At 45.8% G+C, this 258015-nt stretch overlaps 4 protein-coding genes and 2 long non-coding RNA genes across 15 annotated transcripts; 2 read left to right on the top strand and 4 right to left on the bottom strand.

The window, feature by feature from the left end:
• Positions 1 to 50366: 50366 nt before the first annotated feature.
• Positions 50367 to 52349, bottom strand: RPL22L1 (ribosomal protein L22 like 1). Its single transcript, XM_061374815.1, has 4 exons — positions 52264 to 52349; positions 51969 to 52061; positions 51461 to 51582; positions 50367 to 50678 (listed from the first exon to the last, which is right to left on the bottom strand). Exons 1-4 carry the CDS (start codon positions 52270 to 52272, stop codon positions 50534 to 50536), a joined length of 369 nt encoding a protein of 122 aa, XP_061230799.1. The 5' UTR covers positions 52273 to 52349; the 3' UTR covers positions 50367 to 50533.
• Positions 52350 to 52474: 125 nt separating this feature from the next.
• EIF5A2 (eukaryotic translation initiation factor 5A2) lies at positions 52475 to 61209 on the bottom strand. 3 transcript variants are annotated; one of them, XM_061374813.1, is made up of 5 exons: positions 61045 to 61204; positions 60497 to 60689; positions 58944 to 59048; positions 57269 to 57400; positions 52475 to 56606 (listed from the first exon to the last, which is right to left on the bottom strand). In XM_061374813.1, the coding sequence occupies exons 2-5, from the start codon at positions 60659 to 60661 to the stop codon at positions 56547 to 56549; spliced, it is 462 nt and encodes a 153-aa protein (XP_061230797.1). In that variant the 5' UTR covers positions 60662 to 60689; positions 61045 to 61204; the 3' UTR covers positions 52475 to 56546. The 3 variants fall into 3 exon arrangements, with proteins under 3 accessions (XP_061230797.1, XP_061230795.1, XP_061230796.1); XM_061374811.1 differs by having other exon boundaries at positions 52475 to 57400; positions 61045 to 61209; XM_061374812.1 differs by having other exon boundaries at positions 52475 to 57400; positions 60497 to 60686; positions 61045 to 61209.
• A 5451-nt stretch (positions 61210 to 66660) lies between these two features.
• SLC2A2 (solute carrier family 2 member 2) lies at positions 66661 to 78750 on the bottom strand. The gene is made up of 11 exons (XM_061374825.1): positions 78615 to 78750; positions 77895 to 77990; positions 77117 to 77385; positions 76489 to 76613; positions 75594 to 75709; positions 74287 to 74449; positions 73238 to 73425; positions 72170 to 72274; positions 70237 to 70338; positions 69164 to 69367; positions 66661 to 68931 (listed from the first exon to the last, which is right to left on the bottom strand). The coding sequence occupies exons 1-11, from the start codon at positions 78645 to 78647 to the stop codon at positions 68740 to 68742; spliced, it is 1593 nt and encodes a 530-aa protein (XP_061230809.1). The 5' UTR covers positions 78648 to 78750; the 3' UTR covers positions 66661 to 68739.
• Positions 78751 to 79237: 487 nt separating this feature from the next.
• LOC133223769 (uncharacterized) lies at positions 79238 to 84427 on the top strand. Its single transcript, XR_009728677.1, has 2 exons — positions 79238 to 79903; positions 84049 to 84427. It is a non-coding gene; the product is annotated as an uncharacterized LOC133223769 (long non-coding RNA).
• A 556-nt stretch (positions 84428 to 84983) lies between these two features.
• Positions 84984 to 247808, bottom strand: TNIK (TRAF2 and NCK interacting kinase). 8 transcript variants are annotated; one of them, XM_061374786.1, is made up of 33 exons: positions 247509 to 247807; positions 218755 to 218820; positions 162467 to 162523; positions 158694 to 158819; positions 150662 to 150772; positions 148409 to 148499; positions 146922 to 147052; positions 141535 to 141589; positions 140661 to 140739; positions 136550 to 136725; positions 134902 to 134968; positions 133876 to 134080; positions 123993 to 124103; positions 123439 to 123525; positions 122047 to 122247; positions 117175 to 117339; positions 115109 to 115348; positions 113128 to 113234; positions 110244 to 110407; positions 108869 to 108966; positions 108133 to 108167; positions 104460 to 104636; positions 100973 to 101099; positions 99057 to 99221; positions 95455 to 95569; positions 94695 to 94865; positions 94264 to 94407; positions 92606 to 92740; positions 92293 to 92393; positions 90671 to 90820; positions 89381 to 89540; positions 88646 to 88785; positions 84984 to 86537 (listed from the first exon to the last, which is right to left on the bottom strand). In XM_061374786.1, the coding sequence occupies exons 1-33, from the start codon at positions 247563 to 247565 to the stop codon at positions 86454 to 86456; spliced, it is 4098 nt and encodes a 1365-aa protein (XP_061230770.1). In that variant the 5' UTR covers positions 247566 to 247807; the 3' UTR covers positions 84984 to 86453. The 8 variants fall into 8 exon arrangements, with proteins under 8 accessions (XP_061230770.1, XP_061230772.1, XP_061230777.1 ...); XM_061374788.1 differs by having other exon boundaries at positions 104460 to 104644; positions 108144 to 108167; XM_061374793.1 differs by lacking the exon at positions 99057 to 99221 and having other exon boundaries at positions 247509 to 247808.
• LOC133223777 (uncharacterized) lies at positions 164359 to 168927 on the top strand. Its single transcript, XR_009728679.1, has 2 exons — positions 164359 to 164666; positions 167449 to 168927. It is a non-coding gene; the product is annotated as an uncharacterized LOC133223777 (long non-coding RNA).
• Positions 247809 to 258015: the final 10207 nt, after the last annotated feature.

The following is a 258015-nucleotide window of genomic DNA, read 5'->3' as shown; positions in this document are numbered from 1 at the left end:
CCAACCCCCTGCATGGCCTGGCTGGGAGGAGCTGGGTATCAGGTCCAGGGTGTATTTTATATTTTATATCCATAGCTGCTTTTGAGGATAGCTGGAATTCATGTTCAAGACGATTCCTTATCACATTTTTCTGTCTTGATTCATGCTATTTAGCTCCATCTAGAAACGCTCCCTCTGTATACCTCCAGGATCAGATTTCAGTCTGTGCTACAGCTTCACACTATAATGTCTAATAGGACCCTTTCCTAGATGCAGTAATAGAAGCTATTAATGTGCAGAGAAGCCATTCATTCTCTAAACACCAAAATAAATATCTGCTGGTAGGAATGAAAGGTGTAAACCTTCAACTTCAGTTCGATTTGGGAAACCAACACCTGGCTAATGTGAGTGACCCTGACAGGAGCTACATCAATGGCAGTAGTCTTCTGGGGATATGCAGACAGAAACACTGCACAGAGAAACCTAGCCAGGATGTCCATCATCCTGTCTTTGGGCAGGAAAGTGGACTACGTCATCTCTGATATCCTTTCCAGCCTTGATTTCTGTGGTATTTTTTATGGCTTTCCAGATGAGTGTCATCATTTTCCCACTTTCTTACCTGACCCTTTCCTCTCTCCAGCTTAGCTTTACCTCCCTCTCTTCTTTCCCACCCAGAAGTGTCTTTACAGCCCCTCTTCCCAAACAGGAATAGAAAAGACCTCTCCCAGGTTACTGCTGGACAGTAGTAGGTGTCATTACAGGATGACAAGATGTTACATTCCCTTCCTGCCACCCTGGCCAGCACACATCCCACCACACAGTGTACAGCAGAAAAACCCTTCTTGAGGCCGAAGTGCAGCCAGCTGATTACTCCCCTCACAACCAGCAGTTTTGAAACCCTGTTTCTGTTCTTTTCCTTATTCTTTGACTGCTCTCCTGTCCCTGCCAGTAGTCCCCGTGCTTCCCATTTGGTTGCTGTTTCTCTTCTCACTCAATGGCTTCCCCAGCTGCTATTGCTCAGTCTGTGGACACTGGGTGCAGCTGTGGGTGGCTGATCTCAGGAGCTTCCCTTTGACTAAATCTGAGAAAAAGAGAAAAGCTTCTCCATCTGCTATTGCACCTTGTTTCACAGCACTTTTAAGACTGTGATGGACTCCAGCTGACAGCACCACCAGCCTTTTGTGCTCACATCCAACTTCCTGGTGCTTGTAGCGTAGGTAAAAGACATAGGTGGGGTGTGTTTCTGAAACGATTGTCAGTGTGGCCAAGTTTTAAGTGGACTTCCCTGCGTGTATGAGTTCAGAGTCGTTTGAGTCATATTCATTCCTTGCGGCTGGTGTACTGGAGCATGGGACAGCATGCCCTGAGGGCTGACTTGCAGGCTGGGGCTGTCAGCACATCCAGCTTATTGCAGTTTATTTGGTAGCAGCAGAGAGGCCCTTTTGTGTCCTCTTAGCAAATACTTGTAGCACGCAAGATTGTACAAATCACTGTGCAGTACAACGCCATCCCTGCCATCCACCTTCCCTCTACTGCTCATACCTCTTGCTCCATCAGACATGTCTGTGTAATAGTTTTCCAGATGCTGTTACAGTCCAGCCTGAGTATGTGTTTTATCCATTTGCCTTTGTTTTATCCAGTGGTACCTATCGTTAGCCAGCCAAAACAATGTTTCACCACCTTATCCTACCATCATTGGATGGTTTGTATTGGAAGGGACCTTAAAGATCATGTAGTTCCAACCCCTGCATTGGTTCCACTACAGCAGATTGCTCAAAGCCTCATCCAACCTGTCCTCCTAATAAAATCACCTTGAGTAATAAAAAGCACAAATATTTTGTCAGATGCTTACTTAAGTTCTCTATTATTAATCCTCACTCTGTTCTCATGAGTTTTGTAACTTCCAGTCTTACAGGAAGATTAATTTCTACAGCTATCCCTCTAATGGTGCTCTTCAAGTTGATTGTGAGTCTATCATCTGGATGAAGAACTGCATGAGGCCAAGTTACCCTCTTGATCAAGCCCATCAGTGAGATCACCCTCAGATTAGGGTGAAATTTCCCATAGCATCCAAGCACACGATGATACTTCTGCAGCAGAATTTCCTCTGTCCCTATGCACTGCCCAATTTGCCCATTCCAAAACAATTTCTGCCCATCTTTCTGTAACGGTACATGGCTGTCTGACTGGTCATTTAAATACTTAGTCTGATTCTGAATGTGACCAAGGCTTTGGCCTCAGTAACTAACCTCCTAGCAGGGATCTCCACCAGCTGTTATCTTGTATTCTTGGCTGTTTTGCTTATCAGCATCACATATAATCTTTGCAGTTCTGTGGGTCATAACTTTCTTTTTTGTGAGTGAATACACATGAGAAGAAGCCACCTGATTGATTTGCTTTCTTCCTTTTATTAAAACATTTGTTTACCTTTCTCATAATCCCCTCATACTTGTGTAATCTGTGACTAATTAATTGTGCCATTTAAGTACCATGGTTCCTGCAGTTTTCTGGGCTATTTCTTTGTCTGCAGAGCTTTTTATTAGGACAGTCAACATGATCTTGGCCTGCTGGCTCCCAAGTCCCTCTGTGGCTTCCAGCATCCTCACCGTAGGGGGCATCTTTCCTTTTATGAAACCTCCTCAGAAAGGAAAACTCATCTTTATTTCCTTTATTTTGATGAGTTTTCCTTAGTGCTGTTTCTCAAAATGTTTTGACATCATCAAAGCTGACTAATGTCCTGTTCAAGAGAAATAACTCGAGTTCCCCTTTGGTTTACATTGGACTGCCAACATGTGTGCTTGGTTTTTGTTGGTTTTGCAAAGCCACATTGAGTTGGGTTGTGTTTCCAAAGAGAAAGCTATTTGAAACAAATGAAGTTGGAGAAGAAAAACTGTTTTGGCATAAAATCAAATTCCAGTCAGAAATTACGTTTTAAATTGACACAAGTGAAAATTAGTATGCATTTTCAAATGTTTACTCCTGAACTCCAGTGAGCATTGAGAGGGAGAAGCCACAGCATCTTTCCCTTGCCATTTCTGTGTCTGTGTGCACTGGCTGCGTCCCCTCCAGCAGCTCCTGTTCAATGAGTGGAGCTGAAGGCACAGTCTCCATCACATGCTTATCATTGAGCAAAGGCGGTCAGAGCTTGTCAGCTGGCTCTTAGGAAAGATTGATATTTCATTGAAAAGCACTGCTTTGGTCTGCAAGCACCAGGGGGCACAGGGACATCCTATTAAGCAGCCACTGGGATGTAGTGATGGGAGCTGGTTAGACCTCTGCCTGCTCATTCTGCATGTCTGATAACTCATGTTCATGGCTTTGGCAAGTGTCCTCACTCCAGTTTGGTCTGGGGCATAACGATAACTTGCTGAATAGCATTAGCTCCTGAATGTCCAGTGCAAAGTTCAGTTGACAGTGTCTCTGAGCAAAGACCAGATGGAGCCCTGCAGAGGTGCTGGTATTTTTAGAAACATGGCCAGAATGCTTGGCCACTCTTTTTATTTCTTTTGCAGTTGGAACCTCAGTCAGTATCTTATAGGGGTCAGAGTGATGGAGGCATTAATATAGAAGGATAAGAAGAGGGATTAATCTTGCTGTCTCATCTCTTGTTGATGACTAGTGCTACGATGAATACTAGCATGAGGAAAGATAGCCCTGTAATTAAACCCCTGACTTGAGACTTAGAAAACCTTACTATGTTACTGGCTCTACAACAGGTTTCTTGGGTAAACCTCATTGGTCTTTGTAGTCCCAGTGCTGCGAAACGATCACAGAAGTATTGTCCAGTCTCAGCAGGTAAGTTGGTTGCACATGCTCTAATTTTTTGGGGTGAGGGATTCTCTCTATGTGCTTTATGGGATCCTGACTTCACTGAGGCAATTCAGCTGGATAGATGCTGTAGCTGGGGATATGGAAGAAAGTGCCTGGAATGGCAAACTGTACCTCCCTCCTCCCTGACCCCATGAGGTCTTGCCCCTTACAGTCCCAGACTGCAGCCCTGACACAGCTGGGTAGTGGATGAGCCCAGCATTCCCAGGGCACCCTCTTCATTATTTAAGTTACTTGTCTGTAGTGGAACTGGCCATGGATTCTTTTCTGCCTAGGGCAATGGGCAGAGTTATTCTGCCCTGGTAATTGACATCTTGGGCAGGTTAAAAGAAAACGGTTGTGTGGATGTTCCTCATAAACTGCCCTGTATGGATTGGGAACCTCAGTGGTGTGTGGGTATGGACAGAAACTGGGGGGAAATCCCAGCCTGGGGATGTTTTGCCATTTGATTTTATCCAGCTAAGATATCTCCCAGCCTCTTTCTTTCATGCTCCATATCTTCCATGCCAGGTCGAGCTGAGAAGACAGGTAATGCATCCATCAGACACATTCCCTGTTCAGATAGAGATGGGGTGATGGAGCATTAAAGAAATCCCTTTCAAAGCCGTATGCAAACGTACAGCCCAAGCCTAGTTCCTATGGCTTCTCCCCTGGCTGGAGGCTGTCGCTGGTGCCTGCAATACAAGCGATGCCCTTTGGTGATGCCATCACTGCCCCCGACGGAGAGCTCCCACTGGTACCAGAACAGATACATTAACCTTGGCCCCAGGCAGATAAAGACCCATGTGGTGGGGCTGGGAGCTGCAAGGGGTGGGGATGCAAGGGGGACACCCCACTTTGAGCCAGGGAGCTGCAGTCCCTGGTGGGGCTCCCCTTCCTACACTGGGCAAGGGGCTTCAGCAGGGCTGCAGCCGTGCCTTTGGGCAGGCTGGGATAAAGCAGCTGCCAGCGAGAGACAATTACATGTTTCAGTGTTCGGAGGCTGCTGCATTATTTAAAGGACCACACACAGTTTTTTTCTCATCCAATGAAGACTGCTTTTAACAACAAAACCGGGCAGAACAGTTTAACATTAAAGCAGCCCATGCTTTAAAGTTAATCTTTTGGGCTGCTGTGTAGCTGATAAGTGTGACCCATTCATCCAGGTCACACCACGTAGGCAGTGACAATTATGTCTTAATCAAGTGAAACACGATAGATTACTGAGGATCAGTTCTCACTGCCCTGCAGGTGGGTTTAGCTCTTCTAGATTTCAGTTGAAGTAACAAGGGTTCAGATGGTGGCAGGATTTGGCCCTAGTTATTTGTTCTGACAGTAATAGGTAATGTGGCATAGCACAAAAATGGTACCAGCACAGGGACCTTTGATGAATTTGTTGGCTGGCCGCATGCAGGACATGGCTTTGGATATAGTCACCACAGGGTAACATCTCTGACTGTATTAGGCATGAGTTTGACTCTGTTCAGGTGTTGTCCAGAAAATCAGCACCTACTTGATGCCTTTAAGCTCTCCAAAAGCTGCCAGCCACCTCGGGTTTAATGCCACGTATGATATGCAGTCTGTGTGTTTTGGTACTGATCCATTCTGTGGTTCAGTGCTTAGTCTGGAGTAGTGTGTTGTGGTGTTTGCCACCACTTACATGCCCTGTAAGGAAATGCCTCTGAAGCTGAAGAGGATTGCTTCGCTTAGCCATCTACTCATCTCAATAAAACTGGGGTTCTAGCAGGAGCCATGATGGGCCAGTTTTAGGCAGAGACTCATTCTGTTGGTGAAGAGCTCAGAGAGAACATTTCTTCTTTGCTATTGGAGCAGATGCTGTACATGGTTGTATTAAAAGTGTAGTAATGCTTTGAGGGCAATGCTTTGCCCAGAGGACACATAGCCTGGCTCACCTGTAATGAGCAGGGGACTGGAAAGATCTGTTGCTGCAGGGCATCTTGTTCTGGCAGGTTATCAGGGGGCTGACTTGCTCTGCTGGGACATTGCACACACTAGGCTGTGTTTGATCTCCTTTGCTTTCCCCTTATTGCCTCTCATGGCCCCTATCCTGGACTCATTTCAGCTCCCCATCACCTGCATCTTGTTCTGCATACCTGGCAGAGGTGGGGCCTGAGGGGGCAGTGGTACCCCTATGCTGTATACAGGGCTGGGGAGCATCCATGTGCCATTTGTCCCCCCTGCAACACACTATGGTGACAGGTCTGGCTCAGGAGAAGCTGTTTCTGTTACCCTCAGTGAAAGCAGCGTTAGGTCACAATTTTTGTTTTGGGTTTGTACACAAATAGCTTGCTTGCTACTGCTGAGAGCACCAGATTAAAATTAGTGGTCTTCTCACTGTTTTAGCATTTACTTGCCAAATTTTAGCCAGAGACTGAACTATTTCTGCTTGAATAGAAAAATCAAAATCAAACCTAAAACCCTCCAAACCAAACAACCAACTCACCAACCAAAAAAACCCAAACCCACAAACAAAACAAACCCCAACAGGGAGGAGGAGAGGGAGAGAAAGATATGTGAGTGCTTCCCAGGCATTTTAACTGGCTGCTTGATTTATCCATCTTGCTGCTAATAATGAAAAGGGCTTTGCCCATCCCGTGTTTTGACGAGAGGCTGCTGTTTGTGAGAGTGTATTTGCTTTGCATGCAAATAAGAGGCTTTATTGTCTGTTGTTCGTTTTTCACAAAACTGTAGCTTTTTGCGTGTCCAGAGTAACTGCTGTTGTCCCAGGAGCAGGCCTTGCAGGAAAGGAAAGGTTTGTGAACACATCTCGGACTGAAGCTATAGTAGTATCAGCTATTCCACAGAACTGCTCCACATGTCTGCTCCAAAGCTGGCACACTGCAGAACAAAAAGAGGACTATATTGATCTGATAGTTTATTGTCATTGATGTTTCCATTGATCTGTTGTTCCCCAATGATTTCTTACTGCTAAAGCCAAAGAAAGAGCAATGTTAGGAAGGGTCAGCACTTAAAGCAAAAAACATCCATATGAAACCATACTGCAGATTTCCTTGTACTAAAGGCAACCTCTCAGTTGAAGCTCAGCAAAGATATTTTGGCTAGGTCATTCCAGGTCTGTTCAACCTGATTTTGCATCTCAGCTGAAAGATGATGAGCCAAAGCTCATACCTCTGAAGTCACCATGGGTTTAATATCGTAATGCAGCCTTGGCTGAGTGCTGCTTCAAAGAGCAGAGTGGCATGGATTGAATTACCAGCTGCATATTAGTTGAAATCACCTATTCAAGAACCGCAGGGCCCGATGCAGGTCAGGTTTCAGGGCAGGCTGATAAGATCGTAACCTGTGGTAGCACAGTTTTAGGTTTTAATTTGGTATTCATTATACCATTATCAGTGACCAAGGTCCAGGCTCACTTACGAGCTGCTAATGGGATCTCCAGCCAGGTGGCTGATGGCTCTGCAGGCTTTGGTGCAATGGCTTCCCTCATGTTGGGTCTCTGGCATAGGTACCCAGGGCATGGGCAGCCATCCTTTAATGACCTTCATTTGATACATGAGTGTGTGCTGCCCATAAGAATACCCCAAAGATGCTTTAAAACTATTGCAAAAGAAGGAACATGAACCAGACAGCTTCCCTAGAATATGAAGACTGGGTTTTTCATTAGTTTGTGTGTCTTCTAGTAACTTAAAATAGCTTTCTTTCTGTTTGTTGAGGCAAATACAACAAGACATTAATATGCACATCTTAGCAGTAAATAGGCTTCAAGCAAGCTCCTGCAGGTGCTGGGGGAGGATATTAGGCAGCATGTTTTTCATCACTGATGTGCCAGCTAATATGTAAAAAGATTCTGCAATTCTGTCTTACAATGCAGAGAAAAGATTGGAAAGTTTTCCCCCTGGTATGGAGGCAGAAAAAAAGGTTGATCCAGAATGCAGAAAAACCTAATAGTATTGCTTCTAATTCAGTTAGATCTCATGCTAAAACCCACACGTTTTAATGGAGTGGGCCAGGTACAGACACGATGTAGCTCTTGAAATCAGGTGGATTGTACATAAATGAAATGATGCTTACATTGATCCATTCTGGATTATTTTTTTTAATTTGTTATTTTCCTGGCTCTTAACTTTAAAGACAGGCTTTTAGAAATTACATCTTATGGAAAAGTCCACTGGGCTTTTGCATGGAGGAGTTAATGGCTTTTATGGAAAGGTTTACCTCATCTAAGATCATGTTTTCAGTCTCACGAAATAAGCACTGAATGACTCTGGAAACAAGTGCTGAAGAAGGAGCTGGTGCCATCTCCTCTGTGCAGAACAATTAGACAAACCAGATTAATGCTAGGGGTGTGTCCTCCTTGTCCACATACAGCATCAACAGCCTGGCTTCTGCTCAAATATACCCTGATAAACCCAGGCAATAACGGATCTATATTTACCTTCGTGATTTATGAGAACAGAGATCAGCAAGTACTCTGAAGCATAATGATTCAGTCACATTTCTCATGGCTTATACAGCTCCTGGCTAGAAAAAGACCCCTGTTGCAGGCAGGGGAGGAGGTCAGGGAAAACCCCTCCTTCCATCCCTTCTTCTTCTCATGGAGGGTATAAGCCTTTAGTGGTCCTTACCACCCAGTGCTGGAGATGGCATTTACATCCTGGATCCACCAAGTGCACTCACCCTCATCCACAGTCATCTTGTTTGGGTATTGTGTTTGACTTGGCCTGTGAAAAATACAGTATTTGAACTTTGTTTTAATGCCTGCATCAAACCACAGCCAGGGCTGCAGGCTCGCTGTCCTGCTGCATGGAAAGGAGATGTGTTGTGGCTCAGTGGCTTCCCTTGGGGACAACAGGGATCCCCAGTGTCCTGGCCAGGCGCAGGACACATGGCATGTGCTGGGGTTTTCAGGGGGGCAAAGCTAGCTACAGGTAATTTTTGACCATACAGAAACATGAGAAAGCAAACCAAACCAACCTAAGCAGCAGAGGAATCATGTAGCTCTACAAAGGAAAGGAGGAAAATCCCTCTGCTTAGTGATCATCATCATTATCTTTTACATACGCAGTATAGCAAACATTTTAAAAATGCTAATACTTCAGTGTTTTTCCACTGGCCTAATGAAAATGGTTTAAATCCCCAGCTTCTAGTTGCCATTCACTTTACATTGGTGGACAGTTAGGTGCTGAGCCAGTGAGTGCAGAACTGTCTTTTCTGCAGCCTGGATAACTGGGGCGAGAGTCTTTCCCACCGGGAAACATCAAGCTGAGGGCCTCAGCAACAAAGTTGGTTTGTGCTTTGTGGAAATGGCAATGATTGCTCCTGACCCAGAAGCTGCTCCTGCACAGTGGCACTGGTCACACCATGGGATGGTTGGAACCTGCCTGGCTTTTGCTGCTACCTGTTGTGCTGCAGCAGGGCTGGGCTCAGGCAGGAGGAACAGGAGTACCAATGGCAGTGGAAGGGATTAAAACCAACATGTTTTTCATAGCAGATCTATGCTTTAAGGAGAAATTATAATCAGTCTTCTATTAACAACTTTATTGTGCTGATACTAGTTTGAGATCTGAATGGAGATCTGCCTGCTAATATTAGCATGATAGAATTTCCTGGGGTGTTCTTATTGCACAGATAGGAGTAAGGAGAGTTATGCATAATGAAATGTTGCTATGGGATAGCACACATTATAGTGTGCAACAGCTATTTAACCCGTCTCTCATCTTGCTGACTAATATACATACAAACAGGGTTGAATTCCTGCTTTCCTTTCCCATTCATGGGGAAGATTGAGCTGCCTGATGCTCCATTTCTCACACGGGAACGCACCAGTTCCTTAAATACAGTATAGATTTGCACGCCTGCAGGCCATTTTTATCCTCTTGTGCCCACACCAAATCACAAAGCCAATTTATTCTGGAGTTTCTATGAAGTCTCTGGTGATGAAGCATACAGGAGAGGATGCAGGAAGATGTGTTATGTTGTGTGTTTCACTCTTTCCACTGTCCACTGTGGAAATAGCCGTTTAGCAGAATAATTTCCCTTTTCCTGCTGGACATGAGTCTCGACATATGCTATGCTTTGGCACAGTTGCTGTGGAGCATCACCAACTGCTGCTGGGTGTTTTGTCCCAGGTTTCTCTCTGTGAGCTGGTCTTTGGAGAAGGGGATGGTGAACAAGGAATACTGGCTTGACAAGATGTGTGTTTTCCCCTATTTTCTTTAATAAGAAACCCCAGTGTTTTGTTGGCTCAGAGCAAGTAACAGTTCATTTGCAACTCCCCAAATGAAGCTGAATTACTCTGAATAAATTGAATGTTAAAGCAGTATCTGAGCAAACCCAATCTTCTGATGCGTGGTTTAGTCTGACTTGGAAATGCAGATGTTCAGGTTAACAGGTTCCTCAAGGATAACCAGTGACAGCCCCTACCCTATTCCCTATTTGTAGCACTTATCCAAGACTATCCTCCATTTTTTTTCTGGGATTTCCATGCCTTACAAGAAATTATTTACTGCTGGCAGTGGATTGTCTGAGTGTTTCCAAGTCTGAGCATATTCACAAGTGGAATGCTACCAGTTGGTCTCATAGCACAGCAGCGTGGCAGCTTGGCTCTGGATTGATGAAAACAAATGAGCACTTAAATTGAAGAGTCATTTGACATTGTGCAGTTAAAGGAGATATTCTCCCTTATGAAAATTAATGATTTTGAAGACAGGCAGCAGGGGACAGGCAGCCCAGGTTGCTGTTGGCCAGGGGAGAGCAGGAGGAGAACAATTGCCCCAGCAGGCTGTGCATGGCCAGGGAATAAACCACCAGTTCCTCTCTTTGGGAGAAGCAGCCAATATTTATCTGTGGGGAGGGAAGAAATGCATACCCAACACTGAAGCAGAAATCTAGCCTCAGATACACATATGTGAAGCCAGAGCCATGCCATCTCCAAGGAAATTTGTGATATTGCTTCTGGGAGGAAGGACCATTGGGTAATATACATCTGTCAGTGGGTACCAAGTAGCCAAATCCAGCTGTGGAGCCATACGTACTGAAATGAGAGCTGAATTTGCCCTGCTTTTGCTGCTTTATTGTTGTCCTTTCCTGACAGTTTTTCTTGTTATGGTTGTAATTTTCTGTCAAAATGTAACTGCAGAGCTGTGCATTTTAATGCTGTATAATTACAGTCCTCAGGAACTTGGTCATCCCATGCATCACACATCCACTTGTCTACCCTTCCCCTGCAGGAGCGTATTGAAGTGCTGTTACAGGAGATGGCTGAGGTGGGGGGGAAGTCATGTTCTCAGAGGCCTTTCATGTTCTCAGTACTATTATTTTTAGAGCTCTGACTCGAGGTTCACTGCCATAGAGGCGACCTCCTCCTCAGCACTCCCTCCCTAGGCAGGGGTGACACAAAAGCCACCACGCTCCCACCTTCAAAGCAGATGTGACTCAGCCTGCAGTTTGGGGGCTCTTTAATTCAGAGGAGGATGAGTCACAGGAGGGGAAGGCAGAGGCTCAGCTGGCAGGAATCAGCTGATGGCCTCACAAGTCAGCTCAGCTGGGCTGATTCACTCCCTTGGAGGGTCCACTGCTTCCTACAGCAATCCCACCCACCCATGGGCTGTGCTGGTAAACATTGCCAGTATGGGGCAGGTGACCTGAAACATAGAATTATTATCAATTTGACTGTTATGGAGAGTAATAATAATAATAATCATAATATTCCTGCCCAATTTAAAGGTCTGAGAAAAACAGCTCTCTTAATAAAACCCTCATCAGCTTTCTGCATTATAAGGACAGGGGTATTTCCAGGCAGCTTCAGGGAAACACAAATACACTGCATGCAAGTGCACAGCCTGCAGCCCGACAGCTCTGACCTGCAATTTTTCAAATCAAGCCAGTGAAACAGGATTTGGGCTGATCAGTGCTTAAACGGGAGACATCCATGAATGCAATGGCCTGATTACCTTTTGTGTCTCATAGTCAGAGGAAACCTTCCTGTGTGCAGTTGTAAACCAGCGCTGTCCCAGCAGGATGTGGAGAGTCCTCCCTGTCCAGCAGCATGGTATGTGTGGGCCTGTGAGGGCTTGCAGCAAGTCTCTTCTTCTGTTCTTCAATTCTAAATGTCTTGTTTAGAGGAACAACTTTTTTTCTTTATAAGTGTTACAGATGAGGATGGCAGTCAGAAAACTGGGGAAAACCAAGTAAAAAATGAAGTTTCCTGCAGTTACTTTATTGAGAGCATAAGGAGGGCTTCTATTTTTATTTGGTTTTGTCCCTGGTGTTGCTGTTGATTTTCAGTTCATTCCGTGTATTTAGTCTACTAAATTTTCCCCACCTTTTCAGCTGGGTGCTCCATTCTTCACATCCTCTAAATCATCTCAGATTGCTGCATGCCACAGATGATGCAATTCAGAGTCAATAATCCTTTCCTGAGGAAACTGTTTCTGACAGGTTAGAGACCCTATCAGACACGGAGGGAGGGTGTGCTTTCCTTTAGGCTGAGCCCAGAGAACCTTCCTGTTTGGGAGATGGGATGTGACTCAGAAGGCAATTCCTGGATGAGCTGTCCAAAAACTATCACCAGTGAAAAACAAGTTTTGTGTACTAATATAGAGCAAAATTGCGATTGGCTTTGTATCAGGTTGGTTGTCAAATGGGCTGTTTGGCCACCGACAGGAGACAGCTTCAGTCCTGTTCCCATCCTGAACTGAAAACTGAGACTCTTATGTGGAGGAAGCTCAGAAACAGAGTAGAACCACTGTGTAACAGTAATATACGTACAACAGGTCCATCATTGTTGTGTAATTTGGTATGCAAAATATTTAATATATACCTGCCACTTGTCATAACTCATCAATCATCAGCTCATAGATACTTAATTAAAAACTATGTTATTTATAGAACAGATGACGTGCAAAAGGGCACCTCATAAAATCAGGGTAAGTCAATTTGACATCTTGATACATGCTGCTGTTGGGTTTTATGGATAGTAGATGTAAACCAAAACCAACATTCTTCATAATGACAATTCTGACAGATGTGCCTACATGGAAGCAATGGTGATTTGAAGGCCATTTTCTTGCTCTTTCACCTTGACCTGCCATAGCAAAGATATAATTGGAAATGCACATGTGCCCTGGTCCAAAAGTCCTGGGAGTAAGCAGGGGTGAGGAAGCCCAGGTTGTATGGTTTGTAGAGGAGCCCATTGGTCTTTGACAGGGCAGGATCAGGATGAGACCTTTTGCTCTGAGCCATGGTGGGCTTAGGCTCAGAGGAGCCAGGTAGAGCATTTCCATTAACTCTACCAAGCTTCAGGTCATGATCCCTCTTGGCATGTCTCTGCTTTTGTGGCTTACAGGTGAGTGACTCCTGCTTACAAAGCTGAATTTCCTGCAGCTTTTGAGCAGAAAGGCTGGTGTGCTTGTAGGAATCTTCTCCATAATGTCTTTATGCCTGTGGAAAGGAATGTTTTAGAAGAGATTTTACTAAGATTTTGACTGGAGACTTTGTTGTAGCTGCGGAAGACCTTACGAAAGAATATTGCAAGCATAATTGTTGGCTTTTTGAGCAAGGATGAAAGTTTAAAAGACATGGCAGAGAATGAATAAAAACAAACCAAGAGTGGTCCTGCTGTCAAGTGTCCAGTGTACATAGGAGAGAGGTGAGAGCTCATGGCGAATGAAGCACATTACTGGCAGACTTCTCTTGTTGGGTCTAAATTCTTGTTCAAAGCCCAGAAAAATCAAGGGGCTCCTATTGAGTTCATTGACCTTGGGATTAGGCAGAATGCAAAATAGGAGGACATGGATAATGATAACATAGTTTGAAAAAGTTATGCAAATGATGTTAAGATACACGATTTAAAATATTAGCTCTGGCAGAGAAAGACTGCTGAAGTTTCAGTCACAGGGAACAAATATTCAGTAAGTTAAAAAGTCAGGAGTTGGCTTTAAAACAGCTGCTTTGTAAGCAAATCTTCCCTTCTGTGGTCGGCATGAAACATGCTACAGGAAGGGATTCAGCTCAGCTACTTTCTTAGCGGGTAGATACTGCCATCATCAAATCCAGCTGAAGAAATGCCTCAAGTTTGCTTTTTGTTGACACTCAGGAACCTGAAAGAGGTTCATCAGTTCTTTTTATCTTAATCTTTATTTCCTTTATAGAGGGGATCTTCCCAGAAGTGAGCTGTTATCCATTTCTAACTATAGGAGAAAATATGTGTCATTATGGCCAGGTTAGAGCCCCTTCAGTGCCAGCCCAGCACCATCATGACCTAATTGTGTTTTAGAATTAAAAACTGTATCTAGTCCAAGATTTGGGGTTTTTTAAAGGCTCATATTTTTCTTTTCTTTGTTTCTTTTTTTTTCCCCCTTTCTTTAAGCGCTGTAAATATGCATGTCTTTGAGGCTTTCAAAGTCTACAGTGTGTAACTATTTTCTGTGATGATTTCAATTACCTGGTAAATCTGCAGTGCTTTTATTCACCACGGGTTTTTTCCCCAGAAGGGAGGAGGTCACGAATTACAAGGAAGAACTGGCAAATAGAAGTCAATTTTAGTCAGTGCAAGTAACAATAGCAAGGAGAAATTGATAAAATTACCCCTGACTAGCCATGTGTAATTTTTTTAAATCACTTCTGAGCAGGAGAGCAGCATTACCTGGATTTTTCCTCTCCTCCCAGCTTCAGGTTTTCCAGAATATTGTACAGCTTCTTTTATCTTCTTGATCCTTAATGAGTGTTATCCCTGGACTCCAAACTGAGCATCCAATGGGTGATCTAAGGGAATGGTAGGTCTGAATGGCGCATGTGAGATATACCCTAAAAATGTATGAAATCTCCAAAGCTTTTGGGTATACAAAAATCTTGATCTGGATCTGCATGCATGTTTTCCATTGCCTCACTTATCCCTTGGAGGCTGATCCATATAGTCCAGATAGAGTAAACTTCATCCAAATAGTGGGCAAAAATGAGGAACAGAGAATGAATAAGTACAGATTGAAAATAAGAAAACTCAAACTCTGTGTTTATCTTTTTTTTGTTTAGTTAGTATATTTCTTAGTGAATTTAAGCAATGTTTTAAAATCTCTGCTTGCTTTTCCTTAAGTTGAACCTATTTGCTCCCTGTCTGCTGTCCGCAGCTGGCAAGAGGTACCATGCTTTCTCCAGCAGCAAAAGCAACCATCACTTTCACTGCATCACTATTATTAAGGTCTAGACCAGACCCCACTCAGACCCTGGACCTTCAGGTCTGTTCCGCCGTATTTATAATTACCCACCTTCATGACTAGCCTTTTATTCCATTACTTTTAAGAGACTTACGGAGATGAACTTGGTAAATGCCTGTGGAGTGATACTGATGTACCAAGACCCTCTAGTCTTTAAAACATTTACAAGAAAAAACAAAATACATGTTAAAGGATTCACTTCTGTTTTCAAATGAGTGAAATATCATTAGAGAGGAAGACATTAGCCTTATATTGTCTGAATTTGATTAGTCTCCATTCTGCTTTTCTTTTGGCTGGGAAAAAAAACACAACACCCCAAACTATTTTTCTTGCAGAAACAATTTATTTGCACTCTGTAATAGCAGAGTACTGGTATATGATTTGTCCCATTTTCAGGTTTTGCATTATGGAGTAGCAACTTTGTGTTGCTTTTTCTTGACTGTATCTTCAACGCTCACCTTCCTCTGCGATTTTTGTCAGCTGTGATTTTCCAACTGATACTTTCTGTATTAGAAAAAGACCTCCGTCCTCGCATCTCACAGGCAGAACTGCAGCCCCTGGCTGTGACCCTGGTCCCTGTCATTAGTGGAATTCCACCTTGCTTGCAGAGGTATAGACAGTAATTTCATGTGATCATGCATAATAACCATTCCCTTGGGTTTGGGAACATTTGCTTACAAATGACCATGGGGTGTTTGGAGAGAGACTGACAGCTCTGAGTCTGATTGCACAGCCTGCTGTGAAACCTTGTGGGGATTTACCCTGTTCTTTCCCAAAAGGTCAAGGCAAATGGGGAGAAAGCCAACTCCAGCTTGATCAGATCCTGATGTTTAACAGTGGAATGACATGAATGATGAGCTTGTTCTTCACAGCTCTCTAGAGCAGAAGAAATTTATACAGAATTTCTTCTGGAGATATTGCTAAGCTTCTAACCCATTGCTCATCCACAGTGCCTCTTTGCAGTTTGGGTTTTTTACTGAGTTCACTAACAAATAAGGGAAATGTCTGTCTTTCTTGTCTAATGCAATTGCTTTACTTCCTGTCCCTGTTCAATTTTGTGTTTGAAGAATCCCTCAGCCTCTCAGTGCTGAGGGTCACTTCATGCAGGTAAAAAGGCCTTCCTGGGTAGCTAGGAGCTGAATTCTCTTTGTATGTAACCACAGGTTGGGACAAGAATGCTGGGTGGTGTTTTTCAGGGATGACTTTGAGTGAAAAGACTGTACCTATTGCCTGGTGGGTGATTGTCTCCTAAAGCTTTTCTGCAAGGGGGTAAGTGACTGCCAGCTCTTCAGGAGAACAAAACCCCTGATAAATAAAGCACTGCAATTCCTACTAATGGTAGCAGGCTTTATCTGCTGCATCTCTCAGCTGATGACTATAACCGTCCTCTGGGCTTTAGCAAAGTCTACATTGGGTAGACTATGGCGTGGGGCTACAGGGGCAACAAATGTAAAGTGCTCAGAACATGGTGGGTTTGCTGTCCTGAAGTTATTTAGGTAATGGTTTGGAGGTGGCTGGAGGAGTGTTGATGCTACCTTACAGCTTTGTGTTTTATTGGAGATGTTTGCACATTCCTAAATCAGAAGCAGTAACTAAATGCAGAAGGACTGTAAGGCAATAGAAAACAATAAATGTTTATGGAGCAGTAGGAGGCAAGGTGTGTGCTTGCAGGTGGGCAAGTATTACTGATCTGTAAGTGCTAGAAAGCTATGCAGGACTGGCAGATGGTAAAAGGCGTTTTCCAAATCACATTGCTGCCCTAATTGCTCCCTTTTCAGTCCATTGGACTCTTGTCAGACACACTTTTTGGGCATAGAGTTATCATCCTGAAATAATAGTATGAATACAGTGATAATACTAGATTTTTCTCAAAGTAGTCAATGCTTTCTCTATGGGCTGTTGGGATGGACTATTTCACTTCCTCACTCTTTTTCCATGGAGTTGCGGTAGATGTGTTTTCCTTTCCGTGCTGGTTTTCCTCACTTCTGGTTCAATTATTTCTTTTCTTTATCTTTCTGTTACCATTTTACACTGCAAAAAGACCTGACTGGTGTCAGTGCAGAGTATTTCAGCCCCTGTAAGTCCGCCAGCCCCTGACAAAGCTCTGGTAACACCTGGGAGGACCAGCCTCCACTAGCCTCTGCCTCCTCTGTACACAGAACTGTAGTACATGCTTGTAGTATTATGTAGTGCTGTGAGAAGACTGGTTCAGTGGTTGATAATATAACTCTGAGTTTCTGTGAGGGGAACGAAGAACTGTAAAGAACTTAAAATAGGTAAAGGAGGAGAGAATGAACCATTTTCTTACAGGTAATGCATCAGCATGGGGTCAGAAATTATTACTCATGTATCTCTCAGGCCAGACTCCTGCTCCATAATGTCTTTTTCCTTTATCTTTCTTTGTCTTTTTTTTTTTTCCCCTTGAGTTTGAAAAGACCTGGGTGTGTATTAGTTTCTTATTTTAATGCTGAAGTTGCAGCACACACTGTGTGATCCTGTAGTGGTGTCTGGGGATGAGGGATTGAGCTGCTGCTATATGTGCCTCAACCATGGAGCAGCCTTTACTTGTGGAGTGGAGAGCATGGGGGAAACAGAACATCAGCTTTGGTAAATTGGGATATTCAGACCCTTGTTATCCCAAACTACTAAGACCATTTCCCTGCCTCTGCTTTCTGTACTCTGGCCAAATTAAGATGGAACCGTGGTCTCATCTCTGCAGCAAGCTCATGCCAATGGACACCTCTGCCTGGTAAAGGGGTGTGTGTGGTTTCACTTTCATACCATTCTGAACTCTGTAGAAATACAAACTGTAGATTACAGGAGAGTGGTTTTTCTTCTCCCTTTCTCCAATTAATTTTACAGCCTTTCTTTCAGTATGTAGGTGCTTCCTTCTCCTCTTCCCCTGAACGTGAAACACAGACAGTACAATACTGCCTGTACTGGACAAACAATAGAAGATATTTGATGTTTTTTTAAGTACTTCAAGCAATAGAGAAGAGAAGCAGCCTTCAGAATTTCTGAGGTTTTGAGACCTCCTTTAGCATATTGCTTGGCCTAGAGAAGTGGAGAGCTAGACAGGTAAGATGAGCACCATAGGAGCGGTGCTAGAGGTTATGGTGCAAAGTGCAGGTCAGGGTCCACGTTTAACACTCCCCTTAGCTTTGATGTGAGAGCTCTGGAGGGAGCAGACACTGGAGCAAGCAGCAAATACTTAGAAATAGTTTACTTAATTTAAAGGTGCTCTCTTGAACAGGACTGTGGTACCCTGCAGGGAGGGTGACTTCTGAGCAACCAGCAAGAAGCTGATGGCTGGTGGTGAGCCTGACAGCTTTGGCTGTCCTTCTCATCTCCTCAGTACAGGTTCTCCCTGTTCAGACTCAAATATAAATTTCCATTGCAGCGTAAAGAATGCAAAACCATATTAAAGAAATTGAATATGGAGTTAATCATTCCTTAGGCCAGAGCCTATCAAGGAGAAGATTGCAAGCAGAGCAAGGCACCATGCCATGCTTTCTGTGTAGTGCCAAGGCAGCCAAAGCCCAGATATCCCTCACTACTGCACAGGGGCAGCAATATGTTCGATACTGAACATTCTGAATAGGATGGATGATTTCACAACATGTTTTGTCAGTGGTGTTGGTTTATCCTGCTGTTAATGCTTCCTCTCACTCATAGCCATGAGGGGTTAAGTGAAGAAATACAGTAACCTGGTGGATTGTAAAAGAATTAATCAGGTTTTCTTATCACCTGCATCTAGAAAGTATTATAACTGGAAAACTTTGCAAGTTCAAACTTTCAAGATTAACCCAAAGAGCATAATATTTTCCTTAACTGAGAAGCATTGGCTCATTTTTTACATTTGGATTCACCGGTAGTTTCCCTGATTAAGGACCATGCAAAATTAGCAACAAGTGTTGACCCAAATAGGAATTTGAAGCTACCTTTGTACTCATGTTCAAGGCATCTGGAGTCACATTCCCTGGTGCAGTACCATTCAGTTATTAGAACCATGAACCATCATAAAACATGGCATGCTTTTGGTCCGTGCCAGGCAGCACTTCCTGGGCATGGTGCAGAAGTTGGTATGGTCAACCCTTCCTGTAGGCAATTTGCACATAACCTTTTTGTTCTTCAGTTTGAGAGAGCTAAGCATTATGGACAAGGGTCATTCTGTGCCAGCTGGCCAATATCCAAGAGAATGGTCCTAAGCATATTTCATTTATTAGCAGAGAGGTAGCCTGATTGAATTGATGGTTTATTTTCTGGGCACTGAGGATTCTTTTAAGATTTTGTCATTTAGAGGCAATGAATCTTTGTCTCAATAAAGTATTCTGGTTTCGACCCAAAGTAAATTAGTTCAGATGGATCAAAAAGCCAAACAAAAAAGGCTCAGAGGGCCTCATACAAAGCATAAGTTTTATATGGAGGGTTATGAAAGCAGCCTCTTTATTGTCCTCTTTTTATGGGTGTTCCAGGGAACAAATCGGGCAAATATCACCTGAATAAAGAAAACATTTTTGTCAACAGAAAATCCACAGTCTCAAAAGGGCAACCCTGCTAACAAATTTGTTGAGGATATGTTCTGCCTTGGGCAGAAACTGCTGAGCATTACGTACAGTGCTTAAACATGATTACTTTGTGCAATTCTAATCACTTCTGAGTGTTAATGTATGTGAATTAGGAACAGGATAAAAATTATTCTTGGGAGTTAAATGTGTTCTTTCTGATTAAGCATAGAATTAGTTGTCTCTCAGCAAAGGCACAGTTGAACTGTTGTTTACAGGGTGTCTGTCAGAACTGGGGCATTGATGGTCTGAGTCCAGATTTTAAAAAAAAACAAAAGAAAATACTGGCAATATGTTCAGGACCACTGTGTAATGTTTTGCTTGCTGACAGTGAGGTTGCTTGCTGACAGATAACACCAAATTACACTGAGGTTTCCTGTCCACTGTTGCTTAACTGATAATTCACACCTTATTCCAGGTAGGGAATGGTCTCCATCTTTAGGGAAGGTGAGAAACTGTATGATTTGGAAATGGATTCAAATAATGCAGCTGTTGTGCAAGCAGTCAAGAGGAAAGCACAAAGGCACACGAAACATGGACACGAAAAGCAGCATAATAGGAATAGAGTGGCCCTGCCTAAGCTCAAGGGAAATGCTAAGGCAGGGTAAAAAAACCACTCTGTTTTAACCCCCAGACTCTGACCACCATAAATGAGTCAGTCAGGCATTTTTTCAAAGCTACTGTATGTCGTCACTGCATTTTCCCAAACAAGAACATCTGCAGGGAAGCGTCAAAGTAACCATCTTTCTAAAAGATGCCTGTTTTATTTCATTCAAAATGACCTTTACACTATACTCGTCACAGCCTATCTGGTAAAACTTAATCAATTAAAGACTGAGTCACTAGACACTTATGTTTAGGTTCCTGAATCATTCCATGAGTCATGTCTAATCCAAGATATTTCTGTGGGAATCTCTGGAATTCATGCCAGTGTGGGGCAGATGTTTAGGGCAGGTGAGACACACTGTCCTCAAAAGTTCCTCAATCCCTCCTGTGGAGGACCTGGATGAGGTCTTAGACTAGACAGGAGCCTTTCTCATTGTGTTATGACATGAAGCCACACTGAAGCTGTGGACTTTTCAGTGTTAGGTTTATGGTTGGACTCAATCATCTTAAAGATCCAACCTAAATGATAATATGATTCTACATCTGCCCTTTGCCCAAGCAGATGAAGACAATGACAGAGCTGGTAGTGATGCTTGGGGAGATGTGTACTAAAGTCCAAAGACCATCTAGGCAGCAGTAATGTGCTTCAGGAAGACCACCAGACCACAGGCACCTTGTTTTCCAAATATTCTGACAATGGTACATTTTATGGCCATTGTTCTCAGTAAGCTTCCAGTTGAACATACTCATGACCCGCTACAGCTCTGTTAATTCCCACTTCTGTAGTTGTGCCATGACTCAGCATGCAATGATTAGGTGTAGCCTGGCAGGAACATGTGCCAGTGGCATTAGTGTGTGCTGCTCAGCTATTGTAGGTAATGGGTAGTTTTCACAATGGGGTTTGCAATTTTATACTCAAATTTAATGTCTAGAAAATAAGTAGTTTGCAGTTTTAATCTACGTATCTATCTACAAGCAGGTAAGGTTTGTATAGTAAAGATAGGTAAGGCTTACCCTTTGGGTAGAACTTTAAGGAACAAGTAGAAGAGGTTTGGAGTTCAGAGGCTAATTAGTGCCTCGGTGGGGTTCCTGCCTCTGTGGCCAGATCACTGCTGCATGGGCACACATGTTTTCTGCACTAAGTCAGCTGGTTAATTTGCCATTCAAAGGAGAGAGCAAATGCTTCTTGTGGGTCTGAGTGGTTCTGTGAGCATTCTGTGCTCAAAGTCTGTAGGAAGGTGTCTTCCTACTTTTGTGATAACTTACAGGTTGGACCTACTGGGCATTAGGCTTGTATAATGCTGCTGTAAGAGAGTGAGAAGTCGTCAGAGCCTGCTTGGAGGATTTATAGATGAGACAAAGGTCTTAGGGCAGCAAGGAACTGAATATGTGGTTCCTGGCATCCTCTTGGTTCTCCAAACGCAGAGTATCATGTTCCTTTCTGTTCAGTTAGAAATGTTTTATGAGTTCAAATCAATATTCAGGTGGTTACTGAGCCTGTAGGCTGCCATTTTTCCATGCAAGTCATTTACTTTGATGTTAGATTCAGCCTGCAGCTCAGGCTGCAATCAGGAATAGGTAGATTCACCAGTAAGTGCAACTCAAGGCCCTCGCAATCAACTACGGAGTAGCCCACAGAGCTAGTCTGCAGTGTCAGCATCATTAAAGCTCCATGGTAGCATCTAAATCTGCTCCAAGTAACACTAAATTAACATTTTTTCCTAGATGATTGAAGGGTGTTGGCTGGGGTTATAACTTTGTTTTATGGACACTGCCCCATCTTCCAGTTCTTTGTGGCATGTTTTTTGTTTGTTTGTTTGGGTTTTCTTAATCAAGAGATAACCAGCTTATTCAAATGGTGGAGAAGACTTGCCAGACATAAGTGTTGGTTTAATTTCCTTCTGTGTAATCACTTCAGAACTCATTTTTCATTAAAATTTGTTTTCATTTCATCCTCCCAAAACCAAATGTATCTTTTTGAAGATATGCCATAAAAATATAAATAAAAATACAATTAAAAGATACAATAAAAAGAACACTGCAAGGCCACAGTGGTGTCACATATAGACTTCACAGGCCATTTACAATGGAAATATCTGTGACAGCATTAGATTGGCCTTCCGGGGCTAAACGGGACTTTCAGGGGCTGGTGTACTTCCAACTGCATGTTATTCTCTTCTGTCTGTCACCAGAACAGTCAGGTTTTAATTGCAGTTCCATGTCATGCAAAGTTGGACATGGTGTTTAATAGCAAACAGTGGAAGTTAGCTCTTCTTTCATAACCTTTTTTCCGAAGTTCCTAGTTGCAATGTCTGGCAAAGAAGCTTGAAATGTGACTTCTGAGAGGGTAAGCTGCTCTGCTCATCTCCATGAGAAACTGTTAAGAAGCTCAGAGAAAAGGATGAGGGCACCCCTATCTGCATTTAAATGTCTTTTTGCTTTCATCCACCACTGGTCTGTGTAGTGGTAGCTGCTGGGAGAAGTCAAGGCTTGCCAAAGGTTAGACAACATATGCTAAAGCTCTGTTAAAACAATTTATCTCAAAGCAGTGATGAAGAAGGCTGGGAGGCTAAACTGCCTTTGCTGTTAAAGTTGAAGTTGGCTCTTATACAGCATGTCTTAAGTTCTTGCTCCTCCAGTCTCTAGCTGCAGAGTACATAAGAAGTGGTGTAGTTTGGTGTACAGTTAAGAACAACATTCGATTTAATATTGTGAATTCTTCTAAACAAGAAAACTTTGCTAGCACCTTCTCAAATTGAACATTAATCAGAATCAAAGGTCTTAAAATAAACCAAGGAAAGAGTTAATTCAAGAAAGGTTTTCTGCACTTCAGTTTACTGGAAGCTTTAGAAAAATACGTGGTGTTGAATCTAGTTTCACAGTGAAGCTGCTAGAAATCCAGCTTTCTGAATGACCCCCTCTTTGCTGTTACCACAATGGAGGGGAACAAGCAGCTTAATTCAGCCCTCTAACCAAAGTCCTTTTACTGGCTGTTCACTCAGGACAAGAGCAAACACCTGCTTCCATCCTCTCAGCTCTTACCTGATGGCACAGCAACGAGAAGGAAACTGCTCTCTGTGCAAAATGCCCTTCGGCACCCAGAGGAAGGCTGCTCTTTCAGATCCAGCTTTCCCTGCTAAGGTTTCTTTTTTTGCTCTGACTCCATCAGTAGCTCTCCCAGAGCTGCTCCGATCCCTGTCACCACCTCTCACCCTGTCATCCTGGTTTGCCTTCTCGTGCAACAGGCTAGGGTAGCCACAAGCATCACAAGGGTAAAGCTGGAAGTGAGCCCTGCACCCTTTCTCTGGAAGTGCTAAGGGGACAAAGCAAAATCCAAAATGCAAACCCACTGGACAAAGATGGAAAAGATTAGAGGCACCTGTTTGGATCTATGAGCTCTTCCAATGGGAACTCAAATTTTGCAGTTTCAAGAAGAATGAGTTTTGCACAGCCTCTGGTAATTTGGAGGTTTGATGCCTCGCAAGGCAGAGATGTAAACACTTTCCAGCTGAAAGCACCTGGGAAACAGGTGACAATGTTCAAATCCACCCCTCACAATCATTCAGACTGGGACATCAGCGTTAAAGCTCTCATCCAACACACTGTGTCTTCTCTTGACAACCAGCTTTCTAGAAAATAAACCACGCAATTCATCCCAAGCTTCTGGCACTGGCTCTGAACACAAATACCAGGTTGCATGGCCTGCCCTTCTCACCATTGCATGCTCCAAACTGGGAGGTTTTTTCTGTGCAATGCCTCCTGCAGCTGGCAAGTCCCCATTTTGTACTAGACAAACACTGACAGCTTTATTTCTTGTTTGTTTGCTTGCAAAGATCCTCAGCATCCTGGTTTGAATTGAGTATTGTGGTTCATCGCTAGCAGATATGTAAATAACAAAGAAATTTCATGTATTTTAATTACCTGAAGGCGTCTGGTTTAATCTGGTGAATCCTCTTATGTGATAAAACTAACGTTGCTATGGGAACCCTATCTAACAGGAAAGGTAGCACCAGTCTGCATGTAAACAATTAGGAAATTGATGCAGTGAAGAGATTTTTTTCATTCACTTGACAAAGGACTGGCTTCACAGTGAAAGTTTAGACCAGTGTTATGTTTTTTGCGCAAGTGTGTATGAGTGAGAGATTTAATTATGCCTCTTCAGGCATCTTGGTAGTGCACATTAATGTTTCCTTCTCCCATATATTCACCAAAATACAGCCCACCACCAGCAGCAGCGCATTTATATACTGTGACCCTGTCATCAGTATTAAGTGCTTTATCTCAGTAACATGTAAAGTCTGCTCAGGAGCGAGACACTCACTGAATTAAGTTCTTAAAGGCAAATCCTACCCAGTAGCATACTTATGCATTTCTGCTGCAGCTGAGGAGCCACATCAGTGCCCCAAGAGCAGAGCCAGCAGTACGGGTCCCCTCTTGGTCGCTGCAGTGCTTGGTGTGAGACCAGATCCTGCTGTAGTTTAAACTGGAATGGACAGGTCAAGGGTTTAGAAATTGAATGGGGTCCTGGTTGTCTTTAAATCAGCAAATCTCTTTGCATAAAGCCTCCAAGGACAATAGTGCTGCCAAGATGGACATGTGCCTGCTGGTGTGTCCTGGATGGGAAGGACGGGCATTCAGTGCCTTGCCTGGAGCTCTGCTCCATCATCCCATCCTGCAGTTTGCATTTGTGCCAGAACTGCATCATGAAAGGGTTTATTCATTTACCAAGTGGATGTGCTGATAAGAGCCCTGGGATAAATAGCAATAAAGCAATAATGACAATATTTTTCAATATATTAGCAAATTTTCCATGCCATGAAATAATTTTCTCTTTTCCCTAGATAAAATGAAAATTTCTACAAGGATATTCCTCATTTCAGTTTACTTAAGTACATAATATTCAGGATATGTCTATTACATTTTAGGACAGACCTGATTTATGATGAACTTGCTTTCCTCCAAGGCAATTGTTTTGCCTTGTGTGCTGGTCCAGAACACTACTGAGATAGAAGCTCTCATTATAAATATAGAAGAGATATTGAGTCACTCTAAAGTTTGGGATGCAAAGGAATGGGAGAAGATTAAATCTGCTATTCATTAAATACTTCTAAATTCATTAAATTATTTATGTGGTAAAGAGAACTCATTGTTTGCTGTGTAACCGCATAGTGATCACTGAAAAACAAGTAGACTTTGTTTCATAAACTGAAGAAATACACATCAACCTACTCCATGTACTGCTCGTTCACAGGCTTTATTATAGAGTGACGGTAACGTATTTCTGTCTCAGTGCGTATCAGTAGTATGGTTTCCATGGGCAACGTTTCCATGAGGAATTGTAAATTTTCATCAGCTAAATATTTTGTCTGCAAAGAAAACCCTTGCAGAGGCAACTGCAAGATATATATGCTGCATAATACAGTTGTTTTGCAAATTGTTCTCAGTCAACACTATCAGTGCACTGACATAATTTGAATGCAATTATTTCCTTTAATATAGGGCAAGGTTTGGTGTAACTGAATATAAAGGCTTGAAGTTTTCCTACATGCCTGGCAGGAAAGGGACATTCAGGAGAAAACTCCAACATCTGAAGTAACATCAGAGACTTTATTTTTTTTCAGAGACCATTCAAGGTAGGAATACCATGTGGACTCATTTCAGTTAATGTTTCAGTGGTCTTGGGGATTCTACCCAGCCTTACCAATTAGAAGATCATATTGTAGTAAATTGAGTCGCAAAAATCATAATCAGGTTCATGGAAAACAATCCCACTAATCTAACTGTTTCTGTTTGAACCTGTATCACTGCAAACAACATTAAGGACAGTCAGCTGTTGCTCGTGCTGCACAGGTAATCTCCAAATGCCCTTGTCTGAGATGGTGATTTGGGGAGAAGGAGTGGGGAGAGGCAGTGCACTGGGAGCATCTTGTTCCTGGACATAAAAATATTGCAAACCATGTTTTGATCCTGCAGTATTAAGCTAAATTAAAGTCATGCTCCTAACGTAGCTTCTGCCCAGCTAGATATGAATCATTAGTACAAAAGCAATTTCCTAATTATCTTTCCATTGCAGGGCAATGCAGGGAGTTTTGTAAAGCTGTAATTTTATCCCAGTTTGTTTCCATGTCCTCTATTTTCTCTAGAGACACACTCTTTTCTCCTCTGAAGGTATTTCTGACATGATCTTTGGCAGCAGGAAAAGTGGTATGTGGATGAATTCATCGTCAGCTGCTTTCCCAAATTCCCAGGGAAGTCCTGCTGGGAATATGTAAATTTGTGCAGGTATGGGATGGTCTCAAGCAAAGTAAATAGCTTGCCTTAGTGGTTGAATTGATCTTCATGGCAGATAATACGAATACTTCGGTAGCTGACCTGATGCATCATGCTATATGTATTTTTAGGTGGTTTATATAAAACAGATTCAAAAAACATAAAAAGAGAGCCAAGCTATGAGGTAATTCCTGAAAAGCCTCAGTGTTAACAGATGTTACTTTCAGTACCTGTAGATATTGGAAAGGTTAACTAATGGAGTTTGTGAAAAAAGCTGAAGCAGGAAAGTGTTAAAGCAAGAATCTCTGGCACTCCTCACCCTCTGAAAGCTTGCTCCTGTGCTCATTTGCACAGGGCTACACTGGTTGAGTTCAAAAAGGGGAGACCTCAAACTTATGTGATAGAAAGAAAGCAATGAACCATTGCCCTTTTGGGCTGGTGGGGGGAATCGTGGGCCAGAGTTGGTCTGTGTGAGCCACGTTGCCAGCAGATGACCCTGACATTTCATCCAGGGAGGGGAATAAAGAGTTGTTGGCACCATCCCGAGAGGGGAAGTGTGGGAGAGTCCCCAGCTCCACTTAGTGGGCAAAGCATAAACAACACATAACAGCCCAGCAATAATAATTGAAGACAACTGAATAGTGTGGTTAAAACCTTCACCTAAGCCATGTGTAGGAAAAGGCTTTCTTTGGCCTTGAATGACCATCCTGGAGCTCTGGGTCCCCTAAGGAGTCTCATGCGCAGAGTCATCTGCAGCATCTGGGTCTCTTTTGGAGATACAGAGGCATGCGATGGAGTTAGTCCATCTAAAAGCATTAGATTTTCTCATGCTTTTTCTTTGAAGCTGCTGTGAAACGTGCCCACAAGGATTATCAGGAAACATGTCTACTAAAGGCAAAGCTTCAACCTGTCAGCAAGGGTCCATCTGCTCAGCAGTGGGGCAGTCTCCAAGGAGCAGGAAGGTTTGCCCATAGCCCTGGTGCCTCAGGCTGTAGGGAGGCTGCTCAGGGATTGCTGGGAGGTTGCCAGAGCCAGAAGAAGAGAAAACCCAAAATTTCTGTGGTATTTTCTGCTTGCAGGTATCTCAGTAGCTCTGTGGATGAGTTAAGAGCAGTTCATTAAGTCATTTCCATTGGTTAGGCAGTGTACATCTCACCTGAATCGCTTCATTATCTAGTGCTCCAACTTCTGGCATTTCATCAAGAAGAGCCTTTTAAGGATATGGCTTAATTAAAAGCATTCCCCAGCCTGGCTGCAGCTCTCCCTGAAATGCTCCTCAGGAAACAGCACTTTATGTGCTTTATCTACCCCCCGAGCCTTCCCCTCTGCTGATGACAAAGTCCAGTTAAGATGACAAATCAGAAAATTAGCACAGATCATACAAATGAGGTACATTTTGAGGGGGCAGTTGTCATTGCACATTTTCCTGTACTTCACAGGGTCTTAGTGTGTGTTTTCTACAGCCTCACTGGGATCTTGTTACCAAACAGTCCCTTGCATCAGAAATAAAGAAACATGGTCCCAGCGTTTCAGGTTTACTTGGAGACAGGATGGCTCTCGTGGCACATAAAGTTACATCTAAACAAGTGTTCCCCTCTGTCACCATATCAGGGCCTGCCAGCACATTGGACAGGAGGGGAAACTAAAAATGCTTTTAGCAGAGAGGGAGAGCATCTGATACTGTTTTTTTTCTTTATTCATTCTTACGAAAAAGGTTGCAGGGGAATCAGAAAAAATTGAAGTGTTCTCCCCTGCATTTGGAGAGGATGCAAAGAGAGGACAAAGTTTTGTGGGTTTGGGTTAAACTCTACTTTGGGTATCAATTTTTGTATATAGATATGTGTGTATATATATAAAATACGTATTTTTACTCCTTCCTGTGAAATCCAGGTTAGAGTCACTCCAAAGCCATTAGGGTTTCAAAAAGTTGCTGGATATCTTTTTCCCATCCTCTCTGTATCTCTGCTGCCGCTCCACCCCTACCACAATCACCCTGGGAAGCTGATGAGCGCTGAGTAGCTGCACAGCAGATACGGGATGCTCAGTATAATTTTCAGCAGTTAATTAGAAGCTTTGCTACTTGCATCAAAAAATTGAAAGCTTTAATTAGACCCACAGAGGGACCTGTAGAACAGCAAGTAGCCCCTCTGTGCTTGGGTAAGTGAGGGACTGATGCTGAAACACAGCTCTGCTTGTAACCTCTGCAGCTCCTCGAGAAAGCAGTTTTGTTAGAGAAAAGGAGAAAAGGGGATAGAAGGATTTCCTGTTTATAGTCAGAAGTCTGTTTTCTCTACTTGGAGCCCTACACTGTCTCCAAACATAGTTTTGCATGCCACTACCGTGTACCCAGTCAGAGAGCATCCACTGCTGCTCCTGCTCTTGCTTAGTTATCTTGCATGGGATGTAATTCTTCATCCTCTCCAGAAATCTTTGCTCATTTCAGCATCTCTCAAAATATTGGCAGCTTTCAGGTTTCATTTTAAATTGAATGCTTGAACAATGCGTGCCTGCTTTGAAGATCAGGAATGAAACTCATCAGTCTTGTGTGGCGATGGGCCCCAGTTAAAATACAAAAGCTGGATAGTATTTGGCGGTGGTGGAAATATGGGAGGCTCTTAACAGCAGTTTGAATAGTCTGAAGTTCTGTGCTGATGCCAATGTCTACTGTAGAAAGGTTTTGAGATGTATTGACTTGGGAATCCAGTTATTGCCTCACAGCTTACATTTCAAATGTCTTATTACTCCACTGTATGATTTAATTAGCTGATGAGTTTAACATTTTTGGATAACACTGTTACTAATATTTTCAGAGGCTCTCTAAGATACTCTTTGCTCACCTTTAAGCCTTTAGAAACCCTCTGGCCTTAAACTGGATGAGCTATTTCAAGCTTGAGGCAATGAGAAGCGTTAAACACCGAGCTAGGTGTTGCACAGCATGGTTCCGAGGGCAGCCATTTGGGCTCACCACGTTTAGGAAATGCTGTGATGTTGGAATATCCTATGTGCTCCGGGTTTGTTGCATGCTCTTCATCCTGCTGGAGTTTGGGTTTCATCCTGTTGCTGTTTGGGTGGCTGGTTCAGCCTTCAGAATCCATTTAGCTGCTGTGCGTCTGCCAGTGCTCTGCTCGAGAGAGATGTTAGTGCATTAAGCTGCAGATTGGAGAGATTGCAGTAATATTTTTACACTAAAAGATGTGCTGTCCTGAGATGCCCTCGATGGCAGGAGACTCGCAGCCACCATGCATATTTATCTCCTTCTCTAATTACCTTTGAGCTGAGCATTTGCAGCCATGCATTGCCGGCAAAGCTCATTATTTTGGGAAGCAGAATGAAGCTGCGGGACAGGGAATGACTCCAGAAGCAGGCTGAATGATTTTCATCGTTTTCCAAAATTGTAACCTATTTTTGGACCCGTCATTGAAAAGATTACTATATTATTAGCTGAAATAACCACAAACTGCAGCTACTCGCCAAATGGCTGAAGCTTTCTACCCATATTTTAGCTTTCCTCTCTAGGGGTTGGTGTTTGTAGCTGGAACAGGCTGTGACCTGTTGCTCACTGTCAGCCAGGACAATGTGGTCACTGCTGCAAGATACCTGCACACAGCTAGGTGAGCACATACAGGGGTTTGATGTTATGCTCCTCCCCATCTTCTTTAGATTCCACATGCAAAAATATTACAGAAAAAAAATAAAACCCACAAAGAAGGATGGCTTTTAAAGGAAAAAGGGATAATGACTTATTTTCAGATATTTTTCTCTGTTCTGCTTTCCCCAGATGCCAGTTATACTTGAGTATCAGTGGGGGGTGGGTACTGAACTCCTTATATTCCCTGAGAGTCCTTTCTCTTACCTTCATCTTCAAAACAGCTCTGTGATACAGACAAGAAACTGGTGTTACAGCCTGGCAGAAACAAGAAAACCAAGTCATTTGCCCCAGATTGTGCAACTAATACATAGCAGACCCTGCATAGGAATCACTCCCCACTGAATGACAGCGCAGGTCAAGGCTGGGCAGCTGCCAGTGTTCACATGTGATTGTCCTGCTGTGCTGCCGAGTCACCCCCCTGCCCTTTAGTGTTGTGTGCTGATTGTAATGCCACAGTGGAGCCAGATCACATACAGGAAGGAAATCTCTAGCTTTAATCGCTCAAGTCATGTGATGCTGGGCTGTGCAGAAGCTCCCAGTGTTATTTCATCAGCCATGTGCCACTGTTTTTGCTTTAAGCAAGGAATTATTTAATAGCCTGGCACTGGCTCCTGTGTGATACTGGTGCTGCCCAACTCAGAGCAGGGTCACACAATGGGGACAAGATGGCAGTGCTGGGGTAGCCTTTGCTGGCTTGATGCCACAACCTTCCTGCCCAGGAAAGTCAGGTTTCATCTACCGCATCCCTGTGGGTTTCGCACAGGTCAGGGTCATTAAAAAATAGGTGGGATTTGTTTGGGTTTGTTTGTCCCAGTAAAATGAAACTTCAGCAATAGGTCTGTGTGCAAACCCTGAGCTTCAGAGAAGTTACTTTTCAAGGTGCAGATTATAGAATCATAGAATCATAGAACAGTTAGGGTTGGAAAGGACCTTAAGATCACCAAGTTCCAACCCCCCTGCCATGGGCAGGAACACCTCACACTAAACCATGCCACCCAAAGGCTCTGCCCAGGCTGGCCTTGAACAGTGCCAGGGATGGAGCATTCACAACCTCCCTGGGCAACCCATTCCAGTGCCTCACCACCCTTACAGTAAAGAACTTCCTTGTTATAGCCAATCTAAACTTCCCCTGTTTAAGTTTGAACCCGTCACCCCTTGTCCTATCACTGCAGTTCCTAATGAAGAGTCCCTCTCCAGCATCCCTATAGGCCCCCTTCAGATACTGGAAGGCTGCTATGAGGTCTCCACGCAGCCTTCTCTTCTCCAGGCTGAACAGCCCCAGCTTTCTTAGCCTGTCTTCATACAGGAGGCACTCCAGTCCCCTGATCATCCTTGTGGCCCTCCTCTGGATTATCTGTTTCAGGCTGTCTTCATGTTTTGGAGGAACCTAGGTCCATCCTGAAAGTCAACATTTGGACTGTTAGGAGCCACAATTGTGTCCTTCACACATGCTCCCCTGAAGGCCACCGAAATAAGGTATACATTACTGTACGAGCTCCTTAATAACTGAGGCTACAGCACTCATGACCTGCTTTTGCCCATGCAGATATCACACTTTTGACCAGCAGTATATAGATAAAATCACCTGTAGCTAGCGAAGTGCATGGTTTAGCAGACGTCTCCTGATGTTTATGCTGTTTATAAGGCTGCAGTTCTGTCCTCAGATTGGGAACAGTAAAACTGTACAGCACGTTGGAAAATGGGGGGGAGGCTTTGGCTGCTCTGCAGCCTGCAATATTCTACCATGACTCAGAAGGGGAAATTTTCTGCCTGAGGAAACTGTCAAGATGCTACCAGCCATGAAAAGGGACTTGTCAGTGTGGTGGTGATGAAGGTGAAAGAGAGATTGATGTAGGAGCTGAAATACTACTCTGGCACGAGAAGGCATGAGGTGTTTGAAGCCTCTCAATGTTAGATTGCAGACTGATGGCTCTTTGCAGTTAATGATCTGACCAGAAGTACACTTTGATGGAACAAATGCATGGAATTGGAGGCATCTCTTACTTTTCCTCCTGCTTTGGATGACAATCTTCTCACACAATTCTCCAGCATAATTTGCATGTGTGCATCAATTAATGCTTGCTGTGACATGGAAAAATGTAAATGCCCATACTGTACTGAAAACTGTAAAAGTCGGTACTGCAGGCTCTTCTTGGAGGTGTAAGTCCTACTGCATGCACTGCGTGGCTGCTCTCCCAGTGCCTAGAGCCAGGAGAAAGAGCAGCCTCGTTTACCCACCAGCAAGGGAGGGAAGCATTTTGGCATTTAGGGCTTAATGAATTTTTAAACATTCCAACAGAGTTTGGGTAGGTCATTGTGGAGTGATGCAGAGGAACAGCCTCAAAGGAGTGTGGACTCTTTTGGGTGCTTTGGGCCAGGGAAACTAAGCTGGCTGCCCAGAAGGATCCTGCAGGTCCACACTCACGGCAAGGATAGCTGGGAGCAGGCTGACCTGCAGAGACCCACTCTCTGACCAGACCTTTCGAACTGCTGCCACTTGCTGTTCCTCGCTGGAAGCAGCAGCAGAAGCAGGCAGGAGGAGCCCAGCATGGTCGTTCGGATGAACTGCTTGGAGTTACTGATACCCAGAAACGAGTTGCTAAGCAGTGCTTGGAGAAAATGGAGAGAAAGTCATAGTGTGCACGTGTTGGCAGAAAGTGTGTTTAGGTACCGCAGCACAGCAAACTGGGCACTGAGGCCATTTCAGAGAGAAAATGAAGCATTTTGCTCTATGGATTATTACTTTTATTATTTACTCCTTTATTGTTTGTTACTTGATGTGTTCTGGAACTTTCAGGTTTTGAGTTTGCAGGGAAGCTTACCTTGAAGGTGCATCCTCACTCTTCTGTCCTTGCATCTACACAGATACATTTACTCCTTAGTAAACCAGATTTTTATTATCTTGAAAAACCTGTCCAAACCATTTAGCTATAAAAAATCAATAACCAGTCAGATATCTTCAGGAGAAGGTTGTATTTATGGCATTATTTAGCTCCTGCCAACGTGTAATACTTTACCTCTCCAGTGTGCGTGTTTCTAACCATCCAATCCCAATCTTGAGAGATGCTGGCCAGCATCAGTATACTATGGACTTGGAGGGGGATGAGGTCTCTCCTGTTCAGTTTATGGTTCCCTGGCTGCCCACACTTGAAGTGGAAACAATTTATGGGTTCTTGTGTCCAAATCTAGCCCTTGGTAAAGGCCAAACTGCAAAGTGCTTAATCAGCAATAGCCTCATCAGTAAAATTGAAACTCTTTCTCCTGGCATTTATCCATGACGTCTATTTGCATCCCCTTGTCTGAGCAAAGATATGAGTCGTAGCTAATGACTCACAGTGCATTTTATGGTATCATTGTGCTTGGCTTTTCTCCTCCTACCATCCACTGTGCATCTGCAGCCCATCCGTGGTGCTTTTTCCCTAGATAAACTCTGTGTGGAGTGATACAAAACACTGACTCCCTGCAGCCTCGCTTGTTCTGCACACTGGGATAGCAAGCCTGGCCTACGCTGCCTCATATCAAATAATCAGCAACATTGTTTTGAATGGCCACAAATAGCAGCTCCCTCATGTGAGACTCTCCCTTCCATCAGCAGCTTTCCCAGGGAACAGAGGTAGCTCTATCTGTGTTATCTCTGGGCTGGAATCTCCTCTCCCAGGCACATCGCCCGCTTGCACAGAAATGTTTCTTGTTCGGGCAAGAGGGACAAAAAGCGCTGTGAGAAATGTCCTTGTTGATAAAGGGATATGTTGAGCTAAGCAAGCCTGGCTTTTCTGTGAGCTACATCCTCCACTGAGGTGGATGAAGGCAACTCTGCCAAGATTGTGCTTAACCAGCAATGGCTCATCCCAGATAAGGGCTGATCCATAGCAGCTTGTTAAAGGATGATCCAAGAGTCCAAGGAAGGATTTATCATCAGTGAAAGTTCCATGGTTAAACATCAGCACTTCATCTGCAGAGTGACACGTGGAAATGCCCTGAAGCCCTTACCCTTCTGAGTTTAGGGTGGCTAAAGGAAAAAAGGTTTGGGATGACTGTAGAGAAGTCTGGTCATGGTGCGTTTTCTGAATTAAGAAAATGGTGGGTTATCTGGGGGATCTGGTTTTAGAGGAGAGTTCATGGTGGAAAGAGGCACAGTGAGCTCCAAACCTTTCCAACTGGGTTTTCCCATCCTACGTTGCACCTTTGCCTTTTGCAGTGACTTACTGTGAGCTGCAGACAGTGATGCTGGGTAGCCACCAGCCAGTGGCACAGCAAAGCCAGGCGCTCAGCACTTTGTCAGAGCACAGACACTCAGGTCTAGCCTGGCATGATTTTGCATTTTTTCCCTATAAAATAGCAACACAACTGATGTGAGGCAAGGCAAGGCTCCTTCTGCTGAGCCATGACATACCCTGTGCTAACCAGTGGATCTCTGCCTGCTTCACTTTCTCTGGGTGTAAAATCCTTATGAAGGCTTTGTGGGAATTAACGTCTAAAAACTGCTTGGACAAGTGCTGCAATTAAATATGTTTTGCAAGTTCAAGGAATTACAATCAACCGCCTTGGGAATATATTGCAGGTTGCTAGCTGTTCTCCCTTGGATGCTGTATCTCCTGAAGAGCAAAGAGAGACATCTGTTAATGCCTCCAGTAGGATCCAGACCCCTGGGATCAAGGGGGCTGCCTTGAAGTTTGCTGCCACCAGGAGGGGACAACATCTCCCCACAGCGGGATAATAGAAGGGACATTGCTCAAAACCCCCCTCTACCTGCCAGTTATGCTTATTAGTTTGCTTTCTAGGGATCTTTTCTTGTCGGAGCATTGCCAGTCACCAGCACTGTGTGCTTTCAAGATGGGGAGAGTGAGATAATATTAATGAAGCCTTCATTCCCAAGCACTTCCTTTCATTTTTGGCATTTAAACTAGACTCGGACTGCCATCAGGAACCCCAGCTGATGGAGCTGGAGTGATTTTTGTGAGAACTAGTTCTACAGTGCCTTTCATAGAAGGCCTTTCCATCTGAAAGGGTGAGGTTTTTCCTTAGCTCCCCTATCAAACACCTTTACCAAACCTTCTTAATTGTGTCATGAGATCTGCATGTTGCAAAATTTAGCATTTTCACATGTTTTCCTGAGGTTTAGAACAGAATGATGTGGTTTCTTGGCATCAGGAGCATGGCTGTACAAAGGAGCCATGTCATGATACTCCTTCCGTTCATTGCTGTATCCGCCTGTTCTCTTTCCTGGATTTATCCGTATTTCATATTTAGAGCTATAAATGAAAAGAAAATGCAGCTAGAATTCAAGGAGAACACGTATTTGGCACCCATTTCAGACGTCTTAGGTCTGTGCAAAATCTGCTGCTCTCTTTTGAGGCACCAAGACAACATCCCCATTTTTTTCAAGCAGCCGGCAGCACCCACTGAGCAATTTGGAAATCTGATCTATTTTCCTCTGAAAATCCAATGGAGTGTTTGAAATACATGACTGGAAATGATTTTGAGAACTTGTGCTAGGCAGTCTTATTTGCTTTCTGAAGTAATCTGAAAACACCAGTCTTAGGAAAACTACCCACAACCCCAGCAGAAGGATTAATACATCTATTTCCTTAAGGAGAAAAAAAAAGTATTATGGATCCTTTAAAGCTCACAAGGAGTCAGCAGCAAAACCTTACCCAGAGCTGTCATCTGTGACTGCAGATCTGGCTGTGATACTGTAAAATCAATCATTCCTCTTCACTGGGCCAGCAAGCAGGAGGAGGCACCTCTGCGCTGGCATCTGGAGAACAAAAGTTGCTGCTGAGACTTCCCCTTCGCTGAATATGTGGAGAGATGCAGCATCTGCTGTGGTTGGTGAATATATATGAGGGAGATGGTTTTCATTTAAAATATGCCAGTTCTTCATTACTGGAGATGCCTGAGACTGGGAGGGAGGATGCTCAAAGGGGAAGTGAAGCTCAGCATGGGTGGTGGTGGCCCCTGGTGCCTAGACATGGGTAGGTGGGTGCACAGGCAGGGTGGGAAATCAATCATTTTGCATCTAAATGAAACCACTGCAAAAACTGAATCAAACACTGATGACAAAGGGTGGTTTTAAAACTACTTGGAGAAAAGCATTGCAAGAAAGATGGGTGCAGAGCAGGGTGAGTGAGGACAGTTCTGATGGAGACAAGATGGATGCTGGCAGGGAAGAGCCTGATGGGACTCTAATAGCCATTAGTATGATGGTGTAAAACATAAGTCCTCCTGGGAGGTGAGCCCCAGCAAAGGCAAATGAGAAGAAGAAAAGTGGGGAATTCTCTGGAAGAAAGGAAAGGGGAACAGCACAGCTGGGCTGGGTGGCTGAGCATCACAGTGCTCAGCTCACCTTCACCTGCTGCAAAGCCTGTGGCCCTGCTCTGGGGCAGGTGGGATGGCTTCTTGGCAGGGATTGGCTTTCTTGAGTTGCTTTCCCACTGAAAAAGACATTTCTCACTTTGCATTTTCACTGGTAAATGTCAGCTCCACCAAAAAAAAAAATAAAATTGTTGGGTTTATTGTTATCTGCTGACAGTTTTCCCTTTAGGCTCTCCCTTTCCTTACTGTAAGCTCCAGGCAGGGATTTAGTCATCCTTTTCAAAAGATTAGAAGATATTATGCCAGCAGAAATACATATCCATAATGATGAGAGTTACCATCTTCTTTCGGTGTTTTCCTTTTGAAATGAGCTGAAAAACTTAAAAAAAAAAAAAACAAAATACAAATTGCTTTTGAATTAATTTGAAACTTTTTTTTAATTGGTTGGTTTTAAACTTTTTTTTTGGGGGGAAGCATATTGTTTCTACCAACACCTCACAAGCAAGGATTTTTCACCAGGCATGTCTTGTCATGTGAATTTTATCAGCTCTCCGCACAGCAAGATTTTGCCAAAGAAAAAGGTTAGATAAGTGACAGTGGAGGTGGGAGTGACTCTTGTGCTCAAAGAGATCTTGTCTTTACTGCTTTGGAGGTATTTCTGGCTTTGAAGAAGGCCTCAGACATTTCTCCTTTCTAATTCTCAGCCTGCAGCTTCTTGCTTGTCAAGAAGTATGGGATATTTGGAACTGTTTGGCCTCTAATCCTCAAGGAAAATCAATTCACCTGCAGCCAAGAGAAAGAAGATTACAGCTCCTCTTTCAGGTACTTGTGAAATCACCGTGTTACTCCTCTGAGTTTTTGTTTGAAGCCCTTGAAAATAAATTGTTCTGTGAGCAGCTGAGCTGACAGCTTGTCGGTTGCCTGGTCCCCTGGGTCCCCTGTCCTGCTCTGCTACCTCTCCCTCCCCAGGTCCCCATGGGTCCTTATCGGTCCCTGGTGCCCCTCCTGTGTCCCCTGGTGCCATCGAACCAGGCTGGGCAGGAGATGCTCTCGCCTCTCCCCGTTTTCTGTCCCAGTTTAATCACCACTTTCTTGAAATGTGAGCAAAAGCAACACTCTGCGAGCATTTGCTGTGCCAGATTTGGAGCAACACTGGCAAAATAGCTTCAAAACCTGTTAGAAGTGTGGTGGGTGGTGGACAAGCTGGGACAGGGGAATATCCTGCCCTGCTAGGAACCTCTGCATCTGTCTGTGTGGACAAGCACTTTGTCCTTTTACTTGTAGAGCGCAGCAAAGCCATTCCCAAGCACAGCCCTCCCACCCTTCAGACCCTGTGTGCCCCAGAGCATTCCCAACCCTGCTCTGCACAAGGGCTTAGGGTTGCCTTTGTAGTGGGTTTGTTCAGTGATTAGCAGAGGAGGTGGGGAGTGATCTGTTTGTGTTGGCACCCACTGATTTGTGAAAAGAAAAAGGAAAAAAGAAGGTTTAATTGTGTGGGTGATAAGTGCTGACTTCAAAGGCTGCTCTGGCTCTGGCGGTGTTGTTACTCCTGCATGGTCCACTTCATAGTACAGCTGTTTAATTACAGCTGTATGAGGATGTTGGAAGCCTGCCCATTGGGTCCACTGGGCTCTCTGGATAACAACCCTGACAGCTTTTTAACACAGTGACTGTGAGGGGCCTGAGTCAAAGCCACGGATCTAGTTCTCCTGAGAGTTTTAGGTTGTTTGGAACCAAAACATTGGCGGGACCTGACCATGGAGCCAGACCATGCCCCAGCTTTTGGCACAGCAAATAGATATATAGTCAGCTGTGTTCAGCGGCTTACACTGGCCTCTGAGTAGACCTTGGAGTAGCAGGACTGTTCGTCGTTTGCTTGGAAAACAGACTTAAGCATGATGAGCAGTTTCTTGGTAGGTATATCAAGACATGGAGACCAAACTCTTCTAGTAGCAAGAAGGTTTGAAAGCCCCAGATCCTCTTCAACCATCCTACCCCTCCTGCCTCTGCCCATTGTTTGCGGAACTTGGCAGTCCCTATACCTCCAAAACCTTGCTCAGATGTTACAGTGACGGAGCACAGCCCACCCGGGTGGACACATGCCTTCTCACCCGGGGCAACAGCCCCACATCTCTGACAATGTCCAGGCTGCACAAGCCTGTCCCCAAGCAGTCTTGGGGTTTACTGGCCCTTGGGTGGAGCTGAGGAACCTGAGCAGGTCCCAAGGACGAGTGCTGCTGAGCATCCCGCGGGAGGGCTCCGAGACGTTGCTAAGCCACAGTCACATCTTGCTTTCCTCGGTGCTCTTCCGTCTTCCTCCCCATTCCTGCCTCTGTGAGCAGCCGAGCATGCAGCAGCTGCGCCTTCATGACTCAACACCGCTGCAGATTAGCTCTCTATATCTCCGCCTAGAGTCTGCAGACGAGAATTGAAAAGCCTCTGGGAGAAACTGTAAGTAATTGCTAATGGTCCTTTCCAGGACATCTTAAAAACTGAACCCCCCTCTGCTCTGTTTCTAGTTAACCAGGGTCCTTTGGAGACAGGAGACTACTGAAAATTTCAAGAGCAATGCTATTTTGCAGCAGCTCATAGCTAATGAATTCCCAATTCATATTTTATAGTACGGGAGGCAGAAAAGAAAAATCTATTTTCATCACAGCTGTAATGTATTTATTAGTCACTTTTGGAACAGACTGTGCTCAGACCTGCAGCTTTAATCACTGACATAACCGAGAGGGGGACGAAGGTGGTGGAGGCTGAGCTCCTTCCTCCAGAACAGTGTGCTGTGTCCAGACTATGGCAAGTTTTGTCCTTCTTGTGGGTTTTTATAGCTCATTTCATCCAAAGCAGTTGAATACTCACTGCAGTACAGATGCTCCAGTGGAGGTGCTGGGGGTCATTGTGCTGGAAGTGTCTCTGCTGGGCTCCTTGTTTGCAGTCAGCCTTCCTTAGGGGTATCATAGAGCAAAGCTGTCCTCACCAGTGGAGCACATGGCTGTTGTCTTCATTTGGGCTGTCTGAATCCTGGGCACTGACTGTCAAGGACACTGCAGGCACAAGGACATGAGCTGCAGCTGGCACCAATGGGGAAATTGGGCATGGTGGGTCAGCTCTTGCCTGCACAGCCTTTTTAAAGAGCCATCTGTCAAAGTAGATCCCACACAGATTAAGCTATTTTGGAACAAGCCACTTTTTGAGAGAGATGTTGATCAGAAAAGCTGTTAATAAATAACTTCTCCTGCAGGCAGGACCTCACACCCAGGCAGATGTGGTTCTCTGAACTCGATGGGCTCAGACACATGTGCCTGAGCCAGGCGTTGAGAGCTGGTAAGCTCCAGACCAATGTGAGCATTCCCACTGCCAGGACCGACGATGGAGAGCGAGCCTCAGCCCTAGGGCATGTTCCCCTGGGAATGCGCAGCCAGGCTGCATGCTGGGGGCCACAGGAGAGCTCCCTTACAGCACCAGGCACTGTTTGCTGGTGACTGCTGGCATAGAAGGTGTTCAGCTCTGCCTTGTGACTTTTCATTGCACTCCCTGGCTGGAAGAAGAGCTAAGAAGTGCAGATGTATCAATACTTCTTTCACAGTGTAAAAAAAAGTGAGTTTGGCTACTTCAGATCCAGGGTCCATCATCCTCCCCATGCTCTGACTGTATTAAAAGCGTGCATCTCAGAGCCTGCCAGAGGCTCCATTTTCATATTACTTTGCTGGGTGCTCTCCCCATTTCTTCCTATTCTGCTTTTTCTAAATGCCTGCAAAACAAATTACAGCAAATAGTCCCTCATCAGGGCAATGCTTCTGAACTCATGGTGCATCTACCTAAATTGTGTTGGTGAAGACCTTGAAAGAAGTCAGAGAGATACAACTGTGGGCATAAGGAAATTTCATCTTCTGGGTAATCAACCATCTTTCATTCATCCTGTTCCCGCAGATTCAGGATCAGAGAGGCATAATCATCTCTTTCAGTGGTGGGCACATAGGTTAGAGAAACTGATTTAATATAGTCTGGCTCTAGCAATGAAACCTGCGTGTGAAGTGCTGATATATCCAGGGATATTGGTGGGTATCACATAGATCTCTCCATTCCACGCTTACTCAACTAGGCTTGGGAAGTTCATTCAGGGAAAGGGTTAACTAGCTTAAGTTCATTATGATATTTTAAATATCTCTAGTGTAAACAAAAGCTGGTGTTTAACTATTTCCCAGCACAAAGCTAAGGGGTTTCTTGGTACATCTACCACAACTCTAGCCAGCTGGAAGCTCCAGGCACAGAGCTGGACATGGCGGCATTTGCTGGACATAGTTCCTCCTGTGTGACTATGGGGCCATGTGAGGAAATCTCTGCACTGTGTTGGTAGGACTGGGCTCAGGACACCAGATCATGTCCTCTGGTATCTCTACAGAGCAAATGATGCTGTTCTGGAGGGGAGGCTGCTGCTGTCCACCAGAGTCAGGGCTGCTGGTAGCCACCATAGCATGACACTGCAGCATTGTGTTGCTCCCTGGGCTGTGGCAGTGAACAGATGGCAGGGACATAAGAACTGCCTATTAGTAGATGATGAAGCATCTTTTGGCATCTGCGCTTGATTTTAGACAGCAGCCAGCACGGAATGGCACATGGATGAGGGGTCTCTGCTGGTGAGGTGGCAAACAGAGCTTGTGTGACCAGACTGTAGATGTGTGGCCTTTTCAAGGTATTTAGTCTGCCAAACATGACAACAAAACTCCCTTGCATTATTCTGGTTAGGTATTTGAAGCCAGTGGGCTGCTGGGATGCAGCTGGACTCGGACCAGCCTTTCTGGGTCACAGATCTTCCCATGCCTCCTCTTCATTGCCAGGAACCACCTTGGGAAGACTCCTGTGTTTGCTGGGTGCTTAAGGTTTTAGGAAGAATATTAACTTCCAATCAGTGAGATAAACTGCCCAGGGAAACAGACATCGGAAGAAACCTTCCTGATTTATGTTTCCAAGAAATGCTTTGATTTTGGTTAATCAACCAAGAACCAGTCTGTCAAGAATTCCCCCCAGCTCTTGATCCTGGAGATTCATCATTTACTCCTGGGATGTACACAGTGATGTGTGCTTTCCCATAAATGCAATACTCTGGGGCAGCTACTTCAGAAAGTGAATTGGAGCATCCCATCAGCTTATTCTCAGTAAGCATTTTGCTCAGATCTAGACTATGAGTTTCCAACTTCACTTCAGTGTACAAGTGAGACAGCATTTTGGTGCAGCCAAGTAGCAACATGAGTGAGGAAAAGGTGTCTTGAATCCCAGCTGCTGGAAGGGCCAAGCCTGGACAATCAGCTTATGGATGCTGCTGCCCATCCAGGCTGGAGCCAGGTGATTTGGGTCATCTTCTGTTTGCAGTGCGGGGTCCTGGGCAGGACACAGCTGCAGCTACACAGGGCAATATGTGATCTTCTCCCTTGAGCTTCCCCTTGTGTAATGGAGATGGAGTTTGCTGCTGTGTGTTACATTTTGAAAGCTAGCTCTCCTGTTACCACACCCTGGCATGAGCAATGGATCAGATAAGCTGTCACACCATGGGGAAGTTTAGTGAAAAAATGACTGTAGCATTGCTTAACCTCTGCTTCCAAGTTCAGGTAAACATTCATGGAGTGAATTTCAAATTGAAAGATACATCACAGAGCTGCCCCAAATATCAGGGTAAATAATGAGTTAACAGCGCTTGTTGCCTCATATGGATTGTCAGTTGCAACTCCCTAGGTGCATTGCTTTGATATTATTCACTGTAGCGTTTCAGCAACTAACTCTTGCTGCATGGGTTGTTCGTGATCCATTTATCAGCTTGCTCGGTTTGCAGCCCAGACCAGGGTTATGCTGCTCAGCATGGGCAGCCAGCCCTGCCAGCCCCAGCCCTGGCTTCTAAGGAAGGCATTTTCTTGCAGACCAGCATGTCTTCAAATGCTGTGTTTTAAGTCTTGAGTCTTGGTTTTGGCTGGGATGGAGTTGATTTTCCCTCTAGTAACTAGTGCAGTGCTGCGTTTTGGTTTTGGTATGAGAATAATGCTGATAACACACCGATGTTTTAGTTGTTGCTAAATCATGCTTACCCTAAATCAAGGACATTTCAGTCTCTCATGCTCTGCCAGTGAGGAGACACAAGGGGGGAGGGTTGGCACAGAAATGCCTTTTTTCTTAAAGGGTATTAGGCATCCCAACTGCTTTTGGGGCTTATCATAGAACATTTTGGCATGGAAAGGACCGTAAGATCATCTAGTTCCACCCCCCCTGCACCGACCCAGGCTTAGCAAATCTCAGGGTGCCACACTTATAATCATGGCCCTTTTTACTTTGCTGTGTGCAACATGAGATACCCAAAGGAATTAGGCAAATGACATCAGTAATTTCTTGACTAGCTAGCAGAGCTCTCCCCAAAGGTTTTGTGTACAGCAGTCGAATGCCCCTTCTACACTGGGTCCCAGCAATCCCACTCTGACAAAGAGTGTCCCAGGTGTGGGCAGGTAGGCAGCCCATGCTGCACACCCCTCCCAGGGCACCCCTGCTGATGCCATCGCGTTGTAAGGAGCTTCAGAAAGGCCCCCAGAATTCACTGAAACAAAAGCTACGGGTTTTGCCCAGTTTCTGATTTCAGGGGCCTTACTGATTTTTGGATCACAGGCTTCCTGCTAAAGGTGAGCAGAAAAGTTGCAGCTTTGTATCGTGATCTCTGCAGGCTGCTCTCCCAACAGATAATTCTGCACCTGCAAAAACATTGATTGCTTGATGCTTCTTTATTGTGTTTGGAGGGGAGAGGAAAAGAGCTCTCCTGAGCTTCCCAGGGTGGGATGAAGGTCAGAAGTCACTGAGAAAAAGCAGATTTCCTGTAACCTCCAAGTGCTATACAGCTCATCCCAGACCTAAGGTGTGGTGCTCAGGATTGCCACCAAACACATGGTTATACTTCTATGGCCGCAGTGTGCAATTACAGAGTGTGATTACATTCCCTGATGGAGTCTGGAGCCATGTGGTAGCTCAGCACTCAGATGCGGTACAATCCTTTCAACACACTGCTGCCATCATTCCTATCCCCTGAAAGTCACTTTCCCTAGTAATTATATACACTCACATATATATAAAAATATGTATAATATAAAATATTTTATGTGCATATCTAATTATATGTATAATATATACCTGTAATCTACATATCCATATATTTTATTTATACATTATCTATACATTATGTGTTCTTATAAATAATAGCTATTACATATAATAATTGTACAAATATACATATGGTTTTAATATAGCTGTGCCATTGTCATGTTCACTCCCTGTGCCCAGCCCCGGGCTCTGCACATGCACTTAGGATCAAATTAATCCTGTGCAACAATTAATTAAGACCTTTTTTCCTCCAAAGGGCCAAGTGGTCTGCAGCAGGGGGGAGGCAGGAAAACCCACCCATTCTATGCCTGAAATGGGGCACTCAATCGTACTTTAATGAATGGATGTGCTTTTGCTTATGAAGAAGGTGAGAGGGTTGCAGCCGGAGCCAGGAGTGTTCAGGCAGATAACGCTCCTCCCTGTTCATTCCTCCTTCCCCTGCTGAGCAGGGCCCGTATCACCTTCAGACCATGCCTGCTTTACTTGGCTGCATCTTCTGCTGGGTTCACAGATACACTGGTTTTATGTAACTGCAAGCCTGGCAATAACTGGTGTTTGGAGAAATAACTGAACAAATTTACAGTAGGAAAGGGATCTAGCGGGGGTTATTGAACATATAGATGCCAGCTCTAGCTTGGAAGGTCCCTAACCATGAGCTGCTGCAGTCTGGTGGGTACTGCTGATGCTGCCTCCTATTCCTGACCCCCTCTGAAGTGAGGGCACTGAGGTCCAGGACCTTTGGTCAGATCCACTACAACTTTTACCATGTATTAGCTTAAAACTTCAGCCCTTGCTATCATGATTTCCTGAAACTTTAATTTAAGAAATGAATTAATGTCTAACTTCTGCCAAGAAGAGCTGGGAAATACCACTCCTTTAAATGCAACAGTAAGACATAATTCATTATTCAACTTCATGACTTTGAGCCAATACCACGAATTTTAGTGCCCTATGTTTCTTCACTGCAGCACTGCTAGCAAAGACCTCTTGGGATGGAGTTGTAACCTGTCAGCCAAGTCAGTGGGGTCTGGCAGGCCTGAAAGCAAACACTGGGGCAATTTAACAGCAAAGATGGTGTAACGAGGGGGCTCCTGTGGTTGGCTTTCATTAGTGTTTTTCATTAGTATTTTTCAGCTTCAGTATAGTTTCTCATGGAACACGCTTATATCACAACCATGTGGAAGATGTGGCAGCACACCCATCACCTCCAGAGGGTTAATGCTCTCTGTGATGCCCTACAGCAGTATCCCTGCTCCTTTGTTCCTGAGGTTGTCCAGAGAAAAGATTTGATCCCTGCTTCCAGCATATTACCATCTGCCCCAAAACCTGCATGAGGAGGAAAACACAGGTCCCTGGAGCAGCAGGAGCAATGGCAGAACCCTCCAGCTTCGGGCTTCAGACTAATCACCCCAGTTCAGCTGCGCCTTGCTGACCACCCCCAGCCTCTGCAAGTTATTTCCACCAGCCCCACAGTGCCCTGCTGCAGCTGAGTGGCAGGTGAGGGTATTTACCCCTTGTAGGGGTCTCAGCATCCCAGGCTGGGGCAGGAGAAGGAGTCCCAAAACAGCTGCTGGGGAGAAGCTTGGAAGCTTTACAGCTCCCAGCCTGCTGTGTCAGCAAAGCTACCCCTGTCTCAGGGCTGTTATCTCCCAGCAGTGTAAATATTTTCTAAATGAGCTGGAAGGGTGAAGACTGATGAATGCAGCTTTGCTGGGAAATGTTACCGAGTTAAGAAGAGGGATGTTTGAACACCCCTTATCTGTCCTTGCTGAGGTGCAGAGGGGGCAGCTGGGGTGGCTCCCACCAGAGCTGGCAGCAGCGCTGCACCCTGAAGCATCTCGCCCTTCTGCATCAAAATAATGCATTTTAGTTATTTACTTTTGATTCTGCTATTTGTGCACCTTACTGTACATATTATTTAGTGCCATCTTCCTTCTTCCTGACCTAGTGCCAGCAATTAAGATGCTGATGCTGTCAGCTTTGGCACCTGCAGGTTTGGCTCAAAGCATCCCGTCAGTGTATGGGGAACATTGGCACAGTGATCAGGCCCCTGTGTGAAAAAAAAAGCCCATTGACCCACATTCCCATTTAAAATCCCAACGAAACTCCTAACCTGATGGCAAGAACATTGTAACAAAGGTAAGACTTCAATCACGCTTAATGCTCACTGTTGTGGGATGGGATGTTTGAACTGTCTTGCCAAGTTAAACTACTTAGTTAAAAAAAAAAAAAAACAACAGAAAAAAAGATCTGTTAATAGGTTTTAAAAACGTTTCTCTCCTAATTGCTTGTTTAAATTCAGCATGGATGGACAGCAATGAAAATCTTTCCCAGCTGGTGGCTCTTTGGCACTTTGTGAGTCTATTAGCCCCCAGAGCAAAGGGATAGAGGGGCAAAAGCTGCTGCAGGCAGTTTCCAGACTTGAAGGGGTCATGAAAACACCTGCCTTGGAACCCCCCCCTCCAACTGCCTCCATGAGGGCTTCACAGCATCCTGCCTGAAGGGTGTTTGGGTCATGCTGTAGAGACTCCTGAAGGGTGCTTGGGCCATGTTGTAGATGCCTGAAGGGTGTTTGGGTCATGCTGTAGAGACTCCTGAAGGGTGCTTGGGTCATGCTGTAGACTCCTGAAGGGTGTTTGGGCCATGTCATAGATGCCTGAAGGGTGTTTGGGCCATTTGGTAGCAGCTTGGCCCTGGCTGCTCCTCCCACCTATGGTCTGTGCTCTGCAACAGCATTTCTCTCAAGCAGCAGCTTTAGCATGAGTTAGGGCTCAAATAGCAGCTGAGGTGCCAAGGCAAGCCTGAAAATGGTTTTATGGCAGCATCCTGCCAAGAATGTACGTGCCACAGGAATTAAGTATTCATATGTTGGTGGGACAGCTGGGCAGCAATCCAGAGGCTAGCAGCAGGAGATGCCTGCTGGATTTAGATGCTGGAATAGGATGTTGCTTACAGAAATCCCTGCTGAGCCCCACAGCTCTGTGCTGCCCACAAGGGTGGGTGACCACACTGTGCAGCACTGGCTCACATGAGCTCTCCCTGGAGGACCTGCCATCGCAGGCAGTAACATGCTGATGGCTGAAGTGTTTCCAAGCCAGCCTTGTTTGGGGGTGCACATCTGCTCCAGCTTGTCTTTATGCCACCTTCTTCCACCTCAGGGTCTTTCCATGTGTCCCCAGGAGCTTCCTTGGTGCCTCCGACTTCTCCTGGCTTTGGCAACACTGTGTTGAGTTACGGCTTTTGCGCCTATGAATCTAACTGCTAAGAGTGGTCCTTGTGACAGGCATCAGTCTTTACCTGCTAATGGCAGTCACAGCCCCTTGCTCATGGGACTGGGATCAGGACAAGACAGTTCATCTGACATAGGTATTAAAGTTCATGGGACAAAGACTCTACTTTCAATATTCTGAGGATATTCAATATCATAAGGCCTTTTAGATCTGCACATTTCTGATCTCAGGGTTTTCTTTTTATCTTTAAAAAGAAACAGTTGTTATGTATTTTTGTCTTTATTTGGTGTAATCAGATCACTCCCACCACTGAAGCTCGCTTCCTGCTGTTGGGTACATTGAAGCCATTACTGAGTATTTATTTTTCCACAGGCCTCTCTGTCTCTAATTACTTTGAGCTGATGTTATGTGAATACGTTGAGTCTGTGCCTCCTTCAATATCCGCCACATGCTGGGTCTGTTGTAGACAAAGTACCCCAAAACATTTTCAGGTATTTCCTGCTATTATTTATCTCTTTATTTCTGATCCTACTGCTTTTGGGTACATGTTAAAGCCGGTTTTCATTGCATCTGCAGAAGGGCAGAAGGACAGAAAGCATAAGGGTATGCAAGGACATTTAGAAGTACCTTTTATTAGTGGTGTTATGATTGGTCACATTCTGTGGGTTTTGTTGCTCTTTCTTTACTGGAAATCAGTGATAGTTTTGCTGCAGGAAGGGTGATGGAGACTGATGGTGCAGAAAAAGAACATCTCTGTATGCTCGTAATAAGCAGCTTATGTGGTGGTGCTGCTGCTCTGGCAACAGCCGCGTAGCTCTTATGCTAAGAAATTTCTGATTGCTTTTTTATTTATTAGCCAGACATTGAAATTTTCCATGTGTGGGAGGTCTCTCATAAACTTGTTTTGTTTGGAGGAGAGCAGTGAAAGCATTTTACATGTAATGGAGGAACATTAAATGAAAAATTAAAGGGGTGAGAATATAGACATATTTTTAATATATTTTAACTTTTTTTAAATTTGCTATATTAAAGCTATGTAAAAGTTCCAGTGACACTGTTCTCCTGAGCCCTGAGCTCGTAGGTGCTGGCCTTGGCCCATCTGCTGTGCTACCGGTGCAATGATTATTCCTCTGCAAATCAAACTGCTGGCTTGGTGGACCAGGGGGTCTCAGCTGGGTGGAGGTGTGGCAGAGTGGTGCTCCGTAACTCACTCCTTCCTGCTGCATTTTGTGCTTATCCCTTTTGGAAATCCTAAAGCACTCAGAGCATGTTACTATGGAGCCCTGGGGACCAAACTCTGCAGCAGCCCTGGTTCCCTGTGAAGCCTTCACGCTGTGGGTGCATTGTATTTCCCTCAGCTTCATCACCTGGCTGACACACGAGCATGTGTCTCTGCAGCTACGAGGACAGCCCAGCCCTCCAAGCAGGGCTTTTCTGGGCTCTTGTCCAACACTAAATATGGAAAATTCTGACTGTCAATCCTGTCCGTTTTCAAGCTGTTCAGGATCTTTTAACTTTCTAAACAAATATGAACAAAACTGGTTATTTTATAGCAGATTCTAGTTGGAAAAAGAAACAATTGGTGTTCCATGTTCCCCAGTGAAAGTACCTGGCAGCTCCCTCCACCGCACAGCTGCCATCGAAATGATTTAGACCCCGCCAAAGACCAGAGAAATGCTGACCTCTGACTTTAAAGAAGAGCTTGCTTCAATTCTGATCTGGATAGTCTGTATTAATTATGAGAACAAGGTCTGTTTCCTGTCTGCCACCTGCATTACATCTGCCCCCTTCAGCTGTGAAATACATGAAGTTATGAAAGAATCACTGTATCTTCCAGAGCTTGCCTGATTTCCCGTGGCTCAATATCCCTAACTGCACGAGAGAGCTCTAACAGCCTACAGCATAGAGCCAGACAGGGCTCAAGATACAGCTAGCACAGCTTGGGCAACACAGCAATAAAACAAAGATGCTTGACTGGTATCTGAAGAGGCAGGAAGGAAAAGGTTTCTAAGTTTATGAAAACACTCTGGATCCACACAAGAAACTTGGAATTTGGTTTTTCAAGTTTTCCATGTTGTCAAGAATCAGGAAAGGAATTCCTAGACTCCATCGTCACTGCAGTGAAGCTCAGTAATAGAACACGCATGGCTGCCTTGGCACTTCTCCTCCAAACCCAGCTATGAAATGTGTGGCTTTGCTTGAAACCCGAGGCCTTGTTTTCCTACCTTTTGACTATAGACAATCTGTATCTGCTGGGCCATACAACTACATGGGTAGATGCCAGCCTGCTTTAGGAGGAACAACTATGAAGCATGATCCCATTAGCTCCAATTTTGTTTGTGCTGGTTCCATTTAATCAGAGCAGCTTTGTTGTGTCAGTCTAGCATTCAGGATATATTGTCACATAAAAGCTCAACTATGGAAAAAACAGGTGCGGATGGATTCTGAAATACAACTGTTAATCATATCCTTTGCTTAACTTAGTGCATCAAAACCAGACAAGAGTTTGCAAGTATTTGTAGCTTTACTGTGGAAAACAACGCTGCCTGCTTAATACAGGCAGCATTATATAACTATATAGTTATGTATAATTATATTATATATATTGTATTACATAACCACTTTCTAAAAGCATTAGCAATCTTCTGTTCTTCCAGAACAGGAAGAACATAACCACCTTTATTTTTTGCTTTGAAACTGATTATTTTTCTGAAATACGGATCTTCACGGCAGTGCTCTGGCATTATCCAGTGCTCCAGATCACAGGCCAGGACTTCAGGTGTTTCATTTACACTGAAGCATATAAAGCTCAATACATAGGACCTTGGAAATAATCCTTAGCCCTGCAGCCAGTTAAGACTCACTGCTTTTCGCTAGCTCTGAAACAGCAAAATGACACACATCAACATGGCAAAGATTACACAAGTCGCTACTGCCCCCTCTCCTCTCCCTGGGCCACCCTTCAGGAACAGACATTGACAAATAGAAAACCCTAAGGCTGCTGATAACATTCATCTCCCCTTCTGCAGTTTTTAGATTGAGGTACAGCAAGTGGGTGTCATGCGACTGTCAATGCATTGCTTTGTGCTTTGTAACTCTCTGAACAGTCTGTCTCAGAGGTTTGCCAGCAAAAACAATGCTGAAATAATTACTAAAAAATCACCAGAAAATGAAACAATTTAGTTGGCACAATTCAGCCTAAACTAGCAAATTTGTTCAAGCTCAAAGTTCAGTATCAGAGCCTACATCGATCCTCGCTTTATGATATTAATAAAGCATTACTAACACCAGACTTCAACACTGTGCTACAACCAATTCTTGAATAAATCACACAGAATAAAAAAATTACTATAAAATTCATACCCCTGTTTTTAAACAAATAGAATTAAAATTTTATTAAATATTGTATCATTAGCTCTACATATATTAGCAGAAGAAGCTGGTACTTCCAGTCACAGGAAGCTCTGGTGTTATTTTTACCAAAATGGTTAAACACTGATGTCACTGTCCTACATTCATACTGGCTGAAGGGCTCAGTCCTTTTCTACTTGGACTCTTGACACCACACTGAGCAGCTCTGATTTCTAGCAGTGGAAGGAAAACTGCAAATAAAAAAATTCTCCATGCTGGTTTTTAATTAGAACTTAGAAAAAAGGCTAGAAAACTATAACCATGCTCTGTGAAACAGGGTACAAAGTCTTTATTCACCAATAAGTTAAGTATTCTTATAAATAGATGTTCTTGTCTTTTGTACACTGCATGTAGTACAAAGCTAAGCTTCAATTATTCCTCAGACTCTGATCCTTCTTCATCTTGGCTGATTTGGAAGTAGCGTAGTTCATACGTCTCCTTGTCAGATGCAACAACACGAAGCCAGTCACGCAGGTTGTTCTTCTTGAGGTACTTCTTGGTGAGGTATTTTAGGTACCTTAAAAACATTAATTATATGTTACAATTCTCTTGTTTAACAACCCTTACTGCTGTCTGCACTCCACCCAAGACATGGCTCCAGGAGGGGACCAACACACTGACTATATCCATTCATTAAAAATCACCATATATAACAGGATACTTTCATTTCAGGTACCTATGAATTTGTTATTCAATGCTTTCTGACTACACAGCACAATGCCAGTAACTCAAAAGCACTGAGAAGTGGTTCTAAACTTTGGTCTAACAGAACAGATACTTGTGTATCTGTACCAACAAATGAAGGGGGGGTTGCAGGGAAGAAATGGCTCATTAAGAAGGAACCTCTCATCAGCACACACATTCACTGCACACCCTAACACACTGAGCAGTTTAATGCTTCATCTGACTCAACAGGTTCTTTTGCAACAGCATGTACTGCATACACGTATGTTTTAATAAAACCAAGTAAGTAATGAAACAGCCACCCATTATATGAATTCAGCATGGCCTTTAAAAGCTTTTCTTTCCTTGATACACTTCTAACAACCTATACAAAGCATCTCTGTATTACTATGCTTATATTAGAGAGTATTAATTTGCACTCAAGCCCTGAGTTTTAACAAGCAGAGTTTTTTTAATATCTAATGCTAGAGATCTGCTTGAATTACATCTTCCACAAACATTTACAAGCACTATGAAGGCCTGAGCAAACACAGCCTCTGTATGTATCCGAAGCACATCATGTTCAATATACCACTGTTAAAATCACAACCACAACAAAAGGAAACATATGCCAACCTTTTAGAAAACTGCTTCTCGGATGTCACCGTGATCTTGTTCTTCAGGCGTTCAATATGAACAGTGTTGCCCAAGTTTCCAGTTTTTCCATTGACCTTAACCTTCTCCTTTAGGAACTGTTCCTGTTTCAACATTAAAGGAATAGAACACTAGGGAATGGCACCCTAGGTGTGAACTAGGGAAGGGACCCTAGCCATATAGCAATATTAAAAATCACCATTTACTGATGTCCCGATAGCAAGTATTTACAATGCAGTAATACTCTACAGAGTGCAATTAAAGAAGTCACCCCTGTGCTAAAACAGTATTTAATTTAAAACAGTTCTATTCATGGACAAGTATAAGCCATCTTAACTATAAATACAACTAAGCTTTCGAAAGTGCCAATACTTTAAAGAACAGCAGTTGGTTTTACTGATTTAGAATGCAACTTTTGAGCTGGGATCCAGCTATCGTACTAAGGATTTCTTATACTGTGCACCAGGAGTATGAGCAAACCACGACTTACAAAATTCCCAGAATCGAAGATTCCATCTTCCACAGGATGGGTCAAGTCAAGGTAAAACTTCCAGATGGACTTTTTTGATTTTCTGTCCTTTTGCTAAAACACCGGAAGAACACCCATCATTACCCGTAACACCCACACCAGCAGCTTTTATCAGCGCGGGACACGGCAGACGGCCTTCGCCTGGACAGCTGGACTAGCCGCAGCCGGGTCGCCCGGCCCGGGGCCCGCCGGCCACCACTCGCCCCCGGCGGCGAGGTAATCAACCCGCCCGGCCCGGGCCCGGGCCCGCACTCACCGGCCCCATGCCACCGCGCCACGCTCCCGCAGAAAGGAAGAAGCGAACTGCTCGCCTGGCTTTTATAGTCCCGGAGGTGACGTCACCACGCACGCAACTGGGGCAGATGCGCCTGCGCTGCCAGAGGCAGTTGCGACAAACAGCCCGCCTTCGGCAGCCATGTTATGGCCGTGGCGCGGCAGCGATATCGAATGAAGGAGTCAGCCGTGTGTTTTGAGTTCTGATTTTTATTTCTGTAGGACAGGAACGCAAGCGGTTCTCTTGCTCTCGTAACAACCCGCTGGCCGCGCCGCTCTGCTCCGGGCGCGTGGGCTGACAGCAGTGTTCTCATGCAGCCAGGTCAGCGCAGTAGCCTGCAGATGCACTCAGCCTTGAAGCAACCCAGATCCCCACAGCACTGACATCTTTATTAGTTCTGGAGCAAAACAATGAACATACATCTTTCCCCTGATCATTGGCATGGTGTTGAAAACAATACAGCTTCCAAAACAGACACACATTTGAACCACCAGGGCTGCTGCTCCCGGCTTACACCAGTTACAGGGTTTGGTTTTCACCATCATTAGAAAAAGCAGTCATCACCATCATTCCTCTTTCCCCAGAGTTCTGAAAGCCACACCAAACAATAACACTTAAATATACAGCACAGGACAGCAGGGGTTTTCTGCGATACAGCAATACACAGCAAACATTCGGGTTTCAACTCACAAACCAAGTTACTCTCAGATGCCAAATACTGTAGGGCCAGACTGTAGGTGCTGGAGAGGCCTCTGCCCACCTTGGCATGCACCAGACTGCAGAACACTCCACCATGCTCCCACTACAACACCTCCAGGATCAACGCCTTTGTTAACATTCTCTGTGTATAAGCGAGATACTTGAAATATCCTTAACAAGGTCCTTTTCTCCTGAAGTTTAGTTCTACTGTAACAAACTACATTCTAATCACTCAACCAAAAGAAAGTGGGATTTATTGAATTTTGAATTCCGTGAGACTGACCTGCAGTAACCATAAGAGTCTGAACTGTCAACAAGTTTGACTTCTTTACAGATTATGTAAAATCACCTGTATTTTGAAACTACAGATCGTGCACCATTTCTAGATACACGGTGGATTAGAAAAACCTGCAAGAGGCTTGAAAGCAGTTTCATCAAAACAAAAGTCAGCTAACTTCTTAAAAAAAAACCAGCCCTGAGAACATGGCTCAACTAGCAAGAGCCTAGTTGAAAAACCACCATTATAAGCAAAAATTAGAAGGATCTACTGAAATCTTAATGTATTATTTGCCAACACTTGAGGCAGAAAACACTGCAGTCTTCCCAATTCTGTAAATTAGTAGGAGAAACTCAGTGAATTGGAGCCATTAAAAAAATGCATTATTTGAAGTGGGAATAGTTTTCTTTACCTCCCAGGTTTCACAGTCTTTACTCTAAGCAATTGCCATCAGCTTTTAGAAGATTATAGTTTTCAGTTTTGACACAATTTAAGTGTTAAGACAGTACTACAGAACAAGTACATCAGTAAGATTGGTTTTAAAGTAAAGCTATGAAAGGAGAACTTCCCTAAGCGTTTGGTTAGGGATCTTAAAAATACGCGTCTATATAAACTACTGATCACAAAGTTTGTTGCAAACAATTCTGACAGTAAACTGAAACATCTTACTCTGGAAAAAAAAAGCCTCAAATACATGTTCTAATTTAGAAGCAACTTTTAACCTTACTGAAACTTTGAGATTATGCTTAACTCATGCTTATGTATTATTAACTATGGGAAACTTCATGCATGACAAGCAGATGCTCTGCACTTCCATAGTGTTCAAAGTGCTTCACAAAAGACAACTAAGTATATAAGAACAAACCTATAATGAAGTACTTAATCATTTAAATCTTGCAGAACTGAAGGTTGCAATAGAAGGACATCTGTAAGTCCCAAGGAAGGCTCTTCCAGCAAAGCTGGAAGTCATAAAACCTTTATCTTTAGACTGCTGTAGTACCTGTAAACTCCAGTGAGACCAGAACCCCACTTGTAGGAACAGGACAAAATCCAGCCTTTGTCCTGGAGAGCTCGCAGGTTAAGTAAATGCTCAGACTGTGGGCCAGTGGCATCAAATACCTGTCTTCCAACAAGGTTTTAGAGGACAGACAGGCACCTGAAAGTAAACTAAAGCACTACCAGAACAGGGACAAATCGGAGTCTTGCAGTTTTCAAGCATATTGTAAGTACTTGTAATACAGTGATAGCATTAGAACTTGCATTAGTTTGCCATAGCAACCTATGACTTCCCACACAGCTCACCTTGCTGTCAATACCATCATCAATGGATTCACCATCACCTTCGAAGCCCACAAAGCCTGTCTTTCAGGTACCTTTTCAATGGAGAAACAAAGGAGCACAGTGCAGACTAGCTTGAACTATTCAGCATGCATGTCAAAACTATTCTGAATGCATCTCAATCTCTTGTGTCTACAGGTGTTTTTTCAAGCAGTTTAGCATTTCAATCCAGGCGTTTTTATAGAGTTCGCCTGCGATGTGCTAGGCAAGAGCATGTGGCAGTCTCTTACTTCTGTCAGGTGTCCCAGGTAACTGTGCTTTATTACCAGAGTATATTTATTGCTGTCTGTATCTTCACTGGTACTGCTCTCCCTGTCACAAGAAGCCTGTAGAAAACGCATGTTTTTGCCATTATACATTAGGCCCCCCAGATTTGCTAAGCCCAGCCACAGTATGTACAAGGGCAGTTCAGGACAGTTGCCATGAGCCCTCTGGGGATTAAAGAGTATATACTATTAAGCTGAAAACATTTTAAACAGTTCACAGCAGTATGACCTCTGACTCTCATGGCCCACTGTGACTGGAGCATGTATCCAGGGCAGAATGCTACATGCTTAGAAGTTATCCTCAATCAGCCAAGAGCCACTGAAGCTTAAGGCAAGCCCATGAAGCAATTTTATCAACTGTGAAGAGAGGTCTGAACCACAGACTAAGAGAGTTTCCCACTCATAAAGAGTAACCAAGTTTTAGAATTCAAGTTGAATGCCTTAAACAGGAACAGGCTAGTTATCCTTCCATTAACTATTGCTATGAAGCCTTGTGTTTGCCCATTAAGCTACTAACTAGAGGCATGCATGCGTGTTTCAATGACTCATAATGCCCCTGGATGGGAGCTAGCTTTCATAACTATGTAGCAATTTATTTACTTTTATAGTTAAGCCATGGTTGTTCAGTATTGTCTGTCAAGTCTATATTTTGAAAATACAATAGTTTTATTTTTAAAAAAGAATCACATGCATTTAGTTTAGGCTCGATGCTACAGTTTGTCCCACTTCTTGAGAAAACCCGTGGTCCCTGTGCTACAAAAATATGGTCTATGCCTGAAGATTTAAATCTAAAGCTGGAAGCACTGCAACAGATTTCCGTGGAGTTTGTCACCCTTTTATAGTTTAAGATAAATAAAATAAAGGAAAGCAATTGAACTATTTTATTTTTTCAAGTCTGACAAAGGCCTCGAGTGAAAGTCTATAGCTTTAACATCCATTCTCACCTTTGTGTCCCCCTGACCTATCTATGTCTCATCTACCCAATATTCCAACTGCCTGCCTAAACCACAGGTAGGCTTTTGACACCATTTTATCATCAAAATAAGCCAACAAGTTGGCAAAGAAAACAGAGGTAATACAGTTAAGTTGCACATGGCCACTGGGGCTTGGTCAAGCCAGCTGGCATTTTTGATCACTTGAGTTTCTTGGTCTAAAAGTTGCGATTGGCACCTACAGTTCTGCAAGAGTCCCAATCCACAAAATACTTAAGCATTAGAAAAAAAAAAAGAAAAAAAAAGCTACTTTTATTGTTTTATTGTCAGTTCTACCTAAACATGTCAAGAAAAATACTATTTGTGCTCTAGGTCACTTTATAATCCTAGATACCTACCAGCTTATCTAAAAGCCCCTGAATACTGTATTTTGTCTGTTCATACAGACAAACACTGTTTTGCTCAAGCAAATAAAAATATATTCACTAGTAACACCTGACTGGTTTCTCAGATCCATAGTTGAAACCCACAGGAATGTTAAAATAGTTATGATTAAGGAATTAAAATCTCAGTGATTTTGAAAACTGCCAGTTAGCCTGCAACACTAATCCAGAATCCAGCACTGCTTTTTAACAATTCAAAAAAGAAATGAGGTTGCTTGTGAAGGCCAGAGCTTTGGTGACAATAGGAACCAAATGTATAGATCTGTGGTTTGTCCAGACCTGAGCAGCTGCCCGAGCCTGGTGATCCTCTTTATTTGCAAGGCTTTATGGCTACAGCACATTCTTCATTCATTGCACTTATGACAGATATCTGGAAGAAAAGACAAGGTAAGTAAGTAACCTCCAACCTGTGCCAGAGGAAGTTACAGATTTTCATATTTTAACATCTGTCCCATCTCTCAAGAAAAACAGAAGCTGAAGCTGGTAAAAATTCAGCCATTAGAAAGGTATCCACAGTACCTGCCCTTCCTATCAATTTGCTCTTCTACTGCCTTCCCTTTGCCATGTTGCCTTGGCCAGCAGCTTGAGGTTCATACCACAGAGGAAGAGAAACAAGCTCCTGCAAGAGAGCCTAGATAGTGACTAGTGTGGTCCAGCACAGACTATAGTCTGCAGAGCTACTTGCAGACAGGTTTGCTGACATAGCAAATTAGACTACCCAGACTATGTCACAAAACTCTACACCTGTCAGCAATTAAGAAAGCCTGGAGGCTCCAATCCACACTGTGTGGTCAGGACTGTTAGGATTTATCTAGATATTTCAGAGCTACACCTATCATCTTACTGACAATTGGGCCAGGCTTCAGTGCCATACCGAGTGCACCAGTACAAAAAAAACCCTTCTGCACCCTCAAAGGACCAATTCCCCTGCTTCTCTACCCACCCTTCACAGAGATACAAATGGTCAATATCAAAGTATGACTTCTGAAGCGGAATTAACCATAACTTGTCCTGTCTGCCATCTGTACTTGCCTGCACATCTTCATTGGCATTGAATTTTCCTTCTATTTCTTTGCCAAGATCCCCTTCTGGCAACTTTAGATCTTCACGAACTTCACCACTTTCTGTCAGCAGGGAGAGATACCCATCCTGAATACCTATCAGCTGTGAAGAGAATTTCACTTTTAGTAAGTTTAACATCAGTAGCCACCAGTAGACAGTAGCTGAAGATAAGCAGAAAGCAGTCAACTCCACCTGTTACATTAATTCTTTAAGTACTGTGTAACAGTTAAGGACCTAATTTAAGTCAATGTTTAACAACAATTCCAGAGCAACTGTAGCAAAAGCCAGTCTGCTATCAAAAACCACCAGAACCCTGATGGTTACCTCTTAGTACATAGGGCACTGCAAAACCCATTCGTGACTTTAAAAATGTCCTACTTCCAGGTCATGAATTCAGCTTTTTACATCTATGAATCAGAAACAGCAATTGAAATGCTGTTCACTGAACAGCATTGATTTTATAAAGGACACAAAGTACACAATAGTTGAACTGTACACTTCTATACCTTCATTTGTACAATAGGATACCATCATTTACATTACAGGCTAATGAATAAATTAGGGAACTTCCACCAAGCTCCGGGGCACTTTTACAATGCTGTTTTCAGCCTAACTGAAAGGCTGGGCTAAGGGCAGCAGCTATTTCAACAGAGCAGGTTGGGAGATGTAACTGTCAACCCAAAAGGCAACCCTGACAAGTCTGATAAACAGCAAGAATTTCAGAAGCAGTGAGGACTCAAGAACAATGAAAGATCACCAACATTAAGAATCTCCTGGAAGGTCTGAACCCCAGCACAAGGTTAGTCACACTTTATTCAAACAGCACTAGTTCTGAATTGCTAGCACAGCGATCTTTGGCTTTGTCGAGGAATTGCAGTGTCCCAGCTGAGGCTGATGTATCAGTTCCTGGCCAGAACTAGTCCCAAGACAAGGGGAAGATAGCGGACATGTTACAACTGAGAACCTGAACCATGCTGCTTTTAAGAGCAAACTGTCTGTATCACAGAATGCATTACAGAAGTCTGCCAAGTTCCCTGCATACATGTATTTCAGCACAGAGCTGGGAGCACCAAAATTAACTGAGAACAACTAAAGCCAGCTTCCACACAAGGAGTAGAAAGCACTGTAGCAAGTTAGAATTGGCATCAGATGCAATTTAAACTGTCTTGTTATTTCATCTACTCTGTTTAAGGCCAGAATTATAAATGAATCTAAGCATATAAATATATGCTTAGATTCAAATTTACTTGAAGCAAGATCCTGATTATCCTTTAAGTTGTAGCAAAGATAAACTCTAAATTCTAAAGAATGCCAGTACCACAAAGAATAAAGAAGTGACCTTACAACATGAACTAGAAAAAAAAAAATCATGGTTCTGAATTGTCTATTACCTGTCATTTCTAAAGAATGCTACTGTAACATGAGGTTAGTACAGTAAGGAGCTCTCCATCAGTAAGCCTGAGAGTTTTAAGAATTCAGTAAATGCTGGGTTCAGCAACGTCACATCTATACAGGCAAGTTCCCTTAATTCTGACAACAGTACCTAATTAATTGAGGCAATTTTGGGGATGAAGAGAGTTTATGTGTGGTATTAGGAGTATAAAGTCTCTTAATGTGTGGGAGGACATAGTGACTGTTAACTCACCTGGTAATCATTCCTCTTGATATTTGGAACATCCATGTTATGAGTTGATGGGCAAATATCTTCGTATTTTTTACCAGTGAAGATATCAATACCAACCAAGTGCACCTACAAGGGAAGAAAATTACTATCAGTTACTGCTGGCCCTAGAGAATGCCTAGAAGATGCCACTGCCATCAGTATTGCTGGTTCCACACAGTTTTCTAAGAGATCATGTGTAATACCAGCTTCTGCCTAGAGCCTTTACCTGTGGTATGAAAGCAGCCCAAGCACCAACAGAGGGTCTTTCATACCTTTTCACGGCATACTATAGGAACACTACATGAGAATGAAGATCAGTCACTGTTATCTTCCATAGCTGTCTGTAGTGTTACAGCAGCAAGCTAGAACTCAGAGTACGCAGTGTTTAAGAAAACTCAGAACTTCCAGTTCTGAGAAACAGTGTTGGTGACAACATGAAGGTTAAGGGGAAGAGAAGAGGTGGTCACGCACAGGGATTAAAGCAGCTCCCACCTGCCTTGGTGCTAGCAGTAGCTGTTCCCTACAGCTAGTGCTTGGATTACAAGCCTTCTCAAGCCCTTTCACAGCCACTTCACTTCTTAAGAAAGTCTTAAGAAAATTGGATCTAAAATAAACCATAAAAAAAGTAAGAGATGGGAAAAAAGAAAATACTGGCAAGGGCTTAGTATACTCTAGCTTTGATAAATCCTAAGTATTTTGCCCACCTACATGTATCATACAAGGTCCAGAAACTTTATGAATACCACTAGTTGGTGCTTGTAGCAGATCTGTCTCTAAATTCTATTACACCCACCACAGTGTTACTGAATTACTGAAGGGAGAGCCTAGCCTTGGTACAAGCTCCGGACAGCTGCATAAGTCAACTGCTTAGGCAGGATTGTAGCCCCAGCCAGCAGCTAAGAATGTCCCTTCTGAGACACAGGAGGGGCAAGATACTCCTCACTCAGTGCTGAAAAAAAAGCAAAGCAGCAGCAAGGCAAGCCAGCAAAGTAGGGCTAGAACAGGCCCACAGAGGCAGCGAGTGTTTGCTGAGCTCCTCTGGATTATGTAACAGAAACACGGCTCCTCAAGTAAGTGCTTGAATTGAGTGCAAGTGCTTGAGCACTACAATAGTGAAAGTCTGCTAGCCCAGGCAGACAGCAAAGTGCTTTGGTGGGTAGCGACAGCACAACCCAACCACACCCTAGTGATTTCATCAGCCCCCCTTCCAGAACTTACTCTACCCCCACTACAAAAACAGGCTTTATCATTACCATCCGTAAAGCTTTTTAACAAGTTGGGAGAAAAAAACAACCTACCCCCTGTCCTCGACCCTTCACACTTTACGTTAACGGACATCCCTGAGCCAGCTCTAGAGTGCAGACACACACGAGACACTGCTGCGAGAAAGGCAAAGGCGGGATACAGAACGCTGCCAAATGAAACGCTACACCCTCCCCTCTAGGTTAGCCATGCAGCGAGAGCGCGATGCTGCTGCTGGGAGCCGCAGGGCTGTGAAACAGACGGGCTTGCCGAGCCTACCCGAGGCGGCTCACCTTGGCGTGGCCGTGCTTGCCCGTCTTGGAAGTGGACATCTCCACGATCTTACAGGGGCGGCCCTTGAGCACCACAAAGCCGTTCTTCCGCAGCGCCGAGCACTGCATGGGGTACGTGAAGGAGGCGCCGGCATCGCCCGTGGTGAAGTCGAGCTCGTCAGCCATGGCGGCGGGGGGCTGTAGGCAGGGGCTGCTAAAGAGAGAACGCGTCGGCTCGGAGCCCGGGTGGCGGGAAGAGCCGGGCCGAGGGGAAGACGGACCCCATCCACCTCCTCCGGGGAAAGGCAGCGCGATGGCGGCGCCCCGGGGCGGGATGGGCCCGCCTTGCTCTGACACACGTGCCCGCGGGCGGGGAGCCGCCGCACACCACGCCACATGCCGGAGCCCCTTGCGGGCCCCCCCCCGCCTTCCCCGCCCCGGTAGCGGCGGCGCCCGCCCCTAGGCTCGCCTCACCCTTTCTTCCCCGTCGCCTCGGCGCCGCGGCCCAGCCACCACCAGCGCACACCCCCGGGGGCTCGGCCCCCCAGCGGCGGCGCTGCCCTTCTTACCTTGCGAGGCCGTTCGGGGGTGCCGGTGGGGCCGGTACCGAGCGGGGCGGGGGCACGGCGGGGCACGGCGCCGCGCACACGCGCCCGACCACTGCGGCGGGCGGCGGGAAGAGGCGGCGAGGAGCGCACGCACCGCGCACCGCCCAGCCCCACCCTCCCGCTTCCGCCGGCGGACACGCTCATTGGCCCGTACCCTCCCCCCTCCCACGGCGCAGGGTCCGGCCCTGCCCCCTTGGCCCGCCGGCTGACCACGTGCTGGGGGTGCCTCTCGCGTGCGCTCACCCCGCCCCTCGCCTACGGAGAGCCGCTGGGCTCAGCGCGCCCTCTCGCCAGTCGCGCGGCGCCGGCGCCATTGCAGCCGAGGCGAGCCCCCCCACACACATCGGCGTGTGGCCGCTCTGGGCCGCTAGGCGGCGCTGTGCGCCTCCTACCACACACAGCCCCGCCATCTTGTGGCCTTGGTGGCTCCGGCGATTTGTTTCTGCGAAGGGTGGTCAGGCGGCTTCCGGGCGACAAAGCTAGGTTTTAAACGCCCTGGAAAAGAAATGTGTGTTTCCGAAGCCTGGCGGGATAAGGCTTCCTCGTGAGGTGTACTTATGTGTCCACACATAGCGCGTTTGCGTGGCTGTTGTTTCCCCTCTCAGAATGAAGAGCTTTTTGCAAGTTCATAGCCATAGGGGTCTGAAGCTGCTCAGAAGCTGTGGTGAAAGCCGGTTTACATTAATGGATGTGAGTCTTGGGTGACTCCATTCCTGACAGTTTATCCACAGTGCTAACAGCACAGCCACCGTTAACCTCTTGACATCCACTCCCTGCTCTGCCTGAGAAGTCTGCAATGATGAATGCAGCCACAGAGCCAGACATGGATCTGAGTAAAACGAGGCCAAACAATAACCAATTTTATTAAAACTCTCCAAGTCAGATGCTTCAGTACTTTAGCTGTTAAACCGAATTCACCAGAAGACACTTCTGTGAAGCTGCTGGTGAATGGGCCCAGCCCGGAGGGGTGCCATAGAGACCACCTATAAACACCAGAGAAACAGAAAAACATCCAAATCCAGGGCTCCTGTGGCAGCACTGTCAGAGCTGGCCTCTGCCATCAGCAGCACAGGCTGCAGTGTGCTGGCCTGGGGTGTCTGCCCTGAGATGCTGAACTTCTTGTCTGTGTAATGGGATTGCTGCATAAGTTGCATACATTTTTAAATGGTTCTTCATGGGATCTTTTAATTCATTTTAACTTGTGTAATCTGTTTGCCTATGGTCCCACCCTGGGTTGCACAAATACCGCTCCAAATTGTGCAGCATGTACCCAAGGAGGTAAGTTTGGCTTTCATTTACGTGGAGCCCCTTTATAATGCCCCAGCAGTTTGAGATGGTGGCTCTCTTCTGTTACCAGGGTTTTCAGTATATGCTGCCTCACCCAGCCCACTCTAGAGATGATACACTTCACCCTGGGGAGCTGCCCATTTTTCTTCTGTGTCAGCTGATAATCAGAGACTTTGGCATTGTGTTAAGTGTTTTTACATGTGCAGTGTGTTTGTTTACCTACAAATAAGTGAACTAATTACATGTGCCCTAGGACTTTTTTTCTTCTAATAAAATCATTCGTGAGGATTTTATCTGAACCCAAACTGGAGCAGGCTGGGGTAAGCACTACTGGCAATTTTATTTTATTTTTTTTTCCCTTGAGGACCAGATTATAAATGTGGCTGATTTGCCACGACTAACAGCTTTACTTTGGATTACGTGAGAGATCTTCTGGAGTAAATCAAGGCTTTTTACTGAGACGCAGCTGTAAATTCTATTTATTTTCAGGACACAAAACATGTATTCAAGACAGTCTTTATTCAAGATTCAATAACATGAAAAAGAAAAAAGGAAATCAGCTCCATCAGTTACTGCTTGTAGGCATCATTCCTTTGTCTGGATCAACATCTATTTTCTAAAGTGTGTTTCTTGACAGTACTAATGTGATTATCTCACTTCTCTATACAACAGCAGCAGTTTGATTTAATCTCCCCTTAAACAGGAGATTTAGGTTAGATAAAAGGAAGAAGCTCTTTACTGTGAGTGTTGAGGCATTGGCAAAGGTTGCCCAGAGAAGGTGTGGCTGCCTCATCCCTGCCAGTGTACAAGGCCAGGCTGGATGGTGCTTTGAATAACCTGGTCTAGTGGAAGATCTCCCTGTCCATGGCAGGGGGTTGGAACTGAATGAGCTTTAAGGTCCTTCTCAACCCTAACCATTCCATGATTCTATGACTTCAAAGCATATTTATTTGTAAATACTGTGATACATCTCTGTGGGGAGCAACAAGGAGGGCAGCCATGTCCTGCAACACACAAGGGTGGTGGCCTGGGTGACAGAGAAGAGCTGTGCTTGCTAGCTGAGAGGGGGGTCACTCTTAGAGCGGCAGTGAGCAGTTTACTCAGTCTTGGTGCCCTCAGCGCTGGGTAAGCACTGGGAAAGTAGAGGGAGGCTCATTCATCAGGATTTGGTTCAGGTCACAAGATTAGAAATAATGGGTCATGAGCAAAGCAGTGTAAACAACTCTGATCCAGCCTGAACAAGTGTCTCTGTTTCAGCTGCTCAGCTGTCTTACCTGGTATCCCATTGATGTGTCCTGCCTTTTGGGGGTGAAGGTTCACACTGGCTTCTGGCGCAGCCTCAAGCAGGAGAACATGAGAGAGGCTGGGGACATATAATCTATCCAGAGGACATTGTCATGCTCAGCAGACCCTCTGAGCTCCTACATACAGTCTATCTATATAGTACGAACTGCATTAAAGAGCCTCTGCAGTGACCTTGCCACAGGCACCCCACGCTGCTATAGGCACTGCTTTAATCCTGCCATTCACCTCCTGCTTTCTGTGCAGTGCCAGTGACTCATTGTGCTTTTGCTTCAGCCTTGAGAAAGGGATTCTGAGGTGCTGGATGGTTCCTACAATTACTAGGTGTTGTGTGGCCTGGGACAATCCTTAGAGACTGCTGGAGCACTGCCTCTAGGTACTTCTTGGCCACTCTTACCTTTCTGTGCTCCACACAACCACCCAGCCAGAGAAACATCGGGTGAGGTGTGCACACACAGCCACACTGCCTGAATTCCCCATGGAATTCACCCTGGGCACACACTGGAGATCAGAGGCAAGCAGTGGCAGTGCAGGGACACTGAGCTAGTGAGAACCACCTGTAGCTCCCACTAAGAAGAGGGAAAAGATGTAGTAACTCCAACTGTTCCCTCCTCGTGGGGCTGCATCAATGCTAGTACAGGGATATCGCACCTATGACCTGGGGGCCATGATGCTTTTCATAGCCACAAGAGCCACTCACTCTCATGAGCAGAATACATGGAGGCAAAGTCACAAGGCACTGCCCAAGTGTCAGGTCTACAGTTATTTCTACAGCCTGTAGTAACTGCGGTTCTACAGCCAAATTTATTGCCACTCTGCTGGGGAGGAGATTCCTTCCCTCTCAGCACAGCTATTTAGGCTGTGCCTCCAGATAAAATTTGCCAGTGTTGCTTCAGGATTTAATGAAACACTTGAGCACAGGCACCGTTACCTTAAATTATGTCTCATGCTTACAGGTGCTGCTGGATCCAGACCTGATGTCCTGCTTTGTAATCCTTCAGCTCTCAGTGAAAAAAAAGGAGGACATCTAGCACCTCAGAAAACGCATTGTACCTCAAACACTGGGCCCCTGCATATGTAGCGCTGAGGTTAGCTTCATCCTCATCAGCTGTGTGCCTGGGGAGGTGGAGGGGAGCACTTCCCAGGGATGAAAAACAAGTTGAAGTGAGGCAGAAAATCTGTGATAAATTAGTGTGGAAAGTGTTAATGGGGCCAAATGTCCTCAGTTTATTGGATTAGGAAAGTCAAACTAATTTTAAGATTATGCTTAGAGAGTGGGAAGCTAGATATCATTAGCCATTTCTCTGACACGACAGAAGAGTCTTAATAGCTGTCATGTCAGCACATTAGGAAAACACTGTCAAAACCCTTGCTGACAAGATGCTTTCTCAGAGATTATTAATTATATTTCATTATTAGCTAACCACAGTAGGAGAACATATTTCACATGTTAACTAAAAGCAACGGCCATTTAGCTAATAAGTATGACCTGGTCTTTTAAATTTTCTTAATGATTAGCAACTTGGTAAAACTGTAACACTGAGAGATAAAAATAATGATTCAACAAGCTGTGTCTCAAGAACAAGTTTTAACTGGAACTTGAATGTAGCAAGGACAGATAAAGTGTACAGTCCAAATTACCAGCCTGATGGGACAAGAAAAAAGTAAACGTTGGCAGGTTTCACCGACTTGTATGACCTCTTTCTGCATTGTCATGCATGGTAAAAGTGCACTTATGATAGTTCAGCCCAGCATATCAGCCCTCGTGAGGACAGGGATTGCCGTAGCCTCCAGCAGCGCTGAGTTCTGCACATCGTGTCCCAAGCTGCAGCCTGCCCCACTGCAACCATGAACAGAACTGATTTGAAACATCCTGGGGTGAGCAAAGCATCATCTCCAGGGGAATATACAAATAAATCAAATGATAATAGTTAAATGCATTAAGGCACATCGTCCAGTTGGGGCCCAAGAGGGTTGGAGAGGGTTGCCAGGGGGAGGTCCCAGCCTGGAAGGAGAAGACTTGCTTCTCTTCCACACAGCAGCTGCTGCAAGGAAGCACATCCTGAAACTCAGGGACCAGTTTTCCTTAAGGGCCTCTGAACACCCAGGCAGACCTTCTGGGAAGTTCAGGGCTATAGCTGTGGGTAAGGTTAATGCAGTGGGCTTTGTTAAACTAGTTTATGTGCTGTTCTACAGTAATTGGACCAGGCTTTCTGATATCATTCACCCAGTAACACACAGGAAAATAAAGACTGGCTGCTCAGAGCGTTGCTAAGTGATCCCTCACTGCTGGGTTACTGACAGTGTCACTGGCTGGTGCCCCTCAGGCATTAGGACAAAGCTCAACAGAAGTTTAGTGAAGTGGTTTTGGACAGTCTTTCTCATGTTAAACTACCCATGTGAACACTGTGTGGCTGTAACTCAAGCTGTTCTATTTGTATGGACTGGCCGGCTCACGAGGACCTAGCAGGGGACATCTAGGAGTCCAGTGACAGCACCTTCCCTGCCACCCTGCCTCTGCTGTCCCAGCCTTCCACTCCTGGAGGGGACCAGCCTGGCTCTGCCCTCAGAGCAGGATCAAATCTGCCTCAGCCCCATCTCTTCCCAAATGCCTATCATGCTTAGAGAGGCCCCAGCACCAAGTTGTAAGTTGCACCAGTGCTCATGCAAGCAGAGGTGTCATTTGTTGTGGTGTTATATAGGTGGGCAGTGAAGACAGCTGGGGTTAGATGCTGGCACACCTCCAGTGAATATTCATCCCAGTGCAGAGCCAGCTTCCACCAGCTCTGGAGCTGCCTTCAAACTCCCCAGTCTCACATCTGGACCATCCATTTCAAAGGCATTTAGCTGAGGGTTTGCACAGCAATTAACACCCATGGAGCAAATATGTCTTGCTAGGAAAATGCCTCCCATCTGGAGTTGAACATATGTCTGAGATATACAGAGAAGGAAAAAAACGCAAACAACTCAACAGCACAAGCCAACACATGTTGTAGATGTTGTTCATTGTTGCTTTTATGTTGCAGGCGTAGATAACATTGCTGAAAGCAAGAACCCATCTCTTTTTATTTTTCCCCTTCTTTTACATTCAGATAACTCATTATAATGTTTAACTATCTGCAGCAGACATTGTGGAGAGCTTCTGAGCCTGTTGTCTCAGCTAGTCTCACCTGGGGAGACCTGTTGCAGCACACAGACTGGCAGTTCGACCCAGAGCCTGCGCCCCAGCTCTGCTGCTCTCTTCTATGCACCACAGCCTGGGCCCTAGTTCCTACATGCCCTGCATGCCCCATGTCAGTCCCAGGTCCCCACTGCTGTAGCACATGGCAGCACTGACCCAGTTCTCTGGTTAAATCCCAGCAGTGACTCCAGAAAAGTGCAAACTTACTGCTTCAGTGCACAGGCCAGAGCCAGACAATACCCCAGTGGACCTTGTGGCTACACTGCTAGTTACTTGGAAGGGACCAGAATTTGCTCTGGGACCTTAATACCAAGAGAGTAAAGTCTACAGAGGAAAGAAGTTCGGACACATAGAAAGGAGCATGAACCTTCCCTAAAACCAAATCTGTAGCTGCAGCCTATGATCCTACTTGGCCTGACTATTCTCGTGCTTTTCATTCTGCTTGATCCTCTTACTTTATGGCCACTGTTTCACTGGTAGCTGTGATGAGCTCGCAGTGACTGAGCAATGCTGGTGTTTGTCTCTAAATAAATAATGGGTTTCTGTCTTGATAAAGTTGCTAGAAAGTAACCTGGTATCACAACAAGGAGCATGCAAATCTTAAAAGTCAAGCAAACAGAGAACAGGCTTTTACAGTGTTTGTACACATCCCACGAAAAAAGGAAGAAAAATCCTTGTAGCTTGATTTTGTGATATAAAGGTACCTCATATAGAAGCAAGCCGATCACAAATAAGGCTATGGAAACAACACAACCTCCTGCTTGCACACTGTCTTGGCTGAAGCAAACACAGTCAGCAAAACCATAAGTGGGTGCAAAGTGGGGGTCGGAGCAGTGGGGCACCTTCCAGTTTATGCTGCAGTACCCATTTCCTCTTTGAGTCATCATTTATTGTTACAATATGGACAGCCCAAGGCTTTGGCTGAAGCTGGAGCCTGCAGATCTAAGTGTTGTACAAAAGGAAGGGAAGGCAGATTCACAGGGTGGAGAAGGAGGAGCAGCAAACAGAGGTGACCTGGTGATGGTCACACCATGGGAGGGGTGGCAGCAGGACATGAGTCTCTTGACCTAGAGGAAAGGAGAGCCCAGGCTGTTGTGTAGTCAGTGATGTGCTGTCTTGTGCCACAGCAGGGTAAAGGAGGCAAGAAATGATTCCTAGGAGGAAAGAGGAGGTAAATAGTCTGGCTAAAACAAAAGAAAAAAAAAATGCACATCAGCCCCAGCCAGAGTTTCTAAGATTTTCCTAAAAAATCTTGTGACTTGATAAATTCTCATGAGATTGGACAGCATTTCTATAATGCATGGATAGCAAAGCAAGCAAGATGCATCCCAACCAATTCACCTTCTTCCTCTGCACAGGCAGGAGTAAGGAGCAGTTTGCTTAGTCTGTTTTCCGTAGCACCTGAGGCAGTCAGTGCTGTGGCTGTGCCACAACCTTCACCAGCTGTTGTTTTCTGAGTGCATCAGATCACTCAACAGAAGGAAGCAGTAAGCGTGGGACAAAGAGGTGAAAACATGAGGCTGCAGCATCAGCTGAGCACTCTTTCCTTCATTCCAGCTGAGTGATGACCCTGCTCAATGTAATGCTTTGCCAGCTAATAATATCATTGTCCCAGTGTGTCATGAAGGCACACATGTAACATAATATTTGTGCCCTTTCCCTGGCTCTTTCTGCAGCCTAGTTGTACTGAGTGTTTCAGAGGAAAATGCCAGGTTGGCACCTGTGGCTTGGAGGTGTGAGCTGCAGCAGTCAGAAGGCATCCAATGGATGGGTCCTCCTGGTCTGCCAGCTGCAAGGTTTCTGTGAAATAAGACTTTTGCCCAACGTTCTTTCTGCAGCACCTGAAGGAGGTCCATGCACAGTCCTTTCTGGGTGTGTGGCAATGTCTATGCCTCTTCGCTGCGTCGCAGGTCTTCCAGCTCAGTCACTGTTTTGGCCCTGAGCTTCTTGCGGCGGAATACAGCTGCAATCTCCTCAAAGGACTTTCCTTTCGTCTCCGGTACTTTGAAGTATGCAAACAGAAAGAAGACTAGAAGCAGAGCTGCGAAGATCACAAACACATACGGTCCACACAGATCCTGCAGCCGGTGAAGTGAGAAGAGGAGACACCACCATCAGTACCACAGGAATGGCTTCCCCATCCTACCTTGGGTGGCTGAGGTACCCAGCAGGGCTTGGGGGTAGAGATCTAAGAGGCATATCCACATCAAGATCTAGGAGGCATATCCACATCCTGCTGGGCTATTTTGGGAGCCCAGCAGTGGGGTCATGCCAGTCATTTATTTGTGTGGTTGTAGAGGGATTTCTTACCGCTATGTACTGGAAACACATTCCCACAATGAAGTTGCAGGCCCAGTTGCAGAAGCCGGCGACAGCAATGGCAGCGGGGCGCGGGCCTTGGCTGAACAGTTCAGCCACAATAAACCAAGGGATGGGGCCAGGCCCGACTTCAAAGAAGATGACGAAGAGGAAGATTGCGACCATGCTGACATAGCTCATCCAAGCAAACTGGCTCTGCAAGAGGGTGAGCTCAGTGTTAGTTCTAGCACAACTTTCATTAATTATCCCTAATTGCTTTAATTAGGCTTCTTTTTCAGAAATTTCTTTCTATTCAGACAAGTGGGTACTGGACATGCATAATTAAAGCTCTAAACTCTTGGGTTGGGTACTAGATGGCTGTGTGGTGCCAACATTGCCTCTTGCAGAGGGATGTTGGAGCTCACAGCTGTCACCTCAGCTGTACCTTCAAGCTCTTCCCTTGCCTGCAGGATGGCTGCAAAGAGGCAAGATGGTGGTGTCTTCAATAACCAGGGTGTTCTGTAGAGGAGGCCACCCCTTATTTACTTTTACATCTTGACAGGTTTGGACTGACTTTGATTGTGGGCTCGCTCCATCCTCTGCCTGTTCTGCCCCATGTCTCACACCCTGACCACTCTCCTGGGCGTAAGAAGGAATAATTTGTCCCTTTTTTAACAAAGACAAGATGCTAGTGTAGCATCCTTGCACTAAGCCAGGGAAATACAAGTTGAGGGTTAAGGACGCACTGCACTGTTTGCACATGCCCTGGGTTTCTTAGCAGGCATGGGATTATGCTTTAGGAATAGTGCAATGGCTGTGTAAGGAGCTGAGGTCAGCTAGCTCAGGGAGGGGACAGGGGACACAGGTCCTTTCTAGCAGAAGTGGGGTGTCTCAGGGCCAAAAATGCAGTGTCCTCAGGCACTTCTGTAACCAGAGGTAGCCCTAGCTATGGCCACTTTGAATTTCCCCTTCTTAGGACAAATGTTTTCTCCTGTGAGACAAAAATGCAAAACAATCACTTTAAAGGATGGTTTTTCTTCTCTTATTTGCAAATCATGGATTAAAAAATTGAGAGAGATCCTTACCAGGAGCACAAGTCCAACTGTCATGGCCACAGCACTTAATAGCATGCCCATCAAACCAGCGAGGAACAGGGACCGCCTGCCTGCCTTCTCCACCAAAAAGACCTGTAGAAACAAGTGCAGCAGCTCACTCTTAGGAGGTTCAATGAGGTCCTTTAGCCATCAGCAACCTGTTACTACCAACACATTGCATCCTGCTCTTTTAGCTCTCGTGGTAGAGATTTATGTGCTGGTTTCCAAGTGTCAGAAACTCTGTGGTGGCTGTTAGGGAGCCAGACTGAGCTGCCACCCTGCCAAGGGCAAGGTATAACCACATAGACTCAGAACTTACACTTAGAAGATCCTTCTTTTTTTTTTGGTCCCCTTCGCAGGAAGAATAAACTTCCCAGGTCTGCATTGATTTGGAAGCAGCCTTCAAAATGTAGCATAATTCAAGTCACATCATGGGCCATTTTATCTTGCCACCACTAGGACAGGGATAATCCTGTAGCAGCTGGAGTCAGGATTTATTCTTCAGTTGCTCCCAGACTCCTTTTGCTTCCCTAGTAGCCACAGGGTTTAGCTTGCTCATTTTCAACTCCTCTGGTGGACTCCCATCATCTCACCCAAACTCTGACAGCTAAGTCTGTAGCAATCACTTCATCCAGTGGGGAGGTACAGGTAACTCCAGAAGGACAGTGCATCTGGCCTGCCCTAAGATACCGTGTACTACCCTCTGAGGCTGTCTGCTCCTTCCCCTTTCTTTAAAGAACACCTTTGGCCACCAGCAAAACCTTTCCTGGCAATTACAGCAAGTGATTTATGCTTCCAAGAGACAATCTCTTTTGCCAGAGGCTGTTCATCTTGGTAACTTGTGAAGCTGCAGAGGGCAAGACTTTGTGCTTCCTTCTCCCTCACCAAGGTCCACCCCCGCTCTCAGTGTTTCAGCCTTTTGATCGGGGTCTGTCATTAATTGACAAATGTAGGTAATTTTTAAGTGCTCGTGGCCAAAAGCAGCAAAGAGCTGCAAGTACCACAGCCCTGGGGTGGAGATTAAACTGCAGGAGATACTCTGAGCTAGAGAAAGATCTCTTCCATCTGCCCACTTCTGTGCCTCATTTCACAATAATGTTTTCTCCTCTGTACAGGGCCTGTGATGGACTTCCTCTAAGGCAGGTTCACCCCAAGACCTTCTATCTCATACATGCTGGACTAAGATCTCTTAAAGCTGTGTGTTTCTACCTTGCAGCTAGTCCTGCTTCATGGTGGGTAAAAGTCCTTTGCTCCCTAAGTCTCTCTAGTGGTGTGAGGGAAATGAGCTTGGCATTTCCTGATCTTATGTTAATGCCCACGTTACAAAAATAATTGCCTGCTGATAGGAATTGTGTTAATACTCTCAGGAGAGAGACAAACAAAGGGGAAGGCTGTGGAAACAGAACCATCCTTTTATTGCTTCAGAACACTGCATAGATACAATGAGGTTAGGTGTTAGATTACTTTTATTACTGTGGAATAGCCTTTGGATATCACTCGTGCAGGTGCTATGTACATATAGAAAACAATTTGAAAGATAACATGTAAGAGGGAGATTGTGAGCTGCTGGCTTCCCCATCGCAATGCCAATCCCCTGCCTGCTCCCTGAGGGGAATAACACCTGCAGAATTTCAGTCTCAAAGGCAGCTTCTGTTGTGGGGGGAAATGCTGAGCTACCAGAGCTTCCCTGAGCATGGCGATGCAGTTTTCACTCACTGTGAAAAGCAGCGCTGTTTGATGGCAATGGGCTGTACTTTAAGACTTGATTTTTCAATCAGGGCTTGCCAGGGAATGATTTTCCTGAAAGGTGTGCAGGGTCAGTCCTGCACGACTGCAAATCTCAGCTCCAGGATAAAATCATATTTCAAAACCACACTGTAGCCTACATGTTTTTGCAGTGTCGGGGGTAAAAATATTTACTTACAGAGATAACAGTGAAGACTGTGTTCACAACTCCAACACCAATGGTTGCATAAACTGGTTGGTCAACTCCAGCTCTCTCGAAAATGTTTGTAGAGTAGTAAAAGATCTATCAAAATAATTAAAATGAAGGATTAGGCAACAGGGCTGGTGGAACTTTTTGTTCTCGTGAGGGAAGAGTCTCACTTGCTTGGCTGAGATGTGAAGTAATTTAATTAGGAATAGATTTTTCAACTTTTAATGGCTTGTTATAATAATTAAAGCTGAAACTTTCAAAGAAGCCTGAGGGAGTCAAAAATCCTATTGAAATTCTCCTCCTGAGCTACTGCATTTGCATATTTAAAACTGTTTTCTTCCATATAGTTTAATCTTGAAAGCCAGATCACCAGCACTGAGCACTGGAGACAAATAACTTAATATGATCAAGTTTTACATTAATTTTAAATAGCCTCACTACACTGGAATGACTCAAATCTCTCCCTTCTGTCTGAAAATAAGGAGGTGAATAACCTCTGGGCAGGAGGTAAACAGGTGGCTGACCCTGTGGCTGGTGGATGAGGCTGTGCATGGCCTCGAGGCAGGGCAGGTGGGTTTTGAAAGCCAGGACAGAAGCCTCAACCTTTGTAAAGTTGCCACCAGACTTTCAAAGGTTTGAGAAGGTTTTGAAAAGGAGGCTCCATGCTCCTAGGTGTAAAATGGTGATTTTTGGTGATGCAAAAACTAGCTAAAAATAGCTAGGAGATAGTGATTCTGTGGTTCCTGGGGTGAGCAGGTAGTAATTAAAGAGAGCAAACTGCTGAACTCAGGTGAAGGATGACAGGAGAGCTCAGCATGGACGCACCAAGCCAGCTGGTTTTGTGCTGAATGCCCTTGCACTCTTCTTCCCTCCTGCCCTGCTGCAGCAAGGCTTGGCAGTGAGGTCCACCTTCAGCACTGATGGTGGTGGCCAAGGAGCCTACTGCAGTCACAGGAAAGCCTTCTCTTCACCCTGACGTGGCTTGAATGGAGCCAGCACTGTCTTTTCATGCTCAGTGTAGTTTTCTTTAAAGACAAACGTTTTTGGGAGACTCACTGCATTGATTCCTGAGAACTGCTGAGATATTTGCACCATCAGCGCCACAACGACAGCCTGCTTGTACTTTGAAGAGGTGAAAAGCTGTCTTATTGAGACTTTCTTTTCACTAGCAGCTTCTTGCTTTTCCTTTTCCATCTCAGCAATCTCTTTCATCGGGTCACAATTTCCTCTGAGTCTTTTCAAATCTTAAGAAGAAAAAGATAGACATTTTATTTTCAGTGGTAGATAAGAATTAGAGTAAGGACAAGAATCTGTCTAACCAAATCTCAGGGTAATCCAGCCAGATGAACAGTAGTGTCCTCTTGCTCTGAGGACTCCTATGGCACATCAAGGATCAAAGGTGTGTCTGCTGGCAAGAGCCAGCAGCACATTAGTTCTGAGACACTGCAGTCAAGCCTCGTCCCTCAGCAATGCTTATTAGTCCCATGCAAACATATCTCAATAGTTTATGGTTCAGAGCTAATCTATAGTTCAGCAGGTCAGAGCATGAGCAGGCAACTCTGCATCCAAGAATGTGGTTATGCTCTGTTTTACCCTGTCCTGGGCTCTCACCTCAGTTTCACCTGTGTCCTACCACTGAGAGCTCTTAATCCTTGTAGACATGGCTGAAACCAGCTAAGGAGGGCCACACTGGAAGATGCATAAGCAGGTTCAGCTGTGGATTTACTGTGCAGTTGCAAATAGCACCAAGGACAGAGAGATCAGGTGTCTGCTAGAAGATGTCATTCTTATTTGTACAAGTGGAAGAAATCCCTTCCAACTGAATGGGGTTTTTGGGGTGGCATCTGCTCTCTTGCCATCATCCATCTCTCTGATGGAAAGGTGTAACGTACTAAGGCTCACACCACCCACAGTGATAAAGAAGCAAGTGTGCATTAGGCAGTGACTATTTGCAGGTGTCCAAAATCCCCCCTGCAAATGTGCTGTGTGGGACGCAGCAGCTATAACTAGTTACATGTGTGAACCCTCAGCTGTGCTTTTCCTTCTGTGTTTAATACTATACATAGTATAAAAACAACTTTAGACAAGCCCAGAATGTGTCTTACTTTTTTTAGCTTCCTCCACCTTCCCCAGTTTGATGTAAAGGTAACGGGGACTCTCAGGGCACAGTAAGAGCAAGAAGAACTGCAGGAGGGCAGCCACACCAGACAGACTGAGGAGCAGGGGCCACAACTCATCGTTGCCCAGGAGAAAGTCTAGTCCAAGGACCTGGAAAGATTGAGGCATGTTTGAATAGCTTATTTTGCATGCCTAGAAAATGAAAGTGGTTGCCCACTATGGCATTTGGAAGTGACAACCTGGAAGAAGACTAGAAGCAAATACAACTCTCAGTCCTAACAGTTTGATTTCTTTAGTTACAATACACACTTACAAGGAGGGAATGAACAGATGGCATAAAATGTCATGAGTGAGACTTTGGCTTACAGGTGCTGTGGGACACCCTGCAGTGACTCGGTCCTCCTTGGGACATGCCACCAGCAGGAGACCTGTGCCTGGATAGAACCACTGTGTAAACAGCTCAGCAAATACAAGCATGCTGGTGAAATGTTTCCTCCTCAGACCTTGCTATATCAAGGGTTTTAGGTAGGAGGTCTTATGGGCATATGTGTCCTAAGCAACTCCACAAAGGGGCAGGGCATGGGTAGAGGTCCATGCAGCATGGGGTACCCCAGATACCTGGGTGGTGACCAGCACAGTCTGAGCATTGGGGCTGCAACTGATTTGAGCTTTGCTTTAGTGTGTGATTATTGACCATTGAAAAAGGTATTCCAGGTAGTTTGTGTGCCCTTGTAACTTTTTTCCTTCTGTAATTTGAAAAGCATTGTATTGCCCAGGTAGTGGAGCTGCGGGACCTAGCTTGTGAACTTTTTTTAACCCATGATCTGTCCATGGTCTTTGGCTAAATCAGATTACATGAGCTTTGAGGTTAAGTTTTTCTGGATGTGTTGGTTTGTGGTATATTTATGTGCCCAACTGTCACATAGCTGGGACTCCTGCCATGGTGGACAATGCTGAGGGGAACATTGGGCTCCCTGATTCTCTGATGAAGTAATTTTTGATAACCTGAATATTAGAGATCTTGTGTTCAGGATCCAGCCTGACACTGATGAGATTCTTACAAAAACTTCCTAGGGAAGGGAGAAACTCTTTGCAGAAGTACTTTTTATTTCATGAGAAGTTATCTTTGTTAAGGCAGCTCTCACTCAAGGTAGGAGTTTAACCTCATTAGAGCAGATTGCTTTGCACTGTTTTTCAGTTTGGGGTGGATTGATGAGTGACATCCGTGTGTATCACTGGGGTATCCCTAATCTCTTAAAATACCATCTCTGGACTCGTGTGCTTTCCTGCTTACCTGGCTGATGAGGATACCCGTGACGATAGCAAGCTGGTGCAGTGTCCCCAGTGCTCCTCGGAGGGCCGTGGGAGAGACCTCGCTGACATACATGGGCACAAGTCCAGAGGAGAGCCCTGCACCAAGCACATGCAGGTATCACCTCTTGTAGATCACAAGTCAGCAACCAGCAGAAACCGCTTCCCAGGTGGGAAGGGAGGATGGAGCCTGTGTGCTGCCTCCCACATCCCACCAAGCTCCCTGTGCCTGGATGGGAACCACCTGCCTTTTGCAAAGGTGCTTGGATATCCCTGGATTCAGAGCCCCAAGCCAAGGAGCCTTTACACTTGAACATACACATACGAGCATGGAGCAGAGATCATCCACTGGGCAGTTATCACAGAGCAAAGAGCTTTCTGAAAACTTGCCTTGAAACTTCAGAGTACTGTATTTGCATATCAGTAACAGTAATGATAAGCTGATGTTTCTAAGCTAATTCTAATGTAATTCCATGTTATTTGCCTACTATCTTATCCTCTGTATGTACAGTACTCCTTTACTATCTGCTAGATAATTCTGTTGTCTAGGGAACCCATTAAACAGCATGGTTAATATCGTACTGTTATAACAGCCACCAGCAAGACCAAGGTATACAGAGGAGGGACTTGCTGCTTTCTGGGATGTAAAATAAACCAATTTCATGATAAAGCCAACTCAAATACTTCTGGGAAGGATCCTGGATTGAGAAGTAAGGACATAGGGAAAAGAGAGAAACTCCTGTGTGAAAACCCTGTGAAACCCTTCCTGAATAAAGAAAAAAAGATTAAAAAATATAGGAAACTCTTAGCTGCAGCCTGGGAGCAGCCAGCACCCTACCAGGGGGCTGGTCTGCAGTGCTTGACCTGCCTGGACTTACCGCAGTACAGCCCTGTGACTGCTCTCCCGGTGATGATGAGTAAGTGAGACGGCCCAAATTTCGCCAGCCCCATGAGGAGGTTCCCAGCAATGGAGAGGATGTTCACCACCAGCATGGCTTTCACCCTGCAAGGCAGCACCAGCACAGCTCCTTCTGGCACCTCTCAGCCAACTCAGGCATCATGGCATACAATCAGAGCTATGAAGTGGCTTAATCAGCACAGCAGGGTTAAAAATAATGGTCACAGGCCTGAAAATATCAGGCAGAGTAGCTAAAAGTATATATCCTGTGCCAGCACCAGTCAGATGCTCTCCTCTCCCTTTTGCCATGGAAAAAAAGGGAGAAAGAATTGGAAAGTTAATCAAGGCTGCTCAGCAGCTGCTTGTCTGAAGTGCTGAAAGTTGCAATCAAATGTTTGATTTATAAGTGAGGATTTCTGTAAGCCAGACCTCTGTGATGGCTGGAGCAGTATTTCAGAGGTTTGGATTTTGGGGTGTGTATGTTTAAAATTAAATTGGGAAAAGAACATAAATGGTATTTCTATGGGGAAGAAATGTTTCTAGGGGAAAAGTCAAACAAAAAGGATTTGGCTGAGGCAGACAAGTCACAGCACACAATGTGCTCTCACCTCCCCAGCCGGTCACCGATCCACCCCACGGTGAACGAGGAGATCATGCCGCCGATAGCAAACATGGAGACGGAGAGGGACCAGTACATGGTGAGGATGTGTGAGGAGGTGGTGAGGTCCTCGCCGGTGTCAGCCACAGGTGTGAGTGTGCCCGTGGTGCCAGCCCAGGGCTGCGTGCTAGGGACAGTGTCATCCTCCCCAGAGGCATTGGTGGCATGTCTGTTGAGGGGAGCAATGCCCAGCACACGGCTGTAGTGGGCTTCTATCACCTGTGGTGGGCAAAGAAGAAAATGCCATCAGCTCAAATCTATAACCACCCCAGCCCGTTTTGTTTCTTTTGTTGCCCTAGGAAAAACAGGCTCTGGAGGGTTGAAATCTTGGGGTCCCCCACAGCTCCCCAGTGGGGAGGGACCACAACGGCAGGAATGCAGTATCCCCCTCATCCAACACCACTCCCCGGGGATGGGGTGTCCGGATTCAGCACCTGTGGGGAGGTGCAGTCCCTTGGTCTGAGCACAGAGACCGTGTTGCAGTGCGGATGGCAGCCTGACAGGCAGAGCCCTGCTCCTTTTGCTGAGGGGTGGCAGCAGGGGTCATCACTGTTTTCCCATCCGTTGCCTTAAAAAACAGTACAAAACCTTTGGGCTTTGTACTGCGGGAGACAGTGACTGGGAAAAGGACAGAGCTCTCCCTGAGGGCTTCTACACGTGACAGACCAGCCCTGGCTGCCCTGAAGCCCTCATCCCTTGCCTATGCACAGCTTAGGGGCTCATCTTACCTTCTGGGGGGCGTTAATGACACCCAAGCTGTAGCCGTACTGGAAGAAGCCCAACACCGCGGTGAAGACAGAGAGAACCAGTGTTCCTGTGAGGTGCTGGGGAAGGGAGCAGAGAACAGCCTCATCCTACTATCCCAGCCCTGCCCAAACCTGGGGGGGCTGCCCCCGTTCTGTCCCGAGGGATGCTGCTGCCCAGCTGGCTGGGACAGCAGCATCCAGGCACTTTGGCTGGCTCCAAAGGAGAAGGGAAGGTCCCTGGAAGTGCGCAGGATCAGGCCCCTAGGACAGAGCAGAGTTGCCCCACAAAGAGCAGTCTGTGCCGAGGCTGTCTCTGCTGTGCTGCCAGTGTTAACGCCAGTGCTCACAGTGAGCAGGAGCTCTGCCCGGTACAGCAGCACAGGAGCAGCAGGAATGTGCCCTGCCCCATCTTCAGAACCACCCCTGAAGTAGATCAGCAAGCTAAAAATGACCAAAATTGGTGTTTTTCGGCAGTGCTGTGCCAAGTATTATTTCCTTCCATCACAAAGACAACAGAGCTCTTAAAAACAAATAACCCCTTGACCCCTCTGCCCCTGTGCTCAGTATACAGACATCAAACAGCAGTTAATTAGGGGAGGGGATTTTTTAATTGGTTTTGATCTTGGCAAGCACTAAATACCATTGCTCAGTGCTGGGTCCTGAAGAAATTCTAGCACAAAAATATCACCAAGTCATGGTTACCTTCTCTGCTTGGATTTTGCTTTTCTCGTCCATCCCGCAGCTCCTCTGCTGTCCTCCCAAGAGCAGTCACTGGCCTGGGCTGCCAAGCAATGTGAGAGCTTGGGCAGGGAAGGAGGATGAAGGCAGTAGAAGTGGCTGGTGCTCTGTGAGATGGGACTATATAAGCTCTGGAGTTAATGAGAAACCCAAGCCTTCCATGCGTTATTTGGCTACTGGTTGACTCAGAGCAGCAGCTACCAATCCCAGTTTTGGGGACAAATGGAACAATGGGAGACCTGCGAAGAGTAATAGAGTGGACCTGGGAAATTCAAATGATCCAGCTGAAAGGTTGGTTTGGAGCTGTCCTTAAGATGACTTGGGAACCTATTTTGAGGTGTTCAACACTTTTTGTGGTTTCTGTGCCTGATTTATATGCTATGTTACAAACCTCTTGCTGAATTAGCAAGAAGAAACCTTTCCAGCATATGTAGCAAAGAAGCTAGAAAATGACTAAGAGCATTTTATTTAGGTAGCACTTAGCACTGTTTTAAAATATGTTTATGTGTGTATATAACATACACAGCCAAACATACATAAACACAGATGTGCGCAGGTCTCTCCATACCTGCACACACACAGCCCCTTCAACACAGAGCTATAATGCTAGTACACACCCATATGTATGCATCCTGAGCATTGAGAAGAGACAGTTTTATGTGGATTTAGAGATATAACATAGCAAAATTATCCAGAATATTACAATAGCATTTCATGGCTTTGTTAAAATGCCCTAAAAGACACAAGTGCTGAGCCTTTCAGCACCACCAGCCAAGTGCTGTGCTATGAAATACTGCTGATGCTAGCAAATACTACTGATGCTGCCAAACATCGCAGCCCTTTGGCTTGTGTTACTCGGTAGTCATGAACTTTGCACATCTGCAAAAGCTGGTCTGAGCTGGTCTCACTCTGGCTCAGGCTTTGCTGTCCTTGATGTCATAGATGAGAAGAGCTGCAGGAGTAGGGGGGATGGTGGCATCCGTAGAAGACATGCCAAAGTCTGAATCATGCAAGAAAGTGATTAATGCTGATTAATGCCATTCCCTTCCAGATAAGCTCCTGATGGGTCCGGCTGCCAAGCTACACAAGCTACAGACTCATTGGATGATGCTGTCAGTCAGCCAGACTTCACATGGGCACAAATTGTACTTTCTACAGAGGAAGCGGAAGAGAAAAAAAACAAAAAGAAGATGAGTGCAAGACCACTAATCTTTGCACTGGTCTCTGCCAGTTAAAGTTTTACATTACTGGAGGTAAGTTCATTGCATTAATGGAGGCATTGATTCCAGGCACAGCACCTGCATTCCAGCTGAGCTTTTTGAAGTTTTCCTCACTATTTGTCATTCCAGCCGAGATCTTTGCCCATCGTGTTTACTTGCTCACTGTGTCTGGATACCCAGGCATTTACAAGCACCGTTTCTTTGCACTGTGGTTAAATGCCTCCATGCTGGGGGCTGGCAGGATTAGACAATTAACAGGCTCCTCAAGTTTGAATTGGGAAACAAGGAAGGGTCCTGATCTGACATCCCAGACTGAAAGTCTTGGGTATTGTGAAACTCCTGGCCAGAACTGATGTCCCCCTCTGAGATCCCCATCCTGTCAAAGGTTCCCGGGCAAGGGAGAATGATGCTTTACCCCCTACTCTTCCCATCCTCCTGGAGACAGTTTGAGGGGTTAAAGGCCATCAACATAAGGATAGGAGAAAGCTGGGGGGGGGGGGCGGTGGGGTGTGTTCCATGGCTTGTAGTCTCTCATGTCCTCTCTGCTGCTGCTTACAGAGCACAACCCTTAATTTGGCTTCCCAGGGAGGGGGTGCAGAGCAGCTGGGGCAGCAGTGGGGAGGCATGGCAAATCATCACTCACCTCCCCAGGAGTGGCCCAGTGACTTCAGTGGGGCAGGAAGCCTCCCTTGGCCAGGTCTGCTGGCAAAAGGCATAAAGTTATCCTGGGGCTCCCCATCCCTTCCTGGGCCCTCTTCCTGCTGGGCTGGATGCCTATGCTCAGGGCTGCCTTGCCTCTTGTGTACAGCCCTGGCTGATGCCAGCTGTGATACACCCCTCCAGAGCCTTGTCCCGAGCCAGTTTAGGCATGTATTTAGCTCTCAGAGATACTAGCAGATTCAAGCTGCTGTGTTTTTCTGAACAGGGTCTGGATGCAGCTGTGATGAGTACCACAGGCCAGCTTGAGGCTGGTCCTGAGCTCACAGATGGGAAAGGTTAGCGTGTAAATCTGCCTTTTGCTGCAGCCGCTTCCCAAAGGGGCTGCCAGGCCATCACACCTTCACTGTTAGCTTGAAAAACTGAAGCACAACATTCCTTTGTCCTAGAACACTGGGCCTGAACCACCAGCCCATCAAATCTCTTGCGTGATTGACAGCTGGTTGTGAGACTGCAGACCATAGGGTGCAGATATCAGTGCAGTGCAGATCAGGGGCAATACCCACCCATCCCCTGGCCGGTGAGCCTCGCCAGGCAGCAGATAAGTGATTTGACTAAGGGCACAGAGATCAAAGGTGGGCAGCATCTTCCCTGCAAGGCTAGCTCTGCCATCCTGATCCTTGCTGCTGTGACCCAGGTTTGCCAGCCTAGGGCTTGTTTGCATTTTCTTTGTCCATGTTCAGATGATCTTTGGCTATGTCTGAGGGTGGCAAGAGCATGTGTGCTCCATGTGGCTGCAGGGGACCCTCAGCACCCAATTTACAGCAGCCCAGCCACACTTACGTGCTGGTGGGAGCTGCCTGAGTCCCAGCTGCAGCAGCTCTGCAAGGGCTCAGCAGGCTGATGCCAGCTGAGCTGCTTAGCTTGTCACCCAACTCCTGGCAGTGCTGGGAAAAAGTGATACACAAACCTGCAGGAGGCCTAAGAGTGATGGAAAGGAAAAAGGAAAAAGAAAATAGAAATTAAAAAAAAAAAGTAGAAAATGAAAAAAAAAAAAATAAAAAAGGGAAAAAAGAAAATGAAAAAATAAAAAATAAAAAAAGGGAAAAAAGGAAGAAAACGAAAAAAAGAAAAAAGGAAAAAAGGGAAAAGGAAAAAAAGGGAAAAAGGAAAAAAGGAAAAAAAGGAAGGAAAAAAAGATAAAAAGAAGAAGGGTGTTCGAAGGTGTTAGGAGCATTTGGTCAGCTCAGACACTGCCTTGCACAAGAGACTATTCCCTTGTACACACAGGACTTTCCTTGCCAGGGCAAATGGAGCAGCTCAGCTGGCTAGATTGATCCCACAGTTATTCTGGGAATGTGGTGTGATGCAGAGGTGAAACATGCCACTGGCAAACATGGGTCTCTATGCAAGTGGCTAAGCACACAGAGACAGGCTGAGAGAGCTGGGGTTGCTCAGCCTGGAGAAGGCTCTGGGCAGACCTTAAAGCAGCTTCCAGTACCTAAAGGGGCTACAGGAAAGCTGGAGAGGGTTTTTTTTACAAGGGACAGGACAAGGAGGAATGGCTTTAAAACTGACAGAGGGGAGATTTAGGTTAGATATAAGGAAGAAGTTCTTCCCTGTGAGGGTGATGAGGCCCTGACAGAGGTTGCCTATAGAAGTTGTGGCTGCCCCATCCCTGGCAGCGCTCAAGGTCAGGTTGGATGCTGCTTGGAGCAACCTGCTCTCGTGGAACGTGTAACTGGATGAGATTTAAGGTCCCTTCCAACCCAAACCATTCTGTGATTCTATGATGATGAAATGCCATGCTTTTTGGTGTTGCTAAATTGCATAATTGGTGGTGTTGCTAAATCTAATGCTATGTGATAAAAGCAACATGTTAAAATGTTATAATTGGGCTTTGCTCCTGAACAACTGAATGCTGTGTGATAAAAGCAACGTGTTAAAAAGTTATGGTTGGGCTTTGCTTCTGAACAACTGAACATGCTGTCACACCAGTGGAAGGAATTTGAAGATTCCAGAAGCACAGTGAGGCTTTCTCAGTGGCCAGTGTAATTTGCACACCCCTTTTACTGCCTCTCTGGGTCAGTCAGAGGCAGCTTGGATCTTAAAAAAAAAAAAAAAAGGAAAAAGGAAAAAGGAAAAAAGAAAACAAACAGAAACCAAAACTAAAAGGAAAAGCCAGACCATAAGGCTGTGGCCTTACAAGAACAAGCTCGTGGCACATCAGAGCCTGGCATGAAAAGAACACGATAGATGTTCAGTTTTCCTCTCTACGTGCATAGTAGCCAGAGCAGGCAGCAGTGCTGGGGCCACCTGCAGGGTGTGGGCTTCAGGCTGACAAAACACATTCAAGAGCGAGAATTTTGTGCATTTACAGCACTGTTGTAAAGATACCGGTGTGTCGGCCTTGTACCCTTCCAGCAAAAGCTAGTGGCTCTAAACCAGGGGGTTTAATGGGCTCCTTCCCACCCCCAGCTCTGGGTGGTGCAGCATCTCCCAGAAAGGAAAAATTGGGAAGCAAACCCAGCAAACCTTTTCTGCAGTAGGTGGTGACAGCCAGGACGGGATGCAGCAGCTCTGCACATGTACACAGGGCAGTAAATGGATGCCACAGGGACACAGCGGTTGTGATGCCTTGAACCACATCCTTATTGCTAAGAACATCTCTGCTGGGTCTCCTCAGAAGAGCTGTGTTTCAGGCAGGTGGCTTATCATCCTGGGCACTAGTATGGTATGGTCTGGACATGCAGAACAGGCAGGTCAGCCCCCACTGCTGCTCATGGCCAGCATACACGATGCTCATGTTAGCCCCGATTACATAGCAGCAACATGCGAATTGCTGCAGGAGCAGCAACAGACCTGCATGGGCTCATGTTGAGACAAGGAATTGTAGCACAACAGCTTCAACCATTTCCAGCAACCAGCCCAACTCGGGCCAGGGCCAGTCACCTTTCTGCCCCAAAACACACAGTATGATCATCCCCCAAACCATCTCGCAACAAGAGAAATGCCATTCGAGAATCACTTTGAAACACGTTGGCAAATCCCAGGACTATGCTACAGCCTTACCTCTGAGCATCTTCTACTTTGGGAGTGGTACCCAGCATCTCCCCAGTGTCTGCAGTGTGCTGGGGGTAACCAGCAACTGAGCACAGCCCCGCACCAGCTCTCGGGGCTTTTCTTTCATTTACCATGGAGGGTATGACTCGTCCCTCCAGTTCATGCAATACTTGACAGCAACTCCGTAAATAATTGAATCTGCAACAGGCTCAAGTGACTCCTGCATGCACAGATGTTATGTCTCTTTTTCCTCCTGCAGTTCCTCTCCACTAAACAAGTTTGTTTCCTTTCCCAGGTGAAAACTTCCAGAAGCAGGGTTTTACAAGGAGCCGGATGTTTTATTTCCTCAAACACTAAACCTAAGTAGTTTCCGATAGCATTGATCAAGCATATTTTACTTACAATAAAAGAAGCAAACGAAAGCACATCTTTGTAATAATCCAGGGTTGAATTTGTAGAAGAGCACAAGTTTCCAGGTGGTGATGGTTCATAGAGACATTCCTCGGCCACTGCTCGCTGCCAGGCAGCATCACTGGGGACATACCTGTACACCCGCACTCATCCTGCCCAAAACCACTGCTTTACCAAGACCTCCAGGCAAAGGGAATTGTGACTTGGAGCCCTGAAAAGCCGTTTGACCTCCATCACCTGCTGAACACCCCAGGTTTTATTTACCAAAACAGAAAAGGCATGGCTGAATGTTGAAGTTTTGTGTTTTATTGTGGTTGGCACCAGAAATGTGTTTGCTCTGCGGTATGCTCAGATACACACTCCATAGACAAGCCTCCTTCAATACTAGTTTTTTGTTATTTTTGTCTCAACTGATGCTAAGATTTTCAGAAATCACAAACTACCTTATGTGTAAACACAACGATCCCCTTCTGTTTTGTCACTGTACCCAAAACCCTACGATAAAAGAATCATCTTCCAAAGCTGTGTATTTGTCACTTCAAGAGGGACAAAACACCCAAAACCAGTTACTAGTTTGCAACATAATTTTATATGCTTTTATATGCTAACCACAGTTGAAACATAAAGAGCTGTTGGCAATCAGTGTCTGTGATGGGGCTCAGATGGGTTTTTACGTGGTTTGAGTGTTGTGCTCTCATGGCTGTCCCTGTGCTTTGCAGGGCACTTAATCTGGGCGCTAGGCAGGTTGTGCTTGGCACAGTGGGAGGTTGCCTGGTGGGTGAAGAAGGCACCCAAAAGCCCCTCCTGCCCGTGCTCCTCCGAACACCATGTCCCACCAGGAGTCCCATTGCAGCGATCCCTGCTGGCACCAAACTGTGATGCCCTGCCTGTGGGATGCTTTGGGCGAGGGTGGCCCATCCCATACCCGCCACCCCACATCACCTCTTACCCTTGATAAAGATTCGAGTGTGACCAAGTCCTGTTGATTTAATCATTTTTTAATAAAGCCATCGTTACTGAGTACACCAAGATTGCCAGTTAAGCTCTCTATATGTCGCTGGAGGTAACAGCGCTGTGATCGACAGCGGAACGGAAAAAAAGATAAAAGAAACCAAACCAAAAAACAAACCCCAACCGAAACGAGGTAGGTTAAAACCAGCAACACAGACCTTGTTATGCGACACCCCAACACCACAGGCGGCCATGCTTGCAGCTACTGAGAAAGAAAACCCCAGATACGCACCGAAAACGGAAATCAACTGAGCAGAGTTTATAAGGACACGATTCAACCTGAACTAAACACACACACACGCACACACACACGGTTCGGCACAGATGTTGTCTTTCACTGTATGTTGGGTAATTCCTAGGGAGCGGAGGGGGTGGAAAACGAGTAGAGATTCAGACCCTCGTCCGAAGAAACCACACATATATATATTTTTAAGCTCTTTACAAGCCCAATCCAGCAACACGGGGGACAGGCACCTCGTGGCGTGGTCCCCATCCCCACACTGGCTGCCTCTGCACACCAGCACGTGGCTCTGGGATCAGGAGGGGACGAGTGCCCACAGCCCACACCGGCTGCGGCATCAGGGTCCAGCACCTGCAGCATCCCGGGAGCTGTCTGTGGCTGCAAATCCCACCTCAGGGGCAAGCACGGGGCTCCTCCGACCGCTCCACTGTCCTCTCCTCCGATCCCCCCATCCTGGCACCCGTGGCTGAGCCCCAGGGCAGACGGGCACTGCTGGAGCAACAGCAAATGGCACCTCTGTTCCTATCAAGACACACCATTATGTGAAGATCCATATAGAAATATGGATTGACAAACTTGACAAAAATGGTAGCTGATTTTTATTAGTCTAAGGCTAGTAGTTTAGCCATTTAAAATCCATTTCCCAAAAGAGGGGAAAAAAAACTATTATTTTTTCTCTTCTTTAAAAATCCATTAAGCCGTTGCTGCCAAAAGCAACATGTAAATGTTGGTGAAGGCAAAAGATTTCTAAAATTACCCAGCTATATGGTTATGGCCTTCATCACAAAGATAAAAGGTACATTTATTGTGCTGTCTCTCACCAGATTTAATTGGTAACTTTACAACATACTATATATTTGATGCTAGCAGGCAGACAGAATTAAAAACAGACTTCTGGACACTGTTTCTTCCCCCGTTCTTACAAAGTAGGGGACAAAGTAAAATAAAAAAAATTGAAATAAAATAAGGGAGAACTCATAACCCACTATAACACAGCGTAATCAGGAGACCTTGGGGGGTCCAAGCGCGAAAGTCCATCCCTGCCCACAGCCCCTGCCCCAGGGCTGACGGCGCCGGGCGAGCGTGGGGAGCAATGTTCCTCGGTGCCCTCCACATCTGCCTCTACAGTGTTAGTCCATGTGTTTAATGTCCTTTAAATTAGAAATAATGCCATGGTGGTGACTACCAAGTGCTCCTCTGTTACCAGTTCATCATGGAGTTTCTGTTGAGGGTCATGAAAAACACTTGGCTGCTTCCTCCAGATCTCACTGATGCAAAAAATACCTGTTTGGAAACACAAAACCCCCCTTATTAGTGATTTTTATCTGTTAATTGTCTTGATGAGCAAGGAAAGGGGGAGCTGCCCCACACTCTGTGGTGTCCTCTGCCTGAACTTCCCCCCCTGCTCCTTTTCTCCAGCTGACAGCAGAAATTGTATGTGGACCCACTGCCATGTTCTTGTTTCTCCACAGAGCTCAGGGACCGGAGCTACCCATGCCAGACTCAGATCAAATCAAACCACTTATTAGTAAACACAGCAATAAAAATACTGAGCTTTATCACATTTTACACAGCACCATTTATTATGCAGTATTAAGAAGGGTGCTGTCAGTGGTTTGTCGCGTGCTAAACATTAACCATTTGGGTAAACATCTGCATCGATGTGAAACGGTTTTCTTCAGAAAAGTTAGTCCTGGTATTTCAGCTGTTCCTGAAAGTAAAGCTTGGGAAAACTACTTTCCTTCAATATGCTCAAAGCACAGACTAGACTCTGTATGAAGAATACAGGTTTTGGTGCTTCTGTTAGGATTCACCTAACATTTGACCCTAATGGAAGGCTTAAAAAATAAAGTTATAACTTGCAAATATTGCAAGGGACTATTGGAAGCCTCTGTCCTTTTTAAAACCAAAAATTACCCAATCTTCACATGACTTTCATAGTATCACAGAGTGGTGTGGGTTGGAGGACACCTTAAAGCTCACCCAGTTCCAACCCCCTGCCATGGGCAGAGACACCTTCCACTAGACCAGGTTGCTCAAAGCCCCATCAAACCTGGCCTTGCACACTGCCTGGGATGGGCAGCCAGCTTCTCTGGGCAACTTGTACCAGTGCCTCACCACCCACACAGGGAAGAACTACTTCCTAATATCTTGTCTACATCTCCCCTCTGTCAGTTTAAAGCCACCCCTCCTTGCACTGTCACTACAGGCCCTTGTAAAAAGTCCCTCTGCAGATTTCTTGTAGGCCCCCCAGTTTTAGTATTTCAGACCCACCAGTGATCAGTTGGTCCCAGTATTTTAGAAAGATTGAGGTGGGTTTTTTTCCCCCAGTTTTCTTAGAAAAAGGACAAAAAAAAAAAAAAAATCAACAGGAGCAACCCAGAAAAATAACTCTTTAAAAAAACCCCAACAGTATAAAGCCTGCAGAGTCAAGTACTCCAAAATCAGGAAAAAAGTGAATTAGGGATATTTGGGCAACTAAAATGCATCTTCTTGAGGCAGCTTCCTGTGGTAAACTCAATTGCAAAGTTAGGATCTGTTTTTCCTGCAGAGTTCCAGCCTAACTCCATGCAACAGGTAGGGCAATGCTCAACTAATAAGCAATGACTTCAATAACTCAACGTGGCCTGAAACCTTCTTTATTGCACAATATTAAACCCTGCTCTGGGGACAGAGCAATCACCTTCCTCACATGTTTTGTGATCATGCTCATTACAAAGGAAGTCTGCTGCATGGTCCTGTTTCATCTTGGTGAAACCTTGTGAGACGAGCAAATACCAAGAACAGAAACAGACCTTGGCATTCAACTATTTCTTCCATGCAAACATTCTCTTTCCTTTGGCAATTTCTCATTCCCTCATTCCCTGCACCCTTTGCCCATCAGCAGTATCCATGACAGGGGTCATCTACATGGGAGCTGCATTCCCCACGCAACCTTGGTGACTCTCCAGAGCAGAATTTATCAGTGCTGTACACAGAAAAAGTGGGGCTCCATGGGGAAAACAGTTTCTAAGATGCATCAAAATGTGTCTAAAAAATGCATCAAAATGTTTCTGCACAAGAGCTCAAATCAGGGTCACTCACACATCCTTACTGCCACCATTTCTCAACTTCTGCAGGGTTTACTCAGCAGCCTCAACAGTTAATGATCAGATGCAAGACTTGGGAGAGCCTAGCCAAGTCAATGTAGACCTCAGCAAGAGGTGGAAGAGATCTTCCCACCGCAGGTTGAGGTCTGCATCCACTTTAGAGAATTAATTGGGGTGGTTTATGGGCACTGCTTATTAAATAGGACCTTCAGATTAATTATTAAACCCAAAATAAATCAGATTTGAAGTCTGAAAGTAGCCTGTAGCTTAAAGCATGGAACACAAGCTTTGAAGTGGACTTACCTTATCATTTCTTTCACATAGAAACTTTAACCTTTGAGCTCGCTTGTGCATAAATACTCCATCCAAATGTCCTGTCTCCACTGACCGGATTTCAATAGCTTTCTCTCCCCAGCCCATTATTTGATTGGAATGAATGTAGGCTGTCAAAAGGAAGCGTTTGGTAGGTGTTACAACGTGTGTTGAGCTAAATACTATGCACCAGGCAGAAAAACCCTCATCAACTGTTACCCAAAGCCTACAAAGATAAATAGCAGAGCTCTGCCAGAGGCTCAGGCAGCCAGGAGTGTGCCTGCGGGGACAGTAGCCTTTAATTTTCATCTACAAAGTGCTGAGTAATTTAAACAAGAAGTATCACTTCTGATTTCTGCGGGTGAGGAGCTGGGCAGTAGCTTGCCTCCATGGGCCGTGGAGCTGAGCAACAGCAGAGCCAGAAGAGCAACCCGAGTGTTCCCAGCTCTGTACCCAGCCCCTCTTCCACTCAACACAGTATCCCATCAGCACAATAGCTTATATTATCTTATACTTGAGATAAAACAGAGCTTAAATATTCAGGAAATCACTTGCTTTTATTATGGAGGACCAAACTGTAGAAATTTAGTAACTGTATCTCTTATCTAACTGAGAGAAATCTCCTTTGACAAACAAAATCCCTAATGACTCCATCTCAACATTCTCGACTCCTCATTTTGCTTGTCACTTGTATCCTGTGCAAGTGAAGAGGAAGGGCTGACCTACCCACGGAAGTAGGCATTTCTCCCCACTGGAGCACCACATCTTTAGTTATCCGTCCATAGGTGTTCACATATACGCCTTCATCCTCATAGCACACAAGCATCTCCATCCCGTCTGTTTTAGGCAGGATGACAATGGCGTGAGGAGTAATATTGCCCTGAATCTGCAGTTAAAATAAACCCTAAAGGTCAGAATTACATTGAACGCAGGAAGGGGTAAGGGGAAGGGAGCAGAGCATTACAAAAAACAAAACCTCAAACCAACCCGAGAACAACCCCTCCCTTCACTCACCAAACACATAACTGGCTTTCAGAGTTAAGCTTGAAGGGGAATAAACTGTCATGTTTACCCTGCCATCAAAGCTGCCTTATACATCAAGGATAAACAGGTTCAGCAAGTACCCCCCAAGACTGATGGCTGACACTTAGCTGTAACACAAGTAAGTGACTGCTGACTTGAATCCATCTCCTGTGCAAATCAAGGCAAATAAACCCAGAATTTTCCAGGTAGCTTGGAAGCAATTATTACCATTTTTTAGCAATCAGTCTCTAGCTCCAAGGGCAATTATGGTAACTTTCCACCCATGTCTGACCTTCTATAGCTAAGACAACACAAAACCATCCCAAACTGCCACAGTACTTTCTCATGCTGCTTGGGCCAATAGCATGGACAGAACTTAAATAAGCCAACAAGAAAATCCTCAGACAGTATTGTTTTGTAGCTCTGGTTCTCTCTTGAAATCGCTGATGGACCTGAGAGAGGTCCAGTGGCAAGTCCCTGTTGTCAGAGGGGCCGGAAGTTTTGAGCAGCAGTCTGACTGAGATTTGGGCTACCCTAATCCTGCAACTTTCACTTGGGTAAACTGCGCTGCCTCAGCAGGAACAAGTGTTGGCAGCACATCTGGACACTGTGCGTTAGGACAGTGCAGTGGGCATCCAGCTCTTAGGGGGGGACTACGTTTTCCAGCAACAAAGAACCTGTTTTCATGGTATCCTGTCCTACAAAGAACTACATTACTGTTTCATGTGGTGTGCAGAGGGATTCTCCTTTCTGTGGGACATAGCAACCTTAAACCTGACTGCCTTGGTACAAGGACAGAAATAGCCTGTGCGAATAATGAACATGAAGTATGTGATACCTCTAAGCCTTCTTTAAATAAAAATGGCACCAGAGGATGTCAAACCCATGACAAGATATCCCCTGACTGGTCACCATTTCTGAGCCACCGAGTGCTTGTCCAAACCTTGCCGGTGACCTGTTTTAGTCGTGCAGCAGCACTCCCTGTGTACTCACATGAGATGGTATATAGATATCATAAGAGTTCCCAGAATCTACATCAATCACATGGAAACCAGTGTGGGATCCAAAGATAACCTTCAGTCTCTGACCCTCTTCTACAGTGAGATCCACGAGCAACGGCTTGTGTTGGAGATCTGCAAAAGACTTTTATAATCCCTTCAGTGAGTATCACAGAAAACCAACAAATCCCCACATAGCAGCAGCTTGATACGTTTCTGAAATCATATTTTCCTGACTGTTTCCTACTAGATATGGTCATTTATATTCCTGTCTCTTTGTTACTGTGTCAGATGCCTCAGAGGGTATTACCCACTTGCTCCAGCCATCCCAGCAGAGAAGCGCTCACCCTTGTGAAGCACAGCTCTTTTCCCCCCCAGGAGCCTGAGGTCAGCCTGAGGATTTGGTCTCTAAAGGAAGGCAACAGCTCAATTCTACATTGGCATGTGTACAGCCAGCACACAGGAACCCCCGATGCTGGTGCTGCTCTGGGTAGCAAGAACAAAGTCTGCAGAGAGCTTCCTCTCGGCACAGATCACCTCTCCAGTTTGGGCAGCTGAAACAAGTCAGGTTAGCGAAGACCTACTTTTCTTTGTTTAATCTAACCTGTTTCCCAGCATAGACTGATCCAGGACAAAGTATCTCTCTGTAGCTTGGGATGATGAAGCATCCACAAGCGGAGAGTAAAAGGCTCCCAGCATTCTGTGACTCCTGCCAGGGAAAATCAGGAGGTGGTATTTCCCACTCTCCCAACAGATGCCTGCCTACAGGGCAAGGGAAGGGTGCTCAGCCCCCTCAGATGGGAGAAGCAGCACCAGGAGCACTAACCAGCACCCTCAACAGAGCCTGCAGAGGCTGGATGCGAGGCCATTCTAACGCTGCTGAGCTCTCCATGTCACTGAGCCCGTTTATTCTGGCTTTTGTTCAGAAAAAGCAAATGTGACACGATACTGAATAAGCCCATTTGTGCTGGAGGGATGCAAAATGAGATTACTCAGCATGAATGTCTCCAGAAGGCATTGCCCCTTGTGACTTGTTTCTGCACAGAGTGTAGGATGAAAAGTGCTTTAAAGGACTTGGTACAAAATACCCAGTGGCAGGTTATAGAGGAGAAAGGTCTCACTGAAGGAAACTGAAGTAAATGAAAAGGGAGAGAAAAAGAGAGAGAAAGAGTGGGTCATTCTCTTTGACTTCCTGCCTTCAAACAAAATCCACACTGCAGAAAGGGAGAGGATTTTGCAAAACAAACTGTAAAGCACTGCCAACCTATTTTCTACTATATGTGAAAAACCAGTCAGAAGTTAAAAAACCCCAACAAACAACACAACTCCCCTTCCCCAAAAAACCCCAATGCAGTTTTACTCGTGGGCATTTGGTCAGCTTTCTGCGAATTTCCCAAGTAAAGCCTGCCAGCATAAAAGCTAATACTAACACCTCATTGTTAGCCCTAAGCAGTAGGTATCCAATCTCTTAAGCCAGATCGTATCCTGTCTCCCAAGCCTGCCAGGCATCCCAAAGAGCTCAGCTACATAAGCAAGATGCTTTTTCTGCTCTGCATACTACAGAAACGTTGTGTATTTACAATTACAGAGTGTATTTTGGTTAAAAGACAAACATACCTTAAATGCCATGAACTTGTGATATGGTTTGGGAGCCCAAGCATAGATCTCTACAGCATTCTTTAAGGCAATCACCAAGAATTTGATTCTTTCATATTTCACTAAAATGAAAATAAAACCGATTTAAACTTTCTTTCTAACAAGGTTGAACAACTCATCTCCAGGAACAGCTTCTCGGCAGTGTCCACCTAATACACATAGATGAATTCCAAGTTTATTTGTGACTATGGTCTACCCATACTTTTAAGAGAAGTTATCTCAGCTCTAAGACCTGCATCTCTTCAGACATTTTTTTCCCAGAGAGGCCACTCACCGACTTTGTAATGGATGCATCCTTCCAGGTCCCCAACTGTGATCCAGCCCTGCTTCTTCTCCACTTCAGGGTCGTTGTGTAAAATCCTGTTTCTCAGCCAGGAGAGATAGTACACACGCAGCTTGTTCTTCTTTCCTGTAACAAAAGAAACTTCCCTGTCAGAGCAGAACACACAGACACGAGACATCTTAAGATTTCAGTGCTTATTTCCACTCACAAGACGATAAAAGTTCATTTCATGATGAAGCTGAGTACAGTAATTTAGCTGGGGCTTTTTTTTTTTTTTCTTGGGAAAAGACCACATGGAAAGCAGAGCCCAGACAGCAGGTGAATACTGGAAGAGCTGGGCTTTTGCTTCCTGCAACCTGGAAATGTTCCTTTTCCTGTAAATCAGTGTTCATGAAGAGATGGTCAGGCACAGTGGGGACATGCCCCCAGTTCTCTTATGGCTCAGGGCTTACCCAACTACTCAACTACCTGTTTTCTTTTCTCTCTTCTCCTTCAAACAACATTAATTCCACCCTGGAGTTGAAACACAAGCTCCATGGTCTGCAACAGGCACCGCTATTTGCCAACAAGCCTGGTGCTGGACTCTGCAATGTTGAGGGGCTGTCAAACTTCTGCATGTCTGCCAGCCTGCTTTGGGATGGCTGCGATCAGGCTACAAACCTCTCTGTTGCTGCAAAGCCCCCACTACAGGGACAGGACACAGCTCACACTGAGCCTGGTGGGGCAGGGTCCAAACCATAAACCAGGATCTCCATCTGTTCATGAGTTTCCACAAATGCCCAAGGCTCATTCTCGATGCTGTCTTGGGGGACAGTGCTCCTTCCCCATTCATCTTCCAGCTCTACCAAACCTGTTATTCCTACATCTGTATCCCCCAAACCACAGTGGAGCTGCAAACCAAGGTAAATGATGAAGCAGTGGTTTTGAAGAGCTCTATCTGAATGGAGGGAGCAGGAATTTGCAGGTGAATGCAGAGTGAGCGCAGGGAGGTGTTGAACAACGCAAAAGTGAACAGAAGGATGGTATCAAGCAGTTTTCCTAACAAGCATTTCTCCTACTGTTCTCTGTGAGCTTTGTGTGGCAGGTATAGCAGAAGGCTGTGCCCTAGCTCCACGTGCTTCATGGGGCTGCTCTGCAGGGGGATGCTGGGTGCTCCCCTGGGAGACTGTACTAGAGAGTTGTTGCTTTTTTGCCAGGAATCACTCATGAGCCTGATCTGAGAGCTCCAAAGCTCCTGGCTGAACCTGGGACAGTGACAAGCCTGTGGCCCTCACGATGCTAGTGGTACCCTGAGCCATGGTATGAGCTGGATCCCTGAAGCCAAGGCTCACAGCTCCCTTGGCTAGAGCCAAACAGACCCAAGAGCAGAGCTCACTGCCCCCTCAAACTGTGACTGCCTACCTTGCTGGGGTATCTGCCTGTATCCTGCACCTTCCCTTCCCTGCTAAAGAAGGATGGCGTATTGTAAATGAAATAGAGCCAGCAGGCGATGGGAGAAAACTTCAAAACCTTTGATTCTGGAATAAACCACCTCAAGCTGCCCTGGGAGCTTCCCACGGGTATGGGTGGGCAGGTTTTGTCTGAGCTGGAACTGCTCATGGCATACAGCCAAGAAGGTGAATGATGGGGTGGGAGCATGAGAGACATACCTGATATTGTCACGAGGACATTAAGGCCCTCAAGTACGTCCATTTGTTGAAATCGCCGCCTGTTGATGAGGTTGTAGACCTTCCCTTGCCCACTTCGATCCAGCAGCATCAGGCCATTTTCTGTGCCCACCAGCAGATTCACACCTGAAGAGGATATGGCAATGGGCAATAGGAGCCATGGCTGCTCCCACGGACAACACCCCGAGCTCATCTCTGATACCACCATGAGATCCCAGCTAAGACTGTGATCTTCCCATGAACACGAAGGGTCACATTTACAGTGCAGGGACTCGGGGATATCAGCTTTGCCCAGGATGGAGAAAGGGACAACCAGAAGCAGGGTCTTGGTTCTGTGATGACACATTTGTGTTACACCACCAGCCATTTGCTCCAGGGAGCTTTGCCAAGGGCACAGCGTGCTCAGCACTTACCCCATAAAGCAGCACAGAGTATTTCTGAATTGAAGCGCTTCTTGTATTTCCGGATCTCCGGGGTGTCACTGTGGGGACGGATGTTAGTGGGGTTCACGTTCACCACTGAGATCTTCCGAGCTTCGTTCAGCTTGGCCTGCTCCTGTCTGAGCAGCTCGCTGGTGAACAGGGCTTGCAAGGAAACACAACAAGATAGTGAGATGTGATGGACTCGTTCTTCTGTCACCTCTTTTTTTTGGGACAGGAAGATAATACTTGAGTTATCTCCTGATGGGGGAGCCATCACTATGTTGCAAGCTACTAGACTGGAGAAGGATCATTAGGATCTTCTCATGGATTAGAACCAACACCAAACCCGTCAGCAGGTGATGTCCCTGGCCTCCAGCCCTGCCTGCTGAGCTGACCAGCTCTATTTGTTGCCTGCCTGCTCACATCCAGCCACTTCCAGTGTCTTCAGAGCAACTGCCAGTCTTTTTGAGAGATCACCACCTCCCAGTTCTGCCAGGAACATTTCTCCCGACTGCCCAGGCAGATAGGTGGATTTCTGCTGCTCCCTGTTTTCTCCCAGACCGTTCTGGTGGCATTTTGCTGGTGCGGGAGAAGAAATTGTATGGCAACAGGAGACCACAAGGATGCAGACATGAGCAATGTTTGGACAAGAGCAAGTGAAATATGAAACAGGTCAAGTGGGGTTATTCAGCTTTCACGATCTGGTTTCCATGAGGCCCTCCCCTCTCAAACTGGCCACACTGCCTCCTACCAGTAGCAGATGACTCTTCGTCCTCATCTTCATCTTCATCAGTAGGTGAGGTCTGGTATACTCTGGTGTCCACGAAGGGGGTGAAAGAGGCTTTGGTGCTACTTCCCATACCATACTGGAAAATAACAGCAAAGAAACTGCTCAGAGCACAGAAATAACAACAATTTTGTGTATGTGTGTATAGGTAAGACTTTCTAATCAGCAGACACAATGTTTACACCTGCAATGCCCTTTTCAAGCCCTCTGTCAACATCTGCTCCTCCTCCCTCATTCACTAGTCAGGAAAAACATTAAACTGGATTTGTGAGTGTCCATGAGCAACAGAAAACAAGAGGAGCAGGGCCCAGCTCCACTCTCTTCTCACAGGCAGAAGCACAGCACAGCCATGAGACCAGTTAGCAGAGAAGCCACAAGGCCAGAGTCAAAAGTCAATGCAGGTAAACCCCCACTTGTCTGCATGTTAGACACCTGCCTTCAAAAGCCCATTCTGGATGCCAGGCAGGTGAGAATTTGCTTTTCCCACTCTCTCAGCGTGCAGCCAAGGCTGGCAGGACAGCACTGGGAGCCCTCAGAAAGCCCCGGCATGGGGCAGCTGACATGGACCAGTGACCACTGGAGTAATTCAAGAGAGATGGAAAAGGTGGGACTGTTGCTTCCCTTGTGCCAAAGCCAAACACTAACTAGCACAGTCTGCGTAAAGATTTTATTTCAACAGGTTGTGGAAATCTGTTCTGGGACCTGTTAAAACTTAGGCAGGAATGCTCATACAGCTGTAATACCACTCTACTTTCACCACTTGGTATGTAGGGATTCGCTAAGCTAAGCCCAAAGTATTGATGCCTGTGGGAAAGTCGGAAAATCCAGCTCCCAGCAAAACACCTATTTATCGTTCTGCTGGGCTGTTATTGCTGGTCCTCACACCTATTGCAGAGGCAGGCCCCAGCAATGCCCCTCAGCAGCACCTGCCTGCTCTATTTGGGAGAATCTGAAGCCCTGGAGCTGGAGAAGGCCTGTGGCGAGCTGTGCACTGTCCTGAAGCTCTCTCTTTAGAGAAAGCTTTGTAACAGCTTGTGTTAGAAAATGCCCTAGATACTCAGGCTCATCAGAAAATGGCATCCCCCGCAAACTCTGGTTTTCAGCACACCTCATGGGGATGACATGTATGGGTTGCTGTTTTAAACTGTCTGCAGCATTTCAGGCAGGACTGCAGGAACGGTTACTTCTAAGCTAACAAAACTTAACCTGAAGGTATTGCAGGGAATGTCAGAGCCAATACTTTGCCAAGGGAATTTAGGGAGGAACAGACTGCAGCATCACACTGCTTTCTTCTTAAAGCCATTGCTTTGTTAAGGCAGAAAACGAGGCTAAGACCTTCTCTTAAGCAACAAGAAATCTCTGCCTTAGGAGTCAAAGGGACATGATTTTCCCCCTTGTTGAGCAGCTTATTTTTCCTACTCCAGTATTTACTCAGGATATGCTTTATGTATGAGCTCCGTTAAGAGCTGCAACAGCAGCAAACCCCACGTCACTCTGCAGCAGTACTACTGCTCACGTGATTCTTCCACTGGACATTTTCCTTCCTTGGAAGGAATAAATCTTCCACAGCTTTCACATCACTGAGACACCAGAGCCCATGCCAACGCCACTGCTGCAGCCCCTGTGCTGACAACTGGTGTGCCATGGGAACACTGCCACCCTGGCACATCTGTACCCACACTGGGCTGGCCTCACACCTGTCCTCCAGTGGGCCACAGAAAGATTTAGGGGCAAAAGAACAGTGGGAGCACCCCTGCTGCTAGGTCTTTCCAAGCATTTTGGGACTGGCATCCATGGGTGAGCTGGCTTCCATCCCCTGTGCATGCCAAAACCACGCTGTGCACCCTGCTTCCCTTTCATCTTTATTCCCGAAAGCCCGAGTGTTTCCATAGAAACAGGATGGATTTCCAAAATGCACATGGTAACCAAGACCCATGGAAGGAGTTAACAGCCTGCGGCAGGGAAGGCTGCAGGAACAGATACCACATTTACATACACAGTAATGTGTGCGCATGTGAGATATACTCCCTACTTTGTGCTTCTCTCCTATCCAAGAAATACACATTTTTCCCCTGTGCTGGATGCCTTCTCCATAAACCACCAACAATTCAAGGATGAGAAAAAACCAGTATCTGCAGGGATGCTTTCCAGCTGAGAGGCAGGTGCTTTCTGACAAATGAGTTACAAAGAAGCCCCTCATCCCAATGCACTGAGCATTTCTTCTCTTTGCTCAGGTTCAGCCATTCTCCTAAGAAGCTGGCATTACTTAATGACTTCCAAGTCTGCTATTTAAATGTTAAGACATCTTCCTGTCTGTAGTGGCTTACAGAGACAGCAACAAGCTGCAAGGTGTGGTTGTGCTTGCTCCCTTCTTTTTCTCACAGCACCATGAGACACCTGTGAATTAAGTCCCCAAGTCTCCTGGTTCATTCAGCCCTGATAATGCAGTTTTAGAAATGGAAAAGATCTTCTTGGTTGGTATTCTATAAGTGAATATATTTAAACCCGCTGCTTGCCCACGTTTAAGCAGTCCCAGGATGACCGTGGAAGGTGTCATTTTCAGCATCAACTCTCTCATCACCCGCTTTCAAGGCAATGACAAAACAGTTAAAACCTTGAGGTGAAGTCAGGTACCATCTGTTCTTACGTTCTAGCAATGCCCAGTTCCAAGCATTTTTTATTTTTATACTGCTAGTAAAAGTACACTATAGAATGAGGACATCATTTCTATGAAAGAGAATACAGTGACAGAACTTCTGATGTGATATAGCCAACAAAATGAAAAGAAAAATTTAAATGCAGTAGCTTATTTAGCATTTATCATATTCTATAATTCTACTTAGCACCAAATGGGTTTATTTCTCATGACAGAACACAGAACTGTGCCTGGTTCTCCCAGCTGGTAATTGTAAACCAGGACATATCAATTCCCTTGTCTTATGTGTCACATCTTGTACTTTCCAAGCCTTTTTACACCTTACACAATGTTAATGTTCAATCGTGTACCTGTAAAACAGCTACCAGGGGGAAATACTTTGCCACAACAGGAAACACCCACTTTTAAAGGTGTGCAGATTTTTTCTAGACTGAAAAATTATCTAGAATTTTGCTGGCTTTGGTTTTTGCTAACCTTTTGAGTCAACATTAAGTATCAGAGATTGCACAGGTGGAAACTGGGCCCAGTTAAGTTAACGGCATCACTGGCCCTCATTATTTCTTTCTCTTTATTTCCAAGTGTCAGAAAAAAACCCAAACAAACCAAAACCCGAATGGGGGGAGCTTTCTTATCAGTTGGCACCATTCAAGCCATGATCACAAAAACTCCAACTGGTGGGCTTCAGACAAGATCTAATATACATTTCTACAATCAACCTTAGACCCACATAGCAACAACCCATCAGATTCCCCCATATTTCCACTGCACTCACCCCTATGGACCAGAAACATAGAGAGGGAAGAGCCAAGAAAGTCACAGAGGAAAGCAGGAAAGCCCATTTATGAGGAAGAGATGTTAATACTTGTTTAAAGCGATGCAAAGGAGAAAGAGGAGCCCCCCCACCACCTACTTCAGGCACCGAGTCCATGTCCTGCGCATGCGTGGAGACTCGCCCCAGGGCCTCAGTCGGCGTGCCCGCAGGCGAGTGGCTTTGCTGCACCAGGTCAGGGAGATTGATGTGACCTGCAAAGCCATTGCTGGCTGCATGGCCAGAACGCTTTTTTTCACCAGAGGTCTGCAGAAACACAAGGCATGAGGAAGAAAGAGAAGGGGGAAGAAAAAAGAGAAAAAGAAGAGAAAAAAAACCAAACAAAACTAAGTTGTTGGATGTTCCCCAGTTCCTAGAGCAAGCTCAGGAGAAGGACCCTCTCTTGCTTCCATCCCCATGCAATCTGGCAAGCAGCTAACCAACCCCCCGCCCCAGGAGAAATAAAGACAGGATTAATCACAAAGTCAATACAGAGTAATTAGCCACATTACAGCGAGAGAAGCCTGATCACTGCCATTTTGAGACAAGGGACGCAGGGCAGATTCTGCTGTTGACACCATGGCTGAAAGCCCCATGGCCAGCTCTCCTCCCACACAGCCATCACTCACAGCAGAATCTGACCCCTCGATCAGTGTTAGCCTTAACGGCTTTGCACAGCTATAGCAGCGAGTAGCCTGACTGCAAATGACAACACAGCCCCCATTGCATGTTTCTGTAACCCAAAACAGCAGTGAACAGCAGTATCATCAGCAGAACAACTGGCATTTCACTCTGCCACAAGGTTCCAGTTTTCTTATATAGCCCTGTTGGCATGGCATGTGTTTTACAGTTGTGATGCTAAACACCAAGCTCATTTTGCAAATGTCTGTCTGTTATAGCAGCGACCAGCTCTGCTCAACTGCATCGACTTCCCTGTTACAAAGATGCACAGAGAGCTGTCCAGGCTGCAGGGATCCCTGCTCTGAACAGCTCCACACCAGTGGGGGATGAGGTGGGCTGAGCGTTGCTGCCCACCTCCAAAACTCACTGTAAAAAGCAGCAAACATGCTGTGACTTCTTTTGCTAATTCCTTCCTCTTTTTCAAAATTGCATTCTGGTTTTTTTCCTTCGTATGTGAATATTTTATATAAATGGAATTAATAATCAAAATGTTGCCCAAGTCTAGTTTGCATCTGATCTAAGCATCCCTTCTTTATGATTGCTGACTCCAAACTCCCCTCCCCTTCCTTCTCACCCATACTCCGACTTTACATACTAGCAGGAGAGTGACTCCCATATTCACTGCCTGTCCCCTCACTAGGAGACCTGCTCCCATCTGTGTTTGCAGCAGCACCGCCAGCATGTTCCAGCAACTGGGAATCTGAAACACTGGGGGAGATCTTCCACAGCCAACCAAACGTGCCTATTCTGCCTCTCTCCTGCAGTACCATACATCAGGATTGCTCCCACGGCAGCCTTACCTCTGCAACACCAGAGCTAGGAACAGGGGCTCGCATCTGTGTGGATTGCCCAGTGCCCCTGACGCTGGCTCACTGGGCTGGCTGGTGGCAAAGGGAGCTTGGCCTTCCCCAGGCATGACCAGCCTTTGGTAAAACTCTCCAAATGCTCTACAACACTGCACACCTCTGATGGTTACACAATGCATAGGTTGGGAAGAACAGGGGAAACTCTGGGCCAGGTTCCAAGTGTATTAACTAAATGCTGTGAAGTTAAGATAACTTCAGTTGCCTGGAGCTATAGTGGAATTACAGCAGAGTCATTTGTATGAGCATTGTCCCTGTACACCCTGGCATTACTATTCACTGCTGTTTGTAGTTCTGAGAAACATTTGCACTTGTCACATTTGCTCCGAGTGTAAATTGCATTAACAAGAGCGCTAACGAGCACAATTTACTTAGTCATTTTGTGTTCCGGACACACAGCACTGTTAGTTTTTGTGCTTACATGGGCAAAACCTCCTGAAGATGCTCCATGGGAATATTTGTTTTGTAACTTACCTCCCTCACCATTAAAGTCCCTTCCCTTGAAATATTGCTAAACGTATCTGCGTGGGAAGTCTCTATCCCATGGGATGTCACCATTCCCAGGTTGTACGGCTCATTGCTGCCAGAAATTCCCGTTGGGCTGTGGACAGAATGGAAAAGCATTAATGATGAGTATTTCCTTTGCTAGACTAGAAGACAAATCCTCTAATACACTATTAATTTAATTAGGGTAAGGTTTTGTATCTCACAAGAAGCAAAATTAGAAAATATATCCACTTAAACACATAGCAACATTATTTCTCTTGTCAGAAATACAGGACCAGGGTCAAGTTGATACACTACAGATACAGCACAGAGACCAAAGAGAAGGGCCTTTTTCTCATCCCAAGGTGCCCCAAGAGGAGCACTGGTGAACAGGTAACAAGTTGCTGCAGTCTTCCTCTGCCTTACATCAGTTTTTGTACTGAAGTTAAAAAAACCCAAAACCAACCAAACAAAAAACCCCACTCTCTTTATTCCCCATGTCCACCCGTGGAAAGGGAACAGTGCATCAGAGCATCCGATGACAAACAACAACAAGAGAGGGGATGGGGTTTGGAGAAGGTGTGGGCAGGAGCACAAGTTGTGTCCTCCAGCGCTTTGCTGTTTTCTAGGTGAAGATGTAGCCCTGACCCATGATTCGCCTTGAGTTTATTGCTGTGCTCCTATCTCAAGAGAGAGGCTGGGATTTATCTCACACCCATTAAATTTTAGGACTGCCAGAGAGTGGATGTCGCAGGTGGTGAGCAGCCATCGCTACTTTATTATTACCTTCTTAGCAGACCAGCTGCTTAAATATAATTCAAACAAAACCAAAAGCAAATGTCAAAGTGCCTCTGGATTACCCAGCCCTGCCTGTGCACTGGAAAATGACGATGGTGGTTATGAAGATGTTGCTGATGAGACCCATTACTTTGCATTTAGAAGCTATAGAGACCAGTTGCTTTTCATCAGTATTGAAGTAATTCACTCTTTAACATGTTATCCTCTTGCACACCTGCTTGCCAGAACTCAAAGGCTCATTAGGGAGCCTGGTAATGTGGAAAGCCAAAGCAAGCCTGCATTAATCAAGGGGTTACTGGTTCAATGCAAGACATGAGCTCCAGGGATTCTAAGGTGTAACTGGTGTGATAATGGATCCTCGCCTGTATCATATCAAATGTATAACTGGACAGGCATCACCAAAGTACTCCAAAGAAGAGCATACTATACTTCTGTAGCAGCTTTCACCTGAGAAGCTCTACCTTCCTACCACTAGCTTTTCAACACCACCAGAAGATGAGAAAATAACACAATTATTCCAGTTTCAGAAATAAAAAAGCAGTGACAAAGGAGGTTATGTTAATTTTGAGACCATACAGTGAGTGAATGAATGCCCGTGGTAGTCATGAGGTCCCAGATTTCATTGGCATGCAGTTTCCATGTCACCCTACAAGAAATCTGTTTGTAGGCAAGAGCTGGCTTGCACAGCTCAGAGGAGAGAGAGCCAAAGGGCGCCATCATAGTCTTCAGACGAAAAAAAGGTATCTGTAGAGACAGAAGGAGTAAACAGTTCCTCCTGTCCATTGGGACACAGCAATGGATGGACTGATCCCGCAGCAGGAGACCTGGACAGAGCTGGGGTGAAGAACAGCCCAGTGCTCAGGGAGGATGCCCAGGGAAGTTTAAAAATGGGTTATACAAAGATCACTTGGAAGGTGCAGGAGAAGGTGAGGTATCTCTCTTGGGCCCCGATGCTAATGGAAAAAACACTGAACATGGCAAAGATGAAGCTCGGATAGAAAAATGCCCAACTACATCTAGTTGGGACTTGAGTTAAGGTTTCTTTTGTGAAATAGAAATGTAAAGCCAAGCACGTGCTTTCTTTTTTCCCACACACAGAGCAGTGTGTGCAAGCCTTCACAACTATGCCTGCAGATAGCTGGGAAGGCTTAGATACAGACAAGACCCGCCTGGACACGTTCCTGTGTAACCTTATCTAGGTGTTCCTGCTCCGGCAGGGGGATTGGACTACATGATCTTTTGAGGTCCCTTCCAATCTCTAACCTACTGTGATACTGTGATAGAGCTCCTGCCGCCTCACTGTGACATCAACGGTTTGCATCTTCTTGCTCAGTCTCTGGGGCACGTCCACCAACAGGACATTACAGGACAAGTGGTGTTCAGCTGGCAGTGGGTTAGGGGCATCCATCTCATCATCATACCTGTCCTCTGACATCTGGCAAAGCACTCAGTGAGATACTTTCATCCACTGAAAAGCACTGTGTCAAAACCCAAGGTGTTTGGTGGAAGCGTGTCAGTACAGATTAACCACTCCTGATTAAACTCCTCTTCTGTGAGCAGCCTGAGGTTGCTTCTTGCACACGTGACTGCCTATCCAACTCCTGTATATTCACAGCCATCCTTCTGGCTCCTGACTTTCTCCAACAAATTCCGAGAGCTCTGATTTTTCTTGTCCTGCTGGAAGGAAGCTCCAACACAGGAGCTTGGCACTGTGCATAACATGGACCCTCTAGGTCTCCTTGCCACCTGGAGGGCTTCCCTGCTGCTCCACACGCCACCACTACAAAGCTTAATAACATCTGTATCAACTAATAATTAATTTACCAGGAAGAATGGAAATTAACTGATTAAAATGCACGTAATCCCCTAAAGCCTTCCCACAACTCCTCTGTGAATCCACAGGGGTAAGAGTCAGACTCCATGCGAGGCAGTGAGCCCCAGAAACATCCCTGCCACACTAATGCTGCAAAGCACCAGGTAGGGAGCCTGAGTAGGGATGCTCCATGAGCTCGCTCTGTGTAGTGACAGCTCTTTAGTGTGTCGAAACTATGCAGCCCTCCTCCCTCATCTAGAAGCGTCTAAAAGCACAAGTGTCCCATGGCCTATAATGGTAACTCAATAGTACAGTCTGATGACTTTTTCATTTCAATGCTTTAACCCACCATGTTTTGCTGCCTGCGCAGTGACTGAGCCAAAGACAAAAACCAAAGATGAAGATGTAGATTACTATAGTCCCGGATCTACCAGTTGGCACTGGGCAGACCACAAAGTACCGCACTTAAGCATGGCTTGATCTGGGGCAAGACCAGGCTCAAAAGCCAGCAGAGTTTTAACTCATCAACCCCATGGGCAGAACACTCAAGGGATGGATGAGGTCAGATATGTCCACTCTGTCCAAAAACCCGCCTTGCTCATGAACAGGAACAAGTCCATCATCTTGGAGCCCAAGTTCATTGAATGTGTAGTGGAAATAACTCAGTTTTTACCATGAAATATCTCTAGTTTTGACCACGAGAAAGATTTATCTGAGTACAGTATCCCTTGCAACCACGACACCATTCCCACCAAATACTGACATGCTTTGGACATGCCCCATAACACAGCTACTGCTCCTCAAGACCAAGACACAACAGGGCTTCACAGTTTCCCTTTTCCCCCCAGAGAAAGCGCTTCTTACATAAGACGTGGAATATCACTGACAGGCACAGTCCCATCATGCGTCTCATTTTCCCCATCCTCTTCCTCCTCCTCGCTGCTTTCTGACTCCTCACTGGAGGAGGAGTAGTCTGTCACCTTCTTCAGGGGGCGATTGGTTTCTTCGATGCGCAGCTCCCTCAACTCTTTGGCTAAGGCCGTCAGATCCTAAAGGGGATGGGGGCAAGAAAACAAGAAAGCAAAGGCTATTGTATTTAAAGTGAGGAGAAAGTCACAAACATGTCTTCAAAAGCCAATGCTAACAGCACGAGCAACAAGAAATAGCTTTACAGAGTTGTTACAAACATGAGACGAACATAAGACAATGTTTGTAGCATGTAGCATTTATTAAACAAAACAAAACTGATTTATGCTCACTGAAAAATCAATAGCCAACCTCTTCTTTTTCTGTTTGGAACGTGTATGTGCATATATATACACACACTTATATGTATATACACGACAAAATTATATTTGTTGGAAAGGTGAAGTTCAGTCACCATCATAGTAAACTGGAAAACAAGGTCATTTCAAAGATTGGCTCGGAGGATTTCTCCTGCAGGGTTTTCTCTTCTTTCAAACTTCTCAAAGAGACCCCGTAATTATATTTATTCTGTAATAAATGCATTTGGGAAGGAAGCAATGACAGCATCTCCCATGGGTGGTGCAATCCCCACGTCAAGAGCTGCTTCCGTGGTAAGTCTCCGCTGTTGGGCAGCTGCCGAGAGGTGGTGAGGAGCACGAGGAGAAGCGCCCAGCTCAGCCAGACTTCGGAGTCACAGCTCTGAGTCAGCCACACGATCGAAAAAACGGATAAATAAAAGAAACAAATCAGTCCCTCAGCGGGACCCATTAAGCACTTCATGTGAGATGTGGCAGCCTACAAGCTAAGGGCAAAACAAAAAAAAAGCTTTGAAACAAGAAAAAAATAAAATAGGAGCAGTCCCAAAGCCTAGTAATAATTTTTCAGTTTACCATGACTTTGATGAGGTCTCAGACCCGACAGTCATATAAAATAGACATTGCTATTTCAAAACAAGGAACATGGCAGGCACCGTGTAGAAAAGAGACTTTTTGTTATCTTACATGCTTTTATAGCAATGCAGGGGGAAGCAGTAGGGCAGAAAAGCATGAGAGCTTGAATTAGAATGGGTTAGAGAACTCTGTTGCACAAGACATGCACACGACGAACAAAGCATCGCAATTGTCAGTCTTACCATTTCTCCCTATATTAGTGACCGAGGTAGGCATCAGTGCATTCGGTCAGAGATAAAGGATTAGGGAGAAAGAAACTCATTGAAAAAGACTAAATTCCACAATTGTCTTATGGCCATACTCTCATTTACTGCATTTCCAGTTTACCGTTCCGGCAGGACGACTACAGCAATATTAATTATGGTTGCAAAAAGTCTATCCCGTCGACATGTGAAGAAAACGATGGAAAACCTCTATGCTGAGATGCAAACCCAGTTTATGTCCTAACTGTGAAGCAGGAATATTTTGCAAGCAATCTGTACTTCGGTTACTGATGACCCATACCTCCCAGCAGGCTCCCACTGTCGACAGCCGCACATTCTGCTCCCAGGTCTGCCCTGCCCAGCCTCTAATGTAGAGGAAGAACTCCCACGGATGTCAGAGATCTTTGCATCAGACCCGTAAATATTAGTAGACCAAACCCCACCATTTTTAAAATAACCAAAGGATGAATCCCTGCTTCACAGCAGGTACCTGTGATGGGCATTATATATCCCTCTCCAAATGCTCTCTGTACCTTTAAAGAAAGGTACAAATTATCAAGATTAAAGTATATTACAGTATATTACAGGTATCAAGATTAAAGAGAGAATGTGGTATTTCAAGAGTTTATTTTTGATGCCAAGACGTTTGGGATAGAAATGCAGTCAAATCTGCAGTCACGACAACTAATTATTTTAATTAGCGCTGTAGCAGCTCAAATGATATGATTGTTTCTTTTCCTAAATAAGAATTAATGACAATTTCAACAGCTTAACAATGCTTTCCATTTATAGTATAAAATATGCTCTTTATTAAGCCCTTGCCTTTGAACTGGTTTAGAGCCTTCTCAACTTTAAAAAGGGCTTTAGGACTGCATAAGAGCCTCTTAAAACTGCAGCTGGATTTCCTACAGTGAAGGAAGGACTAGGACTGAACCCTTCCCTACCACAGTGATAAACTGTGAAAACTGCTTTTTTTTTGCACCTTTCATTTCTAACATGTTTTAAGGCACCCTATCAGCTTCCTCTGCTCATCACTAGAAGATAATAAAGTATTTTAAACATCAGTTTGATTAGTTTTTAACAACTAATTTGGAAGTCATAACAGCAATAATATTCTAGACAATATAATCAGATAACCTGTATTTCCTAGTTCAAGCTTTGCCTCAGGATGGTTAATTTTTTGATCCTATAATTTTCTCTATGTATTGAGCACTATGTAGGATTAAATGGCTTCACTGTGTTGCTCTTGGACCAAAAACAATCTGACAACTAGAAAGTGCTCTGTAGTTCCACACGTTTGAAATGTTATTACTAAGGATGACATAATACATAAGTTAATAGTATCAGTGCTTTTTAATGACTTCTGATTACAAAGACTTCTTTAGAGTTAATATTTGCTGGAATCAAGTCAGACTGGTTTCCAAAATCACACAGTTCATTGAACTTAAATTTAGTGCACACGCTGCCTTTATTTAGACACTGATTTATGTGCTTTTTCCTTAAGAAAGCACCTCTCTACACAAAACGCATTTCTCATGTTTTACCCAAGACAGCAAGTTAACTAACTAGCACATCTTCCTTCTTCTGTATCTTCCAGTTTTAGAGGAACGAGGCTGTAGGAGAGGCTGCTGGTACAGGTGCCTGCCATTACAGCCCCACAATTAACCAGTATCAGCACATAGTGATGTGTGTGAGGCAAGTTAAATGCTACATCAGGAATGAACACTAAAACATTCAGCATCACCAGATGCATACATATTCAAAATATTATCATATGGTAAAAAAAAAAGGTGCAAAAATTAATACTTCTATTTTTTAAGAGTATGGAGGAAGACTAGCATTGGCTATCAAGATTCAAGACAGCTCATCTGTTTACAGCTGATGGTTTGGTCCATGAGAATTAATTACCCAATGTATCCCATGCTTTGTTTTCCTTTATTTGCCAAGCACCTTCATTTGAATTAGGTTTAAAACGCACTTCGAATAGTGCTCGATGGCCCCACTGAAATCAGTGGGTGGCTGGGGGCTGTAGCTGAGAGCAGAATGCAGTGAGTGGCACAGGCTGCCCAGACCACTTCCACTGGCACCAGAGACCTCCACTCTTGTTCTTTCTCTTTCAAATACACCAAAACAGCAGCGCTGTTTGCTCTGTGTGTGAACGCTGGTGTGCTTCTTGCCACGACTTCCATGCAAGTGGTCTGGCCAGTGGGTTTCAGGCAGCCCTTGGCTGAGCAGAACACAGTGGCCCTGCCACTCCCCTCCCCACACACAGGCTCCCTACACGGAAACACAATCGTTTGGTCTTTTGTCTGCCCCAAGACTACATCACCACCTCTTCAATGTCAGCACCAAGAAAACCCGGTTCAGTATTGACCACTAACAAGTCAACCTTGCACAGGCATGACCCACTGAGAAAAGATATCACTAACCTCATCTATAGCTTTCTTATAGCTCTGTGGGTAAAGGAAGAATAATCAGCATCAGAGGAAACAGATCGGGACAGGAAAAAGCCAGAGGAAGGGCAAGCAGGTTAGAAATAAAATTAGAATTGTTAGCTCAACGCTGTGGAGTGTAGAGAAAAAAACATCAACAAAACATTATTACACATTAAAAAAGAGAAGCAGTGGAAATTCATTTCATTAGGCCGAGTCTGCAGTTTTAAAATACAAATGTCAACAGCATTAAACCAGGAGGAAACACTTCGGATGAGATTTTGCTCAGAATAATCAAATGGGATTGTACAGAGACCACTACTAGGTTTGGTTTTAAGCTGTGAAGGCTGTTGGGGGCTGGTTTCCAGAGCAGAGCATCCCTCCGCTGGGCTGCTGCAGGGGGACATGCAGCACGGAACACAACAATGTGCCATAGGCAACCACCACACCCAAGCTAGCAAAGCCCTTAAGCATCTGCTTCACTTGAAAACACAGGCTTAAGTGCTTTCCCCTAGACTTGGGCTCCTGATAAAAACTCATGCACTCTCTTAAGCATTCATATCTCCCGTGGGCTCTTGCTGTACCAGTGCTTTCCAGTCTCTACTGGAGAAGCAACAGTACTAGCCTCTTTTTTGGGGGCCCTGCAGTTGTGCTGCCACACTGAAGGGAAACGTGGCCAAGCCAGCTGGCAACATTCCCATGGGAAATAATTTAAGACTCACAGCGGGTCGGCTTGGTCGTGTCACGTCTCTGTTGTCTTCCTGCTTGACCTTAGCAGGCTCGTGGGAGAGCACAGGGGACCCTTCAGGCTTGGTGTTCCCTGGGCGAAAGGTAAGTAGAGAGAGTGGGAATTAAAATGTTGCTCAAAACCTGTCATTGCATCCTGTCACCTGAAACAAGTGGGATTGAGGGCTCCATCATAGCTTTATTTCTGTTGTCTCAAGAAACCCTCCTGCTCCTCTCTGTCATTGCAACAAGTCTCCATCAACACAGCAACAAAAGCCATGACCCAGTCCTGCCTCCACTGACAGCCCTCTTGCAGTGTTACTGCCCTTCTTTCTACTAAAGAAACAAATTCACTTTGCTAAAAAGCAGAGCATGTGATAAATAAAAAGCTCTGCAGCATCTGACATTGCTGGGACATTATTTTTCACAGGATTCCTCATTACTAAAACCAAAATCAAACCAAAAAGGACAACTGGTGATAAACTCCTTTTACTGACTACCTAGAGGAGTAATGATTTCAGCAACAGAGATGTCACTTTACAGCCAAGTCATAAAAAATTCAAAGCATGGAGACAGCATTTGTTTTAATGCGCTTCAGCCCCAGGGATTTATACTGCAGGACTGTGCCAGAAATGCAGATGTATGTGTTGTATGTGCTTTAGCAACTGCTACTGGCGATTAAATGAGGGAATGGAATATCTTTAAGAGTGGCTCTAGGAACATAAGGAACTATTTGACTAGGAACATAAACCCAGTGTCAGCATGGCTGCCTGGCAAAAGCATTTTAGAGAAAGTTTCTTATGGTCTAATTCACTCCTCTGCTCCCATCTCAGGCTTTGCACAGAGATGAAGCTCCAAAAAAAAATATTAAATATACCTCTAAAAGTGAAACAGACTCCCAAAGAAAGCATCACAGAAGAAGTGTGCTTGGGCTGATGAAGGCAGGAAGCACACTGGTATTTTTTTTTATCATTTTGTTTACCCTAAGGCATAACTTATTTTAGTGTGAGGTGTCCCTGCCCATGGCTGGGGGGTTGGAACTAGATGATCTTAAGGTCCTTTCCAACCCTAACTATTCTATGATTCTATAACCTCCATCTCCTTTTGTACAAGCTACTTGGCTCTGCAAATGCAGAAGCAGCGCATGCTGTCATGGGCATTGTACATCAGCATCCAGGCAAAAGGGAGTGTTGGCACCTCTGTTTTCTAGGAGGTCAGCTGGTCACAGAAGTGCATCAGTAATGATAAATTCTTTCATTTTCTAATTTGTTAAAAACCATACATGAGATCACAGACCTCTTGCCCTTCTTGCTTACCAAACAAGCCACAGAAAGCATGCCCAATGCTAAGGGATGATCGCAAGAACCTCACCTCTGACTCTGTTGCGCTCACTCGAGCCAGCCTGGGAGCCAGGCTGGGATCCACCCTGGGAGCTGGGCTGGGAGCTGGGAGTGCTGGAGCTGGAGGAACTGCCGCTGCTGGTCCTCTGCAGTGGGCTCTCCACGATGGGCTCCGTCCTCCTCAGGTCTGGGTTGCTGCAGAAGCACAAATCAGGACACCATCAGCCAGTGTCACATGCTCCTCCGGGCTTCAGATGCTTCCCACACTGACAGGGAGAGTTGCAAAGGTGAGAGGACACCTCATCTGCTGGACAAGACAGAGCTGAGGTCTTCTTTTCTGAAGCTATTAAGCCTGCAAGCCCCACTGAGGGACTATATAGAACTAGGCACTGATCAACTTTATGGAGGTGCATCACAACCACAATGAAGAATTAGCTAAAGAAGCGTTCTGCTCTTATTTTGCCAAATTTATCAAAAATTAAGATTCTGTATTCAGAACTCCCTTTCAGTCTGTAATATGCAATGCTGGAGTTATCTACTTAACTATCAATATTCATCACAAAAGCGGGAATTTGCACATCACTGTTTGATAGACAGAGAAAGAAGTATTTAATTGAAGAAAGGATCTCAAGTTTGCAACAAGGCTGCAGATCACTTTTACCACTTATTCATGCTTCCCAATTTTCATGGCTTCACTTTAAACTTGCATCAGAGATCCCCTTTTTTTCCTTGATTTCTCTTGCCTTGTGAACATGCATACATCTAGAATAAAAAGCATCCTGGATACATGAAGAGTGACTAATATCCTTTTGGGTATCAGATGCCTTCAGGAAATTAATTATTATTTGGCACTGAAATGAAATCAGAAGACACGTTCACATAGAGTTATGCAATTTGCTTTTATAAAATATTTGTTAAATTATCTTATTCAAAGTCCTGTTAAAAATGTATGGAAAGCTTTCTCCGTCACGTCCAATTAGAACTTTGCATACATAAAAAGAATGTGGTAATAGTGCCACATGAATAATACAATTACAATTGGAGGCCATGCGTGTAAGGTGGGGTCTGCATGGCACGTCCCTCAGAGAACAAACACGTTGGTGCAAATTGTGCTAAGGCCCACTGCCATAATGGGGTTGTTGGCAGAATTGTTTGGACAGAGCCTAACATGCATAAAATCCCTGCCTATTGTTATTTCACATTGAAACAGGTGGGTATTAAAATGATGACAGCAAGACAGCAGCTTTCTGTGTGCAAGGAAAATCCCCTCATTTGCTACAACAGGGTGACAAATAAAGGGAAGCATATTTTTATAGTATTTACATTTATGCATGGGGGGAATCAAGAACCAATAGGAGAGGGAGTTCAAAAGGAAAGCTGGAGAAATGTTACACTGCTGTGAGAGAAATGAAGTATGAAATACTTTCACTGAGATATTAAGTTTAATGAACATGATAGCATCCTAATAATTTCCAGTTTTCATCCAACTGAAGGCCTCCAGCTCATGTATGGCTGATGTGTCCTTGGCTAAATTAACTCATTAAACGTATTTGAAAACTTTGGCAACTAATGTATATACCTGTACCAACCAGGCCTGGGACTGCAATGTCCAGGGAACAGTGGGCAACCTTCAACTTGAACCCCAAATCCCCTTACTGTTTTTATTTCCAGTATCATCACTTCCTAGGACAACACAGTCCAATATCCCTCTGCATTTTAAATTATCCTTCAAGGAAACTCTAATTAAAAGAATATTTTAAAGAATTCAAAATGCTTCAGCCTTCAGCAACAAAGGGAAAGAAACCACAGTATGAATTGGTTTTCTATTAAAAATACACAACCCAGCAAAATTCTTCTGCCTTCTGCTACCCCTGTCAGCTACTCTAAGCTGCTGCCCACTGTTATGTGAGTCTGCTGATGCATGGCTGGGGCACTGAGCTGGAAAGAAAGGTGCATCCTGAAACTGGTGACAGCACATGGCTACAGACATCCCAGCATTCTCTTTTTGACCTCACCCTGAAAGGACAAGGCAGGAAGAAGAAGCCAAGGAGCTCCTTCACACAATGCTATGTGGAACACATACTACCTTGAGATTTGTCGGTCTGAGGTCTATAGCTGTCTGTGATGCTCTGCAAACCAGAGACAAGCTCTCACATGACTAAGCCAAGTTTTTTCCATCCAGCTGTGAGCAGAGCCTGTCAAATTTCCCGCTTGGTTTAAACATGCCGAGGGATAGCTCTGACATGGCAGATCAGACTGCTGCTGTGGTGCAGCATCCTGCCTCAGGGTGCTACAAGCGTGCCCTAAACACCATCATGCCAAAGAGCTGCATGAGGCTAAACTAAAGGCCCTAGTCTTAGGAAACTGAAAGTAATTTTATCTTTGGTGTACATCTAATGAAAATCTCCCCGGGCTGTACCAGCACATTCCTCAGCCATTATCTGTGAAAACCTACTCTGATGCATAGAAAAACTATGGTATGTATCAATGAGATCTCCCCACTGGCTTATGTGGATCCCCTTGTAAGTAAGAGGTGACACTGAGAGAAACAGAGCCTGGTTCTGCTAAAGGGAGTGCCCAAATTCCTTTTTTACCCCCCAGCTGCAGATGTAGCATCCACTTCCAAACCCTGCAATGCCCAGGAACATATTCAGGCCAGGGAGCAAAACCTCCAGGCATCTAAGCATTCACAGCCTTTGGTGCCAGTACAAAATAGTAATGAATGCAAAAGTTCACTGCAACGATAAGAGAAGCATTGCAAATCTTGTGTTGTTACCAATCAGTAAAAGCAGGGCTAAACCCAGCCCATGCCTGGGCTCCCCAGCCAGGCAAAGGAGAGCATGCTGGGATCACTCTTGTCCATTGCCCTCTGTGTCCATACCTTGCCCATGTCCATATCTTGCGCATGCCCATACCTTGCTCGAATAGGCTGGGAGCCCAGCCGGGGCCCCAGGGCACTGCCATTGCCCGGGGAGTTCTTCCTCGCCAGAGCAGGGGATATGGAAGTGGTTCGTTGAGGCACCTGGAAAAGAACAGACACATTTGCTGTCACCCAGTCTGCTCCACCGTTCAGGCTGCCGTTTGCACACCTGAGAGATCACCTTCCAGCACTGCCTTATTACTTGATTTACAATTGATTTCCCGCTGAGGGATAGGCAATTATAAACCACAAAGCTCTCAGCTTTTAGAAGGTATCACCCAAGTGTGAGACAGAAATGAGCTGCAAAGGGTGCAGTGAGGGATGCTCCTGGCAGGAGAGGCCCTGAGCAGCCCAGCTACCATCAAACAGGGTGTTTACTTTTTCAAAAGCGAATGTATGCATATACACACACATATATAATTTAAATCTAACAAACCCCAGAAAATTAGTTTTTAAGGTAAAATTCTTACTGAAGTGCATTTCAGAGACATGATGGAAGTTTTTTTTTTTCTTGTGAATAAACGCACAGTTATGTTAGGCAAGAGAAAACAATTTAGAGAGCAAGCAAGCTTCATATTGTGCAGTATCATTAGCTACAGTTTGTCTTATTAAAAGGAAATCTCCCCTCTGGGTAGGGTACCCTGCAGTTGTGACCTGGGGAGTATTTTACCTTCCTCTGAAGCATCCAGCTATAAGCACAGGCAGAAACAAGACCCTGGACCACAGACAGCCCTGCCTCATGGGGCAGTCCTTTCATTCCCATTTACAAACATATCAAACCCACTTTGGGCACTAAAATGTGAAGTCAGACTCCTCATGGTTATTACTGCTCACACAACAGCCTTAAATGTGATTTCATGGGGACACCTTACAGAGTTCACATTCTCTCAGCCAATGGGGAAAATACTCCATAGTGCTGGAAAACAGCTTTTTTTCCAAGGAACTGGTGCTGTGGTTTCACCATGAAGTGCATCACTGCAGTTAAGAGACACGCTTCTCAAGGACTCAAGGCAAAAACCAACTTTAAATTGCAAGGTTTTTTTTCGAAATGAGGTTAAAACCAGGCACCCACCCTCCTGCACTACTGAGAACTGGAGCACACAAACAGCTCCAGGAGCTGTTGACTTGCTTTTCCTCTTAGGTGAGCACTGATGTCTCCTCTTACTTGCTGGTAGCAAAAATGTGAATGTTATTAACACATGTGACAGGCCACCAGAGATCCCTTGCACAGGCAGGCTTTCCTGGCAGCTGGTATTTTGCTCTTAAGCCACTTACTTTATGAATACAAAGAAAAACTGCCTCTTAGTCAGGGACAAATACTGCCTTGCTGTCACTAATGAATTTGTAATATTTTTTTCTCTGTAAAAATCCTTCATTGCTGAGCACTGATTCACTGTAGGGCAAATTTTAATGGCCACGTTATGATTCTTCCAAAACGGAGGTGCATAAACAATGTGATTGAAATACTGGTCCAGAAGAGTCTTAATTAAAGGGGTACTGCCAGACACTGCCAGAATGTCAGTGAATGTAAAAAGCTGCTGGAGCCCTTACAAGTCTTCCATCAAATATTGATTGCAACTGGAGGCAGGGTACCAGACTAAAAAGGACCCATCTTATTGAGTAGGACAAATTTTATGTTCCTGTAATTCTATTTAAACAAAAGGTTGATTTTTATCCTAGGAGAAGACAATAATTTATTATGGCCTCTATCCAGGCTCCAGAATTTTCTTTGTTGGAGGTGAACACTATTTTGCAGCAGCGTGTGTGTGCGTGACAGCAGCTACCAGCATCTTGTGCAAAACCTGCCTTGGGAAATGCAGCCCTGGGGGTGTATGTACTCGCCGCGGAGCCATGGGGATGGGCTCAATCCTGCCCAATCTGCTTTGGCAGAGGTGCTGAGCGCAGCAGTATCCCATGGGTACTTAGCTCTGGGATTGCCTCTTTGACGTGCTGAAAGTGAGGAGCGGTAGTGTTACCTTTGGTGGAATGTCTTCCTCCTGCCGTAACCAAGAACTTCGGTCAAACTTTTCAATGCGAGGGGGCAGAGGAGGGTTTTCTGAGGTGGGGTCCGAGTTCTGCCTTGGCATCTCAGTGCGGTGAGAGGTCACCGTCAAAGCCTCCTGAAACCCAGCCAGTCCCTTTGCAGGCTGTTCATGCAGTGACTGAGACCCAGACAAGGAGCTTCCTTGGGATTTCACAGTGACCAGATGTGGAATCTAAGCACCAAGTCAAAACAGAACTATCAGTACAAAATGGGGGGGGGAGGGGGGGAAAGAAGAAAAAAAAAAAGAAAAAAGAAGGAATAAAAAATATTTAAAAAATCGATTAAAAAAAATTTGATTAAAATATTTGATTTAGCACTTCAGATGCACTAAAAAGCCCCCTCAGTTTGAGATCAGCATTCCCTTGGTTTCAGGAATGCCTGATTTATATTGCTTCAACACAATACCTATTAAAAATCACGCCTGTACAGCTCAGCCTTTTAAAGTCAGGCAATGTCATGCTCCAGCCCTGACCGCTCTTGCATGCAGCCGAGATAGGCTCGTGCTGATAGCCCGGGGCTAGTCCATGGGTACCACCCCAGGAGCAGGGGCAGGCTGCTCCCTCCTGCCAGCTCCCGCACACACTGTGCCTGTCCCAGGCTCTGCCTGCTACTGGATGAATTTACAGCTCCTATGCTTGCACCTCTAAAGTTGTACTAATGAGTTTGGCATGGATTTTCCCTGTTAAAATGGAGGAAAAAAAAAAAAAGGATAATAAATAATAATAAAAAAAAATTGTCAGGAATTCTGAGGCATAGATGACTTAAAAAAATATCTTGTAGCATGAGTTTCTATAGGTCTAGGTAGCCACTATCCCATGAATCAGCCCTACAGATCAAAAGGTTACAAGTGAAAGCAATACCAACATCTGTTTTGGGAAATCTGAGAAATTAACAAAGTTAGTTTGTGAAATCAGAGCCTCCTCCCAGGACCCTGTGAAGATGCACTTCTTTGATACAGGGGGGTTGTAACTTTTATTTGACATTTCTACATACATATCTACGTACACATATACATGTATCATATGTATATGTGTATGCATGTATATGTTTACATGGGTCTTTGGGTGTCAGGCAACTTTTTCATTAAGATTTTATTGCCAAACAGAAGTCTTTGTAGCTGCTGACAATATATGTTATCAAAAAGGTCACTGAAAAGTATTTGGTTAATCAGAAAGATTACAGTGGGGGTTTTACCTGCTTCCCAATGTATACAGACCATGTACACTGGGTCAGTATGTTTAAGGACTTTCCTATATGTATTTTGTTTAAAGATGGCAACGCACTGCTGTCCTAAAAGTGCGCATACCACACGTGGATGGCACTTAGCTGGGACATTTTCCCATAGAAAGCCCAGCTGGACTTGGAGCAAAGGCTTTGTACTTCCCTCTGAAACATCTGCTGAAGTCTGTCGGTCTGTGGCAGTAATTCCAGGGGCTGGACTAGAGCCAACATCAACACTCCTACAGCTTTTGGTGGCAGAGTACTTACAGGCCTCATGGCTGGGAGGAACCTTTAAAATAACGATGCCCCTCCTGCGTGACAGTCATGGTGATCTATGCCCTCTCCAGATGTGTTTGTGACTGATGTCAACTCAATGGAAAACCAAAACAAAACCTTGAATTAAAGCAGTAAAGAAAGTAAAAAGCGTCTTGGATCTTTTGTACCAGGCACTGTAGTTTTAGTCCTCTACATAAACCAGATCCAAAGAGGAACAGAGCAACTGCCACACTGGACCAGGCCAGCAGTTCCTCTTTCTCTTCCAGCTTGTTTCTGGCAGTAACTAGTACGTGATGCTTCAAAGGAAGGTATAAACCAGCATGATGTAGCTAACACATGGAGATGACAAGAGGAATACTCTCATGAACGTAGACGCTGCGCTTACTCACGAATATGCTTCAGGCTGAGACCCAGTTTCCCTTAAATCAGCTCTTGTTACCTTACCAGCACCCCCAGCATCCTGGCTCTGGTATGTGAGTCTGCCAGGGAAAGCGCTGTTACCTGCGGGTCCACAGGTCGAAGCAGGGGTGGGGTCCGAGCTGGCTGCACACCACTGATGCTGAAAGACTCTGACCGAGGAGGCAGGTTGGGGTCAGAAATCCTGTTGGCCACCTTATGGGGCATGGCCGGCGAGCTCTGGCGATTGAGCCGGGAGCGTTCCTCCACCTGCGGCGAGACAGGAAGAGTGGGTGAACACCCCATAAAGAAATAAAGGAAAGGAAACATGACTCTCAGAGGTATTTCTAGAAGATGACTCCTGAGCTCGTGCTTCTTCTCAAATGTATCTTTAAGCAAGGGGACCCTTTTCCTTCACTATTATAAACATCACAAGGAGTGCTTTTGTTTGATCTGAATGAAAGAATAAACATGGCAGCCAGAAAATGGCTGCCTTTGATCTAGATTTAGTAAGCCTCGCACCTTGTCATGTATGGAAGAGGAAAAACTTCCATTACCAGTAGAGAAATAAACCCGAAGCCCACTGCTTTCAATTCCCCCTGATCAAAGTGCAATGGTTTCAGCTAACCCAGACATACCTGCAATCTGCTCCTGCAGTTAGAGACTGTATGCATTGGTATTCATACAGCATATGCTATGCAGAATTTCTGATACCTCGAGATTGGATGCGTATTTTCATTCATGTATCATTAACATGTTAAATACCCTTAGCATGTCTTGATTCCACCATGTACAATGTCATGTTAAAAGGCAATCTTTAAAACAGGTTTCCTTGGAAAGAGCCACAGCTGCTTTTTAAGTAGTAAAAGCTATTATATTAATAAAAATGCATCTTTTCCATTTTCAGATATTGAGCAGGCATCACATTTAGGTAAAATTTAGGTAAGAGATTTGTGTTATGGATTCTTTTATTTCTAGTTCATGAGGGACCATCCAGGACACTGCTGTGTCCTTAGAGATTGTTGCAACTTCCCCAGATGCTGCCCACTGGCTAGAAGAGGCTGTACAGAACTTGGTTTGGTGATGCCTATGGGAGTGGACACAAGGATGGGAAGGCAAGCAGGGCAGGAAGGAGAACTCCTTCTGAACAAGGGAACAGCAGCATGAGCACTGGGTTGCAGGCATGGCCCAGTACATCTCCTTATCAACCAAACTACCATGAATGACAGCAGGCAGAGACAGTGCTGCTGCCGAGTCCTCCACCTGCTTGCAGGTGCTCTCCGGCACACTGCCAAGCCGTAATGTGCAGCTAATCATGGAGGACGTCAAAGCTTGCGTAGAGTAGAAAGCAGGGGAATGATGAAATGGGGTTGTCTGTGTACTGGGAAGGAGAAGGACACTTGGTTTCCCACTGCCAGCATCTCCTCACTATGACTTTGCTGCACCAGCACAGCAGAGGATGCTCTTGGGACTCTCCAGCTGCACTTCATGAAGCCTTACTGACTCCACCATTAGGCAGAGTGAGGGAAAAAGCAGTAAAATCCTGCAGGAATTCATCATCGCTCTGGTTCAAGCCATTTCTAATTGAACTCAAGATTCCCCTCAAACAGGAAACATTCTTAGCAGCTTCTATGCAGGTCCCAGTGGAAGGATGCTAATGTTTTAATACATCACTTCAAAGCAAGAGAAGAATAAAGCCACAGGGACTGCAGGAGGAGCTGACGGACATGTTGGCTGCTGCAGAGAACAGCAGAGCTTGCGAAACACAGTCAAGCCCTGAGCTCCCAGGAAGGGAAAAAGCATCGCAGAGCCCAGCCACTGCAAGGAAACATCCAATTAAACTTGTCCCCTCCTTTATGCATGGTCACGTATGGCACACACCTGCCCAAACCTATCCTTCAGCTGATCAAGCTTCTTCACTGAGACATTAGACTCGGTGTCGGGCTTATGGTAACTCAGAACCACGCAGCTGTGTGCTCACTCTCCCTGCTTCCTCCTCCCCCTGCTCCTGGGGGGATGGGGAGGAGAATCGAAAGAATGTAATTCCCACAGGTCAAGGTAAGAACAGTCCAGTAACTAAGGTATAATACAAAACTACTACTACTACCACCAATAATAGTATTAGTGATAAGGGAAGTAACAAGGGGAGAGAATGCAGCTGAACCCAGGACACCTATCTGCATCACTTCGATTAGCAAATACTGGTCTATAAGAGACAAGCCAGTAATGGAGAAAGCTGCTCATTACAGTACTACTGCTTAGAGTGCTGATGCCACATTGCTGGCTGGATCATCAGAGGGTTACAACATGATGTCCAAAAGGCCCAGCGAGTCCTTGATAATAAACCTGACTAAACAGCAGGTCTGGGACGGCACCCTGGCTATATCCCAAGTTAATTTCCAGTGGATAACCCTTCATTCACAAGACCATTAGAAGGGGCAGCAGATGGAGATGTGCATCCATGTGTATTGATAAGACTGCCTGATCAGACTGTTTAGTTTAGCATGAAAAAAGAGAAATCCTTGACCAGAGAAGCTATGAAAAATGCAGTACAGCCTGGTTCCTAAACCAGAGCTTTGTCTTCACTGACAGACCAGTCCCTTAATAAGGGGATGCAGGGACACAACACAAGTGGCCACAGCCACTTTATGCTTTACCTTGTGTTTGCAGGGTCTTGGAGTTACCATGTGAAGAAGAGTGAGGTGGGAAAATAAGTGCATAAAGGAGAGCTCTGAAAAGCAGAGAGTGGGAACGGTGCAAGGATAACTCAGGCATGGTGATCAAGCTCCCAAGGGAGAAGACTTGAGACCAAAGAAAATAAATACAAGGACGCTATGGGGTATCATGCAAAATCTTCAGAAAATATCCTAATAAGCTCTGCAGAGCCTCCAGAAATTGTAGGCTGAACACTAGACTTGTCTTTTCATTGTTCTCAAAGGAAAACAAAGTCTCAATATTTCTGTTAAATTAGCATGCATGGGCTGGGTATGGAAATTGCTAAAGTGTAACAAGAACCATGGTAGAATGATTAAGTATCAGCACAAGCCTACCTGTATAGCCAGCAAGGATGGCACTTTATGCTGCAGAGTAGCTTAACTGTTCTATAAGTGTGACTATGCAGTAGGTAAAACAGGGGACCAAGGCAAGAGGAGTAGTTTAGGGAAGTTTCCAAGGGTATTTTGTCAAGGCAGCACATCAAACTACTGCTCCCAAGAGCAGAAAGATGCCACAGCAGCTGCTTTGAGCATTTCATTAGAAATCAGACAGAGTGACACAGGTAACGAGTAAAGGGTTTAGAGAGGTAATTAGTGGAAGCTGGAGATATTCCCCAACAACAGGAAACCTCATCTTCCCTGTGACTTCAGCACAGGGTATGAGGTGACATTCTGCTGCTCTCATTCATATTGTACAGTTCCCAACACTGTGCTTCAAGTAATGGCAACAAATAAAAAGATGCCTCCCCCATGGAATAGAAGAAATGGGACTTTGAAATAGAATGCTAAATCCAGCACTTCTCTCCTTCACACCAGCTAAAGAATAAGGTTCCTTTTTATATATCTTTGCTATGGCTTTGAAGACATTGCCAGAGGTACTTTCGCAAGGTTCCAGAGGATTTATTTAAACCAGGCATGACAGACAGTTTATTCCCCTTTTCCTGCCTGCTACCAGCTCTCAGCACTTCTGCAGATGTTCAAGAGAGACCCTATTCTGCACAAAGCCACAGAGGCACCATCCAGGTGGAAACCTCTCATCTTAGAGGTGGCTCAGCACATCTGGAGCATCTCATCTGCAGACCCACTTACCAAACCTCTTCTTCCACCGGAAGGGCTGGAGAATGATGCTGCAACTCCATGAAAATATGCCTTCTGGTGCATCACCACCAAAAGACTCTGAAGACTAAATTAGAAGGGAAAAAAGAAGAAACCCAGGGGAGTATAAAAAAATGAAAAGACACCCACATCTTCGTCTGTGATGGTTTAGAAAGGTTAAGAACTGTTTGTATTATTGATCTTTGCTTAGCAATGGAGAGCTGATTGGATTTCTTGAGCATTTGATGCTTGCAGGTATTGTGGACGGAGCCCAGGGCTGTCAAGAGGAAAGACCAGGAGAGAGCTATGTGCTGGATGCAGGTCACATCTCTGCCAGGACTAAAAGGTGCCAGGTGTTTGGCAGCAGAGCTGTGACACTGCTTAGTAGGAATAGGTGAGTTATTAAAAGATCTTCCTGCCCAGGGCTGCAAAATTAAACCAACTAAACACAAAGAACTTTGGAAAAATTAATGCAGGAGTGGGCACCAGTCTTACTGGAGCCACCACAAAGAGACTAAGGAGACGGAGCTTGCACACGATCCTGAAACCGCACTGCAGACAATGCGTGTCTTCATCTTTTCAAGACTATTCAGCCAGGCAATAATTAATACTCAAGATCTCGCAATTGTTACAACAATTACCTCTTTTAGCTGGAGAGAAAAAGAAAACTCTTGATGTGGCTTGCCTTCCTGAAAATCATGAAAGCAGAGCAATCCCAAAAGATACAGCCCTGAGCATGGGAGGAAAGGCTGGCCGATCTCTGCCTATGGTGAACTGAATTAGTGCTCAGCAAGCAACCCTGCTACAACCACACTCTACATCCACCCCTGACCCCCAGTAGGCTTGTGGACGTGCCAGGTAGGAACACCAGGAGCTCCCAGTATGTTCACATACCTCCAGCTATGGCTGAACCCTTCCAGGAGGGACTCATTTTCCTCCTTGCATGCTCTCATGGAAAAGCCTCCTTCCTTCACTCTCTTTGCTTGCACAAAGGTACACACAGATGCACACACACTGCACTGAACTGGGAGTGCTTCCAGCACTGCTAATGGCATCTGCTGGAGGCTGACCCAGCAGAGTGCAATCTGCTGTACGTATTTGAAACTGAACTGTGTGCCCAGCCCTGCAGATGCAGGCAGGCACCCTCTTGCTCCTTACTCTTGCCTACCTCCTTGGCCCACGCTGGCTTCTCGCTGGCATTTATCCCTTCTTTATAATGGTAGAGAGGTTTCTTCTCTGCTGGCCTCTGGTCCTGCCGCTGCTGCTGTTGCTGCTGCTGCAGGGAGACCAGGTAGTCTCGCTCCTGCTGGAGCTGCCTCTGCAGCCTCTCTGCTTGCCGCTGCTCCTCCAGCTGCTTGCGCTTATACTCCTACCCAGAAGAAAACACAGTGAAATGGACGCCTGGCCAGCCTGTAAACATAGGGCTGCAAATTACAGATTTATCTGTTTGGGTAGAAAATGGGGCCTGAGTATCTGAAAGACTGTTTCCTGGCAAAGCTCACTGATGTGAAACACTCTGGGGACTGAGCTGTAAAGCATCCCAGAGGAGAGGTAGCTGGGAGGACAGAGCCAACAAATTCAGAGTTGTGACCCCAAAATCCATACTTTGCAGCCAGTGAACTGCCCTGTCTACTGGGAACTGGAGGTGCTAGCCCTGCCTCACCAGGGAAGCCCTGCAAAGACCCCTGAGGGCTGACATCTGCTTAGGACTTGCCATTGATTTTGCCCTGATTTTTCTGGATGGGAAGAACAAAGGTTCAACCTGATAAGGTGCCAAACATCACCAGGTCAAACAAGCTCAAGTGAAGTCAACTCCTCTGTCGGGCCAATTTATTCTTTGTGGGAAGGGCTGCACAGCACAGCTGTGTGATCTTTCTGAATCCCTATGGCTCTATGAGGTTTAATGAGTAAACAATTTTGAAAGAGCCATTTTAAAAGGCAAGGGCTTGTCTGAGGGTTTTTCTTTTCCCTAAATAAAATGAATAGCAAGATAAAAAAGAATAATCTCTGCAGATTAAAAGAAAATGCAGTGAGAATAACAGCTACCAGAATTAACAGGACAACTCAAAATGAAATTAAGTAAAAAAAAAAGAGGATATCTAGAACAAAAACAGCACAAGAAGGATTATACAGTGTTCCTGCAAGGAAATTAAAACAAAGGCCTCCACTTGGAATATGAAAATCCGCACAACAGGGTGGGCTCTCTGGGTGCAGGCATGCGACAGCTCAGCCACGCTCCAACATGCTGCAAACAGCTTTCAAAACTACACAGCAACTAACAGAGCTGCTCCTCTCATGAAGGCACAAGCATGCTGATGCCAGGAAGGGATGCAATGAGAGCACTGTACACCACAAGGGGACTCAGCAGAAGCAGTGGTGGGGATTTTGAGGCATGCTTGTGGCCACAGAGCGGGACAGGATGCTCTGGGTCTGGCAGTGACAGTGGCACCCCTCATGTCTCGGCATGGCAGGGATCACTTAGGTAGCTTGGGTGCACACAGGCTCATGCGGACACGACACGGGCAGAAAGCAGCAAGCGTGGCCATGGCCTCCCATTTACCAGAAGTAGTGCTTGCTCCTGCAACAATTGCTGCTGCAGGATCTCTAACTGTCTCTGCTCCTCCTCTAACTGTCGCCTGATGTACTCCTGGAGGCATGGGCAGCAAGGATCAAAGGAAAAAGAGAGAGAAGGTAAAAGAGACAGTATTTCCCAACAAGAAGGAAAATGAGGTGGGCACCTACATCCACCCAGCCTGAGAGCCAGTACTCTCTGTCCCTGCCCAAAGAGTCCAGGGTGTCCACCACCCTACAAGGGACCTCTGAGGGTAAACAGTGAAAATCACTGCGAAATGGCGAACATTAACTGGGAACACCATAAAACCCCACCCCAGGAACAAGTGGGTGGGAAGAACTTGCATCAAGTGTCTCCACACCTGTGGGTCTGCAAGCGGACCTACACAGAAATATGTGACAGCAGTGGAAAGCAACACACACAGCATTAACAATTAAGCAATCTGCTCTCAAGTAGCATAAATTATGAGTGTTTACAAGAAAAACCCTGATTAGAGGAAGAGATCTGTGCTGAAGACTATTGCATCGCTCCCACCATGTTACCTGCTCATGCTCTGCACGGCGCCGCTCCTCCTCCCGCCGTATCTGCTCCTCATAGTGTCGCCGCTGTTCCCGCTCCTGCTGCTTCCGCAACTCCTTCTCCCGCCTCTGCTGCTGTGGGGACAGAATGCACAGGTCAGCATCCCCACTCCTCTCCCTGAGAGTTTCGCACGATTTTCAGGGAGCCACCTCGTCCAGCAACCCGCAACACTCCTGTTCACCCAATGAGATGCCTTGCTAGCCAGCAGGTCTCTTTGGGGCAGTAGGGGGGCTTGCTGATCCTACCCCATCCTCATGTGCTCTGGTGTTTAGCTCCAGCTATGGAGAGCCCACAACATCCTCCTGGCCATCACCAGACCATGCACACAACCCTGTTTCTTCTTCCATCTGCAGGTGAAGCTATGTGGGCAGTGTGTGGTCCCCACTTGCCCACATGCCTGACTAGTGGGCTCATCAGGTCTCAGACACCCAGGAACTGGACAAATCCATTGCTTATGGGAAACTCGTCCGCAGACCCATGAGGGAGGGTGCTGGGGGAGCTAATGCCTGACAAGAGGGGAACACATCCCTCTTAATGGTTGCAAAGACCAGAAGCTAAGACATAAGACCCAAGATCCTAGGGTTTTCCCTTTCTGTAACACAAAATGATCAGGATGGGAGGGTTTCCCTTGCCACTCCTGCCTCCTGGGTCACATCCCTGCTTGCTCTGTGCTGTAGCAATCAGAGCACTTTTCTAGGGGGGAGGATGATGACCTAGAGCCTGCTGTGAGCCATCCAGTGTCCTGGGCTCCCAGGTGACACCTGCAGCCCCCACCCTCTCTGCTTTTAACCTAGCATAACTCCTCCAGCTCCCCAAACCACCCTGTGCTCTGGTCCTGGGGGCAGGGGCTCGCAGCAAACCGCTGCAACACCCTGCCATGAAGCAGAGGGGCTGCAGGCTTCTCCACACCTCAGCCGGCACATCAGCAGAGGGCACTCAAATGCCAGTATTGGCTACTGGGGATCTGCAGCCTGCCATAACTCCATCATGTGTGGGGTGCAGCAACACTGCAGCACTAACGGGCAGACAACCCGCTGAAGCATAAATCTGGTCCTTTTTCCTCCCTTTTTTTTCTCCTTTTTTCCCCCCTGTTGCCGACACAGCAGCTGAGCAGACTGCAGTGGAAAGGCAGGCACTGGAGGGATTGGCAACACCATGCATTCGCTAAATCACGTGGAGGGCTGGAGATGGCAGCTGACTACAGCAGCTCTGCCCAAGAAGCTGGCTGTGCTATCCAGAGACAAAGATGTATCTTTAAACTGCTGCTCTGCAATAATCTGCACTGTATATTCAGGCAGATCTGAAATCTGTATTTACCTGTAGACAGCCACCTATATAGATACCTATCCCCGTTATAGTTATCTAGCTATAGATACTATATAGCTATTAAAGCTGTTACATAGATCTGTCTGTAATAGTTACCTAATACAATAGACAAATCTCTATATAGTAGATGTCTAACAGATCTACCTTATCTCTATTACATATACTCTATCACAAGACTGCAATTCTATTCTATACCTATTTTATATTCTATTCTATGTTCTATTCTGTATCTCTGTCTCTCTAGAGATAGACATCAACAACTAACTTTATAGACTGACACCTATAAAAATAGATATATACATCTATAGACAGACATATAGGTACTTCAAAAAACATTTAAAGACATCCCCACATTTCATATAGGGAAGAGCCATTGCCTGTCTTGCTGCTATCTCATCCTCAGGTAACATCCATAGGTAACAGGTAACATCCATGCCCAAGGACACTGATTTCCTCTAGCTTAACGCTCAAGCTGCAGCACAGCTTCAGTATCACCTATAGCCATATTTATCATTGCTATTCCACTTGCCTCAGGGAAGGAAAATCGCATCAAACCTGAAATAACCTGCCAGCTCCAGACTCCGGCATGTCCTACGCCAGGCGCAGTCACTCGCACTGCCCACGTAAGCTGGGTATGCATGTGTTACTCCACGCGTACGCCTGTCCTTGCTGAGCACAACGTGAATGTAGGGCTTTTGTAGGTTTTTGAACTCTATACTACAAATTGTAGAGGAGATGCCACCAGGACACTGGACACATGGTAACTCTGAAGAAGTAATGTGTGATTTCTTGGCTTTGCCAGCACTCCCTGACCTCCTTGGATGAGTGCTGCTGGTGATAGCCGTTGCTCCATGCCCTCAAGAGCACAGGGCTTTTGACTAACGGGTTGAATACACGTTACCCTGAGCTTCCAATCACAGTGTGTATTACACTGGTTTTGGGTTGGGTTTTAATGTTGGGGTATTTTTAGTTAAAATAGCATGCTGCTGAAATAAAGCACATAATGCTTGTGTAGGCTGGGCTTGGCTGGCAGGAGGCAAGGCCCTGAATGTCACAGCTATTTCTTAAATAAAAATCACCTGATTGGTCTTTATTTCCAATCCTGCAGGTGAACAAAGCCAAACCCCTGCACAAAGGAGACAAAAGCATTTTTCCCAGAGAGGGAACAGTGTTAACACTATCCTTCCAGCATATCATGTGCCCAGTGGCCCTGGTGAGCTTGTCCCACTTCTGGTCTCTCTCCTGCGTGGCAGCATCAAACCACCAGCCTCCTCTCCTGCACACCTAAAAGCCTATTTAATCCCAGATGCTGGGATTTGAGCCTCCCAGCACAAATTTCTTTCAAAGCAAGGCCTGATGCTCTTCTGGATATCTGACGGATCTCTGTGCCCTGTCACAGATGGACTCTTTGGGTTGAGTATGTGAGCAGGATGCAATATATATATTTATTGAAGCCAGGAGTACAGCACTTCGCTGCAGCTCAACTGTGCTTTTGTCAGGTCACATTATAAGCAAGTCATTTGTCATGGTCGCATTATGAGCACCTTCAGCAGAGCACTGCACCACCATCTCAGCAGAGCGGGGGCTGAACTGGCAGCAGCACAGCTGCCTCCCCTGTATGGACCCACTTCAGCAGCTGGCAAACATCTGAAGAGGACCTGGCGCTGCAGTGGGCAAAGCCTCTAGCAGTGCCCCCATCCCCTTCTACCTCTGCTCATGCCAGTGCTGAGCAGTGATGGGATGATGGGTACCCTGTTTAAAATAGGGGCTGAGCTCAGTAAGATGCAGATGGAAACTGCATGTGAAAGTGCATACAGAAAAAAACAACAAAAAAAAAACCACCAAAAAAAAAGGGCAGGGGAAGGTTCAAAGATCTCTGTTTGCCTCTTTTTCTGCCTGTTCTTTGTTCTCCCTCTCTCACTGTGAGTGCACACTTTTCACGTTTCTCCAAGCCTGAAACTACTGTGTGTATTTACACTACTCAGATTTATTATCCATGAAAAGCAAGAGTGCCAATTAATTAGGACTGCATTTATATAACTCTGCAGGTAAAGCCATATGTAGCTGCTTCTAAGCCAGGATGGGATCTTATTTGCACTGCACTGGAAATGACAGGTTTTAAATATTGATGAGGGAAAGAAGACACATGAAGGCAAAACCTCTGGTGAAAAGGCCCTTGGAGGCCTGGCATAAAACAAGGACTTCAAAGGACCAAGCTCACATTGCTAGATCAGACACATTCAAGACTACAAGCAACCAGAGAGCTGCAGCCACCCCATGAATCTGGTGAACTTGGAGAGGCACTCACTCTTACAAGAGGAGGCTCACGGAAACCCTGGCTGCTGCTCCCAATCATGAGCATGAGCCAGTAAAGAAGTGGAAGGGGAATTCCAAGTGACAAATGAAAACAAATATTCTAGGTAGCTGCATTGCTGTGACAGGCTCATTTATCTGAGCCACCAGGGAAAGAGTGACTGTGGCTGGAACATCATCTTTCCTGACACACCAAGCACTGGAGCACGGAGAAGTGTTTCCCACTGGTAGATTAACTGGGTCAGAACTTCCTACCGTGAACGATCACAGGAGCTAATTTTAGCTGGGATCATCATGAAGGGATGCTCCACGCAGGAAAAGGCTCATGCTTCAGAAACTATGACTTCTACATGCTTTCTAACCAAACTAAAACTAGAGAAATGTAAGCTTAGCACACACCTGCACTACAGGAGATGCTGTAATGCAGTTCTTGGAAATGGGTGCAGGACTGCTACAGTGCTCCCACGTACCATATTACTGAGGAGGCTGTCATCTTAATGAAAATGTTCCTACAAGCTATACAACAACTGCATATGCAGAAGAAAATAATAACCACCATTTCAGCTAACGTAAGGTTATCTATAATTAATTGCTGGATTTTATTTAATTTTTTTTATTGTTTTATAAGAGCTTCCAGTAGACAGTCTGCTGCTGGTTAACATATAAAGGAGCTGCAGCAATTTTTTATCCCCTGAACATCTGACTCTATAACTGCACTGAATAAAACCTCACATGCTAACAGCAAGATGCTTAGATTTGCCTTGTACCTTCCCTGTGAAGATGTGACCTTCATTTTATACCTAGAAAGGAAAAAATCCACAACATGGCAGAAAAATGAGGTTATATAATGCCTTCCCTGACTACATCTGCCCACTGCTGCCAAGGGGTCTACACAGAGACTTGTCTCCCAGGATCCGTAATGCTTCTGACTAGGAATGTGTTATTCCTACAGCTCAGCTGAAGTTGGTGAACTGGTGCAGCAAGGCTCATTTTCTGTGCCAGCAACAAATGGAGGGCTTAATAGGGAACTATATATATGTCTAATATATGTATATACAGGGAAACATTAACATATATTTAAGCCTATTCACACTTCTGCATTACAAAATTATTTTCCTTAGTGCAATTTGATTTAGTGATATTTAATTCTCTAATTTGGGGGGCTCTGGCAGTTAGTTCTGGCACACATTTTGAATTCACGAGACTAACTTTCTGCATGAGGGAAAAAAAGCTGCAATTCTAGCTCACGAAGATCCTGGTTTTCAGCCAGCTTGGGGATTTTCACTTCCACTGCAATTAAAGACAAATCTACACCTCTCTGAGTGTCTGGAAGAAGATTCAGCCTTAATGAAGGAAACTGATCAGCTGCTGAAAAAGGAAACCCAAGTGTCAGACAGAGGCAAGGAGGCACGCTAAGGATGGCAGCATGTCTTGGGGACAGCATAAAGCGCTTCAAGAGACCACCAGAAGACTTCCCCATTTGACTGTTTTATATGTATGTTTGATGTTATTGCTGCATTTGCCTAGAAAGGCCCTCAAATGAGAGGTACTTTGTAAGAGTTTCAGAAATATCAAGATGACAGAACAAATAGGATTCATTCATTTTGAGCTCTACAAGGCAAGGAACAGACATGGCAGGAGCTCTAATCTTGGCAGTATTTAAAGAAAAGATTGGAAAACAACAGAAAAACATCTACTGAAGGTCTGCACTGACAGAGGAATGGACGAATTGCCCCAGTAACAGGCTTTTCTCCAGCTCTTTTACTGTGCATCTCCAGTACAAACTAACCCCAGACATTTTTGAGCTTGGCATCTTTCTCTGTCAATCCTTTTGGTGCTGCAGTTGGGTCCAATAAATGCACTCACTCAGCCTAGCCACCTTCACAGCATCTTACAACGAGTCAGAGCTCTTTCTATAAGCCCAGTAATATGCCTGGCAGTACTGAACAGGCTGACTTAGGAGCCCCAGAAGCCACCATCTTCAAGTGTTTATTTATCCTGGATGCTCTAATGGGTTTTAAAGGTCAACTGTATTTTGAAAATAGACTAACTTGAGTTTTCCACTCATCTCTTCTCCCAGAGATCTGCTGGTATAGTGCTACCTACTGGAGGCACACCCCATCTTAGTCAGACCATAAAGTAGCATGGAAGAAACCTTGTTTTACTAACCAAAATAAATCCAGAGCCAAAAGTCAACAACTGAAGTCAGTGAAAAGCTAGCGTAAGAAAAAGCGGAGGCCAAAAGCCAACTGTTTGGCTGCTGCTGAAGCCTTTGGGTGCCACTGTGATGGGTACAAGAGCTTGAGCAGTGCTGCTCTCTGAAGCAAAACTGCAGTGACATAGACGGAGTGTGCTGGGTGCCTCCAGGCAGCGACATCAAACTCAGAGCAGCTGTGAAGGTTGCTGTTCAGTACCCCTGTCTGGCTTTCAGATGCTTCCTGCCCCAAAGATCTGGGAAGAACAGACCGAACTATATCCACCACTGACTGGCTGTGCTAGAAACGGTGGGGCAGCCTAGGCGTACAACACCCTTCCTGTGTCCACAGGCAGAGGCAGCATCCCTTCCCAGGGCGAACACTGGGAGTCAGTGTCCTGATGCTCAAAGCTGCTTGTGCAGCTCCTCCAGCCTACTCTCTGCAGCAGCGATGAAACTCTGTTTGCTAGTCTCCGCCTCTACTAGTTCTCTGGTTTTCCTACAGCAGCCCACGGCAGATACATGACACCCTGCAGCTGGCACAGCCACAGCTGGCTGCGCTGGGGAGCATCCATCGAACCTCTGCCACAACCCACTATGTTTGCAACAGAAGGTCTCTTCAAGGTCTCCTGTTTTAATCCTCACCATAGCAACTTGGCAGTTTCTTACTCACCATGTAAACAGTGTCTAATAGGGAGAAGAGCTCATTTCAATCCGTAGCTGGAGATGCAGACGAAGCTACAACCAGCTAGACAGATGGACACCTGAGAAGATGCTGGGGCCATTGCAGCCACCAGCATATGGCTGCTCATTCTGCCCTAATCCTGGCTGAGCCCACGGGGATGATCACATGGCTACAGAACTGATGGATAGGGGCAGAGCAGTTGACGTTATCTACCTGGACTTGTGTAAAGTATTCGACACTGTCCCGCATGACATCCTTGTCTCTAAATTGGAGAGACATCAATTTGATGGATGAACCACTCAGTAGATAAAGAACTGGCTGGATGGCCGCACACAAAGAGTTGTGGTCAATGGCTCAATGTCCGGCTGGAGACCAGTAACGAGTGGTGTCCCTCAGGGATCAGTGTGGGGACCGATCTTGGTCAACATCTTTGGACAGTGGGTTGAGTGCGCCCTCAGCAAATTTACTGATGACACCAAGCTGTGTGGTTCGGTTGGTACACTGGAGGGAAGGAATGCCATCCAGAGGGGCCTTGACACACTTGTGAGGTGGGCTGATGCCAACCTCATGAAGTTTAACCATGCCAAGCACAAGGTCCTACACCTGGGTCGGAGCAATCCCAGGCACAGCTACAGCTTGGGCAGAGAAGAGATTCAGAGCAGCCCTGCAGAGAAGGACTTGGGGGTGTTGGTTGATGAGAAAATGAACATGAGCTGGCTTCAGTGTGTGCTTGCAGCCCAGAAAGCCAACCATATCCTGGGCTGCATCAAAAGCAGCATGAGCAGCAGGTCAAAAGAGGTGATCCTGCCCCTCTGCTCTGCTCTCGTGAGACCTCACTTGGAGTATTGTGTGCAGTTCTGGTGTCCTCAAAATAAAAAAAAAAGACATGGAACTGTTGGACCAAGTTCAGAGGAGGGCCACAAGGACGACCAGGGGACTGGAGCACCTCCCATATGAAGATAGGCTGAGAAAGTTGGGACTGTTCAGCCTGGAGAAGAGAAGGCTGCGTGGAGACCTCGTAGCAGCCTTCCAGTATCTGAAGGGGGCCTACAAGGATGCTGGGGAGGGACTCTTCATTAGGGACTTTAGTGATAGGACAAAGGGTGATGGGTTAAAACTTAAACAGGGGAAGGTTAGATCGGATATAAGGAATAAGTTCTTTACTGTGAGGGTGGTGAGGCACTGGAATGGTTTGCCCGGGGAAGTTATGAATGCTCCATCCCTGGTGGTGTTCTGTGCCAGGCTGGAAAGAGCCTTGGGTGACATGGTTTAGAGTGAGGTGTCCCTGCCCATGTCAGGGGGGTTGGAACTTGATGATCTTAAGGTCCTTTCCAACCCTAACTATTCTATGATTTTATGATCATACTAGTGGCCCATGCTGGGGCAACCAGAGGATGCCCCTTGGTTACAGACCCACTGTCTTTCCCCACTTCTCCAACATGGCAGGAGCATGAAAACTCCTCTTTTCCAGCTTTACTCCAGAGGTATCTCCTTTTTAATTTAGGACTGAAAACTGTAAGGCAGCTGGGAAGGAGGCAATGGATGAAGAACCATGGGGGGCTGTTAGAGCCACCAGAAACAGAGGCATTGATTTTAAATCCTGGCTATGATAGCATTAGCTTTTAACGACATGGAGGAAAGAAGAGGGGAAAGGGGCAGATCCCAGGGGAGCTGTGCACAGCTTGGCCCTCAAGGCAGCACCTCTGTAGCTCAGGGCACAGCTCACCAGCTTAGCAAGATTAGTCCTCCATTCAAAACCTGCCTGAGAAGCAGCAAAGAGACAGAACAATTTTCTTCATGTGAAGAGAATGTATTAATTCAGCATCAAGCATTGTATTCATTACAGGATTGCAGCTAATCTGGTGTCTGCTTTTATTCTGCTGTTGTTCTGATACTGTACCACCTGCAGCAAGCAGACTGGGACAAAGGCTTCCTTGCCTGGATAAACATCCACTGGGGCAAGGGATTTTGGATATGTCTCTGTGCAGATCCTGACCTCTCTCAAAGCAGCTCACCAGCTTTGGGAAGGGTGCAGGACGCAAACAAAGCCTGACCTACAATGTACCAAGCATACGATGCTCTGCAATCTGACATGACAGACCTACATGTTTACCAGACTGAAAAAATGCTTTGCCTGGGACTTTCCTGTGCTGTTTTTCACCCTGGAGGGGCTTAGAGGACCACCCTGAAGAGGGGCCACACCATTACCATCATCATCACCATCAGCTGCCTGAAATTCTTTCCTGTGTGTGCTCCTGGCCTGGGGGCATTACCCAGTGCAGAGAGAGTCAGCTTAAACATAACAGATACTCTGACTCCTGCAAATAAAGGGAGTGGCTGCTCTAATAGTCCATTTACTGCAAGTCCTTTTTTCAGACACAGTGGTGACCCCTTTGCAAAGCTAATTTAATCACCATTAACATATGAACCCTTCAATCAGACACTGGGGATGAGTTCAATGCAAGGCAATGGGTGTCTTTATGTGAAACCCCATCAAAACCCCCAAAACAGGGGAAAGGCTCTCTTCCTTTTATTTTTATTTTTTTTTTGTGGACTTCTGAAATCCAAGAAACAGGAGCTAAACCAGAAGCAAGTGCTTTCTACAGAGTACGCAGCCAGGCTGAGAAGCCCAGGGACACCCAAAGTCAAATCCTGCAGCAGGATTTTAAATGGGGTGTATAATTTTCTGACTGATCACATTTGTAGCTGGTATGTTAAGACAAGGGTAGTGAAATCTTATCCTTTGGGGCACATATGGATCATTGCACAAGTCAGGCAGGCATCTGCCCCTCCCCTGCAAGAGAAATTGTAATTGGCAGGGACTGGAAGGACTGAAGTTGAAATTAGGGACTAAAGGGGACACAAGTGGCACATGGATGTGGTAAAAGGGAGCTTTTCAGCTTCTCAACCGTAATAGTATGTAGTAACAAATAACAATAATGAACTTGACAGATGCCTGGACCAGTTTTGCCCACTTCAACTGAATACAACTGTCACCTCAATAATGAGCTAAGTCTATTCAGTAGTTCCAGGGATCCCTTTAAGTCTGGTATTTCAAGGGTTTATTTACAGCAAACCATCATTATTACCTTTGCAAGAACTGGCAACACTTCCTATGGTGAGGAGTGACTGGAGGTGGGTATGCAAAAAAGATGAGCAGGGGGCTTTAACCAGTCTAACAAAACATTTGGGATTATGAGCTAGAAAGGTCAGGGCATGGTCATCTTAAACCAGGCTGAGAACAGTCACCTGGGACCTGCTACCAGAAATCATGCTGTTCCACCTGAAAACATCCTTTGCCAGCCTTTGCTTGGCTCTGGCCAGTTACCTCCTCCAGCCTTCGCCTCTGCTCCTTTTGCTCCTCAATCCGCTTCTGCCGCTCGGCCAGCAACTGCCGCTTGTGCTCCTCATTCTCCCGCTGCTGCTGTTCCAGCTGCTGCCGGCGCAGCGCCTCTGACCGCTCCTTGTTTGCCAGCTGTAGCCTCAAGAAATCCCGTCTCAGTGTCGACTCCCCAGGCAGGTTTAGGATGGAGCTACATAGGAGAGAAGCATCAGAGAAGAACCCTTTCCTGCACCCTTAAACCTCTTGCCAGGGGGAGTTCTGCATGATTTTCCAACGTGGCCCCTGTCCCCTTCATCCTAACAGCATCCAAACACCTGACAGAACTTGGGCAGCAATGGATGGAGGGATGGGCGGACCACACATGTTGGGGCAGAGCAGCATGGCTCACCAATAATTCATTCGCTAAAGGCTTCCTTTACATTAAGTTTCTAACCAAAGCTGCTTCTGCTTCAGTGGCACACACTGAAGCCGTTCACAAAGCACACTTACCATGAATCATTGCCAGCTATTAAAATATTACATTATGTCAGTGCAATAATGGAATAACTTGATACTCATTTACAATGGCCTGAAGATTTTCACCAAAGAAAGTTCCAGCCCTACCACGCTTGCAGCAGCTCTAGAGAGGTTTCATGGTGAAAAGTTATGCTGAAATAGGGAGTTACACTTGGATGTAAAGAACTGCATTTTAAAGAGTCTTCTTTAATTTCAACTCACATTTTTTACACATCTGAATACCCACATTTCCATAACAGCACCATATTCTGCTGCAGATCCCACACATGATAGGGTACCTGGGTCTTTTTCCCCAGCTTTTGGATAAGGTAACCTAGAGCATCAGTTTATATCCACATGGCATCCAACAAAGGGAATATACTCTGTTCTGCTAGGAAACAGGACTCAGTGTTCAAACTGTCCTTTTTCCATTTGTAGCTCCTGTCAGCCTGTAATCCAATCTGATTTTATAGAGTTACAGACAGGTAAGGGCATAAATGAAATGCTGATTCTTACCTGGGCTCTCCAGAGTCATTTTCCTCCTCCTCCTCCTCACTTCCACTGTACTCGTACTCTGTCTCATCTAGGAATAGAATTGCTCATCAGTGTCTTTTGCTGGATTCACTTGTTTTTCCAGTGGTTGAAAACCCCCGAGCTCTATAGGCAGAACAGACAACTCTTCTTCTCACATGGCAAAGAATAGGCAGGATCATTTTTCTGCATCTTCTGTTTTTTACAGCACAGGCAGTTTCCCTGGGTACTGGCACCTTGAATGCCTGTGCTGCAACCAGGGGAAGAGGGTTGCAGTGTTGGCTGAAGTGCAGCAACCACAGACACTCAGTGTAAAGACACGGGTGTCCACAAAATAAGAATTCATCTCTGTATGACAGTGATTGACCTGATTCTTCAGGAGGGTTCTTCAAAGGGAGGAGCACCACAAGCTATTGAAGCCACAGGCACCGGAAAGTGGGATTTAACTATGTCTCTGAAGGCACCAACTCCTCTCTTCCTAAACATATGCTCTTCCTATGCAAATCCATGTATTTTCCAAGCAATAAAGACATCTATGTAAAAGCTCAACTTCAGTGTTGTGCTACATACTGTGATTTCTATTGGGATACCATCTTTATCAGATGAAGAGAATTATAGTAAAAGAAAGGCTTGCATTTATCCAATTACTCTCCATCTCTAGGGTCCAACCTTCATTTGTCAGACTAAACACATTAAAAATACTTCACTGGGATTCCATTTTATTGTTTTGATTGTAGTGAAATTTATTACAAAAGGCTGCAAGGTATGCATGAAAAATTAATACCACTACCAACAAGAAGAGAAATAGCGACATTATTAATTTGTTGGATTCTACGTATGAGCTTTCAAATTAAAACTCAGTTCACAAGTAGCTGAATACTTCAATATGTTCCTTTAGCTACCTGATCTTCATTCCAGAAGACTTTGATAGGGCCTGGAGAGTTCACTGGAAACATTCAGTTTAATAGGTTATTCCTAATCAATGGAATTGCTTTGGGGCAAGGGCCTTATCTAGATGTTCATTTGCATAACTCTGTTCATTGCTGGTGCATCATGAATGTCACAACAGATCAACAGACTTGGCATGAAATATGTGAGCTGCTTAGCTGCTTCTCACTCCCACGTGCCAGTACACAAATATGCAGATGTAAATTTTATACACACATTTTAATGAATCAAAGCTTAAATGTTCCATGTGCAAATTATCACCTGGACAAAAAAAGATACAATTTTTCATCAGAGGAAAAAAATATTTAAAACCACTAATTAGTTCTAATGAGTCACCTGTAGGTTTTGTATGAACACTGATAGGTTTTGACATGGGTATTTTCAATGACTGAGAGAAATCAAATCAAACAAAATAATCTGACCTCAAAGCAATCAGAAGCATGGTCACACAGAAGGACCACACCTATTTAACTCAACCAATCTGCAAACAAACTTAGCCATCTGCATAAGGGAAACTGGTACTGAGACCATTAGAAACCCAGTCCTCTTTGCCATCCTTCTACTGAAATGCTTTGCCTGCCTGGATATGGTTTGGTCTATGCTAGGGATCTCCAAACCCATGGCAGAGGTCAAAGACTGCCCAGAGTACTGCTTCTCCACTTACCCTTCTCCCTTCTTCACTAACCTTTCTCGCCTCGCTTCTTCTTAGTCCTGTCAATGTGGTCCTTGAGCTGGATGCGGACCTGCCTTTCATTGGGCTGGTCTCGGATGAAGGGGTGCTTCATCAGCTGCTCTGTGGTTGGTCTCTGGCTATGGTTCTTCACTAGGCAGCTCTCAATGAAGGACTGAAACTTTTTAGACCTGGACAAGTACAGAAAAGGAAGGTACAAAAAAAAAACCAAACCAGGTATGTGTATTGATTCTTGTATTAGAAAGTGAGAAGCCTGCAGGTATTTGAGAAAGATGTTTGGCTGTTACACAGTTCTGGCTCAGATACAGCAATCCAAAAGGATTCCCATGACCTCTCTTGATGCTTAGCACTGTCTCAAAGCTGCACCATCACATGTGCCCTCTTTCGCTTCATCCTCTCCTACTCTTCCCATGTATGCTCCTGTATTTGCCTTCCCGGTGCAGTCAGGAGAACCCACCATTCTGCTGAGTTTGGAGAAAGTTAGGAACCATCAGTATGACCAGTGAATTATCAAAGCCAGATTTCACCAATGGTGACCAAGAAAATGCAAGGGAGCATTCCTCCTCCCTTCCCTTCGATCTGTGAAACTGCAGGTAGAAACAAGCCACGACACATAAAGATATAAATGCAATTCCTGAATGGATTGCTTTCCATATTTTAAGGCCCCGGGTGGTGTTTCAAGAGATGCACCACCTTTCTGAAGCTGAGTGGGACTAGCTAGGTTGATTTTTCTTTTTTTTATTTTTTTTTTTGTTAATGGGTAGATTTAACCCCCTAACATTACATGGCTTGTTAAAGCTCAGACAACCTCTGGACAATGCTCACTGCCTGCAGCTCTTCCCCGCACTCTCAGGGAGACTCAGCAGTTTTATTAACCCACCAGGTCCTGGGGAGCACCACGACCTGGTCTCCCTGATCATGATCCACGCAAAGGAACATGCTCTTTGAGCAGCACAGCTTGGGCAGAGGTGGGAGTGTGGCTGTGGGTGATAGAGCCCAGCCCCAGCTCACAATCTGCCCTCCCACAAACAGTTACATTGAATCTCAGCTAAAACAATCTCAGCTACACCTTTAATAAACAGGTTTCTCTTAGTCTCAAGTGTTGCATATCCAAAGTTTTCCTGGACCTAATCTCACCACATTATAAACACAAAAGAACAGGGATTTACAAGGAAGAAAGATGTTGACAGGCCACTATACCTTATGCTGCTTTAGCAAATAGTGTAAATGAGTGTAAATTAATGTCAGAAGCCAACAGATACTACAGAATTGCATTAGAAGTAAAACAATAAGCTTTGGGGGATTTTACTTTTAAGCTGTCAGACAAAAGTGATTCATCTTTTAAGTGATAATCCATACAAACTGAGACGCAAAAATAAAATACACTACTTGATCCAATTAAATCCTCCCTCCAGCTTTATTAATGAGCAAATCTTTCTGCACCCTGCCTCAAGAAACTGCGTGTCTTGGTGAATCCAGAAGGGACAATCCACGTGATGCTCAAAAAAATATCTGCTTCTAAAATACGATTCTCCCCTGTTGGTGTGAAACAGGAGGGACTCGAGTCCTGGATGTGTGGTTCACAGCACCACAAACACTGCTGAGGTGAAGTAACTAAAAAGTTATCCTCCAGTGACTGGTTTTCCCATCTCTTCGGGATGGGGGTCCCAGTGCGCTAAGACACTTCTGTATTCTTGAGCTGGCTGAGCAGCTACAGACAGGCACCAGCTGAGGCCTCTGGTTTTCCTGCCATCTTCCTCTTAAAAAAAGTGAGCCTGTCCAGTGGCACAGCTCAGCCCTCACTGGAGCAGAAGACAAGGGCTTCTCCCCTGGCTCTGATCCAAGAGGACACCATAACATGTCTCATCTCATCTCCTCTCCACGCATAGGTCAGCCCACCTTCATGAAACACATGCTTCTCCAGCTCTTGGGGTTTGTAAAGCTTAAATCAATGTTTGCAAAGTCTTTGTGGCTGCTTGGATGAGAAGCGCTATCACAGTGCAAATATGACCTCATTAACAAAGAGGGCTTGTCATCTCTTATAAGGCAGGGCTACAAAAGTGTTTATGGGAACGACATCACTGAAGCTCAAGTTCATTTTCACTTGCTAAGCGCAGGAAGAAGAAAATAAAGCTTCGTTCCTGTCTGGCTTTAATTGGGAGAGAGAATTATACTGAAGACTTTAATTTGATTAATGTTTTATGTGTTGCTGTGCACTAAAGCAAGACAAATTCAAGGTTCAAGTTGAACCTTTCTTCATTTTGCTTTTCTCTTGTGATCTGTGCTTGTGTAAACCAGGCCACTGACCGCCAGAGAGCCACTGTGAAAGCCTACTCGAACATCTCCAGTCTTCTTGGGCTGGGCTTGCACAATGCCAGGACCCATCCTGGCTGTTCCCAGAATCTCCAGCTGAGAAATGAGTGTCCCACTAAAAATGCTGACAAAAATTGCTTTTAAGGAAAATGCGTAGTTGGTAGAGCTTTGTCTGGATCCTTTGGAGCTTCCCACTGCACTGAAAGCTTATAAGATGCATACAGGTTTGAGCTATGTTGGAGACCAGGGATCCCTGCTTGCTCACGGAGGGTCCAGGTGAACACTACACTTCCCAGGCGATCCTGCTCTCAAAGCTCGACCCTGGCAAGTACAGAATACAGCACTGGATAAACCAGCTGACCCTGGGCAGACACCACCACTGTTCACCACCACGAGATGTGCACCTGAGGCAGCCATCAGACATGCAAGGGGAAGGTAGTTGCCAAGATACACCCTGACTTGCACAAAGCACATCCTCGTATCTCAAAGGAGGGGCTAAAATACAGCTTCCACCTCAGCTCTGTTTTCACCTCAAGAAGATGGGGAAATGTTCTGCTCAAAACCCACTGTCTTCAGCTCCCCTCTGTCTGGAGGATGAGGAAGCCTTCGCTGCATAAACACCACTTTTGTATGAAAAATAAACTGAAGTCTTACAATCTATTTTGTGCTTTAGTGGTGAGGATAATTAAGTAGGAGACTCGTGATATGGCAGAAAACAATGTATAAACTATCTTCTCAGCTGAACAATGGTAACCTCAAAAGGCTGTGCAAGGAGAGTGAGCACCTATGACACCCTCTGCAGAGCCAGCTGGGAAAGGCTCCCCTACTCCTGGTTTGGTACTGCAGCAGCTGATGATCAGGCTGACAAAATTAAGATGCTCCCTGCCAAAGCCTGAGTCAGATTTTACAGGTTGGTCCTAAAACCCCAGCACCATGTATCTGATGCAAAGGACTCCAAGCCCCTCTCACTCCCCTCCCAGCAACAAAATACCTGTTGCTGTGGCACCAAGTGTATTAAACACCCATTGCTCTTCTTTTTGTGTTGTTTCAATAGGAAAATAAGTGCATAATTTTAAAGAATAAGGTAAAACTTCCCTCTGTCAGATCAGCCTATCTGGGAGCAAGGGGCAGTGCTGTCTCTCTAACATCTGGTATATCTTTCCTGACCAAATCACTGTTGAACCTGGGCAGGCAAACAGCACAAACCAAAGGTGAGTGTTTTTAAGGACTCCAGCTCCATTGGTACTGAATATACAGTAACAAAACAACATCTGATGGGCTTCAGGAATATTTTTCCTACAGGTTTTTATTGGCATGCTCCATGTATTTTTTCCTGCAGAATTTAAAAAAAAAGCCCAAAACTAAGTACAAAACACTGCATTCCTGGGCTTTTCAAGATAAACTATCTTTTTTTGGCCTGGAACCATGTTTCCACTTGAAAACGGAACCTGACTGGAAAGAAACAGGAGCCAAGCAAAGTGTCATCTAGTTTCAGGCTGCACGAATTGCCTTGGAAAAGCCAACTCTGTGCTGCGAAATTGCAGTGCTAAGAGAGCATTCCTCTCTGCCTACTTAGGAAGCCCTCCATCCATGGTTAGTGATTCCTTCAGACAAAATTGCCTCTCCTTAGGAGATCAAGACCCAAACCTGTACTCACGGGAGTGATGCTGGAGACTGTGAACCCCTGAAGCTATATAAATGTAAACACCAAGTCCCCAGCATGCCTCGGTTGCAGAAACAAGTTGCTCCAGAAAAGTTTGTACAGTCATTGGAGATTGAGAGAGAGACTCACCACTTCTTTGATTTCAATCTCGGGGCCGGGTTGCGGGGGATGAGGAAGAGAGCTCTCATGGGATGCATGTCACAGAGAGCTGCAATTTGCAAGAAGAGGCATTAAACATGGCACAGCACCTCACAGACCCCCCCGGTTTTCCAAAGAAAGGCTACACACTCAGCTGGGAAGTCCCCAGGTTTCCCCTGAAGCTACAAGACCCGCATGGCAGGAGGATTTACAGTGACAACCCCTTGTCCCCACAGCAGCCTGCAGCTCAGGTGAAAGCTGATGTGTGTGCCCAGCTCCACTTGTCTCAGCATCAGGGCTGGATGGGGATGCCTGCGCTCCTCCAGCTGCATGTCCTCAGTACCCTGCCAGGTACTGACAGCAACAGGCCCAGAGCATGGTACAGCTGCACCATGTGCCACTGTGCTCTGCTTTACTGACTTGCATTTACCAGCACACGAGGGCAGTCCAAGGGTAACACTGAAAAGCTGCACCAGTATGACCTGTGCAAATGCACCATATGAACCCAGTGTGCCACTACCTGTATCACCATGGAGGGTGGTAGAACATGAGCTCTGAGGAGCAGTCTTCTACCTACTTCCAGTCCTCCATCTCTTCTTCAGCTGTATTTTATTTGAGGAAACCAACTCCCATAGCGCTCAAGTGATGTATCAGGGGTCATACACCTTTTCTCACTGCTCATCCTATCCCCAGGGCCATGCTTTGTTCCCATGGACCCTGCAAGCCCCACCTCAGGGAGCCCAGGTTGCTTGGAAAAACCTTTGCACGGAGTTTCTTGCACAGAATCAAGTGATGGCTGGTGCTCAGCAACCCCCAGCACATTACAGCCCAGGGTTAATTAAAGCAGATCAATGCATCTACTTACGGGGAGCGCCTTCCGCCATTTCAATGGCTGTTATCCCCAAAGACCACAAGTCACTCTGTAAGACAAAGCAGAAGGACATGTGTGATGCAGGGAGCATCGCAATAGCAGTGGTCACCAAGTGAGGGGGGAAGCGTGGCTCTCCCCAGCCCAGGGGGCTCAGTCCTGTGAGCCGTATCTGTGTGTCTTCTGCAAGCCCCCACACCCACACCTTGGTCGCACCATCCTGCCATGTGCTAGAGCTTTAGAAGGCATTTCCAACCCCTCTCTTTATCACAAAGATTTATTTAAAAAATGCTCAAGGAATTTCCGAAGTAGGGCATGGTGACATTACTGTGACACCGCTCCCAGCAGCTGACTGAGGGCACTGCCTAAGGAGATGCTGATGACCTGAAAGTCCCCTGGTGGGGGTATTCTACCAAGCCCTGTGTACCAAAGAACAAACCCCCAGCTCCTGGACAAGCTGGTGACAAAATACTCCTCAGTTTCACAGCCGGGGTAAGCAGTACCCCCAGCTAGTGGCTCCCTGCTTAAAGCCAGGTGATGCTCATCCATGGATTTGATATAGCTCCACATAAAACAGGCTTCCTGGAACAGACAAAACATGAAGTACCTCGAGATACCTCAGGGGCTCTTGAATCATGGACTCATTAAATGGAAGCCTGAAAAGTGGTGTTTCGCCAGTGTGACACTTATGGACAAGTGCAAATAAATGGACACTTATCTACCCTGTTCCCAAGTCCTGTTCAGCCCACACGGTTGGTTGAATCTCCTGAATGATCAGAGCACAGAGAACACACCTGTCTAGAAATCTCTTTTGATTTCATACTTCATTTCATTTCACTCCTCCTTCCACTTTCTCCCTTGCAAACAGGGACACTTGTAACTCCCTGACAGAGCAGTGGTGAGCTCCCCAGCAGTGCCTCCTTCCCACCCCACCATCACTAATGAGCTGCAGCTCTCCTCTAGATCTGGTAACAAGCCCCAAAGGATGGCCTGGCTCTCCTGGCAGCAGAGAGCCAGACACAGTACGTGCCCGGTAAGAGAAAATGAGCACCTTCCCTAATGGCACTGCTGCAACTTCATTTTTTGGCAGAAGGCAGCTAATTTGTTATTCTGGACATCATGTATAGGACTGCTAATGATTCACAACCCAGCACCCACTGCACACTGGGAATAGGACCCAGTTTAATTTTTGTGCTTTCATCTCAAGCACAGCCTTCAACACATGCCCAGGGGGGTGGAGACACCTGACTGTGATGGGAAGCTGGCAACAGCAAGGGCATAAGCTGGAGGTGCACAGGACACCAGAACAAGCCCAATGCTACATGGCTCCAGCTGATGTTGGACGGAGACCAGCTAAATTCCAGTTAGCATATCAAAACCAGTAAATGTTGTAAATGTACATCTCAGGGTGTTAGGGACGGACTCTGCCTTCCACCTTTCCTCCTGAACCTCCAGCTCTCACATCTTGCTCTCTTTTCACCCTGCTCTCTGTCACATCCCCACAGTCCTACTTCGGTTTTCTCCCTCTGACTCAAGATCTGGCCTTTCCAAACCTCCTCAAGTCCCTAAACCTGCAATTGAGCAAGCAAATCAGAGAAAAATTGTTCTTCCCAGCACAAAGCCCCAGAATCTCATCCAGAGCTAAAAAAAGCCTCTAGGGACCACAAGCACCTTCTCACATACACCCTCTAGGAAAGACAACTCTGATTTTCAATCTCAAGGCACTTTTCATCATTTTTAACTGAAGTTCTCACCTTACAAATGCTGTCCTTGTACATATCTTTGTACCTGCTTAAAATTCTCTCTCAAATACTATTTCCAGCCCTTTTACAGGACAGTCTCATCCATTCTTTGTTTCTGGTCAGCCAGGATTTCTGCTGCATACTTACTTATTGCAGTCTTTCCATATGATTCAGCACACATGACCCCCTTCCCTTTGGGCTGCCAAATTCCTAGTGTGTCTTTCCATATCAAGGTGCCCAAGTATTATATTCAAGATGCCAAATGATCTTAAAACTGGAGCAATATAGAAAGGGATTATCACCTCTCAGTCTCCCAGAGAAAGCAGAAACTCAGCAGGAAGCACACATTTTATAATGATCTGGAATTCAGATTTATTCTTTTTCTGTGGGGTTTTTATTTTTGAGACTGAAAAGCTTTTCAGTCCACACAGCAAAAAGATGCTGTGCTAATGTGTTTCCATTGCCTTGAGTTGAGAAGGGAAGTAAGCTTCTCCCCTCCCCCTCCTTTTGAGTCTAAGCTTATTGACAAGATATTTCTAAAGAAAAAAAGGAAGACTGTGGGGAAAAAACAACAAATAACCTCAACAATGTGGGGTTTCTATTTGTTATTTTTTAAAGCGCTTTATTTTTGTGAGGAGGTATTTAGTGACTTCTTCCACAGATTACACAGGCATCTCTTTCTGGCTAAGAAAGCAGTGAGATCAGAGGCTTTTTGTCCAACAGATTAAGCCTGCGAGGATTCCTTTTTTCACCCTATAAATCTCATCTTTTGTACTCACTGTTTTAGGCTGGTCAGCTAAACCTGAGAGCATCTGATTTGCATCCCTTTAAAAAGTAATAATTGTCATTCACATGCCTCCCCTCCCCCCTGTAAAGCAAGAACATCAGGTGCAGGGATGTGATTCAGAGTATGAACTAATGTCTGGTGGACCCCACATCACCATGAGCGCCAAAAACACCCCACAGTGGGTGTGTCGGCAGCAATCAACCTTCTGTTTCATACCCCCAGCCAAGGGAAAACAGTCAATGCCAACTACAGAGGCACAGGCATCTCAGCTTGCTATAAGCATTTGATCCTCAGGGACAATAGAGGGATTCTGGTCCCGGCACTTGTGCATCGGCATATTAAGTGCCCTAGTTATTTTGGAAAGAGGAAAAACCTCAGGGATTTCTGAGGGTAGAATGTAGCCTACGAAGATATCAGTCCTTTTAAAGAAAAAACAATAATAAAAAGCTGTGAATAGAGTACTGCACCAGGCAGCTGCCAGTGGAGAAGCAGCAAGAGCAGCTAGTGCAGGCCATAGCCCTGCTAAGAAGCACTGCCATCAACAGAGCCAAGGAAATGCTGTTGTAACTGGTTAATCAAAGAGTATTAAGTAACTGTGGATTAAACTATTTCGACATGTCCTTATCATTAATGATTTATGCAACCCAGAGTCTGAACTCAGAACGGAAAGCTGGTCTCTAGAAAAACCGTCAGTTCAAAAGTTTACTGATGCGCTCAAAGAGATGCAATACCAAATCATCACTTGGTTACCTTAAAATCCTTCACCTCTCAAAAATTTCACTAAGTGATTTATAATGGCAGTCCAAATAGTGCCACGATGGTGGGATGTTGCACTATTACATTGCGATGTCCTCTTAGAAAACAGCCACCTTGCTCCACACTAGAGGGGCTCAAAGCCCTTATTAAACATTACCTTGCAAAGTGACCTCTCAGCATGAACACGATCAGAGGTACAGTGAGCTTTTATGTGTCTGAGCTTCTTTTCCCAAATCTTATGTGGCAGTGTCTTACTCTCCTCTCTGGACATCCTCAGTGCACCTTAGGGGGTTTTGAGCTAGAAATTCAAGTTCTGGATGCTTCAAAAAACAAAGGGACAAAAAAACCTCCAAGGGACATTTCTATAGATGTGTGTTCAGAAACTTGCAGTGAGGCAGAAACAGGATAAAGTACATTAAGCTCTTCCTGTTTTAATCCTCAGAACTTGCTGTTGTTTGAAAGGGGAGGTGGGATTCCTAACCCTTCAGCAGACCTGCTCTGTGCCACATTGTAACTCAGCAGCACTGTTGGGTTGACACCAACCCAAAAATAAACTTCGAACAGGCCTAGAGAGACACGTGAAAAGTAGGTCAGCCCCCTGAACCTCGAATTGTGTGGCAGCCTTCAGATCTCCCTGCGAATACCAGCCTGCAGGCCAGGAGACATGATTTTGCCCTTTCTAAACCTCACCTGACTTCTCTCCAGAGCAAACAGAATCACAGAATCAATAGGTTGAAAAAGGCCATTAAGATCATCAAGTCCAACCATTACCCCAGGACTGCCAAGCCCACCACTAAACCATGTCACTGAGGGCAAACTGATCTCACTGCATGGCTGCCCCTCACAATCTCCACTTCAGCCACCCCTCATCTGCTACCCACAGTGGCCCACACTGTAGAGCTGCTGTCCCTACCCCTCATGGTCACCCTTCCTCTACTCTCATGATCTCCCTTCATGATTTCCCCTCACAACTGCTCCTCACGGTGATCCCCTCACATCCCATGGCTGCCCCTGTTCTCCCCAGCCACCGCTCAACTCACGATCTCCCTTCACGGCTGCCCCTCCTCCCCCCTCATGATCTCCCCTCATGGCCGCCCTTCCTTTCCCCTCATGATCTCCCCTCATGGCCGCCCCTCCTCTCCCCTCATGATCTCCCCTCATGGCCGCCCTTCCTTTCCCCTCATGATCTCCCCTCATGGCCGCCCTTCCTTTCCCCTCATGATCTCCCCTCATGGCCGCCCTTCCTCTCCCCTCATGATCTCCCCTCATGGCCGCCCTTCCTTTCCCCTCATGATCTCCCCTCATGGCCGCCCTTCCTTTCCCCTCATGATCTTCCCTCATGGCCACCCCTCCTCTTCCCTCACAATCTCCCCTCATGGCCGCCCTTCCTTCTGTGTCATGATCTCCTCTCATGGCCACCTCCCCTCTCCCCTCATGGCTGCCCTTGCTCTCCTTCACGATCTCCCACCATGGCCATCCTTCCACACCCCTCAATCTTCCCTCATGGTTGCTCCTCCTTTGTCCTCACAATCTTCCCTCATGGCCACCGCTCGTTTCCCCTCATGACCACTCTCCTTTCCCCTCATTGCCACTGCTTGTCTCTCTTCTCACGATCTCCCCTCATGGCTGCCTCTCCTTTCCCCTCACAAAATGGAGCAAATACAGCATGTTCGACTGTAGTATTTAAACAGGCAGCACTGAAAAGCAGGCTGGGAGGTAGGAAGCCTCAGTCAGACACCTTTCTTAGCATGGGGAAAGACTTCCTCACAGTAAATTTGGATACATGAGCGGCACAACAAAGATTCACATTAGACCTGAACTGGCATCTCAAAATCCAACAGACAGAAAGCAGGAGGAAACTATGCTGCTTGTCAACATATTTTTCCAAGCTGCAAGAATATACGAAATCCCTAAGTGCTCAAATTCATGTTACTGGGGCATGAAATCTGAGCACCTATTTCAGATGTTTATGATCACAACTCTCATTGCAAGCTCCGGTAAGTGCTGCTTTCCCTGCCTTACTAGTAGACGTGCTAGACTTTGCAAAGATTATATCTGTAATGACACATAAATGAGTAGGAGGATGCTTGTTTAGGTACCTTGAAGTCATAAGTGGCATCAGGATTTTCATCGCAGGCAATGACCTCGGGGGCCATCCAGTAAGGCGTTCCAATGAAGGTGTTTCTCCTGCCCACTGTTCTGTCCAGCTGAGCACTGACACCGAAATCCACTGTGGATCAGACAGAATAGGGCATTGTAAGGTCAGAGACAAACCTAAGCATCACCCTTCTGTTGAATGTAAAACATTGAGTTCATTCAGATCAACTCCTCTGTGTGGTCAGGAAAGAAATATGCAGCCAGAGATACTCCTGTTTGATCTTTGCTGTGATGAACAGAGGTCATTCAAGGACAAACCTTGATGTCCAGGTTTTGTATGAAACCCTGTGCCTTTTTCTCCTTGCCAGGAGGCAATAAAAAGAAATCACAGCTCCTCATACTAATGAGAAACAGGGTTATCAACACGAATAAGCCACTGCCTTTGTTCTATGCTTTCTCATTTGAATTAAAGCCTGTCAAGTATTGCTAGGAGCCTCATTTTTCTACCTAAATTCTTACTGGAAATGGTAGAAATGCAAAAGACTTAAGGAACTAAGGGCCAAGGACAAAGGCCCATAGGGAAATGTCAAGCAGAGAGCTGCAAAATGAAGCAAACCCTGATGAAATCAAACCAGTAACAGAATACTCTATGGTCCACTAAGTTCACTTTGTGCAGCACAATGGCTGGAGATTTGCCCTGGAGAATTTCCCCTTGCAGGGAAATCTTCACCAGCATACAGCCAAATGAGCTGGTGGTACCATCTGTTAAGATAGGGGTTTATTCTGCTGTAAAGAGAGAGGAGAGAGATGGGAAAACAAGGCTTGTACCTCACTTTACCAGTGTAAATGATCTTCCATCACTAGCAGAAATTAAAACATGCAAACCAGCCTTAACATTGGTGCTGGACAACTGAGGATATCAGCAAATCATCTATGTTGATCTGCTGTCTTCCATATGATCTTTACATGAATGCCTGGTCTTCCCCAGGGTGACTAACACCACCTATGAAAGTCTGAGTAGTTCCTGAAAATTAAGCTGTCTCTAACAAGTTAGTTTGGAAAATAAGTCTGGATTATGTCACACTAAACTGAATGAATTATGATCTGTAGGACACTTCTATGAAGCTGTGGGGGAACAGATTTTGATAATGTCTGGCAATGCACACAGGGCAACTTTCAGTCTGGGACAGGAAAAAATGGTCACTTCCTTAACCTGTATCTGATGAAAGAACTGCCCAAACTACCTTTCTGAACAGAAAGACAACTACAAGTACATCCTTGCAGGCAGAATCTGGCCATCAACCACTAGCAGTTTATAACACAGCACTTGGTCAACACCCAAGGTCATGTTATTGAGATTGGCATGAGAAAAAACATAAGAGTAGATCTCATTATCCATCCCCTTTCCCCAAGTTGTATACAAGTCAGTTTTGATGCTTCTTTCCAGCCAGCTCACCTCCAGTTTCCAAGAGCTCTAATCCACTCTTACCTAGTTTAACTTCTGCATTTTCTGTCAGCAATACATTCTGTCCCTTGATGTCTCGATGAATTACTTTGTGCTGGTGTAGATGACTCAAGCCCTAGAGAATTCAGAGAAAGGTTAGAGGAATCCAAGTTCAAAGCATGTTATTTTTGGACATTCCTCCTCAACCAATTACGCTCCGGAAACAAAAGATTCACAGTTGGAGTTAACCACTTCAGAATGCTTTTGTTTAGCATGTGTTCAAAATATTACCCTATGTCACACACTGGGAGGACATGCCCAGGAAGCAAAAGGCCCACCTTTTGCAGTTTCTGCAGTAACTCAACCCAAATTCCTCCGTAGCTCTAGACATATTTTTCCCCCATGTGCTCCCTGCCTTAGGGGGCAATTTCAGTGACAAAAATAACGGAATGCTTTTGTCTCCTTTCTGCATTTCCATCATCCAGAAACTGAAGAAAACAATTTGTTTGTTATACTGGTCCAATAAACTGGTCTTTAATACACTGAAAAGCTTATATTAAAAAAGCTACCATGCAAATGCAAATGTTACAACTTGCACATCCTCCTAATAGATATAGCTCAAAATAAAAGCCTGTCGCAAAGGCCAAAGGTAAACTAGCTTTTCTCTTCTGCTTTTTTATTAACTCATTAATTTCTTTTTGCAACCTACGTTTTTATTTCATTAATTTATTATTTCAAAGTAACATCCATCTATACTGCGAGCATAGGAAAAATATGGGTTACTTCAAAACCTAATTTTGTATTAGGCTTATATTTCACCTTAAACATTCATATTTGAGGAAGAAAGTAATTTCTGCTATCACCACTGGTAGTTAGTAGCCATTTTACGCTTGTTACCCTGGGATACAACTGTGGAATCTGTATGGAAGCCCTTTTTTAGCCATGCTATACCTGGTTAGAGGCACCTTTGTGCGTCGGAGGCAAAACAAAAATCTCACTGAATTTCAATAAATCCTTGAACAGCATGAGGTTGAGCTTTGTGTTAGAATTACAACTGGCTGCCAATGTCTAAACCAAGTCTGAGCCACCTTCTCCATCAGGAAGGTGGGAACTTTTCATCACCTGAAACCCCATGGAGGTTGCCAACCAATGCCCAATGCACAGCCGAAATACAAGTGATGACACTCAACAGCGGCCTTGGGACTTGGTTCAGTTGCTGGGTTCTGGCTCACTGCCAGGGACTATTTTAAGAAGTAGGCTCACAGTGCTCATATATTTAAATAAGCCTGCATAACTGGCTTTCTGGCACTGAAAGCAATGTCCACACAACAGCTGATTAGCTACAGCACCACATCTTCTGCCCATCATGTTGGTGCAGACAGTGTCATTCAGGGTCAACAGGGAAGTGCTGTGTCACCTCTAGACACAAGCAGCAGCCTCAGTGGCAGTGCTGGACACCTCCTTCTGGAGCAGTCATCTTGCCTTGCTTTCTTCCACAGAATCATAGACTCATTTAGATGGGAAAAAATCATCAAGTGCAACCATAAACCTAACCGTGTCCCCAGGCACCACATCTACATGTCTTTTAAATAGCTCCAGGAATGGTGACTCCACCACTTCCCTGAGCAGCCTGTTCTAATGGCTGACAACCCTTTTGGTGAGGCAGTTTTTCCTAAAACCCAATCTAAATCTTCTTAGCACAGCTTGAGGTTGTTTTTTCTCATCCTATCACTTGAAGAACGCTCTTCTTCAGGTTTTCTTCACATGCCCAATATTTCTGTTTCTTCTTGAACAAAACCTCTGTTCATGGAATGACAGGCTTTTATTTTGGGCAACCATTCCTATCACATCATAAAACCTCAGCTGTGCAAAATGCAAGCAAGCCTAGTACAAGACTCTGGCACGGCCCATTTTAAGACATTCCAGTCATACATTTATCTTGTGGGTATAAAAGTTGCAGCATTCTCATTAAAGCCAGAGATATGTGGATTTAATAAAACATAGGGTACATTTGAATAAAGAAGATTCTTCCCACAGACTTTATTAGTGCTTACTTTTCTGTCAATTGAAAATATAATTCTAATGCGAATAAATCTTTGCCTTATTAATAACTAAAGATTTATTATTTTTTTGGTTGAAGGAATAAAGAGGGTTAAAGGTCAGGGAACTAAGAGAGCTAAAGGGCTCTCTTAGCTAAAGGCTCCAGCCCATGGCAGTGTGGCAGTCATTCCATGTCTCCTGAGCACCAGCTGCAACACTCCAACAACCCCCAACATTCAGCTCCCGCTGAGCACATACCCGTAAGATCTCTCTGCAGATGTACGCAATCCACTCCTCCTTCAAGGTGTTCCCCTTCGTGTTCTTGATGAGGTCAGTGACAGAGCCTGCGCCGCAGAACTCCATCACCAGCTGCCAAACGGAACAAAAATGCAATTACTGTAATGACAATGACAGCATCCTCCAGGCTGCCTTACCCCAGGGTAGGACCCTGACACTGGCAATGCAACTGTGGGGCCACCACAGTGCTATGCAGAGCCACTGGGACATAAACTTGAGCCTCTCAGCTTGTAAACCACGTAGGTTCTGTTGCAAAAGTGGAACAATAGAAGGCTGGAAGGCTTGAAAGGCTTGCTGCTCTCCAGAAGATTTGGAACAAGAAACAGTGATCAGTCCAATGCAGAAAATCATCAGAGGGAAGTGGAAACCTTGAAATCTCCCCACCTTGAATGACCCCACCACTACATACCCTACTTTATACTTATAATCAGTGTTTAGTATAAACAGTAATACAAGCAAAACTCTACCTCTAGCATGTAAGTTCTTCAACTCTGAAAGTGTGGAGGCAACAAGACAGACATTTGAAAGCTTCCTGTAACTTTACAAAACAGGTATGCTCTTCAATTTTTATTTTCTTTTTTTTTTTTTTAACCAGAAGGTCTTTGGTTTTTATCACCTTTTTGGGCAGGAAACCTTCTTTGAGGGAAAGCTTGCCAAATAGCTTCAGCCTGTCCAGGACAATGCTGGCATCCTGCTGCTCAGGTTGGTTCAAATGAGACTGGGCATCACCAGCTGTACCACTTCCAAAGTTTCACAAAATTAAATATAGAAGTACAGTGATCTAACCTAGGCCCAGACTTAATACCATACAGCAACTGTGAAATAAATGTTATAAAAACATGGGGTGTGTCTGCCTCCCAGGGACATCATGGATCCCTAGGGCACACAGGAGCCATCAGTGTGCTCCAGAAAGGGAGCACAGCCCATGCATGCAACAAGCGTCCTCTAAAACCTGTGCAAGTGTTTCTCTCAGATGCTAAACCACATTTCCCAATTAGATCAGCTTGCTACTAAAAGACATTCCCTTATGAGTTGTGCCTTGCTAGATTCTTCTATGTGCGTGTTTAGTTTCTTATCATGAGAAGCTTACATGGCATTTGATGTTCTCCAAGCAAGTGACATTACTGTATTAAAAGCATAGGCCAAGAGCAGAGAAATAAACTGCGAAAGAGTTACTGCTAACCAAATGGCTCAAATGCAGTAATTCAAAAGACTATCATAAACAACCATAAAATACAGATATAGTACTGCTATAAACCTTCACATTAAACACCATACTTGAGCAGACTATACCTTAGTTGGGTTTGACAATGCTCCTATCTTCAATTTTGGTATCAAGTCTGTCTTCCCTTCCTAAACTAACAGCTGAAAAATTATTTTTATGTCCCTGTTGTGTCAGCAAACTGGCTTCAAGAAATAGATGTGTGACTAGCCAAAGCCTGCCCCATGCAAGGACAAGGGATGCTGCTGCAGAACTTGCAGCTCTCCCACCCCAGGAGGAGACAAGCAACCCAGCTGGGTCACTGGGACACGGCCTAAGTCACAGGTTACCTACTGCTCACCAACAGGGAATAATGGAACAGCCAGTTCCAAAGCCACTCTTCCTTTTTTATTTCCCTTTGAATGATTGATACGTGGGGAATATCAATGTCTGCACATGTTTCTGATTAAATGAATGTTTGGGATACCATGGCAGCAAGCTCTGAAAGGAAAACCCTGGATAGCTGAGCTAGCCACAAACACTTTCCAACCCGAAAGGCTGCCCTCTCTAGTCCCCTTCCATGGAAATTCATTCACAGGCTCTCACCAAGGTTTGGAGCAGGATGAAGAGGAAGGGCACGCTATGCTACATATACAGCAATCACAGTGCTTAAAAGAAGGTGGAAGAAATCCCATTAAAAGTACACAGTGTATCTGTTAATTTGCCAGATTATCTTTATGGAGCTGGCAGTTCATGCAGTCCTCTGCCCTGTCCTTGATTTCCACACAGCAAAGATTAATTTTGCACCAGGAAGTGAATAATATGGCCAACTGCTGATATATTCCTAATCTGTAATTGTGAAATCTTGAGGAGATGGAGAGAATCACAGAATTGTTAGGGTTGGAAAGGACCTTAAGATCATCTAGTTCCAACCCCCCTGCCATGGGCAGGGACATCCATAGGAAAATACCCAGTACCAGCAGATCTCTGGCAGTACTAGCAGGCTCCAGGTCCAGCTGGGCAGGGGCCAAGGGGGCTCAGCATTCTGCATGTGCTACTAACAGAAAGGTACTCCAAAGAATGGCAGCACAGGTGATGGCTAAGGAGTCATGCCAGCAGGCCAGGTGAGCTCTCACCCACAGCACTGTGTCCTGCTGCGTGACGGAGCTTATGAACAATAAATGCACACTGGAGCAGGTACAGGAAGACGATCAGGTCTTCTCAGAGGACCTGAGGACTTGTTCAGCCAGTCAGGGAACGGATGATTACACGGTATGAGTGTATACTGTCAACAGTGTGGACAAGTAAGCACCAGAGAGAGAGAGAAGAACAAAGTACTGGCATAATATCAATATAGCAACACTTGATGGATTTATTTAGGCTGGAAACCAACAAACTGCCTTATAGGAGAAACGGGAGCAAAAGTTCCAGTTGATTTTAAGGCAGAGCTTAGCATATTCACGCAAGACTTCAAACGGCACTTATACTAAGATACCTTCTTTCCAGTGCCACGGCTTTAAATGAGTGGTTTGCCCTGCACACACATGCAGCATTACCAATCTTGTTAAAGGATGAAGTCATGATGTGGTAGGACAACAAACTTGAAATGCAGACTGATTTTTTTATTAGCCATAATTAAAATTATCAAGATAGGCTAAAGGTAAGTTCATCTTCTGAAATTTAATCTGCAAGGCTATTTATCTAGGAAGTATTTTTAAATACAGTTCATTTAGCATTTACTTAGCTCTTCATACCAGAGTGACAGCAAACTTCATAAGCAAGGCAAATTCAGAAGCAGCAGCTGTAAATTCTGTGTCCTGTTGTCTCATGATTTTTTTGTTTAAAGAGGCTTTGCAGCTTTCAAATCAACCACCACTTTCCCCAGTTTGGGAATAGCCAGTAAGACCTCTGCTCCCATCCCTTCCCCATGGAAGGGATCAAACCTGAGTATCTCCAGCATAGAAATCCTAATCCAGTGACTGGTGAACTGTTCCAGCTTGTCCAGAGAAACCCCCCAAAATAATTCATATCCCTGTTCTGTAAGCCAAATCCTTCCATGTTTCTATTCCTCACCCCAGGAACAAAGTGGCTTCTCTAAGTTACAGAAAACAAACATGCACCACGCCATGACTGAATGCTGCTGGAAATACTTTGTCATTTTGTCTATATAAACAGAACACAGGAGCAATGGAGTCCCATACACCCAGGCCACCCAAGCCTCCCATCTCACCCCACAGCCTGACTCCCTTGCAACAGAGTCCCTCATCACACACATCGTGGCACATGGAGCCAGCGATAGAGCACTGAAAAAAACCAGTGCAGAGACTTTCACTTGGTGGATCAGCAGAAAAGCTGATGTGCATTTCAGAAACAGAAATAGTCATGGAGTTGGTATTATGCAGCAACTAAAATGCTCTGTAGGAAGATAAGCACAGGTTTTAATTGCCTGTGTTGGTGTTACAGCGGGAGCAGGCTACGATGCTGCTGCAGCAGCACACATGGGTGGGGGCCAGTGCTGCTCTGAGTTCTCCTCTCCAAAACTGGCAGCAAACTGCTCTTGAACATTCTCATAAATAAATTACTGCCCTGGCTGTGCCCTGCCTGCACCTCCTCACACTCTGAGGCCAGCCAAGCAATTCCTGCCCCTTGGGGAGCTGGCAGCAGCTGCCACCACAGGTCCAGAGCAGGCTGAAAGCTTTGGGCATAGGGATGGCAGCGAAAGGAGCCATGCTCCCAGTCTTGCAATGTTTACAGCACTGACATCGCTTTGAAATGGAGTGAGAATGAAATAGCATTGGCTTACTCAGCCAGACAGTAGCAGAAAGGCTTTCTGCTTACCCCAGGCTCTCGGTCAGGGGCTGGAAGCGCAGCCCCACTCCCCTGGGACTGCAAGGCTTGGAGGGACTAGGGAGAATTACAGCTCAACCAGAAACCATTCCCTCTCAAATGTTCAATGATCTAATTCCTGTGACGTAAGGTTATCAACAACAATCCAAAAATAGTTTTCAGTGCCTATAAGCAGATTAACAGCAATCCTGCTCCGAGCTGCACAGGTGTCACCCAGTGCTTCGATGGCTTGTGCATCGTTTTCAGTGGAGCCTCCCTGCCCCCATTTTTGCTCTGCAGGTCCTCACTGTGACTGTTCATATCATCCTGCCGTGATTCAATAGGCCTCTACAGCTCGACACAGTGAAAAAACACATTGCAACTACATGGTGACAGCCCTCAGCGCTGCATGGCTGCAGCAGTGCCATCCTGACTTAGCCACTGGTGCTAAATCACTCTAATTCCTTCTTGCCCAGAATCGCCCCAGATGACACATCAGAGGCCACACCAACATGCTCCTCACGAGCAGGTATTTGGCAACCTGATATTAGCAATTTTCCCCCTTTCTGTGACAGATGTGGCTCCGGGTGCAGGCAGTTGCCATGGCAGCCATCCATCTGCAGCCAGCACCACTGGTCCCTGGGGACCACACAGGGTAGGCTACGCCCTGGGATGCCACCAGCCCCCACGCTCTGCAAACCCCCATCTGCCTGCTGCCCATGCATGGCATGGCTTCTCCATTGATGGTTTCAGTGCACCATGGACAGCAAGGGCAGATGACAAACATCCAGCTGAAATGTCACCTCTATTGACCTGCAGATGTATACGTTGTGTTAAAACTATGGGAATTATGTAGAGAGCTTGCAGCTTCCAGCAGCTTGTGAGAGCGGGTGATGTGCTGATAAGGTCCTTTGGGAAGGGGTCACCTACCCCAGCAAGTTCACACTAATAAATGCCCCATCTCCTACCACCAATCTTCCCCCCACCCCTTCCAAGTATCTCAACACAACCCCCCTGGGTTATGTGCAGCCTGGTAACCCATACTTTAAATCTGAGATGAGCATGGAGAATTTAATGAGTTTAACTCCAAGAAGCACCAGGTAACTGATTAACTGGGTCCCCACCATTCCCTGGGTCACTTCCCCAGCTTCTGCAGCCTTCCTTCTCTTCGCCCCTTGTACCACAGATCCCCCTGGGCAGGACCCCTCTGTCCCAGTTGGAGACAGGCACAAACCCTCCTAAAGGTCCACAGTCCCCCCCGAAAGCAACACTTTATCCAACACAGGAATAATCCTGCTTCTTATTTTTTTGTTTCAAAAAGGTTGCCTCTGTGACTTTTACTTCCTTTTTTTCTTCAACATACTGGATTTGTGATATACATCTCCACTGTCATCTGCTAAGATATCCTCCGTGCACCTCTTTGATCTGAGGAACAGTCGGTTGTTCCGTAGACTCAGTCTTTCAGGCAAGTGGCTGCTGCCAAATGGAGAAGCAGCACCAAAACACCTGCTCATCACAGCGGCAGAAGCGATGACAATACTTCATGTCAGAAGCTTGTTGCGTTTCAGAGAGATCTTAATCTCCACTGAAAGAGCTCCCTGTTTTTTATTTCCGTATCAGCCTCCTGAATGTCGATAAAAAGAATTACTTGGGCGTTATCAGAAACCGTTTTATTTCAACAAAGGGACAATGAAAAATAAGCAAGCCTTTATCTGTGCAACAAGACTTGATAGAGTTCATGCAAGTCCTAATTCAATCAGATCCTGCAACAACAGCTATTTAACACAATGCCACCAGCACAGGTTGCCTGTGGATACCTCAAACAGCCTCAGCACTGGGCACGGACTTAGGAAAACCTCACCCCCCCAGCACTCTTCAGTGCAAGAAAAGCAGCTTTTGCAAGAATTTGTATCACAAGCCCATGAGAGAGGCCCCAAAATTGAGAGCAGAGTTAGCTGTCTGAAAGGGAATCCAGATTATCTAGTCCACCTTTTCCAGGGGTAAGAGAAGTAGCACAGCTGGGTGATGAACACCTTCTCCTCTTGCATGGCTGGGTGACCCACCATGGAAGACCAAGGTTCCCCTCCTGACTTTGGGCATCTGAAGGTGATATAGCACGTACAGCATCCTCTGCTCTTTCATGATGATGGGGATTGATCAAAGTGCCTCCCTTAATCCAAAGAGTTTTATACAGAGCTTTTCTTTTTGGAAGTCTGGGCTGCTCTGGATGGGACAATCATTTAAAAAAGCCATTATTTTATTATCACTTGTACACGTCTAAGAGTTTTTTGCACCAGAGCTGAAGAAAAAACAAACACAACAAATCCTCTTCAGACCATGCTAACCCTAAACCCAAGCAGCATAAAGGCACTGAGCAAAGCCCAGCTCAAGGGAGGGCTTCTGTTGCTATTGAGGACTTTGGCACACAGTTGGTGGGGTTTTTCTTCCCTCAGGCACTCCAGCAGCACCAGGGGAAATGTTGTGGGTTGGTTTTCTATTCTACTCCTTTTTTGAAACAGATTATAACCCGCTAAAGCCAAATGGAATTTCGCAGGATGAAAAGGCATTTCTCAGCTTAACAGCTTTCTCCTCACTGAATCCCAGCCCAGCTGAAAAGAACATGTTTTTTAAGAGTTCCCACCAAAAATAACCACAACACCCAAGTAAGAAAAGTCACTGGAGTCCAAGACCCCAAGTTTTCCAATAATTCAGTGTAGCAGAATGTCCTGGTAGCAAAGTGGTGCAGAAGCCCATCAGCTCCATTTCTGTCCCAGGAGTGTTCACCAAAACCCCCCAGCTGCCACTGTCCCTGATGCTCTGGCATGCAGATGCAGAGGAAAACTGCTGAAGTCACTAAACCTTTTGCTAGAATAAAGCCTAGATTACACAGAAACTCCAGAGAGGAGCATGCTGCCACTCTTCAGCATCTCCATAGTCTTGTGGATGAACCATGGATATCTGCTACCCCTGAAAAATTAGACTCTAGCAATCTTGTTCAGGTACATAAAACTTTGGAAACCACCTGCAGTTAGGTCAGAACTGAATGGATTTAAAAGACTGTGAGGAAATAAACTCCATTTAGACTACAGGACAACATCCAGGTTATTATATTTAAGATAACTCAAACGCAGCTTTCTCTTCAATGCTATACTAACGAAAGCAGGGTCTCAGACTGCTGATCAGACACCTATGGGGGCTGCAGGCTGTTGCTCCACAGACTCAGATCAGCACAGTGGAACTCAGAACACAGCACAGTAACTTAAAGTAATTTTCCATCCCATTATGGCAGTGCCCAGAGCCCTAACCTGTGGTGCCTGCCACCCTGCCCAGCCAAGGTGAGCATCAGTCAGCTGCCCACAAGGTGAGCTCTGATGCTCCAACAACCGACAAGCCACTGAGACAAGGGGAGAAGTGGGAGGAAGCACCCAAGATTTATGGACAGGCAAAGCAGGTTGCAGCTCTTCAGAAGCATGAGGCATCCTCACTGAATTAGCTGAATAGCCACAGACCTTCCTGCTCAACCTTTGCCATCCCTCTCCTCTTCATTCATATGCACTGGCTCCATGAAAGATTAAGCATGAGAAGCAGTGCTGAGAGCTAGCACGAATCACACGTGCCCAGTATCCTCCTTCCAGCCTCCATCTTCCCAGCAATGCCCCCGGCTCCCTCCAACTGCTTTGGGGTGTTTTTTTTTTGGATGCATTTGTCTTCATGGGATGGAATAATTTTCAGTTGAAAATTGTAACAAAGATGTCAGTGATGAGTCAGAATAGAAATGGTTTTATCATCAGTTTGCAAAGATTTCATGGCATTTTGCAGTGCAGGAAGAGCCTTTTCAAAGCCATGGCTCTGAAAAAGATGCAAAAAAAGGTATTTTTGTGCGATATGGGTGGTGGTAAGAGGACAACATGGAGCAAATAATTTGTATCAAAACCCAGTTGTTTTAAAGAAAAGAAAAGAACTTACCCAGAGCTGATCATCCATTCCCGGTGGGTTCTTCTTAATAAAAGCACCATAATACGTAGCAATATTTCGGTGGTGAGAATACTTCTTCAGCATGTTAATTTCTTGTTTGATCTCTTCCTCTTCATCCTGGGATGAGGCAAAAAGAAAAACCAGAGGCTCTAAAAGACTGCACTTCACAGGCTCCCAGTTCTCTGTGTATGCTGGTGAACTTCCAAGCCCCCCATTTCTGACCGAACTCTCCCAGATTTCCTTGAACAGCTTTTTACAGCCACTTTTTGCAGCCAAACCCTAAGAGCCTGAGGTCTGGACTGGAGACTAATGGGCTGCTCCTTGAGTAAAAAGCTAAGGAGAAAACACAGGCTTTGAAGCATCTGCTGCATTTCTGAGCACTGAACTGGACAGATCTTCAGGCAGCGTGGAAATCAGGTAGTTTCCAAATGGTTCAGGTTCTGCGTTTCCTCCAGAGCAGGATCCCAAAGCGGCTGGCAGAGCTTGAGGGGGCAGCAGTCCTCTCACATGGGTTAATGACCCACCATCCCTGTGTGCTGCTTCAAACACTGCAGCATAGGCGAGACCAGAGTGCCCTGGGAAGCTCCTGAGCAGCTGAATGTCTGCAACTATAAGTACATGCCAGGAGGAGCTGGCCAAGCAAAATGAGGTTTGGCCAGGAACTGAGCCCTCACATGGAGACATGTTCTCCATTCAGAGGTGCACCAGTGCCAGATTTGCATGTTTTCAGCAGGTTAGACATTACTCCATCTTTTTAAACTAATTCCTTTATGATTCATACCACAACTTACATCAGTCTTGTGTTGCTCATAAGCTCAACCATACTTGCGTTAGCCAAGTAATGCATCAGATACACATACTCCTGAATCCATCAGAGGCCCAAGAAGATGGCTTTCTAGAAACGACTGCACGGCAGCAGTGCTCCTCACTATGCATCTTGGCCATCCAATACCCTGCTCCTGCCCACCCTGGAAGCAGCACAAGACGTTTGAGGACACCAGGTGCTGTTGGTGGCACCATGCGGGTAGGAGGCTGATGCTGCCTGTGCACAAACTCTTCACCAGACTAACTTGGCCCTGGTGACAAGCATTATTCTTGTGGGTTGCCACAGCCTCTCTCTGTCCCATCTGCAACGTGGCAATAGCTGAAGCAGTCAAGGCAGGGAACTGCTCTGATACCTATTTTGATGTCCTAGCTCTTTGCTTTCATGACCATCAAACATGCCCTGGTTTTATTTTAAGCTGACTGAATTCCCGCCCACTTTAATTTTGCAAGCTGTGGAGCAGCAGTTAGTGCCTTGATGTTGATAAGCTTTATCATAAAAGGACCAGAAGGACTGTTACTTCTTTATTACCTTCGTGTCCCTCACCTGCTTCATCCAGACTTTAGTTTTACAAACAAAGGACAAGACACGCTGGCAAACAGTGGTACTCCCTGACAGGGTGTCATGCAACACAGACAGACACACAGCTTTCTTCCCAAACTACCACAGAAAGTGGTTTGATGACTACAGTCTTCCAGAGAGAATTCAGGAAAGAACAGTGAAGATGAGGACAGGAGGAACAAACAGAAGTAGTAGCTAGGTGGAGCTTGTATAAACAAACTCCAATTTTATCTTTGGCAAAAACATGGAGAGTGTAAGCATCAAAGAGGATGAGGAACAGGCCCAAACATTACAAGGAAAAACCGGGAATTATTCTAGAAGACCTTTAGCACCTCTTTCCTTCAAGCAGTCAACAGAACTTTGCTTGCTTTCATTTGCCCAGGAAACCAGGGAATAGAACAATTTATCAGGCCCCATGCCCTCTGCAACAAAAAAAAGCAGCTCAACAATGCTGGGAGCAAGGAGGGGTGGTCAGCACAAAACCTCACCAGCTCCTCAAGTACCACTGGCCAGCTCTTCAGTCATCCCCTACCTCATTCCTGGCTCTCTAGGAAAAACGGAGATAAGGCACTTAAGGGACACGTGATCTAAGGCTTTATCTTGAATCCTGCTTCAGGCTGAAGTATTCACGATGAGGAAATAAAACCTCCAAAGCATCAGAGCTGTGGATGGCACGCAAGGACACATCTGTACAGCCAGGCTTAGGGGTCTCCAGCTCAACCTCCTGCTCCAAGCAGGACTACTGCCACCAATCACCACCAGTAAATCCAGCGAGGGAGGGAAGAAAAAGGAATTATCATAGTGAACTGCTGTACTACTCCAACCCCAAAACTGACAAAACCCACAGATGAGGTTTTGCTGCCACACTTTGCCTCCACCAATCAATTCTGTTACATCCGTTGCTGGAAGTAGGTCATGCAGCATACAGCAGGACCAGTCCCTGGAAAATGAATCCAAATTCTTAATTCAGAGATAGTGCCTGCCCTAAACGATCAAGTGCTGTAATTTGAGGGCCTCTATACTGCAATCTTCCCTAACAGATAATTAGCAAGAGCGCAGATGAGTTAAACAAAGCATGATTGTCAGGAGCCTTTGGGGCTTAGTGCAAGGCACACAGTTGGAATGAGACACTGGCTTGGGAGCTCACTTAAAACATGGGGGCTTTACATTCCAAAAACTTCCTCCATGAAACTGCAGACGGCTACAGCTGTGATAACCACACTAATTCTATTCTCTGCAGGATTCCAAGACACGTTGTCTGCCCATTCCATTAGAGCCTGCTTCCCATGAGAACTAGATAAATGGCACTTGCAACTATTGCAAGTAAACAGATCTCATTCACATTTACAGATTTATTTCAACACATCTTGACACCTGTTTGCACGAAAAAGAACCTCAAGATCCTACAGATATTAACATCAAACACAACATCTAGAGTATTTCAAAACACAATCCTGAGGGCAGGTGACTGCTTCCACAGCAAGTCAATTCTGCATATGCTGAACATCCTGAAAGCCAATTAAGAAAAATCACTAATTGTGAAAAATAAAGTAGGTAGATGTGATTGAGCCCTAAATTTTGAAATGTCTTATTCCACTAAAAAAACACCCCAAACTGCAAAAGAACAAAGAAAGAAAAACCCCACATAACAAAACACATTCTTACTCCCAGATTTTAATGGCATTATTTATGTAGGCAGGAACTTTGGGATGTATAATACTGCACTTACAATTATGCATGAAAAAGCACTTTCATGTCCCCCTCTTACATGCATCTGTTTAGGTTTTTAGGGATCATAGCAATTCCACTCTTTTTTTGTTTTTGTTTTGTGGCCATTGGGAAATGGTGAAACTATTCTTTCCTCTAAATCCTGTTACACATTTAGTAACTTGTAAAATCTTGGCTGCCTTATTCTGATACAAGTTTTAAAAGAGACACATTTCTGAGGCCAGAGTAATATATTTTCCTCTTTATCAGTAGGATGCACAGGGGTAATTTAACTTGCCTGGTAAAGTTATTCATAACAATACCTGCACGTAATTTTGGGGAACAAAAGCTTTTCAGTGAAAAACATGGATTTGAAGAAATTGAAATATGTTATAAATACATGATCCTGTTCCTACCATTTTCTTCAGATTTTATTAACACATTCAAAAGAGCTTTGTTTCAGCATAAGATTACTTAATCTCCCAAACTCTTCCACATTTGTTTTTCTCTCACACATTTATTAAAACCAAAACCTCTTAACGGCACATTTCACACTAAGGCACAGGGGATCTGCATCCCAGGAACACAAGCCTTCCATCAACACTCACATTATCACAACCCCATCCCCTTTCCCCTCTTTTCTATAATTTAAGGATGTAAAAGGATACATTACCCCGGTGACGTCCATAACCTTAATAGCAGCAAGCTGGCCTGTTTTAACATGACGACCCTGCAAAAGAAAAAGGAGAAGTTTGGTTTTGCTTGTTGGCAATGTTTTATTCACAGTGAACAATATCTTTAAACAATCTCCTGGTCCTGGCAGCATCTGCAGTTTGGGGATTTTTTTTCTTTTTCAAGAGCATCTTCACAGCAGCTATGATGGGAAAGCGATTCCCTCCTGCCATTACAATTAATTAGTAAAGGGCCTTAAATGCTGTATTTTCCTGGCAAACAAGTGCTGGAAATATCCTTTAATGCTCAGCCATGCAAAACAATAAAGCCAAAAACCTCCAAAAAAGCAAAACCACAAACAAACAAAAACAGCTCTGGGGTTCTCCTGAGCACAGAGCACGACTCGGCTGAAAGTGGTCTGCTGGATCTGTGATGATGGAAATGTGCTGTCTGGGGTACCCACATGGCACTGGCTCCAGGCCGCTTATGTGTGAGCTCCAGCTCTCGCAGACCTTGGACCCACAGGGATCCTATCCTTCAGGGCACCATTATACACTTTTCTATCCACAAATTTAGTTATTGTGCAAAAGCCTTGGTTAGCAAGCTAGAGAGGTTTGTAAATCCAGATTTACTTCTTGGCTGCGGAAGTGACTCCATCTTCAGTGCTGGCACAAGCAGGGAGCATGCATCTAGAGGAGATGCTCAAGAGCCAGCATGGAAAGAGAAGCACATACGGCCTCCTCGGTTTTCGGCACCCAAAAAATGAGGAAGTCACTGCAATGAACTGCTTGTTGCATAGTGATCAACTATTATCAATCCTAATGGAAAAATGTCTGGAAGTGATGGGGAAAACTATGAAAGAGCCCAAACTGTTGATCGGGTGTTAAAACCAACAAAACTGCTACCAAGCAAGCCAATTCCCAGACTTTTCTCCTCTCCAAAGAAACAGATCACCCAACATCATATCAAAATTGCTCGTATCAAATCACTCCCCCCCTTCCTCCATTTGTGCAGGGCACGCGCTCTGCTTACAAAGGACAGACTCAGAGGAAAAGAAGCTGATTTCTCTAGGAAAACCAGTGAACACTGATTCCAGCAGGAGAAGTGGGAGGCAAAAGGAAGCATCCCTATTTCCCAGTCACTTCTTACTATGGGAGCCCCCCAAGGCCTTATCACATGAGATACAGCATGGAGGACACAGAGGAATGGCAGTTCCTGCCCTGCAGCATTGGTAATTAATGCACTAGGGACACAATGAGGAGCAGAGGCTGACCGGGGTCAAACTGCAGCATAGCAGAAAGCGGGAAAAATATGAGCTTTTCCCTAAATTGAAGGCTCCTCAACCCCTTCAACCACTGTGCTTGTCGATGAGCTGGGGTTTGTGCCTGGTTTCCTCCCCACAGGCTGCAGATGTCTTTCACATCATCTCACCTCCAGCAAGAACCCCGAACTACCAGATACAGGGACCTCTCCCTAGCCCCTTGTGTCTCCAGGCATGGAACTGAGGAGCAAACCTATGCTATGGTTGCAGGGTAAAGCAGCATCCTCCAAATTTATGGCTTTATCAGGAAGTCAATTTACCCACCAGGGCTCCTTGCCCATTTATTCACACAATTTATATGCTCAGAGCAACCACACATTCTAACAGCAGAAAAAGAGCTTTACTTTAAAAAGTGCTACATAAAAAATAACAAAAACAAAGTGCAGCCCTGCAGTGCTTGGCTGCAGCTGACATATCGCCTGGATGAGGCCATCAGGAACGAAGGGTGCACCTCTAGGCACCAGCTATCTACACTGCGTGATCTGCAAAAACAAATCCTCAGCTTCCTAAATTCATCCTTGTTTGCTTGGTCAGGAAGCACCCACATGTCCCAACTCTTTAAAGCCAAAGCCAACAGCACAACAGCAGGGGATATGCTCAGACAGAACCACAACACACAGCATCTTCCATGGAACGGAGGAGGAAAATGGAGAAGCAAGCTGGGGCATTTCAAGCCATGTATTTGGCTAGTTATATCTGCCTTCATCTGATATTCACCACTTCATTTTGTATTTCAAGGATATGCCTTAGCCTTGCTGCGGAGTGCTGCTGCCTACCTCCGGTACCGGACAAGGAGAAAAGAAGCTCTACATGCCCACAGCGTCCTTCTCCTAGTGATGTGCCACCACCTCATACACCTCCCAGATATCTACAGAGGAAGGTAAGACCTTCATATTGTGTAAGCAGTTACCAAAACAAAACAAACTGCTTTGATAGATATGTTAATGTAAGCCGTGAGGGACACTTAGTCATGCAAAAATCTGGTGAAGTTTAACCAATAAATATTTAGCCTAGGATCTTTTAACAAAGATCCACCCTTTGTACAGATTTTCACAGCAATGCATTGTTGAGCTTCATCCTGGCAGATTTCCACCTCTGTCCAGAGAAACCAGGAATCTCCTCACCAGTTAGCTGTCCTTTTTAATTCAATGTAACTTCGTGCTCAAAACCAGTATTTGCAGTGAAATCATCATACATAGTTGAGAAAAGCCAGCTGATTTTCACCCTACCATAGACATTCCTGGTTTTGCAGAAGAAATACTGAGAAGTGAAAGTGATAGATGCAATGCAGCAATAAACCCTTTCAACAGCATCAGCCTCCAACCACCTCCTGCATGCTGGCCATGCAGAAGCATGTGCCTGTGCCCAAAGGCTGGAAGCAAGACCAGAAGCATCTGTGTCCCTGCTGTCTTTCAAAGTATCCAGCTGGACTAGGCAGTGGAGCCGTTTCTGCCCAAGCCAACCAAAGCAAGCTGAAATTGCTAATTAATGAGTGGCAAGTGCTACACTGTCCAGTGTGAATATGGCACTGCTGTTAAGGAAGCTACAAATGTGGACTGGGGTATCGAGACCAAGAAAAGTACCATAAAGCCCCTGTTGCAATGCTTTTATTTCCTGCATGTCCTCCACCCATCAAAACTTGTTGGCTTTTCCCTTTAAACTGTCAGCAGAAGCCTCCACTAGAAAACCACACAATGAGTGAGCCCAGCTCCTGCACCTGGGTTGCCTCTTTTCCCACAGCGTAGATGTGGGTCAGAACTGCAGGTGCCTTCACTGGAGTCTGGAGCTTGGGAGCTTACCCTGGAGATGCTGGAGAGGATGCAGCTGCCCCTAGGCACAGCCTTCAGGAGGATGGGACCCTTCCAGCCTCAGGCAGTCACTTTTGAGCCTTCAGGCCACACAGCCACCATCATTTTCAGTGACAAGAGAGAAGGAAGACAGAGGGGAGCAGCAATCACCGCAGCCATCCTTGCTCCCTGCACCCTCCTCACCTCCTCCTGTCTTGCCCCATCTGCCTGCAGAAAATGAGCTGATCTGCTCTTCAGCAATCTGTAACATTTTGTCTTCTTGCCTTCTTTGTCTCCTGGCATTGTTGAATCCTTCCGTTTGTGGTGGTGCGTGAGCTGCTTCCAGCTGCTTGTATATGAGAGCGAGATATGCAAGAGGACTGGCATCCTCCCAAAGCCCAACCTGCCACAAAATGCCACCATCCCACCACCAGCCCCATCCTGCCTCAGGGCTCAAACTCCTGCATGGCTTCACCCTTGCTTTGGACATAAGCATGTTCTACCCACCTCTCTCTCCGCTCAACACAATGCAGCACTTTCACCACCCCATGTTGGCTGTTCATAGTAAGCACTGCAAGGTTTGAAGGGCCACTGCCAGCATCACCTGGAGTACAGCTCCTGGAGGTCTCAAATACACAAGCATTTTCCAATATCTCCCTGCTCCTTTCCCTAAAGCAGGTTCTGGCTACGTGAACTGCTTGATCTGCTTCATCTTCATAAATTGAGCACTGTTACAGACACCATGATGGCTGCAATGGTGTAAAACAAACAGGAGGAAAACAGGGCTACTAAATCATTTTTTCCCCTCTCGAGATTTGCTGTCAAGGTTCACTTGGGTATAAACCCACATTTCAGCCTCAAGATTATGCAAGCGTGAACTTCAAAGCTGCCACAGTTTTTAATTAAGCATCCATCTGAGCATAAATTCATGCTCCTAATTACTCTCAAACTGTTAACATCAGCTATCACTAACCTGATAATTTTAAGTATTAAGACTAATTTCTGCAAATGAAGCAGACACCACAAGTCTTTTTCTTCAAAAGTTGTGGTCCTCACGCTCCATAAAGTGTAATGGACCGGCACATAATGGGAAAATTGCTAAACACTTTTAAATATCAGCTGATACATTCAGGCATTTTATTTACTCAATAAATAAACTGTGGACTCAATATCAGCCTTTGTACACAAAACCTGCATATCCTGGCCCAAAATTCAAGCCCACATTTCAAAGAAAGAAAGGTGATTGATTGTTGCTTTTTAATAGTTTGCTTGTACAAGCATGCATTTCCCTTTAAGCAAACACTGCGATTTCTGTACCCAGAAATGTATCCCACCATATTGACCTTTGCTGTCTCCTCCTATTTCAACAAAATACATGACCCACCACTTGCTGCAAATGGTGGCTCATAACCAGAATTGTCACTCTTTTGAGAAAGGAAAGCTCCCGCTTCCTTCAGCTGGGCACAGCATCATCTCCTGAACCACCCAGCCTCCAAGCTCCCATACATACATAATGCCCATAGCAGGCATTTAGAGGAGTAATCCTGTAGCATGTCTGATACTTTAAAGCAAAACACTTGTGATCCAGCCATTTTGCAATGCCCTTAGTCATGTAACATGGTAAGTGTTAAAACAAGTGGAGTGCTCTTGCAAGGCACTGCAGAAATTTCAAGACCAACAGCCTTGCTGGGACCAGACCACAGTGCTGAGAAATTTCATTGCTGAGAAATATAACCAGAGGAACAGCCCGTTTCATACAGAAACCTCTGTACACTGAGACAAATAACAAAAAGTCTCATAGAAGTCTGAATATTACCACTTTGGGCAGGACAGAAGCCTGCCAACTGATTTTATTCCATTATATTTTTGTTGCAGTTAGAATATGAAGCTGATGCCAGCAACCCAACAACTGCCCTTTTCTACTGGCTAGCTCCTGATTCTAAACTGTGACATCAGACAGCACATCCTCAACACCATCAACACACATCATCTTCCTACAACAGGAACAGCATGGAACACTGGAGATTTTGCCAGGTGAGAAGTCACCAGATCATTTTTCTATGTTAATGTATCATTTTTTATAAGTGCTCACTATGACAAATTCTTTGCCAAGCCATACTTCTGCAGATGCACCATCAAGGTATTCACTCATTAGTCTCATCTCCTCCAGACTGTTTCTGCATCCAAGACCACCTGCAGCAGAGCTCCCCTGGAATAGGCCAGAACTTCATGCAGATCCCTGGTCCAGGTCCTGTCAATTCCTTGGTTTTCTGCTGCTCAAGGCAGGTCAGGGACTCAGTCCAAGATTTTTAGCATGAAGGCACTTTATCACTAATGCACTGAAAACTGCATCCAATTTCTCCTGGGAGAAGGAACTCTGCCTTCCAACAGAGGTTGTGCATCTAAACTGCCACCCTGCAGTAAATTAGACCATTTTATAGCACCTGGTGTGATTTGTTCTCAGCTTTTACTGAATATAGGCATGTTTCTGTATTTCATTTCCACTGAAAACAATCTTCAGGGTGCAAACATCTCCCTCAGCTAGTTTAAGGGACTAAAATACTTATTGATAGGGGAAAAAAAATGGCTTAAACTAGTGTGAAAATTCAGACATCTCCAAAAGAAGCTGTTTTAGAAATTACATACTCCAGCTTTGCATTTGTGGTTTACACACCTTTTCAAACATCTGAAAAGAATCCATGTCTCTGAGAAGGTAATTAAAACATCAGATACTGTAAATATCAGGTCAGCATAAGAAAAAGTGAGTCATATAACAGGACGGGAAAAACATTTAACAGAAAGTAAAATATCTGTTTGATTAAAACAGAGCAATCATGAGCCAAACCTTATTGTTCCTGCCTATGCTTAACCCCAGCCACTAGCAGGGGGATTTCAAACCAGTGGGGACTTGTGACAATCCTGCAGACTAGGGGTCAGGTCCTCATTCTGGACAGGGACTCGGCCCCATCTCACTGCCTTTCAGCCAAACATTGCAGTAAAACCCCTGCCCTTTGCAGTGCCAGCCTGTGTTACCCTTTTGAGAGAAATGGTGTGTCCATGACAGCAGTGTGTTTCCCTCTACAGCACACATCTGCACCTCTCCATCTTTTCTTGGGTTCACAAACAGCTATGTGCGAGTTTCAGAGCAACCCCACTCCTCCAAGACACTAAAGGGCATGACTGACTTGATGCAGTTCCCTTCTACTCGGAGCAAACTCCACCTGCTTACAGAGCTACCTAAAACACCCTCTGCCCTCACAGGCTTCACCACACTCTGCAAACAACATCCTCTCATACACACAACATGCCTGAAATGCCAATGCTTTGACATCAGAAATGGAAAAATCTATGAAACAGATAAAAAGGTGTATCTAATGCTCATCATCTCATTTGCTGGCCAGGTGATGCTTCCAGAGTTGCTCCTCTGTCCTTCTGAGCTTTCCTGCAGAAAGCTGGTTGCTTGCTCAAAGCAGTGTTCTTTATCTCTGGCCAACCTGCTGCCACTTTTTGGGCTGCTTATGGAGAGCAGATTACCGAGAGGGCAAGCACAAACTTCATTCATAGCTGATCCTCCTTTACATTTATCATCTTTTTTGGCATTTTAAATTGTAAAATCCTGGAAAACATTAAGAAAAACCTCTAAGAGAAACAAAAATAATGTGGATATTTTTTTTCTCCCAGATCTCCTCAGCTGGGCAGTTTTATTAATACTTCATTTTGGATTAACAAGCAGAGCTTCCCCTCAGAAAGGCGTAAATCCTCTCCCAGCACAGACGTCTCTAATTGCACAGGGACAAGCTAATGCTCTGTGTTGACTGAACAAAGCTGACCTTTGGACTGAAGTGTTTCTAATCCTCTGTATCAATCCAAGCTCTGATCAGGGCCATGCAGCTGGAAGAGCTGCAATTCCATTACTGCAGCTCCACAACAGGTCTGACGTTAAATAAAGAAGGCAGGATTATTAGATTAACAAACTAAATTGTTAATTAGCATATTATTCCTCTCCAGAAATAACATGCACTATAGCATATAGGTGAGCAAGACTATAACCTTATATTCCCTTATATATAAAAGGGACACACATCCACTACACCAATGCTTGCATTTATGCCATTCCCTATCCCTCCTGCAGTTCAAAGGAGGCTGAAGACACCAGCCCTCCTTCAGCTCGGGAAGAACTGAGAGGTTTCCTTCTTCCATGTAGCAAACCATCAGTGTAAGAAGTCCTAGAACAGCACCAGAAATCCCAAATCCTTCAAGAAGTTTCTGTATACAGATCCTCTAGATGTTCTTTGCACCCCTTGTAATTCCCATCCAGGGAAAATCACTGGTTAGAAAGCGCTTCCTCCTCTCTATGGCACTGCCACAATTTACCACCAAAGAACTGTTGTGGATCTGCTTCACACTCACACAAAGATTTGTGCACAGGTTTTGCCCAGAAGTGTTTGAAGCTGTGGGTTTTGAAGAGCTGCACTTAACAGTCACAGGAAACCTTGTGGCACACCAGATTTCAAGACGTTTCTGCATCCAGCAGGTCTTTCCCAGGACACAGGAACCAACATCACTCTCCTAAAAGGAGGTCAAAACTCAGCAAGAGAAGGTCTAGGCTGGAAGATGAGTGGACTGAGCATAACAACATGGAGCAGACAGAGACTGAGATCAAGAACGGACAGCAAATACACTAAAAGTGAGTTAAAAAAACCCGAGGCACCAAAGGAATAAGGAGAGATGTTCCTGACAAAGAGCAATGTATAAAAAAAGAGAAGGAACAGTGCCTTAGGAAAATACTCCTGGAGCTGGTCCCACACTGAAAGCAGCAGGATTCAAAAGAGGACCAGTGGGATGGAGAAGCAAAAGGGTGCTGCTGGTTACTGCTGGACTCCTTGGAAGCTTCCCAGGCCTTCTGCAAGCTTTGCTCTTTGCTCCAGCCCACACAGGTCCAACATGGCAGGTCTGCCAAGGGGAGCAGCCCATCACCTGCAGCCTGTCAGGGCAGGGAAGCCAGCGTCTGGTCCCCAAGGGTGCTCCTTCCCCTCCTGCACAGCCCATTTGCCCTCAGCCTCCCTGTCAGTGCACATTTTTGCAGCTAAAAGAAGGCAGTACAGTCTGTTCCCAATAACATTAGTTCATGACAGCCATGTTATTACCACCCTTTAACACCCCCACTGTGCTTCTGTTTCACACCACTGCCTATTCAACACTGCAGTATTCATAACTAAAATTACATCGCTGTTTCAGAGACCCACACGGCACCCTTTCACACAGGCCACGTCTCTGATAGCAGCACCAGGTTGCCCCTTCCAGTGAAAAGCAGAGCTGTGCAGGAACAGTGCTGCCCAGTCTTCTGAAGGACTTGGCTCTTGAGCATGGCTCAAGGACACAGACTCCTCTGATGGGCCAGGATATCCCACCATCTGACACCTTTCTCCAGACCCTTTCTGTTTGACATGTGGCACTTGACCACCACAAACCTGCTCAGGTCTGGACTGCAGCAGGTAGCTTTTGCATCTGCAAGCACCAGGCAGACCCTGACTTCCTTGTTTTTGCTGTATGTAATCCAGTTTGCCCTGCAGCCAACTATTTCTGCATGGTCCCAGGGCACCTTGGCTTTATCGTGGCCACAGCTACACTGGCTTCGATGTCCAAACCCAAACTCCAGGATGAGCCTACCAGCTTCAGGGCATCAGCTCTCACCATAGGTGAAACTCGCCCTGTGTGGAGTACAGGAACAGATGTCCCAGGGCAACAGGGAGCTCTCTAAACCCTTCCCTGTAATCCCTGGGACTGCTTATGACCTCAGACTGTATGCTTCAGGTTGAGAACAAGCCACTGTGTCCAGAGCCCAGGGGTACCAGCAAGTTCTCTACCTTGCATTGTGCTTTGGCAGGGCTGCTGCTGCTTCTGTATTTGTATTAAAAATGGCCCCTGCAAAACAGATTGCTCCTAACATGCTCCCTGCTGCAGAGCAGACAGAGCTTAATCCCTGTGAGTGCTGCTGCCTCCCATGGTAATTTATCCCAGAACACCAAAGAGATGTAGGTACTCCTCAGTTTCCACCCGCTTTTGGCACCCCATTTATCTGTGCCATGCATAAACCAGGTGCATTTCAACACGCGATGCTTCACCTGCTATTTAATCCATGCCCCAAATCAGCAACTGCCTTGCAAACTGCAGCCGAGTAATAAAAACGGCCCTTGCAGAAAAAACACTGCACATGCTGATGGAAATGTTTCTTGAAACACCTCTTCAGTGCCATCTGCTTGACTCCTGCTCTAGCTTCATAGTAGCAAGATCCAATTTTGGAGGTGGTATGTAAAGTGCAAGGTGGTTGTTCAACCAACAAACAGAGAGAACCATCTCTTGCGAATCTGAGTGCTCAGCATCCTCTCTGGTAGCTGGGATGGAGAGCACTGGTGGCAGGGGACAGCCATGGAGAGCCAGGTAACACAGAGTTGACTGAGGGTTTTGATTTGTTTTGGGGTTGTTTTGTCCCTGTATAGGTAAAACTGAGTATGGAGGTAAGTCCAAAACTGTTCTCTGTGATTTCTTGACCATGTACCATATAAACCAGGAAATTTAACTCTATGGCTGTTGATGGTTTTTCATGAAGGATTTCCACTGCATTCCATTGAATTACCAATGGCATAAAACAGCTGTGTCCATGTCCAGGTGAACTACCCAACCTGACTGAGCAGCCCAGTCTGCTTTCCCAGCCCAAGTTTTTCCCATTCTGTGTCTCTCCATGTAACTGCAGGCCGTATTTGTTTCATCTCAGCTCACAGCATGGTACAGCTGTGAATGCTGCTCCATATCCCCTCCATGGCCCTATGCTTCTCTGCAGACAGGATGACCCAGGATGAGCCGCTAGGGTCCAGCACTGGATCTCTCCAAATATGGTAACCAGACACTTCAGCAGTTGTTATCAGGCCAGTTAAATGGAGCTCTCACCTTTTTTCACCTCCACCTGCCCCATGTCTCTCGGCTTGCAGAAAAGAGCCTGAACACAAACCCACCAGGTTCCTGCACCAACCCTAATGCCTCAAATCCAAGAGGAATTCAGGCTGAACTTCTGAGGTCCAGTCCTATCGCTAGCAATGGCTGAATCTGCCAGGACATTTATCCAGTTACCTTGAACCTATTTCTAAGCAAGCCGTCCTTACAACTCTTCCACTGCCTCATTCTTTGATCCTCTCCAGTCCTGCTAACAATTGGAGCCGTACTTGATTCCTGACCATGTAGCAAGACTGTCTGGCATCTGAGCTAATTCATACATTCAGGCTTCACAGTCATCAATTACAAGCAAGACTCCACGTCCCTGTCTCAGAGTGGTAGAAATAACAAGAGCAAGCTGATAAAGGTACTTACATTCATGGGGCTTAGGATGTGACTTAGGTCTTTGCATTAAGACAATAAATTTAAAAACGGTGTAAGGAACCCCAGATCTAGTGCTATTGAGAACTGAGGTGCTCCCCTAAGCCCAATGACTTTGTAACTCAAAATACTGCAGATCCCACGTTGCACGTTTCTGTGTCAGCTCAAATATCAGTTTTAGACCTCACATACTTAAAGGTAGATGGTCATCACACTCTTTTATCCAGAGCTGACTCCAGGGCTTTTGTCTGCCCTGAGCAGCCTTGACAACTTACTGTCCATCCTATCCTACTCCAAGTCACTTACTGTCAGTAGTCAATAAACGTTTTGCAGTGCCTATATTCTACTGATTTAGAGGACCTAGCCATGCCTAGAGCAATACTATGTGATACACACACTAATTCATCTGTACGGGGCTACATCAAGATTTCACATCATCTGCTGCTTTAAACAAGTCAGGCACTAGATAGCAACGTTTTAGAAACACTGGAAAACGGAGCCCAAGAAGTGACACTTACACCCTTTACCCTGATGTTTGCTTTACATATGTCATATGTGCATTCACTACTGTCTGGCATAAACGTGGGATTTCTGACTCTGCTGCTGAACAACCCCACTGTAGCTCACCTTCTAAGTCAGCCTTGCAGGTTAGGATCAACAGAGCTGATCAGCAAATAAAACCACTTTGCTTTTATATCTTCTCAACTTCCAAGCCTCCTCTCTGAAGCAGGAACTTCCCACCCTTGTACTGCCTAAACAAAGCTTCTATTAAGAAGTAAGGCAGCCAGATCACTGCCTTTTCTGACAGACCTGCAAAGTGGACCCCACCACACACAAGGACAATGTTATGCTGCCCTTTATGGCAGAGTACCCTCCTCCTGGGACACCCAGTGCTCAGCGGTCCTTATTTACCTGCAAAATAAGAGAAACTGGGGTGCAAGGGCTGCTCTGGGAAATAGGGAGCCCTAAAAGACCCTACAAAACAAAAGACACCCCTGAGCCCTGCACATTCAGCCTCGCAGCAGGCAGCACAGCTGAGGGGGGGCTATGGACAGAGATTTGAAAGCAGGGAGGAGAGGAGGATTTGGGATTAGCAGGGGAAGGTTAAGCCAGTACCAGGGCCTGCACAGGAACAATGCAGCTCAGGAATGAGAAGGAAGAGGGCAGATAGGACCAAGTGTCCCTACTGCGTTTGGCACCTGGGGACACAAGGGACAAGCCCAGCACCATCACAGCACATCACTATTTGGTAATTAAGGGACTCCAGCCACTGGAGCCACTACCTGATGTGGTTATCAATGCAGGAGGGCTATCTAGCCATTAAGTCTCCTATTTACAGGGCAATAACATGTATAGACACAAATCAATGCTGTACAGTTTAAAGGAACCGTCTGAAGGCTATGGATTTTACTCACTGTTATTTACGAAGTGAAACAAAGCGACAAAAAAGCTCTCAAAGCAGCCCAAAAAGCTGCCTGCAGCAGGGTGCTTGCCTGAATGTGGGCAGCTCACGAGAGGCTGCCTGCAGCTTTGCAAGGAGAACACATATGGGCAGGGGGTGATGGCCTTTTATTCCACTGGATAAAGATCTTAGTGGAAATCTGAAAGGCTCGGCATGAGGCCTCATCCGGAGCTAATCCACACAGACTCTACCACGCTGCAGGCACATCAGGAAGTAACCCAGGCCAGGCACTGCATCAAATCACACCATGAACCTGCAATTTCAGCTGTACTTAAAGAAAATGGTAAGATACTGCTTTATAAGCATCCCTCTGAACCAGCTGCTTCCTGCTCCAACCTAAAGGCAGCTCAAGCCACCCACTCTCCCCATCCCCTACAGCCAGGACAACAGTGACCCCTCTGGGGCCACTGCAGGCTTTAAACCCTTTCCCAGCACGATCAAGGCTGGCTAAGCATTAAAAACCGCTGAGATGTTACAGGTGATGCATGGCATGGGCTGATTTCCTAGGAAGCAGGGCCAAGGCCAAGCTGAGCAGATGGGTGCTATTCCTGGATCTCCACTAACTGCACTTGGCCTTGGGCAATAGACAAAGCTTTCCACCACTCAACTTTGTCCCCCAGTAAGAGGGGTAAAATGATACCACAGATACTCCATAAAGATGATGCAATGCTCTATCCTATACTGTGAAAGAGCCTACAAAGCCTTGCCTAAACATAGAAATGCGTATTGCAATGCAAGTTGCTTCTCATGCAGCCATACTCTGCATTAGGGCCCCAATTTGCACCTTCAAACAACAGCATTGTATAAATGTTTAATTATTTTTTCTACAGCAGAGGGCTTGCGTTTCCCCGGCAGACTTTCAACTAAAAAAAAGAGGCACAAATTCTTTACATTTGTAATTCAAATGCTCCTACACAGCAGTTCCAAAAGACTGCTTAAAGTGTGCACTGGAAATTGTAATTAAAAGCTGATGACTCAGGCTTCTGCAGGCTTCAGCGCTGGCCTCAGAGAGCACTGTTTCCTAAGGGTACACTGTGAACTGACAGCATTTATTGAAGATTAGGGGAATGTTTGCTTAAATATGATGGGCAGAAGACAAAATGAAGTTATTATCACCTAATTTCTGGGTGGTATTGGAGGGAAAACAAGCAGCCCATAAGAGCAAAGGACCAAACCCCTCTTGCGTGTTGGAAGAGGTGGCTCTGCAAACAGGGAAGCAGTTTTTGCTAATCAGAGAAACCTTTTCACAGGGTGAAAGGATCTTCCCACAGGACCTGATAGGGGTCAGAGTAAAATCCTCAATGCAAACAGCCAGCGAGCCCAGTGAGGATGCCAGAGCTGGCTGAATGAAGGAGGCTTGGCTCCCTCCCACTGATACACAAGGACCCGCTGGTCTTCAGCATCTCCAAAGAAACCACTGAGGAAGTGCCCCTGCCGGTGGAAGGGATCAGACACACAGAGCTGGAGGCAGACAGGAGCCTGGGGAGGGGTAATCCAGTGCACCTTAGTTTCCAGGGTCCTTTCCCAAATCCAAGGGAATCCCAGGATCAACTCAAGCTAATTCCAAGAAGCGTTAAGAGATGGGAACCACCTCGCAACCCATCAGCAAACCTCTGCTGAGGACTGGTTCTCCTCTCCAATTCTCCATATCCTTTACAGCAGCACAAATGCTGCCTTGTATGAATCTCAACAGCCTCACCCTCCACCTGACCATCACCACATGAACAGAGATGGCTGGTGCCGGCATCGGCGCTGAGGAAGATATGAGGGCTGCACCACTCACCCCATGCTCTGCACCATGGTGTGCAGCAGCAAGCCCAGGCAGAGATGCAGAGAGGGCTCAGGAAATGACAAGAGACTGTCTACCATACCAAATGCAGCACTGCCATATGGAGACCAAGGAAAGCCCCCCTCCTCTGAGCTACTTCCTCACAACCCAACCGATAACTAAGGTGTTCATTTGCTACTGTTCTGCCCCAGGGGAAGTCAGGAGGCAGGGGGTACACTGCACCAAAATGGTGGCCCCTGGGCTACCAAGGGAAAGAGGGAGGGCAAGGAGACAGCAGCACACCAAGGCAGTGATGAACCACCCCACATCCCTGCAATAAAGTCCTCTGCAGACAAGTTTTTACTGCTGTGCACTGCATGTTACCTGTCAGAATCACAGAATAGTTTAGGTTGGAAGAGGCTTTTAAGATCAAGTCTAATCGTTACCTTAGTACTGACAAGTCCACCACTAAACCAAAGGCAGCAGATTATTTTCCACATGTTCTCCTTGGTCTTTAGGCATTAAAGCACCATCTCTGCAGTAACCAGACTAGCACACTCTTAAAAACAACCAGAATCTGAACTGTGCTGTTAGCCTTTAACACCATCATTAAAATGCCCATAAAATTAACACAGCCCATTGACACATATGTTTTCCTGTATAAATACCATCAGAAATGTAACCTGTCCCCTTGCCTTCAGAAAACTGACTTGTCAGACCACCTGGTCCTTCTCACCCCTCCCACTGCTGCAGCTCAGCAGGACACAGAAAAATCACCCTGAGATTTAATTTCTAGCATTTCCATGGTCACCACGTTTCCCAGAGGGAGCTACAAGATGTGCCTGTCCCTTTTTCCTGGTTTTGTTTGTTTGAGTACTGATGCTGAAGAGGTGAACCAAGGCAGAGATGGTGTGTCCTGGTGCTCCTCACACTGACGGCTGCTGCAAGAGGTGAACCTCAGACAGGGACTCCTGAGCAGGCAAAGGCAGCTGGGAGGCTCCAAGAGGATAAAATGCCAGGGCTGCATTTGCTCAGCAGCAGTGCTGTGAGAAGCAGAGCATGTTTACAGCACAGGCACCGGGAGGCTGTGAACATAAGCCTCTGGGTGTGTCTCTGTACTGGGTCATTCTCCCCTTCTCCAGGGTGTACTTGTACAACCTGGGTCCTCATGAGAGATGAAAGATGTTCCTTCCCTTACCTCACCAAAAAGCATGCAGACCCCTTTGAACAAAACAGCTCCTCCAAGAAAGGCTTATATTTGTACCACAAAGGTGAATCCATGCTCAATAGGAATACATGTTTTTAACATGCAAAGTGCAGCACAGGCAAACCGGGTAGATTTCTGTCATGTTAACAGTACTGCAGAGCTGTGCTCAGAGTCAGTCTCAAGTATCAATTCAAGTATCAGTTCCAAAAGAGAGCCCATGTTCTGAGTAGAGAACACCCAGGTACCCCTTAATTCCATTTGCCATTCACTCAATCATGCAAAAATGAAAATTAGACAGTGGATTAGACAGTGGACAACGCACATGAAATATCTTTTTTGTTCCCAGTGCCCAACTTGTCTGCATTTAGGTCATCACCTTCAAGAGGCAAGACACCACGAATAAGACTTCTCAACCAAGCGATTCTTGACGGAAATGGAGGTAACAGTAAACGGGAAGCACATGGGATGCAGGGTCCAGCTACCTACTGAGCACTGTGTTTTCACACCAGTTCTTCATTCTAAACAGCTCACAGGTCAGTACAGATTAGATTAAGACCACTACAAACTTTTAGACCACTTTCCGCATGGGTGAGGTAGTGGTCTCCTAACCTGCAGATGTTTTCGGTATCATCATCAATGTCCCTAAACAAAACGGCTTTCAAAGTCTCCTCCAAGACAGATGTAAGCACTCCCTAACACTTGCTTGTGACCTTCTACCTCCTCTTTCCACTATTTGGCAGTTTAGAATTTGCTTACATCAGTCTTCACAAGTCAGACATGAAAGCGTGGAGAGAAATCTTTTAGCTGGGAAAAAGCACACCTAGTATAAACATTTCGCCTAATTCAGGCCCTCCTTTGCAGCTCCCTGCTCCTGCCTTTCACTTGGGGAGGCTTGCTGCCCCAGCATAACTTCTCTAGATGTTGCCTCCAACCAAGCTCACTCCAGAGAGCCCACAACACCATTACAAATCCATCCTGGCTACTTAATTACAAACGAATAATTGTGGTTAATGCTCAAAGCCACGATGCAAACCAAGCCTGAAGTCACTGGCAACACAAGCAGCACCAGCAACTGCACGGGAGATGACTGCAGAAGCCACAACTCATCGCCGCTGCCTACAAGCTGTGAGCCTCCAGCACTTTAAACAAAGAAGGAAGATGAGTAATTTCAGACAAAAGAATGAGCCTCCATCAGAACTTTTGAAACACGCATCTCTGGGCTGGATTAGTACCTGTGCTACAAGTCTCTCTTTTTGTTTCTTCCTTCTTTAAGCTTTTCACATTTTGTTTCCTTCATCAAGATTTCCAAACTCCTACCCATGTCTGAAAGACAGGAGCTCAAATATTCCCTGAAGGCTGCTGTTCCCAGTACCTTTCAGATCAAGAAGAACCAGAGATTTCAATAAATCTAGTCTCTATTTCCCCCCCTAAAATTTCTGTAGCGGTATCTTTCCTTGCCTCCTTGGGTGCTCAAAGCATTCATGTGCTGGAGCAGAAAGAAATGGGACTCATCAAATAAAACCTATCCTGAAGATAAATGGCAATACCGAGGTGAAAAACTGCCTTGGTGCAGATGGAGTTAACTGAGACATCAGTCACCACCAAGTTGACCTGATGGCCAAGCCAGGCTGTCGCCTGCAGGAAAGGCTGACAGGGAGTTAGATTTCGTGGTGGTGGAAGATAGTTGTTAAGATCAAGGGATTTCAGCAGCACTTGCAGACTGGGAAAAGCTCCTTATACCTGTTAGGAACATCCCACCTGTAGCAGCCTCCTCATGTGCTCCAAAACAATGGTCCTGTTCCTCCTGAGGCGGCTTATGCTGATGATAAATGAAAGTCATCCTTGTAGTCCTCTCTTACATGCTGATCGGGGATGAGTCTTTTACAAGTGCTCTTAAAACCTGCCTTAAAAAAAGTACCAGTAACACACAATGTTGTGATTTAATGTAGATGCATTCCAGCTCTGCTGAAGAAAAAAAAGTCAGAAAGAAGAAGTGAAGAACACCCAATGTGACAAAAGAAAAGATGATTTTGGTCTCCCCTGAATCTCCTGGACAGTTTCAAATCACTTTGAGGAAATCTGAAGTAGTTTCTCTGTCCTTCCAAACACAAGCACTCTGTTTTCCTGAACCATTTCACACAAATCGGATTTAACCAGCCCTTGCTCTTCTGCTCTGAGCTGAGAGACTCATGAAATGCAAACGTTCACCTAGAAAAGTAAAGGGAAGTTTTCTGTCATAAACCAAACCTGTTCCTGAGTCTCAAGAGATTGCTGATTCAGTAGATCACTATTAAACATCTGTCTGAAACTAGATTTCCAGGAGACAGGCTGGGTCCTTGCCCACCCCATGCAGTACATGCTGGCTCCCTGGCTCATGTGTCACCTGGAAACACTCTGCCACGCTGGGGACAAGCGTCAGAGTGCTGGGGAAGGAGGATGCTAACACCGCTCATTCTGCAAATGCTGAGGTTGGGAGGAAGGAAAACAGAAGCGAAACAAAGCCTAGTGCAGCAGGCAGCAGGAAGAGCAGTCACTTCTGTCCTCCTCCCCCAAACACATTATTTACAGTAAAGTATAAACCCAAGCATTCCTAAAAATACAAGTTCAGGCTTCCTGCAGCATTGTCTGACAGCTGCTTGTCTCCGGCTTTCGAAGCCCCATGAGCCCCCGCTGCCTCCTCACCACCATCCTCCTCTCTCCCCTTTATTTTGATCCTTTCCATTTTCCTCTCTTTCTCACATCCTACTTTTCCCCATTTCATTTTCTACTGCAGTCCTGGTAAGAATGGCAAGGTATCCATCCAGTAAGGATGCTGGAGGACTTGGTCAAAGGCATTCACTCCATGGTTTTGTCTCAAGCTAGGTGCAGGGATGGGACTAACAGGAGGATTTCTCCTTCCCCTTCCCCCCCTTCTCTGAATGTGGCATTGGGACACAACATAAATTAAAACTAAAAGCACTTAAAAGCATGCAGAATAAAACTGAATAATTCAGAAAAGCAACATTATATCTAATATAGGCAATGAGAAATGAACAAGTGGCAATTCCAAGGCTGCAGAATTGTTCCATCTTGTGGAAGAATATATACACTTTCTTTTAACAAAGGGCAAAAATGTGGGCTGAGAACATTTTCCATTTAAGCAATTATTTTTGTAGGACCTGGCTGTGCTAGCACACCGGTAACTAAGCAATTCCCCCCTCTTGACATATGTGCAAATATGAAGAGTCACATTTCCCAGGTAACTCACTTCTTCCTGCAGTCCTGAGGTTACCTCTGCACCCTTGTAGGTTGGTTTGTTTGTTACTGAGCATTGCTTCCATCTCTTAAGCTAGATACACATGGGGATCTGCCATGCAAGGTCATACCTCCTATCTTTTCTAAACCATCAAGCCTGACACAGCATTTCAGACTGAAGATTGATCTTCGGCAAGAACTGCAGATATGCCAGGATTTATGTAACATTATGAAAGGAGATCTCATGCCACCCTTCAACATAACAACTTACTTTCTCAACCCTATTACAGGATAGTCTTGTATTGGGCACACTTCTACTGAAAGCTACTGCAATGCTCCTCACAGTAAGGGCTCCAGAAACGCACATCAGGACCTCACAGGGTTGAGCACAGAGACAACCCAGCTCTCAGGCACTTGATAATGAAGGCACAGCCTGATTTTTTGGGTAGTGACCACACTGGGAAAAACAGGTGCTTACACAAACATCCCCCCACAGTCATTTGTAAGCTGATTTCTCCTACATACAGTATGACTACAGCACAAGTGCATAAAGCACCATGCCATTTTATGACTGCCAAACCACACTAACATGCTGACTGCACACATTCTTTACCTTCTGAAGCAAGGCATGCAACCCAAAATCCTCAGTGCATGGCTTGGTCTAAAAAGATATCATCCCTCTACCTTTTTATCCCAGCTTCCTCAGGAACAAGCTGACCCAGAGATCTGACTCATGCTGGTGCATGCATGCGTGCACTTGTGAGTTTTAACACTATTAGCTAACTTCAAAGACATCAAAGATACTCATTTTCTACCAGCTTCATAGAAACAGGCAGCTGGGTGGTGAAGGATGCTGAATGCAGCCATTCATGTGGTGTATCTCCAACAGATTTTAATCCCGTCAGCCCCTTTCCTCCAGTCAAATAGAGCAGCCTCTATGTTGCCAGAAAAGTAATGGAAGGGAGAGACTATAGGTATAAGCAGACATAATAGACTCCTAATTTAATTAGGGACATACTCAATCAACCAAGAGACATAAATACAAAGGAAACCAGGTTTATTAGTTCTGGTGCTCGCAGAAATGCCCATGCCACTGATTTGTTCCTGATTACTGAGGGAAGGATAAAAATATCAGTAATCTTAACAGCACAGGCCTAGTTTGCTCTTTCATAGAAAAGTTAATAATGAACCCAACCAAAACGCAAAGAGATTCTAGAAACACGGCACTCACAATGGGTAAGCAACAGAGCCCATTATAGGGGAAGCCTGGTTCTAGCTTAACTATGGTTACAAAATACAAACTACAGCTGCGCCAGTGTCATGGGAAGGAGCTTTTGACCCCAGTCCTTGGGTCAGATTTACATCAGTGCTTCTCAGTGACTCCAGTATCTCGCTTTCTCAGGTCTAAGAGGAAAGTCAGGATCACCAGGTGTAAACACACACAACAGAAGAAGGAGAAGGTGAAGCCACCAACTCCCCACTGCAGCCCTTAGCCTGCTGGGGCTCACTTTGTCTGCAGAAAACTACATCCTTGGCTACCTCATCTTCGCTTGGGGTCTTGCAGGTTCAGAGCCGGCTTAGCAAAGCAGTGGATGTATTTAACATTCATGTTCTAACGGCCAGATAAAGGTTTTGCTGAGAACGTAATAGTACAAAATGACTAACGAGGGGCTGGGGAACTATTTGGAGATTAACTAACCAATTTCATGTTATGAAAGGGCAGGTTGTAATTTTAGGATTAGAAATCTGTATTTTGGATGTCAATAAGTTGTGTGAGAAAAGCGCCAGGAGCAGTGGCATGACGATGTTCTAATCCATCTGTGAGGAACTGACAGGGCAAGCAGAGAATGAGCCATCCATGCCAAGAAACTAAGAAAATAAAACAAATCTGCTGCAAACACCACCTTCTGTGCTCTCCTGTAACAACGGGTGGGCTAACACACACCTCCGTGAACACTCCCACTGCCTTCACTGGGATTCTGCAGCTACAGACACAGGATCTGAGCGGCCCACTCAGCAATGTGGCAGGATCCACCCTAGCATCAGGTGCGTTCAAGAGGAGTCCTCCACCATCCATCCATCCCCACCTCTCATTGCAGTCTCCAGGTACTGCACTCAAAGGTACCCCCAAAATACATTTAAATACCAGATAGAGAAAAAGAAAAATGCAAACAGGGTCTCACGTGGTGAGACTGTCTGAGCATCCCATTCTGGCACTAATTTAGCAAGACCAAGACCACACAACTGCAATGTTATTCTTCCATCCCTGCCTCAGTTTAAATGAGGTACTTAACCAGCCCCAAAGGACTGTGACCTTTCTGACATCCCAAAAAGTCCCAGCTTCAGTGTGCCCTTCACATCTGCCTAATCAGGATAAGGAGGAACCCTTCACTGCACCATGGCAAAGTGCTCAGTGTCCTGCAGGTGTGCATCTCCACCAGCTTGGCCTTCTCTAGTCTCCCATAGAAAACAGTGGTTCCCCATTAGCCTAGTAAAGCTGGAGGAGAGCAGCAGATCACTGTCAACACTTACCATGCATATACACACATATATATTCACCTATGTACACACACACATATATATGTGTATAATAGATATATTATATATAAATATATATTCATACGTATATAATGTATATTTATATATTATATAAATATTAATATATAATATATAAAAAGTGCTAAATGGGCAGAGCATGTCCTGCCTGGTTTCCATCAGTTGTATCATTGCTGCTGGCTCATCAGGATAACCCCCAGAGGGGTCAGGGGTGAAGTTTGACAAAACCATGACTATTTAAGCAGATAAACAGCCCTCTTGCTGTGTGCAGTATCCACAGCACTGTTTGATGGTAGGTTAAACACAGTATTTATCTTACCAGGCACTTGGTACTTTAAGTTTCATGATTTTTTCTTTTAGTTTCCAATTAGAGGGAATTTTTCAGGCTCATAAAAAGGAAAAAAAAACCCCATAATTTACTTAGATTTTTCATTTAATTTCATTCATTTTTCTTCGTTTCTATTTCCATCCAGTTTTTCCTCTTTCTCTTACCCCCTCTCCAGTTTACATTACTTAAAATTTACAAAGTTTGAAACAAATAAAGCCAGACTGAAAATACACAGTAATTCTTCAATGCTGCAAAGGTTAAAAATAGGCTTTAAACCAGCTAATGTCAGCATCAGCATAAAAGAAAGGACACCCTGACAGCTCTAATTATTACATTCTCTTGTTTTGCACTTCTGAAGAGCAGCAATTAAATCTCTGCTTGGGCTTATAAGGAAAAAGTAAAGTGCTCTGCACCTGCAAAACGGATTCTGTTCCATGGGAGGATTTCAGCTCCCCAAAGCACATTATCCAGGGCAGCCTGCAGAACAAAGCCCCTCCTCCTCTTTCCAGCAACCCAGGATTTTGCAGCTGGCTCACAGGGAAGAATACTAATAACGGCAACCCCTCCTCTTCTGCCTTTGCTAGATAGATTTATTTAAGAGAAAGCTCACCATTTCTGGACAAAACAGTTGCAGACTACGTATGTGTGCAATGCCTGAAGCTGCCATATGGTGATAAAAGTAGTTTTATTCATAATCATTTTTATTGCAGTAGCCTCCAGGGACTTGAACTAGGTCACTTTCCCATCAATGCTCACTATAAGCCGTTAAATAAGTGGTGCACACAGGGCCCTTGAAGCATCTTTTCTAAACGAGTGATTCTTTTCATTAAAAAGGTAAAGGGAAACAAGCACCACAGTTTATGAAACCCATTTTCTGCCACTCATAAAATCTTTCATGTTTGATAATCTGAGTTTAGTGTTCACAGCTGTTCCCTCAGCGGCATGAAGAGTCTCGCTTATTCCGATTACCCGTCCTTGGGAAAGCTGCTGGGAACAGTCCATCTCAGAGACCTCTACACTTTGTCAGTCCCTGACTTGGAGACAGAAAAGGAGCCTCGCTGACAGCCATGCAAGTTGCAGCAGCTTCATTTCTTTGGGAAATTCAGCTAAAAAGCCTATCATTGCTGTCACGCTCAACTCCAGGCTGGCACCAAGTAAAGATAGCTAAAAAAAACCCACCAACTCAAAGAAGACCCAAACATTAAAAAGAAACCCCAACCCTCCCCCAGACATTCCTGCAGAGTCACTTCCCAAGAAAATTTAACTCCTGGAACATTTCACTAAATGATATTCTGAACATGGAGGCACAGACAGAGCTGCTGAGGGCCACGTCCCACCAGGACAGCACCTATAGACTTTGGGCTTCAGCTGCACACTCTCACTTCCCACCCTCCCTTCCAAGTAAAAGCCAAGTCTCCCCCTGAAAAAACAACTTTCAATTTGCATAAAAGTGTATTCATTATTTTTATCTAATGCAAACCCATCTTGACCACAAGCGCCTGAGTGGAACAGCCCCTGTCAGTGCCAAGGGAGGACTTGGTATGCGCAGGAAGGGCAGGCACCAGCTGGGACGCCAGGAGAAGAAAGGCACAGTGTTTCCATAAAGCCAGTGGAAAAAAAAACATAGCTGGGAACATTTTTCTGGCAGAAAACATTCAGTCATGGAAGCAAAGCACTGATAGCCAAGGAGAAAATGCTAAGCTCACTGAGCCAGCTCTCCCCCTTCCCAGGGACACCTGCAAGCTGTCTTCTGTGGGAGCAGCCAGACAGGGACATAAATAAGGCTGCCTGCACTGCGTTCCCAAACACAGGCCATCATATGAGTGCCTGCCAATTGATCTCCGTAGGTTTCACATCAGCCACTGACCGAAGGATCTCCTTATGGAGGCAGATAAATCCCATCCATCCTGTGTGGAGATGGACTGGCTTTTCCCACCCCAGCTAAATCCCCGCTGTGGGACACTTGATTTAGATCCTGCCTAACATGATCAGCAGTCTGCTTAAAATATTTTCATTGTCTTTTCCAGGCTGAGTAAAGCACTGAGCATGCTCTAAAGGTCAAGCACCTTCTCCAGCTCTGCCAGCTGTTCTAATAAACCCAGTTTTATTTCTGTCCCTGGTTCGACATGGCTACAACAAACACTACTTCTAAGTGCTTTGCTTATTAAGTACACAAAAGGTTTTACATAACATAGTAAAGCTACCTCTACTCCAGACATTTAAAACTTGCTTCTAATTTTACAAGCCTCCAAAACGTTAAATGCAACTTATCAGCTTGCAAAAAAAAAATGAGCTACCCCTATAAAGCTCACTGTGTAATACCATATTGCTCCTCAGCCCTCTACTTCTGTCCTTTTAATGGAGGAAAATGATGTGATAATGTCCTTGCAAGGTACTTCATCATAGCAGTAATGTCATACAAGATAACTCAAGGGTGTGCTTCTGGTGTTTGTCTTTGCCCTATAAGTCACAAGCTTATTTTCTGGCTGCAAGGGCCAAGAATAAAAGGGCATATCTGAAGATGCACGTCATGCCCAGCCCTGCTTGCTGGGGAAGCCTAGCATTCCTTGGGTCACACGAACTGCTCTGCAGTTGCTGCTGGGCTGCAGCACACAGCAGGGCAGGCAGCAAACACCCACTGCCCATGCAGTCCTCCAGAGCTCCCACCACTCGGTGGTACCTGAGACCACTCCAAAGCATCGCCAGGTCTCGGAAGGCTGAAGGCCACCACTGAACAGCTCATGAGTTTAACCTATGAAACAGAGGGAAGCACAGATGAGAAAAAAGAAATCAACCCCATGAACATAAGAGCCAGCAGCAATGCCTGTCCTTTGGCTTTTCCACAGCTCTTCCCACCCAGAGGGCTGTGTGTCTTCCAGCCCTGCAGTGAGCGCAGACAATCTCAGTGCAAATACAGCTGCCATAATTTCTCCCTAAATGATGAGAAATACCTTAGAGTGCTTAGGTACCTAGTACTTGGAGTCTTCTGGGTGTAAACTGCCTGCTTTTATTTTTTTTAAACCCTGACAGATTTCCTCTAATAGTCACGTAATAGATTTCATACCTTACGGATGCGTTAACAAAAGCCTTATCGACCCTATGTAACATCACCTACCAATTCCAGGTAGATTGCTCTTGTGTCAAGACAGGGTTGGAAGTTAAACCATGTCCTGAAATATATTCTTTTTTTGGCAGGTCTTAGGAGCTGGCTCAGCACATTCCCATCTCCTGATTTGTCTAAAAATAATAAACTCTCTGAAGTGAGCGGCTGGGTTGATCTGTGCTGAGCACAGGCATGCAGCATGCCCGGTCAGCTCTGCTGCTCCCACCTCGAGCTGTGCCTGCGGAAAACCAGCAACTTGAACTGGGGCCATTGCTACCAGAAAAAGGTCACGGTGCTCAGTGTGACACGGAGATCTTCTCTTGGCTGGCCACTGTCCACAGGTGAAGGGGTGATGAGGAGAACAGGCACTGCACCCTGCGGTACTGATGGTGCAGAAATGGGACATTCACCTGGCCATCCGATTCACCACCTCCCTGAGCCTGCTGGTGGGGATGTCACCTGGTAACCCACCTCAGATATGGGGATGGTCAGAAAGCAGTAGAGTTAAAACAAGACTTTCTCTACTCAGAATAACTCACACCCTCTGACCTCATGGACAGAATCAGTGCCCTCACTTTCTTCCTTTTTTAACATGTAAGGGTGCAGGTTGTAAAGTCCAACCCCCACCTGATGCAGAGACATCATGGATCATGACCATCTGGGTGCTGGAGCAGACCCATGGGAGTGAGCTGCAGCACAGAGATGCCAGTGGATGCTCCACCAGCCACTACAGTGACCCTCCATCACCTCGGCCAGGTCAACAGCATGCTCCAGGAACTAGCTGTAAATTCAGACTTCCAATAAAACCAAGGGCTATAAAATTTTAATGCTCTATTACCAGCACAACTGCATCTGAGTTCCAAGAGGCATTCTCCAGGCTAGTAAACCTAATCTTCTATCCACAACTTTTCAATTTGCTGCCGTAATACAGGTGCATCCTGCTTCTCTGAAAAGTGGGTATAAGACTGCTGTCTCCTTTGGCATGATATAAGAGCACCCATCCCACTTACGGTCTCGTCTGCCCACCTATTACTTGCAAATACACCACTGAACACACCTGGGATTTTCTTGTAACTGCGTGTGAGAACAGAGTGGGTCATTAGAGCGATTTTTTAATAAGAGTCATTTGCTTCCCAACTCCTCCAGCCATTACTGTTTATGGCCAATGACTGCACGAGAAAACGGGCTCAATCTGGCAAGAGGTTCTTGTTTGAACCTTGATCCTGGCATTGATGCCATTCATTCCCAAGGTATTAAGAAGAAAATGGACATAAATGGATTAAGGACAAGAGGCCACCACAGACAGGGTTTTGCTACTTGCAAAGGGGACAGGCAGCAGCAGTGTGCAGGGTCCACCACCAGGTCCTTCTGTGATGGTCACCTGTCTATCAGAGAAGTCACTCATTCATCTCTTCACATCACTGCTGCCTTTTTGTTCTCAGAGACACCGTCCCTAGCTGTTCTCAAAGCAGGCAGGAAAAGCAAAGCTGACTGGGTAAAATGCCGTTTATTTAGGTGGCACAAATGAATCCTCTTGCTACGCTGAGCTCAGCTGACTTGACACATCAAAGCCTCTGACTGCTTTCCAAGCGCTGACAGCAAGGACCCCACCGCAGCAATGCTGACAGCACTTGGAGAAGCGCCATGACGTACAACGCTACTAACAACCCTACAGTTACAGATGAGAAGGAAAAAAACCCACAGAGTGATGCTTACCAAAGAGAGAACGCTTTTGGTACAACAGGGGCACTACAAAGCTGTGATGGTCTTCCCTGAGGTCCCTGGTCCTAGAGTGCCCAGTTTGCCAGCAAAATCAGAAAAGCAGGGCCTGTAATAGCCAGCTTTTTGGGTGACACCTTACCTTGCCACAGTTGCATCCACACATGGTGCAGGGTCAGGGCATGGTACCCACTGGATTTCACTGCTCATTGGTAAAAAGGGAACAGAAGTCCTGCTGCTTCTACAGCAAATCCGTATTACCACATATGCTCTCTCCAGATATTAGCATAGCCCGGGACATTTGGGAGATGAAGAAGCAGCAGAATTCAGCCATTCCTCCCAACAGAGGGAACGTGTCCTAAGCAAACAGCCAAGGAAGACAAGGGGGAAGGAGAGGAGGAGTGCAACACAGTTGCTTTGTACAGTGTAGTCTTTAATTAAGAGAGTTGAGCAGAATGTTTCGAACACCACATGGGTGTAATTTAAAGAGCAGTTTGCAAGATGAGTTTTCATCTGCAGCGTGGGTTTTCATGTATTAACAATAAATAGAAATTTCGTATTACCTCCACGAAGTCCAGCCTTTGTAAAAATCGCACCTTTTTTATAGTGGCACAACCAAGGTTCACTTCAAACTATCCATGCAGATCACAGCCAAGTCCTGGGTATTCAGTCACAACAACAGCATCTTTCAAAGCCGTGAAAAGAACTTTGTTTTTCTTACAGGAAGAAGCCCGTGATGCAAACAGGTACAAGCAGAGCAGGATCCAGCCTGGAGACACGCATGTGCTACAAACTCTGGAAGGTACAGGGACAATTCTGACTCCACTTGCTCCACTTCATTTAAAACCAGCACAAAGATTTTCTAGCCATACCAGTACGTTTTAAAGGGTGCTTTCCAGATCACCTCCAGCTGAATTCACTGTACTCCTACCTACCACAGTCATCTCTTACCTGCTCACCCTCTCCCGCACTGTTCCTGCAGGACCAGGGAGCCTGAGTAACATGGTCCCAAACAGAGTATTACATGCTGTAATTACTGCAACACCAGTACCCAGATCAAGGTGTTTTATCACGGACACCTATCCTTTCCTTTATGGGACGGTCCACAGAAAAGCACAAGGCTGCTCCTGTAACCAGGTGTATCCCCAAACAACAAACGGCTATGTCTCACAGGTTTTGAAACCTCCTCCCAGGAACAAGTACACGTGCTCACTAGATCTGACCCTTCCACGTGCACAGCCAAAAATGGGTCACAACAGTCTTCTCCATAAGGGATGTGATCTCCCCTGAACGCTACTGAAAGACAGAGCCACGACCAGTGCTGAGATTTGTCAACAGCCCTGCAAAAGCTGTGAGGCTCCCTCTCAGTTGCAGGAACTTTGCTCTGCACCAAAGAACATCGGCAGGGACCAGTGCCTGTGGAGTCCTCCTGCAGCGGAGGACCCAGGTTTCCCAGGACCCCTTTCATAAGTAGACCCTAAATACCACACCAAGGACCCACCTAGTGCTTCACAAGGCTGCAAGCCTGCTCAGTAATTCACTAGGGAGACAGGAGGACAGACTAGAAAGTGCGGTTTTGGCATCAATTACACAAGAAATGTAATAAAGTGAGCAATGTCCCCATTGAGCTGACAGTACTGATGAGCCAAGAGAGGCATAGAAAAGTCAACAGTCCACATCATACCAAAACCATGTGGCACTGCAGACACATTGAGCTCTTCAGTCTTAGTCCTGTGCTTTAATCACATACCTCTGCCCCTTTTCAAGCTGCAAACCACTGGGCATTACCAGACTAATCCTTCAGGAAGGAAAACCCAAAAGCGCCCTTTTGCACAGAAGTTTCTTATCAGCACAGTTCAATGACTTCAACAGCCAAAAAAGTCACAAGGAATCACTACTGAAAGCCCTTTCAGAAAGATGCCTAGTTAATTACTAAACCACCGCAGAGCCCAAAGTCATCCTAACTGCATGAACATGGCAAGAAATGAGTCACCTCAGGAAATGCCAGGAGCTCCTCTGTCACCAGCCATGAAGGCAAGGCCAGTTTTTGCTCCAGACAGGAAGAAAAACACTGGATAATATGAAACGGACCACATCAGTCACTGGGCATGAGGTATCAGAACGTTATGATGGCATGCAAAATTTGTTTGTATCACTGAGAAAGAAGTGATGTTTTTCAATGTGCTGCTGTGTAGAAATGTCCTACTTTCTTCCTCATCACTGCTTCAGAGAGCACACAAAGAATGCTCCTCCGAGAGTAAATTATTTAGGCAGTCATCTCACCAAGTTATTTCCACTCATTTCTGAGGGACAATACAGCTCAACTCAGGATTTAAACCAGCAGCAATGAAATGGTGCCCACTTGGCTCCACTTTCAGAAAACAAGCATAGGACAGACACAGAACATCATGAAATCACTACTAACACTGGAGGATGCACGTTGACATGGCTTGAACACAGGCATGCAACTAGAAGAGCTCTATCTCTCCAGCAAAACCTGCTCCATCTTTATATTCTGTACGGCTTTGCTCTTAGAAGACAGCTGGGTTTTCCACTTTCATGTGAATTACTCTAATCTTGTTGTGACAGTCTAGAGCAACCAGAGGATGCTGCAAGCTGAACATCATTTGTCTGCAAGTTTTAAGAGGGAATAGGGCTGCCACATCAGACCACTGCAAAGCTAGAATCTGACAGCTGTAACTAGGGCAATTTCAGTTAAGGAAAGATAAAAAAGAAAAATACAAACAGAGAAACTATGCATTACAAGAGGAAAGGGAAACAAGAAATGCAGCTACTACTAAAGACAAGAGTTGGCTATTTGCCTATTTTGAGGCTTTCTTCAAACCAGTATCATGTTCCTCACGTGCCCTCTGCACAGCTGTATAAAAGCAGGCTGGAAGAGAGGCAAGAGAAGAGAGAAAATCCCAGGGTCAAAGCACAGCATCTGTCTGCCCCATTGCAGTCTTCTTAAAAGTTACAGAACCACAGGCAGGACTTGGCCAAAGTCCCCAGCAGCACTGATGGAGGCACACACATACCTCCCAGTATTTACTGAGATGGTTTCAAGCCTCAAACACATGAACACTGAAAGAATCTGTGCTGTGATGTGACAACCAAAGCAGGCAACAACCTGATACGCTGACCCCAATTCGCTCTGATTTCTAGGTGATTCAAAGAGGCTGCGTAATTAACAAGACAAGAAAATCAGATCTGAGTGTTCTCCAAAACAGGGGCCAAGCCTCTCTCCTGTTACCAAACCCCAAGGGATTATAAAGCATTAAGCTGGGGTGGGGTAAGGATCTCAGAATTGTCAGTAAATTCACATCTGCAGCCGTTTAATATGGCTGCAATTCCTTTCTGGAAGTATTTTCTCAAGAGCCAGTCTGAGAGTTAAATATAGATTCAGAGTCCTTCCAGCTCCATCTAGCCCTTTACCCTTTTATCTTTCTCAACATTAAATCCAGAATCCAGCTAAGGCAAACAGTCACTGAGGCTAGCCCCATCCACTCAGCCAAAACAACCCTACCACACAGGCATTTCAAGGCACCCAGCTGAGCACCCAAGAGGGACTCCCTGCTGCTTCCTAAAATGGATATTTGAGAAGTGTGAGGTTCTCCATAAATCCTTTCCAGTTTTACGTTTGTCTCAAAGGCACGTTCATTCATGAGTTAAAGTTCAGGTGCATTCTATGGCCAGAAATACTATTTTTTTCCTTCCAAAAGATTGAATCCAGTTTAGAGCCAGAGAGCCCTACTGTATGTGGATGGTTTGGAAGCAGGGCTGAAGCCTGGTGGTCAAAAAGGTATCGCTGAGCAGTGTTTTTAAAACCTGCACTTCACAAGGTTTTGGTAACATTTCCTTTTTGGTCTGGACCTTGTCACAATTATTCTTCCACTTCTGCTCAAGACCAGCTCATCACAGCAGTCTCTTATCAGGAACTAACCCTGAAGACTACTTTTGGAAGTCTCAAGCAATGCAATGGGAGAACTGCTGCCTCCCAAGGAGAGAGGGAAGGGATCCTCCCCAGCGCCTAGCACAGCTCACCACCTGGACACCTCCTGCATAAATAAATGATTTTAAAACAACCCATCCGACATGTATTAAAACTGCAGACACCCGGCAGCAGAAGACCTTCTACGGTGTGTGCACAAGTTCATCTCTTGCCTATTACTATAGAGAAACAGTCACACCAGGCTGATTCCCTGACACTTGGCTGCTTCCAGGTACACTCAGTTGTCCTGCTAGGTCCATGACACCTAGAATCAAGAGCTCCTGAAACTAACAACTGAATACATGCCAGCATACAGCAGAGCCATCCTCCCTGGGATGGCCTGGGCAGCAGAGCTGAAACCTCCAGCTATAGGTTCTATCCCAGACAGACTTCACATCTGCATCCCAGCAACATTCACATTAGCCCTAATGAAGTCATAAATTGAAGACAATTCCTTTCTAACCTCCTCATCTGCTACAGATGCCTATCCTGGTGGTAGGACAATTGGTGCCCATCAGGAAACAGCAGTCAAACATGACCTTGAGCTGGCTCCAGGCGCTGGAACTGAACTCACAGGCAGCTCTATGTAGCAGGGAGCAGTGAAGCCTCCAATCTGCCTGCCTGCGCTTCACTGTGACCCACTTCCATGTGGCAAAACTGGATTACAGCTACCATTGATCCACTTGGTTTTTTGCTTTGATTTTGCTGGTGAAGCAGCAAAAGAGGTCACCCCTCTCTGCTGTGATTGCTGAGGCAGCTTCCTTCCTACCAAAGAGTGGAGCTTATCTCCTTGGAGCTCCTTGCTAGTAACCAAGAGCCAGACAGCAAAAATATCTTGGAACTGTTAAAAAAGGAAAGCGTGACAAACAAGATGTGTTCCTGGATACACAGAGCACCATCTCAATCTGTACTTGCAAGGCTTAGAGGAAAAAAAGGCTGACAGTACATACTACAGACAGTATTTTATATTATCTCTACAATGTAGTCCACACTAGCATCCCTCACCAAGATGCTGATGATGTGCTGAAGCAGATACCCACCACAGCTGAAGATTCTGTAATTACTGTTTCTTAAGAGAAAATGGAAGATTTATTATTCACATAATAGTCAATGAAGGTCTTTTCTGGAGTCAAATAGTGGTTTACTTACAGGCCTTCATCTGTGTGTCGCATTGTATTACACAGGATTAAATAGCTTATTCTTTTTCAAGCTGTGATTTTAGGTAATGTGTGGATTGTCCAGCAGTAATTAAAAGGACAGAGGCCACTTGTACTCTCTGCTGTGTCCTCCCCAGGCAGCCTGGTACAGGGATACCAGTGGGGACTCTCTCTTCCCACTCAAGGTGGTTTCTGGCTGTATTTCTTCATGTTATGAAAACACAGGTAGAGAAGATTTATATCCTTGAATAAAGGTCTTTAGCTGAGATCAAAGCAGTTAGCTATAATTGCGGAGAGAAGACTGTAAAACAAATCCTGATTTATCAATGGGGATTTTTCATCCCCTTAAAAGTACATGCCAACTACAGCAGGCAGAAAAGGTAGTAAGAGGGGAAAAAAAAAATCATCAATCATCAGAGAAGCTGCCCTCATTCACAGTTTTGCCATTAGCTACAACAGAAATCCTAACTACAACACAAAACTTCAGTGCTGTGTGTTACTATGTTTCCCTTAAAAAAAAACACCTTCTAAATGAAAACCATCACATATAGAACACTATAGGATACCACTGCTGCAACGTTTCTGCCTTCTTTCCATCCTCTTCCTCTCAGATTCTTGCTAAAGCTGAGACCAGATTGCTTAACTCCAGCAGAAACTTCAGGAGAAATCACAATGCCAAACATGGGCAGAAAATGGCACGACAAGATTCAGTGACTACAAACTGAAGGAGGACAAAGACTAATGGGAAATAATTTTTACGTGAGAGCAGTTAGTCACCAGCAGGGAGTGATGAAGGAGCAGCAGAACCACTGATGTTTGAGGGCCTTATACCAAAATTGAAAGTTGGATCTGAACAGGGCACACAACCTACAGCTGTGCCTATGGTACAGAAATTAACAGGTGGAGTCCATCATCTACCAGATGACAAGGTAGGTCTGACTGCCCTCACATCCAGGGTATCTCAAAGCCAGAAAACTGTCTTACTGGGGAGAGGCCAGGCGCAAAGGACCATCCCCTCTCTGTGCCAACCCACACAGCGCCACACTCTTGCCCAGCCCAGGGTGGACAAGCATCCAAGTGAGCTCTCACTGCTGCCCGGCCCAGGGTGGGCAAGCATCTAAGTGAGCTCTCATACCTTCATGTTTTAAGCAGCAAGCTCCCTCCCCTGCTGCAGGATGGCAGACATCACAACCACCCTTGCTTATGACAGGTGAGCATCCAGCCTACAGTTGCCTTTTATTTGTTTCCCACCAGGAAAACATCCTCCCTGCATGCAGTAAGTGCCGATGAAAGAAGATGCTGCAAGCTATTACCCAGCAGTCAGGCTTACAGAGCTGCACCTCCTTGTTTACATTCCTGAATCCTAGTTAGTGCCCTGGAAAGTTAAAAAGACCAGGACAGCTTTTTAACTCTGTCACCACACAGGCACTGAAGACTGAGACCAACCTCATCTTCATTGCAGCATCTCAGGGCTACAACATCCACCGCTTCATTAAAGCCCTCCATCATCATTCTTAAAACATGGAAATTAATTCCAACCTTCTATAAAGAGACAGAAATAATCAGCATAACCAGCCCCAAACCCTGCCAGCAACAAGTATCAAGAACTGAGTTGCCCTTGCTGCCCTTTGTTCAGAAGCAGCCTTGGCTGTTCAGATCTATCCCTCATGTTCTCCAAGGTGCATTGCATGCCATCTTGATTGCTGGCTGAGTCCCTCGAGAACAAGTTACTGTGCTGCGGTTTTCACTTCCCCCCTCAGCACATCCCAGAGACACCCCAATTCACTCCTGAAGAAGCTCACCAGACATCCTGCCTCAGTCTATGAATGTTTCCACCCAGTCACACCTGAGGAAAAATAGCCCCATGGCAACCAGCTGGGCTGTCTGGGAAGGAATCTGACCAGTTCTTCCCAAATACAAGCACCTGAGCTGCAGTACGCTAACAAAGCCCAATATTCACGGCTGTGGTGTCTGGATGCTGAAAATCCCCTCCACTGCATTCCCCACTTCTCTGACTCTCATCCCTCCCTTCTCTGTGCACTGCTGTGGGAATGAGGTTTGAGCTTTCCAGAATCTGGGAATCCAAAGATTGGTGCTGGATCATTTAGAAATGACAGATCTGGATGTTTCAGGGATTTATATGCTGGTTTGTTCATTATTTAATATGCATATCCTGCCAACTGGCCTTGTAGAAAGCCCTTATGAATTCATCTAAATGGGGTCTGATGTACAGTGACTCACTTGTTGGTCCCAGTCACGCTTTTGGGTTATCCCACCCACGTTACCCACTGGCCTTGGTCTGCTCTGCTGTAAGGCAGCCACTGACTGATATTTAACATTACACAGAAAAGACAGTTCATCTGATGACATGGTTATGACACAGAGGGCACAGAGGTTACCTGAAACCCACCAGGCACACACCTCCCACACCAAGCCTGCACTGGCCACATCTGTCCTACCAATAGCATGGGGACAGTGACAGCATTCAATCTAAAGCCCAGCCAGACCTGCCTTGTAAGTCCCACATTTTAGCAAAATTAATACAGTGTTGTTTCTCACATTCCCAAATGCTCCGCTGTTCGGTGCCCAAAACCACCAACTCCCTCCAACCCTGTCCACAGAGATTTCTGGGAAGTGGCATGCTGCTGCTGCAGTCCCACACTGCCAAAACAAACAGGCTAAATTAGTGATAGCATAATAAATGCAATTCAAATACGAATTAAAAAATCCAGGTTAACTCCCAGGACTGCCTTCATGATACAACCTTCATAAATGTGGCCACACAGCTGCATCCCTCTTCCTCCCTTGCATGCAGCACAGTCTACCACAGCTCTATACAACAAGCATCTATGACGATCTTCATCTGTGCTTCTTCTGTGATAGTTAAAGTGAATCATGTAAATGAGGGGCAACAACAAAATCTTCCTTTTGAACAAAACTTGGCACCCTCTGGACCTGCAAATGTCCCCCGCAGCCCACCTCAGTGCAGCCACCAAGGGTGTTCTCAATATTACAAGACAAATAGTATTGGAGACCCCAAATATCCTTGGTCCAAGCGTGCTTCCCCAGCTCAGTAGAGCAGTAAGGAGGAGATGCAGTGTAATCCATGTACCTGCAGACAGGCACTACACCACCCTTCATAGAAGTTTTAAGGGTAATTCAGGTGTTGCTTGAACTTTTGGGACCAGGCTGAATTCCTACTTGTGAGCATACCATGGGAGTTTGATCATCACTTAAGTAGTTCTTCAGTTCAGGAGAATAAAGGAATAAACAAACATGGAAAAGAGAAAGTGCATGCATCATATATAGTCGACCATCCCAAACATGCAAGCTAGAAGGGAAGGAATAAAGAACAGTATTTCCTCCTTTTACCTCAGCCTAGCTTTAGAAAGACAAGATAAATTCCTAACTATAAGCCTCTATGAATGAAAAACTGGGAGAGTCAATAAAATGTGAAGTAAACCTAATTCATTTTTACTATATGACCTACTTTCAGCAGGTTTTGATTCACATGACTGGCTAGAGCTTCAAGGTGGTGATTCGGCAAGGTCTGTTCATTAACGTCATTCTCTTCTTTATGGCTTTCAAGGGATAACAAAACACATTTCTGTCAGAGGCATTCACCAAAAAGGTCCCCTCAGCACGTATCTTGCAGCAACCAGGTTAAAAATAGGTATGAATGTAAATGCTGCTTCAGAACTGAAAGATGAGGGAAAGTTATTGCTGGAGGTAATGTCCCCTCCACTATCCTCAAACACCTGCTGGGTCCCACCTGAAGGCCTGCAGGGTGGGCAGGGATGCCCTGGGGGGGACCAGGGTGACAGTCAACACTCCCTGCACATCCCCACACTGCAGCTGTGACTCAGCTGACTGCCTTGCAAGGCACCCCGCCACCGTGGATTCCTGCTAGCCCTAAGAAGGGACAACAACATCGGTGCCCATCTGTTCTGACAGGCGAGGATGTGATCCCGAGCATGGGGCTGGGTCCCCCGCAACACCACCTGGCCGTAGCAAACTCCCTTGGGCTTCCATGCAGTGCTGCCTCCAGCCCTCTTTCATAATTGACACGGCCCTGACAGCTTACAAAGTTACTTCCCTCACCCCCACCTCCTGATTTGAAAAGGGAATTTGAAATAATCCGCTGGTTCTTCATCACACTCACACCAGTCCTCGGGCAGTAACTGGGACTGGAGCTTAGGTAAAATGCTGCAGAAAGTAACTGCCCATTTTGACACAAGCATCCTCTCACCTCTGTGCTGCAGCTGGAGTGTTTGCAGGGTCTCCTCCGCCACGGCCTCTGCTGAACGAGGACGCTTTCTCCTTTGTGGTACATTTATACCTGTCTGTTGCTGGTGTGTATACCCATACAGTCCAGGGAAAAAAGCATAACACAATTTTAACTCCTGACCAGTAAAATCAAGGGGAGCATGGTTAACATGGATCAGGCTCATAGGTACAAAACACTCACAAAATATTCACCTTTAGACAACCATGCAGCCCCATTTGATTTCTAAAGGGCTTTTCACATGCTGTCCTGAGCATCTAAATAACTACATTAGGAACTCATATGGACAAGACTGATCCAGTTGTTGCTAAATAATCAGAGGAGATCTCTTTTCCTTACTGCAACACCAAGAGAGCCAGGTGCCTTACCTCTATGCAGCCCAAGATTTGTAAACCTGTCAAGAATCAACAGAAGTCGTCTGATTTGCAAGCAGATACCTCATTCTGCTCAAAGTAATACACGTTTTGACATTTTTCACAGGCCAATCCTGTCATCAGGGTAGCTATTCCAGAACAGCATCCCTATTCCCTGTGCTGCCCAGGGCAGCCAGGGATCCCGCAGGGCAGGGAAGAGTGGATGAACACTTGGGATCCCTCCACTGCAGTTTTCACCAGCTGTTCAGTCCCAGCTGCAAGCACCTCCAACAGCATTACACAAAACTAGCAAGAAACAATATCCTGACAATGGCTATGAACGCTGTACTGGGAGAACGTGGCTCTGCAACCGAGGCTGCGCTCTCCCAAGTCACTGCAGCAGAGATCGGTTACAGACCCAAATAACAGTAATCAGAAAATAAAGGATTCATTTCCATGCTCTCGGGCTGTTGCCTAACAGCTTTGCTCTGGCTAGCACATGAAGGCTAACACATCACCTCCGCAGCCGCTGCCAATTAGCTGCTCCTGCAAAGGGCGCTCCTGCATTCCTCCAGGAGCAGAAATGCTTAACCTCAGGCCAAGGTGAAGACAGGAAAAGGCATGTGGCTGAGAATGGGGAGCCTTGGAAGACCTCTCATTAACTGTCTCCATGTTGAGTGAGGAGTGATAGCTGGAACAGCAGCAGCTTTCACTGCAGAGGCACACTAAAAACAAAGGAAAACCCCAGAACAGGAACCAAAGCTCAAAAATGGTGCACATTTTCCAGACAGGCATTATATCATGCACAGATTTTGGGACCAAAAGAAAAAAAATAAGAAAATAAAAGTCATTTTTCTACAAAGAAACCATCACTTGAACTTTTTTTTTTTTCAGAAGTTTCCTTCCCCTGTGAACAAAGTGAAGCATCTGAGAGAAAATGCCCTTCCTGCAAAAAGGGGGAAAGCAATTTCTGGGTTGAACCTAGAGAATGAAGCAATAAACTCTCTAAAACTCAGCCAAATAAAATGCCATGTGAGCTTTTCGGTGGAGCTGAGACTGACCTTCAAGCCTGACCTGGCTAACCCCAGCCACTCATAAAGGAGATTAAAGAAAAAATCATGCCCTGTGCCTTGGTGCTCTGATGGACACCAATACCCATCTGCCATTAGCCCTGTACATTTATGACTTAACTTACTTCTGCCACCTTGAAGCAAACTACACAGCTATACAAATGAGTATTTTTCATAGTCTGAGTGCAATTGGGAGATTATTCAAAACTTAGTTGCTATCAGCCTCCTAGGAGACATGAAAAGGTTGTGGAGCAGGCTGCAGAACATCTTCCAGCCTTCCTCAGAAATGTTTAAACCTACAGGATTTCTCTATTTTAAGGATTTCTTTGGGACTTTTCCCAAAAAGTTCCAAGAAATAATTAAATAAAGTGCTTCACCAAAGGAGGACACATAAGGACAGCAAGTGTCTGCAGGGAAATAGATTTCAGTACTTCTATGAACTCTGGCAGCAAAGACACAGGCAGATGGAAGCAGCAGCAAGGGAGCTCAGCTCAACTTATCATGTGCATGAACCCAGCAGGAGGGGATCCGTGCCACCCAGCTCCAGGCATCTCGGTTAGGCACTGCAGTTACTGTTCCTCGAGCTCACCGCTCTCTGTGGCCAGAGCAAAGAGCAACCTCCGCATGGAGGCAGGAGCTGCCCCAGGCACCATCCACAGGCAGGAGACATTGGGCTGGAAGCGAGAGGAGAAGAGATGAAGGGGACCGGGAGAGCGGCGCAGCCCCTTGGCCTCGCTGCTTCCCCGGCTGCCGGGAAGCTGCCAAGCCCATCAGCAGAGATGCTGCAGTACTGCGTTCACTTGGCTCGGCACGCGTCGGGAGCGGAGCTGCCTCTGAGTCACAGCTCTGCACCACTCGCTGCCCGCTTCCCTCCCCACCAACTGCTTTGAGTATTGTTTTCATTCTTCTTCTTCTCTCCTTTAAAACCACCCCCCCCCCCCTTGACTCACTGGCTGTTTCACTGCCAGTTAAAGCATCTTCTGCTCAGAGGAGGAAGCTGCAGAGAGTGAATGCCAGGGCTGATGAGGGAACCTGCCAGCCCTAGCCCCAGCCAGCCCCCCCCCAGCCACAGTGGAGAAGGATGTGGGAGGTTTGAAAGAGCAAAGGCAGGGAAATCATCCGTGTTCAGTACCTGCATGGGACCCACCGTGCCCCAGCTTATGTAAAGAGCTCACAGGTGATACCAAAGGTGAGGGTTCATTGTGAACACACCATTAAAAAAAAAAGGGTATTTGAAGCTATTTGAAAAGGGCAGATGCCACCCACCTTTGAACATCTGACAGATGCAGCCTAGGCAGACACACAAATGCGTTAGGTCTCCCTCTAGCTGAAAGGCAGCACCTGAAGTCTCATCTCTCCACCTCAGCTGCTGGCACAGGGGTTGGTGAGCTACTCTTTGTGAGAGATTTGTCCCATTCCAACAGTTTATACAGGTCATTGACAAGGAGACAAACATGTCACCAGCAGAGCAGGCAGGCCAGACTCTGCAGAAAGAGGTCTGCTCTCCCTGGCAGCTAATTTCCACAGTTAAGCTTTCATCCAGAAGTCAAAGCTACCCATACACAAAGTGAACCAAATCACTTTAAAGTGAGCCCCACAGCACTGCACAGTCACCTTCCTCTTTAGAAAAATGCTGCTCTTCACAGATGCCTTCTGCTTGTTGAGATATAAGACATGCTTGATCCTCTGTAAGAGACCACAGCCAGTGCCAGGCCCTGTGAATACACAGATGGTGTGTGACACCACCAGAAACCATCCTGGGTCCAGGTAATCTGTGTCCACAGCTGCCCTCTCACTCAGCTCCCTTTTGTCAGTTCTTCAAAGCATTGCCTGATTCTGTTAAAGTGATCTCCTATGCCAAACCAGTCAAAATACAATTCGTTAGCATCAATTCTGTACGCTTTCTCCTCTGATACTGAAGACAGAGCAACATCTCTGCAGGATCCAAAGTCCTGCAGGGACCACAACCAAATCTGCAGCTACAGAAAAGGCCTCCTTCCTTTGCACTATTTGCACCAGCAAAGGCTCTTTAGAGGATGAAGCAACTAGAAAGCTCTTGCCCTCCAGCTAACAGCCTACTCTATACTGAATGTTGAATTGAAGATGTGCTGAGACTCATTGTTTTCCAGCAGCAGTTTCCCCTCAATAATGATCCCAAAGCTGCTTTCTCCTTCCTTGAGGACTCAAGGTCAGTCAGACCTCAGCAGCTGCTGAGGGTATTTGCTACAGAATGGCTTGTGCATATACAGGGCAAGTCTCTCAGGTGAATGGAGTAATGTGGATGCTTTATTAAATGAATTGGTGCTTACCTGAACATATCCTCTAACCCTCATGCCTCTTAACCTATTTGCTAAATGCAGTGTTTTCCACTTCAGTTGCACCTTTGTTTTTTTCCTCTGGGTAATTCTCTTTATCACAGTATTTTCCACACTTCCATTCCTACTGCTAAATTGGTAGTATATCTTGTGGTAGCCCCTAATGATGGGCATCAATAAAACATGACCAGCCTCCCAAGTCTTTTGTTTTCCAGTCAAACATATATCTGCTTTCACCCTTTGAGTACTATTTTTCTCTAAGCATCAGCTCAGCTGGGGCACTTCTGCATCCCTACTGCTGGGCTGACATCATTTAGATGGATGTTGTGGGACCAGTCACTCCCAAAGAGCTGTCTTCCTCTTTCAACATTTGGAGCTGCTCATCTATTACAAACATTTCCCTTCACATTTTCCTTCACTGCTCTAACAAAAAATATTAATACCCCTATCAGATGCATTATATTTGTTACACATTCTGAGGTACCTCTGCTCCGCAGTGCTATTAGAAGCCTTTGTACCCATTAAGGCCTGAAAGAATGAGTGCCAGTGGCCTTTTGTAGGTTAATCCACAAGAGATCAAGAGAGTGCAAGATATTCTGTCTATTCAAATTACTCATTTTACAGTATAATAGTATGAATATTAATACTGTCCACTGAAAAAGTGTGTTAATTAGGATGCTGGCAGTTTTCTGGACCACTGCCACCCAAAGTAAGCACTTAGACGTACGTGACTATTCAATCTGAAGTACCAAATTGTTGTTCACAACAGCAGCATGCTCAGTTCTACCACAAGAGCCAAATAACCAAAATAATTAATAAGAGAACAACCTTCAGAGGGTTAATGTTACTTATTTTTCCTCTACTAAATTCAGTCATTCACCTCTCTAGAAAAACAGCATTTAACCAGACCACAAATAATTTGCATAGTGCACACGTGCTAGCTGCCGGCAGGTTTTTAAGCAAATGGAACAAATGCCTCATTAATAACTAAGCACCAAGAAATGCAGAAAGAATTTTGTACTAGACTACCAAAAAACATAGTAGTTTATTCTGCTGATGCTTGCTTCATTAAATACTATGCTCCTTTGATGAGTGTAACGAATAGTATTTAATGATTTCAGCAGACGAGAAAATGGAGAAGGCAAGGTCCACATATGTACAAGGGCAGCACGTACCTGTGAAGTTGTTATATTTCAAACTTAATTTTCTCATGCAGGTAAAGCTTCTATAAGCTCAGAATGAGGCCTGGTCACTGGCACATAGATGATCTTAACAAATACGGTATTTGCCCTTTCAAGTTTCTGTGTCTGTTTTTTGTGTCTGTCTATACAACGGGTGTGCAGTCTTCACCCCAGTCTGCTGATGTCAAGGTTAATCTTTGTTTTCTGCTAGTAAAATGAAACAGCTATGGACCAGACACCAGTAAGACAAAAGGTATTTACAGACACAGGTATTTATGGACCCAATGAGTTGGGTGTCAGCAAACATCCTGCCACAGAGGAACCAAGCAGATGTGTGGTCCTGGGTATTGCTGACCCCAAAACACCACACTGCTGGCTCCCCAGAAATGCTTTAGATTTGCAAACACACTTTTCTTCCACTATGGAATAAACCCCAAACCTTTCTGAAGTTTTTACAAGATTGAGATGTGCATCTAAGGGTCCAGTTTGAATACAAGCCCATAGGTTTTGCTTGGCTGTGCTGTTTTCCCAAGGTGGGGGAAAAGCATATTAGACCCCTTGAAGCCTGCTTGCCCGCTTTTCCTGCTTCAGAGGAGCTCTTTTCCTTTGGGATCACCCTAAGCTGGGAACACAAACCCAAGTTTCCCACCTGTGAAGTCACTGCCATGATTATAAAGGGTTCATTCCTTCTGCCCCTTGGAGAGGTTGCAGCCAAAACCTATTTTCACAAACTGGTGTTTCTCAGCATGGTGGAACTGACAAATCTTACAGTATCGACCTCTTGAACATATTAGGAAATGCTAATTGTGGCTCATAGCCATTAGTAAAGAGGCCCAGTTGCTCTTGCAGATCTTTCAGCAAAGCTTCCTGGCCCCATTTACCAAAGCAGAAACTTGAAAACATCTGCTAAGACGCGAGGACTTCACTTTAAGAAGCTCTGGGTGCCCTGACCCATAGTGTATGTCAACATGAGGAAGAGACCTATCAGCACAGCTGAAGGTCATGTCCCTTTTTGCCTCAATGGAAACTAAGGCACCTAAACCTAAAGCTGACTTCTGCAAGTGCAGATGACTAAGGCCTCTGGTTTTTGATTCCCAGCCTGACATGAGGCTGCAGAAGAGATTTTGCATATACACACATGGGCATGGGGTGACAGAGAGGTTCAAACATAAAGAATTTCAGGATGTTGAAGACCATCAGTAGGAAGCAGCTGTAAAAACCTCTAGTAATTCCTCTTGTTACTGAGTACTTCGCTGCTTAAATCTCTCCCTGGTCAAGGCTATCACTTGTCACCACCAAAACCTAATCCTCTTTTTTCTGATTTCACCTCTGCCTTCTCTTCCCCCGTACGAGTGCAAGGCACCTTTAATCTTAATTTCAGATGTACTTTTCATGATGTTGCAGGTGTGTTATCTACAGCTGACAGTACCCGCCACCTATTTCTCCTTGAAGGACACTGCTTGACCTTGTAACAGCTTCCATCCATGCCTCCAGCTTTAGAGGCTGAACCTTTCTATTTGAATGGATCACAAGTGATCACTTTTCTGTATCCATTATTAGCAGTGAACCATCTACCCAGAGAGATCCTGCTTTAGTCTGAGGTTGGGTTTTATTTCCCCTCTGAATGCAGCATTTTTCTCAGGCAGAGACATATTATGGCAATTCAGGCACTGACAACTGTGTAAATCATACCCCAGCAAAGTTATTGATGACCTCATTCCAGTAAAGTATGAGATGATCAGACTGCCCCACGGTATTTTGATCATCTGAGAACCCTGAAATTGAAAGTCACAGGCTCCATTTTGCTTGGAAACCTAACAAAAGGCATTAACTGTGACAAAAGGCACTTAGAGCATTTCTCTTAAATTATCTCATTTTCACACCAGCAGTAACAAATACTCATTTTCTTTTATTAATACACTCTCCTTGCCCATAACTGTTCTCATTTTTTTAATTTTGAATTAAAATTCTTCAAAGTTATCGATCCCTTCTGCTAGAAACCTTTTCTTCTTTTTTCATTAGTTTTTGTACGCAGCCTCATTTTAATGATCTGAGCAGCGGATCCAACACAAGCACCCTTCTAGCAGACCTGTCTCCAGGGAGTCAACACGATTTATCTCTCCCGTGCAAGAAGAGTCACATTCTGCTCCTCCACAGTGCCGGTGTGCTTAGATTGGGGCTCTCACATCTTTTATTAAATTATGTAATTGACTTATTTCTCCTCAAATGCCTTCCCAAAGAGTTTGTGAATAGTCACCAATGAGAGAGCAAAAAACCCCAAATGCTTCGAATGCATGCTGGAGCTCTCAAGATCATTTACCCTTACCCGTCTTTGGATTTCTCCCCATTCAAACTCATCCACAGGCTAACTCATCTACACAAGTGATATTCCCTAGTACTGGAATAGGGCGGAAGGTAGTGACTAGCGGAAGCTGACACACATGCTGTAGTAGCTATGCCAGGAGCCGCATCTCCTCCCCAGGGATGTGGGCTGCCCTTGCAGCCCAGATGGGGCTTCCCAGACCCTCTTCCCCATGCTGGGGGCTCAGCCAGCAGAGGGATGAGGCTCACATGCTGCCCTTGTGCCAGCCTCCTCCCCTTGATTTAGATCCTATCGTTGACATGCTTAGTCCTGGCTAAAAGCAACCCCAGGCACCGTATCTCAGGCTTAGGGCTTTTCTGAGAAAAAAGGCAAGAGATTTGGAGGAAGAAGGCTTGTCTTTGTCACATGGGCTAGCCCAAAATTGTGCTCTTGCATCAGCCCTTGAGCTAATCCATGTCCCATGCTACATGCCCTCACTGGCTGCTGGCACTGCCCTGCATGCAAAACTGTATCTGCAGTAGAGCAGCATGGGAAAGGTAGCAATTTTCTTTGGCCATGCCAAGTTTTAGCTAATACAGAAAGATGAAAGAACAAAAGATAAGAACAATAAATAAACACATGAACCAAAAGCAACCATACCAGCACCCTCCCTCCAAACCACCCAAGAATCCCACAAACCAAAAACCGAGTTAGGTGTCAGTGAGAAAAAGGCTGCAAGGTAGAAGTGCAGCCCTGGTGCAGTTCTGTAGTGATTAACCTGGGCAAACAAATACACTGTGCATACTCTGCAGCAAAGCCACATGCAAACGATTCACAGGGCCCAAGTCAACCCAGGCTGAAGACACAGCTCCAGAGCAAGCCTCTCCCTGCCCCCAGTGCCCTTCCTCAGGCAGAAGGCTGTAACCTGAATCTCCATGCCCTGCATAACCCAGCATGCCAGCACGGCAGCATGCGTGCAAAATCCATTTACAGCCCGAGGAGTTACACGGCAGCCAGTGACAGAACCCTCCCTGTCTGTGCTGGCTTTTAAAGGCGAGGCAGCGACAGGCCTCACATCCAACTGCTCCCAATGGGGGCTGAACCCTGTTAGCAGCAGATACTGCTGCAGGGGGGCCATGCCCCAGGCAAGCAGCTCCCCTGCAGCACTCACTGCACCCAACTCTGCACAACGCTAAAGGCAGAGTACCCCAAACCTGCCACAACCGCGGTGACTCTTCTACCCCAACAGATGCTGTTCTTGGCCAACTGAAGAGAAAACAACATAAAATACTGGAGGAGCTCTTCCAGTAAACCTTTGAGAGGCCAGTTTGCTGCTTGGCTGCTACAGATTTTAAGCAGATGCTGAGAATGTTCTGTGTGGCCAGGAGGACTCACCCACTGGATGCTGCTCTTCAACACCAGGGATCGAGACTTACCTGCATTTTGGGCAGTTTCATGACTACAGCAAACACTATTTTCACAGAGTCCAAAAGCGCAGTTTTACGCTGCATTTCAGAAGCTTGCTCCTCCAACACGAGATTTCCATTTTCTTTTGCAAACTGCCCCTCGTTTTAGCCCTACTGGCACTCAGATAAACAACTCGCAATTCATCTGGAACAGTCTATTTACAGAAATTCTGCTGAATTGGCTGTCTTCCTATTAGTTATATAGAGAAGATAAGCTTTGGCCTCGATCCTGGACCTGTTTAATTAAAGCATGAAAGAGAAAAATCTCAGCAGCACAGGAACATGAAGGAATTTCCACTGTGCACCACCAGTACTGCCCACTTCAGCTATAACCATAATAGTGCTAAGAAAACAAGAGACTAATGGCCAGTCCGGTGGTATCTGCAATTTTTCCTAAGCCCTGATCACTGCTTACATATTAATTCCTATCACTGTAAAACATAAAGACACATTTCCAGGCTTTCATGTTGTCCCCAAGAGCTTCAAACGTTAAAGAGGTTTTTACGTACTGAACAGGGAAGAGGGAGGTTGGCTGGAGGCTTCTGAATGCTCAAGTTAGATACTTAATAAGGTACAATATTCCCAACTAATGGCTTTGCTCAGGGACAAACTGCAACACCAAAGAAAGTATTATCATAAACATTTATCAACTGCAAGATGTGCTGGAACAGAAACAGCCCATCTTTACAAAAGAGAATGCAAAGCAGGAAAGAAGTAAGAGTTAAGCTGGAAGGATGAAATATGTCTCTATGTGCATCTCACTGCTGCCAACATGGGGCTGGCATCAGAGACCCCAGCAGAAGAGATGATGTCTCTCCCAGCACATCCCCTCTGCTCAATGGACCTCAGCACCAACCAGGCAGAAGCCCAGGGATGCTGGCGTTGCAGCCCGGGGATGGCACACTGTGTTGCTGACTCCCACGGATGCCACCAGCTGCTCAGCACTTGGAACCACACCACAAACTGAAGTCTCAACAACTTAATGTGTTTTGTAGGGATTCTTTTCTTTGTCATGTAAAAAAAGAGAAATATTAGTATTAAACCTAGTAGGTCTGAATGTGGATACAATGGTGTTGGTAAATGTGGGCAGAGACCTGAGCAATTAATGAAAAATGGGACTGCCACCATGAACATCTCACTGCAACAACTCGCTTTTCTTTCTGCTCCTTGGTGTGAAGCAGTGCAGCTTAATTCACAGCAGAGATAACATGTGGGATTGCTCTCCACAGCCATATCTCAGCTCTGGCTCTCCCAGGAAAGATCCGTCATGTGGAATTTAAAAGGAGAAAACTTTGAAAGAAAAGTCTGCTTCAATTAGTTTTCTGTCACCGGGGTTAACATGTTCAACCCTTCCCCAGCAAGTCACCTACAAGTTTTATCTTGTTTTAAATGAAAACCAGCACTGCCACACAAGATGCTGATCCTGCTGCAGGCACAGACCCCACCAGCCCTGCACCCTGTCCATTACACCCTCACTGGAGAAATCAAGGATAAACAGACAAGGCAAAGGAGAGGTCTTGGAACATGGTCCAAGTTTTCCTTTCCAACCCTGTACCCGGCACACTTTCCACTTCTTACACAACAGGATTTCTGGAGAAAGGGGCTCCCATTCCATCATACTGAGGCCCCCACCAGAAATCCCTGCAGACACCCCAGGGTTGCTTGCCCCGATGGAGGAACCACCCTGAAGTTCACACACCAACAGCTATTGCAAGGAAAACACAATGCCAGCCTGTGAGCAACGAGTGACACAAGGAGGCACCTACAAGTTAATTTTTCTTTAATGTAGCTGTTTTACTGCATAAGCCTGATCTCATCTGATGTACATCCCATGCAGACAAACATAGCATACATTTCTTCAGGCTGACCCTGTTAATAACTATTTCTCAAGGGAGTAGAACACCTCCAACGAGCTAACACTATTTGTTTATTTGGAACGCAATAGCTAGACTTATTGAAAAAATATCCCCACCCAGCACTAACTGGGAAAGAAAATATATATATACACAATATATATATATATATATAAAAGTTTCATCAAGCTAAGGTAACAGCCACTGAAATGTGATCAGACAGGAGAGCAGTGCATTGCCTGCTCCCTGCAGCCAAAGTGCAGCATCACCTCCAGCACAAGAGGCATTCAGCACTGATGGGTCTCACCCAGGTAAGGTGCTTCTGCCTTTTGCTCTTTAGTGCCCATGGAGAGCTAACAAAGCCAGCACAGCTTCCAGACTGGGCCTGTGGGCTGCTTTACAATATTAATTGCAGACATCTGAAATCAAATCCTGTCCTTTACACAGCTCTCTCCCCTCTATGGCTCTCATTTTTAAACACATTGGGCTGGATTAACTCCCTGCCCCTCTTTGCCCCTACACACCCTGGTTGTTTCAAGTATCATTTGCTGCCAGGTTCAGATTTACAGTGGATTAAAAAAAAAAGGTCTGCAGAATGCTATTAATTGTGGGACCTCACTGCCACAGGTTGCAAGCACCCCTGTAGAACAGAAGAAACCGAGGCAGAGCAGCATCCCTCCACTCCGGGACCTCCTGCTGTCGATACTGCTGTTGCCCTTGGTTAGCCCCTCCAGACATGCGACTAGTTTAACCTAATGACCCTAGAGGTTCCTACCCAAGTCCAATTGCCACACTTAAGCAGAGATTCACACCAAGAGAAAGCCTGTCCAGCACCTAGATTTCTCATCCTCTTGCAGACCTGTGGACCATAGCAGAATCCACTGGATGAACCCGATACTTCACACCCTCTCTGCTGGGAAAACTAAGGTGATGCACGAAAAAGGAACAGGTACCAACACTTCTTTAACAGCACTGCTCTGCCTCAGTGGGGAGCAAAAAGTCCGTGGGAGGAAGGTTTAAGAATACAGGCAAGCCCAGGGTATCAACACACAGGTCTGTAGCACAGCCTAGCCCCAGGGAGATGACCAGCAGCAGGGACCAGTGAGCCTTGGGACAGCATTGAGCATACAGACAGGAATGCTGTGTACCTACGGACAAAACACTAAGCTCCACATTCCCACCAGGGCACAGGAAGATGGGTGCCATGGCACCTCACCTTGCTTCTGGTACCACACAGGAGCCCCACATCCATCACCAGCTGATTTCAGTGCTGTCAGAAGGCCTAAATGACCTCCTTCTCAGCCACCTATGCAGGGAGCCAAGGGAGGCACATGCTGGGGACAAGAGCAGCATAGTGAGGATGTGGGGATGAAGTTGGGCTCCCAGCCACGCACTTCCATGAGCACATTCAAACACAAGAGTTTTGAGACCTAAACACACACACACACAAATAAAGACTTAAAAAAGAAAAAGAAAAAAAGTTAGACCAATCTGCCATTCTTAGGGGAGGAGAAAAACCCACAACATTTGGAAGCAGGCTGTGTTTGCTTGGCACTTTCCATCTTTAGGTAATTAGTGTAAAGGGCTTCCCAGGTAAACCTAAGAATAAACTGCAGATTTCAAGAGAAACACACTTCTCTCTACAGCAAGGCTTCAAAGCATAACCAGGAGAAGAAGCAGAGCTCCAACTGGCTCCCTGTCGGCACTGCATGCCTTCAAGTCTTGAGGGTCAGCTGCAAGTCAAGCTGCATAAGAATTTGAAAAGATATATAAAAAATGACAAGCAAGAAAAGCCTCTGAAGACAAACACTCCAGCATCCATGAACACCTCAAATACACAGCCTGGACCAACGTTTACAGGCACTGCTTCCCCCATTACCTTCTGTAAACCTTCCAAAAAGTCCTCTCCTGCCTTCTTAGCTGAGAGTGGCACCTTCAGAGATAGAAGGAACAAACATCCTCCCAGCTCCAAAACCTACCTTTCAGTGCTTCTTTAGACTGCTCTTCTCAGCTGGCCTACTCACGGCTAGCAGCTACTGTACTTCACTCCTTTGGGATCACCTGCCAGCCTCTCCTCACCTTTTGTCTTCAAACAAGGGGCTCCTAGCATAACATTTCCTCACAGACGGCTTTCCAGTGCTGGTATCATGAAGCAGCTCTCAGCTCTGCTCTCTCAGACCACCCTGGCATGGCCCTGTTTCTGGTTTTACAGAAAGAGGGCTGAGGACAGGGATTGGAAAAGAGAAGTCATTTAGCAAAGGTTACTGGACTTGGCCCTAGGTTTCCTATACATTGCCCTAGGCTCCAACTCACTTGACTAACCTGGTAATTGTTCGACACCATGAACAAGTTAACAACAAAAATCAGCAGGTACCAGCTTCTACTTAGAGTAAGACGTTCCTCATCTGCTGCTACAACCCAGGGTTACCATTAAATCAATCTATCCTGACAGCAAATGCTTTTTGTAATCCACCTGAGCCTTACAGCATCCATACCTTACCTGCTGGCTACGAGCACGGCCTTATAAGCTACTACATACCATCACTGTAAGACATTAGTGAGAAGAACAATGAAACCTGCACCTCCTGAAAGGGAGAGTGATGCTTTCACATGCAGTAACTCCAGCTCTGAAAGTTGGCTATCTTCTGAACAGTTCTCTGCACACCCCTATCCCCCACGGTTCACCAATGCAGAGGGTAGCTGGGTACCCAAGTGCATCACCATGAGCAGACTCAAAGAGCCTGACCAAGTCAAGGAGTTTTGAGCAGCCTCAAGAGCAGCCACACAAGCACAGAGCAGCCTGCCAAGTCACATGAACCAATTTCTCCTAGGGAGCTTGAAGACCTCTAGTGAGTCTTCTCAGACCTTACTATTAAATATAGCTATGTGCACCCACATCCTCGCCTTCCCAGACTGTTCTGCTGCGGCTCTGCTTGCATAAAACAGGACCCTCATCCAGCAGCACTGGTCCTCAACCATGAAACCTACGGATACTGGGATTCTACAGCCAACCTGTGAATTGGCCCACTTTAGGTGTCCTCACAGAATACATGAGAAAAGACAGGTCGGAGTTCCCAGTCCACTCCCTCTTACGGGATAGGAGAAGTTGGTACTGGACATTGCACTTCCTCACATCCTCTGCACAGCAGGTGCTTGTACGGATCATCTTCCAATGCCCAAAATGGAAGGAGAGGGCTCTCCCTCTATCCCCATCCATCCCTGGCACGCACAGAGACAGCACTGCAAGACCCACCACCATGTTCCCCATGCTTTACAGTGAACTGTTGACTTTACTTAGCACCTCTGAAGTTCGCTTTCCGCCCCCACCCCCCCCCCATGTCATTGTAGATATTTTTTTGTCCTGCAAAATTGTGCGGTATTTACAGAAGCAGAGCATCCAGTAATGCAAGGGACAGCAGACACATGTCACTTCACAGTTGCATTGGTCTGCTCCTGACCTTCACCCTGCCCTTCCCCATCACAAACTTTGGATGCAGGCAGAAAGGAATAGAGGTTAAAAGGAAGGTAATACAGGAACATTTTTAATCACCTTTTATAACCCGTGTTCCATAGGATTGAAATGTAAAAAGCACCTTTAAGAGCGAAGCTAATGTGACATACTGGTGTGTAGGTGTGTGTGGGCTGGTTTCTTGGGGGGAGGGAGGGAGAGCTGAGGGCTCTCTGTGTTTCAGAGAAATGAAGCAGCACAAGATGTACCAGTTGCTCTGGTAACAAAGCTTTCTCTTTTTTTCAGAGAGAAAAAAAAAAAAAAGAAAAAGAAAGGAAGAGTGCAACATCATTTCATCATTTTAAGCATTTTCCAGTTCAGACTTCCCTGCCTTCATGGCAAAAACAGCTCCTCGTTTCAGAAATACACCCCACTGCAGTCAGCAAAGAAAGGACCTTCCCTTCTAGAGGTATTTTAACACTGTAGGGAAGCTGATAAATTGAATTTGCCCATTTTCCTTCTGATAACGCTGGCACACGTTATCACACACCAGTATGCCAGGCTAGCCCAGCCGCTTCCCACGACCCAGTAAGACCTGATAAAATCCCAACACCATGTGCAAGCCGGTCTGTAAGGGAGCAGCAAAGACCCCCCCAGCCCCAGTGAGCATCCTCACACAGCAGCACCACTATATCCTCTCTGCTGGCACAGGGAGCCAACCCACCAGAAACAACGGCTTAATATTTAATATTGATCTTGTAATAAGGAAGGATTATAAGGCAGCCTATAAATCTTGCAAATCCATTCACGCTATCATGGCCCTTCTGTGACCTTGAAGATGCCAAATGGTCACTGCCTCCCACGTAGGGCTGTACCTGGATATGGATGTGAGCAGGCCCAGCCACCATAAAAACCATTCCAGCAGAAAGAAAAGCCCTGGGTGAGGCATGTCAGCTCAGCTCTAGCTAACTGCTCTGCTGTCCAGGGTTTTTCCTTGTCCCAGCCCCATGAAACAGGCTCTTTGTGCAGCACCAAACCAGGGGAAAAGCCGGGGAGCTACCAAATCAGAGGGGACCATACCCTCATGTGCTTGTCTAAGTCTGCAGTGATCATCAGACCACGAGGATGGATGGATGCATACCCACGCATGCAGTTACACTCAGTCTGCCCTGCCATGCAGCAAAAGCAATCTCTGGAGATGCTGAAAACAAGATTAAGGACCCAAAGCCAAGGACACAACACTGAAAGAACCTATCCAGCTCAAGTCACACCCAACCCCACTACACCACATTTCATTGTATAAACAACAAGGGGGTGGGAAAAGAGAAATGCTTACAATACACCTTCAAATGCAATAGCTGACTGTCTAGTGTTAGAGGTGTTTGTTTAGACTGCAAGATGACGGAGCTCTGAATTCCTTTAGCGGCTCATGAAAGTGAGCCTCAGGTGCCCTCAAGTATGGTCAGGACCACCACACAGCAGCCAACACCACAGGACGGTGTTCGGAAGATGGGTGGGCAGCAGCATGGCCCCATCTGCAGTCCGCATGCACGGTTTGTGTGCATTCAGCCTGGTCTCTCAAGCGAGGCTCAGCAGTCAGTCCTTAGCTATAAAAGCCGTGTATGTAAACCAAAATTAATTCTTTACAGCAACAATCCACAGGAAATATTGTGTGGAGCATGGTAACTTCTTCCACACAGCTAAAAGCAGCAGTCATTAATTACCAACCCATTGACCATCGGCCTTTCAGAAAGGGAGACAATAAAACAAGTGATTATTAATGTCTTTCTTGACTCAGGCTAATTATCTGAACTGCTAATAATGACCCAGGAGCCTGCAGAGTCTCTGTTCTCACCAGGGCTAGCGCAAGGGCCCAGCCCTTTATCAGCGGCAGTGGGGCTGAGCCAGACCTCAGGCAGGCTAAGCGCGGCACAGACTGCATGTTAGTTGTTTTCTCATTCCTTCCCTCAAAAAAAAAAAAGGTAAAAGAAAACAAACAAAAAAATCTCCTAAAGGCCTTTCTTTAGCATATTCACCTGCCACCTCACCAGCCTATACTGGTGGAATGCCCAAGGGTGACATGAGGAAGGATGCCACTGTGCAGGGCAGTGCACAAACAGCACCCAGGAGGGCAGGACATGCATTACCATCCTCATTTGACACCTGCAAACTCCAGGACAATATCAGTGAGAACAGACTTGTGCCTGGGACATTCTCAGGGGTTTGATTTAGGGATCAAAGTGCCCCAGCAGCCCTGCTGCTCCCAGCTCCCCAGCAACAGGCGACCTTTGATTTCAAATGTTTTACTCACTTTCTCATACCCACACACCTCATTATCTTCATCTACTGGGTCAAACCTGCAGATGGGGCACTGGCAGGGCTTACCTCCAGGTGGATTGATCCTGGCTTCTGGAAAATGTCAGCTGCGTAATCACCAAATAAAACCTGACAAAATACCTTGGGATGCCCCATGTATTGTACCCCAGACAAACACAACACAGTGCAGCAAGGAACAACTGCCGGCAGGGGACAGGGACTGCCTGTGACCAGTGGCCTGCCTAGAGGTGGTCTCATGGGAAGCGACCCCTGCTCTGTGATGATAGTGGGCGGGCTCCCTGGGGAGTGACAGCTGAGAGACCTGCGGTTTGAAGATCCCACACGCTCTGATTTAGAGTGCAGAGTGCTGCTGCGTAATGACTTAGCGATTATATGGCATTTACCAGCTAATTAAACAATCAATAGTTATTGTGCAGTTACGGAGTTAGCCCACAGTACTCTATCTTGTAACCTGTACAATAAAGCCTTGCAGTAACATCCTGTTTTGGTGACACTGTGCACAGGCTGGTACGTGAATACCCATGGCTAGGCAGGTCCAAAACCACCAGGGGATTGCTTTGGTTTTTAACATATTCAATGCACAATAAGCAGCACGCTGCATGTCTTTCCCCACCTTGGTAACCATCTGCTGGAAAGGTATTTCTGAGTAACCTAGCCTCCTTTTACTTTCGACTCCTGTATTTACTGGTGTTTGACACACTGGCAGTTGTGGCCCTGATTTACTCAGGCAATCTAAGCATACATAGTATTTTAAGGACTTCTTGCTTGCTTTCTAATGCAAAGTAGAGAGAAGCAGTAATAATAATGTTCTGTAACATAAAACCAGCATTTCGTCACACTTTAGGCAATGCTCTTAAGGGTCTTAGTGATTTTTGTGTTTACAGTTTTGCTTTCAGCCATCAGCTACCTGCTAAAAAAGCAAAGAGGCAATGGCTCAATTCCCCAGGTCCAACACACTGTCTTCCTGTTAGCCATTTCTTTAAACACTTTAAAAAAAGAGAATCCAAGGACACAAAAATCCACTACTGCAACAACGTCTGGCACAGGAGCTAGCAAGCTCCCAGCCTTTTATCAAAACCAGTTTACAATCTGTAACATGAGATGCAGGATTATTAGAAAATAAAGAAAAGCTTCCGATTCAATTAGAGAGATAAACCATCACCAGTGCAGCCCTGTTTAAAATAAAAATCAAGCTATTCACAAGAGATTGTTAGGCATCGAACAAGGAATGTTATTACTCTCTGCATTTATCTGCAGTGAAGAGCTTGTGTTTGGGGTTACAGAAGGGAGAGCAGAGTGGGTCACTGCTGAGGGCTCCTGCAGCATTCAGGTGTCACTGAGGTATGGCCAGAGCTGGGAAGCACCAAAGTCACATTTTAACCTGCTGCCCTGAGCAAAGAAAAGCCTTTACTTGAAAATACAGAGATCAAGCCAAGCAAGCTACCTCTGCCTCTGGAGCACAAGCCTCAGAGAACAAAGCTTTGATTTACAGAAGCACTCTGCACCACCTTGAAAGGGATCTTCAAATAATGGCCCAGAAAGCAGGATCAAAGTAGCTTGTGCAACAAGCTTCATCCCAGCATCTGTGCTTCAGCAGAGGGTGCACTCCCTTTGGGAGCTCTTAATGTGGACCAGACTTGGCCAATGTCTTTCCTCCTACAAGCGAGGAGGAGGCATGTGCTGTGGCAGGGCTTCAACCCTCTCCAGCACAGTGGGTCCTAAGGCTGACTCCACGAACCACTGCTCTCTGATTGCTTCTATTACTGCAGTACTACCAGACATTTTCCAGGCTTCCCACCCTGCTGGGCTGTGGTATCAATCACCAAAACTTTATCCTATGGGATCAATGGGAGGTTTGTGCCTCACACATCCCTCCAGGTCCTGGGCAGGCCAGGTTACCACCAGGAAAACCTGTAGTCTCTAACACAAATATGACCATGCAGTAGTAATAGAGCTGGCTGCTAAGTCAGGTTTTCTGAGGGAAAAATCAGGGCTGCAGCCCTGTTTTGGCAGTCTTGCAGCACACAGACAGGATGCTCTCCTCTGCCTGGAATAAGCATCTCACTTCTGCCTCTTCCCAACAGAAGAGTTGATCCTCTTGCTTCAGAGAAGCACTAGTCAGGCAAAGGGGTGGTGATGCTCACCCAGTGACCACACCTGCCAAAGAGGGCAGGGATCGGACCTTCAAAGCTTGGGCTAAGAAGCCAGCACCAGAACATGCATCACAACAAATTATGCTTCCCACATCTGAAAATACAACTAGAGCCACACACAGGTTCTAAGAGGGCAGCAACGGTGCACCTCAGATAGCATAAGCACAGAGGAGTGGGTCAACCATTCCTGAAGGTATTTAAAGGACGTGTAGATGTGGCACTTAGGGACATGGTTTAGTGGTGGACTTGGCAGTGCTGGATTAAAGGCTCATGATGGACTTGATGATCTTAAAGGTCTTTTCCAACCTAAACAATTCTATGAATACCCCATCCCCACCTGAGATGGGTTTGAAATAGCAGTGGAAAAATCATCTAACTATAGAGGACACTGTCCCTACGTATGGACCACTTTTAAAGGCTGTTTTAGAAGGGAGGCAGCAGGTCTGTGCGTCCTGAAAGTTGATCCATTTGTTTTACTGTAAGAGGTAAATACAGCGATGGTATCTGGAGGAAAAGAATCACAGAGATCTTATTTCCGCCCTGGGTTTAGGGTGGGACATCATAAACAGTTATGTATGCTTTATATCAAAGTCTCCTTTTGTTTATAGAGCGGGTGCTACTTCAAGAGTTCAGCTTAAGGGAGCTCTGAAGTCAGTCTTAGCCTGAACTCATACCTCAGTACTTACTAATTTGGTTTGGACAGAAGCGTTTCCCCCTCCACCCCCATCACCATCCCGTCTGGCACCAGGACCAAGTGAATCACACCAAAGTCAATCCGATTGCTCCAGCAAGTTAAAAACAGTTAAGAGGAAGATTTTTTTCCTATACAGCAGGAGAAAAGTAGAACACAGAAGTGCTCACCTCCCAGAATGCTTATACTTGGGGTATTTCTGGGTGTTTTTTCCCCACTTCGAGGTAACACACAGACACACCAGAAGAATCAGAGCAAGACGAAACCCGATCAGCAGAGCCACGCGACCAGTAGTGCCAGCACCAGCTAGCTTATTTCCCGTTTCTGCTCTCCACAAAAACATCATGCTTTCAAAAGGCTGTTAAAGGCGCATAGTTTCCACTGATTGTTAGAAATATGCACCGGTTAAAATTAGGTCACCCTCCACCATTATTCTAGCAGCTGAGAAAAGAAGCAGTTCAGAAGGGAGCTCTCATGGCAGGGAGCATACCATGGAAAAACAAGTACCCAAGGGGGAAGTTCCCTGGAACAGAAGCTTGATAAGAACAGTTTTAGGTGGTTTGGTTTTCCAAGGCTTGGTCTGGTTTTTGTTTGTTTGCTTGGAGTTTTTTTGGTTGGTTGGTTGGGGTTTTTCTCTTTTGTTTTCGGTTGGTTTTGTTTCTTGTTTTTTAAACGTATTCCAGTTCAAATATTCACATATTTAAAACTCCAGAAGTTCCAGTTCATCTTCAGTTCACTTCAATCCCTCTGTCCTCATACTGATGGGATTGGCCTACCGCAGCAGGAGGATGAGGAAACCAGAATCCAGAATAAATATTTACTGACAAGTAGATTTTTAAGCACCCTTCTCCTCTTCAGGAGGAGCAGCTCACTGTCTTTTGCCACATGACAGGGAAGAGCTGTGGCTCCAAAGCAACAGTAAGAGCATGTGAATATACTCTTCTCTATAGTCAAATGATAATAAAGGCATGATAGATAAGCAGGCTCTCTGTGTGCATGCACATGCACAAGTACATGTATACACAGAACTTGTGCCCATGTGTACAGAAGTTTTTGGAGCTGGGGGAGCTACTCTCCCAGCAGACTCAAATATCTGGCAAATTCCTCATGCAACTGTGCTGAGAACCATTTCCCCACCATATATTAAGTGTAAATAAACCCAGATTTTGAAATAATTCAAACCCTCCCCAACTCGACAGGAGTCATCCACAAGAAGACCCCACCAAGAAAACAAATCCTTAAAGTCTGGACATTTTAAATATTCTTGTAAAGAAGTTCTTGGGTTTGAAATTCTGCTATCCATGGTGTCCTCGCTGTTCTCATTGGGAGATCTGCTGCCAGGTGTTTACAGAAATTTAAAGCAAGCCTACTGACTATTGTGTATTTAATCCTGCAGCAGGTTTCTGCGGGTGGATAGGGTGGCAGCCAGCCCACGTGTGAGCAGAGCACCAGACTGTAGCAAATTCATCTGGCAGCCTATTGCAGCTGTAAAACTCAGCTTTTAGAAGAGATCAAGATTTATCTATTAAAGCACAGACTTTTCACCCCCTCCTCATCATGCAATCAATAAAAAGCATGGGGGAAGGGGGAAAGGCGAAAAAAGAAAAAGCTATTTATTTTTTGTGACAGTTTCAGAACTATTACGAATTGCTTATTCTAAAAGAGCTCTGTGTGCTACACGGTGCTTGCACACAAGACCAAAAAGCCAGAGTTCAGCAAAGCTTCTTGTCAGGCCTGAAAAAGGTCAAACCCAGCCAAGACGATGTGCTAGGATGCTCCACATTCAACATGTAACTAAGGCAAATGGGATGACTTCAGGTGAAGCCCTTACCTTATATACCTGCCCGTAGGTACCATTGCCAACAAGCTCCACCAGTTCAAAGATTCCTGCAGGATCCTAAAAGAAAAGAAAGGGGGGAGGGGGGAAAGATCAGTATGTTTTAAATGTAATAGGAATTATCTGCTATTAAAACTTATGTTTTCTTATGCATCAGCTTTGGAATAAAACAAGCTAAGAGGCAGGATGCAATTTCTGACTTCAAAACAGAGTTTTCCAGGTATATTCCTGAGGTCAGCAGCATTAGAGTTATTTGGCCTAAGCATCATTTTTGGTTTGGTGCATTCTGGCCTTTGACATTCTGGTTTATCAACTGAGACAAGCAGATTTAGGGCAGCACTACCTGAGCGCACAGTGATTTGGAAGGTAGCACTGAAGCACCAGAACCTATCCCCAGACCTCCCTCCACCCAGTGAGTGTCCTGCTAGGGAAGGGCAGTCACACACAAGTGCACACACGTGTGAAAGCTGGAGCACAGCCACCAGCACAGTTAAAATGACGGTACAAGCAGAGAGGCACAAGGAAGGGTGGGGACAGAATAAACCAGTGCTACTATTTTCTCTTCTAGGTGGGTTTTCCCCTTCCAAAAGCTTGTTTATACTCTTCTGCTCCTCCTCCCATACTCATCACTTCAATTTCAGACAGCACAATCCCCCTGGAAGCTGGCAGACACAGAGGCATGACAGCACTCGGGGGTCTGTGCACCCACCACCCACAGCACTGGTGAACCTGGCTCCCACCCATCATCCCTAGTGGATTTTTAGTCCCTTGAGCTATTGAATGACTTGGCATGCCATGAGCAAAGGACTGCCAGCTGCAATTCGACAGAGTACGGGTGGGTCAAGAAATGGCTCCAACAGGCAAACGAGGATCAGCCAACAGCACTCCTTAAAAGGAGACATGAGAGGGACACCCACCACCACGCTATGGACATAGAGGCGTCATTCATTACAGAGCCCACATCAGCTTAAGAGGACTTCTGGGGTCAAAAGTCAAACACTGGCTCTTTGTGAGCAGCTGAGGAGCAAGGTTCAACATACTAATAACGCTGCAAGTAAATTAATCCAAGTCTTGACGTGACTGGGGCAGCTTTCTGCCCAGCCCAGAACACGTACTGCCACACACCTGCCCGGGTTCAGCACACCTCCACAGCAGGGTCACTGCAACCCCTCTGATCATCCTCTGTGGTCAGAAATGCCACATCCCATTTCTGCCTGTTCCTCCACCACTTGAGCAGCTTCCCCAGGCTGCCATATGGGAACCCCCAGAGAGCTCCAAGGGTAGGAGCATCAGCTCAGTCTCTGATGGGACCAACTGTAGCAGAGGGCAGGGCAGTGGTGCTGGAAAAGGTCTGGAGAACACTGAGGATACATCTGCCCTGGTGCAATGGGATGCAATTCCCCAAGTAACCTTCAGCCAGACACTTGGCACCACAGGTGAAGCTGTGGCACAACAGGTTTCTAGCATGCAACATCCATGTGGTGGCTTTCCTGATTTGGTACCAGGCAGCAAAATGCCGTGAACGGATGGGAAAGGGAACTGGTGGTACACTGGGCTTCCATGCTGGGTGAGAATGGAAGTAAGGGAGAACACGGCAGCAGCTGCTGTATATTCCTTGAGTTCCTTTCTTAAGGGTTGTTCTCTGCAGTGCTGAAACAACTCTGAAAGAGGCTTTTCCAGTGCTACAAGTATATCTATTTTTGAATATTCATTAGGAGATTAAGGGAGAAGAAAGCTGTGCCTAGGGCAGATGATCAGCAGGTTTGGAGAAACATCCAGGGATGCAGCTGGCCATTTTTGATAAAAAGAACTCCTCTTTGCATGTGTTTCCAACCTCCTTCCACAAATCCTCAAACCAAAGAGAACACCCTCCCACCATTCCAGGCCACTTCTCACACCTCTAACATGCGTCAGATGTGGTGTGGCTCTATTAGGTTTATCCGAGTCCATCCATCACCTACCAGCCTCATGCCTGTCTCCCCTGCCACCATCTCGCTTTGGCCAGGGCAGCTCTGTGCTGGCCAAGGGCAGCTCACGCACAAGGAAAGCTGTCCCCCACGGCTCCCACCACCCACAGCTCCTGCTCCAGCTCCCACCTGCGAAACAATTTCTCTGCTGCACGTCCTCCTTCATCCTGCTTTCTCTCTGCATTCTTCCAGAAGCTTCACCAAGGTAACTGGGCATCGGCACAGTGCTCAGTGACACTTCTACCCTGACTGCTGGCACGAGCAGCCCAATCTCAGCACAGCCATGGCAACACACTGCAATGCCAGCAACAAGCTGTCAGCAAGCAAAGCCATGCTGCCCTCCTCGGCCTTGCTCCTTCCCATGCAGCAGGCAGCTGAAGGGACAATGCCTGTCCCCAACAGCTACAGTTAGTGCCCACGAGTAATGTGTCATTAACGGCTCTTCCAGAAGATACACAGCAGGATGGGGTGGACGGGCAGGGGGGAATATCCCTCTTTCCACTAGTCTCCCCTGGACCAGTTGCTACAGAGAAGAGCTTTGCATTTCAATAGCTGCTAGGGAGTAGGGAACAAGTTGTCCCTGGTACCTTGTGTCCCTCCAAAGCTCCAGCTCAGATGCTTCAGGAGGGTACCAGAGAGCAGTGACCACAGCTCGGGCAGGCTGGAGTGAGCAGCAAGAGCGGAAAACATGGAGGCACACTGCATGGAAGCTCTTCTGTTAGCCAGGGAAAAAGAAACCCACCCTGCACAGCTCTGACCAGGGACCAAACCAGGCCAAGCAGGGAGTAATCTCAGACCAAATATAGCCCGTGCTGCAGATCAGGGCTCACAGCAGCGTGCTGCATTTCACTTGGCTGGGGGTGGCCTCAAAGCTCATTACACACAGCTGCTTCCAACCTAGTGCTATCACCTTCTGCTGATGCCCTCTTCCCCATCAAAGGACACACAGTCGGTGAGGCTGCAACCCTCCTGCCACAGCAGGCTCCTCTTTCCACACCCAGACTGCCTTCAGAAATACTACTGATTCCAATTTTTTAAATGAAAACATCTAAACTGAATAGGAAGGGCACAAATAAAAGGAAAAAATGAGGAAAAGAAGATGCACTGTTTAAAACAGGCCGAAAGAACCAGCATTTAAGACAAACCCACAAAAATTTTCAGCTGTACATTAGCCCCACATGGAAAAGGATTTGTACAGTTGTAGTAGCACCAACAAACCAACATACGGTCCTTCCCTCCTCCCTGTCCGAACAAAGGAGGTGACCAGAAAAGCAGGCAAGAGGTAAAATTCCGCACCAGCTGGGGCTGTGTTCAGGACACCCTGACCCCCACGCACCTCAGCAAGGCAGGGCTGATTTCAGACCACATTAGCTCCAAGCACTAGAAATTGAAACCTCATCCTCGGTCCATAGGGGCCAGCAGCACCATTTACCTCCATGACAGGCCCAGGAGGGGCAGTCCCCACAGGCAGAGGCTGTAGAGCAGCAGAGATGCCAAGGGACATTTGCACATCACCCGCTACCAGTTACTCCTGTTCTAGGCCTGCAGCAATGCACAGCTAGACCATTTCCTGCTAAGGAAAGGAGTTTATTTTCAGTTTAAAAAGTAAGCTTTGCAGGCTCAGCACCCTGCTCCCAGAAGAGCTCAGCTGCAGCTTTCTCCACAGGAAGGTGCCACGGGCCCCAGCACGGCCACTTGCCCACCCTGGCACACAAAGACCCATTGAGAAGGAGTTATTCAGGATTTGTGCCAGAAGACATAGGAGCAAACTGAGGCATGGGGCTCTTCACAAAGCAACAGAACACTCAACAAGAGCATCTTTCAGTTGCTCATGGGATGGGAAATGTTTTATAGTGGCACCCAAGGCGAGGGCTGCGCAGATCCAGTGGTCCTGCAACCAGGAACAGGCTGGCACCCGAGCTCTCCCGTGCTGGGATCTGACCCTGCTTCCGCAGCTGCAGCCAGAAGAGGCTCAGATTCAAGAAGGAAATTGTTATGCTCCTCACCCACCTCCCAGGAAAATCAGTGGTACTAAAGCCTTGGTGGATACAACCAGTCTGAGATGCAGAATAAGGCAAGAGCGTCATCTTTTCCAGCAATATCTTGGGGGAGGGGAAGAGGGAGTCCACTTTATTTCAATAAACAGTATATTTAAAACCGCTGCATTATCAGAAAAGGGACTTCTGTACGTGGATGATAAAGCGGGATGCATCCAAATTTCAGCAACAAAACACACATCCTTTTTGAAGGGCTTATCAGCGTGGAGCATGCAGCAGCGGGGCTCCCAGCAGTAGGATGCTCCCGGTTAAAACCACTCGCTCTGTCTAACCCAGACCCCAGCAGAACTAAAGCTGAAAGACTTCCTTGCCTACACTGTGATGTCTCAACAAGTCCAAGGCACGAAAAAGCCAACACTTTGCTTGAGGAGACCATTTAGAGAGTAATCGCCATATCCAGGGCTAAGTCAGCTAAGGTTTGAGGGCTGCAGGTGTCCACCAGTGTTGGCTATGGTGACCACTGAGTTAGTCAATCACCAGTTCGCAGATCACCAGTTAGATGTCCTTAAATAGTCCTTAAATATAGCCATGCAGATGTCCACAAACAAAAGGTGCATTTATACACAGTCTGTACACCAAATTTGCTTGTTTTCCTTGAAGAAGCCTCATTTTTCTCCCTTCTAGCCCACACAAAACGTATGTAACAGACCTTTCTTACATCCTTACATTCCCCCCTTACATGAAGGGACAGCAGAGAGATGCTCGGAGGGAACTGAGGGACACACCAATTAAACCACGATTGCTGTGAATGCATCGGAGGGGAAATAGAGATCAGAGGCTCTATAATCATTGTGCACTTAGTCCCCCAATTCTGAGCAGCTAATGACAACTTCCAGCCAAAAATCATGGAGATACCCAGTCATTAAGCAAATGTTATAACCCTAGAGAAGGAAAATGCACTGTTAACTGGAGAAAGCACGCAGTTATGGGTCAGTAACAGAGAAGCATCCCTCGGCACTAGTTAGCTGAAGCAACTCCATGGCACTAGAAGGGTTTTTTTAATCTTCACTAAGAATAAAGCCTGTGAACTAATGTTCCCAAACATCAGGATTTTACAAGCCTCTGCCTTACAGCTCCATAATAAAGCAGCCTCAACACGAGACCCCACTAAACTGATCAAGCATCCTCAAGAACCAAAGCAGGCTTACAAAGCCATTTAACTCGTGACCATCAATACTAGACCCAGTTAGCTCCATCTGTGTGCAGGTGCCTCTGCTTAGACAAGTCCTGGTGGTCAAAAGGAGAGATTCTGGCATTGCAAAGCACTGAGGGGTCATTCTACCCTAACAGCTGGCTCTTGTAAATTAATGACAGCACAGGAGAGCTGTAATGCCACTCAGCATCACACAGCTTGGCATGACGGCAATGGGCAACATGCTCCATACAAGCAGTGTCTTGAGATCTGGTGTACATACACAACTGGCTGGAGAAAGTAGAGTTGTCTAACCCCACCAAGCTCCACACAGGAGAGGAAGATCATCAGAGTGTGAGAAAGGCTTTGCAAGAAATGCAGAGACAAAGCCCTTCAGCAGTACAGTTCAATACATAAAACTGTCATTGGGGCAATATATTTCTAATTATGCAAAACGTCATTATGAAACCAAGTATAATGATCAAGCCTTTAGTTCTCATACTACATACTTGTCTAGGTTCTGTTTCCCAAGGCCAAATGCCCAATCTAGGCCATGCTCTAGGAAGCCATCCTTCATGTTAGCAGAGTCAAAAGCTCTGTACACAGCCATGAGTATTTCCCAAGTATCAGGACCCAAGCAACCTCAAGCTCTATCAAGTCAACTCCTGTTCTTTTCGAAGACGCATCAACTCGCTCATTCTACCATACTTTTTAAACTGGCTTCTACAGCAGGAATTGAAGCACTTGTATGATTTGAAAAAATGAGGTCCAGATCTCCCTGGGGAAGCTACCCCATAACAGCATGTAGTCCAGAGGAAAACTGAGGGGTTTGAAGGGTACTTGATGATATAGTTGCTTTTTAGTTATCAACTAGTTGTCTCCATCTTCAAGGTACTTCAGATTAACAGCCCTGTAATATGAAGATGGCCTGCACAAGCCAAGAAAGGATTGCTAATGTAGATGCAAAGCAGGAAGGCAGAGGCTAAAGCAACAAAATATTGATAGAGTTACCAGAAACTTCCAGAAAGAAAATGGGGACATTACTTTTTTGCTTTAAACACTGCCTTCCCATCACACAGACATCGCCCTAAGCCTGCCCATTAATTAAAGTAGTGCAGAATAACACTCAACAGGCTGCACAGGTATTTTTGATATATTTTGATTCAGCCAAGTAATGAAGCAGAACCATGCTGGACTACTAGGTGTTATTCAGTCCTCACCGGGATTGCTTCATCTTCATGTCTTCTCCTCCTAGCTTTGTACTCTTCCCCTCCTTCGCCCACCCATCCAGAGACTCACAAGACAAGCTATCATCAATGCCATCTACCACTGCACCTCCTGCCTACTCAAGCAATACAAGCTGCTCTACTTGGAAGAGTAATAAGGAACTCGCTGAGGGTTTTGTTTTCATTTTGAAGAAGCAGTTTGTCCTCCCTCACCCCCAAACACCCAGCTCTGCATCTGAAACGAAGATGTTAGTCAAGAAACAACACTCCTATATAGCATAAGAGAAACTGTTGTCAAGGCTAAGTTATTAACAGGAGAAAAAATTCTCCGCTTCACAGCTGAGAGAAGCCTGTTTACAAATGTATTTGAACCAATCCTCTTCAGCAGCTCTCGAGGAGCCGTTCCTCCAGCCCCTGCTGAGAGCCATCTCCTTTTCCGAAACTATACTCTCCCGGGTCTCTCTAGCTTTGCACGGCAGTAAAGCTTCAATTACCACATGTGCACCTCTTTCCTTCCCAAAATGTTAAGACCTGCCAATAGTTGGCAGCAGCAAAATTAAATGAGAACTAATCACCACACTGGGCTTTTCAGTCAATAAAGCTGGATTACTTCTTCCACCATTACCAGTTCGATTTAAGAGCTAAGTGTAGATTTGTAGCCACCAGCCAGCAAAGGTATAACCAAAACCACCACTGAAGGAAGCAAGAAATTCCCCATGTACATATGCAGTCCAGTCCCACTTGGTCCTGCTGATGCCAACCACTAACACTACAATATATTGACTATTCCAAATTTCCTGCTCATGGATTAGCATTTGCACACACAAAATTAGAGTTCATCTGACCTAGTTTCTCCTTCCTATCATGTCAATGGAAAAAGCAGCCATTCTATACATCATCCACAAATAAAAAACACAGGAGCTCCAAGCCAGTAAGGAACACATACAGGCCTAGAACAAAGATTTTTTCCAAAACAAAGTGATGTATCTGTACCACTGCAAACAGTGGGTCCCAAAGGCAAAGATGCAGCACTGATTCAGGGTAACAATGACTTACACAGACATACACAAAGCTAACCTTCGCCTAACAGGGCCCACTGGAGCACTCCAGTCTAAGGAAAAGCCATCCACCAGCCACATACACTAATCAAAACAAGGGCCCAAGCCGCCCCTACATGCTTCAAAAGCCTGATCTAGGCACTGCTAGCAACAAGGTGACTCCATCTCATCCCGATGTCACTTAAGCAATGAGTTTTAACTTGAAGCTAATGGAGATCAACATCTGGCGCCCATGAGTCTCACCATGGTAAAATGATGCTGACCAAAATATTCAATAACCCTTAAGACAATAGAATTCTACTTATTCTTTATTTGAAGTTAGACTTCCTCCAAATCAGACAATCCTCTCTCATTTTTAAAGCTCTACAGCACATCCTGTAGATCCCCAGGACAGACTCCACTAATTGTTTGCAGTTGTATGATAAGCCCTCTTTCCAGTTCACAGAAGACTGTTCCTCTAGAAGAGTTAGAAGTCAATCAGTCCAGAAGCACCAGCAAAAGCACTACTACTAAGTGAACTCTGAGGTTTTCCATGCAGCGTTAGATGAATGCAGCCTCAGTACAATCAGCCACTTCAACATATGCCTAATTCAAGCACACAACTTCAACAGGACAATTTATAAAAGGCCTGGCAAAGCTCAGTGTCTCTAAAAAGCAACAGTGCCAATTATAAATCATACCTATAGTCCCCCCAGAAGATCTAAAGCCACTACTAGTATTGTACCACACTTCTTCGGATGCAGACATCAATTAGAGCATAGCAGCTGGACACTCTCCTCACTGAAGTCACTTATCTGCAGTTTCAGACCAATAAGGTATTATTCCTAAATGTTTAGATCTCATCCCCCTGAGAAATTAAGAGTTTCACCTTGGCCAGCAAATGTTTGCATCAAGCTGAAACTGCTATCTACTAGTAAATGCTGTCAAAGGGTTATGGGGTCTCAGAGGAGCTGGTTTAATTACTTACCAAAGCAGCTGTTTCAGGAGCTACAGCTTCTTAACATACCACTCCTAGAGTTACACTCTGAAAAGCAAGGCTGCTGCCAAGCTCACACCAAAAGGAGAGAGCCTTCCCTTGCATCCAGGAGAAAACAAAAACCGGCCTCCCAACAGCAGGTCACATTTGTGGTTTCATCTGTGGATGTGTGTAGGGGTGACAGCTCACAAGCCAGTTTGCACCTTTACAAGTCACTGCAGACTGGACACCTCAGCTTCCGAAGCCCTCTCCTGAGACACTAAGGTCTGTCATCTGTGATTGCTTTTGTCAAGAAAATACAGCCTTGCTCCAAACTTGTAGTGAGAGCTGTGACCAGAGCAATGCCTTAAAACGGGAGAATGTCTCACTTCCAAATGCATTTAAGAGCAAGAAAAAACAAAATCTATTTTAACACCCTTTGCTTTTTAAGAGCAGGGTGGCTTTGCACCTGTATGCTTTTAAGTCACGGTTGAGGACATGAGCTGAGACAACCAGGGAAAAGTTGACAGGGATAAAAACCTAGTGTCATTGTGGTACCAGCAACCTACAGTGTACAGCCTTCAACAGCAGAGATCTGTGCAACAACCATCATGCGGGTTCAGCAGGTATGCATGCATGCATGCCAAGGAGACTTAAAGTCAAGGGAGAGGTGAGAAGTCATCTGGGCCAAAGCTGTGACCATTCACATTCACCCAACAGCACCAGATGAGCATCACGGACAAAGATACTGGGAGGGTTTCGTCTTGTGGAGCAGTCAGGAACCCTTCATGACATCTGAACACAGCAGGAGTTAACAGGTCTTAAGAGAGACAACATGGGTGGCGAGCTTTGCCCATCAGGAATCAGTACATCCTGGTTTAAAGTAACTGACCCTACTTTTTAATGTTTTGTGGAAAACAAGGCAGAATCCCTACAAATACATCTGGAGAAACATCACCTCCCTGCTGGAGTCAGGTGAGTTTCTCACACCAATCCAGTTTTCACAGATCATCTGGAAATGGAATTATCTGATGGTTTAGTGCTTCTCAAAGAGTTTACCCACAGCCTGTCACTTGCCATCAACTTCTTACACTTGACTCTGTAGGGGTTTTTAGTAGAAGAGAATCACAACTCTCTGGTACCAACAGTTTCAAGAAAAGACAAAATGGGGAGAAAATCACATCAAATTATTGAGCATTCAACTATTTTGAGAACTCTGCAAGACAGACTGTAACAAAACCAAAACACAACTATACTCAATAAGCTCCCAAAACCATGCATTAAAAACACATTTTTACATAGAACTGCCTTGACAAAGTGCAAAATTATTTAAAATAATATCAAATATGTTGATTTGTGTGTTTCACATCTGGACCTTTCTCACCCAAGAGTTAACAAGTTGCAGGGAAGGAGGAGGGAAGGCTTCGCACCTTTTTCCTACGTTTCACAGGCTGCCTCCATTAATGACAGACTGCGAGGAGTCTGAAAGTTTGGTCTTGACAGACGCTCACTTAAGCTGGTCCCACAAAACACGGTCCCACAGCAAAAAGCAAGCTCCTGCCCAATGTGTGCCAAAAACAAATTAAAAAAGGCCTGAAAGTCAGGGACAATCCAAAGTTGCTGGAATGATTTGCAAGAATTTTTTGCCAGAACATAAAGTATTTCCTATAGCAAGACTTCTGTATTTTCTGGTGGCTTCTTACACTGTGAATCACTCCTGTAAATTCAGGGAGATGCTTTTTATTTCAAATCCCAATGCCCCAAATTACACACAGTGCAGTGATATGGCACAGAGGATTTAGTTTAGTTCATTTGACATATGCATTACAATAGCGCTACAGCTAAGACAAAGTGGAGGGACCTCTCTCACACAGGCATCCTAGGAAGATACAAAGCTGGTTTTGCTTTGCACGTTACTGTGATGCCCCATAAATCCAACCACCACCTTTTGCTTTATGGGATCACTTGAGCTCCCTGTCAAATTACAGTCCCGTGACACCTCTCTGCCTTGGGAGCTCTCTGCTGGCTCCAGTCCCTGCAGCCAGCCGCGACAGACTGTGGCCTCTGCCTAGCCAGAGCTCCATTTTTTCATCAGCTCACACAAGCAGGCTGGAAACATCAACACAGCATGCACGCAGCAGCAAACCAAGCCCTGCGAGACCACAGGTACCAGACTGCTGAGGGCCAGTACACAACAGGAAAACAAAACAGGCGGTGAAATCCATAATACTTATATTTTCAACAAGAGATACTCCACCCAGCAGCAGATCAAGCCCTCCAGCAGGCACAGAGTGCCCAAGGAACCCAGCATCCACTGCTTGTCCATCTCACCCCTTCCCATGGTTCTTCCCCATCTCAGGCACAGGGCAGCTCTTCAGGCACACTTTCTCCAACCCAGGAGAGAGAACTGCACATCCCCAGGCGGGATTTGGCCTGCAGTAATAAGTGCTGAGATCAATCATGTGGGTACAAGGATGTGAAAAGGGGGTGGGAAACATTCATAACTACTTCTAAATTAATTGCTGTTATTGTTACATGATTTGCTAAAGTCTCCGGGGCTAGGTTTTATTTTAGAAAACTATGAACATATCAAATTAATCAACTTAAAATAAATGGGCTTGATTTATTTATTTTTGCTGTATCTACTCCTCTTTAAGCCTGGCAAGTCACTGCATTCTTTCCATCCTGGGAAAGAAAAAGAACATGGGTTTTGCTTTATTGTTATTTTAAAGGAATCTCTACAAAGCTTATGAGTACTGCAAGCTGAAATCATGGCAAAGGTATGCTATATGGGAGGACAAGTACAAGGCTGGCGCTCACTTCCACGTGCTGCAGACACGGGCTCTGTGCTGGGAGCCCACCAAGTCTTACCACACAGTCCAAGCAAATTAGATCTATTCCCCAACATCTCAGACATCCAGAGAGTTGAAAGATACCCTACCACACAGCAAAGCCTGATGAGCAAACAACAGGGGCCACTCCAGTGCCAAGACACCTAGTCCCAGCCACAATGCTTGCAGAAAAGCCCTGCAAGCAAGGGAGAAATTTCATCTCCTCTAGCCAGTTTTCACTGGTTTTGAATCCTCTGGAAGTTGGGTCAGCATTCTTCTTTCTTCCTAATACCCTTTCCTCAGCTTCAGCAACACAGCAATGCCTCTGCCAGCAAACTAAAAAGAAAAGCCCTTGCATATATTATACTAAAGAAAATTAATCTTGTGTTCCACAGAATATTATGTGGATTACATGCACAGCCTCAAAGGATAAAAACACTGATTTCCATGTACCTTGTGCTATTATTTATCCCTATTATTTTTTCTACCAGCCTAACATTAATAATGATAGTTTCCTGTTACTTAGTGCAGAGCTCAACTGGCTCAACAGACCAAGCAACGAGAGCAAGAGTGGGATCTGTCAGTGGCCATGAGGAAGATCAAACCACTGTGGCACTGTTGCTGCGCAGGTCAATGGTCAACAAAGGCAGCTTCGCTTTTTTGGACGACTCCATGGCAGGATCACCTTTGAACATCCGTATCTCCTTGTAAAGGTAACAGAATAGCACAGATCCTTTAAAAGAAAATTGCTAACATGCTATGAAATGTGCCATTAAACTAGATCCATCAGAGATGGAGAAATGGACATTTCTGACCCCTGGAGAATGACAGGGGAAGAACAACAAAAAACTTGAGGTGCCTGATGGCAGAAGGGAGCCCTGACCCCTGGCTGAAGGAGAATGCCACCTCCCCGGGTGATCCCTGCCACGCATGGGAGCACCAGCTCCCCACCCGTGGGCACTGCAGCCTCCACCAGCACCCTTCCTAAACACCCTCACCAGCACAGGAAGCCCAGCCCTCTGTTCCCAGCACCCTGGGTAACCATTCAAACCACTGTGAAGTGCCACCAGCTGACACCAGTTCTACACTGTCTTTGCAGAGGTGTTAATGACTGCAAAGCACAAGACTCTGATAAGCAGCTTTAATACCATTTAAATGCTTACCATTAGGAGAAACTGAGAGAGCTTGCAAGGGCCACACTCTCAGAGGGAGGCATATCCATTGAGCTGCTGCTCATGTGGGAGGAGTGTATATTACTCAGCATGGAGTAAGCAAGATCAAAGCCTCTCCAAAAGGATGCAACCCACTGACAGCAATGCAAACTCAGCCCAAGCTTTCCCGAATATTTCACAAGCAAGCTGGTAAGTTTAAAAGGCCAAAAGGAGAGTTTTGATGATGCTGCACAAAGTAATGAAGGAAAGAAAAAGAAATCTCAGGATACGTGCTTCTTTCTAGATACAATACACAACCAAGAACTGAGCCCCGGCTTGACACATGAAGAGATTCATACTTCACATTGACATCTTGCTGGCCTGTACAGGGAAGAGGAACTCAACTTTTCAGCCATAATTCCCAGAATTCATCCCCTTTTTTAAAGTTTCTAGAATAATCTGAATTCTACACAAATGTCAGAGCTGATAAGAAAAGCCTTATCAGATGAAGTAACCTACAGCTTCCAATGTGGGGAAGACAAAAAGCTAATGGCTACAGAAGCAGATAAGGGTGCTCATAACCAGAAATCAAATCCATGCAGGAGTTTCAACAACAACACGCTGTCTCAGAAAGTAAAATACATAGCACAACAAACTCTGCCAAGACACCCTAAATCCTCAGAGAGCTGTCTGCAGCATGCAGCATCACCTCATTCCACCCAGCACACCTGACTGGACCTCTTCTGGTCAGAAAGGAGGGCAGCTGCAGCAGTTTTATTGTAAGCCAACTGTGGTGTGTGATCAGCTGAGCTCCAGTCTATCTTACAGCCCCAGGCTACAGCAAGGAAGACAAATTACTATGAGACCAAGATGCTTTTGTAATCTTTTCCTCCTCTGAAGACCTGATGCATTGGGAAGGAATCTCTCATTACGCTGGGAAAGCAGATCTGCAAACACTCTGAAAGCCAGGACAGACATTTTGGTTGAGGTGACGCAAAATACTATGCTACTACAATTCACACTGTGAGAAAATTCAGAATTCTGCAACTGGATCCACCAAGAATTCCAACATTCAGGCCTAAAGTTAACCCTGTTACCTTCAGCATCTATTCCAGGGCCCAAACAAACTCCAGCGCCACGTCTCACCATTGCCAGAAATCCAGACTGTTCACACTCCATATTGAAACCCACAGCAGGATGCACAGTTGCAGGCTGCATTCCCTATATTACTGACTCTTAAACAGAGATACAAGATGTGATCCTCACCCCTGAGTCCTTCTAAGCACTCTAACCCATTGGGTATTGTTATTATTATCTTGACATCTGATTTACCTCCTGAAATTGACACCTGCAAGTTATTTCCCTTCCTTCATGTCCCAAACCTCACTCTACATTGGCAAGTATACAAGAAAAGCATTTATTCAAAGGAATTTGCTCATCAAGTCTTGCAGACACCAAAACCACAGGTTATCTAATCTTAGAGGAGCACAGTTCAATGGCTACAGCACAGGATGAGAGGCCAGCAGGTTTGACTTCTACTCTCAACTCTGCCAGGACTGCATCGCTTGTAAGTGAATCTAGGGAAGATGCTTGACCCCTCCTCACCTTAATTTCCCCTGCTATGAGACTACCCTAGCACTCCTTTCCTCACAGGGGATCTTATCTATGAACTCTTCATTAGCATCTGAAGAGAGTTACGCATCTCCGGATATGTATGTAACGGAAAGTATGAAAGAGTGGGGAAGCAGCACTGGTCACGGAGCCTGAAGACACATTCTCTTCAGTGTATTCAAGCAAACTGAACTGCACACCACTCCACATCTGTGCTTGAAGAAACATTTTAATGCTTTTGCTGTTCAGGGAAGAAAGAAATCCAACAATTTCTTCTTGAGATGGCTCAGAGCAAAGATCAAATTCCAGGTCTTTAAGTCAAGAAAAATCATGCAAGGTTCTTCTAACAAGTACCAAGAGACCCCACCACCTCTAGCTAGTCACCTGCAGGATTACCCCACAGGCAACACCACCACAAAACCAAACAACCTTCCTTTTCCCCCCTTGCTCTGGATGTCACTGAGTGGCAGAACCAGACCAATCAGAAGGAAAATTAGAAGTCTACTCTTACTGTCCTGCAAAAACTGGATTTTGGAGGTGGGGAAATCCAGACCCAGCACAGATGCTCCCGCAGATAAGACCAGACCCCAGCTCATGGAGCCTTGCTTACAGCATGATAATGCTGCCCTGGCAATGCATCCTTTGACAGGGGCAGCACTCGAAGCAGGGGTGCAGAAAGGGCTTCTTCTGGTGTTAACCAGAAACTTCCTGTTGGAAAACAACTGAATATTAACAACCAAGGTAATATTTTAGCTCTTTGGGGAAGCAACGAAACTCACCCCATCTGAAACTGTTCCCCATCCTTCTCAGTTGCCTCAGCTAACTCTGTAAGTAGGTCACATCAACTGTACCAGTGCCAGCAGCAGTCACTGCACCAGTATGGCAGCAACACCTTTGCTCCCAAGATGGGTCCATAAGCCTCCTGCTTCCCCCCAGCGCAGAGAAAGGCAGAAGATATATCCACCCTAGTCTGGCCACATGGAACAGAAAGTGCAGCTGGCACTGCAGCAGCAGAGGAGCAGCTGGCTCAAGAACTTGAAGAAAGGAAAGAAAAAAAGCTCACTTCTTTTAAAAAGAGAAGAGAAAAATGTCCTGTTGTTCTGTAATTAATGGAAAGCAGAAGAGGTTTTATGGACTCATTGAGAAACAAGAGGGTGAGAATTAGAAAGCACATTTCAGTATTTCATGATCACAAGGTAAGCTGCTTGCATAATACTGACAAAGAACATAAATGCTGGTATCACAAGGCAGTTATGAAACTTGGGTTTTAAATGCTGAATAACAGTAACACAGTAATTAACTCTCATAAGTTATTCCCCCACCACAGCTGCAGAGTAGGTGCTGCAACCTTCCACTGAGGTGTGACTCTGGCAAGGTGCACATGCCCCCTGCTCCTACCACCTCACAGCACCAAGGATCCATCCCACCCCACAGCCTCATCACTAGTCACATCGCTTCTTCAGACCTACCCAAAGGAGGCTTCAAGATCACACCAGGGGAGAGGCTCTGAACCTGCAAGGAGCAGGGAATGAGGGAATAAACCTGAATAACTGCACTTTGCAAATTAACTCCTAACCCCTGAACAAACTTCTGAGCCTTCCTCCCCAGTGGTTTTTGATACAAGTATGTGCTCTTCTGAATTGCTCCAGTGTGAGCAGGACACCCAGTCTCCCTACAACACACATAATATAGAGCAGCAAAATGTCATGAAAATCAAGGGCAAACGAACACAGAAGACAGTCCCTCCCCCTACCACCACTTCTATTTTTAGGCAGCCAGATTAGCTTGGAGCAGTTTTATTCATTTCTGATAATGAGCAGGGCTCTTGCATCTTCTCTCGAGGACATTTCCTCTGCGCAGGCACTTTGCTTTATGCCAGCAGCATGGAAGAGGTCACATCAACCAGCAAAAGCAAAACCACAACTTGTTGTGAAAGGGTCTTGAGAAAGCAACTCCAGCTTTGAACTTATGCCCCATTTCCCTTGTCAATCACACTGGTTTGGGGGTTTTGGGGGAGGATGGTCTGTCCCCCTACAGGGCATCCCTCCCTTTGAACCACATGATCTGCCTATTCAAGTGTAATGTTTTTACTCCATCCACTGATGTAAAAGCATCCACATCAAAGGATGTCAGCTGGTACACCTTGGAAACACAGGCCTCCATGGAAAGAACATTTGGCCTTCCCAGGTCTGAATGTGTGGAAGACGTGATGGAGGGGCAGCCCAGCCATCTTTGTAGTACTCTACCCCAGCACAAAAACCACAATTCCACTCATGGCAAAGAGACTATGGTCCTCTGACGCCACTGCCAGGTCTAAGGGCCAGTGAGGAGATCACCCCAGGAGCAGATAGCACCCGGGATGCATAGAAGATAGGGGTCCACTGTGCTGGCAGTTTTTTTCACAGTATGTTAGAGATTGGAAGGGACCTCAAAAGATCATCTAGTCCAATCCCCCTGCCGGAGCAGGAACACCTAGATAAGGTTACACAGGAACGTGTCCAGGTGGGTTTTGAATGTCTCCAGAGAAGGAGACTCCACAACCTCCCTGGGCAGCCTGTTCCAGTGTTCTGTCACCCTCACTGAGAAGAAGTTTCTTCTCAAGTTTAAGGGGAACCTCTTGTGTTCCAGTTTGTACCCATTACCCCTTGTCCTATCATTGTTTGCCACTGAGAAGAGCCTGGCTCCATCCTCGTGACACTCCCCCTTTATATATTTATATACACTAATAAGGTCACCCCTCAATCTCCTCTTCTCCAAACTATAGAGACCCAGCTCCCTCAGCCTCTCCTCATAAGGGAGATGCTCCACTCCCTTAATCATCTTAGTTGCCCTGCGCTGGACTCTCTCCAGCAGGTCCCTGTCCTTCTTGAACTGAGGGGCCCAGAACTGGACACAATATTCCAGATGAGGTCTCACTAGGGCAGAGTAGAGGGGAAGGAGAACCTCTCTCGACCTACTAACCACCCCCTTCTAATACACCCCAGGATGCCATTGGCCTTCTTGGCCACAAGGGTACAGTGTCAGCTCATGGTCACCCTGTCGTCCACTAGGACCCCCAGGTCCCTCTCCCCTACACTGCTCTCTAACAGGTCGCTCCCTAACCTATACTGGAACCTGGGGTTGTTCCTGAACAGGTGCAGGACCCTACACTTTCCCTTGTTATATTTCATCAAGTTATTCCCCACCCAACTCTCAGGAAGAGATGTTCCTCCATCCCTCAGAGATCTACTCCTAAGGTTCTACACATAAATTTCCTGCAATGCAACCACTTGTACATTCGTTGTCCTCTAGCTGCTTCAAATCACCTTGACAGCAACATCTGTGTGCAAAGCTTTCCTCCTTCAGATCCACCCCTTCAAGCCTGAACCTTCCTCCACAGCCCTTCATCACCACCCTCCTATTTCCTTGAGGACCTTACCAGTGCTGCACAAGGCAGCAGGATCTGGTAGCTCAGTCTGGACTGCAAACAGGCAAGGTCCATAGGGCAAAACACACCTTGTAGAAGCAGATGGCAAAAATGAGTGAGAGTGGAGGTAGACAGCTTCTTGCCCAAAAAATGAAAGTGTGGCAGAAGCACCGTGGGTATCTCCAGCTGCTGTGCTGCATCACTTGGGGAAGAAAGAAGGTGAGGCCTCGCATATTGTTCAGCCTAGAGAAGTGAAGGCTCTGGAGAGACCTTGGCACAGCCTTCCAGTGCCTAAAGGGGCCAATAAGAAATCTGGAGAGGGACTGTCTACAAGGGCCTGTAGTGACAGGACAACGGGGAATGGCTTTAAGCTGGAAGAGGGTAGGTTTAGATTAGATAGACTAGGTAAAAGTTCTTCCCTGTGAGGGTGGTGAGACACTGGCACAGGTTGTCCAGAGAAGCTGGCTGCCCATCCCTGGCAGTGTCCAAGGCCAGGTTGGACAGGGATTTGAGCAACCTGCTCTAGGGGAAGCTGTCCCTGCCTACAGCAGGGGGTTGGAACTGGATGATCTTTAAGGCCCCTTCCAACCTAACCCATTCTGTGATTCTATGTGATTTATCACCACTTTTTCTTCTGAAATTTCAGTAAGATATTTGGAGTCTACTTGCCCTTTGGATTATAATCTTTCAGAAAGGCATTTTTTTTTCCTCTCCCATACTTCTTTACAGTGACGAGACCTAGGAACAAAATACTCCCCCCTCAACTTCTGAACTTCACAGGAATTCACGACCACAGACAAAATCATCAGCCTTTTGACAAGTTAGAAACCCTTTCCCAGGAGCAAGATGTCCCTCTGCCATACCTTCCTCTTACCTCTCTGCTGCGCGAAAGGGCAGAGAAGAGCACGCCTGGGGCACCAACACCCAGGTTGACCCCAGGAGCTAGTCTACCTATCCCTTCTTGGTGAGCTCCTGCCCCTGGTCACAAGCACCTTCACACCAGATTCTTGCTTTCTGTGGATTGCAAAACCTCATTTATTAAGGAAAAATACTAGTTCAATACATGGAAGCAGTTAAGACAGCAAGTAGATGATTAACAAGTGAGTTGCTGCAGGAGCACCAGAGGCTCCTTATAGCCATAAAGACCTCATCCTGCACCTCACCTGCAGATATCAGAAGTGAGGAGTTCATGGAGAGACTGTGCCTGGCAGAGCTATCACTGCAGGAGAAGACACAGCCACAGACCCCTAACTGCAGGTCTCCAGCCCAGGTCTCCCCATCAGTGGCACATAAGGACCTTCCCACCAAGGATCCTGTTGCTACTTCTGGGCTCTCCCATCAATCAGGCTGACCCCCAAGACCTCCCTCCCCACGCTAAGCCCTTGCCCAGCAGCCTTTGTAAAGATGGCCATGGTTTTCCACACTCGTCACACAACTTCACACCTACCCACCTCCCTCCCACCAGCACCCTGCAGGCAGTTGTGCCATCTGGCAGGAAGAAGAGCTACCAATGTCCTCATGCTTGGGCAGCACCACATGAGTGCAGAAGGCTGGAAAGGAAAGGCACAAGGTGTGTCATGTGGCACCTTTAAACCAAGGCCAAAGAAGAAGTAGTACTTCTGCTCAGGGCCTTTGCCTTTTCATGCTAGAGCCAAGTAAAGGTGCTTCAGCACTCTTATGTATTGCCTATTTTTAGGCAACAATACCCTGAACACCCTTCTTCATCCTCGCTTTTATATCGCACAATGAAGAAGTTACAAGGATTTGGCACTTTCTCCGTAACAGGCCATCATTAACAAGTGACTCATATTATATTGCAGCATGAGTCATCTTGGCAGAGGTCACCATCATAAGTGACAATTAGTCTTCAATTATTTCCTTCAAGTTGAATTAAAGGTATATTGTTATGCTAATTCTACATCTGCTCCATCTTATCTTTCCATCCACTGTCTCCAGAGCAACCTGGCATTTCACCTTATGGCCCAAACTACCTCTGGAAAGAACTCTTCCACTGTGGTGTAGTTACATGTTGTCTCAAAACATGGGGATGGCAATGGGAAGCCTTCTGAACTGGTTTTTACCTATACCATCTAATAGGTAAAGCACCTCTCCACCTGTCCTCCCACTGCTGCTCCACAGGGACAACAAACTGTTGTCCCTGCCACCTTCCTGCTCTCTTCACACTTTATCATGACAACCTTCCAAGGATCTGGAGCCTGCCCAGTTATCAAACACAACCACCTTCAGTCTGCCAAACCACACCATCACCTCCAAGAGCAGGTACAAAGCCTAACAAACAAAATCCATTCGAACTATGCCCAGCGACACATGGACATTAAAGACACTATTACAAACCATGAGCAAGGCAGCTAAAAAAATAGGCTTTTCCAGCCATTTTCTAGCCAAGCAGTCCTACATTTTAAGAGGACTCCAGGTTCCTGATCAGGTCTCCTGATTCCTGCTCCCTTCAGCAACCCCCACACAATGTACCCATCACAGCTCCTACCCAGTGACCCAGGAGAAGACAGGATCCCTGTCAGGGCCCAGCACTGTCACTGCAGAGCACTTGGTTCACAGAACATGGCTCTGCCCATTAGAAAACACTGTCATTACCAGCCTGATCACCAGTGGAGCACTCTGTGTTTGTATTTATAGCAGTCAAGCACAGTCATGCTGGCTGTAAGGTTCACTTTGGACAGCATCAGTAAACTGCTCTCACTACTGGAATCCCATTTAGGCATTACAGACTCTTCAGCCATACTAACGCATTGATCCCCACAGATTAGCAATAGGAAGAAGAGAGTCACTGCACTGTTTACTGAAGCCAATCAATACATACAGCCTGGAGATTTATTGCAATGAAGACAGCCTGTCTGCATCGCCAGAAAATGTATTTAAATCCTGTTTAATTTTATTGCCTGGCCTTTGGTTTTGCTCCAGAAACACTGTTTCCTTGCATACCCGTCCTTCTTTCCTCCCTAAATGGTGGTATCTGCAGACATGAGAAAGAAGATCCCCACAAATACCTACCACGAATATTCAGTGGGAGGACATAACACAAAACCCACAAGTTTAAGGGCGATGTCTCTTTCTTGTCAGCCAGACTTCATGTACAGTAAAAGGTCTATAGGTAATTCAATAAGTAAGGAGCTCAGAATATTTTGTCCTGTGTTTTGAAGGTCTGTGTGCCAGGTATAGCAACACAGGCTGTGCCTTTCATAGGCACACGTTAAGCCCGCATGCTGTCCTACTACACTCCAGAGGGAATGGTTAGATCCACACTTACTTTTAATATATATTTTTATATATGTGTTATGTATATTTATATATATATATTAAAAAAATAAAAGAACTTTCTAAGTGCCTTCACAAAACATAGCATATCTGACTTGCTGCATTTTGGGGGTGGCCACCTGCAAAGCTGAGACACCACTTGGGTATCATGACTAGTGAGCCACAACCAAGGAGATCCTACAGACTGCACCAAAGTTTGTTCTCCAGTCTCATCTTGGTTCATGCTTTAGTCAGCAGAAGCATGGCAGGCAATAACCAGCAGGCCTAGTGCTCCTGGACCACCAGCATTAGAAGGACCACCAGCTACCAGATAAATGCAGTTGTTGTGGGTGCTGTATCATCTATATGGCCCAAAGAGAAATACACCTAAGACAGCAGTGAGGGAGGGAAGAGATCTGTGCCTCCACTTTTGCTAGTTTATCTCAAAATCACACTAAGCTTTTATGCTTGTGCACGAGACAAAAAGGAAGAAGCAAATATATGCTGATTTACAGGGAGATTTCTATTGTTGCCTGGACATCAAGCAGTACCCAATTAGTCCTGCAAGGATGTGACCCACAAATTATGAAAATAAAAGCCTTCAAAGCTTTGATCTCTTGTCTTTCTGTAGCACGCTGCAGCAATTATTAGGCACATTTTATTAGATTCAAGCTGTGCGATCTCTTCCTTGGAAAAGGCTCTGCCACCTCCAATGCATCCTAAAGTTACCATCCTGCAGATTAAGGTCATGGTCCCAAACAGTCACTTCTGCCATGCACCAAACACATGACTCAGCTGGCAGTAGGCTTTTTCCTGCTGAGTTACAAAATTAGGAGCAAAGAGAATACTTATAAGAAAGGGGGGAAGAAGTGTCAGCCACCTAAATTAAATTTGATTCCCTGTTACTTTATAAAGGAATATACATCCTAGGCTTCTAAGAAGTGTTGCTTTCAGAACAATTCTTTTTTACACTGCAAAATGCCACTGCTGGAGGAAGCAAGCAAAAACTGTAACAAAAGGTTTCACGCACTCTGAAGCTGAAAACCACACATTCACTCACGTGAACAGAAACCCATCCACCCACCCTCGCTGCAGCAACAGCGCTTAAAACCAAGAGCATGTTAAACTCTTACTGCTAAAGCTTTACTCAGAAGCACAACTCACTGTTCACAGCCCGCTGCACAAACTAAGCAGCTACTGTGCTTGCCAGAGGCCACAGCTGTTTTCAGCCTGAGCGTGTATGTAGGAAGGATGGGAGCACATCAGCCGCTCAGGTCTCACTGGCAAGAGAGTGATGTTTGCACGAAGCCATTATCATCTAATGGGGTTTCTGTAGCAGAGGAGGGTTGGTTATCTGCAGCAGAGCAAAGTGCATGCCTTCTGCTGCACTCGGGGTAACTCTGCAGCTGAGCACAGGGCAGTACACACAGTTTGCTCACTTAGGATGGAAGGAGGAAATGTCAGTTCTCAGCCACGCAAGGTGCATTTGGATACTCCAGGGCTGCCTGCCTGATTACAATCATCCATTATTTACCATGAACATGCAACCTTGAACTTCTAGCAAGCGCTGCAGAAAATTAACACGGAAAAGCAACATTCTTGATTAAAGGGGAGAAAGGTTCTCCGATTTGCCATAACAAAACAAAATCAGGCGTGCAGAGAGACATAACCAAGTTCCAACTTCTTATCAGTGTTTTCCAACCTTGGTGGGTTTTCCTCTCTTTTCACTAACATGCCATTGCAGGAGCAACCGAGGGCTGAGGCCCTACATGCTGAGTATCCTCGTCCCTCTGTGGGAAAGGGATGACTGCCCCCTCACTGGGAAACCACTATGGAGGGGGAACAGAGAAGGCGAGACTCTGCTTCCCTAGGACCACGTTTCTTAGAATATCCCCCTTAGAAATCTAAAGCAATTTACACAAAGAACATCACACTTATTAAATTGTTTTCCTGAGTCCAGAGCAGACAGCCCATTGGTCTCAATGTGCAGCCACAGTTCAAAGTGACAACAGGGAAGAGAAGGAGAGGACATGGTGGGGAAGGAAATCAAAGCTATTGGCTTTATTAGTGGGAAATACAACCTCCCATTTAATGGAGCTATCGATGACTTAGACTAGTGGTTTTCGACCCACAGCTTGCTCTAATGGCTGCATGAAAGGTTAACAAAGAAGATGCCTGAGCATCAGTAAATGAAAATCTCACATGATAGAGGCTCTATGCTTCCCACAGGACAGCAGGACACCTGCAGAGCAGCCAGAGTCAAAACAGCCGCTGGTGGGAAGAGTCAGCCAAAGCCCCTCCCAGCACAGCTCTGCCCTGTGTCTGCCCTTCACCCCACAATGCTCCTGGTCTCTTCGGCAGCTGGCATGTGGAATAGGGCACATATGCTCCCCAGATACCCTTGGATGAGAAGCTGCCTTCAGGACGTAGGTCCTGAACCCATCCCAGCTCCATCCTCCCCACCTCAAGACACAAACACCTTTTAGCAATGCTGGTCCTCCATTGCAGTTTATCCTTTTGCCTGTGGGTAGCTTCTTACTGGGGGGAAGCATGAGAAATCTAACAGGATTTTCCACATTTATATTTGAGGCATGAAGAAAGGAGACAGGGATCAATACTCTGTCCTTGGTCTGCAGGGCAGAGACAGAGAACTCCCGCTGATGCCTCTAAGTACTCTTACAAAGTGACTGAGGGTGCATTAGGAGTCAGGCAAGGGTTTGCAGGGATCAGCTCAGAGCCTGAGCCCAGGAGGTGATAGCTGCTTCCACGTGATCTGGCCCTACATGAATGATGACTTCCAAGGACACCTACCTATTCCTTAGCTGGAGATTCATTTGTGAAGATTTACATGCAGATCAAATGGAAACTTTTCCCCCTTACCCCATACGAACTGTACCAGTACCTCTACTAGAGCCTGGCAGATAAAAAGTATGTATCAAGGATAAAAGCTTCCTCTAACTACTCCTTCTTGCATAGCTTAGAAAGCAGATGCTTTATTTTAAATATGCACACCAACAAAACACTCTTTCTTTGCTTCAAACCTCAGTGAAACAAAACGCTCGTGCTCAAACCTCAACCTGCTCAAGAACATTGTTTGTACAAATTCACTCCAAATTACTCATTTTTATGGCTGCCCAGCACAGGAACACCAGTAAGAACATTCTCTCTGTGGATTTAAAAACACCCTACGATTTCACATTGTGGAAGATCTCCAAAGATGAGGAAGAGTAACCACAGCACCAGTGCTGAAGGACGCATAGAAAACTGCAGAAGAGCAGCATCTGGGCTGCATGCCTCCAAAAGGTGGGGAAAAAAAAACCCCAACAATTAAAATTAACCACGCAAAAGGCTTAGACAGAAGACAGCCTTGTTTCTTTTCATGAGCACACACACAGAATATGCACACATGTGTAAAAGATAAATGTATGCACCAGTACCTGCACTCCTCACTCAAGGAATGGAAGTGAAAGGCTGGAAAAAAAAACCCAAGAGGTTAGAGTGGCGCAGTGGCATCCCTTTGGGATGATTCAGAGACAGATTTGTGCTGCCAAGGTTTACAGTGAAAAAAAAAAGGCTCAAAAATATACATGGACACAGTCATGGTCCATAGCTTACACATGCACTGAATCAACTGGAAGAGGGCAGATGAAATCTCTGATGGAAGACCTCCGAGAGTCTCTATCCTCAGGAATTATGGCTATATATGTTGAAGATACGCCCCAAATATTGCATGGTAGCGTATCATGTAAAACACAGCTTTTTTAAATCTTCAGAAGTTACCTCTAGCTCCTTTTGCTATTTAGGAAGAAGGCGACCTTTGCAAAAGCAGCCCAATTTATGTTGGCCTAGAGAGTTTTTTAAAAGGTGCTGGAAAAAGAAATCTAACATAATGCTATGAGGATAATGCTCCTGAGTGGAGGCTTTCAGTGCTTATCCCCCCATTAGAACATCTTCTAAATCTTTAATGATGCTGAAATATGCCATAAACTGATGAAGTTCTGGAAACAAGACAATGCCAGCATGTTTGTTTTTGTAAGGTTTTTTAATACGAGAGCTTTTATCTTCATTGACAGTGATCAACTAATGCAAACAAATGGCCACTGAAACTTCACTCCTATACAAAGCAAAGCTAAAGGAAGAGTAGTGACATTTTTGGATTTCATCCAATTCTTCCCAGCAACAGCTAATACCCACCGGCTCCTTAATTCTGTGCTGTCTCCTCTCCAAGCCTGAGCGTTAAAGACTCCAAAACAACTAACAATTTTAGGATTCGTGTTCCACAGAGTGCAAGCTCAGCACTTTCCTAAAGTAAATAACAAAAGCCTGGGTTTTGTTAATGAGCTCAAAACAAAAGCAACATCCAGGTACACGAAGAAAACAATTGCTCCTTCCCTAAAAAAGGCTGCTTTTAAACTCCCATGCTTGCAGGAAACCCTCAGTCAAGCCGTACAACTAACATGAACCTTGCCAGGCTTGTGTGCAGGGGGGTTGCTTGCCCCACACTGGCTCTACCCCAGGGGTTATCATCCCCTTGAGAAAGGCTTTCCTCCCAGAGAGCTTTCGTCACCCCACATACACCTTGCAAAGCACCCCAAAGAACCCAGCTGTGCCAGTTGCTGCAGAAGAGCCTGCTGTCACTGCTGGAACATCAGCCAGAGGCCCAGCCCTGCAGATGGATACAGCAGAGGAAAAGCTATTGACCTGAATATTTTAGAATCAAGGATCAAGGCCACTGCCTTCAGCAAGAGCTGACAAGCTCTTGCATTAACTGAGACAAAAAAACCCACCCCAAAGCCAGCCCCATCTTTCTGCTTATTCTCCTACAGAGATCAGCTGTGCATTTACCAGAGAGCACGGCCCACTGCATCCCTCCTCACATTTGCTTGCTCTTATTTTATTGCAAAAATCTGCTCCTCAAACACGGCTGTCAACGGCCTGTGCGAATCCCCCTGTTAATCATTATTCTACTAATAGCACTGCCAGGTCACCCAGCTATTAAACGTGCTGAGTGGACTAGCAAAAATATGTCCTTGCCCACACAAAAGAACATTACAATGTAGTTTATCTTACCCCCTTGTCAGTATAATATGCAGCACTACCTGTTCAATGGCCTCATCATTTTAAATTACAGTTTTCTGCAACATTAACAGTACTCATTACCAGCACCACCACCAGCACATCTCCATTTCGAGAATCCTCTGATGTTGAAGGTTTCACCCCATCCCTTCCTCTTAGCCCTCTGCACTGACACAGGGACATCTGGGTACCATGGCAGCGCGCACGGTGAACAATGATAGATAGAAACACGTCGCAAAGAAGGCAGGAGCCAGCCCCTAGTGCGCTTACTCGATGCACCAGGCCGTGCATTTTAATCAGAATTCAGTGCTTTGTTCCTGTCACAGCCACCAGCATGTCAAACACATGCACTGCTATGGTGGAGCCTGACTGTGTGGTCAAGGTAAACTCTGGTGTGGCAAGAACAGAAGCTTCTACTACCTCCTATGTTACCTTTAAGCTCAGCTCTACAAATCCTACCCTGTAAACTAGTGGGTAGAGGCAAGCCAGATGAATGATGGTGTGCAGGGCTGTACTTGTGCCAAGCCACACTCAGCCTTGAAAAGCAGAGCAGAGCCTGGTCCTGCAAACCCACCTTCTCCCCCTGTGAGAGGAGTAGAGAAGCCAAAGCAAAGGACAGGGTGAACTGGCAGTCAAAGGTCCACCTTTTTTATATGCATTGGCTTGTTGTTCATAAAACCCAGCCTCCTGGAACATTTCAGTGACTCAAACTTGGAGATAAGTGGCCCAAGCGTTTCCTTTCCCTGCTGCTGAGAACAAATCATCTCCTCAGCCAGATTTTGAGTCATCACCTGGCTCCCAGCATTTCCCTCACCCCTTCAAAGACATAGGCACAAGAGCAGCATCTCCTCCATCCAGACCCATCTACAAACCCGCAGCCGTGACACTTCTAATAAATGGAATTTTGCACAGCTTGGGGAATTACTCCTCCCTGCCATGTTTTATGCTCAGGCAGCAAATTTACTATTGATTTCTGATTCAGACCCCACAGAATGATTCACGCTTCTTGCCCTATCTGCTGAATTTATGACCTTTAACAATTATTCTAAGTGCTAAAAGAGCTCAGTTTAGAAGAAGATCTATTCCTTGGCAAATTAAGCTCCTATTCTTGTCTCACTTACAAACCAACACATCTCTCATCATTTACAGGAAAGCACTGTAGCAGATCTCTCCCGTTGAGAGGGGCTGAGGTCCAAGTGGCAGAGGCACCGTGCTATCCCCAGGGTCCTGCCAGGGCAGACACAGCTGGGCAGGGTACACATCTTTGCACTCCCACCCCGACGTCAGTCGGGATTTCAGGTCCCCCCGTCTCTGGTTACCCTGTAACACCAACACTGCTCTGCTCGCAGACCAGGCGCTGCCAATGGGTCTCAGGGGGAGCGGGGGAAGGAATATACATTTCCTCCTACAGTGAAAACAAACTCCTGACTGTATCTGGAGCAGACTGCTATTTAAAAAGCCGCAAATACACAGAAAAAAAAAAAAGAAAACCAAACCACTAAGGATGTATGGATACAGTTTGAAGAAGAAATGGTGCCCTACTTCAAATAAACTTCCCAACACAGATGTTAAAATGAAATATAAAAATCTGATTTTCAGGTTTCAGAGGGCAGGGGAGAAGCAGAAGGCCCCTCCCCCCCACCACCAACTCCACCCCATGATAATGTTTTCCTGGATTAACTCCACCAGCCTCAGCAACCTTTCTCCCAGGGTACCTACTGGGGAAACAAGCTCCAGGTCTGTTTTTAAGGTGATGTTTTCCTCCCCTCCATTCCCATCTATACCGTGTACTGCTGAGCAATCATTTACACCATTAATCAGCCAGACACTCACCAGGAAGAAAGTAGGGCAAGTGAATACACAATTTTTCTCCTTCTTGCACTGAAGCAAATAATATTTCTAAAAATACACTTGTGCAAGTCTTCAGGGGATTCTGCTCAATTTTATCTATTTATCTGTGCCTGCAGGTTGAACGAAGCAGCCTTGCAGTCACCTCCCGAATAAAAGCTGCTTCTCTAAATGACTCCCCATGCTCGCTACCAACCTGCTGTTGTTACAACCAGAAAGATGAAGAACCGGAGAAAAGGAAGAAAGTTACAGGAAAAATAGAACGGGGGGGGGGGAGCATCAGGCCACAGCCCACGCAGAGGCTGACACGTTTGACGAGCCCGACATTCGAGCCCGACATTTCAAGGGTACACGACGAGCTTCATTTTCAGAGGGGGGTGAGGAGGAGTCAGCGCGAAGGGGCACACCGGGAGATGGATCGGAGGCTGCGGGGGCCGCGCCGGTGCGGGAAACCCGGGCCTGGGGGGGGCAGCCCCGCACGCCGGAGGTTAAGGGCTCCACAGTCCGTGTGCCCGTGCATGCTGCGGCGCGCAGGACCGGGGCGCACGCACTGCCCAGCCTGCGGGGACGGTGTCGCCCCTCCCGGTGCCGGTGCCCGTGCCCGGCGGCCCCGCAGAGAACACGGGCGGGGCGGGAGGGGGGAGGGGGACTGTCGCAGCCGCGCGCCCGCACATACACACGCGCGCGTGCACCCGCTCCTCCGCGAGCGCGTGTGTGCGTGTATGTGTGCGTGTATGTGTGTACATGTGCGTGTGTATGTATGTGCGTGTGTATGTATGTGTGTGTGTATGTATGTATGTGTGTGTGTGTGTGTGTGTGTGCGCACACACGCACCTGCGCACCCCCACCCGCCCCGCACGGGCGCGCGTGCCGGTTCACGCACGCGGGCGCACACACACATGTACCTGTGCCCATGCACACACATGCGTACACGCGGCTGCCCGCGCGCACATGCACGCGCGCGACCTATGTACCTCGGTATGTACATACGTGCCGGCGCACGGACATGCACAGCCCCGCGCCTCCCCCCCCCCCCGCCTTTAGCCTCAGCACCCCCGCACCGGGGAATGAACAGACGGATGGATGGATGGATGGATGGACTGGGGTGTGGGGGGGGGTGACTCCCGCATCCTCCCGGGTCCGGACCGGCGCCTCACCCGCAGCGCCGAGAGGTCGATCTCGTCCAGGCTCCGCGCCGGGGAGTCACTCGCCATGTTTCCGCCGCCGCCGGCCAGGCGGCCCCGCCGCCACCGAGCGGGCAGTGGTGGCGGCCGCCGCGGCGCTGGCGCTATTTAACGCCTCTCCTCATGCGGGGCGCCGGGAAGGAGAAGCCACCGCCCCTGCCCTTCCGCCTGCAGCGCGGCTAGGGGCGGCCGCGGGCTGCCTGCAGGCAGGGCACGCCGCGGGCTGCGCCGGGATGGCGGCGGCGGCGGCGGCGCATCGCCTCGCCGCCTCCCCGGCCGAGCGCGCCGCCGGAGCTGTCTGTCACGGCGCGGGGAGGGGGCGGTGGCACGGGGCGGGGGCGGTGCCGGCCCCCGCCAGCAGGGGGCGGGGGCGGGCGGGGGGCGGGCAGAGCCCTGCGGTGGCCGATAGCCCCAGCCCCGTCCCGGCTCCCTCTCTGAGGGCGGGAGAGGGGTACCGGCCTCTACCCCCCTGCGCCTGCCTTGTGAGGAGGGTCTGGGCCTGGGGAGAGCAGCCGCGGCAACCGCACCCACCGGGGGGATGCGCGGGTGCGCCGAGGGCAACGCCTGCGAGAGCCGTCCTGCGCGTCCTGCAGGCTTCCAGCCCCGGCGAGCCGCTTCGCAGGCCCCACCGCGGGGTTTGTTCTGCGTGCAGACCCCCCTGACAGCGGGCAGAAACAGCCGGACCCCTGCCCCATACCGGAGCAGTTGTGCGTGCCAGATCTGGTGGGAAAAGCTACCAAATCTCAGGTGCTAAACCCGAACCCTACCAGGCCGGAGTGTCAGTGCCAGGGCCTGGTCTGCTTGGTGGGAAAGGAGCGGCCCCAGCTTAATGCGCCTCGGGATGCTCCGGTCAGGAAATGCGCCTTCTCCGGGTGAATCCAGGTGTCAGACCCAGGTTTATGACCTGTCGCCCCTATGCTCGGGAGTCAGCCTAGCCCTACCGACTCTCATGCTGTTTCTGAGTCAGAATAAAATATTTATGCTGTCTTTGCAATTGCCCAAAACCCTTCCAAAGCCAGCAATAGCTAGGTAGATTAAGCTTTTACTATTTTCTCTATTTCCCTTTTTCAGATGTGGTTTCTGCCAAACCAGGTGCCATATATATATATATATATGTATATGTATAAAAAAATCTGTTGCCTTTGAGAGAACCGTATGGAAGCTGTACTTACAATATCAACTTGTGTCAGGAGCTTACAATATGCAGATCTGGGAAGCGGAAACCCTACACATGAGTCAATTGGCAGGCGGATGGGATTTTCTTACACTTTCTGATAGGAGATGTGCTTCAAAAACAATCAATTTCATTACAAGCAATGGTGCAGTTGCGGGGAGACTGCGTGCTGCAGCGGATGCCAGGGATACAGCCTCTGGGCTGGGCCAGGAGGGACGGGCAGATAAAAGGCCGGAAGGGGCTGACGAAACCTCCCCAGGAGCAACAGGATCCGCCGAGGGAACTGCAGAAGTGGGTGCCACCAGTGCCTCTGCCTTCTGCTTGCTGGATAGCCCGCAGCGGAGGGACTGCATCAGCGGCTTATTAGCGTTATTAGTCCTGATGGCAGCAGGGCTCGCAGGGGCTGGGGACGGCGGCGCCGGTGTTCCGGCTTGAAGGGTTGCGAGAGGACAGCAGAATGTGATTTGTTTTTAATGAACTGCTGAAGTGGCAGGTAGCGGAAGCTGCCCACCGTGGTGAGGCACACAGGAATGCACAGCAACAGCAGCCTGCCTGGATAGATCCCCTTTTCCAAGCTAAAAATCATCACTCCTTGATATCTTGCACAGTCATTAGTCCTCCTTGCATTTAAGAAGGCAAATTTGATCAAAATGTTAAATTCGATAAAATAAACACCAGGGACCGTCTGAGCACCCTCCTGAATCTTTGATGGGGTGTTTTTTTCAAACCAGATGTTGCCTGTGTCTGTTCAAACCTAGGTATTGCAATGTTTTGCTTATAGTTGTGAAGCTGGAGGCAAAACTGCCTGGAAACTAGCAACAAACCAATGCGAGACTTCCTCCTGCTTTCATTGTTCTCAGGGAGAGAAGGGAGGAACAAAAAGGATGAGAGAGGATGCTGGCTTGCTCTAATGTGTTTTCCATCCAGGAATATATGGGATTATTTGTGAAACTCATAAGGATTAACTATATACATATATATATTTATGACCCTTATGATATGTATACATGCCTCATCTTGCAAATAACCAGATTGCCCTGCTCCTCAGCATGAATGCAAAAACCCAAGCTAAACTGTGATTTAATTATAATCTTCCCGCTGTCTATCAAGATGGTTAAAGTGTAGAGGACCTTTCTGTTATCACTGACATCAGAAATGCACAAAGGAATAGCAGGAGGTGAAAGGAAGATACTGGTGAGGGCTGCTGTTTCCAGGCTGCTGGGGGAAAGGACTAGCCTTAATGTGGATGTGTGCCCCCTGTGACTTTAGATGCCAGGACTGCCGCATGGGCTGTACCAGTCTCTGGCCAGGCTGCGGGAAGAGCTAGTCAGTCCTTTCTGCAGGAAGCTTTTTCTATGGAAAATGAATTTTCTGAGACATCACTGCTTTTTTTCTTTGTGTTTTGTTTTTTTTGTGTGTGTGTGTGTCTCTGTATACTTTTTTTCTTCCAGGAGCATCTAAACACAATCTTGCAGTGGGAGTCACTGTGACTCAAAACAGAGTACGCTGCTAAATTGGCCCAAAATATTTTGCTGTGAGTCAGTCCAGCATGAAATCCTGTTTCCACCTAGTGGGTCCCTGCTGGGAATGGCTCTGGACCCTGTTGTGTCTCATCGTGGTCCCTCTTGCTGTGTGGTTCCCGTACTCCAGCCAGCCTGGCTGCAATGCAGCACTGGCATGGCTATATGAGAGCCACAGCAAAGGCGAGTACTGCTGAGCCAAACGAAGGTATGAAGCTGCCAAATCCATGAAGCAAGAGCCATGGAAGAGGAGTACAGCCCCTCCTAGCTCTGCTTCCTACGTCTCTCAGTAGCTCCATACCTGGCATTTCTGCTGCTGTGGAAGCTGGGACCATTTTGTGGCCAGTCAGTTTTGTCACTTCATCCCCATTCAGAAAGTGGGGAAATGTGAAAATCAATTTTTTCTCACAGAGTGTCAGTCCCCTGCCTTGATCAGCCCCGATGAGCAGCAAGCACCTTAATGAACCAAAGCTCTGCTGCTGGCGGTGGGGGGCTAATGTCAGGGTCAGTATTTTTGATTTATTCCTAGAAGCTCATCAGTTCACATTAAACTATACAGATAATCTGACCTCTGAATAAAGTTAAATTTAATTATCTAACAGTGCCACCACTGTTAATTATATCATGAGGGAGTATATGTAGAATGAGTAAATCTAAACGACATATCAGGCCTTGTCCGATTAGCAAGGCGCACCGATTAGCAAGAAAGCACCTATCCAGGTGCTTCAGGCTCTGGATCATTCTCCAGAAGATTAGCAAGAAAAGGAATGAAGCAAACAAGAAAGCACATTTGTGCCCAATGTTGGGGCTCTTGATTTATTCCACCAGTACATTTGGGTCACTTGTTCCCAGTAATTCTGTGATCATTCAACCCCATGGCTGGCGTCAGCATAATTTTTCTATACCCCAGGTTTCCCCATGTAATGCAGTACCTAAAGGACTCTAGAAATGAATATTAAATGCATAATAATTGGTGTTAGCATGACAACATGCAGCTTTGTTAAAAACACTCAGAAATGAATTGGCTACATGTGTCCTAACCTCTATCTATTGATCTTCTCAAATGCACTTTAACTGATTCATTATTGCTTACTGATTGCTCAGTCTTCTGCTTATATGGCTTCCTCTCCAAGGAAAGAAGTGTTTATCCATTGCATCCTTGGAGCTGAACAAGACTACAGGTGTGAACCAGTTGCCAGGATTTTTCCTATAGCTATATATAAAAAAATTAACCTGTAAATCTTTGTAAATCAACATCTTTGTCAGCAACATGGACAGTGGGATTGAGTGCATCCTCAACAAGTTTGCTGATGACACCAAGCTGTGCGGTTCAGTTGATACGCTGGAGGGAAGGAATGCCATCCAGAGGGACCTTGACACGCTTGTGAGGTGGGCTGATGCCAACCTTATGAAGTTTAACCATGACAAGTGCAAGGTCTTACACCTGGGTCAGAGCAATTCCAGGCACAGCTATAGCTTGGGCAGAGAAGAGATTCAGAGCAGCCCTGCGGAGAAGGACTTGGGGGTGTTGGTTGATGAGAAAATGAACATGAGCCAGCTTCAGTGTGAGCTCACAGCCCAGAAAGACAACCGTACTGTGGGCTGCTTCAAAAGCAGCATGAGCAGTAGGTCAAAGGACATGATCCTGCCCCTCTACTCTGCTCTTGTGAGACCTCACTTGGAGTATTGTGTGCAGTTCTGGTGTCCTCAACATAAAAAGGACATGGAACTGTTGGAACAAGTCCAGAGGAGGGCCACGAGAATGATCAGGGGACTGGAGCACCTCCCGTATAAAGACAGGCTGAGAAAGTTGGGGCTGTTCAGCCTGGAGAAGAGAAGGCTGCGTGGAGACCTCATAGCAGCCTTCCAGTATCTGAAGGGGGCCTACAAGGATGCTGGGGAGGGACTCTTCATTAGGGACTGTAGTGGTAGGACAAGGGGTAATGGGTTAAAACTTAAACAGGGGAAGTTTAGATTGGATATAACAAGGAAGTTCTTTACTTTAAGAGTGGTGAGGCACTGAAATGGGCTGCCCAGGAACGTTGTGAATGCTCCATCCCTGGTGGTGTTCTGTGCCAGGCTGGACAGAGCCTTGGGTGACATGGTTTAGAGTGAGGTGTCCCTGCCCATGTCAAGGGGGTTGGAACTTGAGGATCTTAAGGTCCTTTCCAACCCCAACTATTCTATGATTCTATGAGTCTATAAATAGTTAATTGCTCCATCACTTGAGCATTGTTCAACTACAAAACCCTGTAATCACTGCAATGGGGGAGTAAATGGAAAATCAGCAAGGGCTCTTTGGAAAACAACCTACCACCACAGATTCATACCCAGGGAACAACACAGTGCATTTAAATAGCAAAGTCCTGGGGCACTGCAGGGAAGGAGATGGTAGATGGTACACTTCCAGGCACCTCACTCGCCCACAGCACCCCTCCAAGCTGTGTTCTTCCCCAAAATATTTGGCACTGAGGCCCAGCACAGAGTTTTCTTTATGTCCGTTCCACTGCAGTTGCACTGCCTTCTCTTGAGGGCTGCCACCATGGACCAAAGTCACCCAGGAAACAACAGCCTCAAGGCCAGCAAGGGGCTAAAAGAAGCAGAACTGCTTGCTGTGCCCTCCCCTGGTTTATGTAGATCAGGCTCGCTATCTGCCTTGCAAGAGTTAAAGGAGGCTTTTCCAGGGTAGCAAGCACTCGCACCCTTTGAAATGCCGCTGTATTATTTACCGTAAAACCAAAATTTGAATATAATTTTTAGGTAAAGCAGAACTGTGTGTAATAATGCATTGGTCTCCCCAGCAGATGCAAGCAGGCACTGGTACCTTTGTTAGTCTCCCATCAGCCCGGCTATAGCATCTGAGGCCTAAAACATTGATGGTTTGGGTGGTATGTTTCCATGTTGCTATTTGGGAACATGCCACACTAGTGATGTAGGATTTTCTCTTGTCAATTAACCTCTTTTCTTTGTGCTTATTCTGTAAAGAAAAAAACATCATCAGAGGGTAACCCTGCTCTTCAGGAGGGTGTCAAGTCTTTTATAGTAATTTAAAATGTGCCAAATGTGACTGCTTAGAAACCAATCAAAATCCCATTTTTGCACTGCTTGCAGAAAACCTAATGCAGCCTTGCCCCCAGCAAACTGTGTTCCACAGCCCTTCAGAGGAATACTAATTTCTCCTTTCTTTGCTGAGATCCCCAGGATAACATCATTATACGTAATGCCTGGAACGCTGGAGCTGCTGGATCAGGGATGTTCTTCAGAACCCACCTGCCACAGCAGGAAAGTCCTCTGGGGGCCTCTGTCCGTAAATACCTGCTTTACAACCTTGTCCATGGGGTGGAATAGCTGCTCTGTTTTTCAAGTGCCTTTTGTCAGAATTATTTAGCATCCCAAGATGTTTTTTATGCTGATCAGTCTGGAGCTGAGCTACCCTAAGACAAGCAGTATTTATACTCTTTCTCTCCCTCATCTTTCTTGGCTTGCCTTGCAAACAAAAGGCAGCCCCAGGCCTGGGAAACACCTGACCCGAAGCCACCCCCATCCGGCATTAAGCGCAGGTCAGTAGAACAAGAGAAACAGGCTCTGTCATTCGTCAAATGCAAATTGCTGAGAGTTAATTAAGACACATTTCAGGAACAGTGAGGTGGTTGTTTTAAATTATAATCTGTCCTGAGGTGTGGGTAGGGTTCGACGTCTTTCCTTGGCAAAGGGGTTACAAAACTGGAACTGCACGCTGCAGCTAGCAAAGGTGCTGATAAAGAGGGTCCCACAGGGCTTTGGCAGTGGCCAGGTATACAGGGTGTTCAGAGATCTGTGCGACTGGAGGCAATCCCAGTCCAACACCTCCTTGGCATATGTATTTTTCCAGATTTTTGTTTATTTTTAACAATTGATTTCTTCACCATAGCTTGTGAGCTGTGGTGTTCTGCAAAGAAGACAGAGCCACAAAGGCCACTATGCTTCCACCTTCTCAGAAGCATGTTGAATACTTATCATTTCATCCTGCAAAAGGCAAAAGTCTTTAATGTGGAAAACAAAAAGAAAGGTTAAACCACAGAACGCACTTTCCAAATCTGATATTTCAAGATTCCCTCTCATCGCCAATGACCAAAGCAGAAGCGAGTCAGAAAACAACTGAAGGTACTTAAAGCAACTTAAAGTCACTGAGTAGTGCTCAAAGTGTTGGTGTATGAAGGGCGAAACAGGGTTTGAGCCAACTGCTGTTGCCTTTCTGTGGAGGCTTCACTCAGAGGTGTTTTACTTCCTCATGCTTTCATGGAAATGTGGCAGTCTATGAAAGCATTCCTCCTGGAATTAGATGAAAATGGTTTGGAAAAACCCCAAAACTAGGGGGAGGGGGTAGAGGATGGGAAGGTTCTAGGTCCTGTCATAACAGAGGAAAGCTTAAAAAAGCTAACCCAGATGTTCAATGAAGGCAAGACATGCTGTACTTTCATGAAATGGATGGAGAATTTCAAAGGAATAGGACTTTCTGACTAGCTGAAAGAGAAACTCATCATCTCGTCACCAGAGTACCTCAAAATATCACTTCACTATCTCAGAAAGGAGCCACTTGAGTCTGGATTTTATGTATGGAAGGTCTTCTGCAGCATGCTGCTGCATGGCAGGGATGTGGATGGAGGCTGGCATCAGGCCCAGGAAGTCCTGTAGAGTTTGCATACTCTGATTTACAGATCACATGAGAAAACTCTGCAGAACATCAGACTTCCTTCAACCTCGGTTTTGCGACCCTCAGAAGGTGTTTTTCAGCCTGCAATATAGAAGAACCTTCATTGCTATAAATCCCAGCTAAAGTCATTAACATTACATACCGCTGGAAAAGCCTCCAAAAGGGTGAAGAGCTAGAGAAGAGCCCTGGTTTATACTGCCATGTCCCTGCCATTGCCATCTGGCCTAATATCTAATGCTGTTGGTGCAACTGCAAACGTAGCACAAAAGGATGGCTAACCTCTCAAGATTACACCATGACACCAAGAAATACCTCCAGAAACCCACAAAGACAGATAAGCAGACTCTGAGAAATTATAGCAGGGGAAAAGCCCTTGAAACACAAGTGTCAGGCAGTACTAGGAAGAAAGTCTGTGAAGAAGGGACAAGGGTTCACCTAGTTGTGCAGCATGCCACTGGTCAGCAGAGATGTGGAAATGAAGTGACACCCAGGATGGGAAAAGCACAGTCAACGCTTCATTCAACCCAAGTATGTACAGGACAAAAAAAAACCCCAAACCCACAACCAAACAATAGGTATGTTTAAGCAAGTTGATGAATTTAATGTTAACACGTGGTTTCTGAGAAACTACCAAAACAGCAGGCAGGAAACTAGGTGGTTTTGAAAGTATCTATGAAAAGCATGCTGCATGTTGAATGACTCCATCTTTAGTTAAGAAAGCAGAAAAGAGTGGGCTGATTCTCTGTGCAAGAGGAAACCCTGCCCACATCTGAGACTGCAGTCTGGGCTCTCATGAGTAGCTTCTCACAAGGAAACCATCAGCTGGGAACTAAATTGGATACTCAGAAAAACCTTGGCAAGAAAGGTAGATCAACCCCAAGTGACAAAGATGTGACAAAGCCCCACTTCCCCTGAGCACCAGTGCTGAGTGGGAAGGATGAACTGGAAAATTTCCTTTGAAATTCTGGCCCCTACAGGCTCAAAGCAGCCAGTGTGTTAGAGAGACTTCCAAAAGTGACATTATATATTTAAGTAATCTCGGGGTTTCAGAAGTTTGTGATTCTCAGTTTGTGGCTGCTGGCACTGAAATTTCTGTCTTTTAGTTTAGTATGGAGGTAGAACCGCTTCTTTGATGCTATTGTATCAACACGTTTGTCCATACATGTCACTGTTTCTGATACTTTCTAAAGCAGCCTCTGCTGACAAGCCAGCTGAAAGACGAGGCAGTGGCAAATGCAGAAGATACTTTTATGCCCTTCTCTACTGGATGAGCTCAAACCTGGTCTGACCATAAAGTGTCCTCATCCCTGGTGCAAATTGCACTGAGCTGTGTCCTGTTGTCACATTCTGCCATGTGTGTGGATGGCTGGGAGGCGCAGCTGGGCTGCAAGATGGGCTTTGCAGTGCCACAGTGGTGGGAAGTCTGTCCTGCACTCGACACTTCACCTGCAGGTGCTGTCCCATGTCCTCCTGCCCTGGCTATCTTCTGCACATCTCAGTGAGAGACATCCATGGTTTTGTGGCATGAAAGAAAGGCTGTCGAGAGGGGTGCAGCTGCAGCTTGAAGGAAACTGAAAATAATTCCCAACTGATTCGTTTATTGTCATCCATTCTAGGCCACTTGACTTTAATAACATATACACCATGCACTGAACACAGGAGAGAATAACAGGAAGAGTCCCAAGTGCTCAAAACATGCAATTTCTGTCACCTGGGATAAATGACAGCCCAGTAATGGCCTGAAGTAAAGTCACAAGGTGTTTCTGTAAAATAGCCAACACATTGTTAAAACAGAGGGAACAATCTGCATATGTGCTTTGACTGGAGGGAGGGAATGCACTGAGTCTGCTCTGAAGAAGTGCAGAATGACTGCGAAGGCATAGATTTGGGCTGTCACAACAGGAGGCAAAGAGGGGACAGAGACATGGCTGATGCAGTGAGACAAGCCAGGCAGGGATGATAAACTGGAGTGATGTGCAAGTGGAGGTATTTTGAAGATACTGAGCTGTACTCTTCATAGAGAAGGTCGTTTAACACATGATGGGTAGATGAAATGAGCCCCTCAGTGCTGCCCAGCCTTCTCTCTTTGCAAGACCTGACTGTCCTGCCACATCCATCCCATGCCTTGCTCCCTGTCCCACATACCCTGCATACCCTCCACCACCTCCAGATCCCAAATGGAGGTGAATAAATAGGTATTCATCTCGAGATTTCCACCTGGAGAGACATCGGTAGGAGCTGAGTCTCATCTGGAAAGAAATACTCACAGGATTAAATACTAAAGCTCATTTCTTACAAGCAGTGCTTGCACTGATTTCAGCTGGTCATCAGGGACCTAACCAAAGACACTCATTGCTGAAACTCATTAGTGATATCCTCAAGCCTTAAGACAACAGCAGGTTGCAGATTTATCTCCAGCAGGATAAACCTCCTCTGTACCTCTGTACCACAGCATCTCACCAAAATGCACGGAGGGCAGGTGCTGATAGGCCTGCAAGAGACCTCTCTGCAAAATTTATCTGGATTATTTAGTTGTTAAAGAAGATTTCAGTGCTTCACACAATATCTGAAGAAGCAAGTTAGCCGTATCCTAACAGAAAATCCACTATTCTATATACAGGCAGGTGGTGGATTTAGCACTTTATGAGCAATCACGTTTTCAGAAGCACCAAATGACATACAGCGAAGTATGAGGCTTGAAAGTGTCACAGCTGACACAGGCTGTGTGCTGAAAGAGAATTAGCTTTTTTCCTCTGCAAAACTGGGCATTAAGAGCTAGTCTGACTGCTAGTAAATGGTAATTAGGCTGCTACATTGCCATTTGGAAAGCCTACATTGCTTTTGCAAAATAGGATTTGAGATCCTGAATTGTTCAGGCACTTTTTTTCAGCCTAGTTTTTCCTTTCTTTTCTGTTGCTAACTTGAGCTAGTGCAAGAGCTGGGATGCAGCTGACCTGAAATTACCCATTAAAAATAGTGAAAAAACCTGCAAGATCATTGTAAGGCAACAGTGTCTCCCAGGCATGCAGAACAGCAGCGTTTGCCCTTCCCAGGATTGCCTGTGTTTTGTTTCAAGCCCTGGCATTGTGGATT

The sequence above is a fragment of the Neopsephotus bourkii genome, unplaced genomic scaffold (assembly GCF_033783945.1).
Source record: "Neopsephotus bourkii isolate Nb327-2 ecotype Australia unplaced genomic scaffold, CSIRO-AGI_Nbou_v1 NB_1654, whole genome shotgun sequence".
NCBI lineage: Eukaryota > Metazoa > Chordata > Aves > Psittaciformes > Psittacidae > Neopsephotus > Neopsephotus bourkii.
This window is presented reverse-complemented; position numbering and strand designations above follow the sequence as displayed.

What these genes read in the sequence shown, in the direction of transcription:
- RPL22L1 (XM_061374815.1), bottom strand. An exon ending in TCTTCGATTCTGGGAATTTT is followed by an intron (nt 51,583 to 51,968) that starts GTAAGTCGTGGT and finishes ATGTTGAAACAG; the next exon opens with GAACAGTTCCTAAAGGAGAA. An exon ending in GAGAAGCAGTTTTCTAAAAG is followed by an intron (nt 50,679 to 51,460) that starts GTTGGCATATGT and finishes AATGTTTTTAAG; the next exon opens with GTACCTAAAATACCTCACCA.
- EIF5A2 (XM_061374811.1), bottom strand. Translation starts at nt 60,661, where the DNA reads ATGGCTGACGAGCTCGACTTCACCACGGGCGATGCCGGCGCCTCCTTC. An exon ending in GCAAGCACGGCCACGCCAAG is followed by an intron (nt 59,049 to 60,496) that starts GTGAGCCGCCTC and finishes CTTCCCTTGTAG; the next exon opens with GTGCACTTGGTTGGTATTGA. An exon ending in TCAAGAGGAATGATTACCAG is followed by an intron (nt 57,401 to 58,943) that starts GTGAGTTAACAG and finishes TTCTCTTCACAG; the next exon opens with CTGATAGGTATTCAGGATGG.
- SLC2A2 (XM_061374825.1), bottom strand. Translation starts at nt 78,647, where the DNA reads ATGGACGAGAAAAGCAAAATCCAAGCAGAGAAG. An exon ending in GCAAAATCCAAGCAGAGAAG is followed by an intron (nt 77,991 to 78,614) that starts GTAACCATGACT and finishes TCCCTTCCCCAG; the next exon opens with CACCTCACAGGAACACTGGT. An exon ending in CGGGTATCCTCATCAGCCAG is followed by an intron (nt 74,450 to 75,593) that starts GTAAGCAGGAAA and finishes CAATCTTTCCAG; the next exon opens with GTCCTTGGACTAGACTTTCT.
- TNIK (XM_061374786.1), bottom strand. Translation starts at nt 247,565, where the DNA reads ATGGCGAGTGACTCCCCGGCGCGGAGCCTGGACGAGATCGACCTCTCG. An exon ending in ATGCCACTTATGACTTCAAG is followed by an intron (nt 141,590 to 146,921) that starts GTACCTAAACAA and finishes TTTGTCTTACAG; the next exon opens with AGTGACTTGTGGTCTTTGGG. An exon ending in AGGAAGACATTCCACCAAAG is followed by an intron (nt 113,235 to 115,108) that starts GTAACACTACCG and finishes GTTCTTTTCCAG; the next exon opens with GTGCCTCAACGAACCACTTC.